The sequence below is a fragment of the Somniosus microcephalus genome, chromosome 4, assembly GCF_052327205.1.
Source record: "Somniosus microcephalus isolate GS21.2 chromosome 4, FLI_Smic_1.0, whole genome shotgun sequence".
Classification (NCBI taxonomy): Eukaryota; Metazoa; Chordata; class Chondrichthyes; order Squaliformes; family Somniosidae; genus Somniosus; species Somniosus microcephalus.
In genome coordinates this window covers 78,132,452-78,420,809 of record NC_140990.1, presented here as the reverse complement: position 1 = coordinate 78,420,809, position 288,358 = coordinate 78,132,452, and the positions used below count along the sequence as shown (strand labels likewise).

Genomic DNA, 288,358 nt, shown 5'->3' with positions numbered 1-288,358 from the left:
TTTCAGGCAAGACCATGGCTGCATACAGTAGGGCTATTCAACTATGGCAGGCATTTCAGGCAAGACCATGGCTGCATACAGTAAGGGCTATTCAACTATGGGAGGCACATCAGGCAAGACCATGGCTGCATACTGTAAGGGCTATTCAACTATGGCAGGCATTTCAGGCAAGACCATGGCTGCATATTTACTCAGATGCCGTCCTTTTTCTTGCAGGCCAAGTTGTCTCATAATAGGAGACAGCAGCAACGCACCGGTGGAGGGCGGCCTCAGCTGCAACCCCTCAGCGATCTTGAGCAGCGCATCCACAGGATTGTGGCAAGCCGGGTGATTGGTCCCATCGCCACTGGAGACACCGACCTTGTTCTGGACAGCAATGGTAAGGTCATCACCTTTTTGTCCTCTCTCCTTCCACTTGTTCCTCACAACACCAGCCTTTGACACTTTCGATCCAAATTACTAAATTGCTGCACTCATGCCTCCCTTGCTGCCACCCTGTCCTCACGCTAAAGCCACTCTTGTACATCCCTGCTTTCAGATGGTGATTCACCAGGTGAGGAGATGGGCCCTCAAGCTGCCAGTGGGAGTGAAGCTGAAGGCAAGGAGGAAGAGGAAGCCGGAGCATCAGCGCCACCCTCTCCTGAGGAAGCCCATGCCCACTCTGGGAACATGCCTTCCCTGGAGGGGAGTAGAGGGGAATGGTCTGATGAGGGTGAAGCTCCAGGACCCAGTGGGCTGCAGCAACTCGATGGGGGTAGGGAAGCTCGGGGGCCTTCTACCCGGAGGGAGAGTATGCCAGCGAGTCCTGCTGCACTGAACGCAGAGGAGGAGCGGGTCCTCGCTGAAATGAGCGCCCAGGCAGAGCGCAAGCACACTGGGCTCATGGCTGCATTGGCAAGGGTGCCCGAATCCATTGAATCACTGGCAAGGAGTGTGGAGCACTTCAGTGTAGCACAGGCGGCTGCCACGCAAATGCTTAGTGCTGCAATGCACTCACTGGCTGGTCTCATGCAGATGCAGATTGAGGCCACACGAGCAATGACTGCTGCCACCCTCACTGGATCAGGCAGATTTCCCCGGGGCACTCACCACGCTGCAGCAGGCCAGCAATCTGTGCTCCATCAGATTGCTCCGGATGCTGAAGTGCTGCCCCGTGGGAGTGCCAGTGTATCGGTCGAGCAGGGAGTTGCTATCCTCTCAAGATGACAGCATTCCTGCTGCCACCACTGGCACTTCTCCACTGCAGTTGCCACCACCTGTAGGACAGACTGCTGCCGCCCATGCAGAGTTGGTGCAGTCTGCAGCCGGGCCCTCCAGGCCCAGAGCTGGTCCAGGCCGTCCCTCAAGGGCATCTGCGGTCTCAGGTTGTGACAATCAGCAGCCTTCCACCAGCCTTGCTCCAGCCACTGGGGTCCCATTACGGAGGAGCTGCAGGGTGGAAAGGGGGAATTTCGCAAGGGAAGGAGATCACCCTCGAAGGGCAAAATGTAGGAAGTGTGACAAAATGTTTTTCATTCTTTTATTAAAGGCCGAGGTTCGTGGTCAAATTTTTGCAACTGTTTTGGACATTGTCTCCAGGTTGTGAGAGCCAGTTATGTTAATGACTGTTTTTTTTTGTGTTTCTTTCTATTAGTTTGTCATGCGGAAATGAGACACTCAGAGTTTGTCAAATAAAGAAGTTTCTGTATTCAAAATGTACATGTTTGGTCTTTGCAATCATTGTTGCCTTGACCGGCTTAGGGGTTGCGGGATGGTTTCATTCAGGTTGTTTGAATGGCAGAAGCCATTTCCTCAGAGGGGGCCTAGAAGCGACTTGCTATGAGCCTTTGACGGACGGCCCTTCCACTTTGTACATTGTGTGCCTCCCTCCCGCCTTGGTGCTGCTGATGATCATCCTGGACGTTTAAGGAATGGAAGCCCTTTCAGTTGCAGAAATCCTCGGCATTCTCTTGCAGCACCCGCAAAGCCACATGCGTGCAGTCAATGGTGCCCTGCACCATGGGGAAGCCCGCTATCATCGCAAAGCCCGTTGCGCATTCTTGCTGCTTGTCTGGGGTCAGGGGGAAAGAGATGTACTCTCGTCTCCTTTTAAAGAGGGCATTTGTGACCTGACGGATGCAGCAATGCACTGCGAACTGGGAGATATTGGCGATGTCCCAAGTAGCTGATTGAAATGAGCTGGTGGCATAAAAGTTGAGAGCCACTGTTATCTTCACTGCCACCGACAAAGACGCCCTGCTCCTCAGTTGAGGCTGCAGATCTGGCTGAAGCAGGTGGCAGAGCTCAGTGACCACCTCCTTGCTGAAGCGCAGCCTTCGCAAACACTGCTCCTCAGACATGTTAATGTAGGAGAACTGTTGGCGAAAAACCCTGGGAGGGTAAGGTCTCCTGTATCGAGGCCTGTTGGCCCTCCTCCGTCTGGCCATGATTGCCACTCTCTCTCTGTGTCTCTCTGCTCTCCGAATGTGATGGAGAAGGACGACGTTCCCATCCATTGCAGCCCCCATAGTATCTAGGCAATCAAAGTTATGAAGGTCAAAAACCAAAGTACCTGCAAAGTTATGGTCAGAAGCCAAAACTACCTCAGACAGCGTTGACTCAATGCACAAGTCTCTCTTTCTCTCTTTGTCTCTCTCAAAATCTCTCTCTCTCTCAGAACGAGTGGTGCAAAAATGGCTACCACACAGAAGCCAGGAAGAGGCCCCCTTTAAATAGCATCCCCCCAGCCCCACAGCGACTGGGAAGCGTTCCAGTCAACCTGTCGTTGGGTGCGCCAGGCGGAAAGGAGGGGGGCGCCACTCAATTTCCGTTCCGGGGCGTCACAAGGGCATTGCACTCTCGAATGACGTCAAGATCTGCGTGCGCAGGAGATCAGGCGGTATTGTTTAGCGCCGCCGCAAAATGTCCGGTCAATTTCGCGAGAGGCGCAGATATCGCCGCGCCCGGGCGCCAGTTGCTTTGTGCCCCACTTGGCACCCTCTTAAGGCACTAACGGGTGGCGCTACCAACTGAATTTTTCCCCCTTGATCTCCAGATAAAGAAGGACCTGCAGCGTGTTTCCAGGAATTCCCTCTTTTATTGATGTGTATGTGTTAGACAACAGAATAACGAAAAATACATGACCGGAACATACACGGGGGTGCGATCCCGACAGTTACTCTGGGATCACTCCCGCTGTGGAACGCCACCACTGACCCTGCTGAAGGTTGTAGGCTCAGGGAGTGGGGCCTCCGGGAGTGGACAGTAAGAAAGCTGGGTTTTGTTAGAAGATCAGATTTAATAGGAAGTAGAGTCATAAAAGTAAAGTCTTCCTAGTTTTATATACATATATGTTTAATATTAGTGGACTTTGTATTAAAGACCCGTGTCTAGTGAACTATTAGCTTATAATCACCTCAGACAGAACAGGCTCTAATTATCCCTTTTAAGCTGAAACAGACCTCGTGTGAACAGAACCAGCAGAGCTGAGAACTCTGCCTGTGTGGACTGAGCGGAACTGTGAAGGCCATTTGTTCTTGAAATGTCCCAGTAAAAGCAAACTCTGACTCGCAGATTCCTCGTAGCTCCAATGAACAGGAAGTGGTTACTCGATGAACCCTAAACAGCCATCTAATGAATGCTTTGTTTGATGAATGTCTTTTAGCTCAATGGTTTGATTGGCCAAGGTAACGAGGGTCGCTGTGCCTGATGGGGCTTTAACATAGAAACATAGAAGATAGGAGCAGGAGTGGCCATTCGGCCCTTCGAGCCTGTTCCGCCATTTAATGAGATCATGGCTGATCATCCAAATTCAGTACCCTGTTCCTGCCTTCTCCCCATATCCCTTGATCCCTTCAGCCTTAAGAAATATATCCAACTCCTTCTTGAATATATTTAACGAATTGGCCTCCACTGCCTTTTGTGGTAGAGAATTCCACAGGTTCACCACTCTCTGGGTGAAGAAATTCCTCCTCATCTCTGTCCTAAGTGGCTTACCCCTTATCCTTAGACTGTGACCCCTGGTTCTGGACTCCCCCGCCATCAGAAACATCCTTCCTGCATCTAGTCTGTCTAGCCCTGATGGAATTTTATAAGTTTCAATGAGATTCCCCTCTCATTCTTCTAAACTCCAGCGAATATGTGCCCAATCGACCCAATCTCTCCTCATACGTCATTCCTGCCATCCCAGGTATAAATCTGGTGAATCTTCGCTGCACTCCCTCCATGGCAAGAACATCCTTCTTCAGATAAGGCGGCCAAAACTGCACACAATACTCAAGGTGTGTTCTCACCAAGGCCCTGTACAACTGCAGCAAGACATCCTTGTTCCTGTACTCGAACCCTCTCGCTACGAAGGCCAACATACCTTTTGCCTTCTTAACCGCCTGCTGCACTTGCATGCTTAACTTCAGCAATTGGTGCACAAGCACACCCAGGTCTCATTGCACTTCCCCTTCTCCCAATCTATTGCCATTCAGATAATAATCTGCCTTCCTGTTTTTGCCACCAAAGTGGATAACCTCGCATTTATCCACATTATACTGCATTTGCCATGCATCTGCCCAATCACCCAACCTGTCCAAATCATACTAGAGTTTCTCGGCATTCTCCTCACAGCACACACGCCCACCCAGCTTTGTGTCATCTGCAAACTTGGAGATATTACATCTTGTTCCCTTGCCTAGATCATTTATATTGTGAATAGCTGGGGTCCTAGCTCCGATCCCTGCGGTACCCCACTAGTCACTGCCTGCCACTCGGAAAAAGAGCCGTTTATTCCAACTATTTGCTTCCTGTCTGCCAACCAGTTCTCTATGCAAGTCAGTAACTTGTCCCCAATCCCATGTGCTATAACTTTACACGCTAACCTCTTATGCGGGACCTTATCGAAAGCCTTCTGAAAGTCCAAATACACCACATCCACTGGTTCTCCCTTATCTATTCTACCAGTTACATCCTCAAAAAATTCCAGTAGATTAGCCAAGCACGATTTACCTTTTGTGAATCCATGTTGGTGTCAGTGACCGGTATCCGGTTAGAGAGCGAGATGCACTCCAGGGTCTCCAGCACTACCTGCCTGGTCCTCCTTTTCCCTAGCAGTCACTCATTCCCTCTCTGCCTGCACACTCTTAGGCTGTGGAGTGACCACCTCCTGAAAAGTGCTCTCCATGAAGCTCTCAGCCTCGTGGTTGCACTGCAGTGATGCCAGCTGCTGCTCAAGCACCGAACCTGGAGCTTGACCACCTCCAGCTCACAAACTTACTGCAAATGTGATTGTCCAGACACGAGAAGCGTGTTTGCCCCACACCACAGGGTTTCATCTGTTTAAAGCCACACCAGAAAGGTCCAGTTGTCTCCTGGAGTTTGACAGAAATCAGGTTTCAAAATGATGCAAAGTTTCAGCAACAGACAGCAATCTCCTACTGTCTGATATAAACCAACTCCACAGTCACTGACACCAATCTCCTCCTGTCTGATATAAACCAGCCCCACAGTTACTGACACCAATCTCCTCCTGTCTGATATAAACCAATCCCACAGTCACTGACACCAATCTGCTCCTTGTCTAATATAAACCAAGCCCACAGTCACTGACACCAATCTCCTCCTGTCTGATATAAACCAACCCCACAGTCACTGACACCAATCTCCTCCTGTCTGATATAAAACAGTCCCACAGTCACTGACACCAATCTCCGCCTGTCTGATATAAACCAACCCCAGTCACTGACACCAATCCCCTCCTGTCTGATATAAACCAACCCCAGTCAGACACCATTCTCCTCCTGTCTGATATAAACCAACCCCAGTCACTGACGCCAATCTCCTCCTGTCTGATATAAACCAAGCCGACAGTCACTGACACCAATCTCCTCCTGTCTGATATAGACCAACCCCAGTCACTGACACCAATCCCCTCCTGTCTGATATAAACCAACCCCAGTCACTGACACCATTCTCCTCCTGTCTGATATAAACCAACCCCACAGTCACTGACACCAATCTCATCCAGTCTGATATAAACCAACCCCAGACACTGACACCAATCTCCTTCTGTCTGATATAAACCAACCCCACAGTCACTGACACCAATCTCCTCCTGTCTGATATAATCCAACCCCACAGACACTGACACCAATCTCCTCCTGTCTGATATAAACCAACCCCAGTCACTGACACCAATCTTCTGCTGTCTGATATAGACCAACCCCAGTCACTGACACAAATCACCTCCTGTCTGATATAAACCAACCCCACAGTCACTGACACCAATCTCCTCCTGTCTGATATAAACAAACCGCACTGTCACTGACACAAATCCCCTCGTCTGATATAAACCAACCCCACAGTCACTGACACCAATTTCCTCCTGTCTGATACAAACCAATCTGTGAATGACACCAATCTCCTCCTGTCTGATATAAACCAACCCCACAGTCACTGACACCAATCTCCTCCTGTCTGATATAAACCAACCCCACAGTCACTGACACCAATCTCATCCTGTCTGATATAAACCAACCCCACAGTCACTGACACCAATCTCCTTCTGTCTGATATAAACCAACCCCACAGTCACTGACACCAATCTCCTCCTGTCTGATATAATCCAACCCCACAGTCACTGACACCAATCTCCTCCTGTCTGATATAAACCAACCCCACAGTCACTGACACCAATCTCCTCCTGTCTGATATAAGCCAACCCCACAGTCATTGACAGCAATCTACTCCGGTCTGATATAAATCAACCCCACAGTCACTGACACCAATCTCCTCCTGTCTGATATAATCCAACCCCACAGTCACTGACACCAATCTCCTCCTGTCTGATATAAACCAACCCCAGTCACTGACACCAATCTCCTCCTGTCTGATATAAACCAACTCCACAGTCACTGACACCAATTTCCTCCTGTCTGTTATAAACCAACCCCACAGTCAATGACACCAATCTCCTCCTGTCTGATATAAGCCAGCCCCACAGTCACTGACACCAAACTCCTCCTGTCTGATATAAACCAACCCCACAGTCACTGACACCAATCTCCTCCTGTCTGATATAAACCAGCCCCACAGTCACTGACACCAATCTCCTCCTGTCTGATATAAACCAACCCCACAGTCACTGACACCAATCTCCTCCTGTCTGATATAAACCAACCCCACAGTCACTGACACCAATCTCCTCCTGCCTGATATAAACCAACCCCAGTCACTGACACCAATCTCCTCCTGTCTGATATAAACCAACCCCACAGTCACTGACACCAATCTCCTCCTGTCTGATATAAACCAACCCGTCACTGACACCAATCTCCTCCTGTCTGATATAAACCAACCCGTCACTGACACCAATCCCCTCCTCTCTGATATAAACCAACCCCACAGTCACTGACACCAATCTCCTCCTGTCTGATTTTAACCAGACCCACAGTCACTGACACCAATCTCCTCCTGTCTGATATAAACCAACCCCACAGTCACTGACACCAATCTCCTCCTGTCTGATATAAAACAGTCCCACAGTCACTGACACCAATCTCCGCCTGTCTGATATAAACCAACCCCAGTCACTGACACCAATCCCCTCCTGTCTGATATAAACCAACCCCAGTCAGACACCATTCTCCTCCTGTCTGATATAAACCAACCCCAGTCACTGACGCCAATCTCCTCCTGTCTGATATAAACCAAGCCGACAGTCACTGACACCAATCTCCTCCTGTCTGATATAGACCAACCCCAGTCACTGACACCAATCCCCTCCTGTCTGATATAAACCAACCCCAGTCACTGACACCATTCTCCTCCTGTCTGATATAAACCAACCCCACAGTCACTGACACCAATCTCATCCAGTCTGATATAAACCAACCCCAGACACTGACACCAATCTCCTTCTGTCTGATATAAACCAACCCCACAGTCACTGACACCAATCTCCTCCTGTCTGATATAATCCAACCCCACAGACACTGACACCAATCTCCTCCTGTCTGATATAAACCAACCCCAGTCACTGACACCAATCTTCTGCTGTCTGATATAGACCAACCCCAGTCACTGACACAAATCACCTCCTGTCTGATATAAACCAACCCCACAGTCACTGACACCAATCTCCTCCTGTCTGATATAAACAAACCGCACTGTCACTGACACAAATCCCCTCGTCTGATATAAACCAACCCCACAGTCACTGACACCAATTTCCTCCTGTCTGATACAAACCAATCTGTGAATGACACCAATCTCCTCCTGTCTGATATAAACCAACCCCACAGTCACTGACACCAATCTCCTCCTGTCTGATATAAACCAACCCCACAGTCACTGACACCAATCTCATCCTGTCTGATATAAACCAACCCCACAGTCACTGACACCAATCTCCTTCTGTCTGATATAAACCAACCCCACAGTCACTGACACCAATCTCCTCCTGTCTGATATAATCCAACCCCACAGTCACTGACACCAATCTCCTCCTGTCTGATATAAACCAACCCCACAGTCACTGACACCAATCTCCTCCTGTCTGATATAAGCCAACCCCACAGTCATTGACAGCAATCTACTCCGGTCTGATATAAATCAACCCCACAGTCACTGACACCAATCTCCTCCTGTCTGATATAATCCAACCCCACAGTCACTGACACCAATCTCCTCCTGTCTGATATAAACCAACCCCAGTCACTGACACCAATCTCCTCCTGTCTGATATAAACCAACTCCACAGTCACTGACACCAATTTCCTCCTGTCTGTTATAAACCAACCCCACAGTCAATGACACCAATCTCCTCCTGTCTGATATAAGCCAGCCCCACAGTCACTGACACCAAACTCCTCCTGTCTGATATAAACCAACCCCACAGTCACTGACACCAATCTCCTCCTGTCTGATATAAACCAGCCCCACAGTCACTGACACCAATCTCCTCCTGTCTGATATAAACCAACCCCACAGTCACTGACACCAATCTCCTCCTGTCTGATATAAACCAACCCCACAGTCACTGACACCAATCTCCTCCTGCCTGATATAAACCAACCCCAGTCACTGACACCAATCTCCTCCTGTCTGATATAAACCAACCCCACAGTCACTGACACCAATCTCCTCCTGTCTGATATAAACCAACCCGTCACTGACACCAATCTCCTCCTGTCTGATATAAACCAACCCGTCACTGACACCAATCCCCTCCTCTCTGATATAAACCAACCCCACAGTCACTGACACCAATCTCCTCCTGTCTGATTTTAACCAGACCCACAGTCACTGACACCAATCTCCGCCTGTCTGATATAAACCAACCCCAGTCACTGACACCAATCCCCTCCTGTCTGATATAAACCAACCCCACAGTCACTGACACCATTCTCCTCCTGTCTGATATAAACCAACCCCAGTCACTGACGCCAATCTCCTCCTGTCTGATATAAACCAAGCCGACAGTCACTGACACCAATCTCCTCCTGTCTGATATAGACCAACCCGTCACTGACACAAATCCCCTCCTGTCTGATATAAACCAACCCCACAGTCACTGACACCAATTTCCTCCTGTCTGATATAAACCAATCCGTGAATGACACCAATCTCCTCCTGTCTGATATAAACCAACCCCACAGTCACTGACACCAATCTCCTCCTGTCTGATATAAACCAACCCCACAGTCACTGACACCAATCTCCTCCTGTCTGATATAAACCAACCCCACAGTCACTGACACCAATCTCATCCTGTCTGATATAAACCAACCCCACAGACACTGACACCAATCTCCTTCTGTCTGATATAAACCAACCCCACAGTCACTGGCACGAATCTCCTCCTGTCTGATATAAACCAACCCCACAGTCACTGACACCAATTTCCTCCTGTCTGTTATAAACCAACCCCACAGTCGACACCAATCTCCTCCTGTCTGATATAAGCCAGCCCCACAGTCACTGACACCAAACTCCTCCTGTCTGATATAAACCAACCCCACAGTCACTGACACCAATCTCCTCCTGTCTGATATAAACCAGCCCCAGTCACTGACACCAATCTCCTCCTGTCTGATATAAACCAACCCCACAGTCACTGACACCAATCACCTCCTGTCTGATATAAACCAACCCGTCACTGACACCAATCTCCTCCTGTCTGATATAAACCAACCCCAGTCACTGACACCAATCCCCTCCTGTCTGATATAAACCAACCCCACAGTCACTGACACCAATCTCCTCCTGGCTGATATAAACCAGACCCACAGTCACTGACACCAATCTCCTCCTGTCTGATATAAACCAACCCCAGTCACTGACACCATTCTCCTCCTGTCTGATATAAACCAACCCCAGTCACTGACGCCAATCTCCTCCTGTCTGATATAAACCAAGCCGACAGTCACTGACACCAGTCTCCTCCTGTCTGATATAAACCAACCCCACAGTCACTGAGACCAATCTCCTGTCTGATATAAACCAACCCCACATTCACTGACACCAATCTCCTCCTGTCTGATATAAACTAACGCCACAGTCACCGACACCAATCTCCCCGTCTGATATAAACCAACCCTACAGTCACTGACACCAATCTCCTGCTGTCTGATATAAACCAGCCCCTCAGTCACTGACACCAATCTCCTGCTGTCTGATATAAACCAACCCCACAGTCACTGACACCAATCTCCTCCTGTCTGATATAAACAAACCCCACAGTCACTGACACCAATCTCCTCCTGTCTGATATAAACTAACCCCACAGTCACTGACACCAATCTCCTCCTGTCTGATATAAACCAACCCCACAGTCACTGACACCAATCTCCTCCTGTCTGATATAAACCAACCCCACAGTCACTGACACCAATCTCCTCCTGTCTGATATAAACCAACCCCAGTCACTGACACCAATCTCCTCCTGTCTGATATAAACCAGCCCCACAGTCACTGACACCAATCTCCTCCTGTCTGATATAAACCAATCCCATAGGTCCAGAAAGATTCAACTCAGCCCGTTACCTGGATTGGACTTGTCTCCATTCCCGTGCTGAGGGGATTGCTGTACCAGACGGGAGGGGCAACATTTGGGGACTCTCGATTCTCCACCAATTCCCATTCCCCTTCTTTCTGGTGGATAATGGAGGTGCCACTGTGTGTAATGTGCAAGTCAGTAAGAATTGTCAGCGAGGATTAATCAGCACTTTCTAATAGCAGATGTTCTTATTCGGGCGGGCAAGTGTAGTTGAGGTGGATGATCAGCCATGATCTTATTGAATGGTAGAGCAGGCTCGAGGGGCCGTGTGGCCCACTCCTGCTCCTAATTCTTATGTTCTTATGTTTATCAGTGGAACCTTTCAGACACTGATTTGTAGATTTTGTACCAAAGATGAATAGAGTATTAAAGTAAAATTAATAATTTTATTATAAACTAAACTAATTTCTGACGAGAGTCTCTGAATTAAGGGGAAAGATCACAGACAGCACTTCTTAAAGCAGCCCTGAGATCACAATCAGCTTTATATCCAGGATAGTAAACTCCAGCCCAGTTATAGGGGTTATTAACATCAGTAGAAACAAACCCCAACTATCAGAATGAACATGGTTCAGTCCTGGTTGTGATTAACAGCAGCAAAGGCAGCAGAATCCAACCCCTGCAGTCACCTGTGAACTCGACAGTGTCTCAACAGGTTGGATGAATAAGTGAATCTCATCCCACACTTGGAGCAGGCGAAAGGCCTGTCTCCAGTGTGAACTCGCTGGTGAATCAGCAGGTTGGATGACCGACTGAATCTGTTCGCACACACGGAGCAGGTGAACGGTTTCTCCCCAGTGTGAGTCTCTTGGTGTCTCAGCAGTTCCCTTTTGTATTTAAAGCTCTTCTCACAGTCAGAACAGTTAAAAGGTCTCTTATCAGAGTGAACACGTTGGTGGTCAATGAGGTGAGAGGACTGATTGAATCCTTTCCCACACTCAGAGCAGGTGATCGGCCTCTCCCCAGTGTGAACTCGCTGGTGTCTCAGCAGATCATTGTTGCTTTTAAAGCTCTTCTCGCAATCAGGACATTCAAAAGGTCTCTTATCAGAGTGACTGCGTCGATGAATTTCCTGCTCACACGGATAACTGAATCCCTTCCCACAGTCCCCACATTTCCACGGGTTCTCCGTGGTGCGGGAGTCCTTGTGTCTCTCCAGGTTGGACGATCAGTTGAAGCCTCATCCACACACAGAACACGTATACGGTTTCTCCCCGCTGTGAATGGTGCGGTGTTTTTTCAGGCTGTGTAACTGGTTAAAGCTCTTTCCACAGTCAGTGCACTGGAGCACTCTCACTCGGGTGTGTGTGTCTCGGTGCTTCTCCAGTCACATTCATGTTTGAAATCTTTTCCCACAGACAGAACAGACAAACATTTCTCCTTCCACATTCAGAAGCCGATGATATTCAGGTCCTGATGAATCGAGTGACTCTGTCAGATCTTGATGTGATGTTTGGTTTGAGTTTCCCATTTGCAAATCCTCCCCTTCTAATATGCTGTAAAAGCAGTTTTCAAAAGTCTTCACTGTGAGTACAGGATAGAAATTCAGAACAGACAATTCTAGGTGCTGACTGTGGCTGGGTTCAGTTCTACACTCACTGGTTCCCCTCCCTCTCCTCCCCTGAAGGTGCTGACTCTGGCTGGGTTTAGTTCTACACTCACTGGTTCCCCTCCCTCTTCTCCCCTGAAGGTGCTGACTCTGGCTGGGTTCAGTTCTGCACTCACTGGTTCCCCTCCCTCTCCTCCCCTGAAGGTGCTGACTCTGGCTGGGTTCAGTTCTACACTCACTCCGGACTCACTCAATATCGAGTTCAACAATTTCAGATCATAACCTCGGCCCCTATTACATTTTTTCTTGTAATTTTTCCACTCCTTTCCCCCCCCCTCCCCGCTTTCCTTTTGTTTCTCTCACACCTGGCAGCTATCTCTTGCCCTGCCAGTACACTTCACACCTAATCTCGGCCTATTACCATCTCGTCTAGCTTCGAATACCTTTTATTGTCTCTTTTACTTCTTTTGTTTCTTTTAATTCTTTTGTCCGATTGCAGCCCTGCCTTCGATCTATTTTCTTTTCCTTCCAGTTTTGAAGAAGGGTTCGACCCGAAACGTCAACTCAAATTTCTCTCCACGGATGTTGCCTGACCTGCTGAGTTTTTCCAGCATTTTCCGTTGTTATTTCAGTTCTACACTCACTGGTTCCCCTCCCTCTCCTCCCCTGAAGGTGCTGACTCTGGCTGGGTTCAGTTCTACACTCACTGGTTCCCCTCTCTCTCCTCCCTGAAGGTGCTGACTCTGGTTGGGTTCAGTTCTACACTCACTGGTTCCCCTCCCTCTCCTCCCCTGAATGTGCTGACTCTGGCTGGGTGTCTGTGCTCTCTCCCCTTGTTTCCAACACTCTGGCCCTCCCTGTCCATCTGTAATATCTCCCTGTTTTGGTGCTGGGCTCTCCCTGACCGTCACCATTTCACAGAATCATACAGCACAGGAGGAGGCCATTCAGTCTATCGTGCCTGTGCTGCTCTCTGAAAGAGCCATTGAATTAATCCCACTGCCTGGCTCTTTCCCCATAGATTGGAAAATATTCCTTTGGAAGTATTTATCCAATTCCCTTTAGAAAGTTACTGTTGAATCTGCTTCCACCAGCCTTTCAGGCAGTGCATTCCAGATCACAACAAGTCACTGATTTAAAAAGTCTCTCCCCATCTCCCTCCTGGCTTTTTGCCCAATTATTTTAATTCTGTGTCGTCTGATTACCGACCCTCCTGCCAGTGGAAACATCTACTACCCTATCGACTCCATGAAAACCCCTCATAATTTTGAACACCCTTATTAAATTTCCCCTTAACCTTCTCTGCCCGAAGGAGAACAATCGCAGCTTCTCCATTCTCTCCAGATAACTGAAACCCCTCATCCCTGGTACCATCTGAGTAAATCTCCTCTGCACCCTCTCCAAGGCCTTGAGGTCTTGTCTAAAGTGTGGTGCCCAGAATTGGACACAATACTCGAACTAGAGATTTATAAAGGTTCAGCATAACTTCCTTACTTATGTACTCTATGCTTCTGTTAATAAAGCCAAGGATCCTGTGTGCTATTTTAACAATTAACTTGTCCTGCCATCTTCAAAGATTTGTGTACACACAATCCCAGGTCTCTCTGTTGCAGCGCTCCATTTAAAACTGTACCATTTTGTTTACATTGCCTCTCCTCTTTCGACCTTCCAAAATGCATTACTTCACACTTCTCTGCATTAAATTTCATTTGTTACATATCTGTCCACTGCACCAGTCTGCCTATGTCCTCCTAACCGTCACCATTTCTCCTCCATTTACAAATGCTCCCTGACCAGTCCCCATTTCTCCTCCATTTACAGTCGCTCCCTTATCAGTCACCATTTCTCCTCCATTTACAGACGCTCCCTGACCAGTCACCATTTATCCTCCATTTACAGATGCTCCCTGATCAGTCACCATTTCTCCTTCATTTAGACGCTCCCTGACCAGTCCCCATTTCTCCTCCATTTAGTCGCTCCCTGACCAGTCTCCATTTCTCCTCCATTTACAGACGCTCCCTGATGACTCACCATTTTTCCTTCATTTACAGATGCTCCCTGACCAGTCACCATTTCTCCTCCATTTACAGACGCTCCCTGACCAGTCACCATTTCTCCTCCATTTACAGACGCTCCCTGACCACTCACCATTTTTCCTTCATTTACTGACGCTCCCTGACCAGTCACCAATTCTCCTCCATTTACAGACGCTCCCTGACCAGTCACCATTTCTCTTCACTTACAGACGCTCCCTGACCAGTCACCAGTTCTCCTCCATTTACAGACGCTCCCTGACCAGTCACCATTTCTCTTCACTTACAGACGCTCCCTGACCAGTCACCATTTCTCCTCCATTTACAGACGCTCCCTGACCACTCACCATTTCTCCTCCATTTACAGACGCTCCCTGACCAGTCACCATTTCTCCTCCATTTACAGACGCTCCCTGACTCACTTCCTATCTGTCCCGGAGTTTAGCGCTTTGTTGAGATTCGGGCCGGAGTGAAACGGGAACCCGCGGGTGGGGGCGGATAATGTTCACTGCTCTTATAATCGGGCCTGGGGCCGCACTCGGGGTGTGTGAAGCCCACGCCCCCCCGGGGTTCATTAACCCGCCTCCCTCGCCACCCGCGCATGCTCAGCTCACACTGTCCAACACTCAGCCTCTTCTGCGCATGCTCAGCTCACACCGCTCCACAATCAGCCTCTCCCGCGCATGCTCAGCTCTCACAGCCCAACACTCAGCCTCTTCTGCGCATGCTCAGCTCACACTGCTCCACAATCAGCTTCTCCCGCGCATGCTCAGCTCGCACAGCCTAACAGTCAGCCTCTCCCGCGCATGCTCAGCTCACTCTGCTCAACAATCAGACTCTCCTGCGCATGCGCAGCTCACTGCTCCACAATCAGCCTCCCGCGCATGCTCAGCTCACACTACCCAGGTATGTCCTGTCCACAAAAAGCAGGACAAATCCAACCTGGCCAATTACCGCCCCATCAGTCTATTCTTAATCATCAGCAAAGTGATGGAATTTGTCATCGACAGTGGTATCAAGCGGCACTTACTCACCAATAACCTGCTCACTGATGCCCAGTTTCGGTTCCGCCAAGACCACTCTGCTCCCGACCTCATTACAGCCTTGGTCCAAACATAGACAAAGGAGCTGAATTCCAGAGGTGAGGTGAGAGGGACTGCCCTTGACATCAAGGCAGCATTTGATCGAGTGTGGCACCAAGGAGCCCTAGTAAAACTCAAGTCAATGGGAATCAGGGGAAAACTCTCCACTAGCTGAAGTCATACCTAGCACAGAGGAAGATGGTTGTGGTGATTGAAGGTCAATCATCACAGCCCCAGGACATCGCTGCAGGAGTTCCTCAGGGCAGTGTCCTAGGCCCAACAATCTTCAGCTGCTTCATCAATGACCGTCCCTCTAACATAAGGTCAGTAATAGTGATGTACGCTGATGACTGCACAGTATTTATGGCCTTTCACAACTCCTCAGATAATGAAGCAGTCCATGCCCGCATGCAACAGAACCTGGATGACGTTCAGGCTTGGGCTGATAAGTGGCAGGTAACATTCGTGCCACAGAAGTGCCAGGCAATGTCTATCTCCAACAAGCGAGAGTCTAACCACCTCCCTTTGACATTCAATGGCATTACCATCGCTGAATCCCCCACCATCAACATCCTGGGGGGTCACCATTGACCAGAAACTTAACTGGACCAGCCACATAAATACTGTGGCAACAAGAGCAAGTCAGAGACTGGGTATTCTGCGGCGAGTCTCTCACCTCCTGATTCCCCAAAGCCTTTCTACCATCTACAAGGCACAAGTAAGGTGTGTGATGGAATTCTCTCCACTTGCCTGGATGAGTGCAGCTCCAATAACACTGAAGAAGCTCGACACCATACAGGACAAAGCTGATCACTTTTTTATTTTATTTATTGATGGGATGTGGGCGTCGCTGGCTGGCTAGGCCTGCATTTAGTGCCCATCCCTAATTGCCCTTGAGAAGATGGTGGTGAGCCGCCTTCTTGAACCGCTGCAGTCCATATGGTGTAGGTACACCCACAATGCTGTTAGGAAGGGAGTTCCAGGATTTTGGCCCAGCGACAGTGAAGGAACGGCAATACAGGTCCAAGTCAGGATGGTGTGTGGCTTGAAGGGGAACTTGTTGGTGGTGATGCTCCCATGCGTCTGCTGCCCTTGTCCTTCTAAGTGGTAGAGGTCTTGGGTGTTAAGTCTGTGTGTTCTAGTTGTAATTACTAACACAGACTACAAGATTAAAGTTCAACAGGTCTTTACTGGTTGGAGGTCAGGACTATACTAAAATACAATATTACTACACAGTGCTTATATACCGGTGGTCACCACCGGTATTACGTATACAGCAGCCAGAGAAAGTAGTACATCTCTTAAGGTGGAACAGGCTTAAGTTCTCTTAAGGTGGAACAGGTTACATACACCACAATCCTCCCTTTTTAGCTTAAGAGTCATATCCCCATTTAACATAACATAATAACATATATAACTTCAGGTATAAACAGTTCAAAGGTTCAGTCTCTCAGGAGGCCTTCTGATTCGGTTTGGATAACGCCTTTCAGTGGTCTCTGATTCCTGTTGCTGAGGTGACTCCTCTAGTTGGTCTCCCATGCATTGGGTGTTATCATCCTCAGGTACATTCTCTGCCGAGGTAGATGCTTCAGGTTCATTAACGTCTTCCACAGTTGTCTCTGTCGCAACCATGGGTTCGACCCTTGCTCTCGATTCTACCAGTTGATCCGCATGACGCCTTAGCACATTGTTACCAATATCTACTGTGTACATTAGAGGTCCTTGTCTGGCCCGAATTGTTCCAGACTGCCATTTTTCATTTCCATAGCCCCTTGCCAACACTGGTTGTCCTACGTCGAAACTTCGAGTGGTCTTGTTATTAATATGCCGGAACTGTTTGTTTTCCACTTCCCTCCGCACATTTGGTTTTAACAAGTCCAACCTGGACCGCAACCTCCTGTTATAAAACATCATGGCAGGACTTTGGTTAGTCACTGCATGAGCGGCGTTTCGATATGCCATTAGGAAATTGTCCACCTTGTGCTGTAGCGGAATCTGATCATCGTTCATGGCCTTTATTGCCTTTTTGAATGTTTGGACAAATCTCTCGGCCAACCCGTTTGTCGCCGGATGATATGGGGCAGAGGTATAATGTTTCACCCCATTCTTCTTTAAGAATTTTTGGAATTCTTCCGACACGAACTGTGGTCCGTTGTCCGAACAGATCTGTTCTGGCAATCCGTTCCTTGCGAATATTGTTCTTAACACCGCAATTGTCTTTTCTGAAGTAGTGGTATTCATCTTGATCACTTCTGGCCATTTGGAATGTGCGTCCACCGCAATTAGGAACATGGAGTCCATGAATGGACCAGCAAAGTCAATATGTACGCGTTGCCATGGGGCTGAAGGCCATTCCCATGGGTGTAGTGGTGCGATCGGAGGTGCATTTTGCACTTTTTGGCACCCAGCGCAGCTTTTCGTCAACTCCTCTATCTGTTGGTCAATACCCGGCCACCATACATAAGCCCTAGCAAGACTTTTCATCTTAACTCCCCCCAGATGACCCTCATGCAGTTCTTTTAGAACTCTTTCCCTTAACTTGGGAGGAATAATCACTCTTGTCCCGTACATCAAAGTACCATGGCAGACGGACAGCTGGTCTCGCCTTGCCGAGAATGCCGGTAACAGAGGATCACCACGTGTTGGCCATCCTTTCACTGTCACCTCGTAGACTCTGGACAGTGTCGGGTCGTTCCTGGTTTCTCTTTCAATACTTGCATTGGTGACTGGTAAACACTCGATGATGGTCGAATGAAATAACTCAACAGGGTCAACTTTCGTCGTTTCTTCTTCTTCAGGTAGTGGCAGGCGCGACAGCCCATCAGCATTGCCATGCTGCTTCGTACCTTTGAATTCTATTTGATATTGATGTGCCCCTAGGAAAAGGGACCATCTCTGGAGACGCTGTGCTGTCATCACTGAAACACCCTTCTTAGGGTTAAAAATGGATACCAACGGCTGATGGTCTGTCAGAAGTGTGAATTTTTGGCCCTGCAGGTAATGATTAAACTTCTTCACTCCCCATACAAGGCTGAGAGCCTCCCTATCGATCTGCGCATAGTTGCGCTCAGCGGAGGTCAATGATCTGGATGCAAACGCGACTGGCCTTTCCGTGCCATTTGGCAACTTGTGTGAGAGTACTGCCCCAATACCATATGGAGAAGCATCACAAGCCAACCGAATAGGCAGTGTCGGGTTGAAGTGAGCCAACACTTCCTCTGAGGTGATCAATTCTTTGCTTTTGCGAAATGCCTTCTTACAGTTTTCGCTCCATTCCCATGGTACCCCCTTCTGTAAAAGAGCGTTTAGTGGGTGCAGTACCGTGGATAGATTTGGTAGAAATTTATGGTAATAGTTAATCAATCCTAGAAACGACCTCAACTGAGAGACATTATCCGGAGCGGGAGCCTTTACAACTGCCTCTATCTTGTCAGGAGACTTATGAAGCCCCTCCCGGTCAATGACATGACCACAGTACGAGATCCGCTTCTGGAAGAACTCACATTTCTGCCGATTAACTCTAAGTCCATACTCTTTCAGTCTGTTGAGCACCAGTTCCAAGTTTGCGAGGTGTTCTTCATCACCATCACCTGTAATCAGAATATCGTCCAGGTAACATTGTGTGCCTGGAATTCCCTGTAATACCTGCTCCATGGCCCTCTGCCAAATTGCTGGAGCCGATGCCACTCCAAAAACCAGCCTATTGTACCGGTACAAACCTCGATGCGTGTTGATCGTGAGGTATTGGCGTGACTCTTCTTCAACCTCCATCTGCAAGTACGCCTGCGCCAGGTCTATCTTGGTGAAGTGTTTCCCGCCAGACAACGAAGCAAAAATATCCTCAATCCGCGGAAGCGGATACTACACCGTGTGAAGCACCGGATTAACGGTGATTTTGAAATCTCCACAGATGCGAACCTTCCCTGGTTCTCCTGGCTTGTTGCTCGAAGGACGTTTCATAACGGGAACAATGGGCGTAGCCCACTCACTCCAATCTACCTTAGACAGTACACCTGAACGTTCTAGCACTTCCAGTTCCGCTTCTACAGTAGGTCGTATTGCATAGGGTACCGGTCTGGCTTTAAAAATTTTTGGGTGTGCATGTTCATCAATCTTGATGTTTGCCGTAATTCCTCTCAGTGTTCCCAGTCCCTGCTGGAACACCTCTTTAGCATCATCCAATATTTTGGACAATCGTTTAGGTTTGACATCTGTTTCCCCGGAATCTACCGTTAGTGCCTTCAAGGAGTGCCAGTCCATATTCATTTTCCTAATCCACTCCCATCCCAGTAGTGGTGGACCTCCTTCAGGTAGCACATATAAGTCCATTACTTGGCTTTCTTTGCCCTTGTGGACCACTTTTACCTCTATCTTTCCGATGGGGTACACTCTTTGCCCCGTGTATGTTTTCAATATAATCTCCGTATCCCGTAAGGGAATATGTTGGAATAACCTTTTGTAATCTTTCTTATTCATGACCGCCAATGCCGATCCAGTGTCCAATTCCATCTTTACTTGGACTCCTGCTATCTGAAGGGTGACCCAAATTGTCTGGAGATCTGCATCCTTACCAACGTTGTGTACTCTTAAGCTACCCAGTTCATTACTGCTAGCGTCTGAATCTGACTTCTGTTCGGTCGAACTGTTCTTTGTCACCTTGTGTACCTTTATGTATTTTCCTTGCGGTGACTTTTTGTTGCTGGTCTTCTTTCCTGACCGGCATACTTTAGCTATGTGGCCAAGCCTGCCACACGTTCTGCATTCTTGGTTTTTAAACCAACACTGGTTCTGATCATGCGTTGTCTTTCCACAACGATAACATTTTACAGTACTCAAACACAATTTATTTGTACTGAGTTCCGGTGACCGTAGCTGCATTACTGCCGTGCCTCTCGCTGCGGCTTCGTGTGCTGCTGCCATAGTGACCGCTTTCTCAAGCGTCAGCTCATTCTCCTCGAGCAGTCGCTTTTGTGTATCTTCTTTTAATAAACCACACACAAATTTATCTCGTAGCGCCTCTGTCAGTCTCGTTCCAAACTGACACTACTTTGCTAGCTTACGCAATTCCATTAAATATTCAGCATTGCTTTCATCCTTCAGCTGCCTTCTGCTGTAAAATTTAAATCGTTCTGCTAGCATCAGTGGCGTGGGGTTTAGATGATTTTTCAGGACAGTAACAATCTCCTCGAACGTCTTATCCGCTGGTTCATCTGGTGATAAAAGGTGTTTCAATTGCCCGTATGTCTTCGCACCCATTAAGTTTAATAATGTTAGTGCTTTCTCTTCATCTGGAATTTTATTTGCTATACAATAATTTTGGATGCGTTCTACATACATGGCCCAATCTTCGATGTCGCTATCAAAGGTATTAATGTTCCCATGTTTAGGCATCGTTGCAATTTAATTTATTTTAATTTTTATCCAAGATGGCGGCTTCCTGCTCTTGTCTTCGTCCTCCGCCTACAAAATGGCGGTTTTCCCGCGCTTGGCGGTCTTCACCCGTCCCCCGACGCTGTCTCCGCTTCACCGCGGCTCTCGCGCCTTCAGTTGCCCCAGACGCTGCGCCTTTTTAGCCCCGAATGCGGCCCGGCCCTTATCACCAGCCGCGATCAATGTCCCCGCGCTGCGCCTTTCAGCCCAAATGCGGCCCGGCCCTTATCTCCAGTCGCGATCGATCTCACCGCCCTTATTCCTCCGTCTTCCCTCCCCGTCTGTACAGCCAACGCGGCCGACTTTCTGGCCACGTCGCTGCCCGGCTTACCCACCACCGAGGAAGAAAGAAGATAGCTGACAGCCGCTGATGGAGGCTTCGAGTTCAGGATGTCTTCTGCACTCTGGTTTCTCGATGTCTGCCGCGCGCCGTGTCTTCCAGCAGGGTGATGAGGGTGGAAGCCTCTCTTCGACGTCCGTTCTGTGGACGAAGCCGCCGTGGATATAAACTGCCGCAGGGTAAGAATCGGACTCGTCGCCACTGTTAAGTCTGTGTGTTCTAGTTGTAATTACTAACACAGACTACAAGATTAAAGTTCAACAGGTCTTTACTGGTTGGAGGTCAGGACTATACTAAAATACAATATTACTACACAGTGCTTATATACCGGTGGTCACCACCGGTATTACGTATACAGCAGCCAGAGAAAGTAGTACATCTCTTAAGGTGGAACAGGCTTAAGTTCTCTTAAGCTGGAACAGGTTACATACACCACAGTGGGTTTGGAAGGTGCTGTTGAAGGAGCTTTGGCGAGTTGCTGCAGTGCATCTTGTAGATGGTACACACTGCAGCCACAGTGCGCCGGTGGTGGAGGGAGTGAATGTTGAAGGTGGTGGATGGAGTGCCAATCAAGCGGGCTGCTTTATCCTGAATGTTGTCGAGCTTCTTGAGTGTTGTTGGAGCTGCACTCATCCAGGCAAGTGGAGAGTATTCCATCACACTCCTGACTTGTGCCTTGTAGATGGTGGAAAGGCTTTGGGGAGTCAGGAGGTGAGACACTTGCCGCAGAATTCCCAGCCTCTGGCCTGCTCTTGTAGCCACAGTATTTATATGGCTGGTCCAGTTCAGTTTCTGAACAATGGTAACCCCCAGGATGTTGATAGTGGGGGATTCAGCGATGGTAATGCCATTGAATGTCAAGGGGAGATGGTTAGAGTCTCGCTTGTTGGAGATGGTCATTGCCTGGCACTTGTGTGGTGCGAATGTTACTTGCCACTTGTCAGCCCAAGTCTGAATGTTGTCCAGGTCTTGCTGCATATAACGAGTCTCGAATGGTGCTGAACAGTGTGCAATCATCAGCGAACATCCCCGCTTCTGACCTTATGATGGAGGGAAGGTCATTGATGAAACAGCTGAAGATGGCTGGGCACCCCATCCACCACGTTAAACATTCACTCCCTCCACCGCCGGCGTACCGTGGCTGCAGTGTGTACCATCTACAAGATGCAATGCAGCAACTCGCCAAGGCTTCTTTGGCAGCACCTCCAAAACCCGTGACCTCCACCACCTAGAATGACAAGGGCAGCAGGCGCATGGGAATACCATCCCTTCCAAGTTCCCATCCAGGTCACTCACAATCCTGACATGGAAATATATTGCCGATCCTTCATCGTCACTGGGTCAAAATCCTGGAACTCCCTCCCTAACAGCACTGCGGGAGCACCTTCACCACACGGACTGCAGCGGTTCAAGAAGGCAGCTCACCACCACCTTCTCACGGGCAATTAGGGATGGGCAATAAATACTGACCTTGCCAGTGATGCCGACATCCTATGAATGAATAAAAAAAAACTCTATGAATTCCTCATCCCTGGGAGCCGATATTAGTCAAAAACTGCTTCTTGGGCATTCCTGACAGTCAATATTAGTCGAGACTGAACCAATCACACAGCTCGGTGACAGATTGAATGATTCCTCTCTCCAGCCTGTAACCGATGAAACTTGTAACACTGAGGCTGAAATTCCACTGCCGTGCGCCAGGGGTGCGGGCAGTGCTGGGCACAGAGGGAGCAGCAAACTGGGTTCAGAGAGGGCACGCTGGGTTTGTCCTTGACCTGGGCTTTACATTGAGCATGTGCTGGGGCCCAGTGGGATTTCACTGCTCCGGGGCATTTCTGAGTGTGTCACAGGAACATTAGGAACAGGAGGAGGCCATTCAGCCCCTCGAGCCTGCTCCACCATTCAATTAGACCAGGGCTGATCTGTATCTTAACTCCATTTACCCGCCTTTATTCCACATCCCTTGGAACAATTACCTCACAAAAATCGATCATCTCAGTCTTGAAAGCTCCAATCGACCCCCAGCATCCACAGCCTTTTGGGGGAGAGAGTTCCACATTTCTACTACCCTGTGTGTGAAAAAGTGCTGCCTGATTTCACCCCTGAATGGCCGAGCTCTAATTTTAAGATTCTGGCCTCTTGTTCTTGATTCCAGCACCAGAGGAATCCTCCATGGCCTCCCCTCTCCTTATCTCTGTAAACTCCTCCAGCCCCACAACCTCTGAGATCTCTGCCCTCCTCCAATTCTGGCCTCTTGCACATCCCCGATTTTAATCGCTCCACCATTGGCGGCCGTGCCTTCAGTTGTCGAGGCTCCAAGCTCTTGAATTCCCTCCCTAAACCTCTCCGCCTCTCGTTCCTGCTTTAAGACATTCGTTAAAACCTTCCTCTTTGAACAAGCTTTTGGTCATCTGCCCTAATATCTCCTCATGTGGCTCAGAGTCAAATTATTGTTGTTACTCTCCAAACCTCCTCAACCCAACTCCTCTTTCACCCCTACTCTCCAAACCTCCTCACCCCAACTCCTCTTTCACCCCTACTCTCCAACCCCTCAACCCAACTCCTCTTTCACCCCTACTCTCCAAACCTCCTCACCCCAACTCCTCTTTCACCCCTACTCTCCAACACCTCACACCAACTCCTCTTTCACCCCAACTCCTCTTTCACCCCTACTCTCCAAACCCTCACCCCAACTCCTCTTTCACCCCTACTCTCCAAACCCTCACCCCAACTCCTCTTTCACCCCTACTCTCAACCATTCTCTCATCTTCCATTGACGTAATGGAAACTGACAGGTGGAACGTGTCAGGATTTTAAATGTATTTACAAATGATTCTAGACGTTCTTCAAGTTGAGATCCTTCTTTATTCTGTCCACTCAAGGAGTGTGATAACAGACTTTCTCCTGTGAATATAGAGCTGGAATATTGGGCTGTGATATGTTTACTTGTTCATCTTGTTGACTCTAAAAATTGTGTCTTGTGGTTTCAGACACCAGATAATCAAGCTCACAACAACAGATTGTCTTTCACTGACTTTATTAACAGCACTGCAAAAATACAGAGAGTATAGTTACCTGATCCGGAGAACAGAGATTCAGAGCTCTCTTTTCCCCAGGTCTGTTCTAATAAGCTACGTTTAAAGAAATGTTTAGCCTAACATCAGTAGTAGGGAAAATGCTAGAGTCTATTATAAAGGATGTGATAACAGGACACTTAGAAAATATCAACGGGATTAAACAAAGTCAACATGGATTTATGAAAGGGAAATCGTGTTTGACAAACCTACTGGAGTTTTTTGAGGATGTAACTGGTAGAATAGATAAGGGAGAACCAGTGGATGTGGTGTATTTGGATTTTCAGAAGGCTTTCGATAAGGTCCCGCATAAGAGGTTAGTGTGTAAAATTAAAGCACATGGGATTGGGGGTAATATACTGGCATGGACTGAAAACTGGTTAACAGACAAGAAACAGAGAGTATGAATAAATGGGTCTTTTTCGGGGTGGCAGGCGGTGACTAGTGGTGTACCGCAGGGATCAGTGCTTGGGCCCCAGCTATTCACAATATATATCAATGATTTGGATGAGGGAACCAAATGTAATATTTCCAAGTTTGGTGATGACACGAAACTAGGTGGGATTGTGAGTTGTGAGGAGGATGCAAAGAGGCTTCAAGGCAATTTAGACAAGTTGAGCTAGTGGGCAAATACATGGCAGATGCAGTATAACATGGATAAATGTGAAGTTATCCACTTCGGTAGGAAAAACAGAAAGACAGAGTATTATTTAAATGGTGATAAATTGGGAAATGTTGATGTACAGAGGGACCTGGGTGTCCTTGTACACCAGTCACTGAAAGCAAACATGCAGGTGCAGCAAGCAGTTAGGAAGGCAAATGGTATATTGGCCTTCATTGCAAGAGGATTTGAGTACAGGAGCAAGGCTGTCTTACTACAGCTACACAGGGCCTTGGTGAGACCACACCTGGAGTACTGTGTGCAGTTTTGGTCTCCTTGCCTAAGAAAGGATATACTTGTCATAGAGGGAGTGCAGCGAAGGTTCACCAGACTGATTCCTGGGATGGCAGGACTGTCGTATGAGGAGAGATTGGGTCGACTAGGCCTGTATTCACTAGAGTTTAGAAGACTGAGAGGGGATCTCATTGAAACGTATAAAATTCTGACAGGGCTAGACAGACTGGATGCAGGGAGGATGTTTCCCCTGGCTGGGGGGGTCGAGAACGAGGGGTCACAGTCTCAGGACTGAGATGAGGAGAAATTTCTTCACTCAGAGGGTGGTGAACCTGTGGAATTCTCTACCACAGAAGGCTGTGGAGGCCAAGTCACTGAATATATTTAAGAAGGAGATAGGTAGATTTCTAGACACAAAAGGCATCAAGGGGTATGGGGAGAGAGCGGGAATATGGTATTGAGACAGTGGATCAGCCATGATCATATTGAATGGTGGAGCAGGCTCGAAGGGCCGAATGGCCGACTCCTGCTCCTATTTTTCTATGTTTCTCTATGTTTCTAAGCTGTGACTACACTGGCGATATTTATATTTAACTTGTTTACTACATTATTGATCTGGCCCTGCCCAAACCATAACCACAAGGATATCTGTCATTGTTCTGACTGTGACCACAAGGCTGTGTCACTATCACACACACACACCGTTTCCTTCTTTCACATCTCCACACACAGACCATCTCTTTACACATCCCCTTCCATCCTCAATCAACGTCATTGAAAAATAGGTTATCTGGTCAATATCACTTTTCTGTTTGTGGGAGCTTGCTGTGCACAAATTTCCTACATTAGAACAGTGACTACACTTCAAAAGTGCTTCCTTGTCTGTAAATCACTTTGGGACGTCCTGAGGTTGTGAAAGGTGCGATAGAAATACAAGCCTTTTTCCTTGGATAACAGCAATAGTTACACTGGGATAAATCTTCAGTCATTTTCTATTACAGGCTCTCTGGAAGGTGTGGGGAGCTGGGACTTGAGAGTAACTGAAGGTGTTAGAACTGAGATAATCTAGAGTTAGAAAGGAGAAAAGGCCCAAAAATGGAACAGTCGGTAACAGGGCATCAATTAGTCTCCTCTTACCTTGGAGGAAAGAAATACTCGACGCTGTGTATTTGACATTTATCTGGAATATTAAACTCCAGCCCAGTTACAGGAGGTATTCTCATCAGCAGAAACAAACCCCACCAGTCAGAATGAACATGGTTCAGTCCTGGATATGATTAACAGCAGCAAAAACAGCAGAATCCAACCCCTGCAGTCACTTGTGAACTCGCTGGTGTGTCAGCAGGTGGGATGACCGAGTGAATGCCTTCCCACAGACCGAGCAGGTGAATGGCCTCTCCCCAGTGTGAACTCGCTGGTGTCTCAGCAGAGTGGATGAATCAATTAATCCCTTCCCACACATGGAGCAGGTGAACGGCCTCTCCCCAGTGTGAACTCGCTGGTGTCTCAGCAGAGTGGATGAATCAATTAATCCCTTCCCACACATGGAGCAGGTAAATGGCCTCTCCCCAGTGTGAACTCGCTGGTGTCTTAGCAGTTGGGATGACTGAGTGAATCCCTTCCCACACACCGAGCAGGTGAACGGCCTCTCTCCAGTGTGAATTTGCTGGTGTCTCAGCAGAGTGGATGAATCAGTGAATCCCTTCCCACACACATAGCAGGTGAACGGCCTCTCTCCGCTGTGAATGTGCTGGTGTGTCAGCAGATCGCTTGTGCTTTTAAAGATCTTCTCACACTTAGAGCATTTCAAGGGTCTCTTTTCAGTGTGAACAAGTTGGTGTTTAGTGAGACTGGTTAATCGAGCAAATTCCTTCCCACACAAGGAGCAGGTGAACGGCCTCTCCCCAGTGTGAAGTCGCTGGGGTTTCAGCAGGTTGGATGACTGATTGAATCCCTTCCCACACACGGAGCAGGTGAATGGCCTCTCCTCAGTGTGAACTCGCTGGTGTCTCAGCAGAATGGATGAATCACTGAATCCCTTCCCACACATGGAGCAGGTGAAGGGCCTCTCCCCAGTGTGGGTGTGTTGGTATGTCAGCAGATCTCTTGTGCTTTTAAAGCTCTTCCCACAGTCAGAACATTTGAAGGGTCTCTTTTCAGTGTGAACAAGTTGGTGTTCAGTGAGGTTGGTTAATTGAGCAAATCCTTTCCCACACACAGTGCAGGTGAACGGCCTCTCCATAGTGTGAACCCGCTGGTGTCTCACCAGCTGGGATGACTGACTGAATCCCTCCCCACACATGCAGCAGGTGAATGACCTCTCCCCGGTGTGACTGCGTTGATGAGTTTCCAGCCAGTACAGGGAGCTGAATCCCTCCCCACAGTCCTCACATTTCCACAGTTTCTCCATGGTGCAGGTGTCCTTGCGTCTCTCCAGGTTGGCCGATCAGCTGAAGCCTTGTCCACACACAGAACAGGTGTACGGCCCGCTGTGAATGGTGCGATGTTTTTTCAGGCTGTGTAACTGGTTAAAGCTCTTTCCACAGTCAGTGCACTGGAATCCTCTCACTCGGGTGTGTGTGTCTCAGTGCTTTTCCAGTCACACTGATGTTTGAAATCTTTCCCCACAGACAGAACAGGCAAACATTACTCCTTCCACATTCAAATGCTGATGATATTCCCTGTAAAAGCAGTTTACAAAAGAGATCACTGTAAGTTCAGGAAAAAAAATGCAGAACAGATAATTCTAGTTTCTATGGAACATTCTTTCCTCTCTTATTACATAGAATTACATAATTGTACAGCACGGAAACAGGCCATTCGGCCCAACTGGTCCATGCGGTGTTTATGCTCCACACGAGCCTCCTCCCATCTCTCGTCATCTCACCCTATCAGCATCTCCTTCTAGTCCTTTCTCCCATGTGTTTATCCAGCTTCCCCTTAAATGCATCCATGCACTTCGCCTCAACTACTCCCCGTGGCAGCAAGTTCCACATTCTCAGCACTCTCTGGGTGAAGAAGTTTAATCTAAATGGGACTTTCCTGGGCACTGCCGTGGCTAAATAGTTGATATTTTCTGATCAAAAAGAGCTGAACTCGGCAGCATTAGTCCTGTTTTGCCTCCTTTGGAGACCAGGTGTATGAGTAGAGTGAACGCAGCCTTCACAGCAACCGCAATAAAATTGTTACAGTTGTGAAGTTGTGCACTGGACCACAAACAAAGTATGTGTGTCAATTATTGTCTGACTGCAATACTCTGATATTTTACAGGTGCTATATAAAGGTAAGTTGTTGTTGGTTTGAGTTTGCGGTGTGTAAATGCTGCCCTTCTCACAGCCTGTAAAAGGAGTTTAGAAAAGCCATCACTGTGTGTCCAGGATAGAAATTGACAAAATTCTCTCCTCCTGGTTCCTGGCAAGGGAGCCGCACATGCACCCTGCTGCCCCCTGAGCCTCTCAAGATGGCGGCCGTTACCCCGGGCCTGTCACTGGGAGAAAGCCCCACAGCTGCCGCCCCGCTCGGGGCAAACGCCCGGCCCGGAGGCTCTTGTTCGGGGCCTGAGGCCCACCCTGGGTGTTTGTGAAGCGGATAATGTTGAGTGTTTTAATAATGGGGCCTGGGGCCGCACTCGGGGTGTGAGCGGCCCGCGTCCCCCCGGGGTTCATGAACCCGCTCCCTGAGCTCGGGGTGTGAGCGGCCCGCGTCCCCCCGGGGTTCATGAACCCGCTCCCTGAGCTCGGGGTGTGAGCAGCCCGCGTCCCCCCGGGGTTCATGAACCCGCTCCCTGAGCTCGGGGTGTGAGCGGCCCGCGTCCCCCCGGGGTTCACGAACCCGCTCCCTGAGCTCGGGGTGTGAGCGGCCCGCATCCCCCCGGAGTTCATGAACCCGCTCCCTGAGCTCTCTCACCTGATGTGTCAGCGGCTGCTGCAGGTCCGCGCATGCTCAGCTCACACTGCCCGGGTGATTGACGGGAGCTCCGGACCAATAGGAAGAGCGGGGCGGGACTGGAGGACCGAGCGTGCGGCGGGTCCTCCAACCAATCGGAGTGTGTGAGGGGCAACGGATGGTGAGCTGAGCATGCGCGGACCTTGGCAGAGCTCAAGGAGCGGGTTTGAGAGATCACGTGCTATCCTTTGTCTATTGGACCAGCGCTGGATCTATCGCGTGGATCCCACCCGAATGAATGAATTTGCGACAAATGGAGAAGAACCTGTGATGTCAAAGACAATAGTTCCCCGAAAGCTCTAATGGAGAAACCGGAGGAAGAGAAAAAAATGATTAAATGAAAATCTTTGTATTGTCATAATTTTAACGTTTCACTGACGAGGCAAAAGTGAGACCATGGACTGTAATAATCAACTTCCTGATTTTTGTATTGATATAATCCTGTTAAAGATGAGTGAATTTGGAGTTTAGGTTAATGTGCTGTACTGTATTTGTTCTGAAACATATCTGTATTTAAATATGATAACATTGTAATCATTGTATTCCATTGTGGAATATTTGGTACATTAAATTGCTAATAACATTTAAATTGCAGCCATTTGTCAAAAGGCAGCCTCCGTTCACTTGGGGGGGAAGCTTAACATATTCTAGAAATAAAGATTCTATTCCATTCATCTGAAAATTTTTTTTTAAAAATAAACCCCGGGGGAGGCTGCAAGATTCTCAGCAGCTCAGCTCTGCTCGGTGCTGTGTGAACGGGTTGCTCCACACCCCGGCTGCTGACGGGGAATGCCAGTGCGGAGGGCCCAGTGCAGAAGGCCCAGGGTGGAAGACCCAGAGGAGAGTGTCCTAGGCGGGAGGCCCAGCACGGAGGACCCCAGGCGGGGGGCCTAGGGTGGAGCGGCTGGTCGACAGAAGCGGAGTCGGGAGATGCTGTGGGTGAGCATGCTGCACGGTTTCTAAAGTTGAAGAACGGTCTCCGGCCCGAATCAGTTCCTGCGGCCCCGTCTGTGCTCCATCTGGTGGGAGCTGTGAAGCTTTTACTCAGTGACGGGGGCCGGTTTGTGCGCTGCCATTTTGGTGGAGGAAAGACAGACTGTTTCCATCTATAGTATGGTGCTTGAACAGCCATAAGATGGGAAAAAAGAATGGAATAAAAGTGAAAAAGGAAAATAAAAGGCAAAACAAAGTAATATCAGCAAGGAATAATGAATGTCTTGAAGGCTGGGTCCTGTGAGTGATAACAGCAAGAAGAAGGAAATTTGAGTAGTCGTTTTCTTTTACGGGATTTGAGAAAGTGGTCGGCTTCTTTTCTGTGGAAAAGTTGAAGACTGGACAAGGATCATGACATTATATGGTTAGATAACATCAAGTGAAAACGAGGAGTTATTAGAGTGCCAATAGGACTGGCGTAGAACTGGTATTTACTTGTTTTGTTGAAGTAGTTTACTTGGAGTTTTAATTGATTTCCGATATGGTTATGGGACTTTGTATATTGTGGTGTTATTTAGTGTTAAAGCCTTCCTTAATGTACGCACGAACGAACGCTCAAGTGAACGCATGCATGCGGACACAAATAATACGCACGCATACACAATGGAACTTACGTTCGACCGAGTGAAGGGCCCTTGCTCCCCAGGATGAAAGTGGGCATCCTACTGGGTGAGCGTGAGGCCTGTCTGGACAGATGAACGAACGCACACATGCACGCAGGCAAATGACACGCATGCATGCACGCATACACAATGGAATTTACGCTTGAGCGAATGAACGAACGAACGGAGGAATGAATGACTGAATGATTGAACGATGCCAGTAGGACTGGTGTATACGGGTTCTTTCTTTTCTTTGTTTATTAAATAGTGGCAGTTTGTACTGTAAACATTATTGATTTACCTGTAAAAATTTATTATTGTATTTATATTGTTGACTATAAAGCTGTTTTTAAGGCTTTAAAAAAAAAAATAGATAAATAAACCCCGGGGGGACGTGGGCTGCACACACCCCGAGTACGGCCCCAGGCCCCATTATTAAAACACTCAACATTATCCGCCCACCACTTCCCAGTTTCTCCCGATTTGCTCAGCAAAGGGGCCCCGCGCCAAACTCCGGGACAGACAGGAAGTCAGGGAGTGTTTAGGAATGGAGGAGAAATGGGGACTGGTCAGGGAGCGTCTGTAAATGGAGGAGAAATGGTGACTAGTCAGGGAACGTCTGTAAATGGAGGAGAAATGATGACAGGTCAGGGGGCATCTGTAAATGGAGGAGAAATGGTGACTGGTCAGGGAGCGTCTGTAAATGAAGGAGAAATGATGACAGGTCAGGGGGCATCTGTAAATGGAGGAGAAATGGCGACTGGTCAGGGAGTGTCTGTAAATGAAGGAGAAATGGTGACTGGTCAGGGAGCATCTGTAAATGGAGGAGAAATGGAGACTGTTCAGGGAGCATTTGTAAACTGCTATAATAAGAGTCAATGAGTGGAACGGGCCTCCAGACTGAGTCAGCACTTTAAGGAGGGGAAGAGAGACAATCTGGAGAGGAGAAAAGAAATAGGAGAACGAGCGATGAATCTTGAACAATGACCAGAGAGCGGGAGGAGTGTGGTGGATGGGGGATTTACAGCTTTGGGGGAGCGAAAAGGGAAAGAATGTTCCTTAGCAACTAAATTGTCTGTTCTGAATATCTATCTTGTATTTACAGTGATGACTTTTGTAAACTCCTTTTACAGGGTGTTAGAAGGGCAGGATTTACAGATGGGAAACTGAAACCAAACATCTCGTCATGATCTTACAGAATCACTTAATTCATATATGATTGGCGTCTGATTATGGAGGGAGAAATGTTTGTCTGTGGCAAAAGATTTAAATCATCATTGAGGCTGGAAAAGCACCGAGACACACATACCCGAGTGAGAGTGTTCCAGTGCACTGACTGTGGAAAGAGCTTTAACCAGTTACGCAGCCTGAAAAAACATCACACCATTCACAGCGGGGAGAAACCGTACACGTGCTCTGTGTGTGGACGAGGCTTCAACTGATCGTCCAACCTGTAGAGACACAAGGACACCCACAGTAGGGACAAATGGTGACTGGTCAGGGAGCGTCTGTAGATGGAGGAGAAATAGAGACTGGTCAGGGAGCATTTGTAAACTGCTATAATAAGTGTCAATGAGTGGAACTGGCCTACATACTGAGTCAGCGCTTTAAGGAGAGGAAGAGAGAAAATCTGGAGAGGAGAAAATAACGTCTATCATTGGGCTGGAGTTTAATATTCTGGATATATGTTAAATAAATCAGCTTTCTTTCAAACACTGTGTCAACTGCTTGATGTCTTCAAGGTAAGAGACTAATTGATGTCCCAGTTACTGATAATTTGTGCTTTTGCTCCTTTCTAACTCTAGATTATTTCAGTTCTCAGGCCTCCGGTTACTCTCATGGACAAGTCCCAGTTCCCCATACATTCCAGAGTGCCTTTCCCAGCCTTGGTATCCAGGGAAGGTCTCGGTAACACGCCCGGGATCACTAAACACAAAACCCAGTCTGTTAATCATTTTCAGCTACTGGACTTAGCGTGTGACCCACAGCATCTCCCTCACCTTCGATGTGTGAATAGAGAATCACGCCTCAGAACCTGGTTTAAATTTAAATCCACTCAGCAAATTAAACAAAAGACAAACAAGTAAACATATCACGGCCCAATAATCCAGCTCTATATTCACAGGAGAAAGTCTGTTATCACACTCCTCGAGTGGATGGAATAAAGAAAGATCCCAAATGTAAGGGCCGCTCAAATCCATTGTAAATACCTTCCAAATCCTGACAGTAATCAAGAGGCTAATGGACTGTCGGCCTTTATCTCCAGGGGGTTGGAATACAGAAGCGATGCTCCAGTTGTACAGAGCCTTGGTCAGACCCCATCTGGAGAACTGGGCACCGAACCTCAGGAAAGATATGTTGGCCTTGGAAAAGGTACAGCACAGGTTCAGCAGAGTAATACTGGCTGAGGGAGAGAAAGCAGAGAGTGGTGGTGAACGGTGTACGGAAGAATGAGAGGCAACATGAAGCAGATGGTACAATTTTAAATAGAGTGCAGGAACAGAGGGACCTGGGGGTGCATGTACACAAATCTTTGAAGGTAGCAGGACAAGGGAGAAGGCTGTTAAAAGATCATATGGGATCCTTGGCTTTATTAATAGAGGAATAGAGTGCAAAAACAAGGAAGTTAGGCTAAACCTTTATAGAACATTTGTTAGGCCTCAGCTGGAGTATTGAGTACAATTCTGGGCCCCACACTTTAGGAAGGGTGTGAAGGCCTTTGACAGGGTGCAGGAGAGATTTACTGGAACGGTACATTTACAGACGCTCCCTGACCAGTCACCATTTCATAGAATGTTACAGCACAGGAGGAGACCATTTGGCCCATCGTGCTGATCCCAGCTCTTTGAAAGAGCTCTCCAATTAATCCCATTCCCTGCTCTTTCCCCATAGCCCTGTAAATTTTTTCCCTTCAAGTATTTATCCAATTCTCTTTCAAATGTTACTGTTGAATCTGCCTCCAGCACCCTTTCAGGCAGCGCATTCCCGATCACAACAACTCGCTGAGGAAAAAAAATGTTCCCTATATCGCCTCTGATCCTTTAATCTGTGTTCTCTGGTTACCGACCCATCTGCCACTTGATATACCTATCAATTCCTCCAATAAAAGGCGAAGAGTTACGAAGGTGACTAAAGGTTTTTATTGACTAAATAACAGAGCCCACTCTCGTGGGTGATCCGATCCAAGCAGGAGGAATACCAGTCAGTCGCTCACCTTTATACCTGGCCTGGTGGGTGGAGCCAAGGCGGAGTCGGCGGTGGTCATCCCAGGTATAGCAGTGTGGCAAGAGGCGACCTCGTACCGTGATACAATAGTGGTCAGTGATACAGTTATAACGAACAGTGGTGAACAGTGCTAACTACTAACAGTGATACGATAGTGAACGTGGTTTACCACATTCACCCCTTGTTTAGAATTAAGTCCGGCGGGGTGAAGTGTACTACCAATTCTGGTAGGTCAGTCTGTCCGGAGGCTTCGTAAGCCTCTCCGATCGCCGCAGCGGTGGTGTTGCCTTATCCGGTGCTGGTGCCTTATCCGGTGTTGATGCTGGTGTTTGCGTGGTCGGCGAGGGCTCGTGGGGTTCCGGCATGCCGTCTACCTGGGCTGGGGTTGGGGGGGGTGGTGGCGGTGTTTCCGGATCGGCTGAGGGTGCGAGGTCTCGTAGGGAGACAGTGTCCTCCCGCCCGTCTGGGTACGCCACGTAGGCGTACTGGGGGTTGGCGTGCAGGAGGTTCACCCTCTCGACCAGGGGGTCCGTTTTATGGGCCCTCACGTGTTTCCGCAGCCAGACCGGCCCCGGGGCGGTCAGCCAGGTTGGTAGAGTGGTTCCCGTAGTCGACTTCCTGGGGAAAACGAACATTCGTTCATGGGGGGTGGTGTTAGTGGCCGTGCAAAGTAATGACCGGATGGAGTGCAGCGCTGTCGGGAGGACTTCTTGCCAGCGGGAGGTTGGGAGGCCCTTAGACTTTAAGGCTAAGAGGACGGCCTTCCATACCGTCGCGTTCTCTCTTTCCACCTGACCGTTACCTCTGGGGTTGTAGCTGGTGGTCCTGCTTGCTGCAATACCTCTCTCTAGGAGGAATTGCCGGAGTTCCTCGCTCATGAAGGAGGAGCCCCGGTCGCTGTGTATATAGTTCGGGAACCCGAACAAGGCGAAGAGGGCATTCAGGCACTTGATGACCGTGCTACTGGTCATGTCGGGGCAGGGGAAGGCAAAGGGGAAACGGGAGTACTCATCAACGATGTTGAGGAAGTACACATTACGGTCAGAGGACGGGAGGGGCCCCTTAAAGTCGATGCTCAGGCGCTCGAAGGGGCGGGTGGCCTTGATCAGGCTTGCTCGGTCCGGCCTATAGAAGTGCGGTTTGCACTCCGCACAGGTCTGGCAGTTCCTGGTCATGGTCCTGACCTCCTCGATGGAGTAGGTCAGGTTGCGGGCCTTAATGAAATGGTAGAGTCTGGTGACTCCGGGGTGGCAGAGCTGGTCGTGGAGGGTCTGAAGCCTATCGATATGCGCGCTGGCGCATGTCATTCGTGAAAGGGCATCAGGGGATTCGTTCAGCTTGCCTGGCCGGTACAAGATCTCATAATCGTAGGTGGAGAGCTCGATTCTCCATCTCAAAATCTTGTCATTCTTGATTTTGCCCTTCAGCTTGTTATTAAACATGAAAGCCACCGAACGCTGGTCGGTGAGGAGGGTAAATCGTTTGCCTGCCAGGTAGTGCCTCCAGCGCCGTACTGCCTCCACGATCGCCTGGGCCTCTTTCTCGACCGACGAATGTCGGATCTCGGGGCCCTGTAGGGTCCTTGAGAAGAAGGCCACTGGCCTCCCCTCCTGGTTTAGGGTGGCGGCTAAGGCGAAGTCGGATGCGTCGCTCTCCACCTGGAAGGGGATGGACTCGTCCACTGCGTGCATCGTGGCCTTGGCTATGTCTCCCTTAATGAGGGAGAAGGCCGCGCACGCCTCCTCCGTGAGGGGGAAGGAAGTGGCTTTCAGGAGGGGTCTGGCTTTGTCCGCGTAATTGGGTACCCATTGGGCATAGTAGGCGAAAAGCCCCAGGGTTCTCCTAAGTGCTTTAGGGCAGTGGGGGAGGGGTAGCTCCATGAGGGGGCGCATTCTTTCTGGGTCGGGGCCGATGATTCCGTTCTCCACTACGCAGCCGAGGATGGCAAGGCGTGTGGTGTTAAACACGCATTTCTCCTTATTGTAGGTGAGGTTCAGCCGTTGGGCCGTACGGAGGAATTTCTCCAGATTCGCGTCATGTTCCTGCCGGTCGCGGCCGCAGATAGTGACGTTATCTAGGTAGGGGAATGTAGCCTGCAGTTCGTTCTGGTCAACCATCTGGTCCATCTCCCTTTGGAAGACCGAGACCCCATTAGTGACACCGAAGGGGACCCTAAGGAAGTGGTATAGGCGCCCATTCGCCTCGAAGGCGGTATACTGGCGGTCCTCAGGGTGGATAGGGAGTTGGTGGTAGGCCGACTTCAGGTCGATGGTCGAGAATACTTTATACTGTGCAATCTGATTGACCATGTCAGATATGCGGGGGAGGGGGTATGCGTCCAGCTGGGTATATCTGTTTATGGTCTGGCTGTAGTCGATGACCAGGCGGTTTTTATCGCCGGTCTTTACGACTACGACCTGGGCACGCCAGGGGCTGCTGCTCCCCTCGATAATGCCCTCTTTCAGGAGGCGCCGCACCTCAGAGCTAATGAAGGCTCTGTCCCCGGCGCTATACCGCCTGCTCTTGGTAGCGACGGGTTTGCAGTCAGGGGTAAGGTTAGCAAACAGAGAGGGTGGCGGGACCTTGAGGGTGGAGAGGCTGCAGGTGTTACGCGGTGGGCGGTTTAACGTTTGCTGGTTGTTGACTGTGAGTGGGGGGAGGGGTCCACCGTATGCTAGGGTTACGCTTTGGAGGTGGGATTGGAAGTCCAGCCCTAGTAGGACGGCAGCGCAGAGATGGGGGAGGACGAGGAGTTTAAAGTTTTTATACTCCGTGCCCTTAACCGACAGGGTCACGACACAGTAGCCGCTGATGTCCGTGGCGTGGGACCTCGATGCCATCGAGATTCGGCTGCGCGTTGGTAGGACAGAGAGGGAGTAGTGGCTCACCGTGTCTGGGTGGATGAAGCTCTCCGTGCTTCCGCTGTCGAACAGGCAGGTCGTGGCGTGGCCGTTCACTTTGATGTCCATCATTGACTTGGACAGATGGTGCGGGCGGGCTTGGTCCAGGGTGACGGAAGCTAGTGTGTAGCTGAGCGAGTCGTTGTCATCTGCGGGCGAGGCGGTCGGGCGTGGTGAGTAAAATGGCGTCTCCCACGAGGTAGGGCAAAATGACGGAGAAGATGGCTGCCCCCGTAGCTCACATGAGGCACTATTGGGGTCGGTTGCCTTAATCAAAGATGGCCGCCCCCATGACTCATGTGTGGGGATGCTGGCCTCAGTTGCCCGAAACAAAGATGGCCACCCCCATGACTCATGTGTGGGGATGCTGGCCTCAGTTGCCCTAAACGAAGATGGCCGCCCCCATAGTTCGCATGCGGCACTGCTGGCCTCTGAGGATCCGCTCCTGCAGGCCTTGGAGAAGTGGCCTTTCTTCAGGCAGGTTCTGCATGTGGAGTTCTTGGCTGGGCAGCGCGACCTCGGGTGCTTCTCCTGGCCACAAAAAAAACAGCCGGCGGCCCGATCGCGGATGCCCGATGTCGGGGCCGGTGCCGGGGGTGGCGGGGCCGGTCGGGTCCGGGACGCCGACGCAGAGGTAGGTCCCGGGGGCGGCGCTGGGAAGGGTGCTGTGGTAGGGGTCGGGCCCGAGTCCCAGGGTCGCGAGCAGTACCTGGTGAATGCTTCCTGATCTTGGTGGGCCACTTCCAGGGAGATAGCGAGGGCTTCAGCTTTTTCCATGCTGAGGTCTTTAGCTTCCAGCAGTCTTTGCCGTGAGTACTCGGACCGTAGGCCTTTCAGGAATGCGTCGCGGATATTATCTTCAGTATTTTCGGCTGCCGACACCGATTTAAAGTCACAGTTCCTGGCGAGTGCATATAGCGCCTGTGAGAATTCGGCTACTGATTCTCCTGGCTGTTGCGGCCGTGATCTTAGGAGGTGCCTAGCGTACATGTAGTTTACCGGGGTCCGGTACTTCTGTTTCAGCAGGTTGATGGCGGTCTCGTAGGTAGTCATGTCCTCGATGAGAGTGTATACTCTCGGGCTCAGTTGCGCCTGCAGGACACTTAGTTTGGATGCCTGAGGGACGCTGGATTCTCTCAGGTATGATTCGAAGCAGACCAGCCAGTGTTTAAAGTCTGCGGCTGAGTTTGCTGCTCGTGGGTTCAGGTCCAGGTACGGCGGTCTGAGGGCTCGCAGCCAAGCTGGCTGGTGTGGCTGTGCTCCTGGGAGCTGCGCTGGTGGCTCCTCCGACGGTTGTGACTCGTTGTCGGACATCATTAAATTTAGTCAATAAAATTGATATACCTATCAATTCCTCCAATAAAAGGCGAAGAGTTACGAAGGTGACTAAAGGTTTTTATTGACTAAATAACAGAGCCCACTCTCGTGGGTGATCCGATCCAAGCAGGAGGAATACCAGTCAGTCGCTCACCTTTATACCTGGCCTGGTGGGTGGAGCCAAGGCGGAGTCGGCGGTGGTCATCCCAGGTATAGCAGTGTGGCAAGAGGCGACCTCGTACCGTGATACAATAGTGGTCAGTGATACAGTTATAACGAACAGTGGTGAACAGTGCTAACTACTAACAGTGATACGATAGTGAACGTGGTTTACCACACCACTTGAAGCAGTTTCTGCTTATTTACTCTATTAAAACCATTCATGATTTTGAACACCTCTATCAAATCTCCTCTTAACCTTCTCTGCTCCAAGGAGAACAACCCCAGCTTCTCCAGTCTCCCCACGTAACTGTAATCACTCATCCCTGGAACCATTCCAGTAAATCTCTTCTGCACCCTCTCCAAAGCCTTCACATCCTTCCTGAAGTGTGGTGTCCAGAATTGGACACAATTGTAGCGGTTCGTGTAGATCGCCACTAAATAAGAGAGTTTGACTTCGACGAACTATAAATAAGTTGTTTATTTACAGGAACAGGCTAATTACAGCAGGTAAGATAGCAGGTAAGATGGCTGACTGTAGGAGCACCGTGGTGTAGGCCTTGTCCCAGCGGGGACTCCACGAGGACTGAGTTCGCAGTCCTGTGGGGAGCGTGATGACGTCATCGCGTTTGTGTTGTGACATCATCACGTTGTTTGCGTTTCCCGCGCTTAGGGCATCACGTGATGCGCGTCGTTGCGTCGCTGGCCGTTGAGGCCGAAGTCGGGAGGCCGGGCTGTGCCGGTGCTTGCCGCGGGAGTGGAAGATCGCGTGACTCCCGTCGGCTGGCCGTTAAGGCCGAAGACGCTAGGCCGGGCTGTGCCGGTGCTTGCCGCGGGAGCAGAAGATCACGTCGCTCCCATCGGCTGGCCGTTGAGGCCGAAGACGCTAGGCCGGGCTGTGCCGGTGCACGCACATCACGTTGTACGTGACGTGATGTCAGCGCGCTAGGGTGCGTCTTAAAGGGGCAATGGCCCCAACAGGTAAGTTAAAAGGGCAACGGCCCCAAAAGATAAGTTAAACATACAGTAAGGTAAGTTAAAGGGAATTATGTGTCTCAATGTAAGGGACAACCAGTGGTACCGCCACACAATACTCCAGCTGAGGCCAAACTAGTGTGTTATATTGGTTTAGCATAAACCTCCTGGCTTTTGTACACAATGCCTCTATTTATAAAGCCCAGGATCCCAATTGCTTTATTATCTGCCTTTGTTAACTTCAAAGATTTTTGCACAACCACCCCCAGGTCTCTCTGTTCTTGCACCCCCTTTAAAATTGTCCATTTAGTGTGTACGGTCTCTCCTCATTCTTCCTACCAAAATATATCACCTCACACTTTACTGTGTTGCATTTCATGTGCCGTGTGTCCGCCCATTCCACCAGCCTGTCTATGTCCTCTTGAAATCTATCACTATCTTCCTCACTGTTTACTACAGTTCCAAATTTCGTGCCATCTGAAAATTTCAAAATTGTGCCCTGTACCCACAAGTCCAAGTCATTAATGTCTATCAAAAAGCAGTGGTCCTAGTACTGAACCCCTGGGGGTAATATAGTAACATGGATAGAGGAATGGTTAACGGGCAGAAAACAGAGAGTAGGGATAAATGGATCTTTTTCAGGTTGGCAGGCTGTAACTAGTGGGGTGCCGCAAGGATCAGTGTTGGGGCCTCAGCTATTTACAATCTATATTAATGACCTAGATGAAGGGACCGAGTGTAATGTATCCAAGTTTGCTGATTTACAAAGCTAGGTGGGACAGTAAACTATGACGAGAATACAAAGAGCTCGATTTTGCCAGGCCCGAGGAGGCAGGATTGGAGGCGTGTGGGGTGGTAAAATCACAAAAAATGGCGTGCAGGCCCAATCCCACCTCCATCCCACCTCCGAGCAATTTTCCCAAATGCGTGTTTTCTGACCCCGTTTCCACCCCGCCGGCGGGATAGGCCCTTAAGGCCCTTAACAACCACTTAATTGCCTCTATAATCCCATTTTGAGAGGCCTTTCTGATTTTACCACTTTTCCCACGTCCTGCACATCTCCTCTGGAACACGCCAGTGAAACCTGGCAGCGTCACAAGTAGACTGCTTACTAACAACTCCAACTCCACCATTAAAAAGGAGTTTTCATCAATCATCATTTGCAGGTGGCAGAACTTTGTTGTCTCAGGTCTGGGGGAACTTTTAGCGGGCCTACTCATTGCTGTGGAAGTTTGGAGCCTGACACCCATCTCCAGTGTGACCTCCTGGAAAACCCCTCTCACCACCAAGACTGAGCGCTTCCTCAACTCAGGCATATACCAGAAGCATGGGAACCATTTATTTCCTTTCCTCCTGGACATCAGATTTGGACGAAGACCAGCCGTGGCAGCAGCAGAACCATGAACAACAACAGGAGCGCCAAGCTGCTGCACAGGCCAGAAGGTGCCAGCGCGTGACTACATTGCTGTCTGGGTTGTAAGGGACGCACTCATCTTGGCCAGATTTGCTTAGCCTGCATAATCAAACACTTTTGCCTCGCACATTCTTATCAGATGATCGACAATGGCCAAGAACCTGTGGATTCCTATCACTCTGACCACCATACTGACAATTGCAAGTTGCCCTAAGCCCTCAATGTGGAAGTCCTATTAGCGAAATGACACACGCCACAACTGCAAGTCTGCCGTCAGAATTTTTTATGACAATAAGCAACAGATGGCTTTTCAAAATTAAACACATTACACCCAAGTGACTACCCTTGTGACTACTTGTGCATTATCTTCCTCTTATGCGTGCTCCTATGTGGTGCTTCCCCTGTGGCTTCAGCAGATGTGGAGGCCCCTTGCTCACTTTCTTGCTGCTCCTGTCTTGACACCTTTGGTGGGCGTCCTCTGGGGTTGCGAACCTGCGAGGACTCGCCAACAGTCTCTGCTCCCGTGGCTGTGCAGGGATTGAGACGCCAATCTCAGTTGGGTGGGGACTCTGGTGGGGCTCTGACCGAGGGCTCTGCAGTGGCATGGTCGTGTGAGTGCTTAGAGAGGAGCCCCCCGCTTCCTCCTGGACAGTGGGGACAGGGCTCTCGATGGTCCTGTGGGGGAGTAAAGGAAAGAGTTAGAGATGTGAGGTAAAGGTTGCATGCACATTGAATTGTGCAGATGATCATAAGTCAATCTGTTAGAGCATCAGAATCATTATCAGTGACTCATGCAATGTCAATGAGAGAGATGCCAAACTATTCTGTCACCAGCTTGCTGTGATGCGCCCACCTGTCTGTCCCCCACTTGGGAATCCTCCTCAATCCCGGCAATTTCCAGGGCCGCCTCCTCCGAGGTGGTGAGCTGGGTTACTGAGGGTGGCCCTCTTCCTGTCCTCACTCTTTCCCTCTTATTGTGGGCTCTCTTTTCCTGCAATGAGGGACACAAGTGGAGTTTGAGTGAGAATGAAGGATTGAGTGTAGAGAATCAATAGCATAGATGCTCAGAAGGAGACAAAGGGCCCTCCCTGTGTGTTGTAAGTTGTCATTGCATCACAGTGATAGGGAGTGTGAGGGCTGCATGGTCGAATAGTTAAGTGAACGTGACCACACAGAGAGAGGGAATGGGTAAGGGTGCAGGGATGTAAGTGTCAAGTGGAATGTGGAGGAAGAGGTTGGCAAAGCAGAGTGCTGGTGAGGAGAGGCGATGGGGATCAGATCGATGGAGATGGGAAAGTCATACTCACTTTTCCTGTGCGGAGAAGGTCATGAAACCTCTTCCTGCACTGCAGCCAGGTTCTGCGGCTCATTGATATGGAGTTGACCTCCTGGGCCACTTGCAGCCACACAGCTTTAGTCTGCTGGGGTGGCTTTTTTCTCCCTGAGAAAGGGAACAGCACCTCCTTATTAGACCTTGCTCCCTGCACCAGAGCTTGGAGGGAGGGCTCATCAAAGCGAGGTGCGCACTTTTGCTTGCTGGTGGACATGGTCGGTAAATGAAGTCCTTCATACAATGTCCAAAGCGTTTCCAGTCTCCAGAAGAAGCAAGGCAGCTTGCAGGCCTTAAATCCAGCAGCACTGATGACATCATCGGAGGTGACTTTCTGGATGGAAAGACAAATTGGCCCAGGGGTTTCCACACGCTGGAAATCAATTACCTAATTAGGGGAATATCGCAATTTTTCAACACTTCACTTCGGAGTCGGGGTCCTGACACGAATCCCTCCTGACACGTTCCAGCCCACCCACACTGGCAAAATCGAGCCCAAAGAGGCTGCAAAGGGATATAGATAGACTGAGTGAGTGGGCAGTAAGGTGGCAGATGGAGTATAATGTGGGGAAATGTGAGGTTATTCACTTTGGTAGGAAGAATAGAAAAACTGAATATTTTTAAATGGTGAGAAACTTTCAAATGTTGGTGTTCAGCGAGATTTGGGTGTCCTCGTGCAAGAAACACAGAAAGCTAGCATGCAGGTACAGCAAGCAATAAGGGAGGCAAATGGCATGTTGGCCTTTATTGCAAGGAGGTTGGAGTATAAGGGTAAGGAAGTCTTGCTCCAATTGTACAGGGCTTTGGGGAGTACTGTGCACAGTTTTGGTCTCCTTATCTAAGGAAGGATATACTTGCCTTGGAGGCGGTGCAACTAGATTGATTCCTGGGATGAGAGGGCTGTCCTGTGATGAGATTGTGTAGATTGTGCCGATACTCTCTGGAGTTTAGAAGAATGAGAGGTGATCACATTGAAACATACAAGATTCTGATGGGGATTGACAGGGTAGATGCTGAGAGGTTGTTTCCCCTGGCTGGAGTGTCTAGAACTAGGGGACATAGTCTCAGGATAAGGGGTCGGCCATTTAAGACTGAGAGATGTGGAGGAATTTCTTCACTCAGAGGGTTATGAATCTTTGGAATTCTCTGCCCCAGAGGGCTGTGAATGCTGAGTCTTTGAGTATATTCAAGGCTGAGATCGATAGATTTTTGAACTCTAGGGGAATCAAGGGATATGGAGATTGGGCGGGAAAGTGGAGTTGAGGTCGATGATCAGCCATGATCTTATTGAATGGTGGAGCAGGCTCGAGGGGCCCGATGGCCCACTCCTGCTCTTATTTCTTATGTTCTTATGTTCTAACACCACTGTATACCTCCCTCCAGTCCAAAAAATAGCCATTCACCACAACTCTCTGTTTTCTATCCTGTAACCACCTTTGTATCCATGCTGCTATTTCCCCTTTTATCCCATGGGCCTCAATTATGTGAACAATGCCTTTTGAAAGTCCATATACACAACATCAATTGCTCCGCCCTCATCCACCCTCTCTGTTACCGCATCAAAAAACTCAATCCAGTTAGTCAAACATGACTTGCCCTTAACAAATCCGCGCTGGCTCACCTTTTAGTCCATGCTTGTCCAAGTGGCTGTTAACTTTCTCCCAGATTATTGTTTCTAAAAGCTTCCCCACCACCGACATTAAACTGACTGGCCTGTAATTGCCAGATTTATCCTTCTCCCCTTTTTTGAACAAGTGTGTAACATTTTCAATCCTCCAGTCCTCTGCCATCACCCCGGTATCTAAGGAGGATTGGAAAATTGTGGCCAGCACCTCCACAATTTCTACCCTTACTTACCTCAGCAACCTAGGATGCCTCCCATCCGGACCGGGTGACTTATCCACTTTAAGTACTGCCAGCCTTTCTCGTACCTCCTCTATATCTACCTTTATATCATCCAGTATCCCAGCAACCTCCTCGTTTACCGTGGCTTTGGCGAAGTTGTCTTTCTTGGTAAACACCTTGGTAAAAGGAACACGAGTTATTAAGATTGTTGGAATAAGTTCACCTATGAGACAATCAGCTGTGAGAAAATTGACTAAAATAAATTGGTGTGATGCAACAAACATGGAATACACAAACAATGACCGTTTGTATTACATCACCAGCAGATCTACCAAGGCACGGCTCATCCTGGGCCAGAGGATCTGCTGTTTTACAACCGTAGGGATGTTACACGATGTAACGGACCATTTATCAGAGCCACTGACTTACGTTGGCAAAATATGTGTATTTCCATGTTTATTGCATGGAAATTATAGCAGTGATTGGGAGACCAAATTCCAGACAGAAGCACAGACGTGCCAAGAATCTACAGTGTTAATGTGGGGACTGTTAATGCTCCTGTGAAAGAAAGAAAGAAAGACTTGCATTTATATAGCGCCTTTCACGACCTCAGGACGTCCCAAAGCACTTTACAGCCAATGAAGTACTTTTGAAGTGTAGTCACGGTTTTAATGTAGGAAACACAGCAGTCAAATTGCGCACAGCAAGCTCCCACAACAGCAATGTGATAATGACCAGATGATCTGTTTTTTGTGATGTTGATTCAGGGATAAATATTGGCCAGGACAGTGGGATAACTCCGAAGGCCGTAGGACGTTTTTTCTACATTATAGGCGCTATATAAATGCAAGTTGTTGTTGTTATTGACAGTGGGAATGGATTCAGTTGCCCGTCTGAGGTGGAAACTCATGGATACAGTCACACCAGGGAGAGGCTGCACACCAGCTGAGTTTAAAAAGAGATTCACTCGCTCATCTCACCTACTGACACAATAGCATGTTCACACAGGGGAGAGGCCATTCAGCAGCTGTGTGTGTGGAAAGGGATTCACTTGGTCATCCCATTCACTGACACACCAGCACAGTCACACCAGAGAGAGATCAGTTAGATACTTCACGTGTGGGAAGGAATTTACTCAGTTTTCCCACCTATTAACACTCCAGCGTTAAAAGGTCAAAGGATTTGAGACACAATACTGAAGAAAGGCTGTTTAAATGTGTGTGTGGGAAGAAATTCACTCGTTTCTTCTTCTTCTTCTTAGGCAGTCCCTCCGAACCGAGGATGACTTGCTTCCACACTAACAATGAGTTCTCAGGTGACTGATGAGTCCAATGCGGGACCTACAGTCTCTGTCACAGGTGGGGCAGACGGTGGTTGAAGGGGCGGGTGGGTGGGGTGTTTGGGTTGACGTGCGCTCCTTCCGCTGTTTGCACTTGAATTCCGCTTGCTCCCGGCGAAGAGACTCGAGGTGTTTGGCACCTTCCTGGATGCTTCTCCTCCACTTTGTGCGGTCTTGGGCCAGGGATTCCCAGGAGTCGGTGGGGGTGTTGCACTTTTTCAAGGAGGCTTTGAGGGTGTCCTTGAAGCGTTTCCTCTGCCCACCTGGGGCTCTCTTGCCGTGCCGGAGCTCCGAGTAGAGCGCTTGTTTTGGGAGTCTCGTATCGGGCATGCGGACAATGTGACCCATCCATCGGAGCTGATTGAGCGTGGTCAAACCTTCGATGCTGGGGATGTTGGCCTGAGCGAGAACACTGACGTTGGTGCGCCTATCCTGCCAATGGATTTGCAGGATCTTGCAGAGGCAGCGTTGGTGGTACCTCTCCAGTGCTTTGAGGTGCCTGCTGTACATGGTCCATGTCTCTGAGGCATACAGCAGGGCGGGTATCATTGCTGCTCTGTAGACCATGAGCTTAGTGCCTCAGACGACCAAAGGCTGCGCTGGCACACTGAAGGCAGTGTTGGACTTTGTCGTCGATGTCTGCCCTTGTTGACAGTAGGCTCCCAAAGTACGGAAAGTGGTCCACATTGTCCAAGGCCTTGTCGTGGATTTTGATAATCAAGGGGCAGTACTGTTTGGCGGGGGCAGGTTGGTAGAGGGCCTTTGTCTTACGGATGTTTAGTGTAAGGCCCATGCTCTCGTATGCTTCAGTGAAGGTGTTGACAATGGTTTGGAGTTCGAGCTCCGAGTGAGCACAGACGCAAGCGTTGTCTGCATACTGTAATTCGATGAGAGGATGGGATGACCTTGGATCTGGACTGGAGGCGACGGAGGTTGAACAGTTTCCCGTTTGTTCTGTGAATTAGCTCCACAACAGTGGAGAGCTTACTGAGGGTGAGATGGAGCATTGCAGAAAGGAAGATCGAGAAGAGTGTTGGTGCGATGACACAGCCTTGTTTGACCCCGGTTCGTATGTGAATTGGGTCTGTGGTGGAACCGTTGGTCAGGATCACGGCTTACATGTCGCATGAAGCAGGCGGAGGATGGTGACAAACTTTTGAGGGCAGCCGAATTTGAGGAGGACACTCCATAATCCCTCACGGTTTACCCACCTGCTGAAACACCAGTGAGTTCACAAGTGCCTGCAGGGGTTGGATTCTGCTGTTGCTGATGTTAATCACATCCAGGACAGAACTATAGCGGATGGCCCGTGCACTTGGGTTTCTGTATAATTTGCTTCCTAATTTTATGGCTTGGCCCTCCGGCCCCAATCTCACGCCTATCACAGATAATAATTTTCTATATGCTAATACGGACTTTCAATGGCGATGCTTTTACCCAACATTCCCCGCGCGGGCGAATGTGCCCTAGCCACACTACAGGAGCCCAGTGCGCAGGCGCAGCACCGGACAGCGATGGGGCATGCGCAGTGCGAGTGGTGGAAAAGGACAAAGGCTGGAGAGTCGCATCGGCAGCGGGTAATGGATGGCAGGGCTCGGGGGAGTAATGAACCCGGCATGTGGGCGGATAGGCTTCATAAACACCTGGTGTAGGCCGCACGCCCCGATTAATAACCTAATAGTCCCGTGATTGCTGCTGCGGGGCTTTTTCCCGGTAATAGGCCCAGGTTAACGGCCGCCATCCTGGTAACGGAGAGTGGGAAGCTTCACTGTGCGGCCATCTTGGTGCAGAGACAATGAGTGGGCGGGGCTTCAGGGTCCCTGTTCCCAACCTCATCCAAGTGCCCCGGGGGTGAAAACCATTGGTGTATTGTGTGTCACGTGTGTGTCCAGCTGCGGGTTTGATTGGTCAGTGACTCGCCCGGGTTACCCAGGGGTTTAAAGTCAGAGCAGGGCGCATGCGCGGCCACCTTGGAACAGGAACCAGGAGGAGAGAATGTTCTCAATTTCTATCCTGGACTCACAGTGATGGCTTTTGTAAACTGAGAGTGTGCAGCTATCGGGAAAGATTGAACAGGTTGGGGATTTTTTCTTCAGAAAAGGGAAGACTTAGAGGAGACCTGATAGAGGTCTTTAAAATTATAAATGGCTTGGACAGGATAGATGTGGAGAGAATCCAAAACTAGGGGCCATAAATACAAGATAGTTACTAATAAATCCAACAGCGAAATGAGGAGAAACGTCTTTACTCAGAGAGTGGTTAGAATGTGGAGCTCGCTAATACAGGAATAAAAACATAAAATGCTGGAAATACTCAGCAGGTGAGGCAGCATCTGTAGAGAGAGAAACAGAGTTAACGTTTAAGCTCAATGACCCTTCGTCAGAACTGGAAAAAGTTGGAGATGTAACAGGTTTTAAAGCAAGTGTAGGGGCAGGGAGAGGGGGGAGGGGAGGAAAGAACAAAGGGAAGGTCTGTGATAGGATGGACGGCAGGAGAGATGAAGAGACAAAAGGGATGATGGTGCAAGGCAAAAGGAGATGGTGATGGGACAAGTTAAGAAACAAAAGATGACTCTAGGTGAAGTGTAAATGGCAATGGCAGGATGATCAACAGCTGCCATGTGAGAGAGAGAAAAAATGATTGGGGCCGAGGTTATGGTCTGAAATTGTTGAACTCGATGTTGAGTCCAGAAGGCTGTAAAGTGCCTGATCGAAAGATGAGGTGCTGTTCCTTGAGCTTACGTTGAGCTTCATTGGAACAGTGTAAGAGCCCGAGGACAGAGAGGTCAGAGTGGGAGTGGCGCGGAGAATTAAAGTGACAGGCGACCGGAAGCTCGGGGTCACCCTTACAGACTGAACGGAGGTGTTCCACAAAGCGGTCACCCAATCTGCGTTTGGTCTCCCCAATGTAGAGGAGACCGCATCGTGAGCAGCGAATACAGTATACTAAATTGCAAGAAGTACAAGTAAATCGCTGTTTCACCTGGAAGGAGTGTTTGGGGCCCTGGACAGTGGGAAGGGTAAAAGGGCAGGTGTTCCACCTCCTGCACTTGCACGGGAAGGTGCCGGGCGAAGGGGAAGGGGTGTTGTGGGTGATAGAGGAGTGAACCAGGGTGTTGCAGAGTGAGCGGTCCCTTCGGAATGCTGAAAGGGGAGGTGAGGGGAAGATGTGTTTGGTAGTGGGATCGCTAATACGGGAAGTGGTTGAGGCAAATAGCTTTGATGCTTTCAAAGGAAACGAGATGAGTACATGAGAGAACGGAATAGAAACATATGCTGAAAGGCTGAGATGAGGTCTATGGAGTGGGAGGCCACTTGTGTGGTGTATGAACATACAGCACAGACTAGTTGGGCCGAATGGCCTGTGCTGTATATTCTATATAATTCTATATAAACTCCTTTTACAGGATATTAGAATGGGAGGATTTGCAGGCAGGAAGCTCAAACTAGACATCACACCAAGATCTGACTGAGTCACTCGCTTTATCAGGACCTGAATATCCTCAGCCTTTGAATGTGGAAGGAGAAATGTTTGTCTGTTCTGTCTGTGGGAAAAGATTTCAAACATCAGTGTGACTGGAAAAGCACCGAGACACACACACCCGAGTGAGAGTGTTCCAGTGCGCTGACTGTGGAAAGAGCTTTAAACAGTTACGCAGCCTGAAAAAACATCGCACCATTCACAGTGGGGAGAAACCAGACACGTGTTCTGTGTGTGGACGAGGCTTCAACCGATCATCCAACCTGGAGAGACACAAGGACAGCCGCACCGTGGAGAAACCGTGGAAATGTGGGGACTCTGGGAAGGGATTCAGGTGCCCGTCCGAGCTGGAAACTCATTGACGCAGTCACACCGGGGAGAGGCCGTTCACCTGCTCCGTGTGTGGGGAGGCATTCACTCAGTCGTCCAGTACTTTATCTAGCCTGCTGAAACACCAGGGTATTCACACAGATAAGAGAACTTTTAAATGTTCTGACTGTGAGAAGAGTTTTAAAAACAGAAACAAACTGTTGACACACCAACTTATTCACACTGGGGAGAGGCCGTTCACCTGCTCCAAGTGTGGAAAAGGATTCACTCAGTCATACAACCTGCTGTCACACCAGCGTGTTCACACTGGGGAGAGGCCATTCACCTGCTCAGTGTGTGGGAAGGGATTCAATCAGTCATCCAACCTGCTGAAACACCAGCGAGTTCACAAGTGACTGCAGGGGTTGGATTCTGCTGTTATTGCTGCTGTTAATCACATCCAGGACAGAACCATGATCATTCTGTCAGTTATAGGAACAGGAGGAGGCCATTTAGCCCCTCGAGTCTGTTCCGCCATTCAATGAGATCACGGCTGATCTGTGAGTGAACTTCACATAACTGCCTTTGCCCCATATCGGCTATTACCTTTCACCGAGCCCTGGGATCCAGGGAGGACACAGGCTTTACAAACACCGAGTACGGCCCCAAGCCCGAATCTAAAACAGTGAATATTCAGGAGAGGGAGAGGAACCAGTGAGTATAGAACTGAACCCAGCCAGAGTCAGCACCTTCAGGGGAGGAGAGGGAGGGGAACCAGTGAGTGTAGAACTGAACCCAGCCAGAGTCAGCATCTTCAGGGGAGGAGAGAGAGGGGAACCAGTGATTGTAGAGCTGGACCCAGCCAGAGTCAGCACCTTCAGGGGAGGAGAGGGAGGGGAACCAGTGAGTGTAGAACTGAACCCAGCTAGAGTCAGCACCTTCAGGGGAGGAGAGGTACCCTGTAGCTCGAGCTTTACTCTGTATCTAACCCGTGATGTACCTGCCCTGGGAGTTTTTGATAGGACAGTGTAGAGGGGGCTTTACTCTGTATCTAACCCGTGATGTACCTGTTCTGGGAGTGTTTGATGAGACAGTGTAGAGGGAACTTTACTCTGTATCTAACCCATGCTGTTCCTGCCCTGGGAGTGTTTGATGGGACAGATTAGAGGGAGCTTTGCTCTGTACCTAACCCATGCAGTACCTGCCCTGGGAGTGTTTGATGGGATAGTGTAGAGGGAGCTTTACTCTGTAAATAACCCATGCTGTACCTGCCCTGCGGATGTATGATGGGACAGTGTAGAGGGAGTTTTACTCTGTAAATAACCCATGCTGTACCTGCCCTGCAGATGTATGATGGGACAGTGTAGAGAGACCTTTACTCAGTATCTAACCCGTGCTGCACCTGCCCTGGGAGTGTTTGATGGGACAGTGTAGATCAGGGGTTCTCTGAGGCCACTCCTGTGTTATAACAGTTCCCCGGACCCCTGTAACACAACACTCATTCTTCTAAACTCCAGTGAGTATAAGCCCAATCGACCCAATCTCTCCTGTAACGTCATTCTTGCCATCCCAGGTATCAGCCTGGTGAATCTTCGCTGCACTCCCTCCATGGCAAGAACATCCTTCCTCAGATAAGGCGACCAAAACTGCACACAGTACTCAAGGTGTGGTCTCACCAAGGCCCTGTACAACTGCAGCAAGACATCCTTGTTCCTGTACTCAAACCCTCTCGCTACGAAGGCCAACATACCATTTGCCTTCTTAACCGCCTGCTGCACCTGCATGCTTACTTTCAGCGACTGGTGCACAAGGACACACAGGTCTCGTTGCACTTCCCCTTCTCCCAATCTATTGGCATTCAGATAATAATCTGCCTTCCTGTTTTTGACACCAAAGTGGATAACCTCGCATTTATCCATGTTGTATTGCATCTGCCATGCTTCTGCCCAATCACCCAACCTGTCCAAATCATACTGGAGTTTCTCGGCATCCTCCTCACAGCACACATGCCCACCCAGCTTTGAGTCATCTGCAAACTTGGAGATATTAAATCTAGTTCCCTCGTCCAGATCATTAATATATATTGTGAATAGCTGGGGTCCAAGGACCGATCCCTGCGGTACCCCACTAGTCACTGCCTGCCACTCGGAAAAAGAGCCGTTTATTCCAACTCGTTGCTTTCTGTCTGCCAACCAGTTCTCTATCGAAGTCAATACCTTGCCCCCAATCCCATGTGCCTTAATTTTACACGCTAATCTCTTATGCGGGACCTTATCGAAAGCCTTTTGAAAATCCAAATACACCACATCCACTGGTTCTCCCTTATCTATTTTATGAGTTACATCCTCAAAAAATTCGAGTAGATTAGTCAAGCACGATTTACCTGTTGTAAAGCCATGTTGACTTTGTCCGATCCGGTCACTTTTTTCCAAGTGCTCTGCTATTACATCCTTTATAATGGACTCTAGCATTTTCCCCACTACCGATGTCAGGCTTACCGGTCTGTAATTCCCCGTTTTCTCTCTACCACCTTTTTTGAATACTGGGGTAACATCCAATCCATGAGTACTGTTCCAGATTCCATCGAATGTTGGAAGATGACCAGCAATGCATCTACTATTTCTAGGGCCACTTCCTTAAGTACCCTAGGATGTAGATTATCAGGCCCTGGGGATTTATCGGCCCTCAATCCCATCAATTTCCCTAACACCATTTCCCTACAAATACTGATTTCTATCAGTTCCTCCCTTTCATTAGACCCTATGTTCCCCGACATCTCTGGGAGGTTATTTGTGTCCTCCTTTGTGAAGACAGAACCAAAGTATGTATTTAATTGGTCTGCCATTTCTTTGTTCCCCATTATAAATTCCCCTGATTCTGACTGCAAGGGACCTACGCTTGACTTCACCAATCTCTTTCTCTTCACATATCTATAAAAGCTTTTACAGTCAGTGTTTATGTTCCCTGCAAGCTTACTCTTACTCTATTTTCCCACTCTTAATAAATCCCTTTGTCCTCCTTTGTTGGATCCTAAACTGCTCCCAATCCTCAGGTTTACTGCTTTTTCTGGCCAATTTATATGTCCTCTCCTTGGATCTTATGCTATCCCTAATTTCCCTTGTTAGCCACGGTTGAGTCACCCTTTTTGTTTTATTTTTATGCCAAACTGGATGAACAAATTCTGTAGTTCATCCATGCGATCTTTGAATGTTTGCCATTGCCCATCCACCGTCAACCCTTTGAGTGACATTCCCCAATCAATCCTACCCAACTCGCAGCTCATACCATCATTGTCTCCTTTATTTAAATTCAGGATCTAGTCTCTGAGTCAACTATTTCACTCTCCATCTTAATGAAGAATTATATCATATTATGATCGCTCCGACCCACGGGGCCTCACACAAGATTGCTAATTAATCCTTTCTCATTACATAATACCCAGTCTAAGATGGCCCTTTTCTCTAGTTGGTTCCTCGACATATTGGTCCAGGAAACCATCCCGTATACACTCCAGGAATTCCTCCTCCACAGTATTGTTACTAATTTGGTTAGACCAATCTATATGTAGATTAAAGTCACCCATGATAACTGCTGTGCCCTTATTGCACGCCTCTACTTTCCCGTTTAATGCCATTCCTGACCTCCGCATTACTGTTTGGAGGTCTATATACCACTCCCACTAACGTTTTCTGCCCCTTGGTATTTCTCAGTTCTACCCATACAGATTCCACATCATCAGAGCTAATATCCTTCTTTAACCAGCAATGCTACCCCACCTCCTTTTCCTTTCTGCCTATCTTTCCTGAATATTGAATACCCCTGGATGTTGAGTTCCCAGCCTTGGCCACCCTGGAGCCATGTTTCCGTAATCCCAAACAAATCTTATTCGTTTACCTCTATTTGCACAGCTAATTCATCCACCTTATTACGAATGTTCCTCGCATTAAGACACAAAGCCTTCAGGCTTTTTTTTTAACGCTTAGATCTTTTAGAATTATTATTTACTGTGGCCATGTTTGATTTAAACCCTTGATTTCTCTGCCTGTCACTTTTGTTGCTCTCCTTCCTGTCTTTTGCTTTTACCCTTGTTTCCCTCTGTTTCACCGCTCCGGTTCCCAACCCCCTGCCATTTTAGTTTAAACCCTCTCCCAGAGCACTAGCAAACACTCCCCTTAGGACATTGGTCCCGGCCCTGCCCAGGTGCAAACCGTCCAGTTTGAACTGGTCACACCTCCCTCAGAACCGGTTCCAATGTCCCAGGAATTTGAATCCCTACCCCTGGCACCATTCCTCTAGGCAAATATTCATCTGAAATATCCTTCTATTTCTACTCTGACTTGCACATGACACTGGTAGCAATCCTGAGATTACTACCTTTGAGGTTCTGTTTTTTAAGTTACTCTGTATCTAACCCGTGCTGTACCTGCCCTGGGAGTATTTGATGGGACAGTGTAGAGGGAGCTTCACTCTGTATCTAACCCATGCTGTACCTGCCCTGGGAGTGTTTGATAGGACAGTGTAGAGGGAGCTTTACTCTGCATCTAACCCGTGCTGTACCTGCCCTGGGAGTGTTTGATGGGACAGTGTAGATCGGGGTTCTCTGAGGCCCCTCCTGTGTTATAAAAATTCCCCGGACCCCCTGTAACACAACACAAGTATTCATTGTCTGTAAATGCTTTGGGCCATCCTGAGATCACAGAAGCCTCTGTATAAATGAAAGTCTTTCCATTTCAAATCACTGTGCTTTATTTTTTGAAATAAATAGTTATTTGACGATTAAGTGCGGTAATAGTATGTTTTAAACTCCCTCCCCCTTGATTCTCCAATACAAGAGGCCCAGTGACCACACAAACTGCCTTGTGGCCGCCTTCCTTCCAGCCCATGTGATCTGCTCACCTGAGCAAAGCCCAGCTCCCAGGCGGAGGCGGGGAGTGCACTGATTGGCCCTTTATCGCCCCGCAGCCACCAATCGGAGAGTGAGCAGAGTGCAGTGGGTGGGGCTGGCCTTTGATTGACAGTTTGAGCTCCCGCTCGCAGTGCTTTGAATTTTGCCCCAACAATGGAGGGCGGTTGGAGGCGGGACTTGGGCCAAGCGGATTGGCTGCTGGCCTTTGATTGACGGTTGACGGGACCAATCCCCGGGGCCGCGGGCTGTCCTGCTCAGTGGCGCCGCCTGGTGTGAGGGCGAGTGGCGGCTGGAGCTGCGGGTCCCGCAAACTGCGCCTGCGCACTGCTCCTGTTCCAGTGGGAGAAGGTGTTAAACGGGCTGGGCTCCTGGAATTGGGAATGGCCCCACCCTCCAATAAACCCCAGCCTGGATTTGTAGGGGGGAAGGGGGCAACAGGCTGGATGGAGATGATGGGAATCTGGATCAATCCAATTGGCAGCGAGCGAGGGGTGGCTTCTGCAGCCTTGGCCCCATCGCGCCCCACATCGCTTCCCCCGCGGCTGCTCAATGGGAACTGAGCCGGCGCCCGGTGAGAGGGCTGCTTGTGGGAGAAAGAATGGAAGAGGGAGAGAGTTTCTGGGCCCACCCCTTGAAACCTTCTCACGGACCCCGGTTGAGAACCTCTGATTGACAAGAGGAGCTGCAGCAACTCACCAAGGCTTCTTCGGCAGCACCTCCCAAACCCACCACCTCCACCACCTAGAGGGATGGGGGCAGCAGGTGCAGGGGAACACCACCACCTCCAAGCTCCCCTCCAAGTCACACACCATCCCGACATGGAAACATATCGGCGATCCTTCATCGTCACTGGGTCAAAATCCTGGAACTCCCTCCCTAACAGCACTGTGGGAGCACATTCACCACACGGACTGCAGCGGTTCAAGAAGGCGGCTCACCACCACCTTCTCAAGGGCAATTAGGGATGGGCAATAAATGCTGGGCCATCCAGCGACGCCCACATCCTATTAATGCATTGAAAAAATTCCTACCACAGTCGTTAATATAGGAATACCATATCTTCTCCAACTTTGACTAGTTTATCTTCTGATATAAACCAGCACCACAGTCACTGACACCAGTCTCCTCCTGTCTGATATAAACCAACCCCAGTCACCGACACCAATCTCCTCCTGTCTGATATAAACCAACCCCACAGTCACTGACACCAATCTCCTCCTGTCTGATATAAACCAACCCGTCACCAACACCAATCTCCTCCTGTCTGATATAAACCAACCCCACAGTCACTGACACCAATCTCCTCCTGTCCGATATAAACCAGCCCAACAGTCACTGACACCAATCTCCTCCTGTCTGATATAAACCAACCCCAGTCACTGACACCAGCCTCCTCCTGTCTGATATAAACCAGCCCCAGTCACTGACACCAATCTCCTCCTCTCTGATATAAACCAACCCCACAGTCACTGACACCAATCTCCTTCTGTCTGATATAAACCAACCCCACAGTCACTGACACCAATCTCCTCCTGTCTTTTTTTTAAAAATTCATTGATGGGATGTGGCTAGGCCTGCATTTAGTGCCCATCCCTAATTGCCCTTGAGAAGATGGTGGTGAGCCACCTTCTTGAACCGCTGCAGTCCATATGGTGTAGGTACACCCACAATGCTGTTAGGAAGGGAGTTCTGGGATTTTGGCCCAGCGACAGTGAAGGAACGGCGATACAGGTCCAAGTCAGGATGGTGTGTGGCTTGGAGGGGAACTTGTAGGTGGTGATGGTCCCATGCGTCTACTGCCCTTGTCCTTCTAAGTGGTAGAGGTCGCGGGTTTGGTAGGTGCTGTTGAAGGAGCTTTGGCGAGCTCCTGCAGTGCATCTTGTAGATGGTACACACTGCAGCCACAGTGTGCCGGTGGTGGAGGGAGTGAATGTTGAAGGTGGTGGATGGAGTGCCAATCAAGCGGGCTGTTTTATCCTGAATGGTGAGCTTCTTGAGTGTTGTTGGAGCTGCACTCATCCAGGCAAGTGGAGAGTATTCCATCACACTCCTGACTTGTGCCTTGTAGATGGTGGAAAGGCTTTGGGGAGTCAGGAGATGAGACACTCGCCGCAGAATTCCCAGCCTCTGGCCTGCTCTTGTAACCACAGTATTTATATGGCTGGTCCAGTTCAGTTTCTGATCAATGGTATCCCCCAGGATGTTGATCGTGGGGGATTCAGCGATGGTAATGCCATTGAATGTTAAGGGGAGATGGTTAGAGTCTCGCTTGTTGGAGATGGTCATTGCCTGGCACTTGTGTGGTGCGAATGTTACTTGCCACTTGTCAGCCCAAGTCTGAATGTTGTCCAGGTCTTGTTGCATATGGACACGGACACTGCGTCAGTATCTGACGAGTCTCGAATGGTGCTGAACAGTGTGCAATCATCAGCGAACATCCCCACTTCTGACCTTATGATGGAGGGAAGGTCATTGATGAAACAGCTGAAGATGGTTGGGCCTAGGACACTGCCCTGAGGAACTCCTGCAGTGATGTCATGTGATTGAGATGAATGACCTCCAACAACCACAGCCAACTTCCTTTGTGCTAGGTATGATTCCAACCAATGGAGAGTTTTCCCCTTGATTCCCATTGACTTCAGTTTTGCTAGGGCTCCTTGCTGCCACACTCGATCAAATGCTGCCTTGATGTCAAGGGCAGTCACTCTCACCTCACCTCTTGAGTTCAGCTGTTTTGTCCATGTTTGGACCAAGGCTGTAATGAGGTCAGGAGCTGAGTGGCCCTGGCGGAACCCAAACTGGGCGTCAGTTAGCAGGTTATTGCTGAGCAAGTGCCACTTGATAGCACTGTCAATGACACCTTCCATCACTTTGCTGATTGAGAGTAGACTGATGGGACGGTAATTGGCCGGGTCAGATTTGTCCTGCTTTTTGTAGACAGGACATACTTGGGCAATTTTCCACATTGCCGGGTAGATGCCAGTGTTGTAGCTGTACTGGAACAGCTTGGCTAGGGGCGCAACTGGTTCTGGAGCACAAGTCTTCAGTACTATTGTCGGAATGTTGTCAGGGCCCATAGTCTTTGCAGTATCCATTTTGATATAAACCAACCCCAGTCACTGACACCAATCTCCTCCTGTCTGATATAAACCAACCCCACAGTCACTGACACCAATCTCCCCGTCTGATATAAACCAACCCCACAGTCACAGACACCAATCTCCTCCTGTCTGATATAAACCAACCCGTCACTGACACCAATCTCCTCGTGTCTGATATAAACCAACCCCAGTCACTGTTATGTCCCCTATGAGACTTTTAGTATTGTGTTTTGTCTCCCCATAGTGTTTTTACTACTTACCTCCTTATTGTTGATTTATGTCATGTGACATGATGAGAAAGTGAAAGTAAAACACAACGAGGGAGCCAGAAATCATGGCTGGTGATTCTGTAGCATCTTACGCCATCCTTTTCAGTTTCCCCCTTTGATTGGCATTGTCTGTAATTAGCTTTTTATCAGATGTCTTTATGATTGATCTATGTCACCATTTCTTGATATTTGCGGCCAGATGAGTTAAAATATTGCACTTTGTGGAGTTTCCATGTGGCTGGCTATTAGTCTTTCCCCTGGCATTTATTTGTTAGACCTTTGATTGTTGTATCAGATTTACCTCAAATTGTAATAGAACCGTTGAGTTATAGTGGTAACGTTTCATTCTACTATCCTAGGTTTATTTTGTGTATTCAGATCGTGATTGTAATACCAATCGGCCTTATTTGAGGTTGTAATTTCTTGCTCTCTTTGTAGTTTCACCCTGTGTCATTAAACTGGATTAACAGTAACAACGCCTCCTGTTTGGTGATGAGGGTTTAGCTGTCTGTCGAATCATAGTCGTGAGGAGGACAGAACAGTCACTGACACCAATCTCCTCCTGTCTGATATGAACCAACCCCACAGTCACTGACACCAATCTCCTCCCGTCTGATATAAACCAACCCCACAGTCACTGACACCAATCTCCTCCTGTCTGTTATAAACCAGCCCGTCACTGACACCAATTTCCTCCAGTCTGTTATAAACCAGCCCCAGTCACTGACACCAATCTCCTCCTGTCTGATATAAACCAACCCCACAGTCACTGACACCAATCTCCTCCTGTCTGATATAAACCAACCCTAGTCACTGACACCAATCTCCTCCTGTCTGTTATAAACCAACCCCACAGTCAGGGACACCAATCTCCTCCTGTCTGATATATACCAATGCCACGGGCCCAGAAAGATTAAACTCAGCCCATTACTTGGATTGGACTTGTCTCCATTCCCATGCCGAGGGGATTGCTGTACCAGACGGGAGGGGCAACACTTGGGGACTCTCGATTCTCCACCAATTCCCATTCCCCTTCTTTCTGGAGGATAATGGAGGTGTCACAGTGTGTAATGTGCAAGTCAATAAGAATTGTCAGTGAGGTTAATCAGCACTTTCTACCTGGAGATGTTAATCAGCGGAACTGATCAGACACTGAATTGTAGATTTTATACCAAAGATCAATTTAAGTTGAAGTAAAATTCATAATTTTATTGTCAAATAATTTCTTATGAAAGTCCTGAATTAAGGGGAACGATCACAATGATTCTTAAAGGGACACTGCAGCCCCAACAAGTCAATCAGCTATATATCCAGAATATTAAACTCCAGCCAGTTATAGGGTTATCATCAGCAGAAACAAACTACAACTGTCAGAATGAACATGGTTCAGTCCTGGCTGTAAGTAACAGCAGCAATAACATCAGAATCTAACCACTGCAGTTACTTGTGAACTCGCTGGTGTCTCAGCAGGTTGGATGACTGAGTGAATCCCTTCCCACACACGGAGCAGGTGAACGGCCTCTCCCCAGTGTGAGCTCGTTGGTGAATCAGCAGGCCGGATGACTGAGTGAATCCCTTCCCACACACTGAGCAGGTGAACGGCCTCTCCCCGGTGTGAACTCGCTGGTGTGTCCGAAGGCCGGATGAACAAGTGAATCCCTTCCCACACACGGAGCAGGTGAACGGCCTCTCCCCAGTGTGAACTCGTTGGTGTTTCAGCAGGCTGGATGAACAAGTGAATCCGTCTCCACACACGGAGCAGGTGAACGGCCTCTCCCCAGTGTGAAGTCGCTGGTGTGTCAGCAGGTTGGATGATTTAATGAATCCCTTTCCACACATGGAGCAGGTGAACGGTCTCTCCCCAGTGTGAGTGCGCTGGTGTACAATGAGATTGGATGAATACCTGAACCTGTTCCCACAGTGAGAGCAACTGAATGGTTTATCGTCAGTGTGAACTCGCTGGTGTTGAATCAGTTCCTCAGAGCTTTTAAAGCAGTTCGCACAGTCAGAACATTTAAAAGGTCTCTCGTCAGTGTGAACTCGCTGGTGTCTCAGAAGGTGGGCTGAATTAGTGAATCCCTTCCCACACACGGAGCAGGTGAACGGCCTCTCCCCGGTGTGAACTCGCTGGTGAGTCAGCAGGTTGGATGACTGAGTGAATCCCTTCCCACACATGGAGCAGGTGAATGGCCTCTCCCCAGTGTGACTGTAGCGATGAGTTTCCAGCTGGGATGGGGAAATGAATCCCTTCCCACACACGGAGCAGGTAAACGGCCTCTCCTCGGTGTGACTGCGTTGATGATTTTCCAGCTGAAACAGGTAATTGAATATCTTCCCACAGTCCCCACATTTCCACGGTTTCTCCGTGGTGCGGGTGTCCTTGTGTTTCTCCAGGTTGGACGATCGGTTGAAGCCTTGTCCACACAGAACACGTGTACGGTTTCTCCTTGCTGTGAACGGTGCAATGTTTTTTCAGGCTGTGTAACTGGTTAAAACTCTTTCCACAGTTAGTGCACAGGAACACTCTCACTCGGGTGCGTGGGGCTCAGTGCTTTTCCAGTCACACTGATGTTGAGGTGATGTTTGGTTTGAGTTTCCTGTCTGTAAAACCACCCCTTCTAATACCCTGTAAAAGTTTACAATAGACATCACTGTAAGTAGAGGATAGAAATTCAGAACAGACAATTCTAGTTTCTATGGAACATTCTTTCCTCTCTTTTTCCCCAAAGCTGTAAATCCCCATCCCACACATTCTCCCTCCTCCCTGTGCTGAAATCCAAACCCATCGCACCATCCCCAACATTTTTCCTTTCAATCGACTTTTCTCCCTCCCCCTGAAGGTGTTGACTCTGATGGGTTCAGTTCTAAACTCATGAGGGACTGGAAGCCCGCACCCTGTGGGGCCCGGACTCTGTCATAAAGTAATGGCTTCAGAAGAGAAATTGAAGAAACTATTTGATAGAAGGTGTGGTGGTGAAATGTTGGGCGGGTGCTCAGCATCTCACACATTGTGTAAGATTAACATTCCACATGTCTGAACCTTTCATTCCGTCCCTGATTTGGGAATCTCTTGAGCTGGCACTTCTTGTCCCATTATACCGAGTTGGTGCAACAGGAGAGCCAGGGATCAGGGGAATATTGGACAGGAAGCACACAGCACGGACATTACACTGCAGGTGGGATATGTGAGAGTGTTACAGTGAGGGCTTCGGGCACTTTATTAAACACACACAGCAGAAGCACATTAATCTGATGGGAGATCACTGACACACGAGCAGCCAGCGGTGTGGAGCCTCCCGAGAGTCCGACCCCTTTACAGCCAGTATTTACATGAGCTGGGGCATGGAAAAGAGTCTCATTAAAATCACTGATATATTTGTTCACACAAATCAACCCCCAAAAAATGCTGAATAATTTCTCCCAGATGCTCCCTGACCAGTCACTATTTCTCCTCCATTTACAGATGCTCCCTGACCAGTCACCACTTCTCCTCCATTTACAGACGCTCCCTGACCAGTTTCCATTTCTCCTCCATTTACAAGTGCTCCCTGACCAGTCTCCATTTCTCATTTACAGACGCTCCCTGACCAGTCACCATTTCTCCTCCATTTACAGACGCTCGCTGACCAGTCACCATTTCTCCTCCATTTACAGATGCTCCCTGACCAGTCTCTATTTCTCCTCCATTTACAGACGCTCCCTGACCAGTCTCCATTTCTCCTCCATTTACAGGTGCTCCCTGACCAGTCTCCATTTCTCATTTACAGACACTCCCTGACCAGTCACCATTTCTCCTCCATTTACAGACGCTCGCTGACCAGTCACCATTTCTCCTCCATTTACAAACACTCCCTGACCAGTCTCTATTTCTCCTCCATTTACAGATGCTCCCTGACCAGTCTCCATTTCTCCTCCATTTACAGACACTCCCTGATCAGTCACTATTTTGCCTTCATTTACAGACACTCCCATACCAGTCACCATTTCACCTCCATTTACAGACGCTCCCTGACCAGTCACCATTTACAGACGCTCCCTGACCAGTCTCCATTTCTCCTCCATTTACAGACGCTCCCTGACCAGTCTCCATTTCTCCTCCATTTACAGACGCTCCCTGACCAGCCTCCATTTACAGACGCTCCCTGACTCACTTCCTGTCTGTCCCGGAGTTTGGCGCTTTGTTGAGATTCGGGCCGGAGTGAAACGGGAACCCGCGGGTGGGGGCGGATAATGTTCACTGCTCTTATAATCGGGCCTGGGGCCGCACTCGGGGTGTGTGAAGTCCGCGTCCCCCCGGGGTTCATTAACCCGCCTTTACCTGCTGCAGCCTCTCGACTTCCGCTTCACCACCAAAAATCAGCCTGTCCCGCGCATGCTCAGTTCACCATCTGTTGTTCCGGTTCAAAGGCGAAGCCCCGCCCCTCACACATTCCGATTGGTTGGAGGACCCGCCGCCCGCTCGGTCCTCCAGACCCGCCCCGCTCTTCCTATTGGTCCGGAGCTCCCATCAATCACCGGGGCAGTGTGAGCTGAGCATGCGCGGCCCTTGGCAGCAGCCGCTGACACATCAAGTGAGAGAGCTCAGGGAGCGGGTTCATGAACCCCGGCGGGCCGAGGGCCGCTCACCGCTCACCCCCCGAGCTCAGGGAGTGGGTTCATGAACCCCGGGGGGAAGCGGGCCGCTCACACCCCGAGCTCAGGGAGCGGGTTCATGAACCCCGGGGGGACGCGGGCCGCTCACACCCCGAGCTCAGGCAGCGGGTTCATGAACCCCGGGGGGACGCGGGCCGCTCACACCCCGAGCTCAGGGAGCGGGTTCATGAACTCCGGGGGGACGCGGGCTGCACACACCCCGAGCTCAGGTAGCGGGCATATATTATCAACATTTTATTTTCTGTATTTGATAAACCATTGCTAACTGAAATACTGAGTTGCATGTAATCAAGGAAAGGGAAATCAGTTGATTTGTTTCTTTGAAGAGACAAATATAACCAAATTAGTAACAATACTGTGGAGGAGGAATTCCTGGAGTGTTTGCGGGATGGTTTCCTGGACCAATATGTCGAGGAACCAATTAGAGATCAGGCCATCTTAGACTGGGTATTATGTTATGAGAAAGGATTAATTAGCAATCTTGTGTGAGGCCCTTTGGGTCGGAGCGATCATAATATGATAGAATTCTTTATTAAGATGGAGAGTGAAGTAGTTGACTCAGAGACTAGGGTCCTGAATTTAAATAAAGGAGACTACGATGGTATGAGGCGCGAGTTGGGTAGGATTGATTGGGGAATGTCACTCAAAGGGTTAACGGTAGACAGGCAATGGCAAACATTCAAAGATCGCATGGATGAACTACAGAATTTGTTAATCCCTGTTTGGCATAAAAATAAATCAAAAAAGGTGACTCAACCGTGGCTAACAAGGGAAATTAGGGATAGCATAAGATCCAAGGAGAAGACATATAAATCGGCCAGAAAAAGCAGCAAACCTGAGGATTGGGAGCAGTTTAGGATTGAACAAAGGAGGACAAAGGGATTAATTAAGAGGGGGGAAATAGAGTATGAGAGTAAGCTTGCAGGGAACATAAAAACTGACTGTAAAAGCTTTTATAGATATGTGAAGAGAAAAAGATTGGTAAAGCGAAAGTTAGGTCCCTTGCAGTCAGAATCAGGGGAATTTATAATGGGGAACAAAGAAATGGCAGACCAATTAAATACATACTTTGGTTCTGTCTTCACAAAGGGCACGGTGGCATAGTGGTTAGCACTGTTGCCTCACAGCGCCAGGGACCCGGGTTCAAATCTGGCCTCAGGCGACTGTCTGTGTGGAGTTTGCACATTCTCCCTGTGTCTGCGTGGGTTTCCTCCGGGTGCTCCGGTTTCCTCCCACAGTCCAAAGATGTGCAGGTTAGGTTGATTTGGCTATGATAAATTGACCCTTAGTGTTAGGGGATTAAATACATGTGGTTACAGGGATAGGGTGGGATATGTGTCGGTGCAGGCTCGATGGGCCGAAATGGCCTCTATCTGCACTGTAGATTCTGTGTGTTCTGTGTGTGTGTGTGACACAAATAACCTCCCAGAGATGTCGGGGAACATAGGGTCTGATGAAAGGGAGGAACTGAAAGAAATCAGTATTGGTAGGGAAATGGTGTTAGGGAAATTGACGGGATTGAAGGCCGATAAATCCCCAGGGCCTGATAATCTACAACCTAGGGTACTTAAGGAAGTGGCCCTGGAAATAGTAGATGCATTGCTGATCATCTTCCAACATTCAATGGAATCTGGAACAATACCCATGGATTGGAGGGTAGCTAATGTTACCCCACTATTCAAAAAAGGTGGTAGAGAGAAAATGGGGAATTACAGACCAGTAAGCCTGACATTGGTAGTGGGGAAAATGCTAGAGTCCATTATAAAAGATGTAATAGCAGAGCACTTGGAAAACAATGACAGGATCGGACAAAGTCAACATGGATTAGCAAAAGGTTAATCGTGCTTGACTAATCTACTGGAATTTTTTGAGGATGTAACTGGTAAAATAGATAAGGGAAAACCAGTGGATGTGGTGTATTTGGACTTTCAAAAGGTTTTCGATAAGGTCCCGCATAAGAGATTAGTGTGTAAAGTTAAGGCACATGGGATTGGGGGCAAGGTATTGACTTGGATAGAGAACTGGTTGGCAGACAGAAAGCAAAGAGTTGGAATAGAAACATAGAAGATAGGAGCAGGAGTAGGCCATTCGGCCCCTCGAGCCTGCTCCGCCATTCAATGCGATCATGGCTGATCATCCAAATTCAGTACCCGGTCCCTGCTTTCTCCCCATAACCCTTGATCCCTTTAGCCTTAAGAAATATATCCAACTCCTTCTTGAATTTATTTCATGTATTGGCCTCTACTGCCTTCTGTGGTAGAGAATTCCACAGGTTCACCACTCTCTGGGTGAAGAAATTCCTCCTCATTTCTGTCCTAAATGGCCTACCCCTTATCCTTAGACTGTGACCCCTGGTTCTGGACCCCCCGACCATCGGGAACATCCTTCCAGCATCAAGTTTGTCCAAGCCTGTCAAAATTTTATAAGTTTCAATGAGATCCCCTCTCATTCTTCTAAACTCCAGCGAGTACAAGCCCAATCGACCCAATCGCTCCTCATACCTCATTCCTGCCATCTCGGGTATCAGCCTGGTGAATCTTCGCTGAATTCCTTCCATGGCAAGAACATCCTTCCTCAGATAAGGCGACCAAAACTGCACACAATACTCAAGATGTGGTCTCACCAAGGCCCTGTATAACTGCAGCAAGACATCCTTGTTCCTGTACTCTAACCCTCTCGCTACGAAGGCCAACATGCCATTTGCCTTCTTAACCGCCTGCTGCACCTGCATGCTTACCTTAAGCGACTGGTGCGCAAGGACACCCAGGTCTCGTTGCACGTCCCCTTCTCCCAATCTATTGCCATTCAGATAATAATCTGCCTTCCTGTTTTTGCCACCAAAGTGGATAACCTCGCATTTATCCACGTTATATTGCATCTGCCATGCTTTTGCCCAATCACCCAACCTGTCCAAATCATCCTGGAGTTTCTCGGCATCCTCCTCACAGCACACACACACACCCAACTTTGTGTCGTCTGCAAATTTGGAGATATTACATCTAGTTCCCTTGTCTAGATCATTAATATATATTGTGAATAGCTGGGGCCCAAAGACCAATCCCTGCGGTACCCCACTAGTCACTGCCTGCCACTCGGAAAAAGACCCGTTTATTCCAACTCTTTGCTTTCTATCTGCCAACCAGTTCTCTATCCAATCAATACCTTGCCCCCAATCCCATGTGCCTTAACTTTACACGCTAATCTCTTATGCGGGACCTTATCGAAAGCCTTCTGAAAGTCCAAATACACCACATCCACTGGTTCTCCCTTATCTATTTTACCAGTTACATCCTCAAAAAATTCCAGTGGATTAGTCAAGCACGATTTACCTTTTGTAAATCCATGTTGACTTTGTCCGATCCTGTCACTGTTTTCCAAGTGATCTGCTATTACATCTTTTATAATGGACTAGCATTTTCCCCACTACCGATGTCAAGCTTACAGGTCTGTAATTCCCCGTTTTCTCTCTACCACTTTTTTTGAATAGTGGGGTAACATTAGCTACCCTTCAATCCATGGGTACTGTTCCAGATTCCATCGAATGCTGGAAGGTGATCAGCAAAGCATCAACTATTTCTAGGGCCACTTCCTTAAGTACCCTAGGATGTAGATTATCAGGCCCAGAATAAACGGGTCTTTTTCCGAGTGGCAGGCAGTGATTAGTGAGATACCGCAGGGATCGGTCCTAGGACCCCAGCTATTCACAATATATATTAATGATCTATAGACAAGGGAACTAGATGTACTATCTCCAAGTTTGCAGACGACACAAAGCTGGGTGGGCGTGTGTGCTGTGAGGAGGATGCCGCGAAACTCCAGTATGATTTGGACAGGTTGGGTGATTGGGCAGAAGCATGGCAGATGCAATATAATGTGGATAAATGCGAGGTTATCCACTTTGGTGTCAAAATCTGGAAGGCAGATTATTATTTGAATGGCAATAGATTGGGAGAAGGGGAAGTGCAACGAGACCTGGGTGTCCTTGTTCACCAGTCGCTGAAGGTAAGCATGCAGGTGCAGCAGGCGGTTAAGAAGGCAAATGGTATGTTGGCCTTCGTAGCGAGAGGGTTCGAGTACAGGAACAAGGATGTCTTGCTGCACTTGTACAGGGCCTTGGTTTTACCACATCTTGAGTATTGTGTGCAGTTTTGGTTGCCTTATCTGAGGAAAGATGTTCTTGCCATGGAGGGAGTGCAGCGAAGATTCACCAGCCTGATACCTGGGATGGCAGGAATGATGTATGAGGAGAGATTGGGTCGATTGGGCTTATACTCGCTGGAGTTTAGAAGAATGAGAGGGGATCTCATTGAAACTTATAAAATTCTAACAGGACTAGACAGACTAGATGCAGGAAGGATGTTCCCGATGGCCGGGGAGTCCAGAACCAGGGGTCACAGTCTAAGGATAAGGGGTAAGCCATTTAGGACAGAGCTGAGGAGGAATTTCTTCACCCAGAGAGTGGTGAACCTGTGGAATTCTCTACCACAGAAGACAGTTGAGGCCAATCATTAAATATATTCAAGAAGGAGTTAGATATATTTCTTAAGGCTAAAGGGATCAAGGGATATGGAGAGAAGGCAGGGACAGGGTACTGAATTTGGATGATCAGCCAAGGTCAAGGATGTCACTGAACGGCTGCAGGGCATTCTGAAGGGGGAGGGTGAACAGGCAGAGGTCGTGGTTCACATTGGGACCAACGACATAGGTAGGAAGAGGGATGAGGTCCTGCAGCAAGAATTTAGGGAGCTAGGTAGCAGATTAAAGAGCAGGACCTCAAATGTTGTAATCTCTGGATTACTCCCAGTGCCACATGCTAGTGAGTATAGGAATAGGAGAATAGAGCAGATGAATGCGTGGCTAAAGAGTTGGTGCAGGAGGGAGGGCTTTAGTTTCCTGGATCACTGGGCATGCTTCTGGGGAAGGTGGGACTTGTACAAGTCGGACTGGTTGCACCTGAACCAGAGCAGGACAAATATCCTTGCGGGGACGTTTGCTAGCACTGTTCGGGGGGGGTTTAAACTAAAATGGCAGGGGGTTGGGAACCTGAGCAGGGAGACAGAGGAAAGGTAAACAGGGATAAAAGCAAAAGATAGGAAGGAGAAAAACAAAAGTGGCAGTCAGAGAAATCAACGGTTTAAATCAAACGTGGCCACAGTAAATAATAATTCGAATAGGTCTAAGAGCGTTAAAAAAACAAGCCTGAAGGCTTTGTGTCTTAATGCGAGGAGCATTTGTAATAAGGTGGATAAATTGGCTGCGCAAATAGAGGTAAACGAATATGATTTGGTTGGGATTATGGAAACGTGGCTCAAGGATGGCCAAGACTGGGAACTCAACATCCAGGGGTATTCGATATTCAGGAAAGATAGGCAAAAAGGAAAGGGAGGTGGGGTAGCATTACTGGTTAAAGAAGGGATTAATACAATTGTAATGAAGGATATTAGCTCTGATGATGTGGAATCTGTATGGGTAGAATTGAGAAATACAAAGGGGAAAAAAAATTAGTGGGAGTGGTATATAGACCTCCAAACAGTAAGGCGGAGGTTGGGGATGGCATTAAAAGGGAAATTAAAGAAGCGTGCAATAAGGGCACAGCAGTCATCATGGGTGACTTTAATCTACATATAGATTCGGCCAACCAAATTAGTAACAATACTGTGGAGGAGGAATTCCTGGAGTGTTTACGGGATGGTTTCCTGGACCAATATGTCGAGGAACCAACCAGAGATCAGGCCATCATAGACTGGGTATTATGTAACGAGAAAGGATTAATTAGCAATCTTGTTGTACGAGGCCCCTTGGGTTGGAGCGATCATAATATGATCGAATTCTTCATTAAGATGGAGAATGAAGTAATTGACTCAGAGACAAGGGTCCTCAATTTAAATAAAGGAAACCACGATGGTCTGAGGAGTGAGTTGGGTAGGATTGATTGGGGAATGGCGCTCAAAGGGTTGACGGTGGATAGGCAATGGCAAACATTCAAAGACCGAATGGATGAGCTACAGAATTTGTTCATCCCAGTTTGGCATAAAAATGAAAAAAAAAAGGTGACTCAACCGTGGCTAACAAGGGAAATTAGGGATAGCATAAGATCCAAGGAGAGGACATATAAATTGGCTAGAAAAAGCAATAATCCTGAGGATTGGGAGCAGTTTAGGAGTCAACAAATGAGGACAAAGGGATTAATTAAAAAAGGGAAAATAGAATATGAGAGTAAGCTTGCAGGGAACATAAAAACTGACTGTAAAAGCTGTTATAGATATGTGAAGAGAAAAAGATTGGTGAAGTCAAGCATAGGTCCCTTACAGTCAGAATCAGGGGAATTTATAATGGGAAACAAGGAAATGGCAGACCAACTAAATACATACTTTGGTTCTGTCTTCACAAAGGAGGACACAAATAACCTCCCAGAGATGCCGGGGAACATAGGGTCTGATGAAATAGAGGAACTGAAAGAAATCAGTATTTGTAGGAAAATGGTGTTAGGAAAATTGATGGGACTGAAGGCCGATAAATCCCCAGGGCCTGATGGTCTACATCCCAGGGTACTTAAGGAAGTGGCCCTAGAGATAGTAGATGCATTACTGGTCATCTTCCAGAACTCGATAGACTCTGGAACGGTACCCATGGATTGGAGGGTAGCTAATGTTACCCCACTATTCAAAAAAGGTGGTAGAGAAAAAGCGGGGAATTATAGACCGGTAAGCCTGACATCGGTAGTGGGGAAAATGCTGGAGTCTATTATGAAAGATGTAATAGCAGAGCACTTGGAAAACAGTGACAGGATAGGACAAAGTCAATATGGATTTACAAAAGGTAAATCATGCTTGACTAATCTGGAATTTTTTGAGGATGTAACTGGTAAAATAGATAAGGGAGAACCAGTGGATGTGGTGTATTTGGACTTTCAGAAGGCTTTCGATAAGGTCCCACATAAGAGATTAGCATGCAAAATTAAGGCACATGGGATTGGGGGCAAAGTATTGACTTGGACAGAGAACTGGTTGGCGGACAGAAAGCAAAGAGTTGGAATAAACGGGTCGTTTTCCGAGTGGCAGGCAGTGACTAGTGGGGTACCGCAAGAATCGGTCCTAGGACCCCAGCTGTTTACAATATATATTAATGATCTGGACGAGGGAATTGGATGTAATATCTCCAAATTTGCAGACGACACAAAGCTGGGTGTGAGGGTAAGCTGCGAGGAGGATGTCGGGAAACTCCAGTACGATTTGGACAGGTTGGGTGATTGGGCAGAAACATGGCAAATGCACTATAATGTGGATAAATGTGAGGTTATCCACTTTGGTGGCAAAAACAGGAAGGCAGATTATTATTTGAATGGCAATAGATTGGGAGAAGGGGAAGTGCAAAGAGATCTGGGTGTCCTTGTGCACCAGTCACTGAAGGTAAGCATGCAGGTGCAGCAGGCGGTTCAGAAGGCAAATGGTATGTTGGCCTTCGTAGCAAGAGGGTTCGAGTACAGGAACAAGGTTATCTTGCTACAGTTGTACAGGGCCTTGGTGAGACCGCACCTTCAGTATTGTGTGCAGTTTTGTTCACTTTACCTGAGGAAGGACATTCTTGCCATGGAGGGAGTGCAGTGAAGATTCACCAGGCTGATACCTGGGATGGCAGGAATGACGTATGAGGAGAGATTGTGTCGATTGGGCTTATACTCACTGGAGTTTAAAAGATTGAGGGGGGATCTCATCGAAACCTATAAAATTCTGTCAGTTCTGGACAGACTAGATGCAGGAAGGATGTTTCTGATGGCCGGGGAGTCCAGAACCAGGGGTCATAGTCGAAGGATAAGGGGTAAGCCATTTGTGGTAAACCACTGTTGTTGTTGTTGTTGTTGTTACACACTGTTGTACCTATGCATGCCTCAACATGTCTCGGCTGGCTCCACCCACACAGGCCCAGGTATAAAGGTGATTGACCTGCAGCCCCCTGCCTTCTTGGAACCCAGTCAACCACGAGAGGCATGCTCTGTTCTTTGCTAATAAAAGCCTTTAGTTACTCTCTTAACTCTCAGTCTTTTATGAGTAATTGATAGCGCATCACCATTTAGGACTGAAATGAGGAGGAATTTCTTCACCCAGAGAGCGGTGAACCTGTGGAATTCTCTGCCACAGAGGGCGGTGGAGGCCAGTTCATTAAATACATTCAAGAAAGACTTGGATATGTTTCTTGAGGCTAAAGGGATCAAGGGATATGGAGAGAAGGCAGGGACAGGGTACTGAATTTGGATGATCAGCCATGATCACATTGAATGGCGGAGCAGGCTCGAAGGGCCGAATGGCCTACTCCTGCTCCTATCTTCTATGTTTCTATGTTTCTATGAATGGCGGAGCAGGCTCGAGGGGCCGAGTGGCCTACTCCTGCTCCTATCTTCTTTGTTTCTATGTTACTATGACATGTCAGTCTTTTTGAAAGTGCTGTACTACAAAGTATTGATACTTTTACAAAAATAGAGTGCTTATGTTTTGTGTTCTTTTGGACTCATTCTGGGCTTTTGAATAATTTATATTTCAGCCCAAGAAGCTTCTTGTCTGATTGTTGGATTCATGTTGATTTAGATGCACTATATTACAGAAAGGAAAAATGATTATAAGATCAGTATGTTTTAACTTGGCTGTAAATAAAGTTTGTTATACATTAAAAAAATAAACCCCGGGGGGACGTGGGCTGCTCACACCCCTAGTGCGGCCCCATTATTAAAACACTCAACATTATCCGCTTCACACACACCCGGGGTGGGCCTCAGGCCCCGAACAAGAGCCCCCGGGCCAGGCGTTTGCCCCGAGCGGGGCGGCAGCTGCGGGGCTTTCTCCCGGTGACAGGCCCAGAGTAACGGCCGCCATCTTGAGCAGCTCAGGGGGACAGCAGGGCGCATGCATGGCCCCCTTGGCCAGGAACCAGGAGGAGAGAATCTTGTCATTTTCTATCCTGGACTCACAGTGATGGCTTTTGTAAACTCCTTTTACAGGCTGTGAGAAGGTCAGCATTTACACACTGCAAACTCAGACCAAACATCACATCGAGATCTGACAGAGTCACTGCATTCATCAGGACCTCAATATCATCGGCCTTTGAATGTGGAAGGAGAAATGTTTGTCTGTTCTGTCTGTGGGAAAAGATTTCAAACATCAGTGTGACTGGAAAAGCACCGAGACACACACACTCGAGTGAGAGTGTTCCAGTGCACTGACTGCAGAAAGAGCCTTAACCAGTTACACAGCCTGAAAAAACATCACACCGTTCACAGCGGGGAGAAACCGTACCCGTGTTCTGTGTGTGGACGAGGCTTCAACTGATCATCCAACCTGGACAGACAAAAGGACACCCGCACCATGGAAATGTGGGGACTATGGGAAGGGATTCCATTACCCGTCCCAGCTGGAAACTCATCAACGCAGTCACACTGGGGAGAGACCGTTCACTTGCTCCGTGTGTGGGAAGAGATCCACTCGCTTGTGCATTCTGCAGACACATCAGCGAGTTCACGCTGACGAGAGACCATTCAGCTGCACTCACTGTGGGAAGATGTTCAAGCAGTCATCCAACCTCATTCTGCACCAGCGAGTTCACACTGGGGAGAGGCCGTTCACCTGCTCCGTGTGTGGGAAGGGGTTCACTCGGTCATCCCACCTGCTAACACACCAGCAAGTTCGCACCGCGGAGAGGCCATTCACCTGCTCAATGTGTGGGAAGGGATTTATCAGTCATCCAAACTGCTGACACACCAGCGAGTTCACACTGGGGAGAGGCCGTTCACCTGCTCCGTGTGTGAGAAGGGATTTAATCGATCATCTAACCTGCTGACACACCAGCGAATTCACACTGAGGAGAGGCCATTCACCTGCTCCATGTGTGGGAAGGGATTTAATCAATCATCCAACCAGCTGACACACCAACGAATTCACACTGGGGAGAGGCCGTTCACCTGCTCCGTGTGTGAGAAGGGATTTAATCGTTCATCCAACATGCTGACACACCAGCAAGTTCACATGTGACTGCAGGGGTTGGATTCTGCTCTTAATCACATCCAGGACTGAACCATATTCATTCTGACAGTTGTGGTTTGTTAATAACCCCTATAACTGGGCTGGAGTTTAATATTCTGGATATATAGCTGATTGACTTGTCATGGCTGCAGTGTCCATTTAAGAACCGCTGTCTCATCTTTCCCCTTAATTTCTGATGAGAGTCGCTGAATTATTTTACAGTAAAATTATGAACTTTTACTTCAATCCTAAATTGATCTTTGGTACAAAATCTACAATTCAGTGTCTGAAAGGTTCCGCTGATTAACATCTCCAATTAGAAAGTGCTGATTAATCCTCGCTGACAATTCTTACTGACTTGCACAGTACACACATTGGCACCTCCATTATCCACCAGAAAGAAGGGGAATGGGAATTGGTGGAGAATCGAGATTCCCAAATGTTTCCCCTCCCGTCTGGTACAGCAATCCCCTCAGCATGGGAATGGAGACAAGTCCAGTTACAGTGACGGGATGAGTTAAAGGTATTTATTCAGACAGGCGGAAGGTGGGAAGTGGTGTTCCACGGGGATCGGTGCTGTGACCACTGTTGTTCACCGTTTACATGAATGATTTGGACTCGGGAATCAGAAGTACAATTTCAAAATTTGCTGATGACACTAAATTGGGGGGTGTAGTTAATACTGAGGAAGACTGCGATAGCATCCTTGTAGAATTTTTCAGTTGTGTTCAGTAAATAGCAGCATCTTTTAATTTGCTTTGATCACATCACTATATAGTTACATGAAAAACAGAAATCATTAACAGCTCCCAATTTCAGAATTGTCAGATTCAAACTCAACTTCATCCAAGTACAATCTAACATTTCAAAAATTGTAATGTATGTAGGTGAGATATTAGGACTGTTGTCTAACACAATCCAAACGCAGTGACACACAGACAGATGGGCAGGTGTAGCTTCACAGCGAATCCTTTCAAGCCTCACTAAAAAGTGGCAGACTGGCAATCCATTGTTCACTAATGGAGTTGTGATCTTTGTAAATTAAGAAAGGAAATGCATGGAAATGTGTCAAAGAATTGATTAACAGAGTGGGGCATCATCTCCCTTTGATTTCTATTTCTGACACCAGGCAACAGAAAAAGGTCATTACAACATGACATAAACAGACTCTTCAGGTGTGAGACATCAGACTTCAGAACAACACGTCTGCCAGCTCTGGCCACAAACCTCAGTACAGTCAACCTTTCAGCAGCTGCAGCCCTGATTAAATAACTAGTGGTTTAACATGTCTAGTAGAGCTTTCATATCAAAATAGAACAAATGTATTTGTGACACACACACACAATTAATAATTACATCACAATGTAATTGTGAGGATCGATTATCGCCTCTTGATACCTTCTGTGCCCACCGGTCGGGGAAGGTATCAAGTGAACCGGTGGCCACCGCCTGCTCCCTCTCCAAGGCCACCCGGGCAGGGACAAGACCACGGGAGAGAGGCAGGCAGCCAGAGTGACCCCACCCATCCTGGGCCTACAAATTGCTGTTTTCGCCAGGCCCAAGAACAAGACCAGGAAAGATCCTCCGACTTACTCACCCCCCACCACACCGGGCGGCCAAAGATTAGGAGCGTGGGGTTAAAGTGTAACCAAGAGTGGAGGAGCAGCCCCTTCAGGTAACTATACAGGGGCTGCAACCTCTCACACTGAATATATACACGGCCCATGGACTCCTCTAGGCTGCAAAAAACACATCTGGCCTTGGAGTCCGGAATGGTGCTTAAAAACTGTTGCACACGACAGCTCCTTGTAACAGTCTCCACCCCAGATCCCCAATGGTGCAGGGAAGGACCCCCGCATAGAGAGCCCTCCACTGGGGAACCTCGCCTCCGCCAGACAGCAAGATAATCCGCCCGTCTGATTGAGATTGGGCAATCAACAAATGTATCAATAAATGATGCAGAAACCTGAGTCCCCGGGTCCTCAGCCCTCGTGTGAAGTACGCTGGCCACCAATTTTCTGTTACTGACTCACACCTCAGGCCCCACCCAGTCTGATTTAATTGCTAAATGTTTTCTAACTCGGGTTCAGGCCTGTCATTGTGAGAGAAACAAGGCCTCAGTTATTGGTGTGTCCCACCCTAGCGGCTGTTAATGGCTTTAATAAACTGGCAGCAAGGTTGTTTTTAAAAGGTGGAAAGTGGTGAAAAACGTCACTAGCGATGCCTCAAAACTCACAGACAGAGAAATCCACTTCATCAGCGCCCCTGCCACAGGACTCAATATCCACCCCCTCCACCACTGGTGCACTGTGTCTGCTGTATGTACGGCCTACAAGATGACCACGGTCAGGCTGTGTGGAGTCAAAGGTCAGGTAACAGAATAGATGGAAAGATCACAACAAACTTCCCTTAACTCCAACCCTCTGATTTCTGTTTTGTAGCCAGCTTTCCATCCATTCTGCTGCCTGGTCCTTCACTCCACACGGCCTGACCTTGGTCATCTTGTTGATCTTACAATCTGTTTATGGATAACAAGCTGGTTAGAAAACAGGAAACAGAGAGTAGGGGTTGGGAGTAGCTAATCAAACTGACAAAAGGTGGGAAGTGGTGTTCCACAGGGATTGGTGCTGGGATCACTGTTGTTCATAAACGATTTGGACTCGGGAATTGAAAGAACAATTTCAAAATTTGTCGATGACACCAAATTGGGAGGCAGAGTTAATTCTGAGGACGACAAAATGCAAGAAGAGATTAATAAATTTGAGAATGGGCGTGTAATTGGCAAATGAATGTCACTATAGATCAGTGTGAGGTGGTGTGTTTTGGTGGGAAGAATAAGGAGGCCACACACTACTTGGACAAGGGGGTGAAATTGGGTTGCTTTGCGCCTCCCACGATATTCAGCGGGAGGTTAGTGGTAGCTGGTAGCGCCCCGCGGCACTGCACCGCTGGCAATGACGTCATCGCCGTGCGCAGCACCCCGGCTGCAACCTTGGGTTGTGACCCCTGACCTATCGCTGGACGATATGTCCGACAGGGTCAGGGGTCGTTCCTGCAGCCGTGTCGGTGCCACTTGAAGGGCAGGTGTCGGGCGGAAACTTTTTATTTTGGCCGACTGCCAGCACCTGCCCTCTTCCCCTTTCTTCTTCGGGGTGTCGGCCGCGATCGCTCAGCCCGGCGCTCCTCTTGATCCGACACCCCGCTCCCCGGTGGTCCAGCAGGGCCCCGGTGTGCACAGTGCTAGGCCCCTCCCTTTTAATCGGGGAGGGAGGTCTGCTATGACGCGGTGCTATGTGCCGACCAGCATGGCGCTGTTACACGAATCGCCGCAAATTTCACTGGTAGCGCCTCAAGAGGGAGGGGAGCGCTTCCAGTAGCACCCCGCCTCCTGCCTGGGACACTACCACTGAATTTAATGCGCAGGGGCGCTAACTTTTTCGGGGCGCTAAAATTAGCCCTGGCGACATTAGTGACCCAAAGGGGGTGCCACCACATTTTTCCCCCTAAGAGTCTGGATGGGCTGTAGGAGCAGAGAGATCCAGGGATACAGATACACAAATCACTAAAAGTAGTGACACAGGTTAATAAGGCCATTAAAAAAAAGCACTGGGTACATTCCCAAAGGAGCCTTCTGTTCCGTGCCTAGGAGCTCTGAACCATGGCAGAGAACGGCTGTGACACGTTTCTCACACACCTCGAGATTAACCCGCACGGTGACTTTGCCGTCAGTGAAGGGAGACGATAGAGACCAAAGTGCCGTTTGCCCCTCTCAGTGTGGCCCTGAAGGACTGTGTTCAGGCTGAAGTTCTGTTCCCGCCGTACGATCCTCCCCCAGATTGTCCTTTCTGAGCTCCAGCCAGGTGATGCTAAACACTCAGGTGGGAAAGACAAAAATCTACAACAATGTGTTTAAAACAAAACTGGTTTATTTCACATCTATCCAGAATATTAAACTCCAGCCCAGTTACAGGGGTTACTAACATCAGCAGAAACAAACCACAACTGTCACAATGAACATGGTTCAGTCCTGGATGTGATTAACAGCAGCAATAACAGCAGAATCCAACCCCTGCAGTGGCTTGTGAACTCGCTGGTGTGTCAGCAGGTTGGATGAATGAGTGAATCCCTCCCCACACATGGAGCAGGCGAACGGCCTCGCCCCGGTGTGAACTTGCTGGTGTTTCAGCAGGGTGGATGAACGAATGAATCCCTTCCCACACACGGAGCAGGTGAACGGCCTCTCCCCAGTGTGAGTGCGCTGGTGTACAGTAAGTTCAGATGATCGCCTGAACCCAATCCCACAGTGAGAGCACCTGTAAGGTCTCTCATCAGTGTGAACTCGCTGGTGTCTCAGCAGGCTGGATGACTGAGTGAATCCCTTCCCACACATGGAGCAGGTGAACTGTCTCTCTCTAGTATGGGTACGCTGGTAGACAGTGAGGTCAGATGACTGCCTAAACCCAGTCCCGCAGTGAGAGCACCTGAACGGTCTCTCGTCAGTGTGAACACGTTGATGGCATGTCAGTTCTGTAGTGTATGTACCTTTAAGAGGAGAACTACTTTTACAGCTCCTGTATACTGTAGTACCGGCAGTGACCACACCTGCATATAAACCCTGAGTAGGGATCTGTACTGTTAGCTTTTAGAATACCCTCATCCAGTAAACACCTGTTGATTGTTCATCTGCAGTCTCCATCTATTTATTGAAGAACACCATACCTAAAGATTCACGGATTTAACAGTGGCGACGAGGCAGATTCGAACCTACCTGCAACTCTGCATTTCCTCCCAGGGATTCGCTCCTGGAGGACAGTGGAAGAAAGTCGAGGCCAGAAGCACGGGCGTTGACCACGAGCAACCGCCCAGTCATCCAGCAGAGATTGAGCATCGCAGGGGAGGCTATTGAGAGCTGGGCTTGGTTCTCCAGTCACGATGATCCAGCGCAACAGGCTGGCAACAGGTACGGTGCAGACCCTTCCCGGACAGCGGCGACTGGAGCCGACCGACGGCACAGAAAAGGCCGAGCAGCGTCAATGGGGTGAGAGAGAGGGTAAAGCGCACAGGGCACAGCCGGGGGTTGAAGACCGAGTGGCATCGACGGAAAACAAAAAGAGAGAGAGGGTAAAGCACAGCTGGGGTTCAGGACCAAGCGGTGTCAACGAGAGAGGCGCACAGGAAAACGCGCAGAGCACAGCCAGTGCTCAAGGGCTGAGCAGCGTCCGTGGGGGAAGAAAGGAAGCATGGGAGACACCATTTGAGCCACAGCGGAGAAGAAGGGAGAGCGCGGGCAGAAAGGGAAGCACGGGAGATGCCATTTTGAGCCAGCAGAGAAGAAGGGAGAGCACGGGAGACGCCATTTTTAGTCAGTCTAACCACACCCAGGGATGCCGAAGAGTGGCAGTGTCACAGCGTTCGACAATGAAGTCGAAGATTGGGCGACATATGTAGAACGCATTGAAGTGTACTGCAAGGCGAATGAAGTGCCAGATGCCAGGAAAGCACTGGTATTGTTAAATTCCATGGGTGCAAAAACGTATGGCTTACTGCGAAACCTAGTAACCCCAGAGAAGCCAGTGGATAAGGATTTTGAAAGCATAGTGGCAATCCTACAGGACCACTTAAACCCCACACCGCTGCTGATAGCAGAAAGATTTAAGTTTCACAAAAGGAACCAGCATAAAGATGAAAGTAATGCTGAGTATTTAACGGAACTGCGCAAGCTATCGAAACACTGCCGGTTTGGAATGGGACTAGCAGATATGTTAAGGGATAAGTTTGTGTGTGGGCTTCAAAGTGAAGGAACCCAGAAATGGCTTCTATCAGAAAAGGATCTTACGCTGGACAAGGCTTTCAGCATGGCAGTATCACACGAAGCAGCCGCATGGGGCGCTGCAGAGATACAACGGAGACCGCAAGAATATGGCACCAATGAAATGTCATATGGAGCAGGGAAGTGTTATCGCTGCGGCAGAACAACACATGACCAGAAGGATTGTTGGTTCAACGACCAAGTGTGCAGACAGTGTGGAAAAGCAGGACACATAGCAAGAGTCTGCAGGTCGGGAAAGAAAACCAGCAACAAGAAATCTCCACAGGAGAAGTACAAAAAGATACATAAGGTGACGGAGAGTAGTTCAGACGAACAGAAAAGTGATACAGACTCCGGAAGCAAGGAGCTGGGTTGTCTGAAACTACATAATGTAATCAAAATGGAGGATCACCAAACTATCTGGGTCATGCTCAAGATAGACGGAGTCCAAGTGAAAATGGAATTGGACACAGGATCAGCCCTAACAGTCATAAACCGAAGGGACTACAAGCGGCTATTCTCACATATACCCTTGAGAGATACAGAGATTGTCTTGAAGACGTACACGGGGCAAAAAGTCTACCCCAAAGGAAAAATAAGGGTGAACATGATATACAATGGCAAGGAAACACCAAAAATGGACCTATATGTATTGCCAGATGGAGGACCACCACTACTAGGACGTGAATGGATCCGGAAGATACAGTTAGATTGGCATTCCATACAAGCACTGACAGTAGAGGCCAAAAAGGATGACGACGTCACACCTGGACGACTGTCAAAAATGCTAACTGATGCACAAGAAGTGTTCCAGGAGGGACTCGGAACACTAAAAGGCATAACAGCGATGATCAAAATAGAGGAAAATGCAAGCCCAAAGTTTTTTAAGGCCAGACCGGTGCCTTATGCGATCCGCCCAGCCGTCGAAGCAGAGCTGGAAGGTTTGGAACGTTCAGGAGTACTGTCCAAAGTGGACTGGAGCGAGTGGGCTACACCCATCGTTCCTGTAATGAAGAGGTCGTTGAGTAATACGCCTGGGGAACCAAAGAAGGTTCGCATCTGTGGGGACTTTAAGGTGACAGTGAACCCAGTCCTTCACATGGTACAATATCCGCTTCCGCGGATTGAAGATATTTTTGCCTCGCTATCTGGAGGAAAACGCTTCACTATGGTTGATCTGGCCCAGGCGTACCTGCAAATGGAGGTAGAAGAAGCCTCGAAACAATACCTCATGATCAACACTCACAAAGATCTCTACCAATACAACCGGCTGGTGTTCGGGGTAGCATCAGCTCCGGCTTTTTGGCAAAGGGCAATGGATCAAGTCCGGCAACGGATTCCAGGGACCCAGTGTTATTTGGACGACATCCTGGTCACAGGCAAAAATGACAGTGATCACCTCGCCAACCTGGAGCAGGTGCTCACTAGATTGAAGGAATATGGGCTCCGAGCTAATCGCCACAAATGCGAGTTTTTCCAGAAGCAGATCTCGTATTGTGGCCACATTATTGATGAAGAGGGGTTACATAAGTCCCCTGAAAAGATTGAGGCAGTAGTCAAGGCTCTAGCACCGGAAAATGTGTCACAACTGAGGTCGTTCCTCGGGCTGGTGAACTACTACCATAAGTTCTTGCCGAATTTGTCTACAGTACTACACCCACTGAACACCCTGCTGCAAACGGGGGTACCATGGAAGTGGAATGATGAATGTAAATGAGCTTTCCAGAAGTGCAAAGAATTGATCACATCAAAAGAGGTATTGGCCCATTTCAACCCAGCACTACCAATTCGGTTGGCATGTGATGCATCACCCTATGGCATTGGAGCGGTGCTGTCGCACAAATTCCCGGACGGTTTGGAGAGGCCAGTAGCCTTTGCGTCTCGGTCACTAACCTCAGCCGAGCACAACTACACCCAGATTGACAGGGAGGCCCTCAGCCGAGTGTGGGGAGTGAAAAAGTTCAACCACTATCTGCACGGGCAGAAGTTCACCTTGCTGACTGACCACCAACCACTTGTCTCCATCTTTAATCCAAAGAAGGGCGTTCCGGTGATGACTGCGCAACGGCTACAAAGATGGTCCCTTTTTCTAGGGGCGAACCAATATGAAATAGAGTATAAGTGCACGAAACAGCATGGAAACGTTGATGGGCTATCACGCCTGCCACTGCCTACTGCGGAGGAAGTACCAGCAGTGGACCCTGTCGAAATATTTTATTCAACTATAATTGAACGCTTGCCAGTAACTAACGCGGATATAGAGAAGGAGACCCGAAATGATCCGACACTGTCTTGGGTATATGATTTGACGGTGAAGGGATGGCCAACACATGGCGACTCACTGTTGCCAGCATTCTCATCCAGAAGAGAACAGCTGTCAGTATGCCAGGGGACATTGATGTGTGGATCCCGAGTGGTAATTCCACCCAAGTTAAGGGAGAGAGTGCTCAATGAGCTTCACGAAGGCCATCTGGGAGGGGTGAAAATGAAAAGCCTTGCTAGGGCTTATGTGTGGTGGCTGGGGATCGATCAACAAATCGAGGACCTAACAAAGAGCTGCTCAGGATGCCAGAAGGTCCAAAATGCACCACCACATGCCCCTCTACACCCATGGGAGTGGCCCTCCTCTCCATGGCAAAGGGTGCATATTGATTTTGCTGGTCCATTCATGGACTCAATGTTCTTAATAGCAGTGGATGCGCACTCAAAATGGCCTGAGGTGATCAAAATATCCTCCACCACTACGGAGAAAATGATTGCAGTCCTACGGACCATATTTGCCAGGAACGGCTTGCCAGAGCAGATTTGCTCTGATAACGGACCACAGTTTGTGTCCGAAGAGTTTCGGAAATTTATGAGAAGGAATGGGGTAAGGCATTACACATCCGCCCCGTATCATCCAGCCACAAATGGATTGGCTGAGAGGTTCGTACAAACCTTTAAAAAGGCAGTAAGGGCCATGTGCGATGATGACATTCCACTGCAGCATAAGGTGGACAATTCCTGTTAGCCTACAGAAATGCGACACATGCAGTTACCAACCAGACCCCGGCCATGATGTTCTTTAACCGAAGGTTGAGATCTCGTCTGGATTTGCTCAGACCAAATGTACGAAGAAATGTTGAGAATAAGCAATTCCAGCACATCAATGAGAAGCCGACAAGGAGCTTCAATGTAGGACAACCAGTCTTGGCCCACGACTACCGAACAGAGAAATGGCAACCAGGAACGATATGCACACGGCAGGGGCCACTAATGTACACAGTGGATGTTGGGGAGAACATTGTGAGACGCCATGTCGACCAGATCCTAGCGTCACAGGAACGAGTCAACCCCATGTCTCGCGTACCTGGTGATGAACCCAACATACCGGTAGCATCTACCCCAGAAACAGTAGCATCGGAAGCTGATGAACTAACCGACGACAGGGGGCCAGAATCGCCTCCGCACCAAGAGCAAGACACTCAGGAAAGGCGCTATCCAGAAAGGATCAGGAAGCCGCCTCAAAGACTGAATTTATAAATGGACTATTTCAGTTAATGTGCATGTTAAAAGTGTTAACTGTTAAATGAATGTTATGGTACTGTTAATCTAAAAGGGGAGGAATTGTAGTGTATGTACCTTTAAGAGGAGAACTACTTTTACAGCTCCTGTATACTGTAATACCGGCAGTGACCACACCTGTATATAAACCCTGAGTAGGGATCTGTACTGTTAGTTTTTAGAATACCCTCATCCAGTAAACACCTGTTGATTGTTCATCTGCAGTCTCCGTCTATTTATTGAAGAACACCATACCTAAAGATTCACGGATTTAACAAGTTCCCCGAAACTTTTATAGCACTTCCCACAGTCCGAGCAGCTAAAAGGTCTCTCGTCAGTGTGAACTCGCTGGTGATTCAGCAGGGTGGATGACTGAGTGAATCCCTTCCCACATTCAGAGCAGGTGAACGGCCTCTCCCCGGTGTGAATGCGCTTGTGTGTCGATAGGCCAGCGGGTTGGCTGAAGCCTCGTCCACACACAAAACACGTGTACGGTTTCTCCCCGCTGTGAATGGTGCTTTTTACTTCCATGTTCAGAGGCCGGTGATACTCAGATCGATGAGTCGAGTGACTCTGTCAGATCTTGACGTGATGTTTGGTTTAAGCTTACCGTCTGTAAATCCTCCCCTCCTAATACCCTGTAAAATTAATTTCAAACAGGGAGCGAGAGAGACAACCCAGAAAAACAAAGGCAGGTTGTGAAATTGAGCTCAATGAATCTGATCATTTGTGGGGCCGGCACCAGAAAAAAGTGACCATGAAAGCTGCCGGATTGTCATAAAAACCCAACTGGTTCACTGATGTCCCTCAGGGAAGGGAATCCACCACCTGGTCTGGGCCTACACACGACTCTGACCTCTATGGGAGGAGAGAGAGAGGTGGGAGTGGGAGGGGTCGAAGGAAAGGAACTTTATACATCTGCAACTCGACCAGAACTTTGACAGAACACCCCAAACCCGCGAACTCCACCACCTAGAAGGACAAGGGCAGCTGTTGCATGGGAGCACCATCATCTCCAAGTTCCCCTCCAAGTCACACACCATCCTGACTTAGACATATTTATTGTTACTGGATCAAAATCCTGGCACTCCTTACCGAACAACATTGTGGGAGTACCTTCACCACACGGACTGCAGCAGTTCAAGAAGGTGACTCACCACCCCTTTCTCAACGGGCAACTGGGGATTGGCCATATTTGCTGCTCTTGCGAGCGACGCCCACATCCCAAGAATGAATTATAGCAAATCTGTCTAAGTAAACTGGATTAAAAGCCTGTACAGAAATACTTGTTCCTAAAACAATACTCTTTTACATTGTAGGGACAGTGTCTGTTTAACAATCTAATCTCCCCTAGAATCCACCTCCCTTGACAGTCTCACATTGGAAATTGTTGGGTCCTCCTGGGCTCAGAAGTACTGGGGGTTAAACCCAGCAGCTTCTCCTCCATCTCCACTCCAGCTCAAACTGAAGCAACAAAAAGACCTAAACAGGCGGCCAGGGACCTACCTTCCGTCAGCCTGCAATAAAACTCTTCCCGACAGCCACTGACTAATGGCAGCCACAGCACCCACAATCCCCCGCGTCCCAGAAACCGCTCTATCCAAGGCGCTGATTTCCCCGCTGAGAGTGCGCATGCTCCCTGGGGCCGCCGGCCATTCTGGGAGCCTGGCTCCTGCCCTTTTCCCGAGTCAGACTTGGTGGAATCGGCTGAAGAAACCGGGAAGCGGTGGCTCGGATGGGGGAGGCGCTGCACCCTGGGTTTCCTGGTGCCGGGCCCGGCGCTCTGATTCTGATTGAGTTTTTTGATGAGGTAACAGAGAGGGTTGATGAGGGCAATGCGGTTAACATGGTGTACACAGATTTCCCAAAGGCGTTCGACAAGTGCCACATAATAGGCTTGCCAGCAAAGTTGAAGCCCATGGAATAAAAGGGACAGTGGCAGCATGGATACGAAATTGGCTAAGTGACAGGAAACAGAGAATAGTGGTGAACGGTTGTTTTTTGGACTGGAGGAAGGTACACAGTGGTGTTCCCCAGGGGTCGGTACTAGGACCACTGCTTTACTTGATATATATTAATGCCTTAGACTTGGGTGTACAGAGTACAATTTCAAAAAATGCAGAGGAGATCACGTGCACCGTCCAACTGACGCCGCTCGGTCTGGGGCCTCGTGGACTCTCAGGTTGTTCTATTTCTCTTTATTCTCTCCCGATCCACCCCTCCCCCCACCCCGCGCGATTCACCACCCAATCAGAGCGGAGAAAACTCACTTTGCATCACTGATCGCGACTCTGGAACCGACACCAAGGCCTTTCCTGGAATGCCCTGCGCCGACTCCGTCCGGCAGGATCCGAGTGCGCAGGCGCAGCTCCGAGTGGGGGAGGGGGGTTGGTCTCCTCTGGGCATGTGCAGTTGTTGCCCTTGGTGACCAGCAGGGGTCGCTGTGTCGGACTCGGCACAAACCGCCGTCCCGCGTGCGCATGCGCGGACTCGGCTGTTAATCAACCATCTGCCAAAAGAGGTTGCTGGTGAGACCAGTGAAGAAAGAAAGACTTGCATTTATATAGCGCCTTTCACCACCACCGGACATCCCAAAATGCTTTGCAGCCAATTGTTTGAAGTGTAGTCACTGTTGTAATGTAGGAAACGCGGAAGTCAATTAGCGCACAGCAAGCTCCCACAAACAGCAATCTGATAATGACCAGATAATCTATCATTTTGTTATGTTAATTGAGGGATAAACATTGGCTAGGACACCAGCGATAATTCCCCTGCTCTTTCCCACATCACAACAGTGACTACACCTCAAAAGTACTTCATTGGGTGTAAAGCACTTCAAGACGTCTGGTGGTCATGAAAGGCACAATATAAATGCAAGCCTATCTTTCTCGAAATAGTGTCATAGAGTCATAGAGTCATAGAGTCATAGAGTTTTACAGCACAGAAAGAGGCCCTTCGGCCCATCGTGTCTGCGCCGCCCATCCATCCCTGTCCAGTCTAATCCCATTTTCCAGCATTTGGTCCATAGCCTTGTATGCAATGGCATTTCAAGTGCTCATCCAAATGCTTCTTGAATGTTGTGAGGGTTCCTGCCTCCACCACCCTTTCAGGCATTGAGTTCCACATTCCAACCACCCTCTGGGTGAAAAAGTTCCTCCTCAAATCCCCTCTAAATCTCCTGCCCCTTACCCTGAATCTATGCCCCCTTGTTATTGACCCCCCCACTAAGGGGAAAAGTTCCTCTTTATCTACCCTATCTATGCCCCTCATTATTTTGTACACCTCAATCAGATCCCCCCTCAGCCTTCTCTGCTCCAAGGAAAACAACTCCAGCCTGTCCAGCCTCTCTTCATAGCTGAGGCGCTCCATCCCAGGTAACAGCCTGGTGAATCTTCTCTGCACCCTCTCCAAAGCAATCACATCCTTCCTATAGTGAGGCGACCAGAACTGCACACAGTACTCCAGCTGTGGCCTCACCAGCGTTTTGTACAGCTCCATCATAACCTCCCTGCTCTTATATTCTATGCCTCGGCTAATGAAGGCAAGTATCCCATATGCCTTTTTAACCACCTTATCTACCTGCTCCGCTGCCTTCAGGGATCTATGTACATGTACACCAAGGTCCCTCTGACCCTCTGTACTTCCTAGGGTCCTACCACTCATTGTGTATTCCCTTGCCTTATTTGTCCGTCCAAAATGCATCACCTCGCACTTTTCAGGGTTAAATTCCATTTGCCACTTTTCCGCCCATCTGACCAACCCGTTTATATCGTCCTGTAGCCGGAGGCGTTCCTCCTCGCAATTTACCACCCCACCAATTTTCGTGTCATCTGCGAACTTACTGATCATACCTTTTACATTCTCATCCAAATCATTTATGTAGATCACAAACAATAAGGGACCCAGCACCGATCCCTGAGGTACCCCACTGGACACAGGCTTCCAGTCACAAAAGCAACCTTCGACCATCACCCTCTGCCTCCTGCCACTCAGCCAGTTTAGGATCCAACGCGCCAAGGCACCCTGGATCCCATGGGCTCTTACCTTCTTGACCAGTCTCCTATGCGGGACTTTGTCAAAAGCTTTACTGAAGTCCATGTAAACCACATCCACAGCATTTCCCTCATCCACCCCACTAGTCACCCCCTTGAAAAATTCGATCAGATTTGTTAGACATGATTTACCCTTGACAAAGCCATGCTGACTATCCCCGATTAATCCTTGCCTCTCCAAGTGGAGATTAATTTTGTCCCTCAGAATTTTTTCCAATAATTTTCCCACCACAGATGTTAGACTCACTGGCCTGTAATTCCCTGGTTTATCCCTGCTACCCTTCTTGAATAATGGTACTACGTTAGCTGTTCTCCAGTCCTCTGGTACATCCCCTGTGGCCAGAGAGGTTCTGAAAATTAGTGTCAGAGCCCCTGCAATCTCCTCCCTTGCCTCCCACAGCAGCCTGGGATACATCTCGTCCGGGCCTGGGGATTTATCCACTTTTTGGCCCGCTAAAACCGCTAGCACCTCCTCCCTCTCGATGCTAATATGTTCAAGTATGTCACAGTCCCCTTGCCCGATTTCTATGTCTGCATCGTCTTTCTCCATAGTGAACACAGATGCAAAAAATTCATTTAAAACCCCGCCTACATCCTCTGGCTCTACACACAGATTGCCACTTTGGTCCCTAATGGGCCCTACCCTTTCCCTGGTTATCCTCTTGCCCTTAATATACTTATAAAACATCTTAGGATTTTCCTTTATTTTGCTCGCCAGTGTTATTTCATGGCCCCTCCTCGCCCTCCTAATTTCTTTTTTAAGTATGCCCCTGCACTTTTTATACTCCTCTAGGGCTTCTTCTGTCTTTAGTCTTTTGTAACTGCCAAAAGCCCCCCTTTTATTTCTAATGCATTTTTGTATATCCCTTGTCATCCAAGGTTCCCTTTGCTTGTTGGTCCCACCCTTGACCTTTACAGGAACATGTTGGCGTTGTACTCTCTCTATTTCCCTTCTGAAAGTCTCCCACTGTTTTGATGTGGATTTTCCTATAAGTAGCTGCTCCCAGTCCACTTTGGCCAGATCCTGCCTTATCATATTAAAATCGGCCTTCCCCCAATTTAGAACCCTTATTTCCGGGCCGTCTTTGTCTTTTTCCATGACCACCTTAAATCTCACCGAATTATGGTCACTGTCGCCAAAATGCTCTCCTACTGACACTTCCACCACTTGCCCGGCTACATTCCCCAGAATTAGGTCCAGTACCGCCCCCTCTCTTGTAGGACTTTCTACATGTTGGCTCAAAAAGCTCTCCTGGATGCACTTTAAGAATTCTGCACCCTCTAAGCCTTTCACACTCTGACAGTCCCAATTTATATTGGGGAAGTTGAAATCCCCCACTATTATTACCCTATTATTTTCGCACTTCTCTGAGATTTGCCTACATATCTGTTCCTCTATCTCCCCCTGACTGTTTGGGGGCCTATAGTACACTCCCAGCAAAGTGCTTGCCCCCTTTTTGTTTTTAAGTTCTACCCATATGGCCTCATTAGAGGAACCCGCTAATATATCATCCCTCCTTACAGCAGTAATTGACTCCTTAATTAATATTGCAACACCCCCTCCCCTTTTACACCCCCCTCTGTCTCGCCTGAAGATTCTATACCCCGGAATATTGAGCTGCCAGTCCTGACCCTCCCTCAACCATGTCTCCGTGATAGCAACAATATCGTACTCCCATGTGTTCAACAACAACTTCAGTTCATCCACCTTATTTGCAAGACTCCTTGCATTAAAATAAATGCCTTCCAGCCCTGCCATATTCTCTTTTGCCTTCACATATTTGCTCTGCCTTCCCAGCTGACTTGTTTTTCCCTCTGTATTTGGCCGTAAATCACCCCCTACTATAGCTCCACTCTGTACCCCAACCCCCTGCCAAGTTAGTTTAAACCCTCCCCAGCAGTGCTAGCAAACCTCCCCACAAGGATATTGGTTCCCCCCTGGTTCAGGTGTAAACCGTCCGACTTGTACAAGTCCCACCTTTCCCAGAAGCAGACCCAGTGATCCAGGAAACTAAAGCCCTCCCCCCTGCACCATCCCTTTAGCCACGCATTCATCTGTTCTATCTTCCTATTCCTATACTTACTAGCACGTGGCACCGGGAGTAATCCAGAGATTACAACCTTTGAGGTCCTGCTCCTTAATCCTTCACCTAGCTCCCTAAATTCTTGCTGCAGGACCTCATCCCTCTTTTTACCTATGTCGTTGGTACCAATGTGGACCACGACCACTGGCTGTTCTCCCTCCCCCTCCAGAATGCCCTGCAGCCGCTCAGTGACATCCTTGACCCTGGCACCAGGGAGGCAACAAACCATCCTGGATTCACGTCTACGGCCACAGAAACGCCTATCTGTTCCCCTTACTATAGAATCCCCTACCACTATTGCTCTCCCACTCTTTTTCCCCCCTTCCTGGGCAGCAGGAGCACCCCCAGTGCCAGGAAGTTGGCCGCTGCTGCCTTCCCCTGGTGAGTCATCCCCCTCAACAGTATCCAAAGCGGTATACTTGTTTGAAAGGGGGATGTCTGCAGGGGTTCCCTGCACTACCTGCCTGCCTTTGTTGCTCCGCCTGATGGTCACCCCATGTGCTGCCCTACCCTGAGGCGTGCACAACTCGCTAAACGTGTTATCCACGAGCCTTTCAGCATCGCGCATGCTCCAAAATTCATCCACCCGCAGCTCGAGCGCCGCAATGCGGTCTACAAGTAGCTGCAGCTGGATGCATTTCCCGCACACATGGTCATCAGGGACACTGGCAGCATCCCTGACTTCCCACATAGAGCAGGAGGAGCAGAGCACGGGTCTGAACTCTCCTGCCATGACTTACCCCTTTAATTACTTTAAAAATTGATTCAATACCCCAGTTACAGGTATGCTCTAGGGCGCTTTATTTACCAACTATCCCCACTACACCACAGAAATTTAACACCACAGAATGGGATAACGTTGGAAAAACACAGCAGGCCAGGCAACATTCAAGGAGAGAGAAATAGAGTCAACGTTTTGGGTCGAAACCCTTCTACAGCAGTTGTGCAGAAGGGTTTTGACCCGAAATGTTAACTCTGTTTCTCTCTCCATGGACGTTGCCTGGCCTGCTGAGTTTTTCCAGTATTTTCTGTTGTTATTTCAGATTTCCAGCATCCGCAGTATTTTGCTAACATATTAGTGTATTAGTATCTTATACATCCACCTGAGAGAGCAGATGGGGCCTCAGTTTAACATCTCATCCAAAAACCAGCACCTCCGACAATGCTGCACTCCCTCAGCACTGCACTGGAGCGCCAGCCTAGATTTTGGTGCTCAAGTCTCTGGAGTGGGACTCTGAACCCACAACTTTCTGACTCAGAGGCGAGAGTGCTACCAACTGAGCCACTGGCTGACACTAAAGAACAAGCAGTTCTGACGAAAGGTCATCGACCTGAAACATTAACTCTGTTTCTGTCTCCACAGATGCTTCCTGACCTGCTGAGTATTTCCAGCATTTTCTGTTTTTATTAAAGAAACGAGGGAGTGATTGCTGACAGGAAGAATGTTGGGTCGTCCTGCACATGCGCACCTCCCTGGCGGCTGAGGTGAAACACCGACTCGCCCCCACCTGAACCGCGCACGCGTACCAGATGTTGCGGCTCCGCATGCGCGCCCGATGTTCCAACGCGGGGTTTTGTGCGCTGAGCATGCGCGTTGCGGACCGATCGGGGCGGGCGATTGTGGAGCAGGAGGGAGAGCGCGTGGGCCATGAGCACATGCGCGGGACTCAGCGTCAACAGAGCACTTTCTGGAGTGCCGGGGCTTGTGGGTATTACAGCCGCCATTACTGCTGATCCTTTCAACCAACTTGTGCAGCAGCTGGAGCCTGAAAATCAGCTTCACTGCCCCTAGGTTCGGAAAGCGGAAAATTAAACAACAGTTTGCCTCTGATCCTTTTCTGAACTCATTTTACAGGGTTATCGAAGTGGAGCAGTTACAGGCGGGAAGCTTAAACCAAACATCACGTCAAGATCTGACAGAGTCGCTCGATTCATCAGGACCTGAATATCATCGGCCTTTGCACATGGAAGGAGAAAGCAGCGATCGCAGCGATGACAAACCACACACGTGTTCGGTGTGTGGACGCGGATTCAGCCGATCGCCTGACCTGGTGAGGCACATGCACCGTCACACCGGGGAGAAACCGGGTAAAGGTGGGGACGGCGGGAAGGGATTCAGTTCCCCGTCTGCATTGGAAGTTCAACGATGCAGTCACACCAGGGACAGTCCGTTCACCTGCTCCGTGTGTGGAAAGGGATTTGTTTGTTCATCCCACCTGCAAACACACCAGCAAGTTCACACTGATGAGAGGCCATTTAACTGTCCTGACTGTGGGAAGAGCTTTAAAAGCCCTGGGGAACTGAAGGGACACCAGCGAGTTCACACTGATGCGAGACCCTTTAAATGTTCTGACTGTGGGAAGAGTTTTAAAAGCCCCGGGGATCTGAAGCAACACCAGCGAGTTCACACTGATGAGAGACCATTTCAATGTCCTGACTGTGGGAAGAGTTTTAAAAGCCCCGGGCATCTGAATGGACACCAGCTTGTTCACACTGATGAGAGGCCATTTAACTGTCCTGACTGTTGGAAGAGCTTTAAAAGCTCCGGGAATCTGAAGGGACACCAGCTTGTTCACACTGATGAGAGGCCATTTAACTGTTCTGACTGTGGGAAGAGCTTTAAAAGCTCCAGGGAGCTGAAGGGACACCAGCGAGCTCGCACTGATGAGAGACCGCTTAACTGATCTCACTGTGGGAAGAGTTTTAAAATCTCCTGGGAACTCAAGCAACACCAGCGAGTTCACACTGGGGAAAGGCCGTTCACCTGCTTCGTGTGTGGGAAAGGATTCGCTCGGTCCTCCAACCTGCTGACACATCAGCGAGTTCACACTGGAGAGAACCCCTTTAAATGTTCTGACTGTGGGAAGAGATTTAAAAGCACCGGGGATCTGAAGAGACACCAGCTCCTCCACACTGGGGACAGACCGTTCACCTGCTCCAAATGTGGGAAGGGATTCACTCAGTCAACCAACCTGCAGAGACACCAGCGCCTCCACACTGGGGAGAGGATATTCATCTGCTCTGAATGTTGGAAGGGATTCACTGATTCATCCACCCTGCAGACACATCAGCGAGTTCACGCTGACGAGAGACCCTTTAAATGTTCTGACTGTGGGAAGAGTTTTAAAAGCTCTGGGGATCTGAAGGGACACCAGCGAGTTCACACTAACGAGAGACCCTTTAAATGTTCTAAGTGTGGGAAGAGTTTTAAAAGCTCCGGGGATCTGAAGAAACACTGGCTCCTCCACACTGGGGAGAGGGCGTTCACCTGCTCCATGTGTGGGAAGGGATTCGCTCGGTCCTCCAACCTGCTGACACATCAGCGAGTTCACACTGACGAGAGAACCCCTTTAAATGTTCTAATTGTGGGAAGAGATTTAAAAGCTCCGGGGAGCTGAAGAGACACTGGCTCCTCCACACTGGTGAGAGACCGTTCACCTGCTTCGTGTGTGGGAAGGGATTCACTCATTCATCGAACCTCCTGTCACACCAGCTTGTTCACACTGGCGAGAGACCCTTTAAATGTTCTGACTGTGGGAAGAGCTTTAAAAGCTCTAAGAACCTTAAGAGTCACCAGCATGTTAACACTGATCATAGAATCTAACAGCACAGAAGGAGGTGATTCGGCCCATCATGTCTGTGCCGGCTCTTTGAAAGAGCTGTCCAATTTAGGCCCAAGCCCCAGCTTTATCCCCAGAACTCTGCAAACTAGTCCTCTTCAAGTACAAGTCCAATCACCATTTGAAAGTTCCTGTGGAACCTGATTCCAGCATCCTTTCAGATGGTGCGTTCCAGATCTTAACAACCCTCTGTGTGAAAACAATTCTCCTCATTCCCCTCCAGTTCTTTGAGCAACTATTTTAAATCTGTGACCTTTGGTTACCGACCCACTTGCCAGAGTGAACAGTTTCTCCCTACTTGCTCAATCAAAACCCCTCATCATTTTGAACACCTCTATTAGGTCTCCTCTTAACCTTCTCTGCTCTAAGGGGAACAATCCCAGCTTCTCCAATCTCTCCACATAACTGAAGTCCCTCATCCCTGGTACCATCCTGGTCAACCTCCTCTGCACCCTCTCCAAGGCCTTGACATCCTTCCTAACGTGTGGTGCCCAGAACTGTACACAAGACTCCAGCTGAGGCCAAAACCCTGCAGCTGTACAAAACCCTGGTTAGACCACACCTGAAGTACTGTGAGCAGTTCTGGGCACCACACCTTAGGAAGGATATATTGGCCTTGGAGGGAGTGCAGCGTAGGTTTACCAGAATGATACCCGGACTTCAAGGGTTAAGTTACGAGGAGAGATTACACAAATTAGGGTTGTATTCCCTGAAATTTAGAAGGTTTAGGTGTGATCTGATCGAAGTTTTCAGGATATTAAGGGGAACAGATAGGGTAGATAGAGAGAAACTATTTCCGCTGGTTGGGGATTCTAGGACTGGGGACATAGCCTAAAGATTAGAGCCAGACCTTTCAGGAGTGAAATTAGGAAACACTTCTACACACAAAGGGTGGTAGAAGTTTGGAACTCTCTTCCGCAAACGGCAATTGATGCGAGATCAATTGTTAATTTTAAATCTGAGATTGATAGGTTTTTGTTCACCAAAGGTATTAAGGGATATGGGCAATGGCAGGTGTATGGAGTTAGATCACAGATCAGCCATGATCTCATTGAATGGCGGAACAGGCTCAAGGGGCTGAATGGCCTCCTCCTGTCCTATGTTCCTAACTAGTGATTTGTAAAGGTTTAGTGTAACTTCCTTGTTTTTGTATTCAATGGCCCTATTTACAAAGCCAAGTATCCCATACGCTTTCTGAACCGCCTCACCAACTTGCCCTGGCACTTTCAACGATTTGTGAATATGGACCCCCAGGTCCCTCTGCTCTTGCACCCCCTCAAAATAGTCCCATTTAGATTATACGGCCTCTCCCTGTTGTTTCTCCCAAAGTGCATCACTTCACACTTATCCTCATTTAATTTAATCTGCCTTGTGTCTGCTCATTTCACAGTCTGTCTCAGTCCTCCTGAAGTCTGCTACTACTATGCTCACTATTTACTACGTTGCCAAGTTTTGTATCTTCCGTAAACTTCAAAATTGTACACCTATACCCAAGTCCAGGTCATTTATATATAACAAGAAAAGCAATGGTCCTAATCCCGACCCCTGGGGGAACCCACTGCATACTTCCCTCCAGTCAGAAAAACATCCCTCAGCACTACTCACTGCCTCCTCTCCCTTAGCCAATTATACCCAAATTACCATCAGCCCTTTAATTCCCTGTGCTTCTATTTTCCGAGTAAGTCTCTTGTGTGGTACTTTATCAAATGCCTTTTGAAAGTCCATATATATAACATCTGCTGCACTACCTTCATCAACCCTCTGTTACTTCATCAAAGAACTCAATCAGGTTTGTCAGACACGATTTACCTTTAACAAATCCATACTGGCTGCCCCTTATTAACCCATGCTTCTCCAAGTGAGAATTAATTTTGTCCTTGACAATGGTCTCTAGTCTTTCACCCATCACTGATATTAGACTGATTGGCCTGTAGTTACCAGGTTTATCCCTCTCCCCTTTTTTAAACAGGCTGTAACATTTGCAATCCTCCAGTCTTCTGGCACCACTCCCATATATCTGAGGGAGATTGAAAGATTGTGGTCGGAGCTTCTGCTGTCTCCACCCTAGCTTCCCTCAGCAATTTAGGATGCATCGCATCTGGACCGGGTGACTTGTTAACTATGAGTGATGACAACCTATTTAGTACCTCCTTTCTATCCATTTTTATCCAATTTCTCTACTCTCCCCTCCTCTACTGTGACATTAACTTCATCCTCTTCTTATGTGAAGACAGATGCTAAGTACTCATTCAGTACTTCAGCCACGCCCTCTGCCTCCGTATGATGAGCTCCTATTTGGTCTCTAATCGGCCCCACCATTCCTTTAACTATCCTTTTACTTTTCATACGTTTATAAAAGATTTTTGGGTTCCCTTTTACGTTACCCACTAATCTTTTCTTGTACTCTCTCCCTTGTGTCAGCTGTGGCTCAGTGGGTAGCACACTCGCCTCTGAGTCAGAAGGTTGTGGGTTCTAGTTCCCACTCCAGGGACTTGAGCACATAAAACTAGGCTGACACTCCAGTGCAGTGCAGTGCTGAGGGAGTGCTGCACTGTTGGAGGTGCCATCTTTCTGATGAGACTTTAAACTGAGGCCCCGTCTCCTCTCTTAGGTGGATGTAAAAGATCCCATGGCACTATTTTGAAGAAGAGTAGGGGAGTTATCCCCGGTGCCCTGGCCAATATTTATCCCTCAACCAACATAACAAAAACAGATTATCTGGTTATTATCACATTGCTGTTGTGGGAGCTTGCTGTGCGCAAATTGGCTGCTGTGTTTCCCCCATTACAACAGTGACTACACTTCAAAAAGTACTTCATTGGCTGTAAAGAGCTTTGAGATGTCCGGTGGTTGTGAATGACGCTATATAAATGCAAGTTTTTCTTTCATATATCCTTTTTCAATTTCCCCCGCGCTCTCTGTATTCTCCTGGTTTTTGACTGTATTCTGTACCTGACATTTGTTGTAAACCTCCTTTTTCTGCTTTATTCTAACCTCTACATCCTTTGTCATCCAGGGAGCTTGAGCTTTGGATGCCCCATCTTTCCTCCTTATGGGAATATGCTTGGTTTGTACCCGGTGTCAAATTTTATTTTATAACGTGAAGCACGTTGGGACAGTTTACTACATTAAAGATGTTATATTAATACAAATCGTTGTTATTGTCTGAAACTAACAAATTCCACGGAGGAAAAATAACAGTATTTTTACTCCCAAATATTAAATATTTTGTTCCACAAGATTTAACTGCTTTTATTGATGAATTTAAAAAGTCTCTATTAAAACCTGAGCCAGTGTGCTGTGAGACAAAGAGCCTTGTGTCCAATAAGGGGACTAAAGGCCCACAGCCTCCCCTGGCCCCGGGCCCTGAACAAGGGACTGGAGAAACTCACTGCCCTGCAGATCAGACAATCAGCCGGCGCTAGTCCCGCCCCTCGGGCTCCCCGATTGGTTGGAGGACCTGCCGCCGGCTCGCTCCTCCAGCCCTGCCCCGCTTGCTCCCTATTGGTCGTAAGCTCCCGTCAATCAGGCCGCGGGCCCGGGTCACGTGTCCCCGAGGGGCCCACGTGCTCCGTCCAACTGACGCCGCTCGGTCCGGGGCCTCGCGGACTCTCAGGTTTTTCTATTTCTCTTTATTCTCTCCCGATCCACCCCTCCCCCCACCCCGCGCGATTCTCCACCCAAATATTTTGTATCAGTCTTTACAGTAGAGGACACCAAAAATATCCCAACACTGGTCAAACGGGGCTATAGTGGGGGAGGAGCTAAACACGATTAAAATCACTAAGGAGATGGTACTTGGTAAGATAATGGGACTAAAGGCGGATAAATCCCCTGGACCTGATGGCTTACATCCTAGGGTCTTGAGAGAAGTAGCGGTAGGGATTGTGGATGCATTAGTGGTAATTTTCCAAAACTCCCTGGATTCAGGAAAGGTCCCAGCAGATTGGAAAACTGTGAATGTAACGCTCTTATTTAAAAAGGGAAGTAGACAAAAGGCTGGAAACTATAGACCAGTTAGCCTAACATCTGTGGTTGGTAAAATGTTGGAGTCCATTATTAAGGAAGCAGTAACAGAGCATTTGGATAAACATAATTTAATAGGACAGAGTCAGCATGGTTTTACGAAGGGGAAGTCATGTTTGACAAATTTGCTCGAATTCTTTGAGGACTTAACATACAGGGTGGATAAAGGGGAACCAGTGGATGTAGTGTGTTTGGACTTCCAGAAGGCATTTGACAAGGTTCTACACAAAAGATTACTGTTCAAGATAAAAAATCACGGGATTGGGGGTAATATACTGGCATGGGTGGAAGATTGGCTATCTAACAGAAAACAGAGAGTTGGGATAAATGGTTCATTCTCGGGTTGGCAATCAGTGACTAGTGGTGTTCCGCAGGGGTCAGTGCTGGGACCCAAACTCTTTACAATCTATATTAACGATTTGGAGGAAGGGACTGAGTGCAACATATCCAAGTTTGCCGATGATACAAAGATGGGAGGGAAAGCAGTGAGTGAGGAGGACATAAAAAACCTGCAAAAGGACATAGACAGGCTAAGTGAGTGGGCAGAAATTTGGCAGATGGAATATAATGTTGGAAAGTGTGAGGTTATGCACTTTGGCAGAAAAAATCAAAGAGCAAGTTATTATCTAAATGGATAGAAACTGCAAAGTGCTACAGTACAAAGGGATCTGGGGGTCCTGGTGCATGAAACACAGAAGGTTAGTATGCAGGTACAGCAGGTGATCAGGAAGGCCAATGGAATCTTGACTTTTATTGCAAGGGGGATGGAGTATAAAAGCAGGGAAGTCTTGCTTCAGTTATATAGGGTATTGGTGAGGCCACACCTGGAGTACTGCGTACAGTTTTGGTTTCCATATTTAAGAAAAGATATACTTGCTCTCGAGGCAGTTCAAAGAAGGTTCACTCGGTTGATTCCGGAGATGAGGGGGTTGACGTATGAGGAAAGGTTGAGTAGGTTGGGCCTCTACTCATTGGAGTTCAGAAGAATGAGAGGCGATCTTATCGAAACATATAAGATTGTGAGGGGGATTGATCGGGTGGATGCGGGGAGGATGTTTCCACTGATGGGTGAGACTAGAACTAGGGGGCATAATCTTAGAATAAGAGGCTGCCCTTTCAAAACTGAGATGAGGAGAAACTTCTTCACTCAGAGGGTAGTAAATCTATGGAATTTGCTACCTCAGAGAGCTGTGGAAGCTGCGACATTAAATAAATTTAAAACAGAGATAGACAGTTTCCTAGCAGATAAGGGAATTAGGGGTTATGGGGAGCGGGCAGGGAAGTGGACGTGAGTCTAGGTTCGGATCAGCCATGATCCTATTGAATGGCGGAGCAGGCCCGAGGCGCCGTATGGCCTACTCCTGCTCCTACTTCTTATGTTCTTATGTAAGTGAATCCCTTCCCACACACGGGACATTTAACTGGTTTCTCCCCCTTGTGAACCCACTGGTGTTCCACCAGGTTAGCGGACTGAGTGAATCCTTTGCCACACATGGGGCAGGTGAACAGCCTCTCCCCGGTGTGACTGCTTTGATGTGCCCGCAGGTGGAACGAGCACCTAAACCTCTTGCCACAGTGAGAGCACTCAAATGGTCTCTCGTCAGTGTGAACTATCGCATGCTTCTGCAGGCCAGATGAATTATTGAATCCCTTCCCACACATGGAGCAGGTGAATGGCCTCTCACCAGTGTAACAGCGCCGATGAGTTTCCAGCTGTGACAGGTAATTGAATCCCTTCCCACATTCCCCACATTTACAAAGTTTCTCCCTGGAGTGACTGCATTTGTGTCTTGACAGGTCCGATGATTGGTTGAAGCTTCGTCCACACACCGAGCACGTGTATGGTTTCTGCCCGCTGTGATTGGGGCTTTTTCCTTCCATATTCAAAATCCGATGATATTCAGGTCCTGGTGAATCGAGTGACTGTCAGATCTTGATGTGATGTTTGGTTTGAGTTTCCCGTCTGTAAATCCTCCTCTTCCAACACCCTGTAAAAGGAGTTTACAAGTCATCAATGTAAGTAAAGGATAGGAATCCAGAACAGACAAGTCTAGTTTCTATTGAACATTCTTTCCTCTCATTCTCCCAAATCTGTAAATCTCCGTCCCACACACTCGACCTCCTCCCTGTGCTGAAATCCAAACCCATCGCACCATCTCCAACATTTCTTTCCTTTGCTCCCTGTTTTCTTCCTCCCCTGAAGGTGCTGACTCTGGCTGGGTTCAGTTCTACACTCACTGGTTCCCCTCTCTCTCCTCCCCTGAAGGTGCTGACTCTGGCTGGGTTCAGTTCTACACTCACTGGTTCCCCTCTCTCTCCCTCCCCTGAAGGTGCTGACTCTGGCTGGGATCAGTTCTACACTCACTGGTTCCCCTCCCTCTCCTCCCCTGAAGGTGCAGACTCTGGCTGGGTTCAGTTCTACACTCACTGGTTCCCTCTCTCTCCTCCTCTGAAGGTGCTGACTCTGGCTGGGTTCAGTTCTACATTCACTGGTTCCCCTCTCTCTCCCTCCCCTGAAGGTGCTGACTCTGGCTGGGTTCAGTTCTACACTCACTGGTTCCTCTCCCTCTCCTCCCCTGAAGGTGCTGACTCTGGCTGGGTTCAGTTTTGCACTCACTGATTCCCCACATTTCGTAAACAGCTTTGTTAAACACATACACAGCAGAAGCAGATTAATCTGATGGGAGATCACTTAAACACAAGCAGGCAGCGGTGGGAGCCTCCTGAGAGTCCGGCCCCTTTACAGCCAATATTTACAGGAGCTAGAATATGGAAAAGAGTCTAATTAAAATCAGTCATATAGAAACATAGAAACATAGAAGATAGGAGCAGGAGTAGGCCATTCAACCCGCGAGCCTACTCGGCCATTCAATGCGATCATGGCTGATCATCCAAATTCAGTACCCTGTCCCTGCTTTCTCCCCATACCCCTTGATCCCTTTAGACTTAAGAAATATATCTAACTCCTTCTTGAATATATTTAATGAATTGGCCTCTACTGCCTTCTGTGGTAGAGAATTCCACAGGTTCCCCACTCTCTGGGTGAAGAAATTCCCCCTCATTTCTGTCCTAAATGGCTTACCCCTTATCCTTAGACTGTGACCCCTGGTTCGGGACTCCCCGGCCATCGGGAACATCCTTCCTGCATCTAGTCTGTCCAGTCCTGTCAGAATTTTATAAGTTTCAATGAGATCCCCTCTCATTCTTCTAAACTCCAGCAAGTATAAGCCAATCGACCCAATCTCTCCTCATACGTCATTCCTGCCATCCCAGGTATCAGCCTGGTGAATCTTCGCTGAACTCCTTCCATGGCAAGAACATCCTTCCTCAGATAAGGCGACCAAAACTGCACACAATACTCAAGATGTTGTCTCACCAAGGCCCTGTACAACTGCAGCAAGACATCCTTGTTCCTGTACTCAAACCCTCTCGCTATGATGGCCAACATACCATTTGCCTTCTTAACTGCCTGCTGCACCTGTATGCTTACCTTCAGCGACTGGTGCACAAGAACACCCAGGACTCGTTGCACTTCCCCTTCTCCCAATCTATTGCCATTCAGATAATAATCTGCCTTCCTGTTTTTGACACCAAAGTGGATAACCTCGGATTTATCCACGTTACATTTCGTTGTACTGCACTTGTGCACTAACAATGACAATAAAAGTTGATTTGATTTTTGATTTGATTTGATCACCCAACCTGTCCAAATCATCCTGGAGTTTCTCGGCATCCTTCTCACAGCACACACGCCCACCCAGCTTTGTGTCGTCTGCAAACTTGGAGATATTACATCTAGTTCCCTTGCCTAGACCATTAATATATATTGTGAATAGCTGGGGTCCAAGGACCGATCCCTACAAATACTGATTTCTTTCAGTTCCTCCCTCTCATTAGACCCTATGTTCCCCGACATCTCTGGGAAGTTATTTGTGTCTTCCTTTGTGAAGACAGAACCAAAGTATGTATTTAATTGGTCTGCCATTTCTTTGTTCCCTATTATTAATTCCCCTGATTCTGACTGCAAGGGACCTACGCTTGATTTCACCAATCTTTTTCTCTTCACAGATCTATAAAAGCTTTTACAGTCAGTTTTTATGTTCCCTGCAAGCTTACTCTCATACTCTATTTTCCCACTCTTAATTAATCCCTTTGTCCTCCTTTGCTGAATCCTAAACTGCTCCCAATCCTCAGCTTTACTGCTTTTTCTGGCCAATTTATATGTCCTCTCCTTGGATCTTATGCTATCCCTAATTTCCCTTGTTAGCCACGGTTGAGTCACCTTTTTCGTTTTATTTTTATGCCAAACTGGGATGAACAATTTCTGTAATTCCTCCATGCGGTCTTTGAATGTTTGCCATTGCCTATCCACTGTCAACCCTTTGAGTGACATTCCCCAATCAATCCTACCCAACTCGCGCCTCATACCATCGTAGTTTCCTTTATTTAAATTCAGGACCCTAGTCTCTGAGTCAACTACTTCACTCTCCATCTTAATGAAGAATTCTATCATATTATACCCAGTCTAAGATGGCCTGATCTCTGGTTGGTTCCTCGACATATTGCTCCAGGAAACCATCCCGTAAACACTCCAGGAATTCCTCCTCCACAGTATTGTTACTAATTTGGTTAGCCCAATCTATATTTAGATTAAAGTCACCCATGATGACCACAGTGCCCTTATTGCATGCTTCTCTAATTTCCCTTTTAATGCCATCCCCAACCTCTGCATTACTGTTTGGAGGCCTATATACCACTCCCACTAACATTTTCTGCCCCTTAGTATTTCTCAGTTCTACCCATACAGATTTCACATCATCAGAGCTAATATCCTTCCTTACAATTGTGTTAATCCCCTCTTTAACCAGCAATGCTACCCCACCTCCCTTTCCTTTTTGCCTATCTTTCCTGAATATTGGATACCCCTGGATGTTGAGTTCCCAGCCTTGGCCACCCTGGAGCCATGTTTCCATAATCCCAATCAAATCATATTCGTTTACCTCTATTTGCGCAGCTAATTCATCCACCTTAGTATGAATGCTCCTCACATTAAGACACAAAGCCTTCAGGCTTGTTTTTTTAACGCTCTTACACCTATTAGAATTATTATTTACTGTGGCCATGTTTGATTTAAACCGTTGATTTCTCTGACTGCCACTTTTGTTTTTTCTCCTTCCTATCTTTTGCTTTTATCCTTGTTTCCCTTTCCTCTGTCTCCCTGCTCAGGTTCCTAACCCCCTGCCATTTTAGTTTAAACCCTCCCCCAGAGCACTAGCAACACTCCCCCTAGGACATCGGTCCCGGCCCTGCCCAGGTGCAAACCGTCCGGTTTATACTGGTCCCACCTCCCCCACAACCGATTCCAATGTCCCAGGAATTTGAATCCCTCCCCCTTGCACCATTCCTCTAGCCACGTATTCATCTGAAATAACCTTCTATTTCTACTCTGACTAGCACATGGCACTGGTAGCAATCCTGAGATTACTACCTTTGACGTCCTATTTTTTAATTTGCCTCCTAACTCCCTATATTCAGCTTTTAGGACCTCATCCCGTTTTTTACCTATATCGTTGGTACCTATATGCACCATGACAACTGGTTGTTCACCCTCCTCTTCCAAAATGTTCTGCAGCCGCTCTGAGACACCCTTGACCCTTGCACCAGGGAGGCAACACACCATCCTGTTGTCTCGTTTGCGGCCGCAGAAATGTCTATCTATTCCCCTTACAATTGAATCCCCTATTACTATAGCTCTACCCCTCTTTTTCCTCCCATCCTGTGCAGCAGGACCACCCCTGGTGCCAGGAAGTTGGCTGCTGCTGCTTTCCCCTGATAAGCCATCCCCCTCAACAGTATTCAAAGTGGTATATCTATTTTAGAGGTGGATGTCCACAGGGGACTCCTGCACTACATGCCTGCGCCTACTACTCTGCCTGTTGGTCAGCCATTCCCTTTCTGCCTGTCCAACCTCTACCTGCGGTGTGTCCAACTACTTACTTGTTAATTAAAAATAGTAACTTCTCCATCGTTTACAGACGCTCCCTGATCAGTCACCATTTCTCCTCCATTTACAGATGCTCCCTGACCAGTCATCATTTCTCCTCCATTTACAGACGCTCCCTGACCAGTCCCCACTTCTCCTCCATTTCCAGATGCTCCCTGACCAGTCCCCATTTCTCCTCCATTTACAGACACTCCCTGATCAGTCCCCACTTCTCCATTTCCAGACGCTCCCTGGCCAGTCACCATTTCTCCTCCATTTACACACACTCCCTGACCAGTCACCATTTCTCCTCCATTTACAGACACCCCCTGACCAGTCACCATTTCTCCTCCATTTTCAGACACTCCCTGACCAGTCACCATTTCTCCTCCATTTACAGACGCTCCCTGACCAGTCTCCATTTCTCCTCCATTTACAGACGCTCCCTGACCAGTCACCATTTCTCCTCCATTTACAGACGCTCCCTGACCAGTCCCCATTTCTCCTCCATTTACAGACGCTCCCTGACTTCCTGTCTGTCCCGGAGTTTGGCGCGGGGCCCCTTTGCTGAGCGAATCGGGAGAAACCGGGAAGCAGCGGGCAGATAATGTTGAGTGTTTTAATAATGGGGCCTGGGGCCGCACTCGGGGTGTGAGCAGCTCGCGTCCCCCCGGGGTTCATGAACCCGCTCCCTGAGCTCGGGGTGTGAGCAGCCCGCGTCCCCCCGGGGTTCATGAACCCGCTCTCTGAGCTCGGGGTGTGAGCAGCCCGCGTCCCCCCGGGGTTCATGAACCCGCTCCCTGAGCTCGGGGTGTGAGCAGCCCGCGTCCCCCGGGGTTCATGAACCCGCTCCCTGAGCTCGGGGTGTGAGCGGCCCGCGTCCCCCCAGGGTTCATGAACCCGCTCCCTGAGCTCGGGGTGTGAGCAGCCCGCGTCCCCCCGGGGTTCATGAACCCGCTCCCTGAGCTCTCTCACCTGATGTGTCAGCGGCTGCTGCCAAGGTCCGCGCATGCTCAGCTCACAGTGCCCGGGTGATTGACGGGAGCTCTGGACCAATAGGAAGAGTGGGGCGGGGCTGGAGGACCAAGAGGGTGGTGAGTCCTCCAACCAATCAGAGTGTGCGAGGGGGGCGGGACCTGGTGAGCAGTTCACCTTCTGTTCAGGTTCAAAGGTGAATCCCTGCCCCTCACACACTCCGATTGGTTGTAGGAGCCGCCACCCGACCCCACTGACCTGCAGCGACCCCGCGAGGTTTTCTTTGTAAAATCGGTGAGGGACACGTGACCCGGGCCCGCGGCCTGATTGACAGGAGCTTCCGACCAATAGGGAGCGAGCAGGGCGGGGCTGGAGGAGCGAGCTGGCGGCGGGTCCTCCAACCAATCGGGGAGCCCGAGGGGCGGGACTAGCGCCGGCTGATTGTCTGATCCGCAGGGCAGAGAGTTTCTCCAGTCCCTTGTTCAGGGCCCGGGGCCAGGGGAGGCTGTGGGCCTTTATTCCCCTTATTGGACACAAGGCTCTTTGTCTCACAACACACTGGCTCAGGTTTTAATACAGACTGTTGTGTCTCCTTGTGTTCTTTTTACTATATATAATACAGACACTTTTAACTCATTTTAGCTATTGCTTTTACTCAGCCATATTCTTGCTTTGTTGCTGTTGCTGCCTCATGGTGCGGAGTGATACAAGATGTCCGTCCTTGCACTGTGCACTCCTTTTCAGTGTGTCACCTGACAATATAATTACATTAACCAAAGTAGTTCCATATAACGACGTAACAAATAGTTCCATTTAACAATGTAATAATATAACAATGTAACATCCCTCTTTCTCAAAACTAAAACATGAAATTTATAAATTTAAATTAGAAAAATATATCTAAACTATTATTATCAACTACAAAGAATCGTGAGTTTTCTTTTCTTATTCGCGATATCGCTCAGGTGGTTGGATGTTGTCCCTCCATCTTGTGTATTTGGTGGTGACCATTCCTCTCTGTGGTGTTTTGGTGTGTTCCGCTCTCGTTGTTGTTGTCGTTGTCGCACTTGGAGTTGGAGTGTGCCTGCTCGTGGTTTTTTGATTTGTTGCGCTTGTTTCTGGCATTGTACTGCTTGTGGTAGCTGGTGTTGTCAATGTTGCTGATGTTGTCTGCTGCTTAACCAGTTCAGGTGAAGGTCTGATGTGGAGTCTGTTCCATCTGTATTGGTTACCAGGTTCGGTCTCTATGAAGTAGGATCTTGGAGTATCAGCTGTTCTAATGACCTTGGCTGGATTCCAGGTTTTCAACACCGGGTCTTGCACATGCACTGATTGCCCATTCAGCAATTCTGGTAGCATCTTTGCATGTTTGTCGCAATGTTTGCTTCCTATGACTTGTGCTTCTGTCTGAAGTCCTCCTGGTCCTGGGGAGGATGTATTTTTGCTGGTAGTGTAGTCTTAAACTTCCTCCCATTCAGCAATTCCGCAGGTGATTTCATGTCTGCTTTCAGTGGTGTTGATCTGAGTGATAGGAGGGCAAGGCCTTGGTCTTCCCTCATCTCACTGCTTTTGATGAGAGTTCTCTTGACAGTCTGGATCTGTCTTTCGATGAACCCGTGTCCCCTTGGGAAATGTGGGGATGAGGTTACTATTTTGAACCCATACTTTTCTGCCAGAGCTCTGAATTCTCTCGATGTAAACTGGGTTCCATTGTCACAGATTACCTTTTCCGGGATTCCTTGTTCAGCAAACAAGCTCTTTGCAATTCTGGTGGTAGTTGTGGCTCTCAGATCTTTCATCCTTCTCACAAAAGGAAACTTGGAATAGTAATCTGCCACTATGAGATACCATTCTTGATTGCACATGAAGAGATCTGCCCCAACAGTGTGCCATGGTCTTGACGGTATTTCACTAGGTATCATCTCCTCTTTCTGTTGTGTATTTCTGGTATATACCACATGCAGAAACCATCTGTTCGATATTTTTGTACATGCCTATCCAGTATACAGCTGATCTGGCTCTCAGCTTGCATTTCTCCATTCCCATGTGGCCTTCATGTATCAGATGGAGAAGTTCTGTCTGCATCGTCTTTGGCATGATGATCCTCAATCCAGCAAGGAGAATACCGTCTTCTACTGCAATATCGTCTCTAATCATCCAGTATTGACGAATTGTTGCCTGTACCTGCTGGATCCTCTCCAGCCACCCCTGTATCACTTGTTGTGTGAGTAGTTGCCGTTCCTCATCTTTGCTAGTCTCATCTCTGATTTGACTGAGCTTTGTAGGGGTAACACTCACTAGGTGGTGGATTTTTACTGTTAGACCCTCCACCTCGTGTTTCTCATATGGTGACAATCGAGGCAACGCATCTGCTAGCACCATTTACTTTCCTGGCTTATATTTAAGCATGAAGTCATAGCTTTGGAGCCTTAGAAGTAGTCTTTGCAGTCTTGCAGTTGCTTTGCACAGGTTCTTCTTATAGATCTGTTCTAGTGGACGATGGTCACTCTTTATTGTAAACTGCCTTCCATACAGGTTTGTATGGAATTTCTTGCATCCATACACTACTGCTAATAGTTCTCTTTCTATATTGGCGTATCTCGTCTCGGCTGACGTCAAGGCCTTTGATGCGAAAGCTATTGGCTTTCCTTCCTGCACAAGAGCTGCCCCTAGTCCTCTGGTAGAAGCGTCTACTTGTAGAGTGACTGGTTTTCTTCTGTCATAATATGACAGACTTGTTTCTTTACACAACAGTTCTTTAAGCTGTTTGAAATTCCTTTCATGTGATTCGAACCACTGGTATTCGGCGTCTTCTTTCATTAGCTCTCTGAGATTTGTTGTATGTTCTGACATGTTTGGGATGAAAGAACTCATGCATTGGACCAAGCCGAGGTAACTCCTCAGCTCTTTCTTATCTTTGGGTGGTTTCATTTCAGCAATCGCCGCAATCTTCTCAGGACTTGGCTTGACTCCCTCTGGCATGTAAATCATACTGAAGAATTGGCATTCCTTGACTTTAACTATGCACTTATCGGCATTTAACTTGATGCCAGCCTTCCTGGTATGCTCCATGGCCTCATGTAGGTGCATATCATGGTCTCTTTCACCTGCTCCATAGATCTGGATATCATCAGCTATTCCTATAGCTCCTTCACAGCCTCTGTATGTCTCGTCTACTTTCTGTTGAAAGATAACTTGACTGACCTTTAACCCGAATGGTAGCCGCAGGAATTTGTAACGCCCAAATGGTGTGTTGAATGTTGTCAGTGTTGTTGATTCCTCATCCAACTTCACGTTCCAATATCCATTTCTGGCATCTAGTTTTGAGGAAACCTTGGCTCCTGCCAGTGATGGCGTAATCTCCTCTAGCATTGGGGTGGGATAGTTGTCTCTCTTTATCGCCTGGTTTAGATCTTTGGGGTCCAAACATATTCTGAGACGCCCATTTGGCTTTTCTCGTACCACAATTGAGTTTACCTAGTCTGTGGGTTCAGTGACCTTTACGATCACTCCCTTTTCTTCCATCTCCTTTAGCTCTCTTTCAAGCCTTGTCTTCAGCTCGATGGGTACTTTTCGTGGAGCATGGATAACGCGCTTCACCTCTGGATCGATGGTGATGTGGTATTGGAAATCTCCGAAACATCCCACTGTATCATCGAAACATTCCGGATACATGTCTATCAAGTCTTTTTTACTCTTGATCTGTGGGCGGTTCTCCAGTGGGGTGTTGCTGTCTATCCTCAGTGACATTTCCATCAGCTCATGATTCACTGAGATCAATCTCAACTTCTCGCAGCTGTTTAATCCCAGGATCGCTGGCCCCTCAGTGTCGGTGACATAGAACATACAGTTGATGTTCTTTCTTTTATGTGTCCCTTTGACAAAGGTTATTCTGAGTAGTTTAATCTCACTCCCCCCCGTATGCTGTCAACATGACATTACTTGCCTTTAAACAACCACTTTTCGGGTAGCCATCTTCTCTCAAGTTTTCGGGAAAGATCTGCTGGTACAGTCTCAATGGGAGAATGTTGCTCTGAGCCCCTGTGTCCAGCTTCAACTTTAAGTTGATGGTTGTGGGCTGACCTTTGATCCTCTTTTCGATTTGGATGATGGTGTGCAATTCTCTCCTCGGAGTATTTTCCACTTTGGACATCTCGTGAAACTGTACCTTTATGGTTCCGATGTTTAGTGTATTGTCATGACCATAATCATCATCATCATGCTCATCCATGGCATGGATATTGTGTTCCTTTCTCTGGTTCTGCTGTCTGCCTTTGTTTTTGATGTATGTTCCTTCTTTCTTCGTTCTACACCTCTTTTTCCAGTGGTTTAGTTTGCCACATGCATTGCAGCTTGTTCCATATGCTGGACATTTCCTCCTGTCTGTATAATCGTGCGGTCTTCCACAGTTTCTGCACGTTTCTCCCGTTGTCACGTGCATACCATTGTGTGTTATACTTTTCTCTCACTGTATCCACTCTGTTGTCCGTCTCAGAAGCCGTCCGCATGTCAGCCGTTCGGGAAATCAGCGTTCTCATTTGCTGTTTCATGGCTTCATGAGCTCTCGCAGTATCTACAGCCTTTGTTAATTCGAGATTTTCATTTCCTATCAGGGCTTTTTGTACCTCTGCATGCGCTGACCCCCATATCAGCTGGTCCACAAGCCTTTCCTCCATTTCCTTAAATGCACACTTGCTGGCTTCATTTCTCAGCCTTGTTATGAAATTGTCAACTGTTTCACGGGTCAAATGGCAGAAGAGGCCATGATTTTAAAGACTGTTTTAAAAGAAGCCCAGACTCTGGAATTTGTATCTGTGTATACGGTGATTGGATTTAGGCTGTAGATGGTTGCTGAATTTCTCAAAGATTGCCGCAGGGTTTTCCTTTTCCTCTTCAGTCAAACTCCAGCTATTATACAAATCTAGTCCTTTTTCTCCTGCCCACAACAGAATGTAACTAGCCTTTTCCTCGTTGGCAGTATCCTTCAGGAAGCTTTTGAATGTAAGGTCACATTTCTGTTTGAACTTGCAGAATGCCTCTACTAAATCGTCGGTGTCCCAATTCATGAGGGGTTGCATTTGCGCAGTCAGTGCAGCAGCAGCCACCATCTTAGTTGCCCGTACGATTCACACTCAATCACCACAGGCACCGGCACTCACGATCAGCACATATATCCACTTTTCGGCTTATTCGTAGTTCGTATAGTACAAGTTGTACTCACTTATACCGCTGCCACCATGTTGTGTCTCCTTGTGTTCTTTTTACTATATATAATACAGACACTTTTAACTCATTTTAGTTAGTGCTTTTACTCAGCCATATTCTTGCTTTGTTGCTGCCTCATGGTGCGGAGTGATACAAGATGTCCGTCCTTGCACTGTGCACTCCTTCTCACAGTGTGTCACATGACAATATAATTACACTAACCAAAGTAGTTCCATACAACGATGTAACAAATAGTTCCATTTAACAATGTAATAATATAACAATGTAACACAGACTTTTTAAATTTTTGAATAAAAGCAGTTAATCCTCGTGGAACAAAATATTTAATATTTGGGAGGAAAAAAAACATTTTTACTCCCAAATACTGTTATTTTTCCTCTGTGGAATTTGCTAGTTTCAGACAATAAGAACAATTTGTATTTATATAACGTCTTTAATGTAGTAAACTGTCCCAACGTGCTTCACGTTATAAAACAAAATTTGACACTGGGTACAAACCAAGCATATTCCCATAAGGAGGAAAGATGGGGCATCCAAAGCTCGAGCTCCCTGGATGACAAAGGATGTAGAGGATAGAATAAAATAGAAAAAGGAGGTTTACGACAAATGTTAGGTACAGAATACAGTCAAAAACCAGGAGAATACAAAGAGTGGGGGAAATTGAAAAAGGATATATGAAAGAAGGACTTGCATTTATATAGAGCCTTTCACAACCACCGGACATCTCAAAGCTCTTTACAGCCAATGAAGTACTTTTGAAGTGGAGTCACTGTTGTAATGTGGGAAACACGGCAGCCAATTTGCGCACAGCAAGCTCCCACAAACAGCAATGTGATAATAACCAGGTAATCTGTTTTTGTTATGTTGGTTGAGGGATAAATATTGACCAGGACACCGGGGATAACTTCCCTACTCTTCTTCAAAATAGTGCCATGGGATCTTTTACATCCACCTGAGAGAGGAGACGGGGCCTCAGTTTAAAGTCTCATCAGAAAGATGGTGTGATGAAATATTTCCATTCATCACTGCCTGTGACTGAGATCGGTTTCAGTGTCATTTCCCTTCCCCCAGACCTCAGTGTATTGTGTACTGGAATGTGCTGTATTGTATACTGGAATGTGCTGGAATGTGCTGTGTGTAGGGCTCCGCCCATACCTGGCCCCGTTTGTAAGCTAACTCAGTCTGGCCTCAGTCTCCAGAAGGAAGACATCTCTCTCTCTTATGTGTTACATTCTAAGTTAATAAAAGCCTTGTTTTGTTCTGCTAACTTCGAGTCTCGGAATTATTGAGGCACATCAATTTTATTAACTTATTTTTCAACACTATGGATCAACTCCTGAAACCCGAACGTTTGGATTTGGATCAACATGCTCCGGACGCATCAGCACGCTTCGGACACTGGTTTGAGTGTATGGAATTCTTCCTGGACAATTCCGCAGCCGTCAAAGACGCTACGGACGCTGCGAGGATGAGACTCGGAATTCTGCGGAATTGGGTAAGCCACTGGGTTTACCCCCTCATCCAAGACGCCGAGACGTACCTGGCCGCCTGCGACATCTTAAAGGTGCATTACCAGCAGCCTACGAATGAGGTGTATGCTAGGCACCTGCTCGCCACCCGCGCACAGCGACCTGGGGAATCGGTGGAGGAGTTCCTAAGCACCCTGAAAATGCTTGGCAAAGACTGCAAGTGCCGAGATGTAAAAGCCGCAGTGTACACTGACGAGCTTGTTCGCGATGCCTTCATCACAGGCCTCAGCTCCACTTACATCCGGCAAAGACTGCTGGAAAAAACGGGGTTGGACCTGAAACAGGCTGCAGACACCGCGCGATCCCTGGATGTGGCCCAGAGAAACTCGGACGCCTACTCTTCAGCCCGCGCCGTCCACGCCGCCACGTGTGCACCGAGGGCGCCACCATCTTGGAAGGCATCTTCCCCACCCGACAGCCCGACACCGGCTGGGCCCCGCTCTCCCCCCAGAAGCCCTACGACAGCCGCGACGCGTCAGGGACCCAACTGCTACTTCTGCGGGCAGCCAAAGCACACCAGAAACCTGTGCCCGGCGAAAGGCACCACCTGCTTTAAGTGCGGTAAGAAGGGGCACTTCGGGAAGGTGTGCAGAGGGAACCCCGCCGGAAAACCAACCGCCGGAAAACCCGCCACCGCCGCGTGTGCGCCGTGGGAGCGGCCATCTTGGACGCCATCTTGCCCGACCTCGTGGGGTCCGCCATCTTGTGAGCAGACAGCGTGGACGCCATCTTGTATCGATCAGGGCCCTACAGTGGCATCGGTCACAGTGGACCAGACCAGGCCGCACCCGCTATCCAGATCAATGGTGGACATCGAGGTAAACGGGTGCCGGGTTAAATGCTTAATTGACAGTGGAAGCACGGAGAGCTTTATCCACCCAGAACTGGCACAACAACTCTCCCTAAAGGTGGTCCCTACTCAGGGTACCATCTCTATGGCTGACAAAACCCAGACATCGACCATTCTGGGTTACTGCACGGTACAATTGTGCATTAACGGAACTGTATATGATCATTTTAAAGTATTAATCATGAAGAACCTATGTGCGAGCATGATCTTGGGCCTGGATTTCCAGTGCAACCACCAAAGCATCACGCTCAAGTACGGTGGGTCCCAGCCGCCCCTCACAGTGTGCGGTCTGGCTACCCTGAAGGTAAAGCCGCCTTCGCTATTCGCGAACCTTACCCCTAACTGCCGGCCAATAGCGACCAAAAGCAGGAGGTACAGCTGGGAGGACAGGCGGTTTATCGCGACCGAGGTAGACAGGCTCCTGAAAGAGCGCATTATTGAACGCAGCAATAGCCCGTGGCGTGCCCAAGTGGTGGTGGTAAGGGGTAGCGAGAAGAAACGGATGGTGATCGACTATAGTCAAACGATCAACAGGTACACCCTACTAGACGCCTACCCGCTACCCCGCATATCAGAAATGGTGAACCAAATCGCCCAATACCGGGTGTTCTCCACCATCGACCTCAAGTCAGCGTACCACCAGCTCCCTATCAGACCAGAGGACCGCCCGTACACCGCCTTCGAGGCGAACGGCCGCCTCTACCAATTCCTCACAGTCCCCTTTGGGGTGACGAATGGGGTCTCGGTCTTCCAGAGGGAGATGGACCGCATGGTCGATGACCACCACTTGCAGGCAACCTTCCCCTACCTCGACAACGTCACCATCTGCGGTCACAACCAGCAGGATCACGACTCGAACCTCGAGAGGTTCCTGAAAACCGCACAAAAACTCAACCTCACCTACAACGAGGACAAGTGCGTTTACAACACCACGCGCCTCTGCATACTAGGCAGCGTGGTGGAGAATGGGGAAATCGGACCAGACCCCGACCGATTGCGCCCCCTACGGGAGCTGCCCCTGCCCAACACTCCCAAAGCCCTGAAAAGGTGCCTGGGGTTATTTTCTTATTATTCCCAATGGGTCCCCAACTACTCCGACAAAGCCCGCCCCCTCTTGAAAGCATCCTCTTTCCCGCTCTCTGCTGAGGCCCACGCCGCCTTCAAAAGCATTAAGCAGGATATTGAGCGGGCCACGCTACAGGCAGTGGACGAGAACACTGCATTTCAAGTGGAAAGTGATGCGTCTGACTTCGCCTTGGCGGCCACCCTCAACCAGACGGGGCGGCCCGTAGCTTTCTTCTCGAGGACCCTCCAAGGGCCCGAGATCAGACACTCCTCCGTGGAAAAGGAGGCCCAAGCCATCGTGGAGGCAGTGTGCCACTGGCGCCACTACCTAGCCGGCAAACGCTTCACCCTACTTACCGACCAGCGGTCGGTAGCGTTTATGTTCAATAATAAACAGAGGGGGAAGATTAAAAATGATAAGATTCTTAGGTGGCGGATCGAGCTCTCCACCTTCGAGTACGACATCATTTACCGGCCAGGGGCCCTTAACGAATCCCCTGACGCCCTCTCACGAGGGATGTGTGCCAGCGCCACTGGGGATCGGCTACAGACCCTCCACAACGACCTCTGCCACCCAGGGGTCACGCGGCTGTTCCACTTCATAAAGTCCCGTAACTTACCCTACTCGATTGAGGAAGTTCGGTCCCTGACCAGGAACTGCCGCACTTGCGCTGAGTGCAAGCCTCGGTTCTACCGCCCAGATAGAGCCCACTTAATCAAAGCTACACGGCCCTTTGAGCGGCTCAGCTTAGATTTCAAGGGCCCCCTCCCGTCCGTCGACCGCAATGTTTACTTCCTGAACATTGTGGACGAATACTCCCGGTTCCCATTCGCCTTCCCCTGCCCAGACATGACCAGCGCCACGGTCATTAAATGCCTCAACAGCCTGTTCTGCCTGTTCGGTATGCCGAGCTACATCCATACGGATAGGGGGGCGTCCTTCATGAGTGAAGAGCTACGCCAGTACATGCTGTCCAGGGGGATCGCCACAAGCCGTACCACCAGCTACAACCCCCGGGGTAACGGCCAAGTGGAGCGAGAGAACGGGACAGTATGGAAAGCAGTCACTCTAGCTCTAAGGACCAAGGGCCTCCCTATCTCCCGCTGGCAGGAAGTCCTCTCGGATGTGCTCCATTCGATACGGTCGCTATTGTGTACGGCCACTAATACCACGCCTCATGAACGAATGTTTGTCTTTCCCCGGAAATCCACCTCAGGCATATCCATGCCATCATGGCTCTCCACCCCAGGTCCGGTACTCGTGCGAAGGCATGTGAGGGGCCACAAGACGGACCCTCTCGTGGAGCCAGTACACCTACTCCACGCCAACCCCCAATACGCATATGTCCGGCACGCCGACGGAAGGGAGGACACCGTGCCCATAAAAGACGTCGCCCCAGCCGGCATCGACAACAACCATGGCAATAGCGGCAACGACGATCACAGCAACTCTTACCCACCCACTACTCTTTCATCACCCCCGGAAGAACACCGACCAACGGCACCCCCACCAACTACCCCTTCAACAACCCTGGCGGCACCCCCGGCAGAGACCCAGGAGGCTACCGGGGACACCCAGCCGACACCCGCGGCACCGCAACAGCCACGTCGGTCGCAGAGGACTATCAAACCCCCGAACAGGCTAAATCTATAGAAGGGGTGAATGTGATGAAATATTTCCATTCATCACTGCCTGTGACTGAGATCGGTTTCAGTGTCATTTCCCTTCCCCCAGACCTCATTGTATTGTGTACTGGAATGTGCTGTATTGTATACTGGAATGTGCTGGAATGTGCTGTGTGTAGGGCTCCGCCCATACCTGGCCCCGTTTGTAAGCTAACTCAGTCTGGCCTCAGTCTCCAGAAGGAAGACATCTCTCTCTCTTACGTGTTACGTTCTAAGTTAATAAAAGCCTTGTTTTGTTCTGCTAACTTCGAGTCTCGGAATTATTGAGGCACATCAGATGGCACCTCCAACAGTGCAGCACTCCCTCAGCACTGCACTGCAGTGTCAGCCTAGCTTTATGTGCTCAAGTCCCTGGAGTGGGACTAGAACCCACAACCTTCTGACTAAGAGGCGAGTGTGCTACCCACTGAGACACAGCTGACACAAGGGAGAGAATATGAGAAAAGATTAGTGGGTAACGTAAAAGGGAACCCAAAAATCTTTTATAAACATATGAAAAGTAAAAGGATAGTTAAAGGAAAGGTGGTGACGATTAGCGACCAAATAGGAGTTCATCATACGGAGGCAGAGGGCGTGGCTGTGTAGGATTCGCAAAATTGAACTTTGTATTAATAAGGGTCAAATGGCAGAAGAGGCCATGATTTTAAAGACTGTTTTAAAAGAAGCCCAGAAAAAGGGGCATACAAAATGGCCGCCATACCATGTGACCAGCTTATTGGGACACTTTAAAATGGTTCCTGCGCAACCTCAGACAGCTTTGTGGATTCAACCTACAGCAAGTTCTGGAAGCCGTTTCTGAGAGAACGAAACCAGACCCACACGTATGCATATGGATTAGATGCAGATCCAGTCAAGATCGGCCTGGAGACAGAGGCTGTTGTGTATGTACCTTTAAGGGAATAACTGGTCTTAGACTGCAGTACCGGCAGTGACCACCCCTGTATAAAAGGCCCTAGCAGGCTTCTGTAGTTTCAGTTTGACGCTGCCTCCTGTTCAGTAAAGTACCTGTTAAACTGTTCTCCCGAAGTCCGTGTATTATTGAGGCGCGGACTTTACAGTGGCGACGAGTAAGTTCGAACTCACCTGCAGTGTGGCATCATCTCACGGGGATCTCGCCTGAAAGGAAGGTCGTAGTCTGAGCAATGGGCGTCGACCGAGGGCAACCGCCCAAAGAATCCATCGGTGTTCGGAGAATTGCGGGAGAGACTGTGGTTCCAGCGAATCGTGCTGGTAGCAGGTAGCACGCTGACCCTTCTGGACTGCGGCGGGCTCAAGCTCGATCGAGCGGCTCTACAAATCGGGCCGCGCAGCGTCGCCAGGAAAAGAAAACAAGAGAGAGAGGGTGGAGCGCACAGGGCGCGGTCGGTGCTCGAGAACAGGACAGCGGAGAGAAACTAAATGGGGGGGAAGGAAAGCGAGATGCGCCGAAGCTGCGGGTCGCCACCATTACCCCGTAGAATGCTAGGAGCAGCGTGGCAGTGAGGGGAAGAAGCAAAAGCGCGGGAGGCGCGATTTTATCCCGTTGGGGAAGAAGCAAAAGCGCGGGAGGCGCCATTTTATTCCATTGGGGAAGAAGCAAAAGCGCGGGAGGCACCATTTTAAATCACCCAAGATGCCGAAAAGTGGCAGTATCACTGCTTTCGACAACAAGGTGGAAGACTGGACCAAGTATGTGGAAAGAATTGAAGTGTACTGCAAGGCAAATGAGGTGGCTGATGGAAAGAGGGCATCGGTATTATTAAATCTGATGGGTGCGAGTACGTACGGCCTATTGCGGAATTTAATTACCCCAGCTAAACCAATGGAGAAAAGTTTTGAGGAGATTGTTCATATCTTACAGGAACACCTAAGCCCTACACCACTGCTGATAGCAGAAAGATTCAAGTTCCATAAAAGAAACCAGCACAAAGATGAGAGCAATGCTGACTATCTTACGGAACTACGCAAGTTATCGAAGCACTGCCAGTTTGGAGCAGGACTGGCAGACACCTTACGGGATAAGTCTGTCTGCGGGCTCCAGAGTGAAGGAACCCAGAAACGATTACTTTCAAAAAAGGACCTGACGCTAGAACAGGCTTTCAGCGTGGCAGTATCCTACAAAGCAGCAGCACGGGGAACTGCGGAAATACAACAGAAACCACAAGAATACAGCGCTAACGAAATGGCGTATGGAGCCGAAAAGTGCTATCGCTGCGGCAGAACAACCCATGAGCAGAAGGACTGCTGGTTTAAAGACAAAATATGCAGGCAATGCGGGAAAATGGGACATATAGCAAGAGTCTGCAGGTCGGGAAAGAAGACCAACACGACAAGAACTACTAAGGAACAGTACAGGAAAGTAAAGAAACTGACAGATAGTAGTTCAGAAGATCAGGAGAGTGATAAGGACTCCGGGAGCAGGCGACTAAGTTGTTTAAAGTTACACAACGTGATCGCAAAAGAAGATCACTGAACCATTTGGGTCACCCTCATGATAGCAGGGTCCCCAGTAAAGATGGAATTGGACACAGGATCAGCCCTGTCATGAATCGATGAGACTATGAGCGGCTATTCTCACACATACCCTTAAAGGACACGTCCATTGTATTGAAGACATACACGGGTCAAAAGGTCTGCCCCAGAGGAAAAATAAGGGTGCCAGTTGAATATAACGGAAAGGAAACACAGAAACTATACATGAAAATACTATGAGATGGAGGACCACCATTATTGGGACGTGAATGGATCTGAAAACTACAATTGGATTGGCATTCCATTCTGGCACTAACTGCGACTGACAAAAAAGATGATGACGTCGCACCTGGGCGTCTGTCACAAATTCTATCTGATGCGGAGGAGGTGTTCCAACAAGGACTTGGGACTCTAAAAAGAGTAAAGGCAACCATAAAGATTGAGGATAATGCAACCCCAAAATTTTTCAAGGCCAGACCGGTGCCATACGCGATACGCCCAGCTGTGGAAGCTGAACTGGAGAGTCTGGAGCATTCGGGGGAGCTGTCTAAGGTGGACTGGAGCGAGTGGGCCACACCCATCGTTCCTGTAATGAAGAAAGCATTGAGCAGCACGCCTGGGGAGCCAAGGAAGGTTCGCATCTGTGGGGACTTCAAAGTGACTGAACCCAGTCCTGCACACAGTACAGTATCCGCTTCCGCGGATAGAAGATATTTTCACCTCACTATCTGGAGGGAAACGTTTTACAAAGATTGACCTGGCTCAAGCGTATCTACAAATGGAGGTGGAAGAAGCATCTAGGAAATACCTCACGATAAACACTCACAAAGGCCTTTACCAGTACAATCGACTGGTATTTGGGGTAGCATCGGCCCCGGCTATATGGCAGAGGGCAATGGAACAAGTCCTGCAAGGGATCCCGGGGACCCAGTGTTATTTGGACGACATCCTAGTTACGGGCGAAAATGACAATGAACACCTTGCCAACCTGGAACAGGTGCTCACGAGATTGCAGGAATATGGGCTACGAGCCAACCGCCCCAAATGCGAGTTCTTCAGGAGACAAATCTCGTATTGTGGCCACATGATTGATGAGGAAGGGTTGCATTAGTCGCCGGACAAGATTGAGGCTGTAGTCAAGGCTCCAGCACCAGAAAATGTGTCGCAACTGAGGTCGTTCCTCGGGTTGGTGAACTACTACCATAAGTTCTTGCCGAATTTATCTACAATTCTGCACCCACTGAACGCCCTCCTTCAAACTGGTGTAACATGGAAATGGAGTGATGAGTGTAAGCGTGCCTTTCAGGAATGTAAATGCCAAATCACTTCAAAAGAAGTATTGGCCCACTACAACCCAACACTACCGATTCGGTTGGCATGTGATGCGTCACCTTACGGCATTGGAGCGGTGCTGTCACACAAATTCCGTGATGGTTCAGAGAGGCCAATAGCCTTTGCATCGCGCTCGCTAACCTCAGCCGAGCGTAACTACGCCCAGATTGACAGGGAGGCCCTCAGCCTGGTGTGGGGGGTGAAGAAGTTCAATCACTATCTGCACGGGCAGAAATTCACCCTACTGACTGATCATCAACCCCTGGTCTCATTTTTAACCCAAAGAAGGACGTTCCGGTGATGACGGCGCAACGGCTGCAAAGATGGTCACTTTTTCTAGGGGCGCATCAGTATGACATAGAGTACAAAGGTACGAAACAACATGGAAACGCTGATGGACTGTCGCGCCTACCGTTGCCTACGGCGGAAGAAGCACCTGCAGTGGACCCTGTGGAGATATTCCATGCGACCATAGTCGAATGTTTGCCTGTTACAAACACAAGTATTGAGAAGGAAACCCGAAATGACCCGACACTCTCTCGGGTCTATGATTTGATGGTGAAGGGATGGCCAGCATATGGCAACTCACTGTTGCCAGCATTCTCGCCAAGGAGGGAACAGCTGTCAGTGTGCCGGGGAACCTTGATGTGTGGATCCCGAGTGGTAATTCCACCCAGGTTGAGAGATAGAGTGCTCAGTGAGCTTCACAAGGGTCATCTGGGAGGGGTAAAAATGAAGAGCCTAGCCAGGGCGTTTGTGTGGTGGCCAGGAATCGATAAAGAAATCGAGGATATGACCAAGAGATGCACAGGATGCCAGAAGGTCCAAAACGCTCCACCACAGGCCCCGCTACATCCATGGGAGTGGCCCTCATCGCCATGGCAATGGGTACACATTGATTTCGCTGGTCCATTTATGGACTCAATGTTTCTAATCGCTGTGGAAACCCATTCGAAATGGCCAGAGGTCATTAAAATGTCCTCCACCACCACGGAGAAAACTATTGCAGTCCTAAGGACCATCTTCGCCAGGAATGGGTTGCCAGAACAGATCTGTTCCGACAATGGCCCACAGTTTGTGTCTGAGGATTTCCGGAGGTTCCTGAAGAATAATGGGGTGAAACATTACACAACTGCCCCATATCATCCAGCCACAAATGGATTGGCTGAGAGATTTGTTCAGACCTTTAAAAAGGCCATAAAGGCAATGTATAATGATGATATACCACTGCAACACAAGGTGGATAACTTCCTGTTTGCTTACCGGAATGCGACACATGCAGTAACCAACCAAACTCCAGCCGTACTGTTTTTCAACCGGAGACTAAGATGTCGCTTGGATTTGCTCAAACCAAACATAAGACGAGATGTTGAGGATAAGCAGTTCCAGCACATAAATGAGAAGCCAACCAGGAGCTTCAAGATAGGGCAACCAGTCTTGGCCCGCGACTACCGAACAGAAAAATGGCAGCCAGGCACGATATGCACACAGCAGGGACCACTAATGTACACAGTGGATGTTGGAGAGAGCATCGTGAGACGCCATGCTGACCAGATTCTAGAGTCACAGGAACAAGCCAAACCTGTACCACAAGCATGTGCACCTGGTAATGAGCCCGAAGTACAGATTGCGTCTACCTCAGAAGCAGGGGTATTGGAAGCTGACGAACCAACCAATGACAATGAGCCAGAATTGACTCCACCGCCAGAACAGGATACTCGAGAAAGGCGCTATCCAGTCCGGATCAGGAAGCCTCCTCAAAGACTGAACTTATAAATGACTATTTCAGTTGATGTATATATTACTGAGAAAATTGTAATTGTAATTAGTTATTATTTAGTTGTTAAATGAATGTTATGTACTGTTTATCTAAAAGGGGAGGAATTGTTGTGTATGTACCTTTAAGGGAATAACTGGTCTTAGACTGCAGTACCGGCAGTGAACACCCCTGTATAAAAGGCCCTAGCAGGCTTCTGTAGTTTCAGTTTGACGCTGCCTCCTGTTCAGTAAAGTACCTGTTAAACTGTTCTCCCGAAGTCCGTGTATTATTGAGGCGCGGACTTTACAGAGGCCATCAAAATGTTGACCCAGACAAAAGGGGACAATTTCATATTCATGAGAACAGCACCCAGGACTAGATAACGAGATCAGCAGGACATTCAAAACAATGAAGGTAATTCCAGACCAGAGATGGGCCTTTACCGGCCGTTTAAAACATTAAAAAATATAATAACTACCCCGCTGTGCTCCCAGCCCGCCAAAAGTAAAACAAAGACTAACCTGATTTTGGGTGGGAGACGGAAGTTTCTGGAAGAAAGGTATATCTGGAAGACTTGTTGGCAGTTGGCGCAAGCTTGAACACAGACAGAGAGGAGAGAGGTGCAGAGTTTGAATCTGGACACTCAGAAGAAGAAGCAGGCACTCGGAGAAGGAAGAAGAACCAAGCCAACATCGAGAAGGCCGTCTCGAAGCCGGCGTCCCACCCCGGGGAAACACATCGGGAGATCATCGACCATCCCCGGGCTGTTGCCGGAACGAGAGGCCATTGACCCAACTTGGGAGAAGAGACAAAAAAATAAAACCCCAAGAGAAGAAACCTTCCAGCCACCCCGGTTGGAAGGAGAAGAGATAAAAATAAACTGAAGAAGCGATGGGAGCCAGCCCAAGGCTCCTCTAACCAGGGTCGAGCCGATGATCCTCGATTCCGCCGACATCCAGGCCCGCCGGTGTCCAGCCGCCCCCGACCCCCACCTCAGGAGAGAGGTGTGGCGCAGCCCGCAGGGGCTCCACGATCCACGTGGAAACGGAAAGCCTGAAAGGATCAAACACAGACTGGTTCAAAACCTTGCACTTCCTAGTGGGATTGGTGAGCATGTTTCTGGCCCTTCACAATCAGATCTAGATAGGTTTAATAAGGGGGTAGATTTAAGGGTACAATTAACATGAGTTGTTGTCCCTCGATGTTCCGTATGTTTCCTTATTTCATGATGATCTTTGTAGAGTATAAGATGCCTGTATTTGCCTTAGTTAGTACTGTGTCATTATGATTTGTTTGTGTTTTTCCCTCCCATGTACTCCCTTATCTGTTTGCATTTGATTTGATATTTTTCCTTATACAATCTAGTTTCATTTTGTTTCATCAAACTTGGTCTACACGAGTTTTCTCTACATTGTAGTTCCTGCGCCTAAGTCCAGAGTATAGAATCTAAGGGGCGAGTGGGTCGAACCACTCAAGGTTTTACTGTGCAAGAGAGAGAGGCCTCTAGAGAGAGAAACCTCAGGGAAATCTCTCAAGGAAAACCCCTTACAGAAAATGGTGACCGCGGCAGGACTCTGGCAGCAGGATTGCAATGTAGTAGGTCCAAGTTTGAATGGTTGAAATGCAATGGATGAGAGGATAGCGGATTATGTCTTTGGCAAGGTAAATCTCACTAAACAGTGGATTTCCGATCTCTTGCTGGATGGGCATCCGGTGGACGCAGCTGTCAGGTGGACAGAGAGCAAAGAGCATAAGAAGTCAGTGGAAAAGGCAGTGTGGCTGATGTGTTACAAGAAGCAGGTCCAGATCTTGGACCGGGTCGTTGCAGCACAGGCAGCCAAGATCACAACCCAGGCAGCAGAGATAGAGGAAAAGGCCATGGGTGGGGAAAAACTCATCACAGTGCTTCACGCGCTGAATCAGGAATGCCAAGTGGTAGCTAGTCAACATCAGGCTAGGATAGAGTACCTGGAGTGCCAGGTTACTGAGGCAAAGATTAATGAAACGAGGATACGGGAGAAAAACGCCCGCCTCGCACAACAGCTAAGAGCACAGGAGGAGAGAGTAGTGGAGGTTAAGGCAGCTTACAAGCTAGCCCTCGAGCACGGGTTTGAGAGCACAGACCATGGCCCCTGCCAAAAGACCATAGAGGACCTAAGAACGGCCCTGGTTAAGGCAAAAGGCATGGTGTGTCTCGTCAGCCCGAAAGCTAGTCACATGGACTTTTTAAAGGAATCAAAACAGCCGATTCCAGCTGAGGTAATTGTGGTACCAGCCACCGAGCCCTCGGCACCGCCGAGCTATAGTGAGACTTGGCCGGAAAAGGAGGGGGTAGTGAAAGAGGAGGTAGCCAAGGTGGAGTGTGAGGAAGAACCACTGGTCGCAAAGCCGGGACCGGCACCAATGTGTCCCACTCGGCACCAGAGGTTCGGTCCCAACGCTGCCGATGGCAGTATCGGACCCCACCAGAACCAGCTCGTGGTGCCCTACGCTGGCCCGCAATTAAGGTCCATGGTGAGCCACCTCGCACGACTCACAGTAAAGGGAGATCCCTCGATTCATTTCAGGGAGATAGAGGAAACAGCAGCCATTAATGACTGTGATGATCAGGAACAGGTGAAACTGTTGCTTTTCTCCCTGGATCCCACAATCCTTCAGTGCCTCTCAGAGGATGGTAAGAGGGGACGGAAAGGGTATGCGGATCTCAGGGAAGAAGTTTTAGAAGTAATGGGAGTGGACGATGGTAGTCTGTTTGACCGTGTGGAAGGGACCGTGCAGTTATCTGGAGAACCCCCACGGGTTTTCGCAGAAAGGCTGTGGCCGGTGTATCGACGCAGCTGTCCGGGCATGCCTGAACGGGCTTTAATGAGCAACGAACAGCGGGTTCATTGGCTCCGTTGTTTGGTTACCAACAGTTTGCCAGAGATACGGGCCCTAGCCAGATCTTGGTTTGATCCCCAAGGTCCCGGCGTCACGGAGGAGACGGTGCTCCGCCAGCTAAATGTGGCGTACAAGAATTGTAGGGGTCAGGAAACACCTCCCCAGAAGGGAAAGGTGCATGAGGCAAAACCCGCAGCCCCAAGCAAGAAGGAGTGGCGTCAGGAGGGGAATCGCCCTGTCCAAGCCAAGCTCAATTGCTACGGGTGTGGGAAGGATGGACATTGGCGCAAGGACTGTAGAAATCCGTGGAAGGATAGTAAAGGGAGATTTCCCACAGCCCAAGCCCAAGCCCAGACCGCTGCCCCAGCACCCGCCCAAACCCAAGCTGTAGCTCCTGCCCCAGCACAAGGAGCTGGTGCAGTTATGGATCCCGCTGCGATTGAATCAATCATAGAGACAATGCGGTCTCTGATGATTTTGCAGGGGAAAATAGCCATCACCACTGGTCTTGTCGCTCCCGAGATGCCGACCGTTGTACCCAAGTGACTAGAGTCAGTGCGGCCCGTCTACCTGTGTGCGCTGCGATATAATGTATGGAGACGACCCCTCATGGAGATGGAGGTGGAGGAGGTGAAGGGAACCTATCTGCTGGATACGGGAGCATCGTGCACCGTAATCCACGCAGATAACCCCACCGCCTCACCTCTGTCCACCGGGGTCCCATATCTTCTGTCGGGCTTCACGGGCGAAGAACAGGCTGGTGCACATTCCCTTCCCCTCTCCATTCGTTTAGGACCACTCCGCACCACGTGGAAGTGTACCCTGATGAAGTGGGAGGTGGGAGGTGGAACTGGAGCCCTGGGGTCTGATTTCTTGGTAGCCCACGGTATCCACGTGGACCTAAGAAATCATTGTCTCTGGGGAGCGGGTGCGAGTGTGAAGGAGATAGAGAGTGTTAAGGAAACCCCTACGAAGGCACGGGTTGGCCGGTGAGAAGTAAAATTCTTGGGTCTAACCCTATGCGCTGGCGAGAGAGCCGTAGACCAGGAGGATAGGCCGGAATCAGTGGAAAATCCACCGGTCTACGCCACTCGCACAGTGGAGGTGTCCCGACGCAACAAGTGGTTTCACATGAAGCGGTGCAAACTGTTTAAACCGGTTGCAACTGTAATGATATCAGCAAATAGTGATGGTATTTGCCTGTTTGATTATTTATGCCTTACCAGCATATTTGCCTGATTGATTATTTATGCCTGACCAGCAGAGGGCATGTGAGAGACAAGCAGTTTAGTTTTGGTTTCGTTTTAGATGGATCTCTAAGATGGTGTCTCCTGTAATGCTGTTAACTGAGTTGAACAGACTTCAGATAAAAAGACATCTCTTTCATGAATGTGTCGTCATTGAACCCACATACAAATCAATACATGGTGTCAGAAGTGATTGAAAGAGATGAAGAGGAAAAATCTGAAGTTAAATCAGCTCTCCACATATTAGCTAGCCAAAAGAGAACATCGTTGCTTACCATTGGAGAATAGCTAACGAAGTGAAAAATGGAAGGTTTACTCCCACCGGCGAAGCTTCAGTTGACAGGTAATGTGGCTGAAAATTGGAGAAGATTCAAACAACGTTTGGAGTTGTATTTAGCGGCAATCGGAGCTGACGAGAAAAGTGATAAAATGAAAGCGTCAGTGTTCTTACATGTCGTGGGTGATGAAGCGCTGGAGGTGTATAATAACTTCACATTCGCTGCTGATGGAGACAAAATGAAGCTAGATAAAATAATGGAACAGTTTGAGGCCTATTGCATACCTAAACGTAACGTGACGTTTGAGAGGCACAGATTTTTCACATGTGTACAGAAAACGGGAGAGACTATTGATCAGTATGTGACTGAACTGAGAAACCAAAGCAAAACATGTGAATTTGGGGGACTGACAGACTCGCTGATAAAAGACAGACTGGTGTGTGGTATTCCAGATAATGGTCTAAGGGAAAGACTGCTAAGAGAGCAAGATCTAGACCTGGGAAAAGCCATAGCACTGTGTAGGGCTACAGAGACTGTGAAGTCGCAGGCAAAGGAGCTGTTCAGTGACAGTAGCTGTAACGTGGATGCAGTGAGAATGAACGGACACAAACCGTTTAACAAAAAGAGCGCCAATGTGAAAAAAGAGGCGTGGCCAGCAAACAAAAATGAAAGGGGCAATCGAAAGTCATGTAGTCGATGCGGTACACAGCATACACCAAAAAAGTGTCCAGCATATGGTAAAACATGCAATAGTTGCAACAAAAACAACCATTATGCCCGTTGCTGCAAGAAACAAGCGCAACAAAGCAAGGTCCATGCAATAGATGAAAGCGAGATAGAGGAGTTCTATGTAGATGTTGTGTCTGAAAACAAAAAAAGAAAAAAGAGACTGGATGTTGACACTAAAAGTGAATGACATACACATTCCATTTAAATTGGATACTGGAGCACAAGTTAATGTGATATCAGAGACTGATTTTAAGAAAATTAGACCCAGACCAAAGATACATGGAATAAAAGTGAAAGTGACAGGATACTCAGGTACTGATATACCAGTGAAAGGAAGATGCATTGTCAAAGTGACACACAAGGACAGAGAGCACACGCTAGCATTAATCATGGTGCCAATGGATGTGCAGGCCATACTAGGTTTAATAGCCTGTGAGAGACTGAACCAGGTAAAGAGAGTCCTCGTTGTGGAAAGCAAAGGAGAGACAGTCTATGATGAACTCATGAAAGAGTACAACGACCTATTTCAGGGTCTAGGCTGCCTTCCAGGAGAACAAACGATCAGAGTAGATAAAAGTATGCCAACGGTCATACATCCATGCAGAAAAGTTCCGTTTGCTCTTCAAAAGCAACTGAAGGCAGAGTTGGACAGGATGGAAAGCCTGAACATGATTCAGAAGATAGATGAGCCAACTGAGTGGGTGAGTTCCCTCGTCGTTGTGGACAAAAAGAATGGAAAGCTCAGAATTTGCCTGGATCCAAGAGATCTAAACAGAGCAATAAAGAGAGAGCACTTCAAGCTTCCTACACGTGAGGAAATCATGTCACAGTTTGCAAATGCAAAGTATTTCAGCAAGTTAGATGCATCATCAGGATTTTGGCAGATGAAACTGGACGAGGCAAGTTCAAGACTGTGCACGTTCAACAGTCCATTTGGCAGATACAGATTCCTGAGGTTACCATTTGGCATTGCCTCAGCTCCTGAAGTGTATCACAAAACTATCCATATGATCTATGAGCATCTGGAGGGAGTTGATACATCAATGGATGACATCATAGTATGGGGAACCACGAGAACTGAGCATGACGAGAGACTGAAAAAAGTGCTGGAAGCAACAAGGAAAACAAACCTGAAGCTGAATAGAGAGAAATGCCAGCTCGGGGTGACAGAACTGACATTTGTGGGAGATATCCTTAGCAGTGAGGGCATCAGGCCAGATCCCAGAAAGGTGTCCGCCATTGAGAATATGCCAAAGCCACAATGCAAAAAGGACGTGCAGAGGTTTAATGGAATGATCAACTACATGGGTAAATTCATATCCAACCTCTCAGAAAAGATGGCGCCGCTGAGAAGACTAACTGAAAAGAACATAGAATGGGAATGGAATCATGAGCATGAGAAGTCATGGAGCGATCTAAAGAAACTGCTCACAGAGGAACCAGTTCTGAGGTTTTATGACCCAGCGAGACCCATCAAGATATCATCAGATGCATCACAGAGTGGGCTCGGTGCCGTTCTTCTGCAAAAATATGACTACTGGCAACCTATTGCATGTGCATTGCGCTCAATGACAGACGTGGAGACGCGATATGCTCAAATAGAAAAGGAGCTGCTCAGCATCACATACGCCTGTGAAAGATTTCACCAGTTTGTGGCAGGACAAGCAATCAGTGTAGAGACTGACCATAAGCCCTTGATTGCATTGTTCCAAAAGCCACTAAATAGCTGTCCGCTTAGAATACAAAGGATGATGATCAGGCTGCAATGCTATACACTGAATGTTGCGTACACACCGGGTAAGCTGATGTATACAGCAGACACGTTGTCCAGAGCTGTTGACCCAAGTGAGCCCGCAAACACCAAAATGGATGAAAAAGTGAACGCCTACGTGGACATGATCACAAGTGCACTGCCCATAGCAGATGCAAAAATGGAGCTCATAAAGACTGAGACAAACAAAGATGAAACAATGAGACGACTGAGGAAAAGCATCTTGGATGGATGGCCCAACATGAAGCAAGACTGCTCACCTGACATGGCAGGGTACTGGAACTGCAGGGCGGAACTATCAGTGGTCGAAGACATCATCTACAAAGGAAGTAAAATAGTTATCCCAAAGAGTCTGAGAAAAGAGATGCTAAAAAGGATCCATGGAGGACATCTGGGAATCGAAAAGTGTAAGAAAAGAGCACGAGAGGTGATGTACTGGCCACGAATCAACCAAGATGTGACAAATGAGGTGTCAAACTGCACAATATGCCTGAACTATCGAGCAAGCAATCCGGTAGAACCACTAAAGCCACACCCAGCGCCAGACAGACCTTACCAGAAGGTAGGCGCTGACCTATTCGTATGTCAAGGGAAGGACTATCTTGTAGTCACAGACTATTACTCCCTGTATCCAGAGGTTTGTAGACTGTACACCACCACTGCAGATGCTGTGATAACATGTATGAAAGCCATATTCTCCAGACATGGTGTGGCAAGCGAGGTCTTCACAGACAACGGACCCCAGTTTTACAATGCAAGTTTCCGACACTTTGCCAAAGAGTGGGACTTTGTCCACACAACGTCAAGTCCTCACTTTCCACAGTCCAATGGACTAGTGGAAAAATCGGTCCAGACAGTGAAAAGACTGATGTACAAGGCAAAAGACAGTGGAACTGACTTCTACCAGAGCATGCTTGTATACCGCACAATGCCGCTCGAGTGTGGTATGTCACCAGCCCAACTCCTTATGGGACGTCTGCTAAGGTCAAACCTACCCATCCCGGAGAACCTCCTGAAAGCAAAAGAGGGGGAGAAAGTGAGGAAGTTCAAAGAACAACAGAAAGAAAAGCAAAAGTACTACTATGACAGAGAAACACAAAACCTACCTGAACTCCACACTGGTGACCAAGTAAGGTTCAAAGACAAAACAAACATATGGACTCAGAAGGGAACTGTCCTGAGTGAAGTTCAACCAAGATCATACACCATTCAGACAGATGAGGGTGCTGTTCTGCGAAGAAATCGTCGAGATCTTCTCATGGGACCAGCCACAGCAGGTCAAAAGACTGATACTGTTGAACAACCTGATCACACAGCAGGTCAAAAGACTGATACTGTTGAACAACCTGATCACACAGCTGAGAAATCATCATCTGAGGCAACAACTCAGATTCAAAGACAATCAATCAGAAAATCCTCAAGACGCGTGAAGCCTCCTGAGAGACTCATTGAGCAAATTTAAGGACTCTTGTTATAGAAGGAAGTAATGTTATCTTATTCTCTCTTCAAGTTCTAGGTATTTACATATTTCATGTGAACACACAAAACAAGGTTAAAAAACCTTGATCATGATAATGATAATGTAAGTTCATTAAGTGTTACAGTTAAAATGCAGAGTAATACAAAGAAAACATGTTGTTAGATAAAAGTAAAATACTTTTGTTTTGAGAAAGGGAGATGTAATGATATCAGCAAATAGTGATGGTATTTGCATGTTTGATTATTTATGCCTTACCAGCATATTTGCCTGATTGATTATTTATGCCTGACCAGCAGAGGGCATGTGAGAGACAAGCAATTTAGTTTTGGTTTAGTTTTAGATGGATCTCTAAGATGGTGTCTCCTGTAATGCTGTTAACTGAGTTGAACAGACTTTAGATAAAAAGACTTCTCTTTCATGAATGTGTCGTCATTGAACCCACATACAAATCAATACAGCAACAGCAACCGAAGCCAGGTCTGAGGGTAAAAATCCTCAGCCTGAGGCGCGCGATGAGTCACAGACCACACAAGCTGGCGTTGTAGCCTGCTTGGAAGGAGAAGAGGTCCCACCCACCTGTGGGGAGCTTTCTCCGATGGCCTGGGACTTGGACGAGGAGGGGCCCGAACAACAAGGTCCCGCCCTCGACACGATTCTGGAGGAGGTGGAGCCGGAGAACGGAGATCCCTCCCTCGACTCGAGCGTGGGGGAGGTAGAAATTGGGGGCAGAGATTCTCCACCTGTAGGGACAGGTGAGGAGGAGCTGTCTGCCACAGGCCCAATTCCCAAAGGGGCGGAGCCTGAGGGAAGGGAGCCGAAGCCCACAGTCGTGGAAGAGCCACAGGCTGTGAGAGCTGAAGTCCCACCCGAAGGTCCACTCGCCAAGGGAGCCTGTCCGAATCCCAAAGGGGCGGAGCCTGAGGGAAGGGAGCCGAAGCCCACAGTCGTGGAAGAGCCACAGGCTGTGAGAGCTGAAGTCCCACCCGAAGGTCCACTCGCCAAGGGAGCCTGCCCGAATCCCAAAGGGGCGAAGCCTGAGGGAAGGGAGCCAAAGCCCACAGTCATGGAAGAGCCACAGGCTGTGAGAGCTATGGTCCCACCCGAAGGTCCACTCACTAAGGAAGCCACGCCCAAAGTACCTTTTTGCAGGTCGACTCGAAAGCCTCAGCCTGTAAAACCTTGGCCCGATTCCCCCGCTCCCAGTAGACGCCGACTTCAGAAATCCATGAAAAAACACAGTCCCCGTTTAACAGCAAAAGGCTGCGGGGAACCTGAGCCACAGGTCACTGCAGCCCCGCCACAGGGAGCGGCGAGCTGCAGTCCAATCAGGGATTAGGCAAGCCGCCCGGGGACGGGCGGCGCTGTACATAATTTTAGGTTTAAGTTTAAGGTGTGTAAATATTAAAATTATTAGAGTTTTAAGTAGTTTTAAATTTGCCCAGTATGTGTGTTGTTTTGGATCGAGGTCGAAAGACCCGATCATGCCGTCACCTAAGCCAGAATCTCTCGGGAGCCTGGCTATATTGTTTGATTTATTACAGGAGCCAGTAAAGATGAGAGGGATCCTCGTCACGTTCGTGATAATTGGATGGAGCTGGGCCTATCGGGGCCGCACCAAGGACTCCACGATCTATGGGTGCTCTGGAAATAGGGGCCCCATCGCGACTGACAGAACCAGCTCACGGGACGCTGAAGAGACTGCTGCCTACTTCCATGAAGGGAGATGGCCAGGCTGGCTGGGGTCGAACTCTACTGAATACTCCAGCCAGACGGGGTTTGCATACAGAGAAACGTCTCTGATGTGCCCCAGGGTGCGGATCATTGCACCCAGGATCAGCGTCACCGTGGGCAAGAAAATTTGCCTTGTTTGACATGGACATGTACCTTTGGACCGCTGGTGGTGGCTGCGCAAGTTGAGCAGCACCATGAAGAACTCAACTGTGGAGTGGGAGAGATTGGGTAATAACACCCATCGGACAATAACGGGAACTCACGGGGGGTTGAGTGTCTGTTGGGACAAATGGTGGGAACCAGATGAGGGGATCTACATCTGTATGTGGGGTTCAGAACGCGCTTGCCCCACAGGCGTCTCCATCTTTTTCCAAAGACAGTGGCAGGATGCTGGACAAGGAATGAGGTGGGACGACAGCACATGGGCGTGCGGAGTCCCATACTCTCAGATCCTAGTAAACGCCACTGAGCTCATCACCCGACCCCGCAAGCCCCTGCCCACAGTTCCGGTAGCTAAAGCCCTCAAGGAAGGGTGCCCCACCACGACAAAGGGACCCGGGAACGGATTGGTATTGGTACCCACAGGTCAGGTACTGTACCAAGGGGTCCACTACGTGGTGGCTTCGGTGATTTTAAACCTCACCGAGGTACGATTGCCAGAGTGGTGCCCCACGGAAACGGAGCAATTATACCAGGTCCTGTTAACAAACATGTTTAAACAGTTTTACGAATTCAACCTTGCCGATGTCGACAGAGCCGAATTGTACACCGCACCACATGAGGTCTTGGACAAAATAGGGAGACAAAGAAGGGGTACAGTAAATGATGTTTTCACAGCTTTTAATACAGGAACTTCCGTCATCAACACACTAGATGACGTGGAGCTGCAAACCCAAATTAATGGTTTAAAAACACAGTTAAGAAAGATACTGACTGATGAGAATAAGGTAGTGGGTTCTGAGTTACACGAGGACCAGGCCATGACACTACACTTAAAAGAGATAATAGCTGAGCTGGAGGATCACGCCAAAACGGTAAATGCTCTCATCAGGGAGGATCGGAATGCGTCCGATCAGGCTGCGCAGAACGAAGCTTGAGTGCTATATGGGGCGTGGTTACTGGGCGAGGGCCGCAGTAATCTGGAGGATTTAAAGCAAGGTTTAGTCCCCTCCTGGATCAGCAACAAGCACCTCGCAGCCCTCCACCCTTTTGAGAATACATTGAGTCTGTGCCAGCTCAGACTAGCTTCAGAGGCCTACCCAGTCCCAGTGGACTGTGAATGGTCTAATCACACCATTATGGGCATAGTGGTAAGAATGCCGGTGATGGGAAAGACAGCAAAACCCGCCCCGGTATACAGGGTGGAGAACATTGGAGTCATTCAGGGGGGTGCGCACATTCGCTACACAGGGGTCCCACCTTACGTCATTCGATGGGAGCAGGCAATGACGGGTACCGACCTCTCGGGGTGCCAGATCCGGGGAGCACACATCATCCTGTGTCCCCAGCACTTGCATGCCCATTCAAAACCACAGTGCGGGTTCAGAACTGCTGGCGCGAAGCCTATAAATTGCACCACGGAGGCAATGGCACAAGGCCATGTGCCCCCGCAGGTGGCATATATAGGAGGTGGAACATACTGTGTCACCACTGCAGCGCCCCACTACCAACATGGACAGCACGGTTGGTGTCCGGTCAGTGACAGCAGCTTCTGTTTCAAGCCCAGGGCAGAAGTTCAAGTGGCCCAAGAGCGAATTGTCCCCATTTCTGAACATTCCACTGTTCACATCATTGTGATAAAGTACCACACAAGAGACTTACTCAGAAAATAGAAGCACAGGGAATTAAAGGGCTGATGGTAATTTGGGTATTATGTAACGAGAAAGGATTAATTAGCAATCTTGTTGTATGAGGCCCCTTGGGTCGGAGCAATCATAATATGATTGAATTCTTCATTAAGATGGAGAATGAAGTAGTTGACTCAGAGACTAGGGTCCTCAATTTAAATAAGGGAAACTACGATGGTCTGAGGAGCGAGTTGGGTAGGATTGATTGGGGAATGGCACTCAAAGGGTTGACGGTGGATAGGCAATGGCAAACATTCAAAGACCGAATGGATGAGCTACAGAATTTGTTCATCCCAGTTTGGCATAAAAATAAAACAAAAAAGGTGACTCAACCATGGTTAACAAGGGAAATTAGGGATAGCATAAGATCCAAAGAGAGGACATATAAATTGGCCAGAAAAAGCAATAATCCTGAGGATTGGGAGCAGTTTAGGATTCAACAAAGGACGACAAAGGGATTAATTAAGAAAGGGAAAATAGAATATGAGAGTAAGCTTGCAGGGAACATAAAAACTGACTGCAAAAGCTTTTATAGATATGTGAAGAGAAAAGGATTGGTGAAGTCAAGCATAGGTCCCTTGCAGTCAGAATCAGGGGAATTTATAATGGGGAACAAAGAAATGGCAGACCAACTAAATACATATTTTGGTTCTGTCTTCACAAAGGAGGACACAAATAACCTCCCAGAGATGCCGGGGAACATAGGGACTGATGGAAGGGTGGAACTGAAAGAAATCAGTATTTGTAGGTGTAGTGTATGTACCTTTAAGAGGAACTATGTTTTTTTGAAGCCGCTGTGTACTGTAGTACCGGTAGTGACCACTCGGGTATATAAGCCTGTATAGCTTCTTGTATAGTTAGTTCACCTCCAGACTTTGTTCAGTAAACACTTGTTAAATCAACTCCTGCATTCCGTGTCTCCATTAACACACGGATTCAACAGTGGCGACGAGTTAGAAACGAACTTACTGCAATTCGGCAGCACCTCAAGGAAATCGATTCCTCAGACGAAGGTCGAAGAAAAAAAAACAAAAAAAAAACTGTGGTTTCACCAGCTAAACGGGCTGGTGGCAGGTAGTGCACTGATCCTTCCTGGGCGGCGGGCTGGGGCTCGATCGGGTGGCTCTGCAGCGGGGCCGGGCAGCGAGTCGGAAAGCAGAAGCAAACAGAGGCAAAGGGTGGAGCGCTCAGGAGACGGCCGGCGCTGCAAAGCAGGTCGGCGTTCGGACCGAGCAGAGGGAGGGGAAAGTCCCAGAGGGTCCGACGGGAACGATTCTCCAAGTGACGGAGAAACTGTTTTAAATATATGAGTAAATAAAAAAATTAATTAAAAAAATAGAAATACCGCGAAAAGCTGCAGGTCACAACGGGAACCGTGGAGAACAGCGTTGGCAGCAGCGGCAGCGGCGGAAAAGCGCAGGAGGCGCCATCTTGACTCGGCAGGGAAGAAGGAAAAGCGCAGGAGGCGCCATTTTTGATTTTCAGGATGCCTAAGACTGGCAATATTACTGCTTTCGATAGTGATATAGAGGATTGGACCACATATGTGGAAAGAGTGGAGGTATATTGCAAGGCGAATGAAGTAGCAGATGATAAAATGGCATCGGTACTTCTAAATCTGATGGGCACAAGGACATACGGGCTGTTACGAAACTTGATCACTCCAGCCAAACCGATGGACAAGAATTTTAAGGAGATTGTTGATACCCTACAGGAGCACTTAAACCCAACACCGCTGCTGATAGCGGAATGATTCAAATTCTTCAGGAGGAATCAGCACAAAAATGAAAGTAACGCTGATTACCTCACCGAATTACGAAAGCTGTCAAAGCACTGCCAATTCGGGGCAGGACTGGCAGATTCTCTACGAGACAAGTTCGTCTGCGGTCCCCTAAGCGAAGGAACACAGAAAAGACTACTTTCTGAGAAAGATTTGACACTGGACAAGGCTTTCAGTGTGGCTGTATCATACGAAGCAGCAGCAAGAGGAGCTGCAGAGATACAGCAAAAGCCACAGGACTTCAGCACCCATGAAATGACACGGGGTTTCGAGAGATGTTATCGCTGCAGCAGATCCACCCATGACCAGAGGGACTGCTGGTTCAAGGACAAAGCATGCAGGCAATGCGGAAAGATGGGACAAATTGCACGTGTATGCCAACCTGGAAAAAAATCCGCTGACAGTAAAAAGGTCAATAAGGAAAAGTACAGAAAGGTACAAATGATGACGGACAGTAGCTCCGAAGACCAGAAGAGCGATAGCGACTCTGGAAACAAGAGACTAAGCTGTCTCAAATTACATAATGAAATTGCCAAAGAAGATTACCAGACCATTTGGGTTACCCTCACGATAGCGGGGTCCCCAGTTAAAATGGAGCTAGATACAGGATCAGCTCGGACCGTCATAAGTCGATGGGATTACGAGCGGCTATTTCCGCATATACCTTTGAAAGACACATCCATTATCTTGAAGACATATACGGGGCAGAAAGTATACCCCAGAGGTAAAATAAGGGTGCCTGTTGTATACAACGGCAAGGAAATACAGAAGTTGTATTTATACGTTCTGCAAGATGGTGGTCCACCGTTGTTGGGACGTGAATGGATCAGAAAGATACGTTTAGACTGGCACTCCATTCAGGCACTGACGGTGACCAGTAAGAAAAAAAATGATGATGACGTCATACCTGGACGATTAAAAGAAATCTTGGCTAACGCCAAAGAAGTGTTTCAACAGGAACTAGGAACCCTGAAAGGCGCCACCGCCTCAATAAAAGTGGAAGATGTGGCAATTCCCAAGTTTTTTAAGGCAAGGCTGGTGCCATACGCAATTCGTCCAGCAGTCGAGGCAGAGCTGGAGAATTTGGAAAAAGCAGGCGTGTTATCCAAGGTAGATTGGAGCGAGTGGGCAACACCCATCGTCCCGGTCATGAAGAAAACGTTGAATAATGATAAATCTGAAGAACAGAGAAAAATTCGCATCTGTGGGGACTTCAAGGTGACTGTAAACCCGGTTCTTCACACGGTACAGTATCCACTTCCGAGGATAGAAGATATTTTCGCCTCACTATCCGGAGGGAAACGTTTCACCAAAATTGACTTGGCACAGGCATATCTACAGATGGAGGTTGAGGAGGCCTCTAAAAAGTATCTCACGATAAAAACACACAAAGGCCTGTACCAGTACAATCGACTGGTTTTCGGAATAGCATCAGCTCCAGCTATCTGGCAAAGAGCTATGGAGCAAGTCCTGCAAGGGATTCCGGGGACTCAATGCTACCTAGACGACATCCTTGTAACAGGAGAAAATGACAACGAGCACCTTGCCAATTTGGAGCAGGTGCTCACGAGGCTGAGAGAACGGGGCCTACGAGCAAATCACCCAAAGTGCGAATTTTTCCAGAAACAAATATCATATTGTGGCCATGTCATTAACGAAGAAGGGTTGCATAAGTCACCTGAAAAAATTGAAGCATTCGTAAAAGCCCCAGCGCCTGAAAATGTCTCACAATTAAGGTCGTTCCTGGGATTAATAAATTACTATCATAAATTTTTACCGAACTTGTCAACGGTTCCGCACCCTCTTAACGCACTGCTACAAATGGGAGTAATTTGGAAATGGAGCGAAGGCTGTAAACGTGCCTTCCATAAATGCAAAGGCTTGATCACATCCAAGGAAGTGTTGGCTCATTACAACCCATCACTGCCAATCAGACTGGCGTGCGATGCATCCCCTTATGGCGTGGGAGCGGTATTATCGCATAGATTCCCTGATGGCTCGGAGCGGCCGATAGCTTTTGCGTCACGCTCATTGAACTCAGCTGAGCGTAACTATGCCCAGATCGACAGGGAAGCACTCAGCCTGGTATGGGGGGTGAAGAAATTCAACCATTACCTACACGGACAAAAATTTACCTTGTTGACTGACCATCAACCCCTCATCTCCATATTCAACCCTAAAAAGGGCGTTCCCATTATGACAGCACAAAGGCTACAGAGGTGGTCCCTTTTCCTAGGGGCACACCAATATGACATAGAATACAAAGGAACAAAACAGCATGGGAATGCTGACGGTTTATCGTGCCTACCGTTGCCAACGGTAGAAGAGGCACCTACCGTGGACCCAGTGGAGATGTTCCACTCAACCATAGTGGAATGTCTACCAGTGACAAATTCTACCATTGAAAAGGAAACGAGAAATGACCCGACTCTCTCACGAGTCTACGATTTAACGGTGAAGGGATGGCCAGCACATGGCGAACCACTGTTGCCAGCATTCTCGCAAAGAAGAGAACAGCTGTCAGTGTGCCGAGGAACCTTGATGTGTGGATCCAGAGTGGTGATTCCACCCAAACTCAAGAATAAAGTGCTAAAGGAGCTTCACGAGGGGCATCTGGGTGGAGTGAAAATGAAGAACTTAGCCAGAGCGTTTGTGTGGTGGCCAGGTATCGATGGAGACATCGAAGAAATGACCAAGAGCTGTTTAGGATGCCAGAAGGTCCAAAACGCCCCACCACAAGCCCCTCTACATCCATGGGAGTGGCCCTCATCTCCATGGCAAAGGGTACATATCGACTTTGCTGGTCCATTTATGGACTCAATGTTCTTAATCGCGGTTGATGCACACTCCAAGTGGCCGGAGGTAATAAAGATGTCCTCCACCACCACGGAAAAAACCATCACAGTATTAAGGACCATATTCACCAGGAATGGGCTGCCTGAACAGATCTGTTCTGATAATGGACTGCAATTTGTATCCGAAGAATTCAGGAAGTTCTTAAAAAACAATGGGGTTAAGCACTACACGTCCGCCCCATACCATCCCGCCACCAATGGATTAGCTGAAAGGTTTGTCCAGACCTTCAAGAAGGCCATAAAGGCCATGGGTAATGAAGACATAAATCTACAACATAAGGTAGATAACTTCTTGTTTGCGTACAGGAATGCAACACATGTGGTTACAAACCAAACTCCCACCATGATGTTTTTCAATAGAAGACTAAGATGCCGGCTGGATTTGATCAAGCCAAACATCAGAAGGGACGTAGAGAACCGGCAATTTCAAGGCATGAATGAAAGGCCAACTAGAACCTTCCAGATAGGTCAACAAGTTTTGGCCCGGGACTACCGTACCGAGAAATGGCAGCCTGGAACTATTTGCACACGACTAGGACCATTGATGTATACCGTGGACATTGGAGAAAGCATAATAAGGCACCATGCTGACCAGATCATAGAGTCATCCAAAAAGGGACAACCTACACCACAACTCTATACGCCTAATGATGAAGCAGAGATACCCATAGTATCTACCTCCGATCCGGTGATACTGGAACCAGATGAACCCGACACTGGCATTCAAGCCGAATCAACCTTGCCAAAAGAACCTACTACACCACCGAAACCTACTACACCACCGAGGCGTTATCCGGACCGAGTCAGGAAGCCTCCAGAGAGACTGAATTTGTAATTGATTAACTTCAGCAAATGTGTAGATTATTGTTCTTGTAAAAATGTTAATTAATGATTACTTAAAATGTTATGTACTATTTATCTAAAAGAGGAGGAATTGTAGTGTATGTACCTTTAAGAGGAACTATGTTTTTTTGAAGCCCCTGTGTACTGTAGTACCGGTAGTGACCACTCGGGTATATAAGCCTGTATAGCGTCTTGTATAGTTAGTTCACCTCCAGACTTTGTTCAGTAAACACTTGTTAAATCAACTCCTGCATTCCGTGTCTCCATTAACACACGGATTCAACAGTAGGGAAATGGTGTTAGGGAAATTGATGGGATTGAAGGCCGATAAATCCCCAGGGCCTGATAATCTACATCCCAGGGTACTTAAGGAAGTGGCCCTAGAAATAGTAGATGCATTGCTGGTCATCTTCCAGAACTCGATAGACTCTGGAACAGTACCCATGGATTGGAGGGTAGCTAATGTTACCCCACTATTCAAAAAAGGTGGTAGAGTAAAAGTGGGGAATTATAGACCAGTAAGCCTGACATCGGTAGTGGGGAAAATGCTAGAGTCCATTATATAAACCGGTATGTCTCTCTGTCTGTCTCACTGTCTGTCTCTCTGTTTTTCTGCCTGTCCGGCTATACAGTCAAAAGTTATAGAGCGTACCTACATGTATGTTATATGGAAAGAAACCTTATCGTTAGGGGACTCTCGTAGGCATATTGACTTTTTCGTCAGACAAAAATTGTTTGGACAGTACACAAAAAACGTTCAAAAATCCTCAAAAATCCATTCATTAGCGGTTGATCAATCCTACCTCTCATTAGCGTTGAGTGACGTGCTGCTTGACCAATCCTACAGTTCACTCACCTGATGGTTGACCAATCAGTGTGTCACTGGCGGGTCCTAATCCACCAGTCTCCCTAAACTTCGCCGCCATTTTTTCCATCCCCACAGGGACAGCACCAACCAAACAGACCCCCACATTGCGACTCCGGGAGCTGCAGGTGAGTTTCCACACAGCGGGCGGGTCATCGGCAGTGGCCGACCGTCAACCGCGGGTGAGCTCAGCTTGGGTCCGTCTCGCCCCGAGACCCTGGCCGGGCCTCAACCGCTAGGCCCGAGACACGCAACGGGCGGGCGAGCTGCAGCTGCCGGCCGTCAACCACTCCATCCCCCGGGGAGCTCAGCTCAGGGAGAGGGAGGGAGAGAGAGAGGGGACAGACACCGGCAGGCAGACCGCACGGCCCAAAATTGCCCTGGCAACGCCGGGCACCCCCTGCTAGTAAAAGATGTAATAGCAGAGCACTTGGAAAGCAGTGACAGGATCGGACAAAGTCAACATAGATTTACAAAAGGTAAATCATGCTTGACTAATCTACTGGAATTTTTTGAGGACGTAACTGGTAAAATAAATAAAGGAGAACCAGTGGATGTGGTGTATCTGGACTTTCAGAAGACTTTCGATAAGGTCCCACACAAGAGATTAGCGTGCAAAATGGGATTGGGGGCAAGGTATTGACTTGGATAGAGAACTGGTTGGCGGACAGAAAGCAAAGAGTTGGAATAAACGGGTCATTTTCCGAGTGGCAGGCAGTGACTAGTGGGGTACCGCAAGGATCGGTCCTAGGACCCCAGCTGTTCACAATATATATTAATGATCTGGACGAGGGAATTGGATGTATTACCTCCAAATTTGCAGATGACACAAAGCTGGGTGGGAGGGTAAGCTGTGAGGAGGATGGCGTGAAACTCCAGTACGATTTGGACAGGTTGGATGATTGGACAGAAACACGGCAAATGCACTATAATGTGGATAAATGTGAGGTAGATTATTATTTGAATGGCAATAGATTGGGAGAAGGGGAAGTGCAAAGAGACCTGGGTGTTCTTGTGCACCAGTCGCTGAAGGTAAGCATGCAGGTGCAGCAGGCGGTTAAGAAGGCAAATGGTATGTTGGCCTTCGTAGCAAGAGGGTTCGAGTACAGGAACAAGGATGTCTTGCTACAGTTGTACAGGGCCTTGGTGAGACCGCACCTTGAGTATTGTGTGCAGTTTTGGTCGCCTTACCTGAGGAAGGATGTACTTGCCATGGAAGAACATAAGAACATAAGAACATAAGAAATAGGAGCAGGAATAGGCCAATCGGCCCCTCGAGCCTGCTCCACCATTCAATAAGATCATGGCTGATCTGATCCTAACCTCAAATCTTCTATCACTCTCCATCCACCCGAACCCATGTGATCTCCCGGGAGAGGCGAAAAACCAGATAAAGACCCAATGGCCAATTTGGGAGAAAAAAATCTGGGAAATTCCTCTCCGACCCATCTAGGCAATCGAAACTCGTCCAGGAGATCACTCTGTCCCTATATTTTCTGCAGTACTTACCTTCTGTAAAGGCAATCTCCACCCCAGCCAGGAACAGGAATAAAACCATCTCCTGAAATCTAACACAGAATTAGAACACAGTAGGAGCAGAACCAGGCTACACGGCCCCTGGGCCCACTCCACTACCCACAGGGCCATGACCATTCCGAACCTAGACTCATGTCCAATTTCCTGCCCGCTCCCCGTAACCCTTAATTCCCTTTACTTCTAGGAAACTATCTATTTCTGTTTTAAATGTATTTAATGATGTAGCTTCCACAGCTTTCTGGGGCAGCAAATTCCACAAACCTACCACCCTCTGAGTGAAGAAGTTTCTCCTCATCTCAGTTTTGAAAGAGCAGCCCCTTATTCTAAGATTATGCCCCCTAGTTCTAGTTTCACCCATCATTGGGAACATCCTCACCGCATCCACCCGATCAAGCCCCTTCACAATCTTATATGTTTCAATAAGATCGCCTCTCATTCTTCTGAACTCCAATGAGTAGAGTCCCAATCTACTCAACCTCTCCTCATATGACCACCCCCTCATCCCCTCCCCGGGATTAACCGAGTGAGCCTTCTTTGTACTGACTCGAGAGAATATAAGAACATAAGAACATAAGAAATAGGAGCAGGAGTAGGCCAATCGGCCCCTCGAGCTTGCTCCGCCATTTAATAAGATCATGGCTGATCTGATCCTAACCGCCAATCCACTATCATAGAACCACCTCCTGAATCTAACACAATTAGACACACGAAATAGGAGCAGGATCAGGCTACACGGCCCCTGGGCCGCTCCGCTACCCACAGGGCCATGACCGATCCGAACCTAGTCTCATGTCCAAATTCCTGCCAGCTCCCCGTAACCCTTAATTCCATTTACTTCTAGGAAACTGTCTATTTCTGTTTTAAATTTATGTAATGATGTAGCTTCTACAGCTTTTTGGGGCAGCATATTCCATGGACCTACCACCCTCTGAGTGAAGTAGTTCCTCCTCATCTCAGTTTTGAAAGAGCAGCCCCTTACTCTAAGACTATGCCCTCTAGTTCTAGTTTCACCCATCATCGGGAACATCCTCCCCGCATCCACCCGATCCAACCCCTTCACAATCTTATATGTTTCAATAAGATCGTCTCTCATTCTTCTGAACTCCAATGAGTAGAATCCCAATCTACTCAACCTCTCCTCATATGTCCATCCCCTCATCCCCGGGATTAACCGAGTGAACCTTCTTTGTACTGACTCGAGAGCAAGTATGTCTTTTCTTAAGTATGGACACCAAAACTGTATGCAGTATTCCAGGTGCAGTCTCACCAATACCTTGTATAACTGCAGCAATACCTCCCTGTTTTTATATTCTATCCCCCTAGCATTAAAAGCCAACATTCCATTGGCCTTCTTGATCACTTGCTGCACCTGCATACTGTTGTGTATGTAATATGTGTGCTACTTTGAACCTATGGACAGGACTGCACTACTTGTAGGGCGTAGTGATACGCAGTACCACTCCTGGCCATAGGGGTATAAATAGTACTGTGGGTACTGATCTCCCCTCAGTTCCCGCCTGTGGGCATGAAGTAAAGACCTACGTATAGTCCCTACCTCCAACCAGTAAAGACCTGTTTTATTGTTACTGATTAAGTCTGAGTATTAATTACTTGAACAACTCACAGATTTAACACTGGCGACGAGTCTGATTCGGATCCTGCGGCAGTCACTCCACGGCAGCTTCGTCCACAGCCAGGACGTTGCAGAGAGGTTTCCACCCTCTCCACCCCACTGGAAGACATCCTGACCTCGGAGCCTCCATCGGCGACCGTCAGCTTCTTCTCCAGCTTGGCGGTGGGTAAGCCGTTGTCTGAGCTGGGCAGCGACGCGACAGGCAGTCGACCGCGTTGGCCGCACGAACGGGGCTGGGGGAGCTGGAGGAATAGGGCGCGAGAGCCGCTTCGAGCGGGAGGCGTTTCAACAGAGCGATCGCATCTCCTGATAAGAGCCAAGAGCCGCTTCGCGATCTAGCGATCGCATCCGCTGATAAGGGCCGCACTTGGGCGATCGCGGCGAAGATAAGGGCCGCACTCGGGGGCTGAAGGGAGCCGACGTCGGGGGACGGGTGAAGACCACCAAGCGCGGGAAAACCGCCATTTTGTGGGCGGAGGACGACGGCAAGAGCGGGAAGCCGCCATCTTTGATAACAAGTAAAGAAAATAAAATCTGAGAAATTGCAAATCTACAATGCCTAAACACGGGAATATTAGCACCTTTGATAGTGACCTCGAAGATTGGGCCATATATGTTGAAAGAGTAAAAAATTATTGTAAGGCCAATAAAATTCGTGACCAAGATAAAGCTCTAACATTATTAAATTTAATGGGTGCGAAGACATACGGGCAATTGAAACACCTGTTATCACCAGATGAACCGGCGGATAAGACGTTCGATGAGATTGTTACTGTCCTGAAAGATCATCTAAACCCCACGCCGCTGATGCTAGCGGAACGATTTAAATTTTATGACAGAAGGCAGCTACAGCATGAAAGCAATGCTGAATATTTGCTGGAATTGCGTAAATTAGCGAAATATTGCCAGTTTGGAACGGGACTGACAGAGGCACTTCGAGACAAATTTGTGTGTGGTTTATTTAAACAGGATACACAAAAGCGACTGCTCGAGGAGAATGAGCTGACGCTTGAGAAGGCGGTCACTATGGCAGCAGCACACGAAGCCGCAGCGAGAGGCACGGCAGTAATGCAGCTACGGTCACCGGAGCTCAGTGCACACAAATTGGGTGTGAGTTCTGGCAAATGTTATCGTTGTGGAAAGACAACGCATGATCAGAACCAGTGTTGGTTTAAAAACCAAGAATGTAGAACTTGTGGTAGGCTTGGACATATAGCTAGAGTATGCAGGTCAGCGAAGAAGACCAGCAACAAGAAGTCACCGCAAGGAAAATACGCAAAGGTACACAAGGTGACCGAACAGGAGTCCGATTCAGATGCTAGCAGTAATGAACTGGCTAGCTTAAGAGTACTCAACGCTGGTAAGGGTGCAGACCTCCAGACAATTTGGGTCACTCTTCAGATAGAAGGAGTCCAAGTAAAACTGGAATTGGACACTGGATCGGCATTGACGGTCATAAATAAGAAAGATTACGGGAAGTTATTCCAACATATTCCCCTACAGGATACGGGGATTATATTGGAAACATACACGGGGCAAAGAGTGTACCCCATCGGGAAAATAGAGGTTGCAGTGGTCCACAAGGGCGAAGACAGTCAAATAATGGACTTATATGTGATATCTGAAGGAGGTCCTCCACTACTAGGACGGGAGTGGATTAGGAAAATGAATATGGACTGGCATTTCCTACAAACAATAATGAGTGAGAACTCGGTGAAGATAGTCGGCCCAGACTCTGGAACGGATGATGGTAAGCCCAACTCAGGTGCAAAAGACAAAGTTTCAGCACAGAATTCCACTGAGCAACAACAACATAGTTTAACTGTGGATTCTGAGTCTGGCAAGTCTACTGATGTGCCCATTTCTGAGGGACACCGGGCTCGAACTCAACTCCATTTCAAACTACAACAGCAATTAGAACAAATGCTTCGCCGTTTTGAGCAAGAGTTGAATGCAACGAAAGAGTTCTTTGATATAGAGTTGGAGAATCTGGAAAGACAACAGAAGCAGCTGATGGAGAAAATGGAGCAGGAGCACACAAAACGTCTGATGTCAGAGGAGTTAACGGTCAGCCAACTCCTGCATATGCTGAAGGACAGGACTCTGAAATGGGAAAAACTTGAACACGAACTTCAATATTCAAACGAAAGGGGTTCGGAGCTCTCAAAGGTTATTGGAAGAGCTGAGGTGGCAACACAGACTGAGATGACTGCAACAGAGCAGCCCTTGGATGCCAAAAGTACGCTGACTCACGTCAACGTAGAACAACAGACCGCTGAAACAGCTGCTCCGGTAGAGGGATTGAATAGTCCGATCAATCAATCTCCAAAAGAAGTTGAAGTAGTACAATCTCAAATGAGGTCATTAGTAAACGACTTGCTGAAAGCCCAGAAAAAGCTGGATGAAGAGGTACGCATGAAGAAGTCTCTTCAGGAAAGATGTCTGGACTTGGAACAAAAGCTGGCTAACGCCCAGCTGGGTATGGAGGAAATAGAAGACCCTCTCGCTGGCCTAGATCAGGACGACACCGAATATTACTATGTCCTGTCCTGCCCAACTTGTAACTTCGACTCCCACCATACAGAAATCATGGAGGAGCACCGAAAGTCTACGGAACATCGGGAGAAGGTGGCTCTACTACGGAAAAAGGAGGAAGAGAAGGAGGAACTGCGCATGCAGCTGGCAGCTGACAGTGGAGCCCAGAGAGTCTCCAAGAAGCAGAAAAGGAAAAGTCGAAACAGAAGATGACCCATCTGAACCGTTATTACCTCTACCAGATCACACACGTGGTCCCTCCGAACGGAGCCAATTCAGTTCGGAAGTTCAAACTGTTAAATCCATGGAAGGACTATTGAATGAGTTACTCCAGCAACGTGAACCAACTACACCACAGAGATTGAATCTGTGAACTGTTTTCCGCAGAGACTGAATCTGTGATCTGTTTTGACATGAAGTTATCTATGTATCTATGTTATTCTGTTATGTAAACCTGAAGTTATATATGTATATATGTTATTACGTTATGTTAAATGGGGAGATGACTGTAAAGCTAGGAAGGGAGGAATGTTGTGTATGTAATATGTGTGCTACTTTGAACCTATGGACAGGACTGCACTACTTGTAGGGCGTAGTGATACGCAGTACCACTCCTGGCCATAGGGGTATAAATAGTACTGTGGGTACTGATCTCCCCTCAGTTCCCGCCTGTGGGCATGAAGTAAAGACCTACGTATAGTCCCTACCTCCAACCAGTAAAGACCTGTTTTATTGTTACTGATTAAGTCTGAGTATTAATTACTTGAACAACTCACAGATTTAACACATACTAACCTTTTGAGTTTCGTGCACCAGGACCCCAGATCCCTTTGTACTACAGTACTTTCCAGTTTCTTGCCATTAAGATAATAGCTTGCTCTATGATTTTTCCTGCCAAAGTGCATAACCTCACACTTTCCAGTATTGTATCCCATCTGCCAAATCTCTGCCCACTTACTTAGCCTGTCTATGTCCCTTTGCAGGTTTTTTATGTCCTCCTCACTCACGACTTTCCGTCCCAACTTTGTATCATCTGCAAACTTTGATATGTTACACTCGGTCCCCTCCTCCAAATCATTAATATAGATTGTAAAGAGTTGGGGACCCAGCACTGACCCCTGCGGAACACCACTAGTTACTGATTGCCAGTCTGAGAACGAACCATTTATCCCAACTCTCTGCTTTCTGTTAGAGAGCCAATCCTCCACCCACGCCAGAATATTACCCCCAATCCCGTGATTTTTTATCTTGAGCAATAATCTTTTGTGTGGCACCTTGTCAAATGCCTTTTGGAAGTCTAAATACACTACGCCCACTGGTTCCCCTTTATCCACCCTGTATGTTACTTCCTCAAAAAACTCAAGCACATTTGTCAAACATGACTTCCCCTTCATGAAACCATGCTGAGTTTGTCCTATTAAATTATGTTTATCCAAATGTCCCGTTACTGTCTCCTTAATAATGGACTCTAACATTTTACCAACCACAGATGTTAGGCTAACAGTTCTATAGTTTCCAGCCTTCTGCCTACTACCCTTTTTAAATAAGGGTGTTACATTAGCAGTTTTCCAATCTGCCGGGACCTTTGCTGAGTCCAGGGAGTTTTCAAAAATTATTACCAATGCATCCACAATCCCTACCGCCACTTCCCTCAAGACCCTAGGATGCAAGCCATCAGGTTCAGGGGATTTATCCACCTTGAGTCCCATTATTTTACCAAGTACCACTTCCTTAGTGATTTTAATCGTATTTAGCTCCTCCCCCCCTAGAGCCCCCTGTTTGTCCAGTGTTGGGATATTCTTAGTGTCCTCTACCGTAAAGACTGATACAAAATAATTGTTCAGCGTTTTTGCCATCTCCATGTTTCCCACCATTAATTTCCTGGTCTCATCCTCTAAGGGACCAACATTTACTTTAGCCACCCTTTTTCTTTTTACTTAACTATAGAAACTTTTGCTGTCTGTTTTTATATTTTTTGCTAATTTACTTTCATAATCTATCTTCCCTTTCTTAATCAATCTTTTAGTTACTTTTTGCTGTCTTTTAAAGACTTCCCAATCTTCTATCCTCCCACTAGATTTGGCTACCTTATATGCCCTTGTTTTTAGTCGGATACTATCCTGAATTACTTTACTTAGCCACGGATGGCTATCTTTTCTTTTACACCCTTTTTTCCTCAGTGGAATATATATTTTTTGGAAGTTGTAAAATAACTCCTTAAATGTACACCACTGATCATGTACCATCTTACCCTTTAATCTATTTTCCCAGTCCACTCTAATCAATTCCGCTCTCATACCTTCATAGTCTCCTTTATTCAAGCTCAGCACGCTTGTTTGAGATCCAACCTTCTCACCCTCTAATTGAATATGGAATTCAACCATGTTATGGTCACTCATTCCAAGGGGATCCTTTACTAGGACATTTTTAATTAATCCTGTCTCATTACAAAGGACCAAATCTAAGGTTGCTTGCCCCCTGGTCAGTTCAGTTACATACTGCTCAAGAAACCCATCCCTAATACACTCAATGAACTCATTCTCAAGGCTGCTCTGCCCAATTTGATTTGCCCAGTTAATATGATAATTAAAATCCCCCATAATTATAGCTGTGCAGTGAAGATTCACCAGGCTGATACCTGGGATGGCAGGAATGACGTATGAGGAGAGATTGTGTCGATTGGGCTTATACTCACTGGAGTTTAGAAGATTGAGAGGGGATCTCATCAAAACCTATAAAATTCTGCCAGGCCTGGACAGATTAGATGCAGGAAGGATGTTTCTGATGGCCGGGGAGTCCAGAACCAGGGGTCATAGTCTAAGGATAAGGGGTAAGCCATTTAGGACTGAAATGAGGAGGAATTTCTTCACCCAGAGAGTGGTGAACCTGTGGAATTCTCTGCCACAGAGGGCGGTGGAGGCCAGTTCATTAAGTATATTCAAGAAAGAGTTGGATATATTTCTTAAGGCTAATGGGATCAAGGGATATGGGGAGAAGGCAGGGACAGGGTACTGAATTTGCATGATCAGCCATGATCTCATTGAATGGCGGAGCAGGCTCGAATGGCCGAATGGCCGACTCCTGCTCCTATCTTCTATGTTTCTATATTTGTATAATTGGCTAACGGAGAGGAGGCAGTGAGCAGTGCTGAGGGATGTTTTTCTGACTGGAGGGAAGTATGCAGTGGGTTCCCCCAGGGGTCGGGATTAGGACCATTGCTTTTCTTGTTATATATAAATGACCTGGACTTGGGGATAGGTGTACAAGTTTGAAGTTTACGGATGATAGAAAACTTTGCAACGTAGTAAATAGTGAGCATAGTAGTAGCAGACTTCAGAAGGACAGAGACAGACTGTGAAATGAGCAGACACAAGGCAGATGAAATTAAATGAGGATAAGTGAGAAGTGATGCACTTTGGGAGAAACAACAGGGAGAGGCCGTATAATCTAAATGGGACTATTTTGAGGGGGTGCAAGAGCAGAGGGACCTGGGGGTCCATATTCACAAATCTTTGAAAGTGCTGCGGCAAGTTGGTGAGGCGGTTCAGAAAGCGTATGGGATACTTGGCTTTGCAAATAGGGCCATTGAATACAAAAACAAGGAAGTTACACTAAACCTTTACAAATCACTAGTTAGGAACATAGGACAGGAGGAGGCCATTCAGCCCCTCGAGCCTGTTCCGCCATTCAATGAGATCATGGCTGATCTGCGACCTAACTCCATACACTCGCCTTTGGCCCATATCCCTTAATACCTTTGGGTAACAAAAACCTATCAATCTCAGATTTAAAATTAACAATTGATCTCGCATCAATTGCCATTTGCGGAAGAGAGTTCGAAACTTCTACCACCCTTTGTGTGTAGAAGTGTTTCCTAATTTCACTCCTGAAAGGTCTGGCTCTAATTTTTAGACTATGTCCCCAGTCCTAGAATCCCCAACCAGCGGAAATAGTTTCTCTCTATCTACTCTATCTGTTCCCCTTAATATCCTGAAAACTTCGATCAGATCACACCTTAACCTTCTAAATTCCAGGGAATACAACCCTAATTTGTGTAATCTCTCCTCGTAACTTAACTCTTGAAGTCCGGGTATCATTCTGGTAAACCTACGCTGCACTCCCTCCAAGGCCAATATATCCTTCCTAAGGTGTGGTGCCCAGAACTGCTCACAGTACTCCAGGTGTGGTGTAACCAGGGGTTTGTACAGCTGCAGGGTTTTGGCCTCAGCTGGAGGCTTGTGTACAGTTCTGGGCACCACACTTTAGGAAGGATGTCAAGGCCTTGGAGAGGGTACAGAGGAGGTTGACCAGGATGGTACCAGGGATGAGGGACTTCAGTTATGTGGAGAGATTGGAGAAGCTGGGATTGTTCCCCTTAGAGCAGAGAAGGTTAAGAGGAGACCTAATAGAGGTGTTCAAAATGATGAGGGGTTTTGATCGAGCAAGTAGGGAGAAACTGTTCACTCTGGCAAGTGGGTCGGTAGCCAAAGGTCACAGATTTAAAATAGTTGCTAAAAGAACTAGAGGGAAATGAGGAGAATTGTTTTCACACAGAGGGTTGTTAAGATCTGGAACGCACCATCTGAAAGGATGCTGGAATTAGGTTCCGCAGGAACTTTCAAATGGTAATTGGACATGTACTTGAAGAGGACTAGTTTGCAGAGTTCTGGGGATAAAGCTGGAGTTTGGGACTAAATTGGACAGCTCTTTCAAAGAGCCGGCACAGACACGATGGGCCGAATCACCACCTCCTGTGCTGTTAGATTCGATGATCAGTGTGAAGACGCTGGTGTCTGTTAAGGATCTTTGAGCTTTTAAAGCTCTTCCCACAGTCAGAACATTTAAAGAGTCTCTCGTCAGTGTGAACAAGCTGGTGTGACAGGAGGGTGGATGACTGAGTGAAACCCTTCCCACACACAGAGCAGGTGAACGGCCTCTCCCCAGTGTGGAGGAGCCGATGTCTCTTCAGATCCCCGGAGCTTTTAAATCTCTTCCCACAGTCAGAACATTTAAAGGGTCTCTCGTCAGTGTGAACAAGCTGATGTTCCAGCAGCTGGGATGACAGAGTGAATCCCTTCCCACACACGGAGCAGGTGAACGCCCTCTCCCCAGTGTGAACTCGCTGGTGTTGCTTGAGCTCCCAGGGGATTTTAAAACTCTTCCCACACTCAGAATATTTACAGGGTCTCTCGTCAGTGTGAACTCCCTGGTGTATCAGCAGGTTGGAGGGCCAAGCGAATCCCTTCCCACACATGGAGCAGATGAATGGCCTCTCCGTAGTGTGTAGGTGTTGGTGTCGCTTCAGCTCCCTGGAGCTTTTAAAGCTCTTCCCACAGTCAGGACAGTTAAACGGTCTCTCATCAGCGTGAGCTCGCTGGTGTCCCTTCAGATCCCGGAGGCTTTTAAAGCTCTTCCCACAGTCAGAACATTGAAATGGTCTCTCGTCAGTGTGAACAAGCTGGTGTCGCTTCATTTCCCCGGGGCTTTTAAAGCTCTTCCCACAGTCAGAACACTGAAATGGTCTCTCCCCAGTGTGAACTTGCTGGTGTGTTTGCAGGTGGGATGAACGAACAAATCCCTTTCCACACACAGAGTAGGTGAACGGAATGTCCCTGGTGTGACTGCACCGTTGAACTTCTATTGCAGACGGGGAACTGAATCCATTCCCACCGTCCCCACCTTTACTCGGTTTCTCCCCGGTGTGACGGTCCACGTGTCTCACCAGGTCAGGCGATCGGCTGAATCCGCGTCCATACACCGAACACGTGTGTGGTTTGTCATCGCTGCGATCGCTGCTTTCTCCTTCCATGTGCAAGGCCGATGATATTCAGGTCCGGATGAATCGAGCGACTCTGTCAGATCTTGACGTGATGTTTGGTTTAAGCTTCCCGCCTGTAACTGCCCCACTTCTATAACCCTGTAAATTGAGATCAGAAAAGGATCAGAGACAAACTGTTGTTTAATTTTCCCCTTTCCGACTCTAGGGGCAGTGAAGCTGATTTTCAGGCCCTGGCTGCTGCACAGGTTGGTTGAAAGGATCAGCAGTAATGGCGGCTGTAATATCCACAAGCCCCCGCGCTCCAGAAAGTGCTCTGTTGACTCTGAGGCCCACGCATGTGCTCATGGCCCCCATGCTCTCCCTCCTGCTCCACAATCGCCCGTCCCGAGCGGTTCACAACGCGCATGCTCAGCGCACAAAACCCCGCGTGCGCGGCTCAGGTGGGGGCGAGTCGGTGTTGCGCCTCAGCCGCCAGGGAGGTGCGCATGCGCAGGATGACCCAACATTCTTTCTGTCAGCAATCACTCCCTCGTTTCTGTCATAAAAACAGAAAATGCTGGAAATACTCAGCAGGTCAGGCAGCATCTGTGAAGAGAGAAACAGAGTTACCGTTTCAGGTCGATGACCTTTCGTCAGAACTGCTTGTTCTTTAGTGTCAGCTGTGACTCAGTTGGTAGCACTCTCGCCTCTGAGTCAGAAAGTTGTGGGTTCAAGTCCCACTCCAGAGACTTGAGCACAAAAATCTAGGCTGACACTCCAGTGCAGTGCTGAGGGAGTGCTGCATTGTCGGAGGTGCCGTCTTTTGGATGAGACATTAAACTGAGGCCCCGTCTGCTCTCTCAGGTGGATGTAAAAGATCCCATGGCATTATTTCAAGAAAGAAAGACTTGCATTGATATAGTGCTTTCATGACCACCAGATGTCTTGAAGTGCTTTACAGCCAATGAAGTACTACAATGAAGTAGTCACTGTTGTAATGTGGGAACGAGCAGGGCAGTTATCCCCAGTCTCCGAGCCAATGTTTATCTCTCAATCAACATAAAAAGATAGATTATCTGGTCATTATCACATTGCTGTTTGTGGGAGCTTGCTGTGCGCTAATTGGCTGCTGCGTTTCCGACATTACAACAGTGACTACACTTCAAAAGTACTTCATTGGCTGTAAAACACTTTGGGACGTCCAGTGGTGGTGAAAGAAACATAGAAAATAGGAGCAGGAGTCGGCCATTCGGCCCCTCGAGCCTGCTCTGCCATTCAATGCGATCATGGCTGATCATCCAAATTCAGTACCCAGTCCCTGCTTTCTCCCCATCCCTTTAGCCTTAAGAAATATATCCAACTCCTTCTTGAATATATTTAATGAACTGGCCTCCACCGTCTTCTATGGTAGAGAATTCCACAGGTTCACCACTCTCTGGGTGAAGAAATTCCTCCTCATCTCTGTCCTAAATGGCTTACCCCTTATCCTTAGACTGTGACCCCTGGTTCTGGACTCCCCGTCCATCGGGAACATCCTTCCAGCATCTAGTCTGTCCAGGCCTGTCAGAATTTTATAAGTTTCAATGAGATCACCTCTCATTCTTCTAAACTCCAGTGAGTACAAGTCCAATCGACCCAATCTCTCCTCATACCTCATTCCTGCCATCCCAAGTATCAGCCTGGTGAATCTTCGCTGAACTCCTTCCATGGCAAGAACGTCCTTCCTCAGGTAAGGCGACCAAACCTGCACACAATACTCAAGGTGCGGTCTCACCAAGGCCCTGTAAAACTGCAGCAAGACATCCTTGTTCCTGTACTCAAACCCTCTCGCTACGAAGGCCAACATACCATTTGCCTTCTTAACCGCCTGCTGCACCTGCATGCTTACCTTCAGCGACTGGTGCACAAGGACACCCTGGTCTCGTTGCACTTCCCCTTCTCCCAATCTATTACCATTTAGATAGTAATCTGCCTTCTTGTTTTTGCCACCAAAGTGGATAACCTCACATTTATCCACGTTATATTGCACCTGCCATGTTGCTGCCCAATCACCCAATATGTCCAAATCATCCTGTAGTTTCTCGACATCCTCCTCACAGCACACACGCCCACCCAACTTTGTGTCATCTGCAAAGTTGGAGATATTACATCTAGTTCCCTTGTCCAGATCATTTATATATATTGTGAATAGCTGGGGTCCAAGGACCGATCCCTGCGGTACCCCACTAGTCACTGCCTGCCATTCGGAAAAAGACCCGTTTATTCCAACTCTTTGCTTTCTGTCTGCCAACCAGTTCTCTATCCAAGTCAATACCTTGCCCCCAATCCCATGTGCCTTAAGTTTACACGCTAATCTCTTATGCGGGACCTTATTGAAGGCCTTCTGAAAGCCCAGATACACCACATCCACTGGTTCTCCCTTATCTATTTTACCAGTTACATCCTCAAAAAATTCCAGTAGATTAGTCAGGCACGATTTACCTTTTGTGAATCCATGTTGACTTTGTCCGATCCTGTCACTGTTTTCCAAGTGCTCTGCTATTACATCTTTGGATCTTATGCTATCCCTAATTTCCCTTGTTAGCCACGGTTGAGCCAGCTCTGCCATTCAATGCGATCATGGCTGATCATCCAAATTCAGTACCCAGTCCCTGCTTTCTCCCCATAACCCTTGATCCCTTTAGCCTTAAGAAATATATCCAATTCCTTCTTGAATATATTTAATGTATTGGCATCTACTGCCTTCTGTGGTAGAGAATTCCACAGGTTCACCACTCTCTGGGTGAAGAAATTCCTCCTCATTTCTGTCCTAAATGGCCTACCCCTTATCCTTAGACTGTGACCCCTGGTTCTGGACTCCCCGACCATCGGGAACATCCTTCCTGCATCTAGTCATAGAAACATAGAAGATAGGAGCAGGAGTAGGCCATGCAGGTGCAGCAGGCGGTTAAGAAGGCAAATGGTATGTTGGCCTTCATAGCAAGAGGGTTCGAGTACAGGAACAAGGATGTCTTGCTGCAGTTGTACAGGGCCTTGGTGAGACCGCACCTTGAGTATTGTGTGCAGGTTTGGTCGCCTTACCTGAGGAAGGACGTTCTTGCCATGGAAGGAGTGCAGCGAAGATTCACCAGGCTGACACCTGGGATGGCAGGAATGACATATGAGGAGAGATTGTGTCAATTGGGCTTATACTCACTGGAGTTTAGAAGATTGAGAGGGGATCTCATCGAAACCTATAAAATTCTGTCAGGCCTGGACAGACTAGATGCAGAAAGGATATTTATGATGGCCGGGGAGTCCAGAACCAGGGGTCACAGTCTAAGGATAAGTGGTAAGCCATTTAGGACTGAAATGAGGAGGAATTTCTTCACCCAGAGAGTGGTGAACCTGTGGAATTCTCTGCCAGTTCATTAAATATATTCAAAAAAGAATTGGATATATTTCTTAAGGCTAAAGGGATCAAGGGATATGGGGAGAAGGCAGGGACTGGGTACTGAATTTGGATGATCAGCCATGATCTCTTTGAATGGCGGAGCAGGCTCGAGGGATTGAATGGCCTACTCCTGCTCATGTCTTCTATGTTTCAATGGTTATCCCTCAATTAACATAACAAAATGATAGATTATCAGATTGCTGTTTGTGGGAGCTTGCTGTGCGCTAATTGGCTGCTGCGTTTCCTACATTACAACAGCGACTACACTTCAAAAAGTACTTCATTGGCTGTAAAGCGCTTTGGGATGTCTGGTGGTGGTGAAAGGCGCTATAGAAATGCAAGTCTTTCTTTCTTTACTGGTCTCACCAGCGACCTGTTCTGGCAGACGGTTGATTGACAGACGAGAGTCCGCGCATGCACACGCGGGCCAGCGGTTTGGGCCGAGGCCGGCACAGCGGCCCCTCCCGGTCACCAAGGGTAATAACTGCGCATGCCCAGAGGAGACCAACCCCCTCCCCCACTCGGAGCTGCGCCTGCGCACTCGGATCCTGTCGGACGAAGTCGGCACGGGGCATTCTGGGGAAAGGCCTTGGTGTCGGTTACAGAGTCGCGATTGGTGACGCAAAGTGAGTTTTCTCCGCTCCGATTGGGTGGAGAATCGCGCGGGGTGAGGGGGAGGGGTGGATCGGGAGAGAATAAAGAGAAATAGAAAAACCTGAGAGTCCGCGAGGCCCCGGACCGGGCGGCGTCAGTTGGACGGTGCACGTGATCTCCTCGGGGACACGTGACCGGGGCCCACGGCCTGCTTGACGGGAGATTCCAACCAATAGGGAGCGAGCGGGGCGGGGCTGGAGAAGCGAGCCGGCGGCAGGTCCTCCAACAAATTGGGGAGCCCGAGGGGCGGGACTAGCGCCGGCTGATTGTCTGATCCGCAGGGCAGCGAGTTTCTGCAGTCCCTTGTTCGGGGCCAGGGGAGGCTGTGGGCCTTTATTCCCCTTATTGGACACAAGGCTCTTTGTCTCACAACACACTGCCTCAGGTTTTAATACAGACTTTTAAAATTCATCAATAAAAGCAGATAAACCCCGTGCTTCTGTAGAACAAACTTTCACATCTCCATACACAGACCATCTCTTTACACATCCCCTTCCTACACAATTGCAGCCGACATGAGCAAGGACGTGAGGCTCATTCAAAAACACACACATTTCATGACAGCAAAGGTTACTGTGCTGTCTCTCCCTCTAACTTAACCTTACTGTATGTACATAACCCACTTATATATGTATAACTTACCTGTTAGGGCCGTTGCCCCTTTAACTCACCGTTTAGGGCCATTGCCCCTTTAAGACGCGCCCGAGCGTGATGACGTCACGCCACGTACAACGTGACGTGCGTCAGGCGGCTGCCGGCCTGACACGGCTCTCCAGAAAGGCCGCCGGCACAGCCCGGCCCAGCGTCTTCGGCCGCATCGAGCAGCCGCCGGGAGCGCCGCTATCTTCCGCTCCCGCGGCAAGCACCGGCCCAGCCTGGCCTCCAGCTCCTGCTCCCGACTTAGGCCCCAACGGCCAGCGACGCAACTACCGGCAAACGCGACGACGTCACTGTTAAGTATGTGTATTGTATTGAACAATTAACACAAAGACTTAAACGTATAACTCAAACAGGTCTTTACTGGTTGGAGGTAGGGACTATACTGAATACAAGATTACTGCACAGTGCTTATATACCGGTGTGTTCACCCCCGGTATTACGTCTACAGCAGCCTGAGAAAGTAGTACATCTCTTAAGGTGGAACAGGCTTAAGCTCTCTTAAGGTGGAACAGGTTACATACACAACACTCCTCCCTTCTTAGCTTTATAGTCATCCCCCCCATTTAACATAACGTAATAACATATATACATATATAACTTCATGTTTAACGTAACATATCACAGATTCAGTCTCTGCGGAAAACAGTTCACAGATTCAATCTCTACGAACAGTTGCAACATACTCTTAGTGGGAACAGTTTACAGGTTCAGTCTCTGTGGGAACAGTTCGTAAATTCAGTCTCTGATCTTAATTCGTTCCAGACAGCATCTTTTCGTAGTGTTCGGCCGGAGGTAGTAGAAGTAACAATATTTTAAACAATTATTATTTTCGGCCTCTTCTTTTTCTTTTCTGCCTTTTTACAACTCTTGTCGTTCCCATCTTCTCGGCGGACAGCTGTAATGCTACCAACTCTCTATGTTCTTTAGACCTTAAGTGCTTCCTCCGGATTTCAGCACTTTGGGAGTTTCCATCACAATTTGGGCATACCACATCCTCGTAGTATTCACTATCACTCAACAGGTCGAGAGGCCCTTCTACTTCTTCCTTACCCAACTGGACGCTATCCGACTGCTGTTCCTTCTCTATCTCTCTTACTTCCCGTAGTAGAGCCACCTTCTTCCGATGTTCCGTAGACTTTTGGTGCTCCTCCATGATTTCTGCACTTTGGGGGTCGAAGTTACAAGCTGGGCAGGACAGGACATCGTAATATTCGGAGTCGTCCGACAGGTCATGGTAATATTCGGTGTCGTCCTGAGCTAGGCCAGCGAGAGGGTCGTCTATTTCCTCCATACCCAGCTGGACGTTAGCCAGCTCTTGTTCCAAATCCAGACATCTTTCCTGAAGAGACTTCTTCATGTGTACCTCTGCATCCAGCTTTTTCTGGGCTTTCAGCAAGTCGTTTACTAGTGACCTCATTTGTGATTTTAATACTTCAACTTCCTTTGGAGATTGATTGCTCGGACTATGCAATCCCTCTACCGGAGCAGCTGTTTCAGCGGTCTGTTGTTCTACATTGACGTGAGTCAGCGTACTTTTGGCATCCAATGGCTGCTCTGTTGCAGTCGTTTCAGTCTGTGTCATCACATCAGCCATCTCAATGACTTTTGAAAGCTCCGAACCCTTTTCCTTTGAAGATCGCAGCTCGTGTTCAAGTTTTTCCCATTTCAGAGTCTTGTCCCTCAGCGTATGAAGGAGTTGGCTGACCGTTAACTCTTCTGACACCAGATTATGGCACGCACCTTCAGAACCTGAATCAGCTTTGATTCGTTCGGCCTCCTCGCGCAGATGGTTGGTGTGCTCCTGCTCCATTTTCTCCATCAGTTGCTTCTGTTGCCTTTCCAGATTCTCCCACTCTGTAACAAAGAACTTTTTTATTTCATTCATCTCTTGCTCAAAACGGCGAATCATTTGTTCTAATTGCTGTTGTAGTTTGAAATGGAGTTGAGTTCGAGCCCAGTGTCCCTCAAAAATGTGCATATCAGTAGACTTGACAGACTCAGAATTCTCTGTTAAACTATGTTGTTGTTGCTCAGTGGAATTCTGTGCTGAAACTTTGTCTTTTGCACATGGGTTGGTCTTACCATCATCAGTTCTAGAGTCTGGGCTGATTATCTGCACCGAGTTCTCACTCTTTATGGCTTTTAGCGAATGCCAGTCCATATTTATGTTTCTAAACCACTCCCGGCCTAGTAGTGGTGGACCTCCCTCCGGTAGCACATATAAGTCCATTATTTGACTTCCTTCGCCCTTGTTGGCCACTGCAACCTTTATTGTCCCGATGGGGTACACTCTCTGCCCCGTGTAGGTTGTCAATATAATCTCCGTATCCTGTAGGGGAATATGTTGGAATAACCTTCTGTAATCTTTCTTATTCATGACCGACAATGCCGATCCAGTGTCCAATTCCATTTTTACTTGGACTCCTTCTATCTGAAGAGTAACCCAAATTGTCTGGAGGTCTGCACCCTTACCAACGTTGAGTACCCTTAAGCTAGCCAGTTCAATACTGCTTGCGTCTGAATCGGACTCCTGTTCGGCCACCTTGTGTACCTTTGCGTATTTCCCTTGCGGTGACTTCTTGTTGCTGGTCTTCTTCCCTGACCTGCATACTCTAGCTATATGTCCAAGCCTACCACAAGTTCTACATTCTTGGTTTTTAAACCAACACTGGTTCTGATCATGCGTTGTCTTTCCACAACGATAACATTTAACAGAACTCACACCCAATTTGTGTGCACTGAGCTCCGGTGACCGTAGCTGCATTACTGCCGTGCCTCTCGCTGCGGCTTCGTGTGCTGCTGCCATAGTGACTGCCTTCTCAAGCGTCAGCTCATTCTCCTCGAGCAGTCGCTTTTGTGTATCCTGTTTAAATAAACCACACACAAATTTGTCTCGTAGTGCATCTGTCAGTCCCGTTCCAAACTGACAATATTTCGCTAATTTACGCAATTCCAGCAAATATTCAGCATTGCTTTCATGCTGTAGCTGCCTTCTGTCGTAAAATTTAAATCGTTCCGCTAGCATCAGCGGCGTGGGGTTTAGATGATCTTTCAGGACAGTAACAATTTCATCGAACGTCTTATCCGCCGGTTCATCTGGTGATAACAGGTGTTTCAATTGCCCGTATGTCTTCGCACCCATTAAATTTAATAATGTTAGTGCTTTATCAGCCTCACGAATTTTATTGGCCTTACAATAATTTTTAACTCGTTCAACATATATGGCCCAATCTTCGATGTCACTATCAAAGTTGCTAATATTCCCGTATTTAGGCATTGTAGTACTTTATCAGATTTGCAATTTCTCAGATTTTTTTTTTTGCCATCCAAGATGGCGGCTTCCCGCTCTTGCCGTCGTCCTCCGCCCACAAAATGGCGGTTTTCCCGCGCTTGGCGGTCTTCACCCGTCCCCCGACGCCGTCTCCCTTCAGCCCCGAGTGCGGCCCTTATCTCCGCCGCGATCGATGGCCCGCGCTTTTCACCGCGGCTCTCACGCCTTCAGTGTCTGCCGACGCTGCGCCTTTCAGCCCGAGTGCGGCCCTTATCAGGGATTTCGATCGATGGCCCGGCTGCGCCTCGCACTTGAAAGCGGCCCGGCCCTTATCAGTGCTTGCGATCGATGGCCCGGCTGCGCCCCTCACTTCAAAGCGGCCCGGCCCTTATCTGCCGATCGCTATCGCCCTGTACCTCTCTCTTCCCCAGTCCTGTCTTCTACTCCGGTTCACAAGCTGATGGAGGCTTCAGAGTCCTAATGCCTGTCGCTTCCAGTGGGGTGGTGAGTGGTGAGGTTTGAAACCTCTCTTCAACCGCCGTGGAATAACTGCCGCAGGGTAAGAACCTGACTCGTCGCCAGTGTTAAGTATGTGTATTGTATTGAACAATTAACACAAAGACTTAAACGTATAACTCAAACAGGTCTTTACTGGTTGGAGGTAGGGACTATACTGAATACAAGATTACTGCACAGTGCTTATATACTGGTGTGTTCACCCCCGGTATTACGTCTACAGCAGCCTGAGAAAGTAGTACATCTCTTAAGGTGGAACAGGCTTAAGCTCTCTTAAGGTGGAACAGGTTACATACACAACAGTCACGACCCCGAGCGTGATGAGGTCACCACGCCCCCCACGGCACTGCAAGTTCATTCCTCGTGGAGCTACCACGGAACAAGACCTGCGCCACGGTGCTCCTCGGTTGTATTGTCCCCATGCTTCAGTCTTGGAAATTGTTTGTCTGTGAGTATTTAGAATGCTATAGATGATTAGCGTACACTGTATGTTGTGGAAAATGTTTAGTTGTAACTTTTTCTGTCTAGCTGGTTAACTAGCAGCCGTATTCGATACACGATGTACAGGGCTAATTTAAAGAGAATGCCTTCCAGCTTGCTAAATGTAATTCGTTGCCAGATGTACTGTGTTGCCCAGGCGTACCTAAATTTGTGTATACATATCAATTATGCGTCTGTATACTAATGTGTCCTTCCATTTCTGTGTTGTATTTCAGTTTTACAATAAGAATCTTTCAGTAAAGCGTTACAAGAAAAGTCAAGCCTTGTGATTTTATTGGAAGATATCGAGTTGTTCGCTATCTGTCTAGCTCTGCATAGGATCGCGTTGCGAGGGCAGAATAGTAAAAAGACAGCAGCACAGCGGGCTCAAGCACAGGAAGATACCACTCAGCTACCATGAGTCTACGCTCAGGAAAACAATATGCTCTAGAGGAAGTCGACCAGCCAATCGAGAAGAACGAGCCTCTCCCAGCAAACGAGGCCAAGTCACAGTCCTCTAAAGCAGCCTCTAGAACATCTCGGCGGTCCAGCAGACCGTCGTCACCGACAGCTCTCCCAGCAAACGATGCCAAGTCACAGTTCTCTGAAGTATCCTCTAGGTCATCTCGGCGGTCCAGCAGACCGTCGTCATCGACAGCTTCTACAGCCGCCAAAGCACGTGCCAAGGCAAAGGCCACCCAGGCGCAATTGTCCTTCGCTGAAAAAGAAGCTGACCTCATGAAGCAGAGAGCCGACCTCGAAAAGCAGAGAGCTGATCTCGCCGCCATTCTCCACATTCTCCAAAGCCAGAGAGCTGCCGCTGCCGCTAAAGCCGAAGCCGCAGCTTACGAAGAAGATGAGGAGAGCGAACGCAGGGAGCCCAGCCAGGAAACATATGACCTGGAACAGCCCCTCGGCCCAGTGCAACGTACGAATGAGTATGTCCAACAACACTCCAAAGTGTTCTCAAAGGAAACATTCAGGTATCTTGACGTAGAACCAGCTACTCACCCCAGCAACAAACGGCCTGTTTTCGGAGACACTGAGCTTAAAAGAGAAGAAACAAGTAAGACTCACCTGCAGAGACCTCCACAACACTCGGCCAATCCAGCTAAGCAGTCCTCGCCCGAGCCGCAAGGCGCACAAGGCTTCGCCAGGTACCTTACTCGCCGAGAATTATTAAGTTCAGGCCTCCTAGAATTCAATGACCGTCCTGAAAATTATTGGTCATGGAGAGCATCCTTCCTGAGTACCACCAAGGACTTGAATCTGTCAGCCAGAGAAGAACTAGACTTGATGATAAAGTGGCTCGGAGCCGAGTCGTCAAGGCAGGCAAAGAGAATTCGCTCAGCGCACGTCCTCAATCCCACAGCAGGCCTCAACCTGGTTTGGCAACGTCTCGACGACTGTTATGGGACACCAGAAGTCATCGAACATGCACTGCTCAAGAAGCTTGAGGACTTCCCGAAGCTAACCAACAAGGATAATGTCGAGCTCAGAGAACTGGGCGACATTCTCCTCGAACTGGAGTGTGCCAAGGGAGAAGGTTACCTGACCGGCCTCTCGTATTTGGATACGGCTCGCGGGGTAAACCCAATAGTGGAAAAGCTCCCCCACAATCTTCAACAGAAATGGATAGCTAAGGGATCCAAGTACAAGGAGGACAATGGAGTGGCATTTCCCCCCTTCTCTCTCTTCTCCAGGTTTGTCCAACAACAGGCAAGGGTGAGGAATGATCCAAGTTTCACTTTCTCCACCTCCAGCAGTTACGCTCCTTCGAGAACAGAGAAACCCACAAAGGACAGCAACAAAGCCTCTGTGAGTGTGCACAAAACAGATGTTCCAGCCGAACCCTCAGTCAACCAATCCAGTTCTGCTGGGAATGAAGTGGATGACCCAGATCGTCAGTGTCCTATACACAAGAAGCCCCACCCACTCAAAAAGTGTCGAAGCTTTAGAGACAAGCCCATTGATGAGCGCACATCATACCTGAAAGAGAACCGCATCTGCTTCAGGTGTTGCGGGTCGACTACGCACATGGCAAAAGACTGCAAGGCGACAATCAAGTGCCTTGAGTGCAACAGCGAAAAACACATAGCAGCCCTACATCCAGGTCCTCCTCCGTCAACCACCGAGAGTGCCGCGGTTGACAAAGAGGATAGCGGGGAGCAAAGCGAAAGCACATCTTCAGTCACCTCCAAGCGTACAGAGGTTTGCGGAAATGCAAGCAGCCCACGCTCATGCTCCAAAATCTGCTTGGTTAAAGCATATCCTGCAGGGAGAAAGGAGAAGGCAATCAAAATGTATGCAGTGCTCGACGAGCAAAGTAACAAGTCTCTAGCGAAGACGGAATTCTTCAATCTCTTCGACGTCAAGGCCAGCACCGCTCCGTACACGCTAAAAACCTGTGCAGGGACAACAGAGACTACGGGTAGGAGGGTTGGGAACTTCATGATCGAGTCCATGGGTGGGAAACTACAGCTTCCCCTCCCCACCTTGATTGAGTGCGACATGATGCCAGAGGACAGGACGGAAATTCCCTCCCCAGAGGTCGCACGCCATCAGCCCCACCTACAGCCAATTGCCAATAAGATTCCAGCTGTGGACCCGGACGCTCCAATCCTCCTACTCTTGGGAAGAGACATCTTAAGGGTGCACAAGGTGCGTGAGCACATCAACGGGCCCCACGACGCTCCCTATGCGCAGCGGCTTGACTTGGGATGGGTCCTCGTGGGTGGAGTTTGCCTGGGAACAGTCCACAAACCAGCGGATGTCAGCGTCTATAAAGCAAACGTGTTGCGCAACGGTCGCACATCCTGTCTCAGCCCATGCCCAAACAGGATCCAGGTAAAGGAGGACTACGACGACATGACGCAGCATCATAGGTCAACCTCCTCTGCCTGTGAGGAAGAGGCAGGCCCCACTGTGAGCACAGATGGCCTAGGATGCTCAGTGCTTGAAAGGTCCAAGGACGATAGACACAGCTGGGCGGCACCCCTGCCGTTTCGCTCTCCTGGACGCCGTCTTCCGAGTAGCGGGGAGCAGGCTGCGGGGCGCCTCTGCTCGCTCAGGAGAACCCTGGTGCCAGTGTCCACCGACCCAGACATGCCGGCAGTCCCCACCCCAGTGATGCTCCTGACTCAAAAGATGAGTGCTATTTCAGCTCCCTCTGGAAACTTCGACATGGCCGAGCTGCATGGGAAGCAGTGGAAGCAAGTACAGTGTTGTGCAGACACTTCTTGGAAGAGATGGAGAGGAGAGTATTTGCCCACCCTACAGAGCCGTAGGAAATGGACAGAAGACAAGCCGAATGTCAAAGTGAGAGATGTCGTCTTGCTGAAAGACAGCCAAGCACACAAACGAACGGCCAGTGGGACTGGCCGTCAAAACTCTGCCGAGCAGGGACAAAGAGGGTCCGCAAGGTGGAGGTGAAGATCGTCAAGGAAGAGACTGTCAAGGTGTTTCTGAGGCCAGTCTCAGAGATCGTAGTCCTCCTTTCCGAAGAAATCTAGAGAACGGACTCTGAGTGTGTGGCAGCCAAAGGACGTTTTCTTCAGGTTATTTCGTATCTGTAGTGGTACAAATGGAATTGTACCAAGCGGGGAGTGTGCTGTCTCTCCCTCTAACTTAACCTTACTGTATGCACATAACCTACTTATATATGTATAACTTACCTGTTAGGGCCGTTGCCCCTTTAACTCACCGTTTAGGGCCATTGCCCCTTTAAGACGCGCCCGAGCGTGATGACGTCACGCCACGTACAACGTGACGTGCGTCAGGCGGCTGCCGGCCCAACCCGGCTCTCCAGAAAGGCCACCGGCACAGCCTGGCCCAGCGTCTTCGGCCGCATCGAGCAGCCGCCGGGAGCGCCGCTATCTTCCACTCCCGCGGCAAGCACCGGCCCAGCCTGGCCTCCAGCTCCTGCTCCCGACTTAGGCCCCAACGGCCAGCGACGCAACTACCGGCAAACGCGACGACGTCACGACCCCGAGCGTGATGAGGTCATCACGCTCCCCACGGCACTGCAAGTTCATTCCTCGTGGAGCTACCACGGAACAAGACCTGCGCCACGGTGCTCCTCGGTTGTATTGTCCCCATGCTTCAGTCTTGGAAATTGTTTGTCTGTGAGTATTTAGAATGCTATAGATGATTAGCGTACACTGTATGTTGTGGAAAATGTTTCGTTGTAACTTTTTCTGTCTAGCTGGTTAACTAGCAGCCGTATTCGATACACTATGTACAGGGCTAATTTAAAGAGAATGCCTTCCAGCTTGCTAAATGTAATTTGTTGCCAGATGTACTGTGTTGCCCAGGCGTACCTAAATTTGTGTATACATATCAATTATGCGTCTGTATACTAATGTGTCCTTCCATTTCTGTGTTGTATTTCAGTTTTACAGTAAGAATCTTTCAGTAAAGCGTTACAAGAAAAGTCAAGCCTTGTGATTTTATTGGAAGATATCGAGTTGTTCGCTATCTGCCTAGCTCTGCATAGGATCGCGTTGCGAGGGCAGAATAGTTACACTGGGACTAATCTTCAGTTATTTTCATTACAGGCACAATGCAGAGTAAAGATGAGACTTGCATTTATACAGCCTCTTTCATGACCTCAGGACGTCCCAAAACACTTTACAGCCAATGAAGTACTTTTGAAGCAGAGTCACTGTTGTAATGTAGAAAACGCGGCAGCCAATTTGCGCACAGCAAGCTCCCACAAACAGCAATGTGATAATGACCAGATAATGTTTTATTTTAGCGATAAATATTGGCCAGGACACCAGAGATCACTCCGCTGCTCTTCTTCTCAATAGTGCCATGGGATCTTTTCCACCTGAGAGAGCAGACGGGGCCTCGGTTTAATGTTTCATCTGAAAGACGGCACTTCCGACAGTGCCGCACACCCTCAGTACTGCACAGGAGTGTCAGCCTAGGTTCTTGTGCTCAAGTCTCTGGGGTGGACTTGAACCCACAACTTTCTGACTCAGAGGCGAGAGTGCTACCAACTGAGCCAAGGCTGGTACAGCAGCACCTCAACACTGCCTCATCACCCTGCAAGCTTCTGTTAAATAGATTTGCTGAATAAATTTAAAACCAGGTTCTGAGGCGTGATTCTCTATTCACACATCGAAGGTGAGAGAGATGCTGTGGGTCACACGCTAAGTCCAGTAGCTGAAAATGATTAACAGACTGGGTTTTGTGTTTAGTGATCCCGGGTGTGTTACCGATACCTTCCCTGGATACCAAGGCTAGGAGAGGCACTCTGAAATGTTTGGGGAGCTGGGACTTGTCCATGAGAGTAACCGAAGGTATGAGAACTGAAATAATCTAGAGTTCGAAAGGAGGAAAGGTCCAAAATGGAACAGTCGGTAACAGGACATCAATTAGTCTCTGATCTTGGAGAAACAACAAACATAACACAGTGTGTGTTTACACCAAAAGTGCTTTCGTTGACATATATGCAGAAACTTAAACTCCAGCCCAGTTATAGGGGTTAATAACATTGGTAGAAACAAACATAGGATGTGATTAACAGCAGAATCCTACCTCTGCAGTCACTTATGAACTTGCTGGTGTCTCCCCAGGTAAGATGATCGAGTGAATCCCTTCCCACACACGGAGCAGGTGAACAGATTCTCCCTAGTGTGAACTCGCTGGTGTGTCCGCAGGTTGGATGACTGAGTGAATCCCTTCCTACACTCAGGGCAGGTGAACGGACTCTCCCCAGTGTGAACTCACTGGTGTCTCAGCAGGTTGGATGACCAAGTGAATTCCTTCCCACACATGGAGCAGGTGAACAGCCTGTCTCGGCTGTGAGTGCGTTGGTGGGTCTTGAGACTGGACGACAGAGTGAATCCCTTCCTACACACGGAGCAGGTGAATGGCCTCTCCCCAGTGTGAAACTGTTGGTGTGTCAGCGGATCCTTTGCGCTTTTAAAGCTCTTCTCACAGTCAGCACATTTAAAAGCTCTATCAAGGTGAACTCGCTGGTGTATCAGCAGGTGGGATGATTTTGTGAATCCCTTCCCACACACGGAGCAGGTGAACGCCCTCTCCCCAGTGTGAACCCGTTGGTGTGTCTGGAGATTGGATGACTGCGTAAATCCCTTCCCACACACAGAGCAGGTGAATATCCTCTCCCCAGTGTGAACCTGCTGGTGCATTCGAAGATTGGATGACTGAGTGAATCCCTTCCCACATACAGAACAGGTAAACGGTCTCTCCCCAGTGTGAACTCGCTGGTGCTGAATGAGATGAGTTGACTGCCTGAAGCTCTTCTCGCAGTGAGTGCAATTGAATGGTCTCTCGTCAGTGTGAACAAGCTGATGTTTAATAAATTCTGCAGAGATTTTAAAGCATTTCCCACAGTCAGAGCATTTAAAAGGTCTCTTGTCAGTGTGAACTCGTTGGTGTAAATGGAGGCTGGATGACAGAGTGAATCCCTTCTCATACACGGAGCAGGTGAACGGCCTCTCCCCGGTGTGACTGCGTCGATGAGTTTCCAGTTTCGATGGGGAACTGAATCCCTTCCCACAGTCTCCACATTTCCACGGTTTCTCCGTGGTGCGGGTGCCCTTGTGTCTCTCCAGGTTGGACAATCAGTTGAAGCCTCGTCCACACACAGAACATGTGTATGGTTTCTCCTCACTGTGAATGGTGCAATGTTTTTTCAGGCTGTGTAACTGGTTAAAGCTCTTTCCACAGTCAGTGCACTGGAACACTCTCGCTTGGGTGTGTGTGTCTCGGTGCTTTTCCAGTCACACTGATGTTTGAAATCTTTTCCCACAGACAGAACAGATAAACATTTCTCCTTCCAAATTCAAAGGCCGATGATATTCAGATCCTGATGAATGGAGTGACTCTGTCAGATCTCGATGTGATGTTTGGTTTGAGTTTGCGGTGTGTAAATGCTGCCCTTCTCACAGCCTTTAAAATGAGTTTACAAAAGCCATCACTGAGAGTCCAGGATAGAAATTGACAAGATTCTCTCCTCCTGGTTCCTGGCCAAGGGGGCCGCGCATGCGCCCTGCTGCCCTCTGAGCCTCTCAAGATGGCGGTCGTTAACCCGGGCCTGTCACCAGGGGAAAGCCCCACAGCTGCCGCCCCGCTCGGGGCAAACGCCCGGCCCGGAGGCTCATGTTCGGGGCCTCAGGCCCACCCCGGGTGTTTGTGAAGCGGATAATGTTGAGTGTTTTAATAATGGGGCCTGGGGCCGCACTCGGGGTGTGAGCAGCCCGCGTCCCCCCAGGGTTCATTAACCCGCTCCCTGAGCTCCCTCACCTGATGTGTCAGCGGCTGCTGCCAAGGTCTGCGCATGCTCAGCTCACACTGCCCGGGTGATTGACAGGAGCTTGCACCAATAGGAAGAGCGGGGTGGAGGTGGGCAGAGCGAGCGGGCGGCGATTCCTCCAATCAATGGCGGTGCAGCAAGGGGGCGGGACCTGGTGAGCAGCTCAGGTGCGCTGGGGCCGATTGTGACGTGCTGTCCCCAGGTGAGAGCAGCTCAGTCAGCACAGAGCTGGGGCTGGAATCTGGGAGAGGGGTCACAGTCAGCATAGAGCTGGGGCTGGAATCTGGGAGAGGGGCCACAGTCAGCACAGAGCTGGGGCTGGAATCTGGGAGAGGGGTCACAGTCAGCATAGAGCTGGGGCTGGAATCTGGGAGAGGGGCCACAGTCAGCACAGAGCTGGGGCTGGAATCTGGGAGAGGGGCCACAGTCAGCACAGAGCTGGGGCTGGAATCTGGGAGAGGGGCCACAGTCAGCACAGAGCTGGGGCTGGAATCTGGGAGAGGGGCCACAGTCAGCACAGAGCTGGGGCTGGAATCTGGGAGAGGGGCCACAGTCAGCACAGAGCTGGGGCTGGAATATGGGAGAGGGGCCACAGTCAGCGGGCCTGGCCAAGGGCCAGAGCCACAGCAGCTTCAATAAAGAAGATTATTTAAAAACAAATTTCCTGTAGTTTCAGAGACAGCCTTGGTCACTGCAATAATTTCTTAAATGTTTAATAATTAAATCAAAAGCATCAAAAAGGAAGAGAGTAGCAAAAGTAAATAAAGACTTGCATTTCTATAGCGCCATTCACGACCACCGGACGTCTCCAAGCGCTTTACAGCCAATGAAGTACTTTTTGAAGTGGAGTCACTGTTGTAATGTGAGAAACGCGGCAGTCAATTTGCACACAGCAAGCTCCCACAAACAGCAATGTGATAATCACCAGATAATCTGATTTTGTTATGTTGGTTGAGGGATAAATATTGGCCAGGACACCGGGGATAACTCCCCTACTCTTTTTCGAAATAGTGCCATGGGATCTTTTACATCCACCTGAGATGAAAGACGGGGCCTCGGTTTAACGTCTCATCTGAAAGACAGCACCTCTGACAGTGCAGCACTCCCTCAGTACTGCACTGGAGTGTCAGCCTAGCTTTATGTGCTCAAGTCCCTGGAGTGGGACTTGAACCCACCACCCTTTGACCCAGAGGCGAGAGTGCTACCAACTGAGCCACAGCTGACAACGTTGGTCCCTTAGAGGTCGAGACAGGAGAAATTATTATGGGGAATAAGGAAATGGCAGAAACGTTAAACAAATATTTTGTATCTGTCTTCACAGTAGAAAACACAAAAGCATACCAAAAATGGTGGGGAACTGAGGGTCTAATGAGGGTGAGGAACTTAATGTCATTAATATAAGTACTAGAGTGTTAGAGAAACTAATGGGACTAAAAGTCGACAAATCCCCTGGACCTGACGGCCTACATCCTAGGGTTGTAAAAGAGGTGGCTGAAGAGATAGTGGATGCATTGGTTGTAATCTTCCAAAATTCCCTAGATTCTAGAATGGTCCCAGCGGATTGGAAGGTCGCAAATGTAACACTGCTATTCAAGAAAGGAGGGAAAGAAAAAACAGGGAACTACAGGCCAGTTAGCCTGACATCAGTTGTTGGGAAAATGCTGGAATCCATTGTTAAGGAAGTGGTATCAGGGCAATTAGAAAATCATAACATGATAAGGCAGAGTCAACATGGATTTATGAAAGGGAAATCGTGTTTGACAAATTTATTAGAGTTTTTTGAGGATGTAACTAGCAGGGTAGATAAAGGGGAAACAGTGGATGTAGTATATTTGGATTTCCAAAAGGCATTCGATAAGGTGCCACATAAAAGATTATTACACAAGATTAGGGCTCATGGGGTTGGGGGTAATTTAGTAGCATGGATAGAGGATTGATTAATTGACAGAAAACAGAGAGTAGGGATAAACGTGTAGGGGGTTTCTCTTGCTCGTTCTGGTCTCCTGCCAGGCTTCGTGCAATAATTACCCTTGAGTGGTTCGACCCACTCCCCCTACGGTTCTAGACCTTGGACTTAGATGCAGAGAACAGCAGTGCAGAGAAAGGACTCAATAGACCAGGTTGAATAGCACGAAATGGATGCTTTTATTTTTAAACAGTTTGAAGCATTACAAAATACATGTCATAGGCACAGATTAAAGTAACTACAATCATGCACAAATTTATGAACTTGACTCTATGGAAATGGGGAACACACGGCACATCGAAAAAGGGAAAACACATTATGATTACCCTTAACTCCCTCCCCTATACCTGAACTAAGTTTCGACCTGGGGAACTTGGGATCATGCTCACCACTCTCAAAATCGCGAAAAAGGGGGTTCGCAGCCTTTTGGCACCGCTTTCCGTCGTCACGTGGATTTGGAAACTTCTGGCGCAGTCGATATTCTCTCTCTCGAGGCGGCGGGGTAGACACAGCCTCGATGAGCGCTCGTCAAGGTTGAAGATCCCTAAGTCTGTTGTCGATTTTGGTTCATGGAGCAGACCAACAACCAGATGGGATGTTGAGACACGGAAGTGTCAGGCCCGGAATGTCCTTTTTCTCCGGCCTGGATCGTCGGTTTTCCAGAGGGTTTCTTCTCCTTCGGCCTGGGTTGTCGATGATGTCCCGACCCCAGTACCCGGGCTACCCTCGTCGTCTTCCCGTCGTCACCGAGCCTTGTCTGGCTGAACACCGACCACGTTGTCTTTTCACCGAAATTGTCCGTCCGAAGCGTCTTTAAAAAGACGAAGCGTCTTCATCGATTCCGAAGCTACCGAGGTAGAAGAGGCGCCGATCCTGGCACCGTCCGTCCTTCGTTCGTCCGTTCATTCCGTCGATCACTCCGATAACGTCGATCGTGTTTCCTCCGAATGTTGATCGCCCTCCGAGTTTCCTCCGATCGTTCCTTCGAGAAGAAGCTGTTTTTTAGATGGACTTTCAATCCATAGTTATACTCTTTTGGGACAGTCTTATCTCCCGCCAAATCATAGTCCTGTCTTTGTATTAATTTTGGCGGGCAGAAATCTCTGCAGGGGCGCTTTGTCGTGTAACGGGAGCCGGTGATAACTTAACTGGCCTTCCTGGCCGATAATGTCTTTTTAAGTCTTTTACATTGTCATCGCGACTCGGTTCGCATATTGATCGGTCCGGAGATTTTCCTTGATGGCTGTTAAACGGTTTCCCCTTTGTACAATAAATGGGTATAAGTGTTTTTGCATTGTCCACCCATATCTTGATGGGCCCCATCCTGTACTTAGAATCCATTGAATATGTATGCTGTTTCCCTGAGTTTCGGTTCCCAGATACTGGCTTTCGCGGGCTTACTGTCTTCAATCCACAAGCCTGTCTGGCTTGCAGTAACAGAAATAAAATGGTCCAGAAAACTGATCACGAGGCCCGGCGGCCATTTTGTATGCCCTTTTATCAAAGGTTTTTCTGTGCAAGCTTACTTTAGTCAATAAACAGTCTTATTTTATCTGGTTTTCTTGCGTGATTATTGCTGAAAATTTCGAATCTTACAAACGGATCTTTTTCAGGTTGGCAGGCTGTAACTAGTGGGGTGCCGCAAGGATCAGTGTTGGGGCCTCAGCTATTTACAATCTATATTAATGACCTAGATGAAGGGACCGGGTGTAATGTACCCAAGTTTGCTGATGATACAAAGCTAGGTGGGACAGTGAGCTGTGAGGAGAACACAGAGTCTGCAAAGGGATATAGATAGACCAGTGAGTGGGCAGTAAGGTGGCAGATGGAGTATAATGTGGGGAAATGTGAGGTTATTCACTTTGGTAGGAAGAATAGAAAAACAGAATATTTTTTAAATGGTGAGAAACTTTCAAATGTTGGTGTTCAGAGAGATTTGGGTGTCCTCATGCAAGAAAGACAGAAAGTTAGCATGCAGGTACAGCAAGCAATAAGGAAGGCAAATGGCATGTTGGCCTTTATTGCAAGGGGGTTGGAGTATAAAAGTAAGGAAGTCTTGCTACAGTTGTACAGGGCCTTGGTGAGACCACACCTGGAGTACTGTGCTTAGTTTTGGTCTCCTTATCTAAGGAAGGATATACTTACCTTGGAGGCGGTGCAACGAAGGTTCACTAGATTGATTCCTGGGATGAGAGGGCTGTCCTATGATGAGAGATTGTGTAGAATGGGCCGATACTCTCTGGAGTTTAGAAGAATGAGAGGTGATCTCATTGAAACATACAAGATTCTGAAGGGGATTGACAGGGTAGATGCTGAGAGATTGTTTCCCCTGGCTGGAGTGTCTAGAACACGGGGTCATAGTCTCAGGATAAGGGGTCGGCCATTTAAGACTAAGATGAGGAGGAATTTCTTCACTCAGAGGGTTGTGAATCTTTGGGATTCTCTGCCCCAGAGGGCTGTGGATGCTGAGTCTTTGAGTATATTCAAGGCTGAGACCGATAGATTTTTGGACTCTAGGGGAATCAAGGGATATGGAGATCGGGCGGGAAAGTGGAGTTGAGTTCGATGATCAGCCATGATCTTATTGAATGGTGGAGCAGGCTCGAGGGGCCGTATGGCCTACTCCTGCTCCTATTTCTTATGGACTTTTAAAAGGCATTTGATAAAGTACCACACAAGAGACTTACTTGGAAAATAGAAGCACATGGAATTAATGGGCTGATGGTAATTTGGGTATAATTGGCTAAGGGAGAGGAGACAGTGAGCAGCGCTGAGAGATGTTTTTCTGACTGGAGGGAAATATGCAGTGGGTTCCCCCAGGGGTCGGGATTAGGACCATTGTTTTTCTTGTTATATATAACTGACCTGGACTTGGGTATAGGTGTACAATTTCGAAGTTTACACATGATACAATACTTGGCAATGTAGTAAATAGTGAGCATAGTAGTAGCAGACTTCAGGAGGACAGAGACAGACTGTGAAATGAGCAGACACAAGGCTGATTAAATTAAATGAGGATAAGTGTGAAGTGATGCACTTTGGGAGAAACAACAGGGAGAGGCCGTATAATCTAAATGGGACTAATTTGAGGGGGTGCAAGAGCAGAGGGACCTGGGGGTCCATAATCACAAATCTTTGAAAGTGCCACGGCAAGTTGGTGAGGCGGTTCAGAAAGTGTATGGGATACTTGGCTTTGTAAATAGGGCCATTGAATACAAAAACAAGAGTTACACTAAACCTTTACAAATCACTAGGAACACAGGACAGGAGGAGGCCATTCCGCCCCTCAAGCCTGTTCCACCATTCAATGAGATCATGGCTGATCTGCGACCTAACTCCATACACCTGCCTTTGGCCCATATCCCTTAATACCTTTGGGTAACAAAAACCTATCAATCTCAGATTTAAAATTAACAATTGATCTCGCATCAATTGCCGTTTGCGGAAGAGAGTTCCAAACTTCTACCACCCTTTGTGTGTAGAAGTGTTTCCTAATTTCACTCCTGAAAGGTCTGGCTCTAATTTTTAGACTATGCCCCCAGTCCTAGAATCCCCAACCAGCGGAAATAGTTTCTCTCTATCTACCCTATCTGTTCCCCTTAATATCCTGAAAACTTCGATCAGATCACACCTTAACATTCTAAATTCCAGGGAATACAACCCTAATTTGTGTAATCTCTCCCCGTAACTTAACCCTTGAAGTCCGGGTATCATTCTGGTAAACCTACGCTGCACTCCCTCCAAGGCCAATATATCCTTCCTAAGGTGTGGTGCCCAGAACTGCTCACAGTACTCCAGGTGTGGTCTAACCAGGGTTTTGTTCAGCTGCAGGGTTTTGGCCTCAGCTGGAGTCTTGTGTACAGTTCTGGGCACCACACTTTAGGAAGGATGTCAAGGCCTTGGAGAGGGTGCAGAGGAGGTTGACCAGGATGGTACCATGGATGAGGGACTTCAGTTATGTGGAGAGATTGGAGAAGCTGGGATTGTTCCCCTTAGAGCAGAGAAGGTTAAGAGGAGACCTAATAGAGGTGTTCAAAATGATGAGGGGTTTTGATCGAGCAAGTAGGGAGAAACTGTTCACTCTGGCAAGTGGGTCAGTAACCAAAGGTCACAGATTTAAAATAGTTGCTCAAAGAACTAGAGGGGAATGAGGAGAATTGTTTTCACACAGAGGGTTGTTAAGATCTGGAACGCACCATCTGAAAGGATGCTGGAATCAGGTTCCACAGGAACTTTCAAACGGTAATTGGACACGTACTTGAAGAGGACTAGTTTGCAGAGTTCTGGGGATAAAGCTGGGGTTTGGGACTAAATTGGTCAGCGCTTTCAAAGAGCCGGCACAGACACGATGGGCCGAATCACCTCCTTCTGTGCTGTTAGATTCGATGATCAGTGTGAAGACGCTGGTGTCTCTTAAGGTTCTTAGAGCTTTTAAAGCTCTTCCCACAGTCAGAACATTTAAAGGGTCTCTCGTCAGTGTGAACTCGCTGGTGTGACAGGAAGGTGGATGACTCAGTGAATCCCTTCCCACACACAGAGCAGGTGAACGTCTTCTCACCAGTGTGGAGGAGCCGATGTCTCTTCAGATCCCCGGAGCTTTTAAATCTCTTCCCACAGTCAGAACATTTAAAGGGTCTCTCGTCAGTGTGAACTCGTTGATGTGCCACCAGGTTGGAGGACCGAGCGAATCCCTTCCCACACACGGAGCAGGTGAACAGTCTCTCCTCAGTGTGGAGGAGCCGGTGCTTCTTCAGATCCCCGGATGTTTTAAAGCTCTTCCCACAGTCAGAACATTTAAAGGATCTCTCGTCAGTGTGAACTCGCTGGTGTCTCTGCAAGGTGGATGATTCAGTGAATCCCTTCCCACATTCGGAGCAGATGAATTTCCCCTCCCCAGTGTGGAGGCGCTGATGTGCCAGCAGGTGGGTTGACTGAGTGAATCCCTTCCCACACACGGAGCAGGTGAACGGCCTCTCCCCAGTGTGGAGGAGCCGGTGTCTCTTCAGATCCCCGGAACTTTTAAAGCTCTTCCCACAGTCAGAACATTGAAATGGTCTCTCATCAGTGTGAACTCGCTGGTGTCCCTTCAGTTCCCCAGGGCTTTTAAAGCTCTTCCCACAGTCAGAACACTGAAATGGTCTCTCCCCAGTGTGAACTCGCTGGTGTGTTTGCAAGTGGGATGAACAAACAAATCCCTTTCCACACACGGAGCAGGTGAACGGACTGTCCCTGGTGTGACTGCGGCGTTGAACTTCCAATGCAGGTGGGGAACTGAACCCCTTCCCACAGTCCCCACCTTTACCAGTTTTCTCCCCGGTGTGATGGTGCATGTGTCTCGCCAGGTCAGGCAATCGGCTGAATCCGCGTCCACACACCGAACACGTGTGCGGTTTATCATCGCTGCGATCACTGCTTTTTCCTTCCATGTGCAAAGGCCGATGATATACAGGTTCTGATGAATGCAGTGACTCTGTCAGATCTTGACGTGATGTTTGGTCTGAGCTTCCCGCCTGTAACTGCTCCACTTCTATAACCCTGTAAATTGAGATCAGAAAAGGATCAGAGGCAAACTGTTGTTTAATTTTCCTCTTTCCGAACCTAGGGGCAGTGAAGCTGATTTTCAGGCCCCAGCTGCTGCACAGGTTGGTTGAAAGAATCAGCAGTAATGGTGGCTGTAATACCCACAAGCCCCGGCGCTCCAGAAAGTGCTCTGTTGACGCTGAGTCCCGCGCATGTGCTCATAGCCCCCGCGCTCTCCCTCCTGCTCGTCAATCTCCCGTCCCGATCGGTCCGCAACGCGCATGCTCAGCACACAAAACCCCACGGTTGGGACACTGGGCGCGCATGCGGAGCTGCAACATCTGGTATGCATGCGCGGATCAGGTGGGGGCGAGTCGGTGTTTTGCCTCAGCCGCCAGGGAGGTGCGCATGTGCAGGACGACCCAACATTTTTCCTGTCAGCAATCACTCCCTCGTTTCTTTAATAAAAACAGAAAATGCTGGAAATACTCAGCAGGTCAGGCAGCATCTGTGGAGACAGAAACAGAGTTAACGTTTCAGGTCAATGACCTTTCGTCAGAACTGCTTGTTCTTTAGTGTCAGCCAGTGACTCATAGAAACATAGAAACATAGAAACATAGAAGATAGGGGCAGGAGTAGGCCATTCGGCCCCTCGAGCCTGCTCCGCCATTCAATGAGATCATGGCTGATCATCCAAATTCAGTACCCTGTCCCTGCCTTCTCCCCATATCCCTTGATCCCTTTAGCCTTAAGAAATATATCCAACTCCTTCTTGAACATATTTAATGAATTGGCCACAACTGCCTTCTGTAGTAGAGAATTCCACAGGTTCACCACTCTCTGGGTGAAGAAATTCCTCCTTATCTCTGTCCTAAATGGCTTACCCCTTATCCTTAGACTGTGACCCCTGGTTCTGAACTCCCCGGCCATCGGGAACATCCTTCCAGCATCTAGTCTGTCTAGTCCTGTTAGAATTTTATAAGTTTCAATGAGATCCCCTCTCATTCTTCTAAACTCCAGCGAGTACAAGCCCAATCGACCCAATCTCTCCTCATACGTCATTCCTGCCATCCCAGGTATCAGCCTGGTGAATCTTCACTGCACTCCTTCCATGGCAAGAACATCCTTCCTCAGATAAGGCGACCAAAACTGCACACAATACCCAAGGTGTGGTCTCACCAAGGCCCTGTACAACTGCAGCAAGACATCCTTGCTCCTGTACTCAAACCCTCTCGCTACGAAGGCCAACATACCATATGCATTCTTAACCGCCTGCTGCAGCTGCATGCTTACTTTCAGCGACTTGTGCACAAGGACACCCAGGTCTCATTGCACTTCCCCTTCTCCCAATCTATTGCCATTCAGATAATAATCTGCCTTCCTGTTTTTGACACCAAAGTGGATAACCTCGCATTTATCCATGTTGTATTGCATCTGCCATGCTTCTGCCCAATCACCCAACCTGTCCAAATCATACTGGAGTTTCTTGGCATCCTCCTCACAGCACACACGCCCACCCAGCTTTGTGTCGTCTACAAACTTGGAGATATTACATCTAGTTCCCTCGTCCAGATCATTAATATACATTGTGAATAGCTGGGGTCCAAGGACTGATCCCTGCGGTACCCCACTAGTCACTGCCTGCCACTCGGAAAAAGACCCGTTTATGCCAACTCTGCTTCCTGTCTGCCAACCAGTTCTCTATCCAAGTCAGTACCTTGCCCCCAATCCCATGTGCCTTAACTTTACACGCTAATCTCTCATGTGGGACCTTATCGAAGCCTTTTGAAAATCCAAATACACCACATCCACTGGTTCTCCCTTATCTATTCTACCAGTTACATCCTCAAAAAAATTCCAGTAGATTAGTCAAGCACTCAGTGGGTAGCACTCTCGCCTCTGAGTCAGAAAGTTGTGAATTCAAATCCCACTACAGAGACTTGAGTACAAAAATCTAGGCTGACACTCCAGTGCAGTGCTGAGGGAGTGTGGCACTGTTGGAGGTGCTGGTTTTTGGATGAGATGTTAAACTGAGGCCCCATCTGCTCTCTCAGGTGGATGTATAAGATCCCATGACACTAATATGATAGCAAAATACTGCGGATGCTGGAAATCTGAAATAACAGAAAACACTGGAAAAACTCAGCAGGCCAGGCAACGTCCATGGAGAGAGAAAGAGAGTTAATGTTTCGGGTCGAAACCCTTCTACACAACTTCTGTGGAAGGGTTTCGACCCGAAACGTTGACTCTATTTCTCTCTCCACGGATGTTGCCTGGCCTGCTGAGTTTTTCCAGCGTTATCCATGACACTATTTCGACAAAGAAAGAATTGCATTTATATAGTGCCTTTCATGACCACCAGACGTCTTGAATTGCTTTACACCCAATGAAGTACTTTTGAGGTGTAGTCACTGTTGTAATGTGGGAAAGAGCAGGGGAATTATCCCCGGTGTCCTAGCCAATGGTTATCCCTCAATTAACATAACAAAATGATAGATTATCTGCTCATTATCACATTGCTGTTTGTGGGAGCTTGCTGTGCACTAATTAACTTCTGCATTTCCTACATTACAACAGTGACTACACTTCAAACAGTACTTCATTGGTTGCAAACGTTGGGACGTCCGGTGGTGGTGAAAGGCGCTATATAAATGCAAGTTTTTCTTTCTTCACTGGTCTCACCAGCGACCTCTTCTGGCTGATTGACAGCCGAGAGTCCGCGCATTCGCACGCGGGACGGCGGTTTGTGCCGAGTCCGGCACAGCGACCCCTCCCGGTCACTAAGGGTAATAACCGCGCATGCCCAGAGGACACCAACCCCCTCCCCCACTCGGAGCTGCGCCTGCGCACTCGGAACCTGTCAGACAGAGTCGGCGCGGGGCATTCCGGGGAAGGCCTTGGTGTCGGTTACAGAGTGGCGATCGGTGACGCAAAGTGAGTTTTCTCCGCTCCGATTGGGTGGAGAATCGCGCGGGGTGGGGGGAGGGGTGGATCGGGAGCGAATAAAGAGAAATAGAAAAACCTGAGAGTCCGCGAGACCCCGGACCGAGCGGCGTCAGTTGGACGGAGCACGTGATCTCCTCGGGGACACGTGACCCGGGCCCACAGCCTGATTGACGGGAGCTTCCGACCAATAGGGAGCGAGTGGGGTGGGGTTGGAGGAGTGAGCCGGCGGCGGGTCCTCCAACCAATTGGGGAGCCCGAGGGGCGGGACTAGCGCCGGCTGATTGTCTGATCCGCAGGGCAGCGAGTTTCTCCAGTCCCTTGTTCAGGGCCGGGGGCCAGTGGAGGCTGTGGGCCTTTATTCCCCTTATTGGACACAAGGCTCTTTGTCTCACAACACACTGGCTCAGGTTTTAATAGAGACTTTTTAAATTCATCAATAAAAGCAGATAAAACCCGTGCTTCTGTGGAACAAACTTCCTAATATTTTATAGAATCATAGAATGGTTACAGTGTGGCGAAGCCACCAAAGGACTCAGAGCAGTTGTACATAATTCCTTTAACAGCATTGTAGTTATAACCTGTGTCTGTACCTTTAATTACTCTGTTTAACTGTACTATGTCTAGTTACCTTTACAGCGCGGTTTTAACGTGATGACGTCATGCCGTTAGTCACGTGGCCCCCCAATGGCGGGAAGAACGTGATGACATCATGACGTCATCCAACGGACCAGCCTAGCAGTCCTCGTGGAGTCTCCAGAGAGAACAGACCTACTATCAACGTGTTCCAGCAGTTTCCAGTCTAAACCAGTTTAAACCAGTTTTGTTTCATTAAAATTCTTTGTTTTAATTGCCTGAGTCGAACTCAGTCTTTTCGCTCGGAACCTCCGTTCCTACATTGGTGACCCCGAATTCTACGAACGTTTTCTCGTGGAAGATTTCGTCATGGATACGAACGCCATGACCCTGAAACTGCCACAATTCTGGGAGCAGCAGCCAGCCGCCTGGTTTATTCAGGCTGAAGCTCAATTTGCAATTAGGAACATCGTCGCGGATTCGACTCGGTATTACTACGTGGTCTCCGCCCTCGACAGCGCCACAGCCTCGCAGATCGTCAGTCTCCTCGATAGCCCACCGGATTACGGCAAGTACGATACTCTAAAGGCACGGTTGCTCCAGGTCTTTGGCCTCTCAAAGTCGGAGTGCGCTCGCAGACTTCTCGCTATGCCCGGCCTCGGGGACTCCAAACCGTCTGAGCTCATGAGCCAGATGCTCACGCTTTTGGGTGCTGAACTGCAATGTTTTCTCTTTAGAGAATTGTTCCTCTGTCAGCTTCTGGAACCGGTACAAACTGCCTTAGCCAGCTCTGCGATCACAGACTGCGCTGAACTCGCGGCAGAAGTTGACAAAATATTCACGGTAACCCAGCAATGCTGCGCAGCCACGAGGCACCCAACCCCCACAGACGCGACTCCAGCTCCTCAGGTGGTGGGCTGGTGCTGCTACCACACCCATTTTGGCGCGAAAGCCAGACGCTGCCGCCCTCCCTGCAGTTTTTCGCCCCAGAAAATAACAACAACAAATCTCCCGCGGCCTTTTTCGCAAAGGAGGACCAGGTCTAAAGGGTGCACCGCGGCCGCGATGTCCGTTGGATCGTCAGGGAAGCTCCTTTACATCACATACTCCCTATCAGGTCGTCATTTTCTCTGTGACACCGGCTCACAATGCAGTATCCTCCCCGCGTCGAGGCTGGACCTCCAAACCGGGGCCCACGGCCTTCCCCTCGAGGCAGCTAATGGTGCGGCCATTCGTACCTTCAGAAAGCGCCGGGTCCAACTGAGCTTCGGTGGTCAGCGTTTCTTTTGGGAATTCATCACGGCCAAAGTCTCGCAGGCCATCCTGGGGGCGGATTTCCTTTGTGCGAACGGGTTCCTCGTCGACGTCCGGCACTGCCGTCTCATCAATGCGGCCACGTTCAATTCGATCCCCTGCCACCGCAGCACTGCCGTGTCGTGGTCCGTCGCCTGTGCGTACCCATCGTCAGATAAATTCACTCATCTCCTTGGGGAGTTCCCGGAGCTCACCAGACCAACATTCTCTTCCTCGGTCACTAAGCATGGTGTGGAGCACCATATCACCACAACGGGCTCCCCGGTTTACGCACGGGCCCGAAGGCTGGAACCCGGCAAGCTCGCAGCGGCAAAGGCAGAGTTTGACACAATGGAGCGGCTGGGAATTATTCGACGATCGAATAGTCCCTGGTCTTCGCCGCTCCACATCGTGCCAAAGCCCGGTGGCGGTTGGTGTCCCTGCGGTGACTACCGACGTCTGAACGACGCTACTACCCCCGATCGGTACCCGATCCCACATATACAAGATTTCTCGGCCCATTTGGTGGGAAAGTCCATTTTTTCTAAGGTCGACCTCGTCCGCGGGTATCACCAGGTCCCCGTTCATCCGCAGGACATTCCAAAAACCGCTGTTATCACACCGTTCGGGCTTTTCGAGTTCCTGAGAATGCCATTCAGTTTAAAGAATGCAGCACAGGCTTTCCAGCGGCTTATGGACTCTGTGCTCAGTGATCTCCCGTTCATTTTTGTCTATCTTGACGACATCCTCATCGCCAGTGCTAGCGAGGAGGAGCACATCGGGCATCTTCGTACTCTCTTCACACGCCTTAGCCAGCATGGCTTAATCACCAACCCGGCCAAGTGCCAGTTTGGCCTGCAAATCATCGACTTTCTGGGACACCGTATCACTTCGGATGGCGGCGTCCCCCTAGCAACGAAGGTGGAAGCCGTCACGTCTTTTCCGTGTCCGCAGCCCGTCAGGGCTCTACAGGAGTTACTGGGAATGGTAAATTTCTACCACCGTTTCATCCCCAAGGCGGCTCTACTTATGCAACCTTTGTACGAGGCCCTCAAGGGCAAATCTGGCAAAGACACAGTCGGCTGGACAATTGAAATGGACCAGGCTTTCGGGAACACCAAGAGGGCCTTGGCTGATGCAACCATGTTGGCGCACCCTCTTCCAGGCGCCACCATTGCCCTTACTACGGACGCGTCCGACTACGCCATCGGGGCAGTGCAAGAGCAATGGGTCAATGGCACGTGGCAACCACTGGCGTTTTTCAGCCGTCAGCTGAGAAAAAAACAAAAGAAAATACAGCACATTTGACCGGGAGCTACTGGCACTTTTCCTGGCCATCCGCCATTTCAGGTTTTTGTTAGAGGGACATCCTTTCATGGCTTTTGTCGACCACAAGTCGCTTACCTTCGCAATGTCGAAGACCACAGCTCCGTGGTCGGCTCATCAGCAACATCACCTGACGTACATTTCAGAATTCACGACGGACATTCAACATGTGTCTGGTAAGGACAACCTCGTGGCGGATTGTCTCTCCCGTGCGCCAGTCCAGGCAGTTCATCTCGGTATTGATTACGCTCGCATGGCTGAGGATCAGATATCGGACCCAGAGGTTCAAGCGTACAGATCCGTCCCGTTGAGTTTTCAACTGGCCGACGTCAGCTTTCAGGCCGCGGGCACAACGCTCCTTTGCGATGTCTCCATGGGCGTTCCTCGACCCATCGTACCAACCGCGTGGCGCCGGACGGTTTTCAACGCGATGCACGGGTTGTCGCACCCGGGTATGCGGGCTTCACAGCGTCTTATGTCAACAAAGTTCATCTGGAAAGGTATGCACCTGGACGTCCGGGACTGGGCCAACACCTGCGTGGTCTGCCAGAAGGCCAAAGTCCAGCGACATGTCAAGTCACCACTAGCTCCGTTCGTTGTTCCGGTGCGTCGTTTTGACCACGTGCACGTGGACCTCGTTGGGCCGCTGCCACCTTCCCGTGGTTTTACTCATCTCCTCACCGTGGTGGACCGCACCACCAGGTGGCCAGAGGCAATTCCTTTGGTTTCCACCACCTCGGCGGACGTCGCTAGAGCCTTCATCTCCTGCTGGGTCGCTCAATTCGGCGTACCGGCAGACATCTCCTCCGATCGCGGGCCACAGTTTACATCGGAGCTTTGGAACGCTGTAGCTCAGGGGCTTGGCGCCAAACTTCATCGCACCACCGCCTAGCATCCACAGGCTAACGGCCTGTGCGAGCGATTCCACAGGTCGCTCAAAGCCGCCTTACGGGCCAGTCTTCAAGGTGCAGGATGGGTGGACAGGCTTCCTTGGGTCTTGTTAGGTCTTCGCACGGTGCCCAAGGACAATCTCCAATCTTCAGCGGAGTTAGTTTACGGCCAGCCACTCTGAGTTCCTGGTGATTTTCTTCCTTCTTCCACGGAGCCATGGTCCACCTCTCAGCAGCTCATCTGCCACCAGGAAGCAGCCCAGTATTTCGTCCCGGTGCCTACTTCCAACCACGGCCTGCAGAATTCCCACGTACCGGCGGAGCTGAAGAGCGCCGAATACGTCTTCATCCCTTCTGAGTCATCAAACCAGGAGACAAGTCTTTTGCTGTCGACGTCGGCGGTAAACCAGATCACATTTCGGTGGACCGCCTGAAGCCGCCTCATTTGGACTTAGACAGCCCAGTCGTCATCGCTGAGCCACCAAAGCGTGGCGGCCCGCCTGCAACCGCAGTGCCGCTCCGACTGCTTCTGCCCGCCAGTTCAACTTCACCCGCCGCACCAGCTCAGCCACAGTCGCCAGCTAGCTCGACCACCAGTCATCAACTTCCTCTGCCTGGCTATCGAAGTCGATCGGACAAACTGGTCAGACCGCCTCCTCGTCTCACGTTTTCTGTTAAAGACAATTCTGGGGGGCGCATGTGGCGGAGCCACCAAAGGACTCAGAGCAGTTGTACATAATTCCTTTAACAGCATTGTAGTTATAACCTGTGTCTGTACCTTTAATTACTCTGTTTAACTGTACTATGTCTAGTTACCTTTACAGCGCGGTTTTAACGTGATGACATCATGCTGTTAGTCACGTGACCCCCCAATGGTGGGAAGAACGTGATGACGTCATCCAACGGACCAGACCAGCAGTCCTCATGGAGTCTCCAGAGAGAACAGACCTACGATCAACGTGTTCCAGCAGTTTCCAGTCTAAACCAGTTTAAACCAGTTTTGTTTCATTAAAATTCTTTGTTTTAATTGCCTGAGTCGAACTCAGTCTTTTCGCTAGGAATCTCCGTTCCTACAACAGCACAGAAGGAGGCCATTCGGCCCATCGAGCCCGTGCCGGCTCTCTGCAAGACCACTTCAGCTAGTCCCACTCCCCCGCCCTTTCCCCGTAACCCTGCAAATTTCTTTACTTCAGGTACTTATCCAATTCCCTTTTGAAAGCTGTGATTGAATCTGCCTCCACCACCCTTTCAGGCAGTGCATTCCAGATCCTAACCACTCGCTGCATAAAAAAGTTTTTCCTCATGTCGCCTTTGGTTCTTCTGCCAATCCCCTTAAATCTGTGTCCTCTGGTTCTCGACCCTTCCGCCAACGGGAACAGTTTCTCTCTATCAACTCTGTCCAGAACCCTCATGATTTTGAACATCTCTATCAGATCTCATCTCAACCTTCTCTGCTCTAAGGAGAACAACCCCAGCTTCTCCAGTCTATCCACATAACTGAAGTCCCTCAGCCCTTATCCCTGGAACCATTCTTGTAAATCTTTTCTGCACCCTCTCTAAGGCCTTCACATCCTTCATAAAGTGCGGTGCCCAGAATTGGACACAATGGCCCCAATTTTCTGCCAACCATCAGGTGGCTTTCCAGGTGGCCGGGGGCCGAAAATCGCCAAAAAAGCGGGTCGCGACCCCCCCCCCCGCCTGATTCCCTGCCCCGTCCAACTTTCAGGCCACCGTTTCTCCTTGACCCGCTTCAGTCCTGCCCGCCACTGACGGGACTGGCCGCCGGAACACAAATCACCAATTATTACCTTGTTTAAGTAGATTTTGAGGGGCCGTAGCAATTTTGGGGCTTTCCCCACGTGAAACATGCCTGCGGGGAACCCCGCTGAGGAGACCTGGCGTGAAAACAGTTGGCTTGCTTGCTTGCAGGTTAATCGGAGAAGCTGCGATTTAAAGGGCCAGCACTTATATGTTGAAGGACCTTGTTGTTGCAGGTTTGGGGCTACTTCTTCAAGGCTTAGGCACAGCTGTGGAAGGTTGGAGCCTCACGCACTTCTCCAATGCGATCTCCTGGGAAGCCCCTCTCACCACCCTCACTCAGCACTTCCTCAGCGGAGGCATCTACGAGAAGCATGGGACGCCTTTTTTTCCTTCCCTTCTTGCCATTAGAGGATCTCCAGCAGCAGAGGCGGCAGCAGCAGAACCAGGAACAGCAGGATGAGCACTAGGAGCACCAGGCTGCTGCTCACTCACCTGAAGCTGCACAGGCCAGAAGGGGCCAGCGCTTGGAAGTGGCTTGAGAGCACCTTGCTGTGCTTTAGGGGGCCATGTGGACCCGTTTCTGCACTGGCAGTCCTACTCAGAAGGACTTCCATGAAGATCTGGTTTCTCTGTTCAATAGATGGCTAACGCTCCTCAAGAGATGTCATTCTCTTATGAGCACTCACCATGATTTCCGTACCCTGGCGAGTTATCTCCTCCATGGAGGTTGCCAACCTTTCCATGGTGATGCATTCATGTGCCAATGACTCCACAAAGGCTCTGCTCATGGTCACTATGGACTCCTCCATTCGCCTCACACTCGCAGCGACCCTGGAGACAAAACCTGCCAGAGACTCCTGCATCTGTGCATGGAGATCCATCACCTTCTCTTGCGGATGGACCCAGAGGCAGAGGGTCGACATGCAGCGCAGCTGAGCTGAGCTGGCAGAGTCCTGCGCCCTCCAACGAGGACTCTCCACTGCTGTCCCTGTCTCCAGAATCTGCTGAGGCTCACTTGTGAGCTGTGAAACACCAGGTGACAACACTACTCTATGTTCCGAAGGTCCCCCCGAGGTGTGAGTGTCTGCGCTGGTGCTGGGTGCTCTTACTTCTGCTGACGCTGCGCCCTCAGAGGTTGGAGCTTCCTCTGAGGAGTCTGGCTGCACAGCCTCTTCCTCCTCCACTGTGAGGATGGGGGCTCTGGATGGTACTGTGGGGGAGTTAAGGAAGGAGTTAGAGATGTAATGCCAAGGTTCTTCTGGTGACTCCCAGCGAGTTGGCATCTGCTGACACCTGCATCCATGCAGCATTGGTCTCAGTGGGAGGCCCTTCCTCCCTGACCTAGGGAAGAGGACCTCCCTGTGGGCCCTAACCCCATCCAATAATGCCTGCAGTGAAGCCTCATTGAATTTGAAGGCAGCTCGGGGTCTGGCACTGGCCACAACTGCTGCAGGCTCCTCTGCCATCCTGTATGGTTTGTTTGGAAGCCTTCAGAGGATGCCGTGCTTGCTATGGACCTTGAAAGCACCACGAATGATGATATCATACTGTGGGGCTTTCTGACTAGAAATGGACAATTAGCAAGGCTGCCCACATGCTGGGAATTAATTGGCCACTTGAGGGAAAATTACGTGGAGCTGGCTGACACATTTATTTGTGTGTCAGAAACCCAAATTCGGGGGAATCCGACCATTTCCCACACAAGCCACAAAATCGGACCCAATACTCCAGTTGAGGCCGAACCAGTGTTTTATAAAGATTCATCATAACTTCCTTGCTTTTGGACTCTATGCCTCTATTTATAAAGCCCAGGATCCTGTATGCTTTTTTAACCGCTTTCTCAACCTGCCCTGTCAAGGGAGGTGGATTCTGGGGGAGATTAGGTTGTTAAACAGACACTGTCCCTACAATATAAAAGAGTATTGTTTTAGGAACAAGTATTTCTGTAAAGGCTTTTAATCCAGTTTACATACAGATTTGTTTTAATTCTTTCTTGGGATGTGGGCATCGCTCGCAAGAGCAGCAAATATGGCCAATCCCCAGTTGCCCGTTGAGAAGGGGGTGGTGAGTCGCCTTCTTGAACTGCTGCAGTCCGTGTGGTGAAGGTACTCCCACAATGTTGTTCGGTAAGGAGTTCCAGGATTTTGACCCAGCAACGATGAATATGTCTAAGTCAGGATGGTGTGTGACTTGGAGGGGAACTTGGAGATGATGGTGCTCCCATGCAACAGCTGCCCTTGTCCTTCTAGGTGGTGGAGGTCACAGGTTTGGGAGGTTCTGTCAAAGTTCTGGTCGAGTTGCAGATGTATAAAGTTCCTTTCCCTCGCCCCCCCACTCCCACCTCTCTCTCTCTCTCCTCCCATAGAGGCCAGAGTCTTGTGGTGGATTCCCTTCCCTGAAGGACATCAGTGAACCAGTTGGGTTTTTACGACAATCCAGCAGCTTTCATGGTCACTTTTTCCTAGTGCCGGCCCCACAAATGACCAGATTCATTAAACTCAATTTCACAATCTGCCTCTTTAGTGGGTTCTCTCTCACGCTTCCTGTTTTAAAATCATTTTACAGGATGTTAGAAGGTGAGGATTTGCAGACAGGAAGCTCAAACCAAACATCACATCAAGATCTGACAGAGTCAGTCAATTCATCGGATCTGAATATCACCGGCTTCTGAACATGGAAGCAAAAAGCATCGTTCACAGCGGGGAGAAACCATACATGTGTTCTCTGTGTGGACGAGGCTTCAGCTGATCCTCTGGCCTATTGAAACACAAGTGCATTCACACCGGGGAGAGGCCATTCACCTGCTCTGAGTGTGGGAAGGGATTCACTAATTCATCCCACCGACTGATACACCAGCGAGTTCACACTGGGGTGAGGCCGTTCACCTGCTCCATGTGTGGGAAAGGATTCACTCAGTCATCCAACCTGCTGAGACACCAGCGAGTTCACACTGGAGAGAGTCCGTTCACCTGCTCCATGTGTGGGAAGTGATTCAATCAGTCATCCAACCTACTGAATCACCAGTGAGTTCACTCTGATGAGAGACCTTTTAAATGTTCAGACTGTGGGAAGTGGTATAAAAGTTCTAGGGACCTGATGTGTCACCAACATGTTCACACTGATGAGAGACCATTCAGGTGCTCGCACTGCGGGATTGGGTTCAGGAGATCATCTGAACTCACTGTACACCAGCGCACTCACACTGGGGAGAGGCCATTCACCTACTCCGTGTGTGGGAAGGGATTCACTCAGTCATCTGACCTGCTGAGACACAGTTCACACTGGGGAGACGTTGTTCACCTGCTCTGAGTGTGGGACGAGATTCACTAATTTATCCGACCTTCTAACACACCAGCGAGTTCACACCGGGGAGAGATCGTTCACCTGCCCTGAGTGTGGGAAGGGATTCACTCATTCATCCCACCTGCTGAGACACCAGCGAGTTCACACTGGGGCGAGGCCGTTCACCTGCTCCGTGTATGGGAAGGGATTCACTCAGTCATCCAACCTGCTGACACACCAGCTAGTTCACATTAGGGAGAGACCGTTCACCTGCTCCGTGTGTGGGAAGGGATTTACTCGTTCATCCCACCTGCTGAAACACCAGCGAATTTACAAGTCACTGCAGGGGTTGGATTCTGTTGTTATTGCTGCTGTTAATCACATGCAGGACTGAACCGTGTTCATTCTGACAGTTGGGGTTTGTTTCTGCTGATGTTAATAACCCCTATAACAGGGCTGGAGTTTAATATTCTGGATATATGTCAAATAAATCAGCTTTGTGTTAAACAGATTGTTGTAGATTTTTGACTACAAACTGGGGGGCGGATCGTAGGGAGGGAACAGAACTTCAGCCTGGACACAGTCCTTCAGGGCTACACTGAGAGGGGTAAATGACACTTTGACCTTTCTTGAGGTGTGTATGAAATGTGTCCCAGCCGCTCTCGGCCGTGGTTCCGAGCTCCCAGGCCCGGAGCAGATGGCTTCTCTAGAAATGATCCCCAGTCCATTGTTTGCTCCTTTTATGGCCTCATTAACCTGCGTCGCTACTTTTAGTGATTTGTGTATCTGGACCCCGAGATCCCTTTGCTCCTCTCCCCCATTTAAACTCTTATTTTCCAAGTAGTGTGTGGCCTCCTTATTCTTCCTACCAAAATGCACCACCTCACACTTAGCTATATTGAAATTTATTTGCCAATTACATGCCCTTTCTGCAAATTTATTAATGTCTTCTTGTATTTTGTCGCAGTCTTCCTCAGTATTAACTCTACCTCCCAATTTGGTGTCATCGACAAATTTTGAAATTGTACCTGATTCCCGAGTCTAAATCATTTATGTAAATGGTGAACAACAGTGGTCCCAGTGCCAGTCCCTGTGGAACACCACTTCCCATCTTTTGCCAGTCTGAGTAGCTACTCCTAACCCCTACTCTCTGTTTTCTGTTTTGTAACCAGCTTGCGATCCATAACAGTTTGTAAGATCTACAAGATGACCCAGCTCAGGCCGTGTGGAGTGAAGGGCCAGGCAGCAGAATGGATCGAAAGATGGCTACAAAACCAAACAATTGACAAAAAGGGAGAAAATAGAATGAGTTTAAATTAGCAAGAAATATAAAAACAGACTGTAAGAGCTTCTAGTATGTAAAAAGAACGAGAGTAGCTAAAGCAAGTGTTGGTCCATTAGAGGCTGAGACAGGAGAAATGATATTGGGGAACAAGGAAATGGCAGAGACTTTAAACACCTTTTTTGTATCTGTCTTCACAGTAGAAGACACAAAAAGTATACCAAAAATAGTGGGGAACCAAGGGGCGACTGAGAGTGAGGAACTTAAAGTCATCAATATCAGCAGAGAAAAAAATACTTGAGAAACTAATGGGACTAAAACCGACAAATCCCCTGGACCTGGTGGCCTACATCCTAGGGTCCTAAAAGAGGAGGCCGCGGAGATAGTGGATTCATTGGTTGTGATCTTCCAAAATTCCCTAGATTCAGGAATGGTCCCAGCGGATTGGAAGGTAGTAAATGTAACCCCGCTATTCAAGAAAGGAGGGAGAGAAAACAGGGAACTACAGGCCAGTTAGCCTGACATCAATCGTCGGGAAAGTGCTGGAATCCATTATTAAGGAAGTGGTAACACGATACTTAGAAAATCATAACATGATTAGGCAGAGTCAACGTGGTTTTATGAAAGGTAAATTGTTTTTGACAAATTTATTAGAGTTTTTTGAGGATATAACTAGCAGGGTAGATAAAGGGGAACCAGTGGATGTAGTATATTTGGATTTCTGCAAGGCATCGATAAGGTGCCGCATAAGAGGTTGTTAAGCAAGATTAGGGCTCATGGGGTTGCAGGTAATGTATTGGCATGGATAAAGGATTGGTTAACGGATGGAAAAGAGAGTTGGGATAAATGGGTCATTTTCAGATTGGCAGGCTGTAACTAGTGGGGCGCCGCAAGGGTCAGTGCCTCAGCTATTTACAATTTAAATTAATGACTTAGATGAAGGGACTGATTGCAATGTTTCCAATGCAAGTTTGCTGATGATACAAAGCTAGGTGGGACAGTAAGCTGTGAGGAGAACACACAGAGTCTGCAAAGGGAGATGGACAGGTTAATTGAGTGGGCAGTAAGGTGGCAGATTGAGTATAATGTGGGGAAATGTGAGGTTATTCACTTTGGTAGGACGAACAGAAAAATAAAATATTTTTAAAATGGTGGTAAATTATTAAATGTTGGTGTCCAGAGAGATTTAGGTGTCCTCATACAAGAAACACAGAGAGTTAGCATGCAGGTACAGCAAACAATTAGGAAGGCAAATGGCATGTTGGCCTTTATTGCAAGGGGCTTGGAGTACAAGAGTAAGGAAGTCTTGCTACAATTGTACAGGGCCTTGGTGAGACCACACCTGGAGTACTGTGCTCAGTTTTGGTCTCCTTATCTAAGGAAGGATATACTTGCCTTGGAGGCGGTGCAACGAAGGTTCACTGGATTGATTCCTGGGATGAGAGGGCTGTCCTATGATGAGAGATTGTGTAGAATGGGCCGATACTCTCTGGAGTTTAGAAGAATGAGAGGTGATCTCATCGAAACATACAAGATTCTGAGGGGGATTGACAGGGTAGATGCTGAGAGGCTGTTTCCCCTGGCTGGAGAGTCTAGAACTGGGGCCATAGTCTCAGGATAAGAGATTCGGCCTTTTAAGATGGAAATCAGGAGAAATGTCTTCACTCAGAGGGTTGTAAATCTTTGGAATTCTCTGCCCCAAAGTGCTGTGGATGCTCAGTCGTTGAGTATGTTCAAGGCTGAGATGGTTCGATATTTGGACTCTAGAGGAATCAAGGGATATGGGGATAGGGCAGGAAAGTGGAGATGAGGTAGAAGATCAGCCATGATCTTATTGAATGGTGGAGCAGGCTCGGGGGGCCATAAGGCCCACTCCTGCTCCTGATTCTTATGTAAAATAGAAATCAGGGATTTGGAGTTAAGGGAAGTTTGTTGCCATCTTTCCATCCATTCTGCTGCCTGGCCCTTGACTCCACACGGCCTGACCTTTGACACCACACGGCCTGACCGTGGTCATCTTGTAGACCGTACATATTACAGACACAGTGCCCCAGTGGTGGAGGGGGTGGATATCGAGTCCTGTGGCAGGGGCTCTGACGGATTTCTCCATCCCGTGTGTTTTGAGGCATCGCTAGTTGCATTTTTCACCTCTTTCCACCTTTAAAAAAAAATCTTTTTGCCAGTTTTTTAAAGCCATTAAAAACTTCCCAGATAAGTCACACAAAAAAATGAGGCCTTGTATGTTTCCGTCAGAATGACAGGCCTGAACTCGAGTTAGAAATCACAGTTAGAAAACATTCAGCAATTAAACCAGACTGGGCGGGGCCTGAGGTGTGAGTTAGGAATGGAAAAGTGGAGGCTAATGTCCTTTGCACCAGGGCTGAGGACCCGGGCACTAATATTTCTGTATAATTGATTTATTAATTTTGTTTAATGCCCAATATTGCAGGGCAGTGTCCTAGGCCCAACCATCTTCAGCTACTTCATCAATGATCTTCCCTCCATCATAAGGTCAGAAGTGAGGATGTTCGCTGATGACTGCACAGTGTTCAGTTCCATTCGCAACTCCTCAGATAATGAAGCAGTCCATGCCCACATGCAGCAAGAGCTGGACGATGTTCAGGCTTGGCCTGCTAAGTGGTAAGTAACATTCGCGCTGCACAAGTGCCAGGCAATGACTATCTCCAACAAGCGAGAGTCCAACCACTGCCCCTTGACATTCAACGGCACTACTATCGCTGAATCCCCCACTATCAACATCCTGGGGGGTCACCATTGACCAGAAACTTAACTGGACCAGCCACATAAATACTGTGGCTACAAGAGCTGGCCCAAGGCTGGATATTCTGTGACGAGTGTCTCACCTCCTGACTCCCCAAAGCCTTTCCACCATCTACAAGGCACAAGTAAGGAGTGTGTTGGAATACTCTCCACTTGCCTGGATGAGTGCTGCTCCAACAACACTCAAGAAATGACACCATCCAGGACAAAGCAGCCCGCTTGATTGGCACCCCATCCACCACCTTAAACATTCACTCCCTCCACCACCGGCGTACCATGGCTGCAGTGTGTACCCTCTACAAGATGCACTGCAGCAACTCGCCAAGGCTTCGGCAGCACTTCCAAAACCTGCGACCTCTACCACCTGAAGGACAAAGGTAGCAGGCACATGGGAACGCCACCACCTCCAGGTTCCCCTCCAAGTCACACACCATCCTGAGTTGGAAATATTTCACCATTCCTTCATCGTCGCTTGGTCAAAATCCTGGAACTCCCTCCCTAACAGCACTATGGCAGCACTTTCACCACACGGACTGCAGTGGTTCAAGAAGGTGGCTCACCACCACCTTCTCAAGGGCAATTAGCGATGGGCAATAAATGCTGGCCTTGCCAGTAATGCCCACATCCCAGGAAAGAATCTAAAAGAAAATCTCAACCGGCCTGGCGGGTCATCTTGCCATCTGGCGGAGGCGAGGTTCCCCAATGGAGGGCTCTCTATGCGGGAGTCCTTCCCTGCACCATTGGGGATCTGGGGTGGAGACTGTTACAAGGAGCTGTCGTGTGCAACAGTTTTTAAGCTCCTTTCCGGAGTCCAAGGTCAGATGTGATGTTTGCGGCCTAGAGGAGTCCACGGGCTGTGTATATATTCAGTGTGAGAGGTTGCAGCCCCTGTATAGTTACCTGAAGGGGCTGCTCCTCAACTCTTGGTTACACTTTAGCCCCACGCTCCTAATCTTTGCCCGCCCGGTGCGGAGGGAGGTGGGTAAGTTAGAGGATCTTCTCCTGGACCTGGTGAAAACAGCAATTTGTAGGCCCAGGATGGGCGGGGCCCATGGGGGGGTCACTCTGGCTGCCTGCCTCTCTCCTGTGGTCTTGTCCCTGCCCGGGTGGCCCTGGAGAGGGAGCAGGCGGTGTCCACCGGTTCACTTGATACCTTCCTCGACCGGTGGGTACCTCAGGTTAAAGAGGCGATAATCGATCCTCACAATCACATTATGATTGAATTATTATTTGTGAGTTTCGCTGTATTGTAACAGTTATTATTCATAGAATAGATTCATAGAAACTTGCAGCACAGAAGGAGGCCATTCGGCCCGTCGTGCCTGTGCCGGCTCTTTGAAAGAGTCGTCGTGTTTAGTCCCACATCCTCACTTTTTGTCCGTAACCCTGTCAGTTGCTCCAGTTCCCGTCCAACTCTGCTTTACAATTATTAACAGAATCAGCTTCCACCATCTTTTCAGGTCGAGCGTTCCCGATCCCCACAACTCTCTGAGTGGAAACATTTCTCCTCATCTCCCCTCTAGATCTATTGACAATATTTTTGAATCTTTGACCTCTAGTTATTGACCCACTCACCAGAGGGAATGTTTCTTTCCCTATTTATTCTATCAAAATCTCTCACCATCTTGAAAACCTCTATTAAGTCACCTCTGAACCTTCTCTGTTCCAAGGAGGACAGTCCGAACTTTTCCAACCTCTCCTCATAACTGAAGTCCCTCATCCCGGGTAACATCCTGGCAAACCTCCTCTGGGCCCTTTCTAAGGCCTTTACACCTTTCCTCAAGTGTGGGGCCCAGAATTGTCCACAACACTCCAGCTGAGGCCTAACCTGTGATTTATGAAGTTCCAGCATCATCTCTTTGTTTTTATATTCTATTCCTCTGTTTATAAACCCAAGTAACCGGTTATTGTTTGTTTAATATCTGCGGGGCACTGGGGCACTTGCCTTAATGGTTTTTGCTCCCGTCTGGTGTCACTGGGGCAACTTAGAGTCACTCCTACAGGTGGTGAAAAATGGCCCAATCAATCGGACGAAAAAAAATGGATTTTCTCTTCACCAATTCAGGGTTTCAATTCTTTAGCCGGAATTTGCGATGCGGCAGAATGGGCCCTATCAATGACAACCCGATCCTCGTGCGCTGGCTCATCACTGGACTGTGCTCTGAGCATGTGCAGTGCGAGTGGTGGAGACGGACTGAGGCGTGTGTCGTCCTTGGAGGGGAACCAGGCAAAGAGGACGAGTGTCCTCCTGGGAGAGGAACCAGGTAAAGAGGGCGACTGCCCTCCTTGGAGGGGAACCAGGCAAAAAGGAAGTAAAGAGGGCGAGTGTCTTCCTTGGAGGGGAATGAGGTAAAGAGGGCGAGTGTCCTCCTTGGAGAGGAACCAGGTACAGAGGGCGAGTGTCCTCCTTGGAGGGAAAACAGGTAGAGGGTGAGTGTCCTCCTTGGAGGGAAACCAGGTAAAGAGGGCAAGTGTCCTCCTTGGAGGGGAACCAGGTAAAGAGGGCGAGTGTCCTCCTTGGAGGGGAACCAGGTATAGAGGGCGAGTGTCCTCCTTGGAGGGGAACAAGGTAAAGAGGGCGAGTGTCCTCCTTGGACAGGAACCAGGTAAATTGGGAGAGTGTCCTCCTTGGAGAGGAACCAGGTAAAGAGGGCAAGTGTCCTCCTTGGAGGGGAACCAGGTAAAGAGGGCGAGTGTCCTCCTTGGAGAGGAACCAGGTAAAGAGGGCAAGTGTCCTCCTTGGAGGGGAACCAGGTAAAGAGGGCGAATGTCCTCCTTGGAGGGGAACCAGGTAAAGAGGGCGAGTATCCTCCTTGGAGGGGAACCAGGTAAAGAGGGCGAGTGTCCTCCTTGGAGGGGAACCAGGTAAAGAGGGCGAGTGTCCTCCTTGGAGGGGAACCAGGTAAAGAGGGCGAGTGTCCTCCTTGGAGGGGAACCAGGTAAAGAGGGCGAGTGTCCTCCTTGGAGGGAACCTACCCTGAAAAAAGTGAAATATCTTGGAATTTAAAGGTGTCAAATCCCATTGTTTGGATATTGATGAGCAGTAATAGCAGATTTTCTTCGATTTTGAATATAAATACAAAAGCTCTACTAGACATGTTAAACTACTAGTTATTTAATCAGGGCTGCAGCTGCTGAAAGGTTGACTGTACTGAGGTTTGTGGCCAGAGCTGGCAGACGTGTTGTTCTGAAGTCTGATGTCTCACACCTGAAGAGTCTGTTTATGTCGTGCTGTAATGACCTTTTTCTGTTCCTGGAGTCAGAAATAGAAATCAAAGGAGATGATTCCCCACTCTGTTAATCAACTCTTTGACACATTATATAATATATATCTCCAACTCTGACTAGTATATTCTGTCTGATATAAACCAACCCCACTGTCACTGACATCAATCTCCTCCTGTCTGATATAAACCAACCCCACAGTCACTGACACCAATCTCCTCCTGTCTGATATAAACCAACCCCACAGTCACTGACACCAATCTCCTCCTGTCTGATATAAACCAACCCCACAGTCACTGACACCAATCTCCTCCTGTCTGATATAAACCAACCCCACAGTCACTGTCACCAATCTCCTCCTGTCTGATATAAACCAACCTCACAGTAACTGACACCAATCTCCTCCTGTCTGATATAAACCAATCCCAGTCACTGACACCAATCTCCTGCTGTTTGATATAAACCAACCCCACAGTCACTGACACCAATCTCCTCCTGTCCGATATAAACCAGCTCCAGTCACTGACACCAATCTCCTCCAGTCTGATATAAACCAACCCCACAGTCAGTGACACCAATATCCTCCTGTCTGATATCAACCAACCCCACAGTCACTGACACCAATCTCCTCCTGTCTGATATAAACCCCAGTCACTGACACCAATCTCCTCCTGTCTGATATGAACCAAACCCAGTCACTGACACCAACCTCCTCCTGATATAAACCAACCCCACAGTCACTGACACCAATCTCCTGCTGTTTGATATAAACCAACCCCACAGTCGCTGACACCAATCTCCTCCTGTCTGATATAAACCAGCCCCACAGTCACTGACACCAATCTCCTCCTGTCTGATATAAACCAACCCCACAGTCACTGACACCAATCTCCTCCTGTCTGATATAAACCAGCTCCACAGTCACTGACACCAATCTCCTCCTGTCTGATATAAACCCCAGTCACTGACACCAATCTCCTCCTGTCTGATATAAACCCCAGTCACTGACATCAATCTCCTCCTGTCTGATATAAACCAACCCCACTGGCCCAGAAAGATTAATCTCAGCTGTTACTTGGATTGGACAAGTTTCCATTCCTGTGCCGAGGGGATTGCTGTACCAGACGGGAGGGGCAACCTTTGGGGACTCTCGATTCTCCACCAATTCCCATTCCCCTTCTTTCTGGTTGATAATGGAGGTGCCACTGTGTGTAATGTGCAAGTCAGTAAGAATTGTCAGCGAGGATTAATCAGCACTTTCTAATTGGAGCTGTTAATCGGTGGAACCTTTCAGACAATAAATTGTAAATTTTGTACCAACGATTAATTTAGGATTGAAGTAAAAGTTCATAATTTTATTGTGAACTAATTTCTGATGGGAATTCCTGAATTAAGGGAAAAGATCACAGACAGCGGTTCTTAAAGGGACACTGCAGCCCCGAGAACACAATCAGCTATATATCCAGAATATTAAACTCCAGCCCAGTTATAGGGTGATTAATATCACCAGAAAGAAACCCCAACTGTCAGAATGAACATGGTTCAGTCCTGGATGTGATTAACAGCAGCAATAACAGCAGAATCCAACCCCTGCAGTCACTTGTGAACTCGCTGGTGTGTCACCAGGTGGGATGACTGAGTGAATCCCTTCCCACACATGGGGCAGGTGAATGGCCTCTCCCCAGTGTGAACTCGCTTGTGTTCAATGAGGTTGGATGAGTGCCTGAACTTCTTCCCACAATGAGAGCAACTGAACGGCCTCTCGCCAGTGTGAACACGCTGGTGTGTCAGCAGGTGGGATGATTTTGTGAATCCCTTTCCACACTCAGAGCAGGTGAACGGCCTGTGCCCGGTGTGAGTGCGTCGATGTGTCAGCAAGTCCTTTGTGCTTTTAAAGCTCTTCTCACAGTCAGAACATTTAAAAGGTCTGTTATCAGTGTGAACAAGTTGGTGTTCAGTGAGGTGGGATGAATAAGTGAATCCCTTCCCACACATGGAGCAGGTGAACGGCCTCTCCCCAGTGTGAGTGCGTCGGTGTGTCAGAAGGCTGGATGACTGAGTGAATCCCTTCCCACACACAGAACATGTGAACGGTCTCTCACCACTGTGAACTCGCTGGTGTCTCAGTAGATGTCTTGTGGTTTTAAAGATCTTCTCACATTCAGAACATTTAAAAGGTCTCTCATCAGTATGAACAATTTGATGTGCAGTGAGGGTGGTTAAAGAAGTGAATCCCTTCCCACAGACGGTGCAGGTGAACGGCCTCTCCCCAGTGTGAACTCGCTGGTGTGTCAGAAGGGTGGATGACCGAGTGAATCCCTTCCCACAGACGGTGCAGGTGAACGGCCTCTCCCCGGTGTGACTGCATTGGTGTTCAATGAGGTTGTGTGATTGTCTGAACACCTTCCCGCAGTGAGAGCAACCAAACCGTCTCTCAGTGTGAACGAACTGGTGTTTAACCAGGTCCTCGGAGCTTTTAAAGCAGTTCCCACAATCAGAACAGTTAAAAGGCCTCTGATCAGTGTGAACTCGCTGGTGTCTCAGTAGGTGGGACAAAAAATTTAATCCTTTCCCACACACGGAGCAAGTGAACGTCCTCTCCCCAGTGTGAGTACTTTGGTGTGTCAGCAGACTAGATGACTGAGTGAATCCCTTCCCACACGTGGAGCAGGTGAACGGCCTCTCCCCTGTGTGACTGCGTCGATGAGTTTCCAGCTGGGAGGGGTAATTGAATCCCTTCCCACAGTCCCCACATTTCCAAGGTTTCTCCATGATGTGGGTGTCCTTGTGTCTCTCCAGGTTGGATGATCAGTTGAAGCCTCATACACACACAGAACAGGTGTACGGTTTCTACCCGCTGTGAACGGTGCGATGTTTTTTCAGGCTGTGTAACTGGTTAAAGCTCTTTCCACAGTCAGTGCACTGGAACACTCTCACTCAGGTGTGTGTATCTCGGTGCTTTTCCAGTCACACTGATATTTGAAATCTTTTCCCACAAACAGAACAAACATTTCTCCTTCCACATTCAAAGGCCGATGATATTCCCTGTAAAAAGCAGTTTACAAAAGACATCACTAAGTTCAGGATAAAACTGCAGAACAGATAATTCTAGTTTCTATGGAACATTCTTTCCTCGCTTATTACATAGAATGTACAGCACAGAAACAGGCCATTCGGCCCAACTGGTCCATGTGGTGTTTATGCTCCACACGAGCCTCCTCCCATCTCTCTTCATCTCACCCTATCAGCATCTCCTTCTATTCCTTTCTCCCATGTGTTTATCCAGCTTCCCCTTAAATGCATCCATGCTGTTCGCCTCAACTACTCCCTGTGGCAGCAAGTTCCACATTCTCACCACTCTCTGGGTGAAAGAGCTTAAATTAAATACAATAAGTTGAGAGGGGATGTGAAGATGAAAATCACATTTGCAAAGAGAACATGAGAGTAGAATGGCGGTTAACATAAAAGGGAACCCAAAAATCTTCTACTGGCATGTAAACAGTAAGCGAGTAGTAAGAGTCTGGGTGGGGCCTATTAGAGACAAAGAAGGTGACATATGCTTAGATGCGCGGGGCAAGACTAGAATACAGGTTTGTAAAAGGAAGGTCGTGTTTGACTAATCTAATTGAATTTTTTGATGAAGTAACAGAGAGGATTGATAAAGGGAATGCAATGGATGTTGTCTATATGGATTTTCAGAAGGTGTCTGAAAGTACCACATAGAAGGCTGGTTAACAAAATTGAGGCTCATGGAATAAGTGGGTCAGTGACAGCTTGGATACGGAATTGGCTTAAGGACAGAAAACAGCGAGTTGTGGTAAATGGCTGTTTTTCAGACTGGAGGATGGTAGACAGTGGTGATCCCCAAGGGTCAGAGCTGGGGCCACTGCTTTTTTTGATATATATAAATGACCTGGATATTGGAATACAGAGTAGAATTTCTAAATTTGCCGATGACACCAAACTTGGGGTGTGGCAAACAGTGAGGATGATACCAATCGACTGCAACAGGACATAGAAAGGCTAGCAGAATGGGCAGACAAGTGGCAGATGGAGTTTAATACAGAGAAGTGTGAGGTGATGCATTTTGGCAGAAGGAACAGGGAGAGGCAATATACACTGAATGGCAGTTTTAAAGAGTGTGTAGGGACAGAGGAGGCTGGGAGGTAATGTGCATAGGTCCCTGAAGGTGGCAGGACATATTGAGAAAGTGGGTAACAAAGCATATGGGATCTTGGGCTTCATAATTAGAGGTATTGAGTATAAAAGTAGAGAAGTTATGCTGAATCTTTATAAAGCGCTGGTTAGGCCACAACTGGAGTATTGCGTCCAGTTCTGGTCACCACACTTTAGGAAGGATGTTAAGGCCCTTGAGAGGGTGCAGAGGAGATTTACCAGAATGATTCTGAGGATGGGGGATCTTAGCTACAAGGACAGGTTGGAGAAGCTGGATTTGTTTTCATTAGAGCAAAGGAGGTTGAGGGGTGATTTGATAGAGGTGTACAAGATTATGACAGGTTTGGATAGGCTAGATGGAGAAAAGCTGTTCCCACTACTTGATGGTACAAGGACCAGGGAACACAGATTTAAGGTTTTGGGCAAGAGATACAGGGGGTACGTGAGGAAAAACTTTTTTACACAGCGACTGGCGAGGACCTGGAATTCGCTGCCGACGGACGTGGTGGAAGCGGAGACACTCAATGTTTTCAAGGGGAGACTGGATAGGCACTTGAAGGAAATAAACTTGCAAGGCTACAGGGTTAGAGCGGGGGAATGGGACTGACTGGACTGCTCTACAGAGAGCTGGCATGGACTGGATGGGCCAAATGGCCTCCTTCTGTGCCGTTATGACTCTAAATAGGTCTTTGCTGGACAGCCAATGAGCACTACTGCCTCTTTTGTGCATTTCCTGGCGAGGCTAAACAGTTAATATTTTCTGATCAAGAAAAGCTGAACGCGGCAGCATTAGTCCTGTTTTCCCTCCTTTGGAGACCAGGTGTACGAGCAGAGTGAGCGCAGCCTTCACAGCAACTGTAATAAAATTGTTACAGTTGTGAAGGAACTTTCTGTCAGTGCACTGGACCACAAACAAAGTACATGTGTCAATTAATGTCTGACTGCAATACTGTGATATTTTAAAGGTGCTATATAAAGGTAATTTGTTGTTGTTGGTTTGAGTTTGCGGTGTGTAAATGCTGCCCTTCTCACAGCCTGTAAAAGGAGTTTACAAAAGCCATCAATGTGAGTCCAGGATAAAAATTGACAAGATTCTCTCCTCCTGGTTCCTGGCCAAGGGGGCCGCGCATGCGCCCTGCTGCCCCCTGAGCCTCTCAAGATGGCGACCGTTAACCCGGGTCTGTCACCGGGAGAAAGCCCCGCAGCTGCCGCCCCGCTCGGGGCAAACGCCCGGCCCGGAGGCTCTTGTTCGGGGCCTGAGGCCCACCCCGGGTGTTTGTGAAGCGGATAATGTTGAGTGTTTTAATAATGGGGCCTGGGGCCGCACTCGGGGTGTGAGCAGCCCGCGTCCCCCCGGGGTTCATGAACCCGCTCCCTGAGCTCGGGGTGTGAGCGGCCCGCGTACCCCCGGGGTTCATGAACCCGCTCCCTGAGCTCGGGGTGTGAGCGGCCCGCGTCCCCCCGGGGTTCATGAACCCGCTCCCTGAGCTCGGGGTGTGAGCGGCCCGCGTCCCCCCGGGGTTCATGAACCCGCTCGGGGTGTGAGCGGCCCGCGTCCCCCCGGGGTTCATGAACCCGCTCCCTGAGCTCGGGGTGTGAGCGGCCCGCGTCCCCCCGGGGTTCACGAACCCGCTCCCTGAGCTCGGGGTGTGAGCGGCCCGCGTCCCCCCGGGGTTCAATGAACCCGCTCCCTGAGCTCTCTCACCTGATGTGTCAACGGCTGCTGACAAGGTCCGCGCATGCTCAGCTCACACTGCCTGGGTGATTGACGGGAGCTCCAGACTAATAGGAAGAGTGGGGCGGGACTGGAGGACCGAGCGGGCGGCGGACCCTCCAACCAATCGGAGTGTGTGAAGGGCGGGGCTTGATCTTTAAACCGGAACAACTGAAGGTGAGCTGAGCATGCGCACTCGGATCGTGTCGGACGGAGTTGGCGCGGGGCATTCCAGGAAAGGCCTCGGTGTCGGTTCCAGAGTCGCGCGATCGGTGACGCAAAGTGAGTTTTCTCCGCTCCGATTGGGTGGAGAATCGCGCGGGGTGGACGGGAGAGAATAAAGAGAAATAGAAAAACCTGAGAGTCCGCGAGGCCCCGGACCGAGCGGCGTCAGTTTGACGATACACGTGATCTCATCGGGGTCACGTGACCCGGACCCGCAGCCTGATTGACGGGAGCTTCCGACCAATAGGGAGAGGGTGGGGCTGGAGGAGCGAGCCGGCGGCGGGTCCTCCAACCAATCGGGGAGCCCGAGGGGCGGGACTAGCGCCGGCTGATTGTCTGATCCGCAGGCCAGCGAGTTTCTCCAGTCCGTTGTTCAGGGCCCGGGGCCAGGGGAGGCTGTGGACCTTTATTCCCCTTATTGGACACAAGGCTCTTTGTCTCACAACACACTGGCTCAGGTTTTAATGGAGACTTTTTAAATTCATCAATAAAAGCAGATAAACCCCGTGGAACAAAATATTTAATATTTGGGAGTAAACATACTGTTATTTTTCCTCTGTGGAATTTGTTAGTTTCAGACAATAACAACGATTTGTATTTATATAACGTCTTTAATGTCGTAAAATGTCCCAACGCGCTTCACGGGAACGTTATAAAATAAAATTTGACACCGGGTACAAACCAAGCATATTCCCATAAGGAGGAAAGATGGGGCGTCCAAAGCTTGAGCTCCCTGGATGACAAAGGATGTCAAGGTTAGAATAAAACAGAAAAAGGAGGTTTACGACAAATGTCAGGTACAGAATACAGTCAAAAACCAGGAGAATACAGAGAGTGCGGGGAAACTCAAGAAGGATATATGAAAGCAAGACTTGCATTTATATAAGATGTAATAGCAGAGCACTTGGAAAGCAGTGACAGGATCGGACAAAGTCAACATGGATTTACAAAAGGTAAATCATGCTTGACTAATCTGGAATTTTTTGAGGATGTAACTGGTAAAATAGATAAGGGAGAACCAGTGGATGTGGTGTATTTGGACTTTCAGAAGGCTTTCGATAAGGTCCCGCATAAGAGATTAGCGTGCAAAATTAAGGCACATGGGATTGGGGGCAAGGTATTGACTTGGATAGAGAACTGGTTGGGGGACAGAAAGCAAAGAGTTGGAATAAACGGGTCATTTTCCGAGTGGCAGGCAGTGACTAGTGGGGTACTGCAAGGATCGGTCCTAGGACCCCAGCTGTTCACAATATATATTAATGATCTGGACGAGGGAATTGGATGTAATATCTCCAAATTTGCAGACGACACAGCTGGGCGGGAAGGTAAGCTGCGAGGAGGATGTCGGGAAACTCCAGTACGATTTGGACAGGTTGGGTGATTGGGCAGAAACATGGCAAATGCACTATAATGTGGATAAATGTGAGGTTATCCACTTTGGTGGCAAAAACAGGAAGGCAGATTATTATTTGAATGGCAATAGATTGGGAGAAGGGGAAGTGCAAAGAGACCTGGGTGTCCTTGTGCACCAGTCGCTGAAGGTAAGCATGCAGGTGCAGCAGGCGGTTAAGAAGGCAAATGGTATGTTGGCCTTCGTAGCGAGAGGGTTCGAGTACAGGAACAAGGATGTCTTGCTGCAGTTGTACAGGGCCTTGGTGAGACCGCACCTTGAGTATTGTGTGCAGTTTTGGTCACGTTCTTGCCATGGAGGGAGTGCAGCGAAGATTCACCAGGCTGATACCTGGGATGGCAGGAATGACGTATGAGGAGAGATTGTGTCGATTGGGCTTATACTCACTGGAGTTTAGAAGATTGAGAGGGGATGTCATCGAAACCTATAAAATTCTGTCAGGTCTGGACAGACTAGATGCAGGAAGGATGTTTCTGATGGCCGGGGAGTCCAGAACCAGGGGTCATAGTCTAAGGATAAGGGGTAAGCCATTTAGGACTGAAATGAGGAGGAATTTCTTCACCCAGAGAGTGGTGAACCTGTGGAATTCTCTGCCACAGAGGGTGGTGGAGGCTAGTTCATTAAATATATTCAAGAAAGAGTTGGATATATTTCTTGAGGCTAAAGGGATCAAGGGATATGGGGAGAAGGCAGGTACAGGGTACTGAATTTGGATGATCAGCCATGATCACATTGAATGGCGGAGCAGGCTCGAAGGGCCGAATGGCCTACTCCTGCTCCTATCTTCTATGTTTCTATGTTATAGCACCTTTCACGACCACCAGACATCTCAAAGCTCTTTACAGCCAATGAAGTAGTTTTGAAGTGGAGTCACTGTTGTAATGTGGGAAACACGGCAGCCAATTTGTGCTCAGCAAGCTCCCACAAACAGCAATGTGATAATAACCAGATTATCTGTTTTTGTTATGTTGGTTGGCCAGGACACCGGGGATAACTCCCCTACTCTTCTTCAAAATGATCCATGGGATCTTTTACATCCACCTGAGAGAGCAGACGGGGCCTCAGTTTAAAGTCTCATCAGAAAGATGGCACCTCCAACATTGCAGCACTCCCTCAACACTGCACTGGAGTGTCAGCTTAGCTTTATGTGCTTAAGTCCCTGGAGTGGGACTAGAACCCACAACCTTCTGACTCAGAGACGAGTGTGCTACCCACTGAGCCACAGCTGACACAAGGGAGAGAGTACAAGAAAAGATTAGTGGGTAACGTAAAAGAGAACCCAAAAATCTTTTATAAACATATGAAAAGTAAAAGGGTAGTTAAAGGAATGGTGGGGCCGATTAGGGACGAAATAGGAGCTCATTATACGGAGGCAGAGGGCGTGGCTGAGGTACTGAATGAGTACTTAGCATCTGTCCTCACAAAAGAACAGGATGGTTAATGTCACAGTAGAGGAGGGGGAGTAGAGAAATTGGATAAAAATGGATAGAAAGGAGGTGCTAAATAGGTTGTCACCACTTAAAGTTAACAAGTCACCCTGTCCCGATGCGATGCATCCTAGATTGCTGAGGGAAGCTAGGGTGGAGACAGCAGAAGCTCTGACCACAATCTTTCAATCTCCCTCAGATATATGGGAGTGGTGCCACAAGACTGGAGGATTGCAAATGTTACACCCCTGTTTAAAAAAGGGGAGAGGGAGCAGGCGGTTAAAATAAGGGGCTGCTCATTCAAAACTGAGATGAGGAGAAACTTCTTCACTCAGAGGGTGGTAGGTTTGTGGAATTTGCTGCCCCAGAAAGCTGTGGAAGCTACATCATTAAATAAATTTAAAACAGAAATAGATAGTTTCCTAGAAGTAAAGGGAATTAAGGGTTACGGGGAGCGGGCAGGAAATTGGACATGAGTCTAGGTTTGGAATGGTCATGGCCCTGTGGGTAGTGGAGTGGGCCCAGGGGCCGTGTAGCTTTGTTCTGCTCCTACTGTGTTCTAATTCTGTGTTAGATTTCAGGAGATGGTTTTATTCCTGTTCCTGGCTGGGGTGGAGATCGCCTTTTACAGAAGGTAAGTACTGTAGAAAATATAGGGACAGAGTGATCTCCTGGAAGAATTTCGATCGCCTAGATGGGTCGGAGAGGAATTTCCCAGATTTTTTTCTCCCAAATTGGCCATTGGGTCTTTATCTGGTTTTTCGCCTCTCCCAGGAGATCACATGGGTTCGGGTGGATGCAGAGTGATAGAAGATTTGAGGTTAGGATCAGATCAGCCATGATCTTATTGAATGGTGGAGCAGGCTCGAGGGGCCGATTGGCCTACTCCTGCTCCTATTTCTTATGTTCTTATGTACAGGTCAATCAGTCTAATGTCAGTGGTGGGTGAACGACTGGAGACCATTGTCAAGAACAAAATTAATTCTCACTTGGAGAAGCATGGGTTAATAAGAGGCAGCCAGTATGGATTTGTTAAAGGTAAATCGTGTCTGACTAAACACATTGAGTTCTTTGATGAAGTAACAGAGGGTTGATGAAGGTAGTGCAGCAGATGTTGTATATGTGGACTTTCAAAAGGCATTTGATAAAGTACCACATAAGAGACTTACTCGGATAATAGAAGCGCAGGGAATTAAATGGCTGATGGTAATTTGGGTATATAATTGGCTAAGGGAGTGGAGGCAGTGAGCAGTGCTGAGGGATGTTTTTCTGACTGGAGGGAAGTATGCAGTGGGTTCCCCCAGGGGTTGGTATTAGGACCATTGCTTTTCTTGTTATATATAACTGACCTGGACTTGGGTATAGGTGTACAAGATTGAAGTTTACAAATGATACAAAACTTGGCAATGTAGTAAATAGTGAGCATAGTAGTAGCAGACTTCGGACGGACAGAGACAGACTGTGAAATGAGCAGACACAAGGCAGATGAAATTAAATGAGGATAAGTGTGAAGTGATGCACTTTGGGAGAAACAACAGGGAGAGGCCGTATAATCTAAATGGGACTATTTTGAGGGGGTGCAAGAGCAGAGGGACCTGGGGGTCCATATTCACAAATCTTTGGAAGTGCCACACAAGTTGGTGAGGCGGTTCAGAAAGCGTATGGGATACTTGGCTTTGTAAATAGGGCCATTGAATACAAAAACAAGGAAGTTACACTAAACCTTTACAAATCACTAGTTAGGAACATAGGACAGGAGGAGGCCATTCAGCCCCTCGAGCCTGTTCCGCCATTCAATGAGATCATGGCTGATCTGTGATCTAACTCCATACACCCGCCTTTGGCCCATATCCCTTAATACCTTTGGGTAACAAAAACCTATCAATCTCAGATTTAAAATTAACAATTGATCTCGCATCAATTGCCGTTTGCGGAAGAGAGTTCCAAACTTCTACCACCCTTTGTGTGTAGAAGTGTTTCCTAATTTCACTCCTGAAAGGTCTGGCTCTAATTTTTAGACTATGTCCCCAGTCCTAGAATCCCCAACCAGCGGAAATAGTTTCTCTCTATCTACCCTATCTGTTCCCCTTAATATCCTGAAAACTTCGATCAGATCACACCTTAACCTTCTAAATTCCAGGGAATACAACCCTAATTTGTGTAATCTCTCCTCGTAACTTAACCCTTGAAGTCCGGGTATCATTCTGGTAAACCTACGCTGCACTCCCTCCAAGGCCAATATATCCTTCCTAAGGTGTGGTGCCCAGAACTGCTCACAGTACTCCAGGTGTGGTCTAACCAGGGTTTTGTACAGCTGCAGGGTTTTGGCCTCAGCTGGAGTCTTGTGTACAGTTCTGGGCACCATACTTTAGGAAGGATGTCAAGGCCTTGGAGTGGGTACAGAGGAGGTTGACCAGGATGGTACCAGGGATGAGGGACTTCAGTTATGTGGAGAGATTGGAGAAGCTGGGATTGTTCCCCTTAGAGCAGAGAAGGTTAAGAGGAGATCTAATAGAGGAATTCAAAATGATGAGGGGTTTTGATCGAGCAAGTAGGGAGAAACTGTTCACTCTGGCAAGTGGGTCGGTAACCAAAGGTCACAGATTTAAAATAGTTGCTCAAAGAACTAGAGGGGAATGAGGAGAATTGTTTTCACACAGAGGGTTGTTAAGATCTGGAACGCACCATCTGAAAGGATGCTGGAATCAGGTTCCACAGGAACTTTCAAACGGTAATTGGACATGTACTTGAAGAGGACTAGTTTGCAGAGTTCCTGGGATAAAGCTGGGGTTTGGGACTAAATTGGTCAGCTCTTTCAAAGAGCCGGCACAGACACGATGGGCCGAATCACCTCCTTCTGTGCTGTTGGATTCTATGATCAGTGTGAAGACGCTGGTGTCTCTTAAGGCTCTTCGAGCTTTTAAAGCTCTTCCCACAGTCAGAACATTTAAAGGGTCTCTCTTCAGTGTGAACAAGCTGGTGTGACAGGAGGGTGGATGACTCAGTGAATCCCTTCCCACACACGGAGCAGGTGAACGGCCTCTCACCAGTGTGGAGGAGCCGATGTCTCTTCAGCTCCCCGGAGCTTTTAAATCTCTTCCCACAGTCAGAACATTTGAAGGGGTTCTCTCCAGTATGAACTCGCTGATGTGCCAGCAGGTTGGAGGCCCGAGCGAATCCCTTCCCACACACAGAGCAGGTGAACGGTCTCTCTCCAGTGTGTAGGTGTTGGTGTCGCTTCAGCTCCCCGGAGCTTTTAAAGCTCTTCCCACAGTCAGAACATTTAAAGGGTCTCTCATCAGTGTGAACTCGCTGGTGTGTCTGCAGGGTGGATGATTCAGTAAATCCCTTCCCACACACGGAGCAGATGAATATCGTCTCCCCAGTGTGGAGGCGCTGGTGTCTCTGCAGGTTGGATGACTGAGTGAATCCCTTCCCACACACGAAGCAGGTGAACGGCCTCTCTCCAGTGTGAACTCGCTGGTGTCGCTTGAGCACCTGGGGGATTTTAAAGCTCTTCCCACAGTCAGAACAGTTAAATGGTCTCTCATCAGTGTGAGCTCGCTGGTGTCCTTTCAGATCCTGGGGGCTTTTAAAGCTCTTCCCACAGTCAGAACATTGAAATGGTCTCTCCACAGTGTGAGCTCGCTGGTGTGTTTGCAGGTGGGATGAACAAACAAATCCCTTTCCACACACGGAGCAGGTGAATGGACTGTCCCTGGTGCAACTGCGCCGTTGAACTTCCAATGCAGACGGGGAACTGAATCCCTTCCCGCTGTCCCCACCTTTACCCTGTTTCTCCCCGGTGTGACGGTGCACGTGTCTCGCCAGGTCAGGCGATCGGCTGAATCCACGTCCACACACCGAACACGTGTGCGGTTTATCATCGCTGCGATTGCTGCTTTCTCCTTCCATGTGCAAAGGCCGATGATATTCAGGTCCTGATGAATCGAGCGACTCTGTCAGATCTTGACGTGATGTTTGGTCAGAGCTTCCTGCCTATAACTGATGCACTTCTGAAACCCTGTAAATTGAGATCAGAAAAGGATCAGAGGCAAACTGTTGTTTAATTTTCCCCTTTCCGAACCTAGGGGCAGTGAAGCTGATTTTCAGGCCCCAGCTGCTGCACAGGTTGGTTGAAAGGATGAACAGTAATGGCGGCTGTATAACCCACAAGCCACCGCGTTCCAGAAAGCGCTCTGTTGACTCTGAGTCCCGCGCATGTGCTCATGGCCCCCGCGCTCTCCCTCCTGCTCCACAATCGCCCGTCCCGATCGGTCCGCAATGCGCATGCTCAGCGCACAAAACCCCGCGGTTGGAACATCGGACGCGCATACGGAGCCGCAACATCTGGTATGTGTGTGCGGCTCAGGTGGGGGCGAGTCTTTGTTTCGCCTCAGCCGCCAGGGAGGTGCACATGCGCAGGACGACCCAACATTCTTCCTGTCAGCAATCACTCCCTCGTTTCTTTAATAAAAACAGAAAATGCTGGAAATACTCAGCAGGTCAGGCCGCATCTGTGGAGACAGAAACAGAGTTAACGTTTCAGGTCGATGACCTTTCGTCAGAACTGCTTGTTCTTTAGTGTCAGCTGTGACTCAGTTGGTAGCACTCTCGCCTCTGAGGCATAAGGTTGTGGGTTCAAGTCCCACTCATTAGACTTGAGCACAAAAATCTAGGCTGACACTCCAGTGCAGTACTGAGGGGGTATGGCACTGTCGGAGGTGGCGTCTTTCGGATGAGACGTTAAACTGAGGTCCCTGTCTGCTCTCTCAGGTGGATGTAAAAGATCCCATGGCACTATTTTGAGAAAGAAAGGCTTGCATTTATATAGTGCCTTTCATGACCACCAGAAGTCTTGAAGTGCTTTACAGCCAATGAAGTACTTTTGAAGTGTAGTCACTGTTGTAATGTGGGAAAGAGCAGGGGAGTTATCCCCAGTGTCCCGGTCAATGTTTATCCCTCAATGAATGTAACAAAAAGATAGATTATCTGGTCATTATCACATTGCTGTTTGTGGGAGCTTGCTGTGCGCTCATTGACTGCCGCGCAACTCAAATTTCTCTCCACGGATGTTGCCTGACCTGCTGAGTTTTTCCAGCATTTTCTGTTGTTATTTCAAAAGTACTTCATTGGCTGTAAAGCGCTTTGGGTCGTCCGGTGGTGGTGAAAGGCGCTATATGTGTGGAGTTTGCACATTCTCCCCGTGTTTGCGTGGGTTTCCTCCGGGTGCTCCGGTTTCCTCCCACAGTCCAAAGATGTGCGGGTTATTTAGGAAGGATCGGCAAAAAGGTAGGGGAGGTGGGGTAGCATTGCTGGTAAAGGAGGGGATTAATGCAATGGAAAGGAAGGATATTAACTCGGATGAAACGGAATCTGTATGGGTAGAAATGAGAAATAGCAAGGGGAGGAAAACGTTAGTGGGTGTGATATATCGGCCTCCAAATAGTAATATGGAGGTGAGGGAAGGCATAAAAAGGGAAATTAGAGAAGCGTGCGATAAGAGCACAGCTGTCATCATGGGTGACTTTAATTTACATATTGATTGGACTACCCAAATTAGTAAAAATTCTGAGGAGGAGGAATTCCTGGAATGTTTTCGGGACGGTTATCTGGACCAATATGTCGAGGAGCCGACTCGAGATCAGGCCGTTTTAGACTGGGTATTGTGCAATGAGAAGGGACTTATCAACAATCTTCTTGTACGAGGCCCCTTGGGTCAGAGCGATCATAATATGATCGAGCTCTCAGTCGAGATGGAGAGTGAGGAAATTGAATCAGAGACTAAGGTCCAGAACTTAAATAAAGGGAATTACGAGGGTATGAGACGGGAATTGGGTAAGATTGATTGGGTGGTGTTTCTGGGGGGATTGACAGTGGATAGACAATGGCAAGCATTCAAAGATAGAATGGAAGAATTCCAGAACATGTTTATACCGGTTTGGCATAAAAATAAACCTAAAAAGGTGACTCAACCGTGGATAACGAGGGAAATTAGGGACAGCATAAAATAAAAAAAAAGGGCATATCAACTGGCAAAAAAAAGCACCAGACCGGAAGATTGGGGGCAGTACAGGATACAGCAAAAGAGGACAAAGGGATTAATCAGGAAGGGGAAAATAGAATACGAAAGTAAACTTGCAGCAAACATAAAGACAGACTGCAAAAGCTTTTATCGGTATATCAGGAGGAAAAGACTGGTAAAATCCCAAGTCGGTCCCTTGCAGTCCGATTCGGGAGAATATATAATGGAGAATAAGGAAATGGCAGACCAATTAAACTCATACTTTGGTTCTGTATTCACAAAGGAGGACACAAATAACCTCCCAGGAATATCGGCAAACATAGGGACTAATGAGAGGGAGGAGCTGACAGAAATTAGTATCTCTAGGGATATGGTGTTGGGTAAGTTGAGGGGACTGAAGGCCGACAAATCCCCGGGGCCTGATAAACTACATCCTAGGGTACTTAAGGAGGTGGCCCTGGAGATAGCAGATGCTCTAAGGATCATCTTCCGGAACTCCATTGACTCGGGAACAGTACCCGTGGATTGGAGGGTAGCTAATGTTACCCCAATATTTAAAAAGGGGGGTAGAGAGAAAGCAGGGAATTATAGACCAGTAAGCCTTACATCGGTTGTGGGCAAAATGCTAGAGTCCATTATTAAGGATAAAATAGCGGAGCACTTGACAAATGGGGAAAGGATCGGACAGAGTCAACATGGATTTACAAAGGGTAAATCGTGTTTGACTAATCTGCTGGAATTTTTTGAGGAAGTAACTGGTAAAATAGATGGGGGAGAGCCAGTGGATGTGGTGTACCTTGACTTCCAGAAAGCCTTCGATAAGGTTCCACACAAAAGATTATCATGCAAAATTAAGGCTCATGGAATTGGGGGCAAAGTATTAACGTGGATAGAGAACTGGCTGGCGGATAGAAAACAGAGAGTTGGAATAAACGGCTCGTTTTCGGAGTGGCAGGCAGTGACCAGCGGGGTGCCGCAAGGATCTGTCCTGGGACCCCAGCTGTTCACAATATATATAAATGATCTGGATCAGGGAATTGGATGCAATATTTCCAAATTCGCTGACGACACTAAACTAGGAGGAGGGGTGGGCTCTGATGAGGATGTCAGGAGGCTACAGTGCGATTTGGACAGGTTGGGGGAATGGGCGGATACGTGGCAGATGCACTATAATGTGGATAAATGCGAGGTTATCCACTTTGGGGGTAAAAACAGGAGGGTAGATTATTATCTAAATGGCAATAGATTGGGAGATGGGGAAGTGCAGAGGGACCTGGGTGTTCTTGTGCACCAGTCACTGAAGGAGAGCATGCAGGTGCAACAGGCGATTAAGAAGGCAAATGGTATGTTGGCCTTCATATCAAGGGGGTTCGAGTATAGGAATAGGGATACCTTACTACAGCTGTACAAGGTGCTGGTGAGACCGCATCTGGAGTATTGTGTACAGTTTTGGTCGCCCCATCTGCGGAAGGATGTTCTTGCCATGGAAAGAGTGCAACGGCGATTCACCAGGCTGATACCTGGAATGGCGGGAATGACCTACGAAGAGAGATTAAATAGTTTGGGCTTGTACTCACTGGAGTTTAGAAGATTGAGAGGGGATCTCATCGAAACATATAAAATTATGGCAGGCCTGGACAGGCTGAATTCAGAGAGAATGTTTCCAATGGCCGGGGAGCACAGAACCAGGGGCCACAGTCTAAAAATAGCGGGCAAATCATTTAAAACAGAGATGAGGAAGAATTTCTTCACTCAAAGAGTGGTGAGCCTGTGGAATTCCCTGCCACAGAGGGCTGTGAAGGCTAATTCAATAAATATTTTCAAGAGAGAATTGGATATATTTCTGAAGGCTAAGGGGATTAAGGGTTACGGAGAAAAGGCGGGGACGGGGTACTGAACTGGTAAGATCAGCTATGATCTCAGACGAAGATCAGCCATGATCTCATTGAATGGCGGAGCAGGCTCGAAGGGCCGAATGGCCTACTCCTGTTCCTATCTCTATGTTTTCTATGTTTTCTATGTTAGGTTGATTGGCTATGATAAAATTGACCCTTAGTGTTAGGGTGATTAAATACGTGGGGTTACGGGGATCGGGTGGGATATGTGTCGGTGCAGGCTCGATGGGCCGAAATGGCCTCTATCTGCACTGTGGGGTTTCTGTGATTCTGTGATAAATGCAAGTCTTTCTTCACTGGTCTCACCAGCGACCTCTTCCAGCTGATGGTTGATTGACAGCCGACAGTCCGCGCATGGGCATCGGCGGTTTGGGCCGAGTCCGGCACAGCGACCCCTACCGGTCAGCAAGTGTAATAACCGCGCATGCCCAGAGGAGACCATCCCCGTCCCCCACTCGGAGCTGCGCCTGCGCACTTGGATCCTGTTGGACGGAGTCGGCGCGGGGCATTCCGGGAAAAGGTCTTGGTGTCGGTTACAGAGTCGCGATCGGTGACGCAAAGTGAGTTTTCTCCGCTCCGATTGGGTGGAGAATCGCGCGGGGTGGGGGGGGCGGGGTGGATCGGGAGAGAATAAAGAGAAATAGAAAAACCTGGAGGCCCCGAACCGAGCGGCGTCACGTTGGACGGAGTACGTGATCTCCCCGGGGACACGTGACCTGGGCCCACGGCCTGATTGACGGGAGCTTCCGACCAATAGGGAGCGAGCGGGGCTGGAGGAGCGAGCCGGCGGCAGGTCCTCCAACTATTCGGGGAGCCTGAGGGGCGGGACTAGCGCCGGCTGATTGACTGATCCGCAGGGCAGCGAGTTTCTCCAGTCTCTTGTTCAGGGCCCGGGGCCAGGGGAGGCTGTGGGCTTTTATTCCCCTTATTGGACACAAGGCTCTTTGTCTACAACACACTGGCTCAGGTTTTAATAGAGACTTTTTTAATTCATCAATAAAAGCAGATAAACCCCGTGCTTCTGTGGAACAAACTTTCTAATATTTTATAGAATCACAGAATGGTTACAGCACAGAAGGAGGTTATTCGGCCCGTCGAGCCCGTGCCAGCTCTCTGCAAGATCACTTCAGCTAGTCCCACTCCCCGGCCTTTCCCTGTAACCCTGCAAATTTCTTTACTTCAGGTACTTATCCAATTCCCTTTTGAAAGCCGTGATTGAATCTGCCTCCACCACCCTTTCAGGCAGTGCATTCCAGATCCTAACCACTCGCTGCGTAAAAAAGTTTTTCCTCATGTCGCCTTTGGTTCTTCTGCCAATCACCTTAAATCTGTGTCCTCTGGTTCTCGACCCTTCCGCCAATGGGAACAGTTTCTCTCTATCTACTCTGTCCAGAACCCTCATGATTTTGAACACCTGTATCAAATCTCATCTCAACCTTCTCTGCTCTAAGGTTTCTCCAGTCTATCCACATAACTTAAGTCCCTCATCCCTGGAATCATTCTTGTAAATCTTTTCTGCACCCTCTCTAAGGCCTTCACATCCTTCATAAAGTGCAGTGCCCAGAATTGGGCACAATACTCCAGTTAAGGCCGAATCAGGTAGTGCAGGGGACCCCTGTGGCCATCCCCCTCTCAAACAGATATACCAATTTGGATATTGTTGGGGAGGATGGCTTATCGGGGGAAGGCAGCAGCAACCAAATTCCTGGCACTGTGGGTGGTTCTGCTGCACGGGATGGGAGGAAAAAGAGTGGGAGAGCTATAGTGATAGGGGATTCTATTGTAAGGGGAATAGATAGGCGTTTCTGCGGCCGCAAACGAGACTCCAGGATGGAATGTTGCCTCCCTGGTGCAAGGGTCAAGGATGTCTCGGAGCGGCTGCAGAGCATTCTGGAGGGGGAGGGTGAACAGCCAGTTGTTGTGGTGCATATAGGTACCAACGATATAGGTACAAATCGGGATGAGGTCCTAAAAGCTGAATATAGGGAGTTAGGAGGTAAATTAAAAAATAGGACCTCAAAGGTACCAATCTCAGGATCGCTACCAGTGCCATGTGCTAATCAGAGTAGAAATAGAAGGATATTTCAGATGAATACGTGGCAAGAGGAATGGTGCAAGGGGGAGGGATTCAAATTCCTGGGACATTGGAACCGGTTCTGGGGGAGGTGGGACCAGTACAAACTGGACGGTCTGCACCTGGGCAGGACCGGAACCGATGTCCTAGGGGGAGTGTTTGCTAGTGCTGTTGGGGAGGGTTTAAACTAAAATGGCAGGGGGTTGGGAACCTGTGCAGGGAGACAGAGGAAAGGGAAACAAGGATAGAAGCAAAAGACAGGAAGGAGAAAAGCAAAAGTGGCAGTCAGAGAAATCAAGGGTTTAAATCAAACATGGCCACAGTAAATAATTATTCTAAAAGGTCTGAGAGTGTTAAAAAAACAAGCCTGACAGCTTTGTGTCTTAATGCGAGGAGCATTCGTAATAAGGTGGATGAATTACCTGTGCAAATAGATATAAACGGATATGATATGATTGGGATTACGGAAACATGGCTCCAGGGTGACCAAGGCTGGGAACTCAACATCAAGGGGTATTCAATATTCAGGAAAGACAGGCAAAAAGGAAAAGGAGGTGGGGTAGCATTGCTGGTTAAAGAGGAGATTAACACAATAGTAAGGAAGGATATTAGCTCTAATGATGTGGAATCTGTATGGGTAGAGCTGAGAAATACCAAGGGGCAGAAAACGTTAGTGGGAGTTGTATGCAGACCCACAAACAGCAATGCTGAGGTTGGGGATGGCATTAAATGGGAAATTAGAGATGCGTGCAATAAGGGCACAGCAGTTATCATGGGTGACTTTAATCTACATATAGATTGGGCTAACCAAATTAGTAACAATACTGTGGAGGAAGAATTCCTGGAGTGTATACGGGATGGTTTCCTGGACCAATATGTTGAGGAACCAAGTAGCGATCAGGCCATCATAGACTGGATATTATGTAATGAGAAAGGATTAATTAGCAATCTTGTTGTGCGAGGCCCCTTGGGGCGGAGCGATCATAATATGATAGAATTCTTCATTTAAATAAAGGAAACTACAATGGTATGAGGCGTGAGTTGGGTCGGATGGATTGGGAAATGTTACTTAAAGGGTTGACAGTGGATAGGCAATGGCAAACATTTAAAGATCGCATGGATGAACTACAGAATTTGTTCATCCCTGTTTGGCAAAAAAATAAAACAAAAAAGGTGACTCAACCGTGGCTAACAAGGGAAATTAGGGATAGCATAAGATCCAAGAAGGGGACATATAAATTGGCCAGAAAAAGCAGTAAACCTGAGGATTGGGTGCAGTTTAGAATTCAGCAAAGGAAGATAAAGGGATTAATTAAGAGGGGGGAAATAGATTATGAGAGTAAGCTTTCAGGGAACATAAAAACTGACTGTAAAAGCTTCTATAGATATGTGAAGAGAAACAGATTGGTGAAGTCAAGCGTAGGTCCCTTGCAGTCAGAATCAGGGGAATTTATAATGGAGAACAAAGAAATGGCGAACCAATTAAATACATATTTTGGTTCTGTCTTCACAATGGAGGACACAAATAACCTCCCAGAGATGTCGGGGAACATAGGGTCTAATGAGAGGGAGGAACTGAATACATAGATACATAGATACATAGAAGATAGGAGCAGGAGTAGGCCATTCGGCCCTTCGTGCCTGCTCCGCCATTCGATGAGATCATGGCTGATCCTTTAATTCAGTATCCCGTCCCCGCCTTCTCTCCGTAACCCTTAACCCCTTTTGCCCGTAGAAATATATCTAATTCCCTCTTAAATATATTTAATGAGCTGGCGTACACTGCCCTCTGTGGCAATGAGTTCCACAGGTTCACCACTCTCTGAGTGAAGAAATTCCCCCTCATCTCTGTCCTAAATGGTTTAGCCCTTATCCTTAAATTATGTCCTCTAGTTCTGTTCTCACCCGCCAAGGGAAACATTCCTTCTGCATCCAGTCTGTCTAGACCTGTCAGAATTTTATACACTTCTATGAGGTCCCCTCTCAATCTTCTAAACTCCAGTGTGTACATCCCTAAACTACATAGTCTCTCCTCATAGGTCATTCCCGCCATTCCTGGTATCAGCCTGGTGAATCGCCGCTGCACCCCCTCCATGGCAAGAACATCCTTCCTCAGATGAGGCGACCAAAACTGTACACAGTACTCGAGGTGTGGTCTCACCAGTGCCCTGTACAGCTGCAGCAAGGTATCCCTGTTCCTGTATTCTAACCCTTTTGCTATGAAGGCCAGCATACCGTTTGCCTTCTTGACCGCCTGCTGCACCTGCATGCTCGCCTTCAGTGACTGGTGTACAAGAACACCCAGGTCTCTCTGTACTTCCCCCTCTCCCAATCTATTGCCATTTAAATAATAATTTGCCCTCCCGTTCCTGCACCCAAGGTGGATAACTTCGCACTTGTCCACATTATAGTGCATCTGCCATTTATCCGCCCAATCGCCCAGTCTGTCCAAATCGCTCTGGAGCTTCCTGGTCTCTTCCTCTGAGCCCACCCCCCCTCCTAGTTTAGTGTCGTCTGCAAATTTGGAAATGCTGCATCCGACTCCCTGATCCAGGTCATTAATGTAAATTGTGAACAGCTGGGGGCCCAGGACAGATCCCTGTGGTACCCCACTTGTTACTGCCTGCCATTCAGAAAATGAGCCGTTTATTCCAACTCTCTGTTTTCTATCTGACAGCCAGTTCCCTATCCACGCCAAAACTTTCCCCTTTATCCCATGAGCCTCAATTTTCCATGCTAATCTTTTATGTGGGACCTTATCGAAGGCCTTTTGGAAGTCCAGGTACACCACATCTACTGGCTCTCCCCCATCTATTCTACCAGTTACTCCCTCAAAAAATTCCAATAGATTAGTCAAGCACGATTTACCCTTTGTAAATCCATGTTGACTCTGTCCTATCCTGTCCCCATTTGCTAAGTGCTCCGCTATTTCATCCTTAATGATGGACTCCAGCATTTTGCCCACAACTGATGTAAGGCTTACAGGTCTGTAATTACCTGCTTTTTCCCTACCCCCCTTTTTGAATAGTGGGGTAACGTTAGCTACCCTCCAATCCATCGGCACTGTTCCCGAGTCTAATGAATTCTGAAAAATCATCCTTAGTGCATCCGCTATCTCTAGGGCCACCTCCTTCAGTACCCTAGGATGCATGTTATCAGGCCCTGGGGATTTGTCCACCTTCAATCCCTTTAGCTTCCTTAACACCATATCCTTAGAGATATTGATTTGCGTCAGTTCCTCCTTTGCCAATGTCCCTATTTTTCCCGATATCCCAGGGAGGTTTTTTGTGTCTTCCTTCGTAAAGACTGACCCAAAGTATGCATTTAGTTGATCTGCCATTTCCTTATTTCCCATTATATATTCCCCCGTATCTGACTGCAATGGACCAACTTTGGTTTTCACCAGTCTTTTCCTTTTGATATATTTATAAAAGCTTTTGGAGTTAGTTTTTATATTTTCCGCCAGCTTGTTTTCGTAAGCTATTTTGCCCCTCTTGATCATGCCCTTTGCCCTCCTTTGCTCTATCTTAAACTGTTCCCAATCTTCCGCTCTGGCGCTTTTTTTGGCTATTTTATACGCCCTATCTTTGGATTTTATGCTGTCTCTAATTTCCCCTGTTATCCACGGTTGAGTCACCTTTTTAGATTTCCTTTTATGCCAGATTGGTATAAACAATTTTTGCAATTTTGTCATTCTATCTTTAAATGTTTGCCATTGTTTATCTACCTCCAGTCCTCCCAGGAACGTTGTCCAATCAGACCTACTCAGTTCCCGTCTCATGGCATCATAATTCCCCTTGTTTAAATTCAGGACCTTAGTCTCTGAGTCAATTTCTTCGCTCTCCATTTCGAGTGAGAAATCGATCATGTTATGATCACTCTGACCCAAGGGTCCCCGTACAACAAGATTACTGATTAGTCCCTTCTCATTGCACAGTACCCAGTCCAATATAGCCTGTTCCCGAGTTGGTTCCTCGACATATTGATCCAGATAACCATCCCTTAAACACTCAAGGAATTCCTCCTCCTCATTATTTTTACTGATTAGGCTAGTCCAATCTATATGTAAGTTAAAGTCACCTATGATGACAGCTGTGCTCTTATTGCACGCTTCTCTAATTTCCCTCGTGATGCCCTCCCTAACCTCTATTTTACTATTTGGAGGCCTATATACCACTCCTATTAATGTTTTTCGCCCCTCGCTATTTCTTAGCTCCACCCATATAGATTCTGTATTAACTGAGTTAATATCCTTCTTTTCAATTGCATTTATCCCCTCTTTTACTAGCAATGCTACCCCTCCTCCCTTTCTTTTTTGTCGATCCTTCCTAAATACTGAATACCCCTGTATGTTAAGCTCCCAGCCCTGCTCACCCTGCAACCATGTTTCCGTAATCCCAATTAGATCATAATTATTAACCTCTATTTCCACAGCTAATTCATCTACCTTGTTCCTGATGCTTCTCGCATTAAGGTATAAAACCCTCAGGCTTTTTTTATGCTCACATTTTTTATGAATTAGTTTGGCCCTTTGTTTTTTGTTCCTCACCCTTTTACCATTTATTTCTGTCTGCCTTTCACTTTCCTCTATTTCACTACATAGGTTTCTAGCCCCCTGCCATACTAGTTTAAATGCTCCCGAACTGCTTTATCAAAAATTACCCCGAGAACATCAGTTCCATCTCTGCACAGGTGTAGACCGTCCCTTTTGTATAGGTCACACCTACCACAAAACTGGTTCCAATGCCTCAAAAATTTAAAACCCTCCCTCTTACACCACTGCTCAAGCCACGTATTTAGCCTAACTATCCTGTTCTCTGTACTCTTACTAGCACGTGGCACTGGTAGTAATCCAGAGATTACTACCTTCGAGGTCCTACTTTTTAGCTTGGCTCCTAACTCCCTAAATTCTACTTGTAGGACCTCTTCCCTTTTTTTAGCTACGTCGTTGGTACCAACATGTATCACGACAACTGGCTGTTCCCCCTCCCCCTCCAGAATGTTCTGCACCCGCGCCGAGACATCCTTGACCCTTGCACCAGGGAGGCAACATACCATCCTGGAGTCTCGGTCGCGACCACAGAAACCCCTATCTATTCCCCTTACAATCGAATCCCCTATTACTATAGCCCTGCCACTCTTTTTCCCTCCCTTCTTTGCAACAGAGCCAGTCATGGTGCCATGAGCCTGGCTGCTGGTGCCTTCCCCCGATGCGTCACCCCCCCCGACAACAGTACCTAAGACGGTGAACCTGTTGCTAAGGGAGACAACCCCAGGGGATTTCTGCACTACCTTCCTGCCCTTGCTCTGCCTTTTGGTCACCCATGTACTGTCTACGCTGGCCTTAACCTGCGGTGTGACCAACTCACTAAATGTGCTATCCACACCCCTCTCAGAATCGTGGATGCTCCAAAGTGAGTCCATCTGCAGCTCAAGGGCCGTCATGCGGTCCCACATGAGCTGCAGCTGGACACACTTCCCGCACACATAGTCGTCAGGGACACAGGAAGCGTCCCTGATTTCCCACATGTTACAGGAGGAGCATGACACAGGTCCGAGCTCTACTGCCATGACTTAACCCTTATATTACTTTTTAATTTTCTAGTTTTAGTTTATTTATCGACTTTTGTTTTCCCGAAGCTTACTTAGACCAATGTATACTGTACTCCTCTTATTCCTTTTTAAACTAACCAAATCCCACTAGTTTTGGTTTTACTTTCTAGGAAGGTTTGAGGAAAGTACTTACCAGTTAGTCTTACCTCCCTGGTCTTTCACTGACTTCCCGGTCTTGTCCCCTTGGTCCTACGCCGACTTCCCGCTCCTCCCGGTTCCTGCCCTGCTGAAAAGAAACTGAGACCAAAAAATTTGTGACCTCTGTTTTTAGACAGCTGCTAAAAGACTACTAGGTTAGAGGAGGGGGGCGGTGGGGGTTCCTACTCTGTAGGAACTCGGGTTTAAGCCACCACCCTCCTTAAATACCTTTCACCTGGGTGCTTCCCACCAGGTCCGCTTCTGAAAAAAGCTCAAGAGCTGAACTTCCGCCTCAGCTGTTTTTTAAATGGCCCCGAGTCTCGCCGACTGCTGCCTCTCCGCTCCGCTCCGCTCCTGGGCTGCTGCTCCTCCCCCGAACTGGTCGGGCCTCTGCCTTTGGCGCCGGTTTTTAAACCGGGCTCCTCACCTCCTCCGCTGCTGCTCCTCCCCCGAACTGGTCGGGCCTCTGCCTTTGGCGCCGGTTTTTAAACCGGGCTCCTCACCTCCTCCGCTGCTGCTCCTCCCCCGAACTGGTCGGGCCTCTGCCTTTGGCGCCGGTTTTTAAAAATCAGTATTTGTAGGGAAATGGTGTTAGGGAAATTGATGGGATTGAAGGCCGACAAATCCCCAGGGCCTGATAATCTACATCCTAGGGTACCTAAGGAAGTGGCCCTGGAAATAGTGGATGCATTGCTGGTCAACTTCCAAAATTCTATAGACTCTGGAACAGTTCCCATGGATTGGAGGGTAGCTAATGTTACCCCACAATACAAAAAAGGTGGTAGGAAGAAAACAGGGAATTATAGACCGGTAAGCCTGACATCGGTAGTGGGGAAAATGTTAGAATCCATTATAAAAGATGTAATAGCAGAGCACTTGGGAAACAGTGACAAGATCGGACAAAGTCAACATGGATTAGCAAAAGGTAAATCGTGCTTGACTAATCCAGTGAAATTTTTTGAGGATGTAACTGGTACAATAGATAAGTGAGAACCAGTGGATGTGGTGTATTTGGACTTTCAGAAAGTTTTCGATAAGGTCCCTCATAAGAGATTAGCGTGTAAAGTTAAAGCACATGGGATTGGGGGTAAGGTACTGACTTGGATAGAGAACTGGTTGGCAGACAGGAAGCAAAGAGTTGGAATAAACAAGTCTTTTTCCGAGTGGCAGGCAGTGACTAGTGGGGTACTGCAGGGATCGGTACTAGGACCCCAGCTGTTCACAATATATATTAATGATCTAGATGAGGGAACTACATGTAATATCTTCAAGTTTGCAGACGACACAAAGCTGGGTGGGCGTGTGTGCTGTGAGGAGGATGCAGAGAAACTCCAGTATGATTTGGACAGGTTGGGTGATTGGGCAGATGCAGTATAATGTGGATAAATGCGATGTTATCCACTTTGGTGGCAAAAACAGGAAGGCAGATTATTATCTGAACAGCAATAGATTGGGAGAAGGGGAAGTGCAACGAGACCTGGGTGTCCTTGTGCATCAGTCGCTGAAGGTAAGCATGCAGTTGCAGCAGGCGGTTAAGAAGGCAAATGGTATGTTGGCCTTCGTAGCGAGAGGGTTTGAGTGCAGGAGCAAGGATGTCTTGCTGCAATTGTACAGGGCCTTGGTGAGATCACACCTTGAGTATTGTGTGCTGTTTTGGTCGCCTTATCTGAGGAAGGATGTGCTTGCCATGGAGGGAGTGCAGCGAAGATTCACCAGACTGATACCTGGGATGGCAGGAATGATCTATGAGGAGAGATTGGGTCGATTGCGCTTATACTCGCTGGAGTTTAGAAGAATGAGAGGGGATCTCATTGAAACTTTAAAATTCTAACAGGACTAGACAAACTAGATGCAGGAAGGATGTTCCCGATGGCGGGGGAGTCCAGAATCAGGGGTCACAGTCTAAAGATCATGGGTAAGCCATTTAGGACAGAAATGAGGAGGAATTTCTGCACCCAGAGCGTGGTGAACCTGTGGAATTCTGCACCACAGAAGGCAGTGGAGGCCAGTTCATTAAATATATTCAAGGAGTTGGATATATTTCTTAAGGCTAAAGGAATCAAGGGATATGGGAGAAAGCAGGGACAGGGTACTGAATTTGGATGATCAGCCATGATCTCGTTAAATGGCGGAGCAGGCTCGAGGGCCTACTCCTGCTCCTACCTTCTATGTTTCTTATATGTTTATAAAGGTTCATCATAACTTGCTTGCTTTTGGACTCTATGCCTCTATTTATAAAGCCCAGTGTCCTGTATGCTTTTTTTACCGCTTTCTCAACCTGCCCTGCCACCTTCAATGATTTGTGCACACATACCCCCAGGTCTCTCTGTTCATGCACCCACTTTAGAATTGTACCCTTTAGTTTATATTGCCTCTCCTCGTTCTTCCTACCAAAATGTATCACTTCACATTTTTCTGCATTAAATTTTATCTGCCATGCGTTGTCCGCCCATTCCACCAGCCTGTCTATGTCCTCTTGAAATCCAAACCCATCGCACCATCTCCAACATTTCTTTCCTCCACTCCCAGTTTTCCCCTCCCTCTACTCTGGTTGGGTTCAGTTTTCCACCCGCTGTGTGCAGAGTGAGAATAAAATCAATGAGTCAATGATTGTCTCTCCTGTTCACTGAAGCCCCGCCCACTCATTGTTCCTCTACAAATATGGCCGCGCGTGAACTGTATCGCACCATGTCCCTGTACCAAGATGGTGGCCAGTGACCCCGCTGACCCGGGCGGACGGGCCTGTCCCCGCGGGGTAAACCCAGGGCCTGTGGGCTCTAATTCGGGGCCTGAGGCCTACACCGGGTGTTTATGAAGCTTCCCAGCCCACCCGCGGGTCCAGCTCCTCCCCGAGCCCACAATCTCCTATCAGCTCCCAGTCATGCCAATCAGACCGCCTCATAAATCAAGAAACAAACTCTTAAAATCAAGAGATTTCGTATAAAAATCATGAGTTGCTGTTTCATAGAATTATAGAATAGTTACAGCCCAGAAGGGGGCCATTCGGCCCATCAAGCCCGTGCCAGCTCTCTGCAAGACCACTTCAGCGAGTCCCACTCCCCCGGTGTTCAAACATAAACCAATATAGAGTGACCGTTGGTTTATAAACTCATTAGTGGCTTATTTAATCTCGAACAGGTCACAGCCCTTCACAAAAAACGAGATTATTTTATCTAAAAACGCCTTACAAAAAACCATTCAGAAACCCGAGCTGCTGTCAGCGTGTTGCTGTGCCCCTCAGTTTAAGGTTACGGTGACGGGGATTGGGATGACATCTGCTGTCAACGTGTTGCTGTGCACCTCAGTTTAAGGTTATGGTGACGGCGATTGGGATAACATCTGCTGCAGTGTTGCGCGTTTAGCCATTTCCAGCAGCTGTCGGGAAGCTCTCAGTTCACAGCAGGTCGGACCGTTTGTTTTTGTTACGAGCACAGCCGATGAAACGTTGCTGCACATTCTGGATGGGAAAGTGGTTTTGTTTCTCCGCGTTAGGGAGAAGACTCGCTCCACGCCGGCCTGACCGTAAGGGAGAATCAGAAGAGCAGCAATCAATCTCCAAAGGGCTGGATAGCGCTTTTCTTGGGTCCCCACTTGGTTCAGATCCAGCACTTGCCCCCACCACTCATCCAGTCTTGTTGCCCCTGGCTGGAAATCGGGCAGTTGAGAATCTACTTGATACTGGTTCCACTCGTTCACGATGGTCTGTTTCTCATCGTCGGATTTCGTTACCGATGGAAACCGTGTCAGGAGACTAATAATCGTGTCTTCCCCATAATCCAGTTTTTTAGCTGGATGTAGCAGCCCCAGCGCCTCCACTATTTTGTCCGTTAGTGGTAATTTTTTCAGTAGTTTCTGGACAGCTGCAGAATAAAACTTTCTGACTCCAGCATAGAAGCTCTGAAGTGTGGCTCTGTCTAAATCTCCATCCGCAGCAAGAAACATCTTCGCTTTAACACCAACAGACAACTTCTCGTCTTCTTTCTGATTCGTTAATTCTTGGAAATCCACCGCGGTGACATCATCGGCTCTGCTCAACACATCCGACTCCACAAATCGGTTGAGCAGCGTTTTTAGCAGTTTCCGGCTTTCTTCCCAGAGGTAGACAACTCTCGAATCCTCGGCTTGGAAAAAAACATTGTAGGCTAATAAATCATCCAGCCCATGTTCCAAGAATAGGAAGTAAAGGTGCATTTCCTGGTCTTGTCTGTAGGTGTAAACTCGCTGCACTCGGCCGGGTTGTTCCGTTTCATTGCTGCTTCCTAAATGGGCTTTAAGGGGCTCCCACTGGTTATTACACCTCGCTACTGCTGGGCGGCGACTGAGCCACCTTGTTCCTCTGTGTTTTATTAGCTCAAGCTCGTCTGCGTCACACCACTGCTGGTGTTGCTCGTATTCCTCTTTTCGTTTCGCGCTACCACTGAAATAATAGAAGATGTCCACGAGCAGATCTTCCACTGGTTTAGAGATTGTTTCAACAGCATCCTTCGCTGCAAGATGTACAATGTGGGAAACACAAGGCAGACTGTACACGGAACGTGACCGCTGTTTTATCCGACTTAAAACAGAGTTATTCTTTCCTCTCAGGACATTGGCAGAGTCAGAAGAGAAACCAATAACATTCTCCCAGGGAATGTGGTGGGCAGCAAGAACAGAATTTATTAGACTAAACACCTTTTCTGCATTTGATGCATTACATATTTCCACAGCCACGAGCTCTGTTTTTACAACTTTAAGAGTCTGGTGAAAGTACCTGATCAGAATGCAAACCTCCTTGTCGCTGCGAACATCATTGCTCTCATCCACCATTAAAGTGATGGGGCCAGTTTGAGCATGTGTTACAGCGGATTCAGAATGGTGCCTGGCAAGAGCCTGTATTATTGCACTGGCTTCGGTACTCCCATAGGAAAATCTTCTGCAATGTCTGAATCAGGAAACGTCAGCTTTACCAGTTTGGTGAAATGATCTGCACATGCAATGGGCAATCCATGTTCCGCAATGGCCTGGCAAAAAAGTACTTCAGCATTTGTAACCTTCTGAGCTAAAGTCTGCCGAGCTGGGCTAACAAAGCCTGTCGACTGCTGCCTTTTCGAGGCCTCAGCCCGACTCACATGCTTGTAAGTTTCCAGGTGTTTCTTGAGGTCGTTCACTCCAGAATTCCCAATGTTGATGTCCACAGAACAAACAAGACAAAATGGGTGTTCATCTGACAGTCTGCTGCTGTGTACTGTGTAGGAGCTGCTCCAGCCGGCATTGTATTTACACCTGTAGTGACGCCACTTGCTTGGATGTCCCGTTTTTGACATGACTAGAAGGCGGATACAATGCTCGACAAGGAAATATTAATTAGCCGCTCCGCTCCCAGCTTCTCCCTCTTCACCCGCTCTCAGCCTCTCCTTGCCCTCTTCACCCGCTCCACTCTCGGCCTCTCCTCACCCTCTTCACCCGCTCCACTGTCGGCCTCTCCTCGCCCTCTTCACCCACTCCACTCTTGGCCTCTCCTCGCCCTCTTCACCCGCTCCACTCTCGGCCTCTCCTCGCCCTCTTCACCCACTCCACTCTTGGCCTCTCCTCGCCCTCTTCACCCGCTCCACTCTCGGCCTCTCCTCACCCTCTTCACCCGCTCCGCTCTCAGCCTCTCCTCACCCTCTTCACCTGCTCCGCTCTCAGCCTCTCCTCACCCTCTTCACCTGCTCTGCTCTCGGCCTCTCCTCGCCCTCTTCACCCGCTCCACTCTCGGCCTCTCCTCACCCTCTTCACCCGCTCCGCTCTCAGCCTCTCCTCACCCTCTTCACCTGCTCCGCTCTCACCCTCTCCTCACCCTCTTCACCTGCTCCACTCTCGGCCTCTCCTCACCCTCTTCACCCGCTCCGCTCTCGGCCTCTCCTCACCCTCTTCACCTGCTCCGCTCTCGGCCTCTCCTCACCCTCTTCACCCGCTCCGCTCTCGGCCTCTCCTCACCCTCTTCACCCGCTCCACTCTCGGCCTCTCCTCACTCTCTTCACCCGCTCCGCTCTCAGCCTCTCCTCACCCTCTTCACCCACTCCGCTCTCGGCCTCTCCTCACCCTCTTCACCCGCTCCGCTCTCGGTCTCTCCTCACCCTCTTCACCCACTCCGCTCTCGGCCTCTCCTCACCCTCTTCACCCGCTCCGCTCTCGGCCTCTCCTCACCCTCTTCACCCACTCCGCTCTCGGCCTCTCCTCGCTCTCTTCACCCGCTCCGCTCTCGCCCTCTTCACCCGCTCCGCTCTCGGCCTCTCCTCGCTCTCTTCACCCGCTCCGCTCTCAGCCTCTCCTCATCCTCTTCACCCGCTCCACTCTCGGCCTCTCCTCACTCTCTTCACCCGCTCCGCTCTCAGCCTCTCCTCATCCTCTTCACCCGCTCTGCTCTCGGCCTCTCCTCACTCTCTTCACCCGCTCCACTCTCGGCCTCTCCTCACTCTCTTCACCCGCTCCGCTCTCGGCCTCTCTTCACCCGCTCCGCTCTCGGCCTCTCCTCACCCTCTTCACCCGCTCCGCTCTCGGCCTCTCTTCACCCGCTCCGCTCTCGGCCTCTCCTCACTCTCTTCACCCGCTCCGCTCTCGGCCTCTCCTCACCCTCTTCACCCGCTCCGCTCTCGGCCTCCCTTCACCCGCTCTGCTCTCGGCCTTTCCTCACCCTCTTCACCCGCTCTCGGCCTCTCCTCACTCCCTTCACCCACTCTGCTCTCGGCCTGTCCTCACCCTCTTCACCCGCTCCGCTATCGGCCTCTCCTCACCCTCTTCACCCGCTCCACTCTCGGCCTCTCCTCACCCTCTTCACCCACTCCGCTCTCGACCTCTCCTCACTCTCTTCACCCACTCCGCTCTCGGCCTCTCCTCACCCTCTTCACCCGCTCTGCTCTCGGCCTATCCTCACTCTCTTCACCCACTCTGCTATCGGCCTCTCCTCACCCTCTTCACCCGCTCCGCTCTCGGCCTCTCCTCACCCTCTTCACCCGCTCTGCTCTCGGCCTATCCTCACTCTCTTCACCCACTCTGCTATCGGCCTCTCCTCACTCTCTTCACCCGCTCCGCTCTCGGCCTCTCCTCACCCTCTTCACCCGCTCCGCTCTCGGTCTCTCCTCACCCTCTTCACCCGCTCCACTCTCGGCCTCTCCTCACTCTCTTCACCCGCTCCGCTCTCAGCCTCTCCTCACCCTCTTCACCCGCTCCGCTCTCGGCCTCTCCTCTCCCTCTTCACCCGCTCCGCTCTCGGCCTCTCCTCTCCCTCTTCACCCGCTCCGCTCTCGGCCTCTCCTCTCCCTCTTCACCCGCTCCACTCTCGGCCTCTCCTCTCCCTCTTCACCCGCTCCACTCTCGGCCTCTCCTCACCCTCTTCACCCGCTCCACTCTCGGCCTCTCCTCACCCTCTTCACCCGCTCCGCACTCAGCCTCTCCTCACCCTCTTCACCCGCTCCGCTCTCGGCCTCTTCTCGCTCTCTTCACCCGCTCCGCTCTCGCCCTCTTCACCCGCTCCGCTCTCGGCCTCTCCACACCCTCTTCACCCGCTCCGCTCTCGGCCTCTCCTCACTCTCTTCACACGCTCCGCTCTCGGCCTCTCCTCGCCCTCTTCACCCGCTCCACTCTCGGCCTATCCTCACCCTCTTCACCCGCTCCGCTCTCAGCCTCTCCTCACCGTCTTCACCCGCTCCGCACTCGGCCTCTGCTCACCCTCTTCACCCGCTCCGCTCTCAGCCTCTTCTCGCCCTCTTCACCCGCTCCGCTCTCGCCCTCTTCTCGCCCTCTTCACCCGCTCCGCTCTTAGCCTCTCCTCGCTCTCTTCACCCGCTCCGCTCTCAGCCTCTCCTCATCCTCTTCACCCGCTCTGCTCTCGGCCTCTCCTCACTCTCTTCACCCGCTCCACTCTCGGCCTCTCCTCACTCTCTTCACCCGCTCCGCTCTCGGCCTCTCCTCACTCTCTTCACCCGCCCCGCTCTCGGCCTCTCCTCACCCTCTTCACCCGCTCCGCTCTCGGCCTCTCTTCACCCGTTCCGCTCTCGGCCTCTCCTCACTCTCTTCACCCGCTCCGCTCTCGGCCTCTCCTCACCCTCTTCACCCGCTCCGCTCTCGGCCTCTCTTCACCCGCTCTGCTCTCGGCCTTTCCTCACCCTCTTCACCCGCTCTCGGCCTCTCCTCACTCTCTTCACCCACTCTGCTCTCGGCCTGTCCTCACCCTCTTCACCCGCTCCGCTCTCGGCCTCTCCTCACCCTCTCCACCCGCTCTGCTCTCGGCCTATCCTCACTCTCTTCACCCGCTCCGCTATCGGCCTCTCCTCACCCTCTTCACCCGCTCCACTCTCGGCCTCTCCTCACCCTCTTCACCCACTCCGCTCTCGACCTCTCCTCACTCTCTTCACCCACTCCGCTCTCGGCCTCTCCTCACCATCTTCACCCGCTCTGCTCTCGGCCTATCCTCACTCTCTTCACCCACTCTGCTATCGGCCTCTCCTCACCCTCTTCACCCGCTCCGCTCTCGGCCTCTCCTCACCCTCTTCACCCGCTCTGCTCTCGGCCTATCCTCACCCTCTTCACCCGCTCTTGGCCTCTCCTCACCCTCTTCACCCGCTCCGCTCTCGACCTCTCCTCACCCTCTTCACCAGCTCCACTTTTGGTCTCTCCTCACCCTCTTCACCCGCTCCACTCTCAGCCTCTCCTCACCCTCTTCACCCGCTCTTGGCCTCTCCTCACCCTCTTCACCCGCTCCGCTCTTGGCCTCTCCTCACCCTCTTCACCCGCTCCGCTCTCGGCCTCTCCTCACTCTCTTCACCCGCTCTCGGCCTCTCCTCGCCCTCTTCACCCGCTCCGCTCTCGGCCTCTCCTCACCCTCTTCACCTGCTCCACTCTCGGCCTCTCCTCACCCTCTTCACCCGCTCCGCTCTCGGCCTCTCCTCACCCTCTTCACTCGCTCCGCTCTCGGCCTCTCCTCACCCTCTTCACCCGCTCTGCTCTCGGCCTCTCCTCACTCTCTTCACCCACTCTGCTCTCGGCCTGTCCTCACCCTCTTCACCCGCTCCGCTCTCGGCCTCTCCTCACCCTCTTCAGCCACTCCGCTCTCGGCCTCTCCTCACCCTCTTCACCCGCTCTGCTCTCGGCCTATCCTCACTCTCTTCACCCACTCCGCTATCGGCCTCTCCTCACCCTCTTCACCCGCTCTGCTCTCGGCCTCTCCTCACCCTCTTCACCCGCTCCGCTCTCGGCCTCGCCTCACCCTCTTCAGCCACTCCGCTCTCGGCCTCTCCTCACCCTCTTCACCCGCTCTGCTCTCGGCCTATCCTCAGTCTCTTCACCCACTCCGCTATCGGCCTCTCCTTGCCCTCTTCACCACTCCGCTCTCGACCTCTCCTCACCCTCTTCACCCGCTCCGCTCTCGGCCTCTCCGCATCCTCTTCACCCGCTCCACTCTCGGCCTCTCCTCACCCTCTTCACCCGCTCCGCTCTCGGCGTCTCCTCGCCCTCTGCACCCGCTCCGCTTTCGGCCTCTCCTCACCCTCTTCACCCGCTCCGCTCTCGGCCTCTCCGCATCCTCTTCACCCGCTCCGCTTTCGGCCACTCCTCACCCTCTTCACCCGCTCCGTACTCAGCCTCTCCTCACTCTCTTCACCCGCTCCACTCTCGGCCTCTCCTCACTCTCTTCACCCGCTCCGCTCTCGGCCTCTCCTCGCCCTCTTCACCCGCTCCGCTCTCGGCCTCTCTTCACCCGCTCCACTCTTGGCCTCTCCTCCCTCTCTTCACCCGCTCCGCTCTCGGCCTCTCCTCACTCTCTTCACCCGCTCCGCTCTTGGCCTCTCCTCGCCCTCTTCACCCGCTCCACTCTCTTCCTCTCCTCACCCTCTTCACCCGGTCCGCTCTCGGCCTCTCCTCACCCTCTTCACCCGCTCCGCTCTCGGCCTCTCCTCACCCTCTTCACCCGCTCCGCTCTCGGCCTCTTCTCGCCCTCTTCACCCGCTCCGCTCTCAGCCTCTCCTCGCTCTCTTCACCCGCTCCGCTCTCGCCCTCTTCTCGCCCTCTTCACCCACTCTGCTCTTTGCCTCTCCTCGCTCTCTTCACCCGCTCCGCTCTCGGCCTCTCCTCACCCTCTTCACCCGCTCAACTCTCTTCACCCGCTCCGCTCTCGGCCTCTCCTCACCCTCTTAACCCGCTCTGCTCTCGGCCTGTCCTCACCCTCTTCACCCGCTCTCGGCCTCTCCTCACCCTCTTCACCCGCTCCACTCTCGGCCTGTCCTCACCCTCTTCACCCGCTCCGCTCTCGGCCTCTCCTCGCTCTCTTCACCCGCTCCGCTCTCGGCCTCTCCTCACTCTCTTCACCCGCTCTCGGCCTCTCCTCACCCTCTTCACCCGCTCCACTCTCGGCCTGTCCTCACCCTCTTCACCCGCTCCGCTCTCGGCCTCTCCTCACCCTCTTTACCCGCTCCGCTCTCGACCTCTCCTCACCTGTCACTATTGGAGGAAACAATTGCCTCCTTATATGATGAAACCTACCTCACATGTCCCAGCAGCAGCCAATCACAGGAGGGTGTCTCCCTGACAAACGAATGCCACACTCTGATTGGTCTAGAGGTTTAGAAGATCTGAGTTGTGACAACGAGTGACTTTTCAGTGGACCAATCTCGCCACTAGGTAAAAATCATGAGAGTTGAGAGTTCTGTGGCAAGATCATATAGGCAGTAGTGACCATAATATAACATGCTTTAAGATGATAATTGAGAAGGACATAAGTATGACAAAAACCAGATTAATTGATTGGAGAAAAGCTGATTTTGAGGGGCTGAGAATAGAACTTGAAAATAAAGACAACAATATTGGCAAACAACGATGTAGAACAGCAATGGGAAACATTTAAAATGGTGTTCAACAGAGTGCATGAACAATATATTCCACTAAAAGGAAAGAACAAACTAAACACTAATGAGACTCCATGGATGAATAAAGCCATAAGGAAACAATTGAGGGTAAGGAAAGAGGTATACACTAAGTACATGGACAGCAGGGGAGTGCATGATAAGGGAGAATACAAAGAAATTAGGAGAGAAGTAAAAAAAAAACAATTTGGGAGGCAAAGAGGAACTATGAAATTAAATTATCAAGGAACATAAAACAAAATAGTAAAATATTTTATAGGCACATCAATTAAAAAAAAGGAAAGTTGGGATGGGAATAGGGCCATTAAGGGATAGTCAGGATAATACCACAGATAACGATGGAAAGATGGCAGAAATATTAAATAATTATTTTACTTCAGTATTTACCACGGAGATAGAACAGGTGGACATGACATTGGATGATGAGATTAGGAATGAGATAAGTGCATTTAAAATAAAAGAATGGGGAATATATTAAATAAACTAATCAAACTCAGAGGATAAAACCCCGGCATCCATGTATTTTAAAAGAATCTAGGGAAGAGATAGCAGAGGCATTACTACACATATTTAATCATTCATTAGAGAAAGGTGTAGTGCCAGAGGAATGGCAGATAGTTAACGGGGGCGGGGGGGCGGGGAGATAGTCAATACTGAGGAGGCCTGCAACAAGTTACAGGAGGACATTAATAAACTTGCAGAATGAGCATATACTTGGCAAATGAAATTCAACACAGATAAATGTTAGGTATTATATTTTGGTAGGAAGAATAAGGAGGTCACTTATCACTTGGAGGGTGCAACCCTAGGTGGGGTAGAGGAACAAAGGGATCTCGGAGTACAAATACACAAATCACTAAATGTTGCACCACAGGTTAGCAAGGCCATAACAAAGTAAACCAAGCACTAGGGTTTATTTCTAGAGGGATAGAATTGAAAAGTAGGGAAGTTATGCTAAACCTGTATCGAATCTTGGTTAGACAACACTTAGATTCTGGTCGCCATATTATAAAAAGGTTATAGGGGCACTGGAGAGGGTGCAGAGAAGATTTACAAGGATGATACCAGAAATGCGAGGGTATATATATCAGGAAAGGATGAACAGGCTGGGTCTCTTTTTTCTTGAAAAAAGGCTGAGGGGTGACCTAATAGAGGTCTTTAAAATTATGAAAAATTTTGATAGAGTGGATACAGAAAGAATGTTTCCACTGTCCACTTGCGCACAGCAAGCTCCCGCAAACAGCAATGTGATAATGACCAGATAATCTGTTTTTTTTTAGTGGTGTTGACTGAGGGATAAATATTGGCCAGAACACCGGGGATAACGCCTTCAAAATAGTGCAACGGGATCTTTTATGTCCACCTCGGTTTAACATCTAATCTGAGAAACAGCACCTCTGACAATGCAGCACTCCCTCAGTACTGCACTGGAGTGTCAGCCTAGATTTTTGCACTTAAATCCCTGGAGTGGGACTTGAACCCACAACCTTCTGGGGCTCTGCTCTTACAATTGTATGGTATGTAAACTCTGAGCTTGGCACTTACCAGCGCCTTCAGGAGAGATGGTGAGAACTCCCCTGTGTGGAGAGTGAGAATACAATAACTGAGATATTGTCACTCCCGGGCACTGGGACCCGGTTGGAAGCAGACATCGAAGCCCCGTCCCGCCCACTCTATGATCCTGCACTAAGATGGCCTCGCATGCACTGTTACACACTAAATAAAATGACGTTGCACTGAAACTTTCTGCCCTCCTTCACAAATATGGCTGCCGTTAACCTGAGCCTGTAAGGGGAAGAAATCCCCGCAACTGCAAACACGGGATCTTCGGGGCTTGCCTCCTGCAGGAGTTGTTTATGAAGCCTCTCCACCCACCTAACGGCCCATTACTCCCCTCCGTCGCGACTCTTACCCGCTGCATCCTTGCGCTCCCGGCTTCAGTTCCTCTCCGTCCCTCTCCAGTAACGCACTGCGCATGCTTCTGCGCCTGCGCGCTGGGCTCCAGTAGTCTGGGTGCGGCACGTGGTCCACCGCAGGGAATGCTGGGTAAACCTCCCATTGAAAGACCAGATTAGTGAATGGAATATGATTTACTGTGATCGGATTGAGGACTGAACCATGTTCATTCTAGTAGTTATGGTTTGTTTCTGCTGATCTTAATAACCCCTGCATCTGCGCTGGAGATTAATATTCTGTATAAATAGTGAATGTTACTCAAAGGGTTGACGGTGGATAGGCAATGGCAAACATTTAAAGATTGCATGGATGAACTGCAGAAATTGTTCATCCCTGTTTGGCATAAAAATAAAACAAAAAAGGTGACTCAACCGTGGCTAACAAGGGAAATTAGGGATAGCATAAGATCCAAGGAGAGGACATATAAATTGGCCAGAAAAAGCAGCAAACCTGAGGATTGGATGCAGTTTAGGATTCAGCAAAGGAGGACAAAGGGATTAATTAAAAGGGGGAAAATAAGAGTATGAGAGTAAACTTGCAGGGAACATAAAAACTGACTGTAAAAGCTTCTATAGATATGTGAAGAGAAAAAGATTGGTGAAGTCAAGCGTAGGTCCCTTGCAGTCAGAATCAGGGGAATTTATAATGGGGAACAAAGAAATGGCAGACCAATTAAATACATACTTTGGTTCTGTGTTCACAAAGGAGCACACAAATAAACTCAGAGATGTTGGGGAACATAGGGTCTAATGAGAGGGAGGAACTGAAAGAAATCAGTATTTGTAGGGAAATGGTGTTAGGGAAATTGACGGGATTGAAGGCCAATAAATCCCCAGGGCCTGATAATCTACATCCTAGGGTACTTAAGGAAGTGGCCCCAGAAATAGTAGATGCATTGCTGGTCATCTTCCAAAATTCTATAGACTCTGGAGCAGTACCCATGGATTGGAGGGTAGCTAATGTAACCCCACTATTTAAAAAGGTGGTAGAGAGAAAATGTGGAATTATAGACCGGTAAGCCTGACATCGGTAGTGCGGAAAATGCTAGAGTCCATTATAAAAGATGTAATAGCAGAGCACTTGGAAAACAGTGACAGGATTGGACAAAGTCAGCATGGATTTACAAAAGGTAAATCATGCTTGACTAATCCACTGGAATTTTTTGAGGATGTAACTGGTAGAATAGATAAGGGAGAACCAGTGAATGTGGTGTATTTGGACTTTCAGAAGGCTTTCGATAAGGTACCGCATAAGAGATTAGCGTGCAAAGTTAAAGCACATATGATTGGGTGTAAGGTACTGTCTTGGATAGAGAACTGGTTGGCAGACAGGAAGCAAAGAGTTGGAATAAATGGGTCTTTTTCTGAGTGGTAGGCAGTGACTAGTGGGGTACCGCAGGGATCGGTGCTAGTACCCCAGCTATTCACAATATATATAAATGATCTAGACAAGGGAACTAGATGTAATATCTCCAAGTTTGCAGATGACACAAAGCTGGGTGGGCATGTGTGCTGTGAGGAGGATGCAGAGAAACTCCAGTATGATTTGGACAGGTTTGGTGATTGGGCAGATGCATGGCAAATGCATGACAATGTGGATAAATGCGAGGTTATCCACTTCGGTGGCAAAAACAGGAAGACATTATTATCTGAATGGCAATAGATTGGGAAAAGGGGAAGTGCAACGAGACCTGGGTGTCCTAGTGTACCAGCCGCTGAAGGTAAGCATGCAGGTGCAGCAGGCGGTTAAGAAGGCAAATCGTATGTTGGCCTTCATAGCGAGAGGATTCGAGTACAGGAGCATGGATGTCTTGCTGCAGTTGTACACGGCCTTGGTGAGACCACACCTTGAGTACTGTGTGCAGTTTTGGTCACCTTATCTGAGGAAGGATGTTCTTGCCATGGAGAGAGTGCAGCGAAGATTGACCAGACTCATACCTGGGATGGCAGGAATGAAGTATGAGGAGCGATTGGATCGATTAGGCTTATATTCGCTAGAGTTTAGAAGAATGAGAGGGGATCTTAAATATATTCAAGAAGGTGTTAGATATATTTCTTAAGGCTAAAGGGATCAAGGGATATGGGGAGAAAGCAGGGACAGGGTACTGGATTTGGATGATCAGGCTCGAGGGGCCGAATGGCCTACTCCTGCTCCTATCTTCTATGTTTCTATCAGGGACATTAGACTTTGGGATTTGGGGACAAGATCAGGCGGATCCAGGTGTTGGGCTGGTTACATCCAATCATCAGCCTGTCTGAAATGGGCTTCTGAAAATAATCTGTCACCATCTGATTCCACCGTCATATCTTCATCTATTACCCGCCTTTCGCCCTCACTAGAGCAGTTTTCACCACCATGACCACTCTCTATACTGAGGCTCTCTGATTTCCATTTATAGGATTTGGTGTCACATGTAAGTGGTCACTTACATCATTTTCCTTTGACTTAGTAAAGATTTATTAGTGCAAATAAGTCTAAGTCAAGCTCAACACTAACCATTAAAGAGACTAAACACACAAAGGGATATCGATGCACTTACCAATATACTTATGTTAATTTGCACTGATGTGTGTTCATTATGATGTCACTTTTTCAGTGTCCGCCGGTGCGATTATTTATTTATTTACTGTTGCTCCTTGGTTTAAATTACTGAGCACCTCCTTCCCTCTCAGCATCCAATTCCCATTCTCACCAAATTCCCCTTACCACCCTGTTCAGCAAGCGACTCCGTTAAGTAGCTTCTCCAGCTCTGTGCCACACAGCTCATTCTCATCCTAGTCCCTCCTCCAAAGTTATCTCTGTCTTCAGCTAGTCCACTCACTTTTCTGCCACCTTGTTGTTGACCCAAAATGGCGATGGTTGCTACCCAGAATACTCTGCGCTGTAGAATAGGCCCTGTCAATGCTGCAGGGCCTGGTGTGCGCAGGCGCGGGGAGAGCTCGGTGCGGGGCGGGTTCCGCGCGTGCACAGTGCCGCCAGTCGGGTGATGGCAGTGGAAGGTGGAGAGAAGATTCCAGAGCGGGGAGGAGGCGGCAGAGCGCAGGGGAGCAATAGAACTGGCGGGGAGGCTTTATAAACACCCAGGATGGGCCTGAGGCCCCGAACAAGAGCCTCCGGGCCGGGCGTTTGCCCCGAGCGGGGCGGTAGCTGCAGGGCTTTCTCCCGGTGACAGGCCCGGGGTAACGGCCGCCATCTTGAGAGGCTAAGGGGGCAGCAGGGCGCATGCGCGGCCCCCTTGGCCTGGAACCAGGAGGAGAGAATCTTGTCAATTTCTATCCTGGACTCACAGTGATGACTTTTGTAAACTCCTTTTACAGGCTGTGAGAAGGGCAGCATTTACACACCTCAAACTCAAACCAAACATCACATCAAGATCTGACACAGTCACTCCATTCATCAGGACCTGAATATCATTGGCCTCTGAATGTGGAAGGAGAAATGTTTGTCTGTTCTGTCTGTGGGAAAAGATTTCAAACATCAGCGTGACTGGAAAAGCACCGAGACACACACACCCGAGTGAGAGTGTTCCAGTGCACTGACTGTGGAAAGAGCTTTAACCAGTTACACAGCCTGAAAAAACATCGCACCATTCACAGCGGGGAGAAACCGTACACGTGTTCTGTGTGTGTGGACGAGGCTTCAACTGATCGTCCAACCTGGAGAGACACAAGGACACCCGCACCATGGAGAAACCGTGGAAATGTGACGACTGTGGGAAGGGATTCAATTATCCATCCCAGCTGGAAAATCATAGGCGCAGCCACACCGGGGAGAGGCCATTCACCTGCTCCGAGTGTGGGAAGGGATTCACTCAGTCATTCTGCCTCCAATCACACCAGAGAGTTCACACTGATGAGAGACCGTTTAGTTGCTCCCACTGTGGCAAGAGGTTCAGGTGTTCATCCAACCTCATTGCACACCAGCGAGTTCACACTGGGGAGAGGCCGTTCACCTGCTCCATGTGTGCGAAGGGATTCAGTCAGTCAACCACTCTGCTGACACACCAGCGAGTTCACACTGGGGAGAGGCCGTTCATCTGCTCCATGTGTGGAAATGGATTTACGAATTCAACCCAGCTGCTGAAACACCAGCGAGTTCACACTGGGGAAAGGCCATTCACTTGTTCTGTGTGTGGGAAGGGATTCGCTCAGTCATCCACGCTGCTGAGACACCAGCGAGTTCACACTGGGGAGAGGCCGTTCACCTGCTCCGTGTGTGGAAAGGGATTCACTCATTCATCCAACCTGCTGACACACCAGCGAGTTCACACTGGGGAGAGGCCGTTCACCTGCCCCGTGTGTGAGAAGGGATTCACTCGGTCATCCCACCTGCTGAGACACCAGCGCGTTCACAAATGACTGCAGAGGTTGGATTCTGCTGCTTTTCCTGGTGTTAATCACATCCAGGACTGAACCATGTTTATTCTGACAGTGGGGTTTGTTTCTGCTGATGTTAATAACCCCTATAATTGGGCTGGAGTTTAATATTCTGGATATATAGCTGATTGTGTTCTAGGGACTGCAGTGTCCCTTTAAGAACCACTGTCTGCGATCCTTCCGCTTAATTCAGGGACTCTCGTCAGAAATTAGTTCACAATAAAATTATACATTTTACTTCAATCCTATTTTAGTCTTTGGTATAATTCAGTGTCTGAAAGGTTCCGCTGATTAACATCTCCAGTTAGAAAGTGCTGATTAATCCTCACTGACAATTCTTACTGACTTGCACATTACACACAGTGGCACCTCCATTATCCACCAGAAAGAAGGGGAATGGGAATTGGTGGAGAATCGAGAGTCCCCAAATGTTGCCCCTCCCGTCTGGTAAAGCAATCCCCTCGGCACGGGAATGGAGACAAGTCCAGTTATAGTAACAGGCTGAGTTAAAGGTATTTACTCAGACGGGTGGAAGGTGGGAAGTGGTGTTCCCCGGGGATCGGTGCTGGGACCACTGTTGTTCACCATTTACATGAATGATTTGGACTTGGGAATCAGAGGTACAATTTCAAAATTTGCAGATGACACTAAATTGGGGGGTGTAATTAATACTGAGGAAGACTGCGATAGCATCCTTGTAGAATTATTCAGTTGTGTTCAGTAAATAACAGCATCTTTTAATTTGCTTTGACTGATCACATCACTACATAGTTATGCGAAAAACAGAAATCATTAAACAGCTCCCAGTTTCAGAATTGTTAGATTCAAACTCAGCTTATTCCAAGTACAATCTAACATTTCAAAAATTGTAATGGATGTAGGTGAGATATTAGGACTGTTGTCTAACACAATCCAAACACAGTGACACACAGACAGATGGGCAGGTGTAGCTTCACAGCGAATCCTTTCAAGCCTCACTAAAAAGTGGCAGACTGGCAATCCATTGTTCACTAATGGAGTTGTGATCTTTGTAAATTAAGAAATGGAAATGCATGGAAATGTGTCAAAGAGTTGATTAACAGAGTGAGGCATCATCTCACTTTGATTTCTATTTCTGACAGCAGGCAACAGAAAAAGGTCATTACAACACGACATAAACAGACTCTTCAGGGGTGAGACATCAGACTTCAGAACAACACGTCTGCCAGCTCTGGCCACAAACCTCAGTACAGTCAACCTTTCAGCAGCTGCAGCCCTGATTAAATAACTAGTAGTTTAACATGTCTAGTCGAGCTTTTGTATCAAAATAGAAGAAATGTATTTGTGACACACACACCATTAATAATTAAATCACAATGTGATTGTGAGGATCGATTATCGTCTCTTTAACCCGAGGTGTCCACCGGTCAAGGAAGGTGTCAAGTGAATCGGTGGACACTGCCTGCTCCCTCTCCAGGGCCACCCAGGCAGGGACAAGACCACGGGAGAGAGGCAGGCAGCCAGAGTGAACCCCCCATGGGCCCCACCCATCCTGGACCTACAAATTGCTGTTTTCGCCAGGCCCAAGAGCAGATTCAGGAGAAGATCCTCCGACTTACCCACCCCCGCCGCACTGGGCGGCCAAAGATTAGGAGTGTGGGGCTAAAGTGTAACCAAGAGTTGAGGAGCAGCCCCTTCAGGTAACTATACAGGGGCTGCAACCTCTCACACTGAATATATACACGGCCCATGGACTCCTCTAGGCCACAGAAACCGCATCTGGCCTTGGAGTCCGGAAAGGAGCTTAAAGGTTGTTGCACATGACAGCTCCCTGCAACAGTCTCCACCCCAGATCCCCAATGGTGCAGGGAAGGACCCCCACTTAGAGAGCTCTCCACTGGGGAACCTCGCCTCCGCCGGACAGCAAGATGGCCCGCCAGTCTGATTGAGATTGGGCAATAGACTAAATTAATCAATAAATGATACAGAAACCCGAGTCCCCGGGTCCTCAGGCCTGGTGTGAAGTACGCTGGCCTCCAATTTTCCGTTACTGACTCGCACCTCAGGCCCCGCCCAGTCTGGTTTAATTACTAAATGTTTTCTAACTCGGGTTCAGGCCTGTCATTGTGAGGGAAACAAGGCCTCAGTTATTGGTGTGTCCCACCCGAGCGGCTGTTAATGGCTTTAATAAACTGGCAGCAAGGTTGTTTTTAAAGGTGGAAAGTGGTGAAAAACACCACTAGCGATGCCTCAAAACTCACAGACAGAGAAATCCACTTCATCAGCGCCCCTGCCACAGGACTCAATATCCACCCTCTCCACCACTGGTGCACTGTGTCTGCAGTATGTACGGTCTACAAGATGACCACGGTCAGGCCGTGTGGAGTCAAAGGTCAGGCAGCAGAATGGATGGAAAGATCGCAACAAACTTCCCTTAACTCCAACCCTCTGATTTCTGTTTTGTAGCCATCTTTCCATCCATTCTGCTGCCTGGCCCTTCACTCCACACGGCCTGACCTTGGTCATCTTGTAGACCGTACATATTGTTTATGGATAGCAAGCTGGTTACAAAACAGGAAACAGAGAGTAGGCATTGGGAGTAGCTAATCAGCCTGACAAAAGGTGAGAAGTGGTGGTCCACAGGGATTTCAAACATCAGTGTGACTGGAAAAGCACCGAGACACACACACCCAAGTGAGAGTGTTCCAGTGCACTGACTGTGGAAAGAGCTTTAACCAGTTACACAGCCTGAAAAAACATTGCACCGTTCACAGCGGGGAGAAACTACACGTGTTCTGTGTGTGGACGAAGCTTCAACTGATCGTTCAACCTGGAGAGACACAAGGACACCCGCACCACGGAGAAACTGTGGAAATGTGGGGACTGTGGTAAGCGATTCAATTACCCTTCCCAACTGGAAATTCATCAACGCAGTCACACTGGGGAGAGGCCGTTCACTTGCTCCATATGTGGGAAGGGATTCACTCGCTCATCCATTCTCCAAACACAGCAAGTTCACAATGATGAGAGACCATTCAGTTGCACTCACTGTGGGAAGAGATTCAAGCAGTCATCCAACCTCATTCTACAGCAGCGAGTTCACACTGGGGAGAGGCCGTTCACTTGCACTGTGTGCGGGGAGGGATTCAGTCGGTCATCCCACTTGCTGACACACCAGCAAGTTCACACCGGAGAGAGGTCTTTCACCTGCTCCGTGTGTGAGAAGGGATTCGCTCATTCTTCCGAGTTTCTGACACACCAGCGAGTTCACACTGGGGAGAGGACATTCACCTGCTCTGTGTGTGGGAAGGGATTCACTCAGGCATCCCACCTACTGACACACCAGCGAGTTCACACCGGGGCGAAACCGTTCACCTGCTCCGTGTGTGAGAAGGGATTCGATCTCTCATGCAACCTGCTGAAACATCAGCAAGTTCACAAGTGACTGCAAGGGTTGGATTCTGCTGTTATTGCTTCTGTTAATCACATCCAGGACTGAACCATGTTCATTGTGACAGTTGGGGTTTGTTTCTGCTGATGTTAATAACCCCTATAACTGGGATGGAGTTTAATATTCTGGATATATAGCTGATTGACTTGTTGGGGCTGCAGTGTTCATTTAAGAACCGCTGTCTGATCTTTCCCCTTAATTTATGATGAGAGTGCTTTAATTGAGTTATTGAGTTGAGGAGCAAAAAGAATATGATCACGCTATTGGGGGTATTGTATAGGCCTCCAAATAGTGAGAGGGAGGTAGAGGAGCAAATCTGCAGGGAAATCGCAGAGATATGCAAGAGCTATAGAGTGGTGATATTGGGGGACTTTAATTACCCAAATATCGATTGGGATAATGCTGGGGTGAAGGGAAAGGAGGGTAGGAATTTCTGAATTGTGTTCAGGAGAATTTCCTTCACCAGTATGTTCTTGGCCCAACTAGGAAGGAGGCATTGCTGGATCTGGTGCTGGGGAATGAGGTGGGCCAGGTCGACCAAGTGTCTGTGGGAGAACACTTGGGTACGAGTGATCATCGTATCACAAGATTTAGATTAGCAATGGAGAGGAGCAAGGAACAATCTAGAGTGGAACTTCTAAACTGGAATAGGGCTAACTTCAATGGGATGCGAAGGGATCTAGCCAGGGCAAAATGGAACCAAAGACTGACAGGAAAAACTGTAACGGAACAATGGGTGATCTTTAAGGAGGAGATGTTCCAAGTACAGGCTAGGTACATTCCAACAAGAGTGAAGGGTAAGGGAACCAAAGCAAGGGCTCCTTGGATGACGAGGGAGATAGAGAAGATGATGAAACAAAAAAAGAGGGTGTATGATACATGTCAGGTGAATTCTTCAAGGGAGAATCAGACCAAATACAAAAAGTTGAGAGGGGATGTGAAGATGAAAATAAGATTGGCAAAGAGAGAATATGAGAGTAGAATGGCAGTTAACATAAAAGGGAACCCACAAATCTTCTACCGGCATGTAAACAGTAAGCGGGTAGTAAGAGGCGGGGTGGGTCCTATTAGGGACAAAGAAGGTGATATATGCTTAGAGGCGCAGGGCAAGGCTAGAATATTCAATGAGTACTTTGTATCGGTGTTTACTAAGGAAGTGGATGCTGACAAAATATCGGTAGAAGTGGAAATGGTAGAAGGAATGGAAGGAGTGAAAATTGATAGACAGGATGTACTAGAAAGGCTGGGTATGCTTAGAGTGGACAAGTCGCTTGGTCCAAATGGCTTGCATTCCAGGTTGCTAAGGGAATTGGGAGAGGAGATAGTGGAAGTGCTGGCCATAATTTTCCAATCTTCCCTAAATGTGGGGGAGGTGCCTAGGATTGGAAAGTGGCAAATGTGACACCATTGTTCAAGAAAGGGTGTGAGGACAATCCTAGTAACTACAGGCCGGTCAGTTTAACATCAGTGGTGGGTAAAGTTTTAGCAACAATAATCAAGGAAAAAATTAACGGGCATTTGGAGAGGTTTAAGCTAATTAAGGAGAGCCAACACGGATTTGTAAAAGGAAGATCGTGTTTGACTAATCTAATTAAATTTTTTGATGAAGTAACAGAGACGATTGATGAAGGAAATGCAATGGATGTTGTCTTTTTTTGTTGTCTTGTTGCCTCCTTGAAAAGGTGTAACATCCCCATCGACACCTGGGAATCCCTGGCCCAAGACCACAAAAAGTGGAGGAGAAGCATCCGGGAAGGTGCCGAACACCTCGAGTCTCTTCGCCGGGAACAAGCAGAAGCCAAGCGCAGGCAGCGCAAGGAGCGCACGTCAACCCAAGCACCCCACCCACCCGCCCCTTCAACCACCGTCTGCCCCACCTGTGACAGACTGTAGGTCCCGCATTGGACTCATCAGTCACCTGAGAACTCATTTTTAATGTGGAAGCAAGTCATCCTCAGTTCCGAGGGACTGCCTAAGAAGGATGTTGTCTACATGGATTTTCGGAAGGCATTTGACAAAGTACCACATAGAAGGCTGGTTAACAAAATTGAGGCTCAAGGAATAGGTGGGTCAGTGGCAGTTTGGATAAGGAATTGGCTTAAGGACAGAAAACAGCGAGTTGTGGTAAATGGCTGTTTTGCAGACTGGAGGATTTTCCGTTACTAACTCGCACCTCAGGCCCCGCCCAGTCTGGTTTAATTACTAAATGTTTTCTAACTCGGGTTCAGGCCTGTCATTCTAAGGGAAACAAGGCCTCAGTTATTGGTGTGTCCCACCCGAGCGGCTGTTAATGGCTTTAATAAACTGGCAGCAAGGTTGTTTTTAAAAGGTGGAAAGTGGTGAAAAACGCCACTAGCGATGCCTCAAAACTCACGGACAGAGAAATCCACTTCATCAGCGCCCCTGCCACAGGACTCAATATCCACCCCCTCCACCACTGGTGCACTGTGTCTGCAGTATGTACGGTCTACAAGATGACCACGGTCAGGCTGTGTGGAGTCAAAGGTCAGGCAGCAGAATGGATGGAAAGATCGCAACAAACTTCCCTTAACTCCAACCCTCTGATTTCTGTTTTGTAGCCATCTTTCCATCCATTCTGCTGCCGGGCCCTTCACTCCACACGGCCTGACCTTGGTCATCTTCTAGATCTTACAAACTGTTATGGATAGCAAGCTGGTTACAAACCAGGAAACAGAGAGTAGGGGTTGGGAGTAGCTACTCAGACTGGCAAAAGGTGGGAAGTGGTGTTCCACAGGGATCGGTGCAGGGATCACTGTTGTTCACCATTGACAGAAATGATTTGGACTCGGGAATCAGAGGTACAATTTCAAAATTTGTCCATGACACCAAATTGGGAGGTAGAGTTAATACTGAGGAAGACTGACAACATGCAAGAAGACAATAAACTTGCAGAATGGAAGGATAATTAGCAAATTAATTTTAAGATAGGTGGTGCATTTTGGTAGGTAGAATAAGGAGGCCACACACTACTTGGAAAATAAGAATCTAAATGGGGTAGAGGAGCAAAGGGAACTCGGGGTCCAGATACACAAATCACTAAAAGTAGCGACGCAGGTTAATGAGGCCATAACAGGAGCAAACAATGGACTGGGGATCATTTCTAGAGGGATAGAACTGAAAAGCAGAAAAGTTATGTTAAACTTGTATTGAACCTTGGTTAGACCACACTTGGAGTACAGTGCACAGTTCTGGTCACCATATTATAAAAAGGATATAGAGACATTGGAGAAGGTGGAAAAAGGCTTTGCAAGGATGATCCTAGAACTGAGATGATATACTTATCAGGAAAGGCTGAACAGGCTGGGGCTCTTTTCTCTAGAATAAAGAGAAGGCCGATGGGTGACCTGATCGAGGTCTTTAAGATGATGAAAAGATTATATCGGGTGGACCTGGAGAAAATGTTTCTACTTGTGGGGGAGTCCAAAACTACAGGTCATAAATATAACACAGTCTCTAATAAATCCAATGGGGAATTCAGGGGAAACTTCTTTACCCAAAGAGAGGTCAGAATGTGGAACGTGCTACCACAAGGAGTAGTTGAGGCGAATAGCACAGATACATTCATGGGGAAGGTAGATAAGCACATGAGGGAGAAAGGAATAGAAGGATATGCTAATAGGGTTAGATGAAGAGTGGTGGGAGGAGACTCGTGTGGAGCAGAAACACCGGCATTGACCAGTTGGGCCGAATGGCCTGTTCCTGTGCTGTAGACTCTGTCATCTATGTAACTCTGTGTAACTATGTCTTCTGACGACGCTGGATAAGCTTTTACTATTATTACCATAATTGTGCAGCATCTTCTTTTCCAAATATCTCTTAACTTCTCTAATGGCTGCTTTTGACTCCCTCAATTGTGGGTGATATTTGTCCCTATTCTCCTATAAACTGAATTCATCTTGTTACAAACTGGGTTCAATGTAAGACAATTCGGGGAGTCAGGGATCATTCACCCCTAGACCTATGCTGGCCGGTAAAACCCCAGACGGTTCCTCAGTAAGGATTCCTCTGGTTCCTCACCATATATTTGTCAGGATACTGAAACCCAGCTTTCTTACCGTCCACTCCTGGAGGCCCCACTCCCTGAGCCTACAACCTTCAGCAGGGTCAGTGGTGGAGTTCCACAGCGGGAGTGATCCCAGAGTAACTGTCGGGATCGCACCCCAGTGGATGTTCCGGGTCATGTATTTTTAGTTATCCTGGTGTCTAACACACACATCAATAAAACAGGGAATTCCTGGAAACACGCTGCAGGTCCTTCTTTATCTGGAGATCAAATGTCTGTTGTATAATTGTACCAGCAGTTAACAGGCTCCTGTGAACTCCTCCATCTGCTATTTTAATGCAGACTTTAACCAATTTATATTAAACAGATTTATTTAGAGTCAGGACTGTCAGACAAACACGTTAAACCTTCATAGAATAATTACCACAGTCATTTTTAGACTGGAAACTTAAACCTGCTGTTTCACTTTCAGTCAGGAACAGATCGCAGTTTGACACCAATCTCTGATTCGACAGCACGTTCCCAGCATTCACCGTTGTTCTTCCTGACTCTAAACACAGTTGTAAAGGAGCCTTCTGTTCTGTGCCTAGGAGCTCTGAACCATGGAAGAGAGCGGCTGGGACACATTTCTTACAGGCTTCAAGATTACCCGCACGGGGACTTTGCTGTCAGTGAAGAGAGACGAGAAAGACCAAAGTGCCGTTTGCCCCCCTCAGTGTGGCCCTGAAGAACTGTGTCCAGGCTGAAGTTCAGTTCCCGCCGTACGATCCTCCCCCAGATTGTCCTTTCTGAGCTCCAGCCAGGTGATGCTAAACACCCAGATGGGAAAGATGAAAAACTACAACAATGTGTTTAAAGCAAAGCTGATTTATCCAGAATATTACAGGGTTTATTGACATCAGCAGAAACAAACACAAACTGTCAGAATGAACATGTTTCAGTCCTGGAAGTGTTTAACAACAGCAGAATCCAACCCCTGCAGTCACATGTGAACTTGCTGGTGTGTCAGTAGGCTGGATGATCGATTAAATCCCTTCCCACAGACAGAGCAGGTGAACGGCCTCTCCCCAGTGTGAGTGCATTGGTGTGTCAGCAGATCTTTTGCGCTTTTAAAGCTCTTCCCACAGTCAGAACATTTAAAAGGTCTCTTATTGGTGTGAACAAGTTGGTGAGCCAGTAGATGTGGTGACTGAGTGAATCCCTTCCCACACATGGAGCAGATGAATGGCCTCTCCCCAGTGTGAACTCGCTGGTGTGTCACAAGGCCGGATGACTGAGTGAATCCCTTCCCACACACGGAGCAGGTGAACGGCCTCTCCCCAGTGTGAACTCGTTGGTGGACAGCGAGTTCAGATGACCGCCTGAATCCAGTCCCGCAGTGAGAGCACCTGAATGGTCTCTCATCAGTGTGAACACGTTGATGGCACATCAGTTCCCCAGAACTTTTGTAGCTCTTCCCGCAGTCCAGGCATTTAAAAGGTCTCTCGTCAGTGTGAACTCGCCGGTGCTTCAGCAGATTTGATGACTGAGTGAATCCCTTCCCACATTCGAGGCAGGTGAACGGCCTCTCCCCAGTGTGAACTCGCTGGTGTGTCAGCAGGTCACGCGATCGCCCGAACCTCTTCCCGCAGTGAGAGCAGCTGAACGGTGTGTAACCGGTGTGAATGTACTGGTGCTCCATCAGTGCCTCAGGGCGTTTAAAGCTCTTCTCGCAGTTGGAGCATTTAAAGTCTCTCTCATCAGTGTGAACCCGTTGGTGCCTCAGCAGGGCAGAGAAATGAGCGAATCCTTTCCCACACACAGAGCAGGTGAACAACTTCTCCTCGGTGTGAATGCGCTGGTGTGTCAGCAGGGCAGATGACTGAGTGAATCCATTCCCACACACGGAGCAGGTGAACGGCCTCTCCCCCGTGTGCCTGCGCCGATGAGTTTCCAGCTCAGACGGGTAATTGAATCCTTTCCCACAGTCCCCACATTTCCACGGTTTCTCCCCAGTGTGACTGCGCTTGTGTCTCGACAGGCTAGATGATCGGCTGAAGCTTCGTCCACACACAGAACATGTGTACGGTTTCTCCCCGCTGTGAACGGTGCATTTTACTTCCATGTTCAAACACCAATGATATTCAGGACCTGATGAATCGAGTGACTTTGTCAGATCTTGATGTGATGTTTGGCTTGAGCTTCCTGTCCACAAATTCTCCACTCCTCATACCCTGCAAGATTAATTTAAAACAGGAAAAAGAGAGCGTGAGAGAGAACCCACAAAAAAAAAGGCAGGCTGTGAAATTGAGCTCAATGAATCTGGTCATTTGTGGGGCCGGCAGCAGAAAACGTGACCGTGAAAGCTGCCGGATTGTCATAAAATCCCAACTGGTTCACTGATGTCCTCAAGGAAGGGAACCCGCACCCATATGGGCCTGAACAAGACTCTCGCCTATATGGGAGGAGAGAGGTGGGAGCGAAAGGGGGGGGAAGGAGAGGGACTTTATACATCTGCAACTCGACAAGAACTTTGACAGAACCTCCTAAACCCGCGACCTCTCCCACCTTGAAGGACAAGGTGCCAGGGAACACCATCACCTCCAAGTTCCCCACCAAGTCACATACCACCCTGTCTTGGACATCTATCGCCGTTCCTTCATCGTCACTGGGTGAAAATCCTGGATCTCCTCACCTGACAGCATTGTGGGAGTACCTTCACCACACGGACTGCAGTGGTTCAAGAAGGCGGCCCACCATCACCTTCTCAACGGGAAACTGGGGACTGGCAACATATGCTGGCCTTGCCAGTGACGCCCACATCCCACGAATGAATTAAAAAAATCTGCAGATGTAAACTGGATGGGGGTACAGTAGCATAGTGGTTATGTTACTGGACTAGTAATCCAGAGGCCTGGACTAATGATCCAGAGACATAAATTCAAAACCCACCACGGCAGCTGTGGAATTGAAATTCAGTTGATTAAATAAATCTGGAATAAAAAGCTAGTATCTGTAATCACAGAATCTACAGTGCAGATAGAGGCCATTTCGGCCCATCAAGCCTGCACCGACACATATCCCACCCTATCCCCGCGTATTTAATCCCCTAACACTAAGGGTCAATTTATCATAGCCAAATCAACCTAACCTGCACATCTTTGGACAGTGGGAGGAAACCGGAGCACCCGGAGGAAACCCACGCAGACACAGGGAGAATGTGCAAACTCCACACAGACAGTCGCCCGAGGCCAGATTTGAACCCGGGTCCCTGGCGCTGTGAGGCAACAGTGCTAACCACTATGCCACCGTGCCCATGAAGTTATTGGGTTGTCGTAGAAACCCATCTGGTTCATGAATGTCCTTTAGGGGAGGAAATCTGCTGTCCTTAGCCAGTCTGGCCTCTTTGTGACTCCAGACCCACAGCAATTCGGTTGACTCTGAACTGCCCTCTGTGGTTCAAGAAAGTGACTCACCACCACCTCCTCAAGGGCATTTAGGGATCGGCAATAAATGCTGCCTTGCCAGCGACGCCCACATCCCATGAATTAATTAACAAAAACTGGATTAAAAGCCTTTACAGAAATACTTGTTCCTAAAACAATAGTCTTTTACATTGTAGGGACAGTGTCTGTTTAACAACCTAATCTCCCCCAGAATCCACCTGCCGTGACAGTCCCACATTGGAAATTGTTGGGTCCTCCTGGGCTCAGAAGTACTGGGGGTTAAACCCTGCAGTTCTCCTCCATCTCCACTCCAGCTCAAACTGAAGCAACAAAAAGACCTACACAGGCGGCCAGGGAGCGACTTCCGCATCCAGCGCCCGCCCTGATACAAGCCGGCTCTGGATTGGCGGCTCTGCTGTGTCGATCCAATTGTGGTTTCTCCTGTCCGGTCACTCCCGCGCATGCTCAACTCACTCTTCCCGGGTGATTGACGGGAGCTCCGGATCAACAGAAAGAGTGGGGCGGGTCTGGAGGAACGAGCGGGCGGCGGATCCCCCAACCAATCGGAGTGTGCGAGGGGCGGGGCTTGACCTTTAAACCTGAACAACTGGAGGTAAGCTGAGCATGCGCGGGAGAGGCTGATTGTTGGGCAGTGTGAGCTGAGCATGCGCGGGAGACGCTGATTGTTGGGCTGTGAGAGCTGAGCATGCGCGGGTGGCGAGGCTTCACACACCCCGAGAGCGGCCCCAGGCCCGATTATAAGAGCAGTGAACATTATCCGCCCCCACCCGCGGGTCCCCGTTTCACTCCGGCCCGAATCTCAACAAAGCGCCAAACTCCGGGACAGACAGGAAGTGAGTCAGGGAGCGTCTGTAAATGAAGGAGAAATGGAGACTGGTCAGGGAGCGTCTGTAAATGAAGGAGAAATGGTGACTAGTCAGGGAGCGTCTGTAAATGGAGGAGAAATGGTGACTGGTCAGGGAGCGTCTGTAAATGGAGGAGAAATGGTGACTGGTCAGGGAGCGTCTGTAAATGGAGGAGAAATGGAGACTGGTCAGGGAGCGTCTGTAAATGGAGGAGAAATGGAGACTGGTCAGGGAGCATCTGTAAATGGAGGAGAAATGGTGACTGGTCAGGGAGCGTTTGTAAATGAAGGAGAAATGGTGACTGGTCAGGGAGCATCTGTAAATGGAGGAGAAATGGTGACTGGTCAGGGAGCGTCTGTAAATGGAGGAGAAATGGTGACTGGTCAGGGAGCGTCTGTAAATGGAGGAGGAATGGTGACTGGTCAGGGAGTGTCTGTAAATGTAGAAGAAATGGTGATTGGTCAGGGAGCGTCTATAAATGGGGGTGAAATGGTGATTGGTCAGGGAGCATCTGTAAATGAAGGAGAAATGGAGACTGGTCAGGGAGTGTCTGTAAATGGAGGAGAAATGGTGACTGGTCAGGGAGCGTCTAAATGGAGGAGGAATGGTGACAGGTCAGGGAGTGTCTGTAAATGTAGGAGAAATGGTGATTGGTCAGGGAGCGTCTATAAATGGGGGTGAAATGGTGACTGATCAGGGAGCATCTGTAAATGGTGCAGAAATGGTGACTGATCAGGGAGTGTCTAATGAAAGGAGAAATGGAAACTGGTCAGGGAGTGTCTGTAAATGGAGGAGAAATGGAGACTGGTCAGGGAGCGTCTGTAATGAAAGGAGAATGGAAATTGGTCACGGAGCGTCTGTAAATGAAGGAGAAATCGAGGCTGGTCAGGGAGCGTCTGTAAATGGAGGAGAAATGGAGACTGGTCAGGGAGCGTCTGTAAATAAAGGAGAAATGGTGACTGGTCAGGGAACGTCTGTAAATGAAGGAGAAATGGAGACTGGTCAGGGAGCGTCTGTAAATGAAGGAAAAAGCGAGTGTGGATGACTGAGCGAATCCCTTCCCACACACGGAGCAGGTGAACTGCCTCTCCCCAGTGTGAGTGCGTTGGTGTTGCATCAGATGTGTTCTGCTTTTAAAGCTCTGCTCACAGTCAGCACATTCAAATGGTCTCTTATTAGAGTGAACAAGTTGGTGTGCAGTGAGGCTGGAGGAGTTAGTGAATCCCTTCCCACACATGGAGCAGGTGAACGGCCTCTCCCCGGTGTGAGTGCGCCGATGATTTTCCAGCTCAGATGGGTAATTGAATCCCTTCCCACATTCCCACGGTTTCTCCATGGTGCGGGTGTCCTTGTGTCTCTCCAGGTTGGATGATCAGTTGAAGCCTCATCCACACACTGAATACGTGTACGGTTTCTCCCCGCTGTGAATGGTGCGATGTTTTTTCAGGTTGTGTAACTGGTTAAAGCTCTTCCCACAGTCAGTGCACTGGAACACTCTCACTCAGGTGTGTGTGTCTCGGTGCTTTTCCAGTCACACTGATGTTTGAAATCTTTCCCCTCAGACAGAACAGACAAACATTTCTCCTTCCACATTTAAAGGCCGATGATATTCAGGTCCTGATGAATTGAGTGACTCTGTCAGATCTTGACATGATGTTTGGTTTCAGTTTCCCGTCTGCAAATCCTCCCCTTCTAATACCCTGTAAAAGGAGTTTACAAAAGTCATCACTGTAAGTACAGGATAGAAATTCAAAACAGACAATTCTAGCTTCTATGGAACATTCTTTCCTCTCTTGTTCCCCGAAAGCGATAAATCCCTGTCCCCCACACGCTCCCCCCTCCCTGTGCTAAAATCCAAGCCCATCGCACGATCTCCAAATTTTTTCCTCAGCCCTGAAGGTGCTGACTCTGGCTGGGTTCAGTTCTACACTCACTGGTTCCCCTCCCTCTCCTCCCCTGAAGGTGCTGACTCTGGCTGGGTTCAGTTCTACAGTCACTGGTTCCCCTCCTTCTCCTGCCCTGAAGGTGCTGACTCTGGCTGGGTTCAGTTCTACACTCACTGGTTGCCCTCCCTCTCCTCCCCTGAAGGTGCTGACTCTGGCTGGGTTCAGTTCTACACTCACTGGTTCCCCTCCCTCTCCTCCCCTGAAGGTGCTGACCCTGGCTGGGTTCAGTTCTACACTCACTGGTTCCCCTCCCTCTCCTCCCCTGAAGGTGCTGACTCTGGCTGGGTTCAGTTCTACACGCACTGGTTCCCCTCCCTCTCCTGCCCTGAAGGTGCTGACTCTGGCTGGGTTCAGTTCTACGTTCACTGGTTACACCCCCTCTCCTCCCCTGAAGGTGCTGACTCTGGCTGAGTTCAGTTCTACACTCACTGGTTCCCCTCCCTCTCCTCCCCTGAAGGTGCTGACTCTGGCTGGGTTCAGTTCTACACTCACTGGTTCCCCTCTCTCTCCTCCCCTGAAGGTGCTGACTCTGGCTGGGTTCAGTTCTACACTCACTGGTTCCCCTCCCTCTCCTCCCCTGAAGGTGCTGACTCTGGCTGGGTTCAGTTCTACACTCACTGGTTCCCCACCTTTCGAATTGTTTTGGACACTTTGTTAAACACACCCACAACAGATGCACATTAATCTAATGGGAGATCACGGACACACGGGGAGCCAGCGGTGTGGAGCCTCCCGAGAGTCCGGCCCCTCTCCAGCCAGTATTTACAGGAGCTGGAGCACGGAAAAGAGTCGAATTGAAATTAGTGATATATTTATTCACACAAACCAAGCCCCAAAATAATGAATAATTTCTCCTTTATTTACAGACGACCCTTGACCTATCACCATTTCTTCTCCATTTACACACGCTCCCTGACCAATCACCACTTCTCCATTTACAGACGCTCCCTGACCAGTATCCATTTCTCCTCCATTTGCAGGCGCTCCCTGACCAGTCTCCATTTCTCCTCCATTTACAGACGCTCCCTGACCAGTCACCATTTCTCCTCCATTTACAGACTCTCCCTGACCAGTCTCCATTTCTCCACCATTTACAGACGCTCCCTGACCAATCACCATTTCTCCATTGACAGACTGCCAAGATCCGCGCATGCTCAGCTCACCTTCTGTTGTTCAGGTTTGAAGGTCAAGCCCCGCCCCTCACACACTCCGATTGGTTGGAGGACCCGCCGCCCGCTCGGTCCTCCAGCCCCGCCCCGCTCTTCCTATTGGTCCGGAGCTCCCGTCAATCACCCGGGCAGCATGAGCTGAGCATGCGCGGACCTTGGCAGCAGCCGCTGACACATCAGGTGAGAGAGCTCAGGGAGCGGGTTCATGAACCCCGGGGGGACGCGGGCCGCTCACACCCAGAGCTCAGGGAGCGGGTTCATGAACCCCGGGGGGACGCGGGCTGCTCACACCCTGAGCTCAGGGAGCGGGTTCATGAACCCCGGAGGGACGCGGGCCGCTCACACCCCGAGCTCAGGGAGCGGGTTCATGAACCCCGGAGGGACGCAGGCTGCTCACACCCCGAGCTCAGGGAGCGAGTTCATGAACCCCGGGGGGACGCGGGCCGCTCACACCCCGAGCTCAGGGAGCGGGTTCATGAACCCCGGGGGGACGCGGGCCGCTCACACCCCGAGCTCAGGGAGCGAGTTCATGAACCCCGGGGGGACGCGGGCCGCTCACACCCCGAGCTCAGGAAGCGGGTTCATGAACCCCGGGGGGACGCGGGCCGCTCACACCCCGAGCTCAGGGAGCGAGTTCATGAACCCCGGGGGGACGCGGGCCGCTCACACCCCGAGCTCAGGGAGCGGGTTCATAAGCCCCGGGGGGACGCGGGCTGCTCACACCTCGAGTGCGGCCCCAGGCCCCATTATTAAAACACTCAACATTATCCGCCTCCCCACAACTGCCTGCCAGTTTAAGACACAAACTCCGGGACAACCAGGAAGTGCTGGGAAATCCCCAGCTAGTCAGGGAGCATCTAAATGGAGGAGAAATGGTGACTGGTCAGGGAGCGTCTGTAAATGGAGGAGAAATGGTGACTGGTCAGGGAGCGTCTGTAAATGGAGGAGAAATGGAGACTGGTCAGGGAGCGTCTGTAAATAAAGGAGAAATTATTCATTATTTTGGGACTTGGTTTGTGTGAATAGATATATCACTAATTTGAATTAGACTTCTCTGTGCCCCAGCTCCTGGAAATACTGGATGGAAAGGGGCCGGACTCTCAGGAGGCTCCACACCACTGGCTGCTCGTGTGTCAGTGATCTCCCATCAGATTAATGCGCGTCTGCTGTGTGTGTGTTTAACGAAGTGCCCAAAGCAATTCAAAAGGTGGGGAACCAGTGAGTGTAGAACTGAATCTATTCAGATTCAGCACCTTCAGGGGAGGGGAGGAGAGGGAGGGGAACCAGTGAGTGTAGAACTGAACCCAGCCAGAGTCAGCATCTTCAGGGGTGGAGAGGGAGGGGAACCAGTGAGTGTAGTACGGAACCCAGCCAGAGTCAGCACCTTCAGTGGGGGAGAGAGAGGGGAACCAGTGAGTGTAGAACTGAACCCAGCCAGAGTCAGCACCTTCAGAGGAGGAGAGAGAGGGGAACCAGTGAGTGTAGAACTGAACCCAGTCATGTCAGCACCTTCAGGGGAAGAGAGGGAGGGGAACCAGTGAGTGTAGAACTGAATCCATTCAGATTCAGCACCTTCAGGGGAGGAGAGGGAGGGGAACCAGTGAGTGTGGAACTGAACCCAGCCAGAGTCAGCACCTTCAGGGGCGGAGAGGGAGGGGAACCAATGAGTGTAGAACTGAACCCAGCCAGAGTCAGCACCTTCAGGGGAGGAGAGGGAGGGGAACCAGTGAGTGTGGAACTGAACCCAGCCAGAGTCAGCACCTTCAGGGGAGGAGAGAGAGGGGAACCAGTGTGTGTAGAACTGAACCCAGGCAGAGTCAGCACCTTCAGGGGAGGAGAGGGAGAGGAACCAGTGAGTGTAGAACTGAGCCCAGCCAGAGTCAGCACTTTCAGGGGAGGAGAGGGAGGGGAACCAGTGAGTGTAGAACTGAACCCAGCCAGAGTCAGCAGCTTCAGGAGAGGAGAGGGAGGGGAACCAGTGAGTGTAGAACTGAACCCAGCCAGAGTTAGCACCTTCAGGAGATGGAGAGAAGTTGACTGAAAGGAAAAATGTTGGAGATGGTGCGATGGGTTTGGATTTCAGCACAGGGAGGAGGGAGAGTGTGTGGGACGGGGATTTACAGCTTTAGGGGAACAAGAGAGGAAAGAATGTTCCATAGAAACTAGAATTGTCTGTTCTGAATTTCTAACCTGTATTTACAGCGATGACTTTAGCAAACTCCTTAGGGAGGATTTGCAGACGGGAAACCCAAACCAATCATCAGGTCAAAATCTGACAGTCACTCGATTCATCAGCACCTGAATATCATCGGCCTTTGAATGTGGAAGGAGAAATATTTGCCAGTTCTGTCTGTGGGAAAAGATTTCAAACATCAGTGTGACTGGAAAAGCACCGAGACACACACACCCCAGTGAGAGTGTTCCAGTGCACTGACTGTGGAAAGAGCTTTAACCAGTTACACAGCCTGAAAAAACATTGCACCATTCACAGCGGGGAGAAACCGTACACGTGTTCTGTGTGTGTGGACGAGGCTTCAACTGATCATCCAACCTGGAGAGACACAAGGACACCCGCACCACGGAGAAACCGTGGAAATGTGGGGACTGTGGGAAGGGATTCAATTACCCGTCCCAGCTAGAAACTCATCGGCGCAGTCACACTGGGGAGAGGCCGTTCACCTGCTCCACATGTGAGAAGGGCTTCACTAATTCATCTCACCTGCTGAGACACCAGCGAGTTCACACTGACGAGAGACTTTTTAGCTGCTCCCACTGTGCAAACTGTTTTAAAAGCTCTGAGGAACTCATTCAACACCAGCGAGTTCACACTGACGATAAGCCATTCAGTTGCTCTCACTATGGGAAGAGATTCAAGCTGTCATCCAATCTCATTGTACACCAGCGCACTCACACTGGGGAGAGGCCATTCACTTGCTGTATGTGTGGGAAGAGATTCACTAAATCATACAACCTGCTAACACACCAGAGAGTTCACACTGGGGAGAGGGCAGTCACCTGCTCTGTGTGGGAAGGGATTCACTAAATCATCAAACCTGCTGACACACCAGCAAGTTCACACTGGGGAGAAGCCGTTCACCTGCTCCGTGTGTGGGAAGGGATTCACTCAGTCATCCCACTTGCTGACACACCAGTTCACATGTGACTGCAGGGGTTGGATTCTGCTGTTCTTGCTGCTGTTAATCACATCCAGGACTGAACCATATTTATTCTTGGTGTGGAGATACCGGAGTTGGACTGGGGTGGACAAATGTAAGAAATCACACAACACCAGGTTATAGTCCAACAGCTTTATTTGAAATCACAAGCTTTCGGAGCGCTGCTCCTCCTTCAGGTGAAGTGGAGAAATGCATAAAGACACAGCTTATATAGTCAGAGAATCATGTCAGATGTTTACAGGTAACCTTTACAACTGCCATTTATCACACCTCGGCAGAGAGATAATCACAGCAGTCACACAGCAGGCACACCTTTGACTGCTGTGATTATCTCTCTGCCGAGGTGTGATAAATGGCAGTTGTAAAGGTTACCTGTAAACATCTGACATGATTCTCTGACTATATAAGCTGTGTCTTTATGCATTTCTTCACTTCACCTGAAGAAGGAGCAGCGCTCCGAAAGCTTGTGATTTCAAATAAAGCTGTTGGACTATAACCTGGTGTTGTGTGATTTCTTACATATTTATTCTGACAGTTGGGGTTTCTGCTGATGTTAATAACCCTATAACTGGGCTGGAGTTTAATATTCTGGATATATAACTGATTGTGTTCTCCGGGCTGCAGTGTCCCTTTAAGAACCGCTGTCTGTGATCTTTCCCCTTAATTCAGGGACTCTCATCAGAAATTTGTTTACAGTAAAATTAGACATTTTACTTCAACCCTTTAATAATCTTTGGTACAATTCAGTGTTTGAAAAGTTCCGCTGATTAACATCTCCAATTAGAAAGTGCTGATTAATCCTTGCTGACAATTCTTACTGACTTGCACAGTACACACAGTGGCACCTCCATTATCCACCAGAAAGAAGGGGAATGGGAATTGGTGGAGAATCGAGAGACCCAAATGTTGCCCCTCCCGTCTGGTACAGCAATCCCCCTCGGCACGGGAATGGAGACAAGTCCAGTTATAGTAACAGGCTGAGTATCATCAGCCCTTTGAATGTGGAAGGACGAATGTTTGTCTGTTCTGCCTGTGGGAAAAGATTTCAAACATCAGTGTGACTGGAAAAGCACCGAGACACACCCAAGTGAGAGTGTTCCAGTGCACTGACTGTGGAAAGAGCTTTAACCAGTTACGCAGCCTGAAAAAACATCACACCATTCACAGCGGGGAGAAACCGTACACGTGTTCTGTGTGTGGACGAGGCTTCAACTGATCATCCAACCTGGAGAGACACAAGGACACCTGCACCATGGAGAAACCGTGTATATGTTGGGTCTGCGGGAAGGGATTCAATTACCCGTATGTGCTGGAAATTCATCGACGCATTCACACCAGGGAGATCCCGTTTACCTGCTTTGTGTGTGGGAAGGGGTTCAATGGTTCACCCACCTGCTGACACACCAGTGAGTTCACAAGTGACTGCAGGGGTTGGATTCTGCTGTTATTGCTGCTGTTAATCACATTCAGGACTGAACCACGTTCATTCGGACAGTTGGGATTTGTTTCAGCTGATGTTAGTAACCCCTATAACTGGGCTGGAGTTTAATCTGTATCAATGTCAAATAAATGAGCTTTGTTTCACACACACGCAGTGTGTCGGGTCCTTGATGTCTCGACAATAAGACGAGCTGATTGAGGGCTTGTTACAAACTGAGTGGAATCCATCTGAAAACTGAGTTCCCACAACTTGTTAAAAGATGGATCTACAAGATGTCCAAGTCTGACAGGACAGAAAATTCTATTATATCACAGGGTCCACTTCAACCCTCCAGGGCAGTGAGTCCCTGTAATATTGGATTTTAACCTATGGGAAATATTCTGATAATTTGTTATTGTCACGGGGCAAAGCAGCCTTGTTACTTTAACATCAGTTTATTCAGACTCAATGGACAATCCGATCTCCAAAGGGAAACATCTCCTTAAAGCTGACGGTGTCGGCAGTTCTGCAGCTCATTTCTCAGTGTGAGCGTGTCAGAATGAAAAGCTTTAACAACAACCGATGTTTCACAAAGGGAGACCTCACCAGACCAAAGGCCATTGGTGGAGTTTAATGGGCTGTTTGTGTCACTGGGCTACAGGAGGCCATTTTTAACAGAAGGAAAACTGGTCACAGCAAACAGAGAGTTTAACAGACTGTCCCTGGTCCACTCGAACCCCCACCTTCTCTCTCTCACTATTTATGGACACTGCTGCAGTAATTGCTCCTCTGACCTTTCCTCTCTTGTCCCTCCTACACCCCTAATACACGGCCCGACACAATCTCCCTCCCCCTACATCCTCACTGTGCTGGAATCCACACCAGCCTCCCCATCTGCTCCTTGTTCTCTCCCTGGATCCGAAAACTACTGAACTCACTCTTCCCCTCCTGAAGTCTACAGGCTCTAAAACTGAAGCTTGGTGTCCCTCAGTCCCGACTCCTTGATTTACCTCCCCTTCTCTCCTCCTCTTTCGCCCTTGGTTGTGTTCCACACTCTGGGCCTTGGGCCTTCCCCGGGGATTCTCAGTATGAACAGGTGGGATGTGTTTGGAGACAGGGTGTCCCGGCTCTCCACCTTTAAAGGGACAAGGAGACGACCAGCTGGGCTGAATGGCTCTGCTTTATGACATCACTGCAGTGCCTAGCAACCAGCCTCCCTGAACCCTGCTCATTATGGGCTGGGTTTAGCTCAGTGCTGTTACAGGAAGGGAAACAGGAGCAGGATTCGCCCCGTGTGGAGCCCAGGATTAATGGGGAGAGGTACAGGATCAATTTATACCTTATTGAGTGAGAAATGTCATTGTCCCGGACACTCCCTGTCCCTCGGTATCTGTGTCGGGGAGCAGCTGATGGGTTTACTCTGTATCTAACCCGTGCTGTACCCGACTGGAGAGTGTTTGATGCTGACACTAGGGGCTCAGCTCCACGAGCACAACATTTAACCCAAAGATGATCTGATAAACCCATCAGCTTCTCCCCTGGACACAGGTCCTGAAGGACAGGGAGTGTCTCTGATATTTTGGTCGGTGTCGTTGATCAAGTTTAAACACCTCGCTCACATCTCCTCTCACCCTGCTTTGTTCTAATGAGAAGTGCCCCAGTTTCTCTCGTCTCTCCTCCTGGGAAAGAGAAGTTCGCCTCAGTTAGAAACTCAAACAGGCGCTTCACTGCAGACAGGCCATCATGAGGAAACATTTCTTTACCCAGCGAGTTATTATGATCTGAAATGCACTGCCTGAAAGGGTGGAGGAAGCAGATTCAAGAGTAACTTTCAAAAAGGAATTGGATAAATATTTGAAGGGAAAACATTTACTGGGATATGGGGAAAGAGCAAGGGAGTGGGACTAATTGGATAGCTCTCCCAAAGAGCTGGCACAAGCATGATGGGCCGAATGGCCACCTTTTGTGCTGTATCATTCTCCGATTCTCTGATAACTAAAGCCTCTCACCCGTGGTATAACCTCAGTGAATTTATTCTGCAGCCTCTCTGTGGCCCCGACATCCTTCCCAGTGTAAGATTCCCAAAACTTATTCTAACTGCAGCCGAACCGATGGTTTTGTTTTCTACGCCCCATTTATAAAAAACCTCGGGTAATATTTTTAAACCACTTTATAATCTTATCCTCCAACTTTTGTGTATCTGATCTCTCTGTAGATTTTGCGCGTGCGCTCATTCATAGGTCGAACTCCAAACCATCATTAACACCTTCACCGAAGCATACGAGAGCATGGGCCTTACACTAAACATCCGTAAGACAAAAGTCCTCTACCAATCTGCCCCCGCCACACAGTGCTGCCCCCCGATTATCAAAATCAATGACAAGGCCTTGGACAATGTGGACCACTTTCCATACCTCAGGAGCCTACTGTCAACAAGGGCAGACGTCGATGACGAAGTCCAACACCGCCTTCAGTGTGCCAGTGCAGCCTTTGGTCGCCTGAGGAAGAGAGTGTTTGAAGACCAGGACCTCAGACCCGGCACCAAGCTCATGGTCTACAGAGCAGTAGTAATACCCGCCCTCCTGTATGCCTCAGAGACATGGACCATGTACAACCGACACCTCAAAGCACTGGAGAGGTACCACCAACGCTGCCTCCGCAAGATCCTGCAAATCCATTGGCAAGATAGGCGCACCAATGCCAGTGTTCTCGTTCAGGCCAACATCCCTAGAATATATACTCTGGTTCTTGACCGTTCCGCCAATGGGAACAGTTTCTCTCTATCTACTCTGTCTGAACCCCTCATGATTTTGAACACTTCTATCAGATCTCCTCCCAACCTTCTCTGCTCAAAGGAGAACAACCCCAGCTTCTCCAGTCTATCCACGTAACTGAAATCCCTCATCCCTGGAACCATTCTTGTAAATCTTTTCTGCACCATCTCTGAGGCTTTCACATCCTTCCTAAAGTGCGGGGCCCAGAATTGGACACAATACTCCAGCTGAGGCCGAACCAGTGTTTTATGAATGTTCATCATAGCTTCTCTGCTTTTATACTCTGTGCCTTCCTTGCTTTTGTTGCCTCTTGTTGCTGGCTCCAGGCACTGGAGCGGTTCCTATGTGTTCAGCTCTCAGCTGCACTCAGTACCTGGGCTGGGCTCAGCACTTTACCCAGCACATCTCTGTCCATGTTGTCATGCTTGACACGGAGGGGCTGCGCAGGCTTCTCGTCCACCTCGGTCAGGGCGAGAGGTCCCGACCACTCGTGAGCTACACTGTAGAAAGTTGAGATACCAAAAATAGTGGGGAACCAAGGGGCTAATGAGAGTGAGAAACTTAAAGTAATTAATATCAGTCACGAAAAAGTACTTGAGAAAGTAATGTGACTAAAAGCCAACAAATCCCCTGGACCTGACGGCCTACATCCGAGGGTTCTAAAAGAGGTGGCTGCAGAGATAGTGGATGCATTGGGCGTGATCTTCCAAAATTCACTAGATTCTGGAAAGGTTCTAGTGGAATGGAAGGTAGAGTGGATACAGAGAGAATGATTCCACTTGTGGGGAAGAGCATAACTAGAGGCCATCAATATAAGATAGTCACCAAGAAATCCAATAGGGAATTCAGAAGAAACTTCTTTACCCAGAGAGTGGTGAGAATGTGGAACTCACTGCCACAGGGAGTGGTTGAAGCGAACAGTATCGATGCATTTAAGGGGAGGCTGGACAAGCAGATGAGGGAGAAGGGAATAGAGGGTTACGCTGATAGATTTAGATGAGGAAAGACGGGAGGAGGCTCGTGTGGAGCATAAAAGCCGGCATGGACTGGTTGGGCCGAATGGCCTGTTTCTGTGCCGTATATCCTGTGTAATCCTGTGTAATTCTAACAATCTCAGTTTTGCAATTTTCAATTCACTATTCCCTGTAAACCGATTGTTAAAATCTGAGCCAGTGTGTTGTGAGACAAAGAGCCTTGTGTCCAATAAGGGGAATAAAGTCACCATTTCTCCTCCATTTACAGACGCTCCCTGACCAGTGACCATTTCTCCTCCATTTACAGACACTCCCTGACCAGTCACCATTTCTCCTCTATTTACAGACGCTCCCTGACCAGTCATCATTTCTCCTCCATTTACAGATGCTCCCTGACCTGTCACCATTTCTCCTCCATTTACAGACGCTCCCTGACTGTTAGATCCGTGATTCTGAGAGTATGATGTTTTTCAATAACCACACGGATGCTGTAACTTAACAATCAACAGGTATTTACTGGAGTAGGGTAGTCTCAAGACTGGGGTACAGAGGCATGCTCAAGGCTTATATACAGGTGTGGTCACTGCCGGTACTACAGTATACAGGAGCTGTAAAAGTAGTTCTCTCTTAAAGGTACATACACTACACTGACCAGTCTCCATTTCTCCTCCATTTACAGATGCTCCCTGACCAGTCACCATTTTTCCTTCATTTATAGATGCTCCCTGACCAGTCTCCATTTTTCCTCCATTTACAGACGCTCCCTGACTTCCTGTCTGTCCCGGAGTTTGGTGCAGGTCCCCTTTGCTGAGGGCTCAGGCGGGTGGATAATGTTCACTGTTTTTATCATCGGGCCTGGGGCTGCACTCGGTGCAGTGAGGGAGGAAATGCAGCGGGTGTTGTGGAGATGGATTGTCAAAAGGTGTTTGATAAGGTGCCGGACGGGAGGCTTGTTGATCAAATTAAGGCTCACGGTATTAAAGGGAGTGGGGCAGCGTGGATAGGAAGTTGGGTTAAGGGCAGAAAACAGAGAGTAGTGGTTAATGGATGTTCTTCAGACTGGAGATGTGTGAGGTGATAGATTTAGGAGGAATAAAAACATAGGAAATGTACATGAAATGGTAAAACTTTGAAAGGAGTGGAGGAGCAGAGAGACTTAGGGTGTAAGTTTCTAGCTAATGCCTCATCTTATTAACTTGCAGGTTCAAACACTCCCAGGGCAGGTACAGCACAAGTTAGATACAGAGTAAAGCTCCCTCTACATTGTCCCATCAAACACTCCCAGGGCAGGTACAGCATGGGTTAGATACAGAGTAAAGCTCCCTCTACACTGTCCCATCAAACACTCCCGGGGTAGGTACAGCACGGGTTAGATACAGAGTAAAGCTCCCTCTTCACTGTCCCATCAAACACCCCCAGAGCAGGTACAACACGGGTTAGATCGAGAGTAAAGCTCCCTCTACACTGTCCCATCAAACACCCCCAGAGCAGGTACAACACGGGTTAGATCGAGAGTAAAGCTCCCTCTACACTGTCCCATCAAACACTCCCGGGGTAGGTACAGCACGGGTTAGATACAGAGTAAAGCTCCCTCTACACTGTCCCATCAAACACTCCCAGGGCAGGTATAGCACGGGTTAGATACAGAGTAAAGCTCCCTCTACATTGTCCCATCAAACACTCCGGGGCAGGTACAACACGGGTTAGATCGAGAGTAAAGCTCCCTCTACACTGTCCCATCAAACACTCCCGGGGTAGGTACAGCACGGGTTAGATACAGAGTAAAGCTCCCTCTACACTGTCCCATCAAACACTCCCAGGGCAGGTACAGCACAGGTTAAATACAGAGTAAAGCTTCCTCTACACTGTCCCATCAAACACTCCCAGGGCAGGTACAGCACGGGTTACAGTCCGTGTAAAGATCCCACTGTGATTCTGCAATTATTTACACAGGAGATCCCCAGTACCCACATTCCTGATTATCCAGCAGAATTTTCACAGGGATAAACCCTGCAAGAGACTTCACTGCATTGACACTAATCTCCTGTGTGATATACTCGCTGGAGTTTAGAAGAATGAGAGGTGATCTCATTGAAACATACAAGATTCTGATGGGGATTGACAGGGTAGATGCTGAGAGGTTGTTTCCCCTGGCTGGACTGTCTAGAACTAGGAGTCATAGTCTCAGTATAAAGAGTAGGCCATTTAAGACTGAGATGTGGAGGAATTTCTTCACTCAGAGGGTTGTGAATCTTTGGAATTCTCTGCCCCAGAGGGCTGTGAATGCTGAGTCTTTGAGTATATTCAAGACTGAGATAGATAGATTGTTGGACTCTAGGGGAATCAAGGGATATGGAGATTGGGCGGGAAAGTGGAGTTAGAAACATAGAAACATAGAAGATAGGAGCAGGAGTAGGCTATTCGGCCCCTCGAGCCTGCTCCACCATTCAATGAGATCATGGCTGATCATCCAAACTCAGTACCCTGTCCCTGCCTTCTCCCCATATCCCTTGATCCCTTTAGCCTTAAGCAATATATCAAACTCCTTCTTGAATATATTTAATGAATTGGCTTCTGTGGTAGAGAATTCCACAAGTTCACCACTCTCTGGGTGAAGAAATTCCTCCTCATCTCTGTCCTAAATGGCTTACCCCTTATCTTTAGACTGTGACCCCTGGTTCTGGACACCCCCGCCATCAGGAACATTCTTCCTGCATCTAGTCTGTCTAGTCCTGTTAGAATTTTATAAGTTTCAATAAGATCCACTCTCATTCTTCTAAACTCCAGCGAGTATAAGCCCAATCGACCCAATCTCTCCTCATACTTAATTCCTGCCATAGAAACATAGAAATATAGAAGATAGGAGCAGGAGTAGGCCATTCGGCCCTTCGAGCCTGCTCCGCCATTCAACGAGATCATGGCTGATCATCCAAACCCTAGCACCCGGTCCCTACACCGACAGCCATCCCACCCAAGCCCTATCCCCGTAACCCTGTAACCCCATGTATTTAATCCCCCCTAACACTAAGGGCCAATTTTTTATCATGGCCAATCAACCTAACCCGCACATCTTTGGACTGTGGGAGGAAACCGGAGCACCCGGAGGAAACCCACGCAAACACAGGGAGAATGTGCAAACTCCACACAGACAGTCACCCGAGGCCAGATTTGAACCCGGGTCCCTGGCGCTGTGAGGCAACAGTGCTAACCACTATGCCACCATGCTGCCCAGGTATCAGTCTGGTGAATCTTCGCTGCACTCACTCCGTGGCAAGAACATCCTTCCTCAGATAAGGCGACCAAAACTGCACACAATACTCAAGGTGTCGTCTCACCAAGGCCCTGTAAAACTGCAGTAAGACATCCTTGTTCCTGTACTCAAACCCTCTCGCTACGAAGGCCAACATACCATTTGCCTTCTTAACCTCCTGCTGCACCTGCATGTTTACCTTCAGCGACTGGTGCACAAGGACACCCAGGTCCCATTGCACTTTCCCTTCTCCCAATCTATTGCAGTTCAGATAATAATCTGCCTTCCTGTTTTTGCCACCAAAGTGGATAACCTCGCATTTATCCACATTATACTGCATCTGCCATGCATCTGCCCAATCACCCAACCTGTCCAAATCATACTGGAGTTTCTCGGCATCCTCCTCACAGCACACATGCCCACCCAGCTTTGTGTCATCTGCAAACTTGGAGATATTACATCTAGTTCCCTCGTCTAGATCATTAATATATATTGTGACAAGCTGGGGTCCCAGGACCAATCCCTGCGGTACCCCACTAGTCACTGCCTGCCACTCGGAAAAAGACCCGTTTATTCCAACTCTTTGCTTCCTGTCTGCTAACCAGTTCTTTATCCAAGTCAGTACCTTGCCCCCAATCCCATGTGCCTTAACTTTACATGCTAATCTCTTATGCGGGACCTTATCGAAAGCTTTCTGAAAGTCCAAATACACCACATCCACTGGTTCTCCCTTATCTATTCTGCCAGTTACATCCTCAAAAAATTCCAGATTAGTCAAGCACGAGTTGAGGTCGATGATCAGCCATGATCTTATTGAAGGCTTGAGGGGCCCAATGGCCCACTCCTGATCCTATTTCTTATGTTCTTAACCCCAGTCACTGACACCAATCTCCTCCTGTCTGATATAAACCAGCCCCAGTCACTGACACCAATCTCCTCCTGTCTGATATAAACCAGCCCCACAGGTAGAGGTTGGACAGGAAGAAAGGGAACGGGTGACCAACAGGCAGAGTACTAGGCGCAGGCAGGTAGTGCAGGGGTCCCCTGTGGCCATCCCCCTCTCCAACAGATATACCACTTTGAGTACTGTTCGGGGTGATGGCTTATCAGAGGAAGGCAGCAGCAGCCAACTTCCTGGCACCAGTGGTGGCTCTGCTGCACAGAATGGGAGGAAAAAGAATGGTAGAGCTATAGTAATAGGGGATTCAATTGTAAGGGGAATAGATAGGCGTTTCTGCGGCTGCAAACGAGACTCCAGGATTGTGTGTTGCCTCCCTGGTGCAAGGGTCAAGGATGTCTCCGAGCGGCTGCAGAACATCTTGGAAGGGGAGGGTGAACAGCCAGTTGTCGTGGTGCATATAGGCACCAACGATATAGGTAAAAAGCGGGATGAGGTCCTAAAAGCGGAATATAGGGAGTTAGGAGGTAAATTAAAAAACAGGACCTCAAAGGTAGTAATCTCAGGATTGCTACCAGTGCCACGTGCTAGTCAGAGTAGAAATAGAAGGATACTTCAGATGAATACGTGGCTAGAGGAATGGTGCCAGGGGGAGGGATTCAAGTTCCTGGGACATTGGAACCGGTTCTGGGGGAGGTGGGACCAGTTCAAACCGGATGGTCTGCACCTGGGCAGGGCTGGAACCGATGTCCTAGGGGGAGTGTTTGCTAGTGCGGTGGGGAGGGTTTAAACTAAAATGGAAGGGGGTTGGGAACCTGAGCAGGGAGACAGAGGAAAGGGAAACAAGGATAAAAGCAAAAGATAGGAAGGAGAAAAACAAAAGTGGCAGTCAGAGAAATCAACGGTTTAAATCAAACGTGGCCACAGTAAATAATAATTCTAATAGGTCTAAGAGCATTAAAAAAACAAGCCTGAAGGCTTTGTGTCTTAATGCGAGGAGCATTTGTAATAAGGTGGATGAATTGGCTGCGCAAATAGAGGTAAACAAATATGCTTTGGTTGGGATTACGGAAACATGGCTCAAGGATGGCCAAGACTGGGAACTCAACATCCAGGGATATTCGATATTCAGGAAAGATAGGCAAAAAGGAAAGGGAGGAGGGGTAGCATTACTGGTTAAAGAAGGGATTAACACAATTGTAATGAAGGATATTAGCTCTGATGATGTGGAATCTGTATGGGTAGAATTGAGAAATACTAAGGGGAAAAAAAATTAGTGGGAGTGGTATATAGACCTCCAAACAGTAAGGCGGAGGTTGGGGATGGCATTAAAAGGGAAATTAAAGAAGCGTGCAATAAGGGCACAGCAGTCATCATGGGTGACTTTAATCTACATATAGATTGGGCTAACCAAATTAGTAACAATACTGTGGTGGAGGAATTCCTGGAGTGTTTACGGGATGGTTTCCTGGACGAATATGTCGAGGAACCAAGACCAGGCCATCTTAGACTGGGTATTATGTAACGAGAAAGGATTAATTAGCAATCTTGTTGTACGAGGCCCCTTGGGTCGGAGAGATCATAATATGATTGAATTCTTCATTAAGATGGAGAATGAAGTAATTGACTCAGAAACTAGGGTCCTCAATTTAAATAAAGGAAACTACGATGGTCTGAGGAGTGAGTTGGGTAGGATTGATTGGGGAATGGCACTCAAAGGGTTGATGGTGGATAGGCAATGGCAAACATTCAAAGACCGAATGGATGAACTACAGAAGTTGTTCATCCCAGTTTGGCATAAAAATAAAACAAAAAAGGTGACTCAACCGTGGCTAACAAGGGAAATTAGGGATAGCATAAGATTCAAGGACAGGACATACAAATTGGCCAGAAAAAGCAATAATCCTGAGGATTGGGAGCAGTTTAGGATTCAACAAAGGAGGACAAAGGGATTAATTAAGGAAGGGAAAATATAAGAGAGTAAGCTTTCAGGGAACATAAAAACTGACTGTAAAAGCTTTTATAGATATGTGAAGAGAAAAAGATTGGTGAAGTCAAGCGTAGGTCCCTTGCAGTCAGAATCGGGGGAATTTATAATGGGGAGCAAAGAAATGGCAGACCAACTAAATACATATTTTGGTTCTGTCTTCACAAAGGAGGACACAAATAACCTCCCAGAAATACTGCGGAACTTAGGGTCTGATGAAAGGGTGGAACTGAAAGAAATCAGCATTTGTAGGGAAATGGTGTTAGGAAAATTGATGGGACTGAAGGCCGATAAATCCCCAGGGCCTGATAATCTACATCCCAGGGTACTTAAGGAAGTGGCCCTAGAAATAGTAGATGCATTGCTGGTCATCTTCCAGAACTCAATAGACTCTGGAACAGTACCCATGGATTGGAGGGTAGCTAATGTTACCCCACTATTCAAAAATGGTGGTCGAGAAAAAGTGGGGAATTATAGACCGGTAAGCCTGACATCGGTAGTGGGGAAAATGCTAGAAGTCCATTATAAAAGATGGAATAGCAGAGCACTTGGAAAGCAGTGACAGGATCGGACAGTCAACATGGATTTACAAAAGATAAATCATGCTTGACTAATCTGCTGGAATTTTTTGAGGATGTAACTGGTAAAATAGATAAGGGAGAACCAGTGGATGTGGTGTATTTGGACTTTCAGAAGGCTTTCGATAAGGTCCTGCATAAGAGATTAGCGTGTAAAGTTAAGGCACATGGGATTGGGGGCAAGGTATTGACTTGGATAGAGAACTGGTTGGCGGACAGAAAGCAAGGAGTTGCATTAAACGGGTCGTTTTCCGAGTGGCAGGCAGTGACTAGTGGGGTACCGCAGGGATCGGTCCTAGGACCCCAGCTGTTCACAATATATATTAATGATCTGGACGAGGGAATTGGATGTAATGTCTCCAAATTTGCAGACGACACAAAGCTGGGTGGGAGGGTATGCTGTGAGGAGGATGTTGTGAAACTCCAGTACGATTTGGACAGGTTGGGTGATTGGGCAGAAACATGGCAAATGCACTATAATGTGGATAAATGTGAGGTTATCCACTTTGGTGGCAAAAACAGGAAGGCAGATTATTATTTGAATGGCAATAGATTGGGAGAAGGGGAAGTGCAAAGAGACCTGGGTGTCCTTGTGCACCAGTCGCTGAGGGAGTGCAGCGAAGATTCACCAGGCTGATACCTGGGATGGCAGGAATGACGTACGAGGAGAGATTGTGTCAATTGGGCTTATACTCACTGGAGTTTAGAAGATTGAGAGGGGATCTCATCGAAACCTATAAAATTCTGTCAGGTCTGGACAGACTAGATGCAGAAAGGATGTTTCTGATGGCCGGGGAGTCCAGAACCAGGGGTCATAGTCTAAGGATAAGGGGTAAGCCATTTAGGACTGAAATTAGGAGGAATTTCTTCACCCAGAGAGTGGTGAACCTGTGGAATTCTCTGCCACAGAGGGCGGTGGAGGCCAGTTCATTAAATATATTCAAGAAAGAGTTGGATATATTTCTTGAGGCTAAAGGGATCAAGGGATATGGCGGAGCAGGCTCAAAAGGCCGAATGGCCTACTCCTGCTCCTATCTTCTATGTTTCTATGTCACTGACACCAATCTCCTGCTGTCTGATATAAACCAACCCCACAGTCACTGACACCAATCTCCTCCTGTCTGATAAAAACCAACCCCACAGTCACTGACACCAATCTCCTCCTGTCTGATATAAACCAACCCCACAGTCACTGACACCAATCTTCTCCTGTCTGATATAAACCAGCCCCACAGTCACTGACACCAATCTCCTCCTGTCTGATATAAACCAGCCCCACAGTGACACCAATCTCCTCCTGTCTGATATAAACCAGCCCCACAGTCACTGACACCAATCTCCTCCTGTCTGATATAAACCAGCCCCACAGTCACTGACACCAATCTCCTCCTGTCTGTTATAAACCAACCCCACAGTCACTGACACCAATCTCCTCCTGTCTGATATAAACCAACCCCACAGTCACTGACACCAATCTCCAGTGTATGTCAGACTGAAGTTGTTTACAATCCTGATGAGCTTTTACACTATTCCGAGTTGAGTTCGAGATCTCCAATGAAACACTCCACACACCTTAATCCCCCCGAGCACAGGCTTTCTTTTTAATATGTAGATTCTACAGTAATACAACTCCTATACTAAATGAGTGCAAAATATTTACATGGGAGATTCTACCAAGGAATATTTTTTGTAATATTTACAATATTATAGTTATATAGTAAGACTCATAATCTAACAAGCTGTATCCATGAACTCAGACTTTGATCATTGCCAAGCCTGAGAGGTACGAAAGGATGTTCGACTCTTTTAAAAGGCCAATTAGCATGACATTGTCATCAATCGATGTCACATTACCGAGAGGGCCCCCTTTTTAAAGGGGCACAAACAATCAACTCCAAATTATAATTAAATCAGATCCGAATACTGTTGCTGGTGTTGACAATTGACTCCAGTCCCTCCGGTGCCCACCGGTCACGGAAGGCCTCCAGCGTCCCGGCGGACACCGCATACTCCCTCTCCAGGGACAGCCCGAAGGATGTTCCACCTTGGCTGTAGCCGTCAGCTTTCTTCTTCCTGGGGTGCTCTCTGACCTGAGCTGCAAACTGTTCCTGTATTTAAAGCCCAATCAGGTACAGCCCATGTGACCCTGGTTACCTCGGCCAATCAAACCATTGAGCTGAAAGACATTCATCAAACAAAGCATTCCATTGGATGGCTGTTTAAGGTTCATCGAGTAACCGCTTCCTGTTCATTGGAGCTACGAGGAATCTGCGAGTCAGAACAATGTCAGAGTTTGCTTTTACTGGGGCATTTCAAGAAACAAATGGCCTTCACGGTTCAGCTCAGTCCACACAGGCAGAGTTCTCAGCTCTGCTGGTTCTGTTCACACGAGGTCTGTTTCAGCTTAAAAGGGATAATTAGAGCCTGCTCTGTCTGAGGTGATTACAAGCTAATAGTTCACTAGACACGGGTCTTTAATACAAAGTCCACTCATATTAAACATACATGTACATAAAACTAGGAAGACTTTTCTTTTATGACTCTATTTCATATTAAATCTGATCTTCTAATAAAGCCCAGCTTTCTTCCAGTCCACTCCTGGAGGCCCCACTCACTGAGCCTACAACCTTCAGCAGGGTCAGTGGTGGAAAGAAGAAAATCTACAACAATGTGTTTAAAACAAAGCTGATTATTTGACATTTATAAAAGAAAGACTTGCATTTCTATAGCGCCTTTCATGACCTCAGGACATCCCAAAGCACTTACAGGCAATGAAGTACTTTTGAAGTGGAGTCACTGTTGTAATGTGGCAGCCAATTTGCATACAACAAGCTCCCACAAACAGCAACATGATAATGACCAGGTACTCTTATTTTTTTTGTTATGTTGATTGAAGGATAAATATTGACCAGGACACCGGGGATAACTCCCCTGCTCTTCTTCGAAATAGTGCCATGGGATATTTTACATCCACCTGAGAGCGCAGACGGGGCCTCAGTTTAACGTCTCCAGAATATTAAATTCCAGCCCAGTTATAGGGGTTATTAACATCAGCAGAAACAAACCCCAACTGTCAGAATGAACACGGTTCAGTCCTGGATGTGATTAACAGCAGCAATAACAGCAGAATCCAACCTCTGCAGTCACGTGTGAACTCGCTGGTGTCTCAGCAGGTTGGATGAATCAGTGAATCTCTTCCCACACACAGAGCAAGTGAACAGCCTCTCCCCAGTGTGAACTTGCTGGTGTGTCAGCAGATCCTTTTTGCTTTTAAAGCACTTCTCGCAGTCAGAACATTTAAAAGGTCTCTCATCAGTGTGAACAAGCTGGTGTTTAGTAAGCTGGGATGACTGAGTGAATCCCTTCCCACACACGGAGCAGGTGAACGGCCTCTCCCCAGTGTGGGTGCGCTGGTGTACAGTGAGGTCAGATGATCGCCTGAACCCAGTCCCACAGTGAGAGCACCTGAATGGTCTCTCGTCAGTGTGAACACGTTGATGACACGTCAGTTCCCTGGAACTTTTTTAGCACTTCGCACTGTCCGGGCATTTAAAAGGTCTCTTGTCAGTGTGAACTTGCCGGTGTTTCAGCAGGGCAGAGGAATGAGTGCATCCCTTCCCACACTCGGGGCAGGTGAACAGTGTCTCCCCGGTGTGACTGCGTCGATGAATTTCCAGCTCAAACGGGTAACTGAATCCTTTCCCACAGTCTCCACATTTACACGGTTTCTCCCCAGTCTGACTGCGCTTGTGTCTCGACAGGCCAGATGATCGACTGAAGCCTCGTCCACATTGAGAACACATGTACGGTTTCTCCCCGCTGTGAACGGTGCTTTTTGCTTCCATGCTCAAATCTGATGATATTCAGGTCCCAATGAATCAAGTGACTCTGTCAGATCTTGATGTGATGTTTTGTTCGAGTTTCCCGTCTTCAAATCCTCCCCTTCTAATACCCTGTAAAATGAATTTAAAACAGGAAAAAGGGAGCGTGAGAGAGAACACACAAAAACACAAAGGTAGGTTGTGAAATTGAGCTCAATGAATCTGGTCATTTGTGGGGTCGGCACCAGAAAAAAGTGAGCATGAAAGCTGCCGGATTGTCGTAAAATCCCAACTGGTTCACTGATGTCCTTCAGGGAAGGGAACCTGCCACCTGGTCTGGGCCGACACACGACTCTGGCCTCCATGGGAGGCGAGAGAGAGAGGGGGGAGTGGGAGGGGTCAAAGGAGAGAGACTTTATACATCTGCAGCTCGACAACAACTTTGACAAAAACTCCCAAACCTGCAACCTCCAGCTCGTAGAAGGACAAAGGAAGCAGGTACATGGGAACACAATCACCACCAAGTTCCCCTCCAAGTCACTCACCATCCTGACTTGGACAAATATCACCGTTCGTTGCTGAGTCAAAATCTGGTAACACCTGGCATTGTGGGAGTATCTTCACCACACGGACTGCAGCGGTTCAAGAAGAAGGCCCACCATCACCTTCTCAACGGGACATTGGGGATTGGCAATATATGCTGGCCTTGCTAGCGATGCCCATATCCCAAGAATTAATTTTTTTAATCTGTATGTAAAATGGATTAAAAGCCTTTACAGAAATAATTGTTCCTAAAACAATACCCTTTTACACTGTGCGAACAGTGTCTGCTTAGCAATCTAATCTCCCCCAGAATCCACCTCCCTTGACAGTCTCACATTGGAAATTGTTGGGTCCTCCTGGGCTCAGAAGTACTGGGTGTTAAACCCAGCAGCTTCTCCTCCATCTCCACTCCAGCTCAAACTGAAGCAACAAAAAGGCCTACACAGGCGGCCAGGAACCGACTTCCGTCAGCCTGCAATAAAACTCTTCCCGACAGCCTCTGACTAATGGCGGCCGCAGCACCCACAATTCCCTGCGCCCCAGAAACCGCTCTGATTCTGATTGAGTTTTTTGATGAGGTAACAGAGAGGGTTGATGAGGGCAATGCGCTTAATGTGGTGTACATGGATTTCCAAAAGGCGTTTGACAAAGTGCCACATAATAGGCTTGCCAGCAAAGTTGAAGCCCATGGAATAAAAGGGACAGTGGTAGCATGGATACGAAATTGGCTAAGTGACAGAAAACAGAGAATAGTGGTGAACGGTTGTTTTTCGGACTGGAGGAAGGTACACAGTGGTGTTCCCCAGGTGTCGGTACTAGGACCACTGCTTTACTTGATATATATTATGGACTTAGACTTGGGTGTACAGGACACAATTTCAAAATTTGCAGATGACACAAAACTTGGAAGTATAGTGAACAGTGAGGAGGATAGTGACAGACTTCAAGAAGACATAGACAGGCTGGTGGAATGGGCGGACACGTGGCAGATAAAATTTAACACAGAAAAGTGCGAAGTGATACATTTTGGTAGGAAGAATGAGGAGAGGCAATATAAACTAAAGGGTACAATCCTAAAGTGGGTGCATGAACAGAGAGACCTGGGGGTATGTGTGCACAAATCGTTGAAGGTGGCAGGGCAGGTTGAGAAAGTGGTTAAAAAAGCATACGGGATCCTGGGCTTTATAAATAGAGGCATAGAGTCCAAAAGCAAGGAAGTTATGATGAACCTTTATAAAACACTGGTTCGGCCTCAACTGGAGTATTGTGTCCAGTTCTGGGCACCGCACTTTATGAAGGATGTGAAGGCCTTAGAGATGGTGCAGAAAAGATTGACAAGAATGGTTCCAGTGATAAGGGATGAGGGACTTCAGTTACGTGGATAGACTGGAGAAGCTGGGGTTGTTCTCCTTAGAGCAGAGAAAGTTGAGATGAGATCTGATAGAGATGTTCAAAATCATGAGGGTTCTGGATAGAGAGAAACTGTTCCCATTGGCGGAAGGGTCGAGAACCAGAGGACACAGATTTAAGGGGATTGGCAGAAGAACCAAAGGCGACATGAGGAAAAACCTTTTTACACAGCGAGTGGTTAGGATCTGGAATGCACTGCCTGAAAGGGTGGTGGAGGCAGATTCAATCACGGCTTTCAAAAGGGAATTGGATAAATACCTGAAGTAAAGAAATGTGCAGGGTTACGGGGAAAGGGCGGGGAGTGGGACTAGCTGAAGTGGTCTTGCAGAGAGCCGGCACGGTCTCGACGGGCCAAATGGCCTCCTTCTGTGCTGTAATCATTCTATGATTCTATAAAATATTAGAAAGTTTGTTCTACAGAAGCACGGGGTTTATCTGCTTTTGTTGATGAATTTAAAAAGTCTCTATTAAAACCTGAGCCAGTGTGTTGTGAGACAAAGAGCCTTGTGTCCAATAAGGGGAATAAAGGCCCACATCCTCCCCTGGCCCCGGGCCCTGAACAAGGGACTGGAGAAACTTGCTGCCCTGCGGATCGGACAATCAGCCGGCGCTAGTCCCGCCCCTCGGGCTCCCCGATTGGTTGGAGGACCCGCCGCCGGCTCGCTCCTCCAGTCCCGCCCTGCTCGCTCCCTATTGGTCGGAAGCTCCCGTCAATCAGGCCGTGGGCCGGGAGCACGTGACCCCGAGGAGATCACGTTGGCTGTCCAACTGACGGCGCTCGGTCCGGGGCCTCGCGGACTCTCAGGTTTTTCTATTTCCCTTTATTCTCTCCGGATCCACCCCGCCACCCCGCGCGATTCTCCACCCAATCGGAGCGGAGAAAACTCACTTTGCGTCACCGATCGCGACTCTGGAACCGACACCAAGGCCTTTCCCGGAATGCCCCGCGCCGACTCCATCCGACAGGATCCGAGTGCGCAGGCGCAGCTCCGAGTGGGGGAGGGGGTTTGGTCTCCTCTGGGCATGCGCGGTTATTACCCTTAGTGATCGGGAGGGGTCGCTGTGCCGGACTCGGCCCAAACCGCCGGCCCGCTTGCGCATGCGCAGACTCTCGGATGTCACTCAACCATCAGCCAGAAGAAGGCGCTGGTGAGACCAGTGAAGAAGGAAAGAATTTGCATTTCTTTACGCCTTTCACCACCACCGGACGTCCCAAAGCGCTTTGCAGCCAATGAAGTAATGTTTGAAGTGTAGTCACTGTTGTAATGTAGGAAACGCGGAAGCCAATTAGCGCACAGCAAGCTCCCACAGACAGCAATCTGATAATGACCAGATAATCTATCATTTTGTTGTAGCGGTACCACCGAGTGTCCCTCAGTTACCGGTCATAATTCCCTTTAACGACAGTTTGCCGGTACGGGGCGTTCCCCCTTTGGGAGCGCGGGCGAACGCGATGACACGGGTAAACGCGATGACACGGGTAAACGCGATGACACGGGCGAACGCGATGACGTCACGTCGCGGATCACGTGACCACCCAAGCACGGGCAAACGCGATGACGTCACGTCGCGGATCACGTGACCGCCCAAGTGCGGGAAAACGCGATGACGTCACGCCGCAATCCACGGGACTGCCCAGTCAGTCCTCGTGGCGTCTCCATCCGGATAAGACCGACTGCATGGCTCTCCTGTACCGATCTCGGCAACCTATTTGAATTCATCTGTTCCTGCATTAAAAACCTTTTTGATTGTTCTCCTGGACTCGAACTCAATTATTAAGTAGGCATTCGTCCAATACCTACATTGGTGAACCCGAATACCTACAATTGGTGACCGCCGACGTGATGACGGGAATTCATCAATAACTACAATTGGTGACCCCGTCCCCGTGAACGTTTTTCACGGAAGAATGCACAGCCTGAACACCCGTCATTGAACGTTTTCACAGAAGAGCCCGACGAACAACAACCGACGAACACCAATTACCTACACTTGGTGACCCAACGACGTGAGGACGGGAGCTCATCAATTCCTACATTGGTGACCCCATTTTTCGTGAACGTTTTTCATGAATGCAGCGCAGCTGCACCCCAATTTTTTGTGAACGTTTTTCACGAAAGAAGCACGCATGTAGCTAAAGCCATTTCGCTCAGCTACCGCAACTCAGGGAGCAACAACCGCCCTCGTGCTTTACCCTGGTAGAAGCCCTGTTCGTCCTGTGCAACTTCGATACGGCGCAGACCACGTACCTGGATACGGTCTCCGTACTCGACGGCTCTGCCGATCTTTGGAGCGTCAGCCTCTTCGACAACCCCACGACGGAACAGCAAGTATAAAATCCCCACAGCGCAGGTACAGCACGTTTTCGGGCTCACAGGATCGGAGCGCACCCCGGCGGAGATGCCACGAGGACTCAGTCCTCGCAAACAACCCCTCGCAACCCATGAGGACTCAGCCCTCGCAAACCACCCGTCGCAACCCACGAGGACTCACCCCTCGCAACCCACGAGGGCTCACCCCTCGCAAACCACGAGGACCCATCCCTCGCGAACCACGAGGACCCATCCCTCGCGAACCACGAGGACTCATCCCCCGCCGACGCCGCACCAGCTCGTCAACCTGCTGGTCTGCATTTTCCACCATACGCAAGTCGGCGCAAGGGCGCAGCGTTGCCGCCCTCTCTACAATTTTCCCCTCAACAAAAGCAAACATCTGCTGACGCTGCGACCATCGAGGATGGGTCCAACGGGCATCCCGCGGCCGCGATCGGCCACGCAAAAATTGCTGTCATCACCGATCACTGATCAACGCAGCAACGCTCCACTCTCTTCTGTGTTACCGTAGTAACACTACGGCTCGCACCGTTCTGTGCGTTCCCGACTGCCGAAGAGTTCGCTCGCCTGTTGGCGAGTTCACCGACCTGCCAAGACCCACGTTCATTTCCTCCTGGATCGCCCGTTCGGCGTTCCTGCAGCTTTCGTCAGACTGGGGACTACTTTTTTTTTCCAACATCGACAGAGCCATAGTCCGCGCCTGCCCATCTTGCAAGCCACCACGAGTCGGCCAGCTGTTTTGCACCGGTGCCTACTTCGTACCACGGGCTACAGAGGTCACACGCTTCCACGGTCCTTCACGGGGCTGGATACGTTTTATTCACCCTTACGCGCATCAGGATCCACTCAAGACCCCATCTACCGGACCACATATTTGGACCTCGCCCGCCAAGTCGAGACAGCACGACTACCTGACCACCAGCCATCCATCGTCGCTACGGCACACCAAGTACGACCGCCCGCCTGACCACTGGCCGCCCATCGTCATTGCGGCAGACCGGGTACGACCGCCCACCTGACCACCAGTCGCCCATCGTCGTTACGGCACACCAAGTACGACCGCCCGCCTGACCACCTGCCACCCATCGTCGTTGCGGCAGACCGGGTACGACCGCCCGCCTGCCACCAGCCACCCATCGTCATTACGGCAGACCAAGTACGACCACTCGCCAGAACGCCAGCCACCCAGCAGTCTCCGTCTCGAGACTACAGGAGTCATTTGATGACAGGCACGTCAGACCACCTCACCGTTTGACGTCCGTTAAAGCGAATTCTGGGGGGGGGGGCATGTAGCGGTACCACCGAGTATCCCTTACTTACCGGTCATAATTCCCTTTAACGACAGTTTGCCGGTACGGGGCGTTCCCCCTTTGGGAGCGCAGGCGAACGCGATGACGCGGGTGAACGCGATGACGCAGGCGAACGCGATGACGTCACGTCACGGATCACGTGACCACCCAAGCGCGGGCAAACGCAATGACGTCACGTCGCGGATCACGTGACCGCCCAAGCGCAGGAAAACGTGATGACGTCACGACGCAATCGACAGGACTGCCCAGTCAGTCCTCGTGGCGTCTCCATCTGGATGAGAGCTACTGCATGGCTCTCCTGTACTGATCTCGGCAACCTGTTTGAATTCATCTGTTCCTGCATTAAAAACCTTTTTGATTGTTCTCCTGGACTCGAACTCAATTATTAAGTAGGCATTCGTCCAATACCCACATTGGTGAACCCGAATACCTACATTGTTATGTTAATTGAGGGATAACCATTGGCTAGGACACCGGGGATAATTCCCCTGCTCTTTCCCACATTACAACAGTGACTACACCTCAAAAGTACTTCATTGGGCGTAAAGCACTTCAAGACGTCTGGTGGTCCTGAAAGGCACTATATAAATGCAAGTCTTTCTTTCTCGAAATAGTGTCATGGGATAACGCTGGAAAAACTCAACAGGCCAGGCAACTTTCATGGAGAGAGAAATAGAGTCAACGTTTTGGGTCGAAACCCTTCTACAGAAGTTGTGTAGAAGGGTTTCGACCAGAAATGTTAACTCTGTTTCTCTCTCCATGGATGTTGCCTGGCCTGCTGAGTTTTTCCAGGGTTTTCTGTTGTTATTTCAGATTTCCAGCATCTGCAGTATTTTGCTATCATATTAGTGTATTAGTGTCATGGGATCTTATAGATCCACCTGAGAGAGCAGATGGGGCATCAGTTTAACATCTCATCCAAAAAACAGCACCTCCGACAATGCTGCCCTCCCTCAGCACTGCACTGGAGTGCCAGCCTGGATTTTGGTGCTCAGATCTCTGGGCTGGGACTTGACCCCACAACTTTCTGACACAGAGGCGAGTGTGCTACCCACTGAGCCACTGGCTGACACTAAAGAACAAGCAGTTCTGACGACAGGTCATCGACCTGAAACGTTAACTCTGTTTCTGTCTCCACAGATGCTGCCTGACCTGCTGAGTATTTCCAGCATTTTCTGTTTTTATTAAAGAAACGAGGGAGTGATTGCTGACAGGAAGAATGTTGGGTCGTCCTGTGCATGCGCACCTCCCTGGCGGCTGAGGCGAAACATCGACTCGCCCCCACCTGAGCCGCGCACGCGTACCAGATGTTGCGGCTCCGCGTGTGCGCCCGATGTTCCAACCGCGGGGTTTTGTGTGCTGAGCATGCACGTTGTGGACAGATCGGGACGGGTGATTGTGGAGCAGGAGGGAGAGCACGGGGGCCATGAGCACATGCGCGGGACTCAGCGTCAACAGAGCGCTTTCTGCAGCGCTGGGGCTTGTGGGTATTGCAGCCGCCATTACTGCTGATCCTTTCAACCAACCTGTGCAGCAGCTGGGGCCTGAAAATCAGCTTCACTGCCCCTGGGTTCGGAAAGGGAAAATTAAACAACAGTTTGCCTCTGATCCTTTTCTGATCTCAATTTACAGGGTTATAGAAGTGGAGCAGTTACAGGCGGGAAGCTCTGACCAAACATCACGTCAAGATCTGACAGAGTCGCTCAATTCATCCGGACCTGAATATCATCGGCCTTTGCACATGGAAGGAGAAAGCAGCGATCGCAGCGATGACAAACCGCACACGTGTTCAGTGTGTGGACGCGGATTCAGCCGATTGCCTGACCTGGTGAGACACGTGCACAGTCACACCGGGGAGAAACCGGGTAAAGGTGGGGACAGCGGGAAGGGATTCAGTTCCTCGTCTGCATTGGAAGTTCAACGGCACAGTCGCACCAGGGACAGTCCGTTCACCTGCTCCGTGTGTGGAAAGGGATTTGTTCGTTCATCCCACCTGCAAACACACCAGCGAGTTCACACTGACGAGAGACCATTTCAGTGTTCTGACTGTGGGAAGAGCTTTAAAAGCCCCGGGCATCTGAAGCAACACCAGCTTGTTCACACTGATGAGAGACCATTTAACTGTCCTGACTGTGGGAAGTGTGGTGTATGTGCCTTTAAGAGCAATTATGGTGTATGTGCCTTTAAGAGCCCCAGGTGTGCGTAATGCTGGTAATTGCCACTTGGGCTATATAAGCCTGTGTATTGTGTATATCCTTTAGAAACCCCCCCAGACTTGCTTAGTAAATACCTATGAACCAACTCCTGTCTTCAGTGTCTTTATCTACACACGGACACTACAGTGGCGACGAAGTGGAAACGGACTTACCTGCAATTCGACAGCACCTCAAGGACATCGATTCCTCCAGTGTCCAGAAGACTCAAGGAAGTAATAGAAACTGTGGTTTCACCAGCTGGCCAAGCTGGTGACAGGTACTGCGCTAATCCTTCCTGGGCGTCAGGCTGGAGCTCCAGCGGCGGGCTCTACAGCTGAGACAGGCAGCGAAATCGGAGGCAAGCAATAACGGACTGGGAGGGTGCACTCGAGAGACGGCCGGCGCGGCAAGCAGGTCAGCGTTTAGAACTCCGTCGGGAACGAGTCTCCAACAGTGAATAAACAGCGTTGTTATCGGTAGCAGCGGCGGGAAAGCGCGGGAAGCGCCATATCTTTTCTGAAATGCCTAAATCTGGTAATATTGAGGCTTTTGATGGCGAAATAGAAGATTGGACCACATACGTGGAAAGAGTAGAGGTTTATTGCACTGCAAATGGAATAACAGATGAAAAAAAAGCTTCAGTACTTCTGAACTTAATGGGCACGAAGACATACGGGCTGTTACGAAATTTAATCACTCCAGCCAAACCAAAGGACAAGACTTTTAAAGAAATTGTTGATACCCTGCAGGAGCATTTAAACCCAACACCGCTGCTGATAGCGGAACGATTCAAGTTCTTCAAGAGAAATCAACACAAGAATGAAAGTAACGCTGGTTACCTAACCGAATTAAGATAGCTATCAAAGTACTGCCAATTCGGAGCAGGACTATCGGATTATCTTCGAGACAAATTTGTTTGCGGTCTCTTAAGTGAAGGAACACAAAAAAGACTGCTTTCTGAAAAAGATTTAACATTGGACAAAGCTTTCAGTATGGCTGTATCATACGAAGCAGCAGCAAAAGGAGCTGCAGAGATACAACAAGAGACACAGGACTTCGGCACCCATAAAATGACACAGGAGTTCGGAAGATGTTATCGCTGCGGCAGATCCACCCATAACCAGAGGGACTGCTGGTTCAAGGGCAAAGCATGCAGGCAATGTGGTAAGATTGGACACATTGCACGGGTATGCCAATCTGGACAAAATAAATCCACTGACAGAAAACAAAGAATCAATAAAGAAAAGTACAGGAAGGTACAAATGATGGCGGACAGTAGCTCTGAAGACCAGAATAGCGATAGCGACTCCGGAAACAAGAGACTAAGCTGTCTCAAATTACATAATGTACTTGCCAAAGAGGATTACCAAACCATTTGGGTTACCCTCACAATAGCAGGGTCCCCAGTTAAAATGGAGCTAGATACAGGATCAGCTCTAACCGTAATAAATCGACGAGATTACGAGAGGCTATTTTCGCATATACCTCTAAAAGACACATCCATTATCTTAAAAACATATACGGGGCAGAAAGTCTACCCCAAAGGAAAAATAAGGGTGCCTGTGGTATACAACGGCAAAGAAATACAAAAGTTGTATTTATACATTCTACAAGATGGTGGTCCACCGTTGTTGGGACGTCAATGGATAAGGAAGATACGTTTAGACTGGCACTCCATTCAGGCACTGACGGTGACCAGTAAGGAAAAAAACAATGATGACATCATACCTGAACGATTAAAAGACATCTTGGCCAACGCCAAAGAAGTGTTTCAAGAGAAACTAGGAACCTTGAAAGGCATCACCGCCTCAATAAAAGTGGAAGATACAGCAATTCCAAAATTTTTTAAGGCAAGACCGGTGCCATACGCAATACGTCCAGCAGTCGAGGCAGAGCTGAAGAATTTGGAAAAGGCAGGCGTATTATCCAAAATAGATTGGAGCGAATGGGCAACACCCATCGTTCCAGTCATGAAAAAAACATTGAAAAATAACTCTGAGGAACAGAAAAAAATTCGCATCTGTGGGGACTTTAAGGTGACTGTAAACCCGGTCCTTCACACGGTACAGTATCCTCTTCCGAGGATAGAAGATATTTTCGCCTTACTATCCGGAGGGAAACGTTTCACAAAAATTGACTTGGCACAGGCATATCTACAGATGGAGGTTGAGGAGACCTTTAAAAAGTATCTCACAATAAACACACACAAAGGCCTGTACCAGTACAATCGACTGGTTTTTGGAACAGCATCAGCTCCAGCTATCTGGCAAAGAGCTATGGAGCAAGTCCTGCAAGGGATTCTGGGGACTCAATGCTACCTAGACGACATCCCTATAACAGGAGAAAACGACAACGAGCACCTTGCCAATTTGGAGCAGGTGCTCACTAGGCTGAAAGAACGGGGCCTACGAGCAAATCGCCCCAAGTGCGAATTTTTCCAAAATCAGATATCATATTGTGGCCACATAATTAATAAGGAAGGGTTGCATAAGTCACCTGAAAAAATTGAAGCAGTTATAAAAGCCCCAGCACCTGAAAATGTTTCACAATTAAGGTCATTCCTGGGATTAATAAATTACTATCATAAATTTTTACCGAACTTATCAACTATTCTACACCCTCTTAATGATCTTCTACAGACAGGAGTGATTTGGAAATGGAACGAAGACTGTAAACGTGCCTTCCATAAATGTAAAGACTTAATCACATCCGAGAAAATTTTGGCTCATTACAACCCATCACTACCAATCAGACTGGCGTGCGATGCATCCCCTTACGGCATAGGAGCGGTATTGTCCCATAGATTCCCTGATGGCTCGGAACGGCCGATAGCTTTTGCGTCACGCTCATTGAACTCAGCTGAGCGTAACTATGCCCAGATAGACAGGGAAGCACTCAGCCTGGTATGGGGAGTGAAGAAATTCAACCATTACCTACACGGACAAATATTTACCTTGCTGACTGACCATCAACCCCTCATCTCCATATTCAACCCTAAAAAAGGTGTCCCCATTATGACGGCACAAAGACTACAGAGGTGGTCCCTTTTTCTAGGGGCACACTAATACAACATTGAATACAAAGGGTCAAAACAGCATGGGAATGCTGACGGTTTATCACGCCTACCGTTGCCAACGATAGAAGAGGCACCTACAGTAGACCCAGTAGAGATATTCCACTCTACCATAGTGGAATGTCTACCGGTGACAAATTCTGCCATTGAAAGGGAGACAAGAAATGACCCTACTCTCCCACGGGTCTACGATTTAACAGTGAAGGGATGGCCAGCACATGGCGAACCACTGTTGCCAGCATTCTCGCAAAGAAGAGAACAGCTGTCAGTGTGCCGAGGAACCTTGATGTGTGGATCCAGAGTGGTGATTCCACCCAAACTCCAGGATAAAGTGCTAAAGGAGCTTCACGAGGGGCATCTGGGTGGAGTGAAAATGAAGAACCTAGCTAGGGCGTTTGTATGGTGGCCAGGTATCGATGGAGACATCGAAGACATGACCAAGAGCTGCCTAGGTTGCCAGAAGGTCCAAAATGCTCCGCCACAGGCCCCTCTACATCCATGGGAGTGGCCCTCATCTCCCTGGCAAAGGGTGCACATTGACTTTGCTGGTCCATTTATGGACTCAATGTTCTTAATCGCAGTTGATGCACACTCCAAGTGGCCGGAGGTAATAAAGATGTCCTCCACCACCACGGAAAAAACCATCACAGTATTAAGGACCATATTTGCCAGGAATGGGCTGCCGGAGCAGATATGTTCTGATAATGGACCGCAATTTATTTCCGAAGAATTCAGAAAGTTCTTAAAGAACAATGGGGTAAAGCACTACACGTCCGCCCCATACCATCCCGCCACCAATGGATTGGCTGAAAGGTTTGTCCAGACCTTCAAGAAGGCCATCAAGGCCATGGGTAATGAAGACATAAAACTTCAGCACAAGGTGGATAACTTCTTATTTGCATATAGGAATGCAACGCATATGGTTACTAACCAAACTCCCGCCATGATGTTCTACAATAGAAACCTAAGATGCCGGCTGGATTTGGTCAAGCCCAACATCCGAAGGGACGTGGAGAACCGGCAGTTTCAGGGCATGAATGAAAGGCCAACTAGGGCCTTCCAGATAGGCCAACCGGTTTTGGCCCGGGACTACCGTACCGAGAAATGGCAGCCTGGAACTATCTGCACACGATTAGGACCACTGATGTATACCGTGGACATCGGAGACAGCATAATAAGGCGCCATGCTGACCAAATCATCAAGTCATCCGAAAAGGGACAACCTACACCACCACTCTATACATCTAACGATGAAGTAGAGATACCCATATCTACCTCCGATCCGGTGATACTGGAGCCCGATGAACCCGACACTGGCCTTCAAGCCGAATCAGCCTTGCCAGAAGAACCTACTACACCACCAGAAACTACTACACCCCCGAGGCGTTATCCGGACCGAGTCAGGAAGCCTCCTGAGAGACTAACTTATAATTAATTAATACAGCAATGTATATTGTTTTGCATATAACATGTAATTAATAATTACTTAAAATATGATGTACTAGTTAGCTAGAAGGGGAGGAATTGTGGTGTATGTGCCTTTAAGAGCAATTATGGTGTATGTGCCTTTAAGAGCCCCAGGTGTGCGTAATGCCGGTAATTGCCACTTGGGCTATATAAGCCTGTGTATTGTGTATATCCTTTAGAAACCCCCCCCAGACTTGCTTAGTAAATACCTATGAACCAACTCCTGTCTTCAGTGTCTTTATCTACACACGGACACTACAGGAAGAGTTTTAAAAGCCCTGGTGAGCTGAAGAGACACCAGCTTGTTCACACTGATGAGAGACCCTTTAAATGTTCTGAGTGTGGGAAGAGTTTTAAAATCCCCATGGAACTCGAGCAACACCAGCGAGTTCACACTGGGGAGAGGTTGTTCACCTGCTTCGTGTGTGGGAAGGGATTCGCTCGGTCCTCCAACCTGATGAAACACCAGCGAGTTCACACTGGAGAGAACCCCTTTCAATGTTCTGACTGTGGGAAGAGCTTTAAAAGTTCCGGGGATCTGAAGAGACATCGGCTCCTCCACACTGGGGAGAGGCCGTTCACCTGCTCCGAGTGTGGGAAGGGATTCACTCAATCATCCCACCTGCTGGCACACCAGCGCCTCCACACTGGGGAGGGGAAATTCATCTGCTCCATGTGTGGGAAGGGATTCACTGAATCATCCAACCTGCAGAGACACCAGCGAGTTCACACTGACGAGAGATCCTTTAAATGTTCTGACTGTGGGAAGACCTTTAAAAGATCCGGGGATCTGAAGGGACACCAGCTTGTTCACACTAACGAGAGACCCTTTAAATGTTCTGAGTGTGGGAAGAGTTTTAAAAACTCCGGGGATCTGAAGAAACACCGGTTCCTCCACACTGGGGAGTGGCCGTTCACCTGCTCCGTGTGTGGGAAGGGATTCGCTCAGTCCTTCAAACTGCTGACACATCAGCGAGTTCACACTGGAGAGAGACCTTTTAAATGTTCTGACTGTGGGAAGAGCTTTAAAAGGTCCGGGGATCTGAAGAGACACCGGCTCCTCCACACTGGTGAGAGGCCGTTCACCTGCTCCGTGTGTGGGAAGGGATTCACTGAGTCATCCACCCTCCTGTCACACCAGCTTGTTCACACTGTTGAGAGACCTTTTAAATGTTCTGACTGTGGGAAGAGCTTTAAAAGCTCTAAGAACCTTAAGAGACACCAGCGTCTTCACACTGATCATCGAATCTAACAGCACAGAAGGAGGTGATTCGGCCCATTGTGTCTGTGCCGGCTCTTTGAAAGAGCTGTCCAATTTAGTCCCAAACCCCATCTTTATCCCCAGAACTCTGCAAACTAGTCCTCTTCAAGTACATGTCCAATTACTGTTTGAAAGTTCCTGTGGAACCTGAATCCAGCATCCTTTCAGATGGTGTGTTCCAGATCTTAACAACCCTCTGCGTGAAAACAATTCTCCTCATTCCCCTCTAGTTCTTTTAGCAACTATTTTAAATCTGTGACCTTTGGTTACCGACCCACTTGCCAGAGTGAACAGTTTCTCCCTACTTGCTCGATCAAAACCCCTCATCATTTTGAACACCTCTATTAGGTCTCCTCTTAACCTTCTCTGCTCTAAGGGGAACAATCCCAGCTTCTCCAATCTCTCCACATAACTGAAGTCCCTCATCCCTGGTACCATCCTGGTCAACCTCCTCTGCACCCTCTCCAAGGCCTTGACATCCTTCCTAAAGTGTGGTGCCCAGAACTGTACACAAGACTCCATCTGAGGCCAAAACCCTGCAGCTGTACAAACCCCTGGTTAGACCACACCTGGAGTACTGTGAGCAGTTCTGGGCACCACACCTTAGGAAGGATATATTGGCCTTGGAGGGAGTGCAGCGTAGGTTTACCAGAATGATACCCGGACTTCAAGGGTTAAGTTACGAGGAGAGATTACACAAATTAGGGTTGTATTCCCTGGAATTTAGAAGGTTAAGGTGTGATCTGATCGAAGTTTTCAGGATATTAAGGGGAACAGATAGGGTAGATAGAGAGAAACTATTTCCGCTGGTTGGGGATTCTAGGACTGGGGACATAGTCTAAAAATTAGAGCGAGACCTTTCAGGAGTGAAATTAGGAAACACTTCTACACACAAAGGGTGGTAGAAGTTTGGAACTCTCTTCCGCAAATGGCAACTGATGCGAGATCAATTGTTAATTTTAAATCTGAGATTGATAGGATTTTGTTAACCAAAGGTATTAAGGGATATGGGCCAAAGGCGGGTGTATGGAGTTAGGTCACAGATCAGCCATGATCTCATTGAATGGCGGAACAGGCTCGAGGGGCTGAATGGCCTCCTCCTGTCCTATGTTCCTAACTAGTGATTTGTAAAGGTTCAGTGTAACTTCCTTATTTTTGTATTCAATGGCCCTATTTGTAAAGCCAAGTATCCCATACGCTTTCTGAACCGCCTCACCAACTTGCCGCGGCTCTTTCAAAGATTTGTGAATATGGACCCCCAGGTCCCTCTGCTCTTGCACCCCCTCAAAATAGTCCCATTTAGATTATACGGCCTCTCCCTGTTGTTTCTCCCAAAGTGCATCACTTCACACTTATCCTCATTTAATTTAATCTGCCTTGTGTCTGCTCATTTCACAGTCTGTCTCTGTCCTTCTGAAGTCTGCTACTACTATGCTCACTATTTACTACGTTGCCAAGTTTTGTATCATCTGTAAGCTTCAAACTTGTACACCTATACCCAAGTCCAGGTCAGTTATATATAACAAGAAAAGCAATGGTCCTAATCCCGACCCCTGGGGGAACCCACTCCATACTTCCCTCCAGTTAGAAAAACATCCCTCAGCACTGCTCACTGCCTCCTCTCCCTTAGCCAATTATATACCCAAATTACCATCAGCCCTTTAATTCCCTGTGCTTCTATTTTCCGAGTAAGTCTCTTGTGTGGTATTTTATCAAATGCCTTTTGAAAGTCCATATATATAAAACATCTGCTGCACTACCTTCATCAACCCTCTGTTACTTCATCGAATAACTCAATCAGGTTAGTCAGACACGATTTACCTTTAACAAATCCATACTGGCTGCCCCTTATTAACCCATGCTTCTCCAAGTGAGAATGAATTTTGTGCTTGACAATGGTCTCTAGTCGTTCACCCATCACTGACATTAGACTGATTGGCCTGTAGTTACCAGGTTTATCCCTCTCCCCTTTTTTAAACAGGGTGTAACATTTGCAATCCTCCAGTCCTCTGGCACCACTCCCATATATCTGAGGGAGTTTGAAAGATTGTGGTCGGAGCTTCTGCTGTCTCCACCCTAGCTTCACTCAGCAATCTAGGATGCATCGCATCTGGACCGGGTGACTTGTTAACTTTGAGTGATGACAACCTATTTAGCACCTCCTTTCTATCTATTTTTATCCAATTTCTCTACTCCCCCCTCCTCTACTGCGACATTAACTTCATCCTCTTCTTTTGTGAAGACAGATGCTAAGTACTCATTCAGTACCTCAGCCACGCCCTCTGCCTCCGTATGATGAGCTCCTATTTGGTCCCTAATCGGCCCCACCATTCCTTTAACTATCCTTTTATTTTTCATATCTGTATAAAAGATTTTTGGGTTCCCTTTTACGTCACCCACTAATCTTTTCTCATATTTTCTCCCTTGTGTCAGCTGTGGCTCAGTGGGTTGCACACTCGCCTCTGAGTCAGAAAGTCGTGGGTTCTAGTCCCACTCCAGGGACTGGAGCACATAAAACTAGGCAGCCACTGGAGTGCAGTGCTGAGGGAGTGCTGCACTGTTGGAGGTGCTGTCTTTCTGATGAGAATTTAAACTGAGGCCCCGTCTGCTCTCTCAGGTGCATGTAAAAGATCCCATGGCACTATTTTGAAGAAGAGTAGGCGAGCAGTTTAGGATTCAACAAAGGAGGACAAAGGGATTAATTAAGAACATAAGAAATAGGAGCAGGAGTAGGCCAATCGGCCCCCCGAGCCTGCTGCACCATTCAATAAGATCATGGCTGATCTGATCCTAACCTCAAATCTTCTATCACTCTGCATCCACCCGAACCCATGTGATCTCCCGGGAGAGGCGAAAAACCAGATAAAGACCCAAATTAAGAAAGGGAAAATAGAATATGAGAGTAAGCTAGCAGTGAACATAAAAACTGACTGTAAAAGCTTTTATAGATATGTGAAGAGAAAAAGATTGGTGAAGTCAAGCATAGGTCCATTGCAGTCAGAATCAGGGGAATTTATAATGGGAAACAAAGAAATGGCAGGCCAACTAAATACATATTTTGGTTCTGTCTTCACAAAGGAGGACACAAATAACCTCCCAGAGATTCCGGGGAACATAGGGTCTGATGAAAGGGTGGAACTGAAAGAAATCAGTATTTGTAGGGAAATGGTGTTAGGAAAATTGATGGGACTGAAGGCCGATAAATCCCCAGGGCCTGATAATCTACATCCCAGGGTATTAAGGAAGTGGCCCTCGAAATAGTAGATGCATTGCTGGTCATCTTCCAGAACTCGATAGACTCTGGAACAGTACCCATGGATTGGAGGGTAGCTAATGTTACCCCACTATTCAAAAAAGGTGGTAGAGAAAAAGCGGGGAATTATAGACCGGTAAACCTGACATCGGTAGTGGGGAAAATGCTAGAGTCTATTATAAAAGATGTAATAGCAGAGCACTTGGAAAGCAGTGACAGGATCAGACAAAGTCAACATGGATTTACAAAAGGTAAATCATGCTTGACTAATCTACTGGAATTTTTTGAGGATGTAACTGGTAAAATAGATAAGGGAGAACCAGTGGATGTGGTGTATTTGGACTTTCAGAAGGCTTTCGATAAGGTCCCACATAAGAGATTAGCGTGCAAAATTAAGGCACATGGGATTGGGGGCAAGGTATTGACTTGGATAGAGAACTGGTTGGCGGACAGAAAGCAAAGAGTTGGAATAAACGGGTCGTTTTCCAAGTGGCAGGCAGTGACTAGTGGGGTACCACAAGGATCGGTCCTAGGACCCCAGCTGTTCACAATATATATTAATGATCTGGACGAGGGAATTGGATGTAATATCTCCAAATTTGCAGACGACACAAAGCTGGGTGGGAGGGTAAGCTGTGAGGAGGATGTCGTGAAGCTCCAGTACGATTTGGACAGGTTGGGTGATTGGGCAGAAACATGGCAAATGCACTATAATGTGGAGAAATGTGAGGTGGTGGCAAAAACAGGAAGGCAGATTATTATTTGAATGGCAATAGATTGCGAGAAGGGGAAGTGCAAAGAGACCTGGGTGTTCTTGTGCACCAGTCGCTGAAGGTAAGCATGCAGGTGCAGCAGGCGGTTAAGAAGGCAAATGGTATGTTGGCCTTCGTAGCAAGAGGGTTCGAGTACAGGAACAAGGATGTCTTGCTACAGTTGTACAGGGCCTTGGTGAGACCACACCTTTGAGTATTGTGTGCAGTTTTGGTCGCCTTACCTGAGGAAGAACGTTCTTGCCATGGAAGGAGTGCAGCAAAGATTCACCAGGCTGATACCTGGGATGGCAGGAATGACGTATGAGGAGAGATTGTGTCGCTTGGGCTTATACTCACTGGAGTTTAGAAGATTGAGAGGGGATCTCATTGAAACCTATAAAATTCTGTCAGGCCTGGACAGACTAGATGCAGGAAGGATGTTTCTGATGGCCGGGGAGTCCAGAACCAGGGGTCATAGTCTAAGGATAAGGGGTAAGCCATTTAGGACTGAAATGAGGAGGAATTTCTTCACCCAGAGAGTGGTGAACCTGTGGAATTCTCTACCACAGAGGGCGGTGGAGGCCAGTTCATTAAATATATTGAAGAAAGAGTTGGATATATTTCTTAAGGCTAAAGGGATCATGGGATATGGGGAGAAAGCAGGGACAGGGTACTGAATTTGGATGATCAGCCATGATCTCATTGAATGGCGGCGCGGGCTCGAAGGGCCGAATGGCCTGCTCCTGCTCCTATCTTCTATGTTATCCCCGGTGTCCTGGCCAATATTTATCCCTCAACCAACGTAAACCTCCTTTTTCTATTCTACATCCTTTGTCATCCAGGGAGCTCGAGCTTTGGATGCCCCATCTTTCCTCCTTATGGGAATATGCTTGTCAAATTTTGTTTTATAATGTGAAGCGCGTTGGGACATTTTACTACATTAAAGACGTTATATAAATACAAATCATTGTTATTGTCTGAAACTAACAAATTCGGAGAGGAAAAATAACAGTATTTTTACACCCAAATATTAAATATTTTGCTCCACGACGTTTAACTGCTTTTATTCATGAATTTAAAAAGTCTCTATTAAAACCTGAGCCAGTGTGTTGTGAGACAAAGAGCCTTGTGTCCAACAAGGGGAATAGAGGCCCACAGCCTCCCCTGGCCCCGGGCCCTGAACAAGGGACTGGAGAAACTCGCTGCCCTGCGGATCAGACAATCAGCCGGCGCTAGTTCCGCCCCTCGGGCTCCCCGATTGGTTGGAGGACCCGCCGTCGGCTCGCTCCTCCAGCCCCACCCCACTCGCTCCCTATTGGTCGGAAGCTCCCGTCAATCACCCGGGCAGTGTGAGCTGAGCATGCGCGGACCTTGGTAGCAGCTGCTGACGCATAAGGTGAGAGAGTTCAGGGAGCAGGTTAATGAACCCCGGGGGGACGCGGGCTGCTCACACCCCGAGCTCAGGGAGCGGGTTCATGAACCCTGGGGGGACGCGGGCCGCTCACACCCCGAGCTCAGGGAGCCGGTTCATGAACCCCAGGGGGACGCGGGCTGCTCATACCCCGAGTGCGGCCCCAGGCCCCATTATTAAAACACTCAACATTATCTGCTTCACACATGCCCGGGGTGGGCCTCAGGCCCCAAACAAGAGCCTCCGGGCCGGGCGTTTGCCCCGAGCGGGGCGGCAGCTAAGAACATAAGAACATAAGAAATAGGAGCAGGAGTAGGCCAATCTGCCCCTCGAGCCTGCTCCGCCATTCAATAAGATCATGGCTGATCTAATCCTAACCGCCAATCCACTATCACAGAACCATCTCCTGAATCTAACAGAATTAGACACACGAAATAGGAGCAGGATCAGGCTACACGGCCCCTGGGCCCGTTCTGCTACCCACAGAGCCATGACCGATCCGAACCTAGACTCATGTCCAAATTCCTGCCCGCTCCCCATAACCCTTAATTCCCTTTATTTCTAGGAAACTGTCTATTTCTGTTTTAAATTTATGGAATGATGTAGCTTCTACAGCTTTTTGGGGCAGCATATTCCATGGACCTTCCACCCTCTGAGTGAAGTAGTTCCTCCTCATCTCAGTTTTGAAAGAGCAGCCCCTTATTCTTAGACTATGCCCCCTAGTTCTAGTTTCACCCATCATCGGGAACATCCGCCCCGCATCCACCCGATCCAACCCCTTCACAATCTTATATGTTTCAATAAGATCGCCTCTCATTCTTCTGAGTCACATGCAGTCACCAACCAGGCCCCGGCCATGATGTTCTTTAACCGAAGGTTGAGATCTCGTCTGGATTTGCTCAGACCAAATGTACGAAGAGATGTTGAGAGTAAGCAATTCCAGCACATCAATGAGAAGCCGACAAGGAGCTTCAATGTAGGGCAACCAGTCTTGGCCCACGACTACCGAACAGAGAAATGGCAACCAGGAACGATATGCACACGGCAGGGGCCAGTAATGTACACCGGGGTTTTCTCCGGGTGACAGGCCCGGGTTAACAGCCGCCATCTTGAGAGGCTCAGGGGGCAGCAGGGCGCATGCACGGATCCCTTGGCCAGGAACCAGGAGGAGAGAATCTTGTCAATTTCTATCCTGGACTCACAGTGATGGCTTTTGTAAACTCCTTTTACAGGCTGTGAGAAGGGCAGCATTTACACACCGCAAACTCAGACCAAACATCACATCAAGATCTGACAGAGTCACTCCATTTATCAGGACCTGAATATCATCGGCCTCTGAATGCGGAAGGAGAAATGTTTGTCTGTTCTGTCTGTGGGAAAAGATTTCAAACATCAGTGTGACTGAAAAAGCACCGAGACACACACACCCGAGTGAGAGTGTTCCAGTGCACTGACTGTGGAAAGAGCTTTAACTAGTTACACAGCCTGAAAAAACATCGCACCATTCACAGCGGGGAGAAACCGTATATGTGTTCTGTGTGTGGATGAGGCTTCAACCGATCGTCCAATCTGGAGAGACACAAGGACACCCGCACCACAGAGAAACCGTGGAAATGTGGGGACTGTGGGAAGGGATTCAATTACCCTTCCCAGCTGGAAATTCATCAACGCAGTCACACTGGGGAGAGGCCGTTCACTTGCTCTGTATGTGGGAAGGGATTCACTCGCTCGTCCATTCTCCAGACACATCAGCGAGTTCACACTGATGAGAGACCATTCAGCTGCACTCACTGTGGGAAGAGATTCAAGCAGTCATCCAACCTCATTCTACACCAGCGAGTTCACACTGGGGAGAGGCCGTTCACCTGCACCGTGTGTGGGGAGGGCTTCAGTCAGTCATCCCACTTGCTGACACACCAGCAAGTTCACACCGGAGAGAGGTCTTTCACCTGCTCCGTGTGTGAGAAGGGATTCACTCATTCATCCGAGCTTCTGACATACCAGCGAATTCACACTGGGGAGAGGCCGTTCACCTGCTCCTTGTGTGGGAAGGGAGTCACTCGGTCATCCCACCTGCTGACACACCAGCGAATTCACACTGGGGAGAGGCCGTTCACCTGCTCCTTGTGTGAGAAGGGATTTAATCGTTCATCCAACCTGCTGACACACCAGCGAGTTTGCAGTGGGGAGAGGCCGTTCACCTGCTCCTTGTGTGGGAAGGGATTTAATCGTTCATCCAACCTGCTGACACAACAGTGAATTCACACTGGGGAGAGGCCATTCACTTGCTCCGTGTGTGAGAAGGGATTCAGTCTATCATGCAACCTGCTGAAACATCAGCGAGTTCACAAGTGACTGCAAGGGTTGGATTCTGTTGTTATTGGTGCTGTTAATCACATCCAGGACTGAACCATGTTCATTCTGACAGCTGGGGTTTGTTTCTGCTGATGTTAATAACCCCTATAAATGAGATGGAGTTTAATATTCAGGATATGTAGCTGATTGACTTGTCAGGGCTGCAGTGTTCATTTAAGAACCGCTGTCTGATCTTTCCCCTTAATTTATGATGAGAGTCCTTGAATTGAGTTGAGGAGCAAATAGA

General features: G+C 48.7%; 7 protein-coding genes and 4 pseudogenes across 9 annotated transcripts; 4 read left to right on the top strand and 7 right to left on the bottom strand.

Moving 5' to 3' along the window:
• Positions 1–26,673: 26,673 nt before the first annotated feature.
• On the bottom strand, positions 26,674–28,160 carry LOC147119309 (uncharacterized). Its single transcript, XM_085984947.1, has one exon. The coding sequence runs from the start codon at positions 27,834–27,836 to the stop codon at positions 26,742–26,744; it is 1,095 nt and encodes a 364-aa protein (XP_085841073.1). The 5' UTR covers positions 27,837–28,160; the 3' UTR covers positions 26,674–26,741.
• An 18,769-nt stretch (positions 28,161–46,929) lies between these two features.
• Positions 46,930–189,444, top strand: LOC147119305 (uncharacterized; annotated as a pseudogene).
• Positions 58,718–82,081, bottom strand: LOC147119308 (uncharacterized). The gene is made up of 5 exons (XM_085984950.1): positions 81,827–82,081; positions 80,294–80,298; positions 76,353–76,547; positions 59,492–59,726; positions 58,718–59,326 (listed from the first exon to the last, which is right to left on the bottom strand). The coding sequence occupies exons 1-5, from the start codon at positions 82,079–82,081 to the stop codon at positions 58,976–58,978; spliced, it is 1,041 nt and encodes a 346-aa protein (XP_085841076.1). The 3' UTR covers positions 58,718–58,975.
• LOC147119306 (uncharacterized) lies at positions 98,021–175,634 on the bottom strand (annotated as a pseudogene).
• LOC147119307 (uncharacterized) lies at positions 170,528–171,749 on the bottom strand. Its single transcript, XM_085984949.1, has one exon. The coding sequence runs from the start codon at positions 171,648–171,650 to the stop codon at positions 170,601–170,603; it is 1,050 nt and encodes a 349-aa protein (XP_085841075.1). The 5' UTR covers positions 171,651–171,749; the 3' UTR covers positions 170,528–170,600.
• A 3,169-nt stretch (positions 189,445–192,613) lies between the features above and the next one.
• LOC147119304 (uncharacterized) lies at positions 192,614–204,115 on the bottom strand. 2 transcript variants are annotated; one of them, XM_085984943.1, is made up of 3 exons: positions 202,948–204,115; positions 200,301–200,304; positions 192,614–193,798 (listed from the first exon to the last, which is right to left on the bottom strand). In XM_085984943.1, exons 1-3 carry the CDS (start codon positions 203,969–203,971, stop codon positions 192,700–192,702), a joined length of 2,127 nt encoding a protein of 708 aa, XP_085841069.1. In that variant the 5' UTR covers positions 203,972–204,115; the 3' UTR covers positions 192,614–192,699. The 2 variants fall into 2 exon arrangements, with proteins under 2 accessions (XP_085841069.1, XP_085841068.1); XM_085984942.1 differs by lacking the exons at positions 200,301–200,304; positions 202,948–204,115 and adding an exon at positions 196,985–197,133 and having other exon boundaries at positions 192,614–194,148.
• LOC147119302 (uncharacterized) lies at positions 197,171–236,844 on the top strand. 2 transcript variants are annotated; one of them, XM_085984955.1, is made up of 3 exons: positions 232,274–232,980; positions 233,955–233,956; positions 235,924–236,844. In XM_085984955.1, the coding sequence occupies exons 1-3, from the start codon at positions 232,318–232,320 to the stop codon at positions 236,432–236,434; spliced, it is 1,176 nt and encodes a 391-aa protein (XP_085841081.1). In that variant the 5' UTR covers positions 232,274–232,317; the 3' UTR covers positions 236,435–236,844. The 2 variants fall into 2 exon arrangements, with proteins under 2 accessions (XP_085841080.1, XP_085841081.1); XM_085984954.1 differs by lacking the exons at positions 233,955–233,956; positions 235,924–236,844 and adding an exon at positions 197,171–197,275 and having other exon boundaries at positions 231,952–233,321.
• LOC147119303 (zinc finger protein 862-like) lies at positions 219,114–220,607 on the bottom strand. The gene has a single exon (XM_085984069.1). It carries the CDS (start codon positions 220,605–220,607, stop codon positions 219,114–219,116), a length of 1,494 nt encoding a protein of 497 aa, XP_085840195.1.
• Positions 236,845–241,315: 4,471 nt separating the features above from the next.
• On the bottom strand, positions 241,316–242,683 carry LOC147119301 (uncharacterized). Its single transcript, XM_085984938.1, has one exon. The coding sequence runs from the start codon at positions 242,566–242,568 to the stop codon at positions 241,447–241,449; it is 1,122 nt and encodes a 373-aa protein (XP_085841064.1). The 5' UTR covers positions 242,569–242,683; the 3' UTR covers positions 241,316–241,446.
• A 7,729-nt stretch (positions 242,684–250,412) lies between these two features.
• Positions 250,413–251,196, top strand: LOC147119300 (uncharacterized; annotated as a pseudogene).
• Positions 251,197–279,443: 28,247 nt separating this feature from the next.
• LOC147119299 (uncharacterized) lies at positions 279,444–288,111 on the top strand (annotated as a pseudogene).
• Positions 288,112–288,358: the final 247 nt, after the last annotated feature.

Bases quoted from the DNA above. Each gene is read 5' to 3' on its own strand.
- LOC147119301 (XM_085984938.1), bottom strand. From the start codon at position 242,568: ATGGAAGTAAAATGCACCGTTCACAGCGGGGAGAAACCGTACACATGT.
- LOC147119307 (XM_085984949.1), bottom strand. From the start codon at position 171,650: ATGGAAGGAAAAAGCAGTGATCGCAGCGATGATAAACCGCACACGTGT.
- LOC147119304 (XM_085984943.1), bottom strand. From the start codon at position 203,971: ATGGAAGGAGAAAGCAGCAATCGCAGCGATGATAAACCGCACACGTGT.
- LOC147119308 (XM_085984950.1), bottom strand. From the start codon at position 82,081: ATGGAAGTAAAAAGCACCATTCACAGCGGGGAGAAACCGTACACGTGT. The intron at 59,727-76,352 runs GCCGTTCGCCTG...CACTGGGGAGAG, and splicing joins CAAGTTCACACCGGGGCGAG to GCCATTCACCTGCTCCATGT. The intron at 59,327-59,491 runs GTTCACACTGAC...CTGACACACCAG, and splicing joins AACTGATTCAACACCAGCGA to CGACTTCACACTGGGGAGAG.
- LOC147119309 (XM_085984947.1), bottom strand. From the start codon at position 27,836: ATGGAGAAACTGTGGAAATGTGAGGACTGTGGGGAGGGATTCAGCTCC.
- LOC147119303 (XM_085984069.1), bottom strand. From the start codon at position 220,607: ATGGTGGATGAGAGCAATGATGTTCGCAGCGACAAGGAGGTTTGCATT.
- LOC147119302 (XM_085984955.1), top strand. From the start codon at position 232,318: ATGGAGAAACCGTGGAAATGTGACGACTGTGGGAAGGGATTCAATTAT.